Here is a 288,358-nt window from a genome sequence, read left to right as displayed (position 1 = left end):
TCAGAAACATTTCCATAGATAGGGAATCTATTATGGTCCCTAAGAAAACTACCCTTGTAGCTGGAACAAGGATCAGGAAGGACACTACTGTAATTTCCCTGAGAACTGAAAATTGCCAAGAGGGCCCCCAGAACCTTTGAGAAAATTCTGGGAGCTGTGGCAAGACCAAACGGAAGAGCCATAAACTGAAAGTGTTTGTCTAGAAAGGTGAATCTCAGGAACTTATGATGATCCCTGTGGAAGGGAACATAAAAACCATAGACCTGAAGGAGGCATATCTTTATGAACTGACCCTCTTGACCAAAGGAAGAATGGAACAAATGGTTTCCATTTTGAAGGATGGTACTCTGAGAAACTTGCCTCTTATTCAGGAACCACAAACAAATTTGAATAGAATCCTGGCCCTGTTCCCTTACAGGAACCTGAACTATCACTCCCAGGGAAGAAAGATCCCAAACACAATACAAGAATGCCTCTCTTTTTTTCTACACTGCAGATAGTCTTGAAAGGTGGAACCTATCCATGGGAGAAAAAGTTTTGAATTATACTTTGTAACCCTGAGATACTATGTCCACAGCCCAAGGATCTGGGACATCTCGTATCCACGCTCGATAAAACAGAGAAAGTCCCCCCCTTGACCCAATCCCGGATCAAGGGCAAACTCTTCACGCTGATTTAGACTCAGCTGCGGATTTCTTAAATTGCTTCCCCTTGTTCCAAGACTGAGTGGGTTACAAGAAGACTTGGACTGTCCCTGCTTGGAAAACTTTCCTTTGACGTTACAAAAGGAACAAAAATTACTCTGACATCTTTTAGGTCTATTCTTCATGTCTGGTGGTAGAAAAGACCCTCTTCCACCCGAAATATCAGAAATTATTTCCACCAGGCCAGGTCCAAACAAGATCTTACCCTTGTAAGGAAGCGCCAGAAGCTTGGACTTGGAAGTAACATCAGCAGACCAAGATTTAAGCCACAATGCCCTGGGAGCTAGCACAGCGAAGCCAGATATCTTGGCTCCCAGTTTAATAACTTGCATCGTAACATCGGAAATAAAGGAATTGGCTAGCATGAAAGCCTTAATCCTGTCTTGGATCTCCTCCAAGGGAGTCTCTACCTGAAGTGAATCAGACAAGGCGTTGTACCAATAAGATGCCGCACTAGACACTGTGGTAATACCAATTGCAGGTTGCCATTGAAGACCTTGATGAACATCTTCTTAAAAACAGAATTTATGCTTACCTGATAAATTACTTTCTCCAACGGTGTGTCCGGTCCACGGCGTCATCCTTACTTGTGGGATATTCTCTTCCCCAACAGGAAATGGCAAAGAGCCCAGCAAAGCTGGTCATATGATCCCTCCTAGGCTCCGCCTACCCCAGTCATTCGACCGACGTACAGGAGGAAATATGCATAGGAGAAACCATATGATACCGTGGTGACTGTAGTTAGAGAAAATAATTCATCAGACCTGATTAAAAAAACCAGGGCGGGCCGTGGACCGGACACACCGTTGGAGAAAGTAATTTATCAGGTAAGCATAAATTCTGTTTTCTCCAACATAGGTGTGTCCGGTCCACGGCGTCATCCTAACTTGTGGGAACCAATACCAAAGCTTTAGGACACGGATGAAGGGAGGGAGCAAATCAGGTCACCTAAATGGAAGGCACCACGGCTTGCAGAACCTTTCTCCCAAAAATAGCCTCTGAAGAAGCAAAAGTATCAAATTTGTAAAATTTGGCAAAAGTGTGCAGTGAAGACCAAGTCGCTGCCTTACATATCTGGTCAACAGAAGCCTCGTTCTTGAAGGCCCATGTGGAAGCCACAGCCCTAGTGGAGTGAGCTGTGATTCTTTCAGAAGGCTGCCGTCCGGCAGTCTCATAAGCCAAACGGATAATGCTTTTAAGCCAAAAGGAAAGAGAGGTAGAAGTTGCTTTTTGACCTCTCCTTTTACCAGAATAAACAACAAACAAAGAAGAAGTTTGTCTGAAATCTTTAGTGGCCTCTAAATAGAATTTGAGAGCACGGACTACGTCCAAATTGTGTAACAAACGTTCCTTCTTTGAAACTGGATTCGGGCACAAAGAAGGTACAACTATCTCCTGGTTAATATTCTTGTTGGAAACAACTTTCGGAAGAAAACCAGGCTTAGTACGCAAAACCACCTTATCTGCATGGAACACCAGATAGGGCGGAGAACACTGCAGAGCAGATAACTCAGAAACTCTTCTAGCAGAAGAAATTGCAACCAAAAACAAAACTTTCCAAGATAATAACTTAATATCTACGGAATGTAAGGGTTCAAACGGAACCCCTTGAAGAACTGAAAGAACTAGATTAAGACTCCAGGGAGGAGTCAAGGGTCTGTAAACAGGCTTGATTCTAACCAGAGCCTGAACAAACGCTTGAACGTCTGGCACAGCTGCCAGCCTTTTGTGAAGTAAAACAGATAACGCAGAAATCTGTCCCTTCAGAGAACTTGCAGATAATCCCTTCTCCAAACTCTCTTGTAGAAAGGATAAAATCCTAGGAATTTTTATCTTGTTCCATGGGAATCCTTTAGATTCACACCAATAGATATATTTTTTCCATATCTTATGGTAAATTTTTCTAGTTACAGGCTTTCTAGCCTGAATCAGAGTATCTATTACAGAATCTGAAAACCCACGCTTTGATAAAATCAAGCGTTCAATCTCCAAGCAGTCAGTTGGAGAGAAACCAGATTCGGATGTTCGAATGGACCTTGAACAAGAAGGTCCTGTCTCAAAGGTAGCTTCCATGGTGGAGCCGATGACATATTCACCAGGTCTGCATACTAAGTCCTGCGTGGCCACGCAGGAGCTATCAAGATCACCGAAGCCCTCTCCTGGTTGATCCTGGCTACCAGCCTGGGAATGAGAGGAAACGGTGGGAAAACATAAGCTAGGTTGAAGGTCCAAGGTGCTACTAGTGCATCTACTAGAGTCGCCTTGGGATCCCTGGATCTGGACCCGTAACAAGGAACCTTGAAGTTCTGACGAGACGCCATCAGATCCATGTCTGGAATGCCCCATAATTGAGTTATTTGGGCAAAGATTTCCGGGTGGAGTTCCCACTCCCCCGGATGGAATGTCTGACGACTCAAAAAATCTGCTTCCCAATTTTCCACTCCTGGGATGTGGATTGCAGACAAGTGGCAGGAGTGATCCTCCGCCCATTGAATTATCTTGGTCACTTCCTCCATCGCCAGGGAACTCCTTGTTCCCCCCTGATGGTTGATATATGCAACAGTCGTCATGTTGTCTGATTGAAACCTTATGAATTTGGCCTTTGCTAGATGAGGCCAAGCTTTGAGAGCATTGAATATCGCTCTCAGTTCCAGAATGTTTATCGGGAGAAGAGATTCTTCCAGAGACCATAGACCCTGAGCTTTCAGGGGTTCCCAGACCGCGCCCCAGCCCACCAGACTGGCGTCGGTCGTGACAATGACCCACTCTGGTCTGCGGAAGCTCATTCCCTGTGACAGGTTGTCCAGGATTAGCCACCAACGGAGTGAATCTCTGGTCCTTTGATCTACTTGAATCGTCGGAGACAAGTCTGTATAATCCCCATTCCACTGTCTGAGCATGCACAGTTGTAATGGTCTTAGATGAATTCGTGCAAAAGGAACTATGTCCATTGCTGCAACCATCAATCCTATTACTTCCATGCACTGCGCTATGGAAGGACGAAGAACAGAATGAAGAACTTGACAAGAGCTTAGAAGTTTTGATTTTCTTACCTCTGTCAGAAAAATCCTCATTTCTAAGGAGTCTATTATTGTTCCCAAGAAGGGAACTCTTGTTGACGGGGAAAGAGAACTTTTTTCTATGTTCACTTTCCATCCGTGAGATCTGAGAAAGGCTAGGACGATGTCCGTATGAGCCTTTGCTTTTGACAGAGACGACGCTTGAATCAGGATGTCGTCCAAGTACGGTACTACTGCAATGCCCCTTGGTCTTAGAACCGCTAGAAGGGACCCTAGTATCGTTGTGAAAATTCTCGGAGCAGTGGCTAATTCGAATGGAAGTGCCACAAACTGGTAATGCTTGTCCAGAAAAGCGAACCTTAGGAACTGATGATGTTCCTTGTGGATAGGAATATGGAGGTACGCATCCTTTAAATCCACCGTGGTCATAAATTGACCTTCCTGGATGGTAGGAAGGATCGTTCGAATGGTTTCCATTTTGAACGATGGAACCCTGAGAAATTTGTTTAGGATCTTGAGATCTAAAATTGGTCTGAATGTTCCCTCTTTTTTGGGAACTATGAACAGGTTGGAGTAAAACCCCATCCCTTGTTCTCTTATTGGAACTGGATGAATTACTCCCATCTTTAACAGGTCTTCTACACAATGTAAGAATGCTTGTCTTTTTATTTGGTTTGAAGATAATTGAGACCTGTGGAACCTTCCCCTTGGGGGTAGTTCCTTGAATTCCAGGAGATAACCTTGAGAAACTATTTCTAGTGCCCAAGGATCCTGAACATCTCTTGCCCAGGCCTGAGCAAAGAGAGAAAGTCTGCCCCCCACCAGATCCGGTCCCGGATCGGGGGCCATCCCTTCATGCTGTTTTGGTAGCAGTGGCAGGCTTCTTGGCCTGCTTACCCTTGTTCCAGCCTTGCATCGGTCTCCAGGCTGGTTTGGGTTGAGAAGTATTACCCTCTTGCTTAGAGGGTGTAGAAGTAGAGGCTGGTCCGTTTCTGCGAAAGGGATGAAAATTAGGCTTATTTCTAGCCTTAAAAGACCTATCCTGAGGAAGGGCGTGTCCCTTTCCTCCGGTGATGTCTGAAATAATCTCTTTCAAATCAGGACCAAACAGTGTTTTGCCCTTGAAAGGGATGTTAAGCAATTTTGTCTTGGAAGACACATCCGCTGACCAAGACTTTAGCCAGAGCGCTCTGCGCGCCACGATAGCAAATCCTGAATTTTTCGCCGCTAATCTCGCTAATTGCAAAGCGGCATCTAGAATAAAAGAGTTAGCCAATTTAAGTGCATGAACTCTGTCCATAACCTCCTCATACGAAGATTCTTTATTGAGCGACTTTTCTAGTTCTTCGAACCAGAAACACGCTGCCGTAGTGACAGGAACAATGCATGAAATTGGTTGAAGAAGGTAACCTTGCTGAACAAACATCTTTTTAAGCAAACCCTCTAATTTTTTATCCATAGGATCTTTAAAAGCACAACTATCTTCTATGGGAATAGTAGTGCGTTTGTTTAGAGTAGAGACCGCCCCCTCGACCTTAGGGACTGTCTGCCATAAGTCCTTTCTGGGGTCGACTATAGGAAATAATTTCTTAAATATAGGGGGAGGAACAAAAGGTATGCCGGGCCTTTCCCATTCCTTGTTTACTATGTCCGCCACCCGCTTGGGTATAGGAAAAACATCGGGGGGCACCGGAACCTCTAGGAACTTGTCCATCTTACATAATTTCTCTGGAATGACCAAATTGTCACAATCATCCAGAGTAGATAATACCTCCTTAAGCAGTGCGCGGAGATGTTCTAATTTAAATTTAAATGTTACAACATCAGGTTCAGCTTGTTGAGAAATTTTTCCTGAATCTGTAATTTCTCCCTCAGACAAAACCTCCCTCCTGGCCCCTTCAGATTGGTGTGAGGGCTTTCTTTGATAAGTAGGCATTTTAGATAAAATATTTGCAATAGAATTATCCATAACAGCCGTTAATTGTTGCATAGTAATAAGTATTGGCGCACTAGATGTACTAGGGGCCTCTTGTGTGGGCAAAACTGGTGTAGACACAGAAGGGGGTGATGCAGTACCATGCTTACTCCCCTCATCTGAAGAATCATCTTGGGCACTATTATTATCTGTGGCATCATTGTCCCTACTTTGTTTGGACACCATGTCACAATTATCACATATATTTAAATGGGGAGACACATTGGCTTTCATACATATAGAACATCGTTTATCTGATGGTTCAGACATGTTAAACAGGCTTAAACTTGGCAACAAAGCACAAAAAACGTTTTAAAATAAAACCGTTACTGTCACTTTAAATTTTAAACAGAACACACTTTATTACTGAATATGCGAAAAAGTATGAAGCAATTGTTCAAAATTCACCAAAATTTCACCACAGTGTCTTAAAGCCTTAAAAGTATTGCACACCAAATTTGAAAGCTTTAACCCTTAAAATAACGGAACCGGAGCCGTTTTTACATTTAACCCCTATACAGTCCCAGGAATCTGCTTTGCTGAGACCCAACCAAGCCCAGAGGGGAATACGATACCAAATGACGCCTTCTATAAGCTTTTTCAGTGGATCTTAGCTCCTCACACATGCATCTGCATGCCTTGCCTTCCAAAAACAACTGCGCATTAGTGGCGCGAAAATGAGGCTCTGCCTATGACTAGAGAAGGCCCCCATCTGAAAAAGGTGTCCATACAGTGCCTGCCGTTTTTTAACAACAATCCCCAAGATTATAATAACTATAAAGAGCTATAATCTGTCAAATATGCTTAGCAAAGTAATCGTTTTAGCCCAGAAAAATGTCTACCAGTTTTTTAAGCCCTTATAAAGCCTTTATTCTTTTACTTAATCTAAGAAAATGGCTTACCGGTCCCCATAGGGAAAATGACAGCCTTCCAGCATTACCAAGTCGTGTTAGAAATGTGGCCAGTCATACCTCAGGCAGAAAAGTCTGCCAACTGCTTCCCCCAACTGAAGTTACTTCATCTCAACAGTCCTGTGTGGAAACAGCAATCGATTTTAGTAACGTTTGCTAAAATCATCTTCCTCTTACAAACAGAAATCTTCTTCTCTTTTCTGTTTCAGAGTAAATAGTACATACCAGCACTATTTTAAAATAACAAACACTTGATTGAAGAATAAAAACTATATTTAAACACCAAAAAAACTCTTAGCCATCTCCGTGGAGATGTTGCCTGTGCAACGGCAAAGAGAATGACTGGGGTAGGCGGAGCCTAGGAGGGATCATATGACCAGCTTTGCTGGGCTCTTTGCCATTTCCTGTTGGGGAAGAGAATATCCCACAAGAAAGGATGACGCCGTGGACCGGACACACCTATGTTGGAGAAATAAGTCTCCAATTTTTTGTCCATTGTATCCTTAAAAGAGCAGCTATCCACTACAGGAATAGTAGTTCTCTAAGCCAGAGTAGAAAAGGCCCCTTCTACTTTAGGCACAGTGCACCATGAATCTTTAATGGAGTTAGTGACAGGAAACATCTTTTTAAAGACAGGAGATGAGGAAAAATGTATCCCTGGCTTCTCCCATTCCATGGAATAATCTCTGTTGCAAGTTCTGGAACAGGAAACACTTCCACAGAGGAAGGATCATCATAGTATCTATTAAGTTTACTAGATTTCCTAGGGTTGACCACGACAGGAGTATCAGAGTCGTCCAAAGTAACAAAAAACCCCTTTAACAATACACAAAGGTATTCAAGCCTAAATCTGAAGGTTACCACTTGAGTATCAAATGAAGGAATTATACTGTCCAAATCTGAGCTTTCACCCTCAGAGGCTATCAACGTATCCTCCTCATCAGACTTATGAGGGAGGGAAATATGAGTAGCAGAGGTTGGGACAGAAACCTTACTATCCGAATCTCTAATTTTCCTCTTGCGTTTTCCCTTTAGCATAGGAAAAGCAGATAATGGCGCAGATACCGCAGAAGATACATGAGCAGCAAAGTCTGCAGGCAAATAAGCTCCACCAGGAGGCTGAGAGGAACCACAGGGCACTGTATGTGACACCATTGAGGCTTGGGACGTTTGAGGAGAAAGCTGTGGCATTGCCTGAACAGCATCATCCTGAGAAACATTTGGCTCAAAGGGCAATAAGTTATCTTAATATTTAAGAGTTGTAGCTAAACATGAATCACAAAATGCATGGGCACAACAATATGGGCATCTAAGCACAAAAAAAATGTAAAAAGGAATATCTTCAGATTCCATGACCAAAACTTCAGTTGAAAAAAAACTTTATATGCGCAATAAAGGCTATAAACTAAACTCCTAAAGTCACCGCTACACCTCAGAAATGATGAGGTGCTTTACCGTACTTATTAGGAGAAAAACTGTGATACTTAGGATGCTGCTCCTCTCCGCATCAAGGAGGCGTGCCACGTGACCGGCAAACCCTACACTGAACAGGAATTGCACAGCAAGCTAAAGCGCGCATTCCACTGCTGGGAAAAAGAAAACTCTTAATGCTTTAAACGGTCTCCCTGACCAACTGTGCCTTAAAACAGCTCAACCAACCCTGCATTGAGAGTTTAGCCACAATATGTAGCAATGCCAGATCCTTAACAAAATTCTGCCCGCTATATTCAAGGTTCAGCTTACACACAAGAGCCCAACTGAATAATAAATACTGCGTCTCCAGTAAACAAACACAGCCCTGATACATACTATGAGCCCTCACATACAAAAGTGCCTGCACCTGCCCTTAATAAATCCTGTAGAATAAAGTCCCAATAAATTTTGCAGAGTCAACTATTTTAAGATATCTAGGACCTCAATATAGCTGTCTTCCTAAAGTGCAGTCTTCATACCTAGAAGAGAAAAAGCACTTACCTGCAGTCTAGCTGTCCAGCAGGAGGACAGTTTACAAGGTGTGAAAGGACACATACTCCCTACAGGGACCTGTAGAAAAAAGAAAGAACAGAGAACACCTACACTGGCTTTCTATATTAGGGCAGCAATATGTTAGGAAAACAGAGCAAGGCCCCCTCACAAGTTCCTAACTGCTTTAAAGCCAAAACTACTCTACTGCAGAGATTGATGTGGACTACAGCTATACCCAAAAATCTTGCTTGAAGCAAAAAGAAATCCAATTTTCTTCAGACACCAAAACTTCACCTCCTCCATTGACGAAGGCAAAGAGAATGACTGGGGATTATCGGTAGGGGAGTGACACTTAACAGCTTTGCTGTGGTGCTCTTTGCCTCCTCCTGCTGGCCAGGAGTGATATTCCCACTAGTAATGGATGACGTTGGGGACTCTCCATATCTTAGGAAAGAAAGTATATTAATATAACTGTGTTGGTTATGCAAAATTAGGGAATGGGTAATAAAGGGATTATCTATCTTTTTAAACAATAACAATTCTAGTGTAGATTGTTCCTTTAAGGAGTAAAAGCCAAAAAAGATGTACTTAAAACAAACAAATTACCCAAAATTGGGGGGGGGGGGGTCTTCATGTATTATTGCTACCATGAAAGAAATTAATCAGGTAAGTTCTTACTGAAATTATGTTTTCTTTCATATAGGTGAAGAGAGTCCATAAGACGTATGGGATATAACATCCAAGATGTGGAAGTCCATGAGTAACAATAAAGGAAGGGATATTAATAAAAAAACCTTTTTCATTGAGAAATCAAATCCAAAATAAAAGTCTTATGACAAAAAAAATAAAAAAAATATAGGCATAATTATCAGACAACTGCCTGGAGGGCCTTTCTACCAAAAGCTGCTTCTGACGAGGCAAAAACATCAAAATTGTAAAATCTAGTAAAGATATGTAGAGAGGACCAAGTGGCCGCTTTGCAAATATGATCAACTGAAGCCTTATTCTTGAAAGCTCAAGATTTGACAACTGATCTAGTAGAATAAGCTGCAATTCTCTGAGGCGGAGACAACCCGATTCCAAATAAGCTTTGTGAATCAAAAAAGTTTCAACTTAGAGGCTAAAAATTTAGCTGAAGCCTTCTGGCATTTTCTAGAACCAGAAAACAGAACAAATAGACTAGAAGTCTATCTGAAAAAAGTAGTAGCATCAACATTTTAATGCTCTAACAACATTCAAAGAATGCAAAGTATTTTCAGCAGCATTTTTAGGATTATGACAAAGGAGGAACAATAATTTCACTATTAACATTGTGAGAGTTAACAACCTTAGGGAAAATTGGAAAGAAGTCCGCAAAACAGCTTTATCTCAATGGAAAATCAGAAAAAGAGACTTACAAGAGCAGACAATTCAGAAACTCTTCTAGCAAAAGAGATAGCCAAAAGAAACAAAACTTTTCAAGAAAGTAGTTTAATGTCCAAAAGGAAGAGCCTATAAGATCCTTAACACCAAGTTAAGACTCCAAGGAGGAGAAATTGGTTTAATAACAGGTTTAATATGAGTTAAAGCCTGAACAAAACAATGAATATCTGGAAGATAAGCAATCTTCCTGTGAAACATTACAGAAAGAGCAGAGATTTGATTTTACTTTTCAAATGTACTGGCAGATAAACCTTTATCTAAACCATCCTGAAGAAACGGAAGAATTCTAAAAGAATGCCAGGAGTAATCAAGAGAAGAACACCAAGAAATATAAGTTTTCCAAACTTTGTGATAAATTTTCCTTGAAACAGGTTTGCGGGCCTGAATCATGGTGTTAGTTTTCAGTCACAGAGGATTCTCTGACTCAGTAATTAAGCGTTGAATTTCCAAGCCATTAAATTTAGAGACTTTAGATCTGGATGGAAGAAGGGACCTTGAGACAGAAGGTCTAGTCTTAGAGGAAGAGGCCACGGTGGGCAACTGGAAATTCAAACTAGGTCCGCATACCAAATCCTGTGAGGCCACGCAGGGGCTATCAGAATTACAGAGGACTGTTCCATTTTGATCTTTGAAATCACTCTGGGAAGCACTACCAGGGGGGGGTTATATAAGCAGTCTGGTAAGACCAAGGCACTGCTAGGGCATCCCACACCTCCACCTGAGGATCCCAGGACCTCGCAAGGTACCTGGGAAGTTTCTTGTTCCAAAGAGAGGACATGAGATCTATTTCTGGCAGGCCCAAAGTTGTACAATGTGAAAGAACACATCTCGATGGAGAGACCACTCACCCGGATGTGATTGATTACGGAGATAATCCGCCTCCCAGATGTCTACACCTGGGAGGGATGTGAATCACAGTGATTAGGCAGGAATTGGATTCTACCCAGAAAAGTATTAAAGATACTTATTTCATAGCGAAGGAACTTCAAGTTCCCCCTTGATGATTGACATATGCCACCATTGTGATATTGTCTGTTTGAAAACGGATATAAGGTTCTTTCTTCAATAGAGGCCAACCCTGAAGAGCCCAGAAAAGAGCACAAAGGACCAAGATATTGATTGGTAACCTTGTCTCCCGAAGATTACAAACTACTTGTGTTGTCAGAGACCCCCAGACAGCTCCCCAACCTGCATCTGTAGTGATCACAGACCAGGTAGGATGAGCAAAGGAAGCCCCCTGAAGAATAGCGTGGTGGTTTAAACAACAAGTCAGAGAAAGTTGTGTATTGGGATTTAAGCATATCAGTTGTGATATCGGAGTGCAATCCTTGCACCATTGGCGCAGCATGCAAAGTTGAAGAGGCCTCATATGAAAATGAGCAAACAGGATTGCGTCCGATGCTGTAATCATGAGGCCCAGAACTTCCATATACATAGCTACTGAAGGGAATGATAGAGACTGAAGGTTTAGACAAGATGAAACCAATTTAATTTGTCTCTTTTCAGTCAGGGAAAGAGTCATGGACACTGAATCTATATGGAAACCTAAAAAGGTGACCCTTGTCTGAGGAACCAAGAAACTTTTTGCTAAACTGATCCTCCAACCATGTCTTCAAAGGAACGACAACAGTTTTGTGTGAGATTCTGCTAAATGAAAAGATTGAGCTAGTACCAAGATAACGTCCAAATAAGGAAACACTGCAATACCCTGCACTATGATTACAGACATAAGGGCACCAAGAAACTTTGTAAAAAGTCATCTTGAACGTTCGCAAGTTGGAAAATTGGTCTAAAGGAATTTTTCTTTTTTGGTAAAGAATAAAAACCCATCCCTTGTTCCTGTAAGGGAACTGTGACAATCACTCCCATATTTTCCAGGTCTGAAACACATTTCAGAAATGCCTGGGCTTTTATCGGATGTCTTGGAATATGGGTGAGAAAAATCTTCCCATAGGAAGTCTTGTTCTGAATCCAATTTGGTAGCCCTAAGAAATAATGTTCTGAATCCAGAGATTTTGGACAGATTCTGACCAAAATTTTTGATAAAATTTTAGTCTGCCGCCTACCAGAAGAACTGTGTTGGGAGGCACAACTTCATGCTGTCTTAGGGCTTGGATTCAGTTTCTTATATTGTATGGATTTATTCCAATTTGAAAAAGGTCTCCAGTTAGAGCCAGAGGCCTTAGGGGAGGGGGTAGTTTTCTGTTCTCTATTCTGATAAAAGGAATGAAAACAATTGGGAGTCTTAAATTTCCCCTTAGACTATTTGTCTTGAGGAAGGAAAACTCCCTTACCTCCAGTAATAGTGGAAATAATAGAATCTTCTTGTGACCCAAACAGATTATTTCCTTGAAAAGAAAGATTGTAATCTCATTTTTGATACCATATCAGCATTCCAAAATTTAAAGGGAAAGTCTACACCAGAATTTTTAATGTTTAAAAAGATAGATAATACCACTGTTATATCAATATACTTTTTACCTATTTGATTACTTTGTATCTAAGCCTCTGCAGACTGCCCCCCATATTTCGTTCTTTTGACAGCTTTGCATTTTAGCCAATCAGTGTGCTGTCTCCTAGGTAACGCCACATGCATGAGCTTATTATCATTATGGCACAAATGAACTAACGCCCTCTAGTTGTGAAAATATATCAAAATGCATTCAGATAAGAGGCGGCCTTGAAGGGCTAAGAAATTAGCATATGAGCCTACCTAGGTTTAGCTTTCAACTAGATAACAAGAAAGCAAATTTGATGATAAAAGTAAAATGGAAAGTTTAAAATTATATGCCCTATTTGAATCATGAAAGTTTAATTTGGACTAGACTGTCCCTTTAAGTCATATAGCTCTTCTGGTAAGAATAGCTAAAGACATAGTTTAGCATTGATTTTCATGATATCAAATACTGCATCGCAAATAAATTATTTGCATGTTGAAGTAAATGAAGAATGTTGGAACATTCAGGATCTGAAGATAACTGCTGAGCAAGACAAGATAAACAAAAAGTAGAGACAGCAGCTAAGTCGGCAATAGAAATAGCTGGTCGAAGAATGTAACCTGTATGTAAGTATGCCCTTCTAAGATAAGCTTCAAATTTCCTATCTAAAGGGTCTTTCAAAGACGTTTGGCAAGAGTGGAAATGGCCCCATCAACTTTGGGAACCATTTCCCAAAGCTCTAAATAAGCAATAGGTAAAGGATATAATCTTTTAAACCTTGAAAAAGGGTTAAAATAAGTACCCCAATTTAGACAATTCTTTAGTAATCATATCAGAGACAGCGTCAGAAATAGAAAAAACCTCAGGGAGATTGACAACAGTTTTATAAACTAAATTTAAAATGATTACAGGGTATATTATCAAAAGGATTAGCTTTTTCAATCCCTAGGGGGCAATTTATCATGCTCTGTATGCATTTTAATGCATCCATATTCACGCGATCTTTAGGCTCGCCGGGAGCAGGAGTTAAGAAGCAGCGGTCTTAAGACCGCTGCTCCTTAACTCGTCCGCCACCTCTGAGACGGAAAACAGCAATAATATATATATTATAATAATAGTAATGCTGTTGGCATTTATCGATGTGCGGCGGATATGACCCGCTACAGAGGATCATGTCCATCCCCACATTGTTAAATCGGCCCCATAGAGTGAAAAAAACTTCCTTTAAAAGATAACGAATATGTTCAATTTTAAATAAAGAATTATCAATCTCTGTGTCTGATGTAGGGAGCCTCAGAATTGGAGGTATCCCCATCATTAAAAGATACATCAGTATTCAGTTGGTCAGTACATATATTACTAATAGCAGGTAAAACATGTGCTGACCTTTTATGTTTGTTTGAAGGCAGTAGAGCAGTCAGGGCCTTCACAATGGCGGCAGCAATAACATCTTTCATTGCTGTGGGCATGCCTTCTGCATTAGACTGAGTGAAAAACAGTAGGTGCATTTGAACACAAAGACATTAGAATGTGATAAAAATTCTAAGCAAGAGCCACATAAATGAGCTGAAGAAAGTACTTCAGATGTTGTACAATAAACACACTTAGCTTTGGTAGAAATGTGTTCACCTAGCTCGGTTTCTAAGGTTACTTCAAGGACAGTATGGTGCTGCTCCATTATGGCAAAAAAACATAAAAATTAAAGTTGCAATAAGATACTATGATAATCACCTTACATATTGCAAGCTTTGGAGGAATGGGAAAAGAATGCCTACTATTGTTTGCAAAAAAGATTTAATTCACAAAGAACCGCTTATAGAAACTAAGTAAGAGCCTGTAAAAAACGCTAATAACAGAGCAAAAAACATCCAACTGGCAGTTAAGGTGCACGTTTATGGGCGCACAGCGTTGCGGGGGCGTGACTATTATAGAAAAAAAGAAACAGCACGAAAATGTATTCAAATGCCTACTATACGACGCATAGTGATAACGTAGTCCGGAAAAATCTTTAAAGTGCGACACGGCGTGTACGCTTGTGCGCAAAAGGAAAAAAAAAAGGGTCAGAGAGAATAACAAAAGTTATTTATACCTGATAAATTTCTTTCTTTCCGGATATGGAGAGTCCACAACATCATCAATTACTAGTGGGAGTATCACTCCTGGCCAGCAGGAGGAGGCAAAGAGCACTACAGCAAAGCTGTTAAGTGTCACTCCCCTACCTATAATCCCCAGTCATTTGACTGAAGGGAAATGGAAAGGAATAACACAAAAGGTGTAGAGGTGCCTGAGGTTTAGTAAAAAATAACTGTCTTTAATTAAGGGTGGGGTTGTAGACTCTCCATATCTGGAAAGAAAGAAATTTATCAGATAAGCATAAATTTTGTTTTCTTTCCTTTTATATGGAGAGTCCACAACGTCATCAATTACTAGTGGGAACCAATACCCAAACTAGAGGACACGGAATGACTAGGGAGGGAAAACAAGACAGGCAGACCTAAATAGAAGGTACCACCGCCTCAGCAAAAGTATCAAATTTGGAAAAAGTATGCAAAGAGGACCAAGTTGCAGCCTTGCAAATCTGATCCACAGAAACTTCATTTTTGAAAACCCAAGAAGTGGAGACAGCCCTTGTGGAATGATCCGTAATTCTCTCAGTAGGCTGCTGACCAGCAGTCTCATAAGCAAAAAGAATAATACTTCTGAACCAGAGAGAAAGAGAAGTAGCAGTAGCTTTCTGACCCTTACGCTTTCCTGAGAAACAAACAGGGCAGAAGACTGGCGAACATCCTTAGTCGCCTGTAGGTAGAATTTTAGATCACGCACAACATCCAAGTTGTGCAACAGACGTTCCTTATGAGAAGATGGATTGGGACAGAGAGAAGGAACTATTTCCTGATTAATATTTCTGTCCGAAACCACTATAGGGAGAAATCCCAACTTAGTATGCAGGACCACCTTATCCGCATGAAGGATAAGGTAAGGCGAATCACACTGCATAACCGAGACCTCTGAGACTCTTTGAGCAGAAGAGATAGCAATAATTAACAAAACCTTCTAAAATAACTTAATATCTATGGAATGCATTGGCTCAAATAGAGCCTGCTGCAAAACTTTAAGAACAAGGATTAAACACATGCCTAAATCTGACTAGGGCCTGACAAAAAGATTGAACATCTGGCACATCCACCAGACACTAGTGCAGCAAAATAGATAATGCAGAAACCTGACCTTTCAGAGAACTTACTGAGAAACATTCCTCCAGACCTTCCTGGAGAAAAGACAACATTTTAGGAATCCTGACCCTACTCCAAGAGTAGCCCTTTGATTCACACCAGTAAAGGTATTTACGCCATACCTTATGGGAAATACTTTGAGTAACAGGCATGCATACCTGGATTCATGGTCACAATGACCGACTCAGAAAATCCACACTTAGCCAGAACTAAGCGTTTAATCTCTAAGCAGTCAGCTTCAGAGAAACGAGATTTGGATGAAGGAATGGACCCTGAGTTAGAAGGTCCTTACTCAGAGGCAACATCCAAGGTGGAAGAAATGACAACTTCACTAGGTCTGCATACCAGATCCTGCAAGGCCATGCAGATCTATGAGAATTACAGACGCTCTCTCCTGATTGATACGAACAATGACTCAGGGGAGGAGAGCAAATGTAGGAAACAGGTATGCTAGACCAAAGTCCCAAGGAACCGCCAGAGGGTCTATCAAGGCAGCCTGCAGATCTATTGACCTAGAACCTTACCTTTAGAGCTTGGTTTACTGCCGGGACGCAATCAGATCCAACTCCAACACCCCCCATTTGAGGGTTAACCTGGAAAACACTTCCGGATGGAGAACCCACTCCCCGGGATGAAAAGTCTGTCTGCTCAGAAAATCTGCTACCCAGTTGTCCACTCCTGGTTTGTGGATGGCAGATAGACAACAATAGTGAGCTTGTTCGACTTGAACCTGATAAATCCGGGCTAAGGACAATTGAGGATAAGCCATCAGAGCATTGTAAATTGCTCTCAACTCCAATATGTTTATGGGGAGAGCAGACTCCTGCCGAGTCCAAAATCCTTGTGCCTTTAACGAGTCCCAGACTGCTCCCCAGCCTAGCAGGCCAGCATCCGTGGTCACAATCACCCAGGAAGGTCTCTGGAATCATGTGCCCTGAGACAGATGCTCCTGAGAAAAACACCATGGAAGAGAGTCCCTTGTCAACTGATCCAGATCTGTCCTCTGAGACAAATCTGCATGGTCTCCATTTCATTGTCTGAGCATGCATAATTGCAGAGCTCTCAAAAAGGAAACAAACAAAGGGAATGATGTCCATGGAAGCGACCATCAGACCCATTACCTTCATACATTGAGCCACTGATGCCGAACTGTAGACTGCAGAGAGAGGCAAGAATTTTGGATTTTCCGACCTCCAACAGAAACATTTTCATAGGGAATAGGGAATCTATTAAGGTCCCTAAGAAAACCACCATTGTAGCTGGAACAAGGGAACTCTTTTCCAGATTTACTTTCCATCTGTGGGAACATAGAAAAGACCACAAGATCTCTGTATAAGAGTTATCCTTTTGAAAAGATGGCGCCAGAACCAAATGTTGTCCCGGTAAGGCACCACTGCAATTCCCCGAGACCTGACAACTGCCAAGAGAGCCCCCAGAACCTTTGAGAAAATTCTGGAAGCTGTGGCAAGGCCAAACTGAAGAGCAACAAAGTGCATGTCTAGAAAAGCAAATCTCAGGAACTGGTGATGATCCCTGAACATGGGAACATGAAGATACGCGTCCTTCAGGTCTATGGTCGTCATAAACTGACCCTCTTGGACCAAAGAAAGAATGGAACGAATAGATTCCATCTTGAAGGACGGTACCCTGAGAAACTTGCTGAGAAACTTTAGGTCTAAAATGAGTCGAAAAGTTCCCTCTTTTTTGGGAACCACAAATAGATTTGATTAGAATCCTAGACCCTGTTCCTTTACCGGAACAATCACACCCAGGGAAGAAGGATCCCGAACGCAGTTGAGGAAAGCCCATCTTATTACCTGATCTGCAGATAATCTTGAGAGGTGAAATCTCCATTGGAAGGAAGAGATTTGAATTCTCTTTTGTAACCCTGAGACACTATGTCCATAGCCCATGGATCTGGACATCTTGTATCCATGCTTGATAAAACAAGGAAAGTCTGCCCCTTACTTGATCCAATCCCGGATCGGGGGCAGACCCTTCATGCTGACAGACTCAGTTGCAGGTTTCTTTGATTGCTTCTCCTTGCTCCACGACTGAATGGGTTTACAAGATGACTTGGACTGTTCCTGCTTGGAAGAGGAAGGCTTTTGTTTAAAGTTACAAAAGGAAGAAAAATTACTTTAACGTCCTTTCGGTCTGTTCTACTTGTCTTGTGGTAGAAAAGGCCCTTTTCCATCCATTACATGGCCGGACAGATAGCTCAGCATGCTAAGGCACTGTGGCTGAGCTCTGTAGCAACCCAAGGGTTGCAGGTTCGATCCCCGGCGAGGTCCACTCAGCCTTTCATCCTTCCGAGGTCATTAAAATGAGCAGTGCCTTGAGACCCTTACGAGTGATTAGCCGCGCTTTACAAGTACCCAATACATACATACCAGAAATTATTTCTGCCGGACTAGGTCCAAAGAAGGTCTTACCCTTGTAAGGAGGCTCCCAGTCTAATAATTTGAATGTTGGCATCAGAAAGGAAAACAAAATTTATGCTTACCTGATAAATCTATTTCTTGACACGGTGGGTCCACGGAATCAATTACTATTGGGAATTCACCTCCTGGCCAGCAGGAGGCGGCAAAGAGCACCACAGCAAAGCTGTTAAGTATCACTTCCCTTTCTACAAACCCCAGTCATTAGACCGAAGGAAAGGAGAAAAAGGAAATAACACAAGGTGCAGAGGTGCCTGAGGTTTATATAACAAAAACTGTTTGAAAAACAGGGAAGGCCGTGATCTCAATGTGTCAAAGAAATAAATTTATAAGGTAAGCATAAATTTTGTTTTCTTTCTAATGACACGGTGAGTCCACGGAATCATCAATTACTGTTAGGAATCAATACCCAAGCTAGAGGACACAGATAAGGGAGGGACAAGACAGGTAACCTAAACAGAAGGCAACACTGCTTGAAGAACCTTTCTCCCAAAAAAAAAGCCTCAGCCGAGGCAAAAGTATCAAATTTATAGAATTAAGAAAAAGTGTGCAAAGAAGACCAAGTCGCAGCCTTACAAATCTGTTCTACAGAGGCCTCATTTTTTAAGGCCGAAGAAGAAGAAACCGCCCTAGTGGAGTGAGCTGTAATTCTCTCAGGGGGCTGCTGTCCAGTAGTCTCATAAGCCAAACAAATACTTCTCAACTAGAAAGAAAGAGAAGTGGCAGTAGCTTTCTGACCTTATGTTTTCCAGAAAAACAAACAAACAATGCGGAAGACTGACGAAAGTCTTTCGTAGCCTGCAGATGAAATTTAAGAGCTCGTACAACATCTAAGTTGTGCAGCAAACGTTCTTTATGAGAAGAAGGATTAGGACAGAGAGAAGGAACAACAATTTCCTGATTAATATTTCTGTCCGAAATAATCTTTCGAAGAAAACTAAACTTGGTACAGAGAACTGCCTTATTTGCATGAAATATGAGATAAGGAGAATCACAGTGCAAAGCGGAGAGTTCAGAAATCCTCCGAGCAGAGGCAATAGAAATAAGAAAGAAAACTTTGCAAGATAATAGCTTAATATCTATGGATTGCATAGGCTCAAACAGGGCCTGTTGTAAAACTTTAAGAACCAAATTAAGGCTCCAAGGTGGAGCAAGTGATTTAAACACAGGCCTGATTCTGACCAGAGCCTGACAAAAGGATTGGACATCCGGCACATCCGCCAGATGCTTGTGCAACAGAATAGATAAAGCAGAAATCTGACCTTTAAAGGTACTGACAGATAACCTCTTCTCAAGGCCTTCCTGGAGAAATAACAAAATCCTTGGAATCCTAACCTTACTCCAAGAATATCCCTTAGAATCACATTAATAAAGATATTTATGCCATATCTTACGGTAAATCTTTCTAGTGACAGGCTTTATGAGCGTGAATCATAGTCTCAATGACCAACTCAGAAAATCCACGCTTGGCTAAAATCAAGCGTTCAATCTCCAAGAAGTCAGATTCAGAGAAACAAGGTTTGGATGGTGGAAGGGCCCCTGAAGAAGGTCCTTCCTTAAGGAAGTCTCAACGGAGGTAGAGATGACATTTCTACTAGATCCGCATACCAGATCCTGCGAGGCCACGCAGGAGCTATAAGAATCACTGATGCTCTCTCCTGCTTGATCCGAGCGATGACTCGTGGAAGGAGGGCAAATGGAGGAAAGAGATAAGCTAACCTGAAGTTCCAAGGAAATGCCAGGGCGTGTATCAGACAAGCTTGAGGATCCCTCGACCTCAAGCCGTATCTTAGGAGCTTGGCGTTCTGACGAGACGTCATGAGATCCAATTCTGGTAACCCCCATTTGGTTGTTAACCTGGAAAACACTTCCGGATGGAGCTCCCGCTCCCCAGGATGGAAAGTCTGTCTGCTCAGAAAATCCACTTCCCAATTGTCCACTCCTGAATGTGGATGGCAGGCAGACAGCCAGAAAGTGTGGGTCTCTGCCCACTGAATGATCCGAGCAACTTTCTTCATGGCAAAGGAACACTGAGTTCCTCCTTGGTGGTTGATGTAGGCCACTGAGGTAATGTTGTCCATCTGGAAAGACTAAAATTAGGGGGCGTGAGAGAGTAGGTAATATTGCTAATTTGCTTTGAATGGTGCCACCCTTATAGTAAATATAAAATATATAGTCAAGATAGAAAAAATACCAGGGTATATGAGATTACCCTAGAACAGCAAGGGAATAAAAGGCACACATAAAAGACTTTCAAAAATGTATTAATAATAAGTTCCCAAAAACACATTTAAGTATATAGCGATATCTTATCTGTCAATTTCAGTCACCACTACAGACAGCAAAATCTAAAACATTTAAAGTGCACTGAGACCTAATTCTTTCCCTATACTATAGATCACAAAAAGACATCATAAACAGTAAGGGGTTAACCAAGAAACTTATGTTTATAGCGAATTGTACAAAAATCTAATGTTTATAGGACATTTATGATAAGTAGGCAAAATACATGTGATACGTATGGCTGCAATCCAAACAGAGGTGAACTATATTTTGTATCAGAAAGCGCTTTTTTTACTCTTTGTATGTACCAGGGAATCTCCTCTTAAGGCAAATAAATGTGCCGCAATTAGTATTGCTGGATAAAGAGTCTCTAGCAAGTGTAGCAATTCAGTTGGAAAACACAGCATATACGGCATATACTTAGCTTAAGTCCTCCGGTTTTTGTTGTTTCCACTTGTCTTCAGCTTGCAAGCACCTGTGATGATTACTTGGCGTGTGACGTCAGCAATAGTGGGAGTGGTATAGCGTCACCAGGGACTGTGAGTGGCTGTAGACAGGAGGATCCAGTTGAATCGAATTTGCATCGTATATTCACCTATCGTATAGGCACAACTTCCATTGCACTCCAATAGCACACTCCTCAAACCACTTACTCCACTGTCGGAGTCACACCAGAAGAATTCGTAGCTCACTTGAAATGTACAGCTGCATGTATAGAGCCAAAATGTCTCTGAAGAAACATGAGATTCAGGGAAAAGGTCTAGACAGGTGCACTAGAAATCCTGGCCCACGGTACATTCAGCAGGTACCTGGGTTCTCATAAACACATAGTGCCAACGCACGTTTCTCCCCCACCTCCAGTATGTGTTACAGGGGATCATCAGGGCATGTGGAGTCCTCAGTGGACATCTTCTTTTATGCAGATACCTAATTGCTTACAGGTGTTTTTTCCCAAGTATCCTTGCAACACCTTAAAGCTGTATCACTTTTAACCCTGTATACAAGGAAGCCTCTCAAAACTCAAAATTGTGTTAGAAAGAAATAACTAAATAAATTTTGGTTCAACCTAATTCCTGGTTACCCCCAATACTTTCAAATACACAATAGAAGAGAGATAGAAATTACCCTCTATCCTGGCGCACACTTCAAACAGATGTTTATTATATTAAAAAAATGAAAATTTACAAAAAGTGGACAAATTCAAGCTTATCGTTTAAACCTTTTGGGAATCTAGTTCCCAGTCTGTAGATCCATTTGGCCTCTTTTTGCAGGAGGACCCTATCATTATTGCCACCACGTCCATTTGTGATGCCTTTATCTATTATGATAAACTTCAATGAATCTACATTTTTATTATGTACATTACAAAAATGCCTAGCAACATTAGTTTCTCTGGAGTGAAGAATATCGTCCCTGTGCTCCTGTACTCGGTCCTTTACCAATCTTTTCGTTTTTCCAACGTAAAACACCGGACAGGAGCACCGCAGAAGATATATCACCCCTTCCGATTTGCAGTTAAAAAAGAATCTTATGTCAAAAATCTTTCCATCCTGGACAGAGAATTGTTTAGTGCTATCCATGTGGGCCCAGTATACACAGTGCCCACATGGAAAGCTACCCTTAATACCTCTGTCCTTTCTCAGCCAATCAGAGGCCGAGGGGCCCCTTGAAAATTGGCTCTTCACCAGTTTGTCCTTTAAACTCTGTGCTTTTCTAGCTGTCAGCAATGGGGTATCCCCCATCACACTGTTCACTTTTTCATCAAGGGATAAGATGTGCCAATTTTTCTTGAAAACTGACCTTAGACTTTCCCATTGATTATTAAAATTAGAGATAAATCTAATTTTGCTATTTTCATTTTTAGAATTATTACGATACAGTAAGTCATCCCTAGACATATTTCTGGCTTTCCAGAGAGATTTCTTGAGGCACTTATTGGAATAACCTCTTTTTAGGAATCTCTCTTTCATTAAGGCTGCATGAATGTCAAACTTGGAAAGAGAGGAGCAGTTTCTCCTCAGACGGAGGAATTGGCCATACGGAATCCCTTTTTTAAGGTGGTTCGGATGGCTACTACCTGCATGTAATATATTGTTAGTTGCGTTCTTTTTCCTGTAGTTTTCCGTCACTATTCTTACTCCCTCTTTTTTCAAAGTCACATCTAGAAAGTTGAGTTCTACTGTATTGGTTTCTGACGTCAGGATGATGTTCTTGTCGTTGTGGTTAAGGGCAGCAACGAATTCATTGAATTCTTCTGCCGTCCCATCCCACAAGACAAGAACATCATCCACATATCTAATCCATAGTAGCACTTTGTCCTCAAAGATCCTTGAATAGTACTCAAAGATCTCTGATTCCCAAAGGCCCAGATGTAGACATGCATATGTGGGGGCACACACTGCCCCCATCGCTGTCCCGCACAGTTGGCGAAAGATCTGTCCGTCAAATGAAAAAATATTGTTTTTCAAGACAAACTCTAACAGGGAATAGACAAATTCAGTGTGTTCAGCATATGTAGGTCCTCTAGTTTCTAAGAACCTCCTTATTGCGGCTAAGCCTATTTTATGTGGTATGGAGGAGTAAAGACCTTCTACATCAAGAGATGCCAGAATGGTCTTTTCATTTACTACTACTCCATCCAACTTTCTCAAAAGGTCGGCTGTATCTTTAACATATGATGTTAAGGTTAGCAAAAAGGGTCGTAGATATTTATCAACATACTCCCCAATTTTTTCCGTGGCACTCCCTATTCCCGAGACTATAGGCCTTCCCGGGGGGCACTGCATATTTTTATGTAGCTTTGGCAATACATAAAAAACAGGCATAACTGGGTGCTCAGGATATAGGAATTTGAACTCATTTTGGGTAATTACCCCTTTGCTTCTTGCATCGTTCAAAAGTTTAAAAAGGGAATTTTGGATATGAACCAAAGGGTTGCCACCAATTTTCTCATATTGCTTTTTGTTATTCAGCTGCCGTTTAACTTCATTCACATATAAATGCTCATCAAGTAAAACCAAATTACCGCCCTTATCGGCAGGCTTCATCACCAAACCTTTGGCCATACTTAATTCTTTTAGTGCTATTCTTTCCCTTGGTTTTAGGTTGTCAAAAGTTTGTTGGCTCGATATATCTTCTATATCTCTCTCCATTTGTTTTACAAATAGATTAACCGCTGGAACCAGGGAAAGTGAAGGCATATATGTTGATTTAGGTTTAAAGGCATACTTTCTATCCACCAAAGATTCTCTCTGTGTGTCATCATCAAAAACAGCTTGGTTTTCAGCAAGAAGTAACTCTAAATCATTAAGGGCCACTTGATCAGTTGCATCTAACATGTAGTTGTTATCTGATTTAGATTTCATAATGACAGACAGGACAATCTTTCTTGCAAAAAGATGTAGGTCTTTTATGACCTCAAATTTGTCAATTGGTGTATTGGGGCAAAAGGACATACCTTTTTTAAGGAGTTCGATATGAGCTAGGTTTAGAGGAAAAGAGGAAAGGTTTACTATCTGTAATTCCTCATCCATTGGGGTTCTTAAAAGCCCCTGCGTAATCCCCTCCCCTCTGTACCTCCCCCTGCTCTGTGGAGCCTGATCCCCTCTCCCTCTCTTTTCTCTGGTAGGATATCTCTTCTCCTTCCCTTGCCCCCCATAAGGGTCTCTTCCTTTTTCCCCTTCTGTTTTTCCTCCTCCTTCTGTTTGTGTATTTACTGGGGAGTTTTTTGAGGGTCCTGATTCTGAGTCTGACATATCAGTCCCGGAGTCATAAGTCCCTTTCTGAGATTTATATGTGTAAACCCTACCATTTTTATAATCATCCTGATCTCTCCTTAGTTTCCTACATTTTCTTGATTTAATATCAGTTTTCAACTTAAGAGATATATTCGAGCTTGTTTCTCCATTCAATTTCTCAAATTTAGGGTCACATTCGAAAGAGTTAACCTTGATCATTGCTGTTTCTGCTTCCCCCTTTACTTTCTCTAACCTTTTATTATTTCTTTTGATCATCATTTCCATTAGATCAAGGGAGGTTGAGGAGAGTTTCTCATTCCATTCTTCTATGAAAGAGTCTCCCTCCTCATCCTCCCTTGTATTGGCACCTGGATCAAGTGACAATCTTAATCCCCTAGGGATAATTTTCTTTTCAATATAATTTGCCAGACTAGCATTTTCTGCCTTAATTTTCAATTGTCTACTCAAAAGGTATCTATATTTTCTGAAAGCACTGAAAATTGTTACCACTTCTTCATCATTCTCATCATTCCCCCCACTAATATCATTAGCCAGAGAATCTTTAAGTTCTGCCTCCCATAAATCATCTGAGAGAGTGTACGCCATGGTTGTGGTAGCTGAACAAAGACAGACAAAATAATGGGAAAATATAGGAGTTTTAAAACTAAGAACTCCTTAAGCAATCTACTCCAATCTCACCAGAAAAGGACAATTGAATCCTCAAATTATTATCCTCAAAAAAGTAAAGACTAAAATTAGGGGGCGTGAGAGAGTAGGTAATATTGCTAATTTGCTTTGAATGGTGCCACCCTTATTGTCCATCTGGAACCCGATACACCGGGCTAGGGCCAGTTGAGGCCAAGCTGTTAAGGCATTGAAGATCGCTCTCAACTCTAGAATGTTTATGGGGAGAGCAGATTCCTCCTGAGACCAAAGTCCCTGCGCCTTCAATGAGTCCCATACTGCACCCCAACCCAGCAGGATGGCATCCGTGGTCATAATTACACAAGAGGGCCTCTGAAAACACGTCCCCTGGGACAGATGTTCTTGAGACAGCCACCACAGTAGGGAGTCCTTTGTTGATTGATCCAGAACTATTCTCTGAGATAGATCTGTATAATCCCCGTTCCACTAAGCGAGCATTCATAGCTGCAGAGGTCGCAAACGGAACTATGTCCATGGAAGCCACCATAAACCCAATTACCTCCATGCATTGGGCTACTGATGGTCATATTGCTGACTGTAGGGACAGGCAAGTGGACAGAATCTTGTCTTTTCTGACCTCCGTCAGAAAAATCTTCATAGCTAGAGAATCTATAGTGGTTCACAAGAAGATTACCCTTGTAGTCGGAACTAGATAACTTTTCCCCAGATTGATCTTACAACCTTGGGAATGAAGAAACGCCAGTAAGATCTTTTTATGAGATGTTGAAAGGATGGGCGTTAACCAGAATGTCGTCCAGATAGTGCACCACTGCAATTCCCTGAGTCTGAATTACTGCCAATAGAGCTCCCAGGACCTTTGAGAAAATTCTGTATGCTGTGGCAAGGCCACATGGAAGCGCTACAAATTGGAAATGTTTGTCTAGATAGGCAAACCTCAGATATTTGTGATGATCCCTGTGAATGGGAATGTGTAGGTACGCATCCTTCAGGTCTATGGTTGTCAAGAATTGACCCTCTTGAATTAGAGGCAGGATGGAGCGGATCGTCTCCATCTTGAAGGATGGTAGTCTGAGGAACTTGTTTAGTAACTTTAAATCTAGAATGGGTCTGAAAGTTCCCTCTTTTTTGGGAATCACAAACAGGTTTGAGTAAAACTCGAGACCCTGTTCCTGACTTGGAACAGGCACTATCACTCCCAAGAGAGAAAGGTCCTGAACACATTTCAATAACGCCTCTCTTTTTATCTGGTATATAGATAATTTTGAGAGGTAGAACCTGCCCCTGGGAGGAAAGGTTTTGAACTCTAACTTGTACCCCTCGGGAAACTATGCCCACTGCCTAGGGTCTGGGACATCCCTTTCCCAAGCTTGTGCGAACAGAGAGAGTCTGCCCCCCACTTAATCCGATCCGGGACTGGGGGAAAATCCTTTATTCTGACTTGGATTCAGCTGCGGGTTTCTTGGATTGCGTCCCCTTGTTCCAAGACTTACCAGGCTTCCAAGAGGACTGGGATTGACCCTGTTTGGTAGAGGCAGGGGTAGACTTACCTCTGAAGTTGTGAAAGGAACGAAATGGGAATAGTAGTTCTCTTAGCCAAGGTGGAAATCACCCCTTCCACCTTTGGAACCATCTGCCACAACTCCCTGAAGACAGGGGAGAGAGTAAAAGGAATACCTGGCCTCTCCCATTCCCGGTAATCTCTGTGGCACAGTCCAGAACTAAAAAAACACCTCTCCAGGAGAGGGGACATCAAAGTATTTATTCAACTTACTAGACTTTTTAGGATTGACAGCGATAGGCGTATCAGAGTCCAGAGTAGCTAGAACCACCTTTAATAAGACACAGTGTTCAAGCTTGAATCTGAAGGAAACCACTTCAGCATCAGAAGCAGGAATTACACTATCCGAATCTGAGATTTCACCCTCAGAGGCTACCGAAGTATCCTCTTCCAACTTATGGAAAAGAGCAGCCTGGTTAGCCTGAACAGGATCTGATACCATGCTATCTGAGTCTAGAATCTTCCTCTTACATTTCCCCTGCAGCATTGGGATGGCCGCTAGCACCTCAGATACCGCTGAGGATACCTGGGCCGCAATTTCAGCCTTCAAGTACACTCCATCCAGAGATTCAGAGGTCCCGGAGGGCACTGCATGAGACGATAAAACAGATTGGGACCCTGGGGGGCGGGGCTTGCCGCGGCCATGATCAGCAGCAATTAAATGAAGCTCCTCAAAAGAATTTGTCAAATGGTCGCCTATCTTCTTCTAAACTTGACATTCAGCCTAGCAAACTCACGGACAAATTCAGTAGAAGACGTGGAGCTAAAAGATATTTTGACTTTTATGATCCTACCTGCGGAATATCATGTGAATGTGATCAGGGAATAGGCCGCAACATAAATACACCCACGCATATCCCCCCTCGGATATTCCAGCTATCCGAGTAAAGCAGTATTAACCTGCTATATTCTACTTCATAAAAAAGAATGTGTCAGACCATTGTCAATATGGAGGACTTAAGTGACATCCTAAGGGCTAAACTGGAGGCACTAGGGCAACAAATAGATCATGGATTTGTTGATCTCAGGGGCGCACTCAGGGCAGTTATGAGTGAGCGGGACCTATCGCCAGAAGCTCTGGGAGCAGGTGAGGGAGTTACAGGCACACTACGACAGCTGCAGTATATAGTCTCGGGTCCAGAGTCAGGCCAGCATATTGTGCTGTGTAGTCCAGGCCTAGCAGTTGGATGTAATAGGTCCCGTTATACAGAGCAGCTTAAACAATACTAACCTCTGATTCTCGAATTTAAGAATGAGCCATCATCCTCAGAGCTATCGATGAGGGATGCGGCCGACCTCCCCGGAGATGAGGGGTTTGTAGCTACCCAAGAGACACGAGGGTTGGATTCCAGTACCTACTCACCTCTGACAAGATCCCCAGTTCCTAGTCAGTCACAGAGCAGTCACAACAAGCAATCGCTAATAGGAGAGATGTCTGAGCCACGACCCGCTCTGTTGCCTGAACTGCAGTCTGAGACCGACAACCATATGGTTTGAGCATTACTGTGTATGGAGTGTCGAGCCCCCTACAACCATAGAAGAGACATCGGACTTTACCTCATCAAGCATAGGGTCAACAATATGGGCGATCAATGGAGTAACTTCCGCCATGGGATTGGATAGAGATATGCCATCAGATGCAGATGCGAGGACGATTCCTGTCACTCCGCTTGACTTCCTCATATGATGGCTGTGAAGCCTGATGCACTACTAGCGGGACTTATAGTTATTAAAAGCCCCTTAGAGAGTAGTCTACACTTAAACCTTATTCGCTATTTCATAAGATGTTGATGTATTTTAATGTTTATACTTGCTATTCAGCTAATTGTCTCATAGCCCAGTATAGCAGTTACACTAATAGTCACTCTGACGTGACGTTCCTTATTACTACAGCTCGTTATCCCTTGTGATAGGAGGATCCTAGGCTCTCTTCCTACTGATCATCAGGGGTCAAAAAACATAATTTATGTAAGAACTTACCTGATAAATTCATTTATTTCATATTAGCAAGAGTCCATGAGCTAGTGACGTATGGGATATACATTCCTACCAGGAGGGGCAAAGTTTCCCAAACCTCAAAATGCCTATAAATACACCCCCTCACCACACCCACAAATCACGAATAGCCAAGAAGTGGGGTGATAAGAAAAAAGTGCGAAAGCATAAAAAATAAGGAATTGGAATAATTGTGCTTTATACAAAAAAATCAAAACCACCACAAAAAAGGGTGGGCCTCATGGACTCTTGCTAATATGAAAGAAATGAATTTATCAGGTAAGTTCTTACATAAATTATGTTTTCTTTCATGTAATTAGCAAGAGTCCATGAGCTAGTGACGTATGGGATAATAAATACCCAAGATGTGGAACTTCCACGCAAGAGTCACTAGAGAGGGAGGGATAAAATAAAGACAGCCAATTCTGCTGAAAAATAATCCACACCCAAAATAAAGTTTAAATTATAAGCAGAAGATTCAAACTGAAACAGCTGCCTGGAGTACTTTTCTACCAAAAACAGCTTCAGAAGAAGAAAACACATCAAAATGGTAGTATTTAGTAAAAGTATGCAAAGAAGACCAAGTTGCTGCTTTGCAAATCTGATCAACCGAAGCTTCATTCCTAAATGCCCAGGAAGTAGAAACTGACCTAGTAGAATGAGCTGTAATCCTTTGAGGCGGAGTTTTACCCGACTCGACATAAGCATGATGAATTAAAGATTTCAACCAAGATGCCAAAGAGATGGCAGAGGCCTTCTGACCTTTCCTAGAACCGGAAAAGATAACAAATAGACTAGAAGTCTTTTGGAAATTCTTAGTAGCTTCAACATAATATTTCAAAGCTCTAACAACATCCAAAGAATGCAATGATCTATCCTTAGAATTCTTAGGATTAGGACACAATGAAGGAACCACAATTTCTCTACTAATGTTGTTAGAATTCACAACCTTAGGTAAAAATTTAAAAGAAGTTCGCAACACCGCCTTATCCTGATGAAAAATCAGAAAAGGAGACTCACAAGAAAGAGCAGATAATTCAGAAACTCGTCTGGCAGAAGAGATAGCCAAAAGGAACAAAACTTTCCAAGAAAGTAATTTGATGTCCAACGAATGCATAGGTTCAAACGGAGGAGCTTGAAGAGCCCCCAGAACCAAATTCAAACTCCAAGGAGGAGAAATTGACTTAATGACAGGTTTTATACGAACCAAAGCTTGTACAAAACAATGAATATCAGGAAGATTAGCAATCTTTCTGTGAAAAAGAACAGAAAGAGCAGAGATTTGTCCTTTCAAGGAACTTGCAGACAAACCTTTATCCAAACCATCCTGAAGAAATTGTAAAATTCTCGGAATTCTAAAAGAATGCCAGGAAAAATGATGAGAAAGACACCAAGAAATATAAGTCTTCCAGACTCTATAATATATCTCCCTAGATACAGATTTACGAGCCTGTAACATAGTATTAATCACAGAGTCAGAGAAACCTCTTTGACTAAGAATCAAGCGTTCAATCTCCATAACTTTAAATTTAAGGATTTGAGATCCTGATGGAAAAAAGGACCTTGCGACAAAAGGTCTGGTCTTAACGGAAGAGTCCACGGTTGGCAAGAGGCCATCCGGACAAGATCCGCATACCAAAACCTGTGAGGCCATGCTGGAGCTACCAGCAGAACAAACGAGCATTCCTTCAGAACCTTGGAGATTACTCTTGGAAGAAGAACTAGAGGCGGAAAGATATAGGCAGGATGATACTTCCAAGGAAGTGACAATGCATCCACTGCTTCCGCTTGAGGATCCCTGGATCTGGACAGATACCTGGGAAGTTTCTTGTTTAGATGAGAGGCCATCAGATCTATTTCTGGAAGTCCCCACATTTGAACAATCTGAAGAAATACCTCTGGGTGAAGAGACCATTCGCCCGGATGTAACGTTTGGTGGCTGAGATAATCCGCTTCCCAATTGTCTATACCTGGGATATGAACCGCAGAAACTAGACAGGAGCTGGATTCCGCCCATACCAGAATTCGAGATACTTCCTTCATAGCCAGAGGACAGTGAGTCCCTCCTTGATGATTGATGTATGCCACAGTTGTGACATTGTCTGTCTGAAAACAAATGAACGATTCTCTCTTTAGAAGAGGCCATGCTCTGAAAATTGCACAGAGTTCCAAAATATTGATCGGTAATCTCACCTCCTGAGATTCCCAAACCCCTTGTGCTGTCAGAGACCCCCAAACAGCTCCCCAACCTGTCAGACTTGCATCTGTTGAAATTACAGTTCAGGTCGGAAGAACAAAAGAAGCCCCCTGAACTAAACAATGGTGATCTGTCCACCACATCAGAGAGTGTCGTACAATCGGTGTTAAAGATATTAATTGAGATATCTTTGTGTAATCCCTGCACCACTGGCTCAGCATACAGAGCTGAAGAGGTCGCATGTGAAAACGAGCAAAGGGGATCGCGTCCGATGCTGCAGTCATAAGACCTAGAATTTCCATGCATAAAGCTACCGAAGGGAATGATTGTGACTGAAGGTTTCGACAAGCTGATATCAACTTTAGACGTCTCTTGTCTGTCAAAGACAGAGTCATGGACACTGAATCTATCTGAAAACCTAAAAAGGTTACCCTTGTCTGAGGAATCAATGAACTTTTTGGTAAATTGATCCTCCAACCATGATCTTGAAGAAACAACACAAGTCGATTCGTATGAGATTCTGCTAAATGTGAAGACTGAGCAAGTACCAAGATATCGTCCAAATAAGGAAATACCACAATACCCTGTTCTCCGATTACAGACAGAAGGGCACCGAGAACCTTTGTAAAAATTCTTGGAGCTGTAGCTAGGCCAAACGGTAGAGCCACAAACTGGTAATGCTTGTCTAGGAAAGAGAATCTCAGAAACTGATAGTGATCTGGATGAATCAGAATATGCAGATATGCATCCTGTAAATCTATTGTGGACATATAATGCTCTTGCTGAACAAAAGGCAGGATAGTCCTTACAGTTACCATTTTGAATGTTGGTATCCTTACATAACGATTCAATATTTTTAGATCCAGAACTGGTCTGAAGGAATTATCCTTCTTTGGTACAATGAAGAGATTTGAATAAAACCTCAGCCCCTGTTCCAGAACTGGAACTGGTATAATTACTCCAGCCAACTCTAGATCTGAAACACATTTCAGAAATGCTTGAGCTTTCGCTAGGTTTACTGGGACACGGGAAAGAAAAAATCTCTTTGCAGGAGGCCTTATCTTGAAGCCAATTCTGTACCCTTTTGAAACAATGTTCTGAATCCAGAGATTGTGAACGGAATTGAACCAAATTTCTTTGAAAAAACGTAATCTGCCCCCTACCAGCTGAGCTGGAATGAGGGCCGCACCTTCACGTGGACTTGGGAGCTGGCTTTGGTTTTCTAAAAGGCTTGGATTTATTCCAGACTGGAGATGGTTTCCAAACTGATACCGCTCCTGAGGATGAAGGATCAGGCTTTTGTTCCTTGTTGTGACGAAAGGAACGAAAACGATTATTAGACCTAAATTTACCTTTAGATTTTTTATCCTGTGGTAAAAAAGTTCCTTTCCCTCAAGTAACAGTTGAGATAATAGAATCCAACTGAGAACCAAATAATTTATTACCCTGGAACGAAAGGGAAAGCAGAGTAGACTTGGAAGACATATCAACATTCCAAGTTTTAAGCCATAAAGCTCTTCTAGCTAAAATAGCTAGAGACATATACCTGACATCAACTCTAATGATATCAAAGATGGCATCACAAATAAAATTATTAGCATGTTGTAGAAGAATAATAATGCTATGAGAATTATGATCTGCTACTTGTTGCGCTAAAGCTTCTAACCAAAAAGTTGAAGCTGCAGCAACATCCGCTAAAGATATAGCAGGTCTAAGAAGATTACCTGAACACAAGTAAGCTTTTCTTAGAAAGGATTCAATTTTCCTATCTAAAGGATCCTTAACCCCTTAAGGACCAGCGACGTACCCTGTATGTCACTGGCCTTTTTTTGGGACTTGATTGTTTTATAGCGCGGTTTTGCCACCGGCGTTGAAACTGCTCTATTCCACAAAGCCTGCTGGAGGGAGGGTATTAATAGCGCCTTCTTGCTAGACTTGTGATATTATGTCCTGTAAAAACCCTTAACGACCAGTGACATACAGGGTACATTGTGGTCATTAAGGGGTTAAAGGAAGTACCATCTGCCGTAGGAATAGTAGTATGCTTAGCAAGAGTAGAGACAGCCCCATCAACCTTAGGGATTTTGTCCCAAAATTCTAATCTGTCAGATGGCACAGGATATAATTGCTTAAAACGTTTAGAAGGAGTAAAAGAATTACCCAAATTATTCCATTCCCTGGAAATTACTTCAGAAATAGCACCAGGGACAGGAAAAACTTCTGGAATAACTACAGGAGATTTAAAAACCTTATCTAAACGTTTAGATTTAGTATCAAGAGGACTAGAATCCTCAATTTCTAATGCAATTCTAATGCAATTAGGACTTCTTTAAGTAAAGAACGAATAAATTCCATTTTAAATAAATATGAAGTTTTATCAGCATCAACCTCTGAGACAGAATCCTCTGAATCAGAAGAACCAATATCAGTATCAGAATGATGATGTTCATTTAAAAATTCATCTGAAAAATGAGAAGTTTTAAAAGACTTTTTACGTTTACTAGGAGGAATAACAGACATAGCCTTCTTAATGGATTTAGAAACAAAATCTCTTATGTTATCAGGAACACTCTGAGTATTAGATGTTGACGGAACAGCAACAGGTAATGTAACAGTACTAAAGGAAATATTATCTGCATTAGCAAGTTTGTCATGACAAACAGTACAAACAACAGCTGGAGGAACAGATACCAAAAGTTTACAGCAGATACACTTAGCTTTGGTAGCTCCAGCACCAGGCAGGGATTTTCCAGAAGTATCTTCTGACTCAGCTTCAACGTGGGACATCTTGCAATATGTAATAGAAAAAACAACATATAAAGCAAAATTGATCAAATTCCTTAAATGACAGTTTCAGGAATGGGAAAAAAATGCCAGTGAACAAGCTTCTAGCAACCAGAAGCACAAAATAATGAGACTTAAATAATGTGGAGATAATAGTGACGCCCATATTTTTTAGCGCCAAAAAAGACGCCCACATTATTTGGCGCCTAAATGCTTTTGGCGCCAAAATGACGCCACATCCGGAACGCCGACACCTTTGGCGCAAAAAAAACGTCAAAAATGACGCAACTTCCGGCGACACGTATGACGCCGGAAACAGAAAAAAAATTTTGCGCCAAAAAAGTCAGCGCCAAGAATGACGCAATAAAATGAAGCATTTTCAGCCCCCGCGAGCCTAACAGCCCACAGGGAAAAGTCAAATTTTTAAGGTTAAAAAAAAATGATTTATTCATATGCATTATCCCAAATATGAAACTGACTGTCTGAAATAAGGAACGTTGAACATCCTGAGTCAAGGCAAATAAATGTTTGAATACATATATTTAGAACTTTATATAAAAGTGCCCAACCATAGCTTAGAGTGTCACAGAAAATAAGACTTAATTACCCCAGGACACTCATCTACATGTAGTAGAAAGCCAAACCAGTACTGAAACGAGAATCAGTAGAGGAAATGGTATATATAAGAGTATATCGTCGATCTGAAAAGGGAGGTAAGAGATGAATCTCTACGACCGATAACAGAGAGCCTATGAAATAGACCCCGTAGAAGGAGATCACTGCATTCAAATAGGCAATACTCTCCTCACATCCCTCTGACATTCACTGCACGCTGAGAGGAAAACCGGGCTCCAACCTGCTGCGGAGCGCATATCAACGTAGAATCTAGCACAAACTTACTTCACCACCTCCATAGGAGGCAAAGTTTGTAAAACTGATTTGTGGGTGTGGTGAGGGGTGTATTTATAGGCATTTTGAGGTTTGGGAAACTTTGCCCCTCCTGGTAGGAATGTATATCCCATACGTCACTAGCTCATGGACTCTTGCTAATTACATGAAAGAAATAAGTACAACAGGGGGAGATATACTTGAACTGTCTCATTAATTTTACAGATATGTTGTTATTGTGCTTTTTCACATCTAGAATGTTGGCATTATATGGTTAAGGTATACACACGCTGCCCTGAGCTGCCTAGCTGAGCCCTTAATACATAGGAAATCCAATTGAAATAGATAAGCCTAGGGCCTGGCAGCAGGAACATTATACAAACTACATGAGGGTTAATTCCTTCCTAATATGGTATTCTGCCCTGGGGACATCTATCCCATTTATCTCTGTTGTGTCCCAAGGGGAATCAGTATGTCCCCCAATACCCTACCCTATTATTCTAATACTCTTAGATTAGGTATGCTAGTAGCCCATCTCAAATCCGCCAAATATTGGGTCACTACTTAGGCACATGGGCACTGAGTGAAACCCTTTGGATTTTCCATGTATTTTAATAACTCCTCCTCGCATCCCTTATAAACATAGGATCCTGACTACCTTACATTTGTATAGTGGTTTTATTAGAAGAATATGAAATGTGGAGTACTCTCTTTTTATCTGCAGTATTAATGGGTGGTACTCCTCCCTCCCTCCAAAGAAATGTATCTCTCTTCTCAAATTGTGTGTCATCATTCTAAGTAGTTCATTAGTTTATATCATCCTAATAGGCAGTATGCTAAAATTAAGAGATACCACCATATAACTGATATATAAGTTAAAAACAAAACTAAGGTATCATTACAATATATGTCATCTATACTTTTAAGTCAAGTTATAATTTTGATCTTATAGGTTTGTTTTACAGCTAGTTCTCACGATTCCATATGTGCACTATGTATATACGACTAATTGTTGCAAGGTTAATATGGAATTTGGTATATTCTCTTCAAAGCATGTTGTTCTGAAAACGACTTTTGTGATGTTAAATTATTATTAATGTGTGACTTAATACCTTAATAAAAAACTTTGATTTAAAAAAAAAACAAAAAAAAACAAACAGACAGATTGGGACCCTTGTGGACAGCATCCACATGAGAGAGTGGTGGCTCAGAATCAAACAGTCTGTCTTTATACACTAAAGTTCTTTCAATACAAGAACCACAAAAAGGCAAAGGGGGTTCAACTAGGGCCTTCAAGCAAATTTTACACTTTGCTAAATCTTTTGTGCAAGATAGATTTAAAGTCTATGCCAATTACAAACTTTTCAAGCACAAAAAACAAACACATTTTTTTTTATTATTCAAAATTTTAAGATTTTCAAAACGTTACTGTCCCTTTAAGGGTTTCGCTAATAAGCAGCAACAGCAATAACCCCAACAAGCCTTCTCAGAAAAACTTCACAGGTCAATATAAAAGAGAAAAATAAATTTACTTTTAATTTTTAACACAAAATAAACCTAAGCTGCAGTGCCTACCTGAACCACACTGCAGCGATATCCATCAGACAAGCTTGTCAAACAGCCCAAGAGTCTCCGGAGGGAGAGGATTACTGAAACCGTGAACTACGGGAGAAAAGGCGCCAAACCAAAGCGCACGCTGCAAAAGGAGACAATGCCCCCGCCCCCTGTGACGTCACAGCCTCCACCGGACTGCAATTTCCCTGCTTAGCAGAAAAAAACGGCCCAATAATAAAAGTCGCTGCTATAAGCAGAACGACCGACTGAGCCACCAATAAATAGTGAAACACCTAATTACGGATAGACCTACACAGTAAAGTGCCTCTCTACTCAGAACTCTGATGTCCTGGATCGTCACAGTGCCCTGCTACCCTGTCTAATAAACCTGTACTTTTCACAGAAAAGATACCAAATAAAAGTGCAGACCATATCTAATGAAATGCCAGAGTTCTTTCTCCCAAGAAATAAAATAGCACATACCTGCACCCATGAATGTCCGACAGGGAGACATCTCACTTGGTATGAGAGGAAGCCACTCCTCACAGAGACCTGTGGAAAAAAAGAATGAACAGAGTAAGCCTACTCTGGTATTTTCACATAGGGCAGCAATCTGTTAGGAAAACGTAGTGAGGCCCAACTTACAAGTTCCCAACGGCTTGAAAGCTACCACAGCCCTCCTGAAGTGACTAACAGCTATACCCAAATTGTGATGGAAGATCAGAGAAATCCTGCCCTGGCTTCAAAACAAAGACATTTTGATAGAAGAATCTATTATTAGACACCTATTACTTCACCTCCTCCTTGCACTAGAGGCAAAGAGAATGACTGGGTGGGGTTTGTGGGAAGGCTAGTGCTACTTAAAGGGACACTGAACCCAATTTTTTTTCTTTGGTGATTCAGATAGAGCATGACATTTTAAGCAACTTTCTAATTTACTCCTATTATCAAATGTTCTTCATTCTCTTGGTATCTTTATTGGAAATGCAAGAATGCAAGTTTAGATGCCAGCCCATTTTTGGTTAACAACCTGCGTTGTTCTTGCTGATTGGTGGATAAATTCATCCACCAATAAAAAAGCTCTGTCCAAAGTTCTGAAAAAAAAAAAAAAGCTTAGATGCCTTCTTTTTCAAATGAAGATAGCAAGAGAACGAAGAAAAAAATTGCTGTGGTGGTCTTTGCCTCCTCCTGCTGGCCAGGAGTGGAATTCCCAACAGTAATTGATGATTCCGTGGACTCACTGTGTCATTAGAAAGAATGGCTATTTTGAGAGCCTTAATCCTATCTTGGATCTCCTCCAAAGGAGTCTCAGATAAAATGTATTCAGACAAGGCATCGCACCAATAAGATGCAGCCTTGCTACAGTAGCAATACAATGCCATAAGAGATCAAATAGGCCTCCAGCTTGTGTCCATGGCATCCTTAAAGGGACACTGAACCCAAATTTTTTATTTAGTAATTCAGAAAGAGCATGCAATTTTAAGCAACTTTCTAATTTACTCCTATTATCAATTTTTCTTCGTTCTCTTGCTATCATTATTTGAAAAAGAAGGCATCTAAGTTTTTTTTGTTTTAGTACTCTGGACAGCACTTTTTTATTGGTGGATGAACTTATCCACCAATCAGCAAGGACAACCCAGGTTGTTCACCAAAAATGGGCCAGCATCTAAACTTACATTCTTGCATTTCAAATAAAGATACCAAGAGAATGAAGAAAATTTGATAATAGGAGTAAATTAGAAAGTTGCTTAAAATTTCATGCTCAATCTGAATCACAAAATAATTTTTTTGGGTACAGTGTCCCTTTAAAGGAGTAGCTATCCTCTATAGGGATCATAGTTCTCTTAGCCAGAGTAGAAAAAAACCCTTCTACTTTAGGCACCGTGCACCATGAAACTTCAATGGAGTCAGCAACAGGAAAAATCTTTTAAAAACGGGGAGAAAAGGATCCCTGGCTCCTCCCATTCCTGTAAAATAATTTCCAGGTAAAAGGGAAAACCTCCACAGAGTCTAGTCTAGTTTACGAGATTCCTTAGGGTTGACAACGACAGAAATAACGAAGTCGTCCAAAGTAGGCAATACCACCTTTAACAGCTCACGAAGGTGTTCAAGCTTAAATCTGAAGATACTTCTTCAGTCTCAGATAAAGGAATTATACTGTCCAAATCTGAGATTGTATCCTCAGAAGCTACCGACATATCCTCCTCATCAGGCGTATGAGGGAGGGCAATCTGTGTAACAGTAGGAAGAACAGAAACCTTACCATCTGAATTCTCTAATTTTCCTCTAGCGTTTTCCCCTTAGCATAGGAAAAGCAAATACCACAGAAGATACCTGAACAGAAATTACTGCAGGCAAATAAACTCCTCCAGGAGTCTGAGAGGAACTGCAGGGCAGTATATGTGACACCATAGAGGCTTGGGACATTTGAGGAGAAAGCTCACTTTAAAAATTAACAGAGAGCGGTATTGTCTGTTGACTAATTAGTCATTCCGCGCCATTACTGCTAGAATCAGGACTTCAATTCCAAGCGCTACTGGCGTTAAAATCTAAGCAGCAAATTGTTAACAATTTCAGCTTCTCTAAATATGCTCCTAACTATGGACCTCTACACCTCAGCATTTGACTGAGGCGCCTACCTGACACTCCAGATAACAAATGAACACTGTCAGCTACGTTCGGAACACTTGCCGGTCTCACACTAGCAATCTAGCGGCCGTCACTGCTCCAATCATGCAGAGAACGAAAGCGGGAGGTCACATGACCAACAAAAATGAAGCTGTGGCATCAGAGTAAAGTGCGCGCTTCAAGCCAGCAGAAATTGACACTTCAGTTAAAGAGAACCGTTCCTCTAACGATATATGCAATCGTAGTGACAAAAAATTAATTAAACCATTGCCCAAAAACTTTAATTTTCTTAGCCAGAAGTTCACAGCTAATAAATAAAAAATAACACCTGAGCCACCAATAAAGAGTTAACTCCTTCCTTCCCATAAAGGAGATTAACCCCTAAATCTCTAACCCACATACATAAAATGTGCCTGCTCACTGCCTGAAAATAATCCTCTACTAAGGATTCTAGTCCCAAGTATAAAATGCAGAGTTATTTCTTGGTTTAACCCCTTCGGTGTAAGTCTCTCATACCCAGAATACAAAAGCACTTACCTGTACAACTAGCTGTCCGTCAGGAAGACAGCCTTCAAGGTGTGAAAGGAAACATACTCCTTACAGAGACCTGTAGAAAAGAAAGAACAGAGTAGCCAACTCTGGCTTTCTATACCATGGACAGCAAACATCTTAGAAAACCAAGCAAGGACTGCCTCACAACGTTCTAACTGCTTTAAAGCCAACATTACCCTACTGAAGGGATTGACGTGGACTATGGCTAAACCCAAAAACTTGCTTGTAGTGAATACATTTGAATGTATTTGTTTCGGATTAATTCGGATTCTAATAAATCCAGATTCATTCGGATGTATTCGATTTGTAAATTCAGAAGTTTGATATGTGTTAGGTGGGATGTGCTGTATATTATGCTAGTATTATGTACTGTATAATAGGTGTAACCCTTCTGAATCAATATAAGTACCAACCTCACAGGTACCAGCTACACAATATGCACAGAGCTAGCAGAGGTATATAACCTAATATACAGTACATAATACTAGTGTAATACACAGCACATCCCACTTAAGTACCAACCTCACATGTATCAGCTACATAATGTGCCCTGCACTGAGCTAGCAGGGTGATGTGACCTAATAATAATAAAATAAATGTGAAATAAAATTTGAACTCAAAGTTCTTTCAATAGTGGAAGGATATATCTATTCCTTGAGGGTTCTTTAGAGGCAGTGATCTTCAATGTGTCCCTCAAAAAAAAGAAGAGAAGATAGTGTAACTCTGTCAAACGGCTGTGAACACTTGTAAATAAGGACAAATAACTCACATTTGATGGAGCTAATGCAAGCTCTATGGTATGCGCACACCTACTTTTATACTGGTATGCAAACATTATGTCACAATTGCAATAATGCTAAAAATAATTTATTTAAAAATATAAAAACCATCACAAATGCTTCGTGACCACCAATATTTAAGGGCTATATAGACCAATAAACAAGTTAATATAGTCCAGAGTTAACCGTGAATCTGGATAGATACGGATTGGAAAGCAGAAAAACCACTCACCGAATGCAACCCTGTACCAGTAAGGTATCACTCCACCCCTGGCATCACTGGCACGTTTTGACGTATAAGAGATAAAAGTTCCGACGTACGTTTCGCTGTACTACTTGCAACTTTGTACATTTATCCTTGATATAACCTAATATACTGTACAATACTAGTGTAATCGTGATAAGTCCATGGCCATTCAAATGTAACAAATAAATCCGAACTTATTCAGATTTATTCCTTACAAATGTATTCCGATTAGTTTAGTTTTGTTGCTAGGGTAATTCGAAAATTCGAATCGATCCTTAGCTCCAAATTTGACAAATTCGTCCGAATTGCGTTTTGGAACGAAATGAACATATCTACTTCAGACATCAAACTTCTCCTCCTCCTTTGACAGAGGCAAAGAGAATGACTGGGGATTATGAGTAGGGGAGTGACACTTAACAGCTTTGCTGTAGTGCTCTTTGCCTCCTCCTGCTGGCCAGGAGTGAAATTCCCACTAGTAATTGAGGACGTTGTAGACTCTCCATATCTTCGGAAAGAAATAACTATAGCCCTTAAAGGACCCTTCAATACAGTAGAATTGTATAATTAACAAGTGCATAATAAAAAGATGATGATTTAACTCCTACTCTGAATTTCAAATAAGCAGTAGAGTTTATTTCTGACAAATTTATTTTTTCTCCAATTTTACAGCCCCCTGTATCATGTGACAGAACATCAGCCAATCCCAGACTAGAATATATATACCCTGTGAGCTTGTACACATGCTTAGTAGTAGGAACTTGTCCCCCAGAAAGTGTGTATATAAAAAGAATGGGCAAAATTTAATAATGGAAGCAAAATTGGAAAGTGTCTTAAAATTGCTTGCTCTTTTTGAATCATAAGAATTTATTTTGACTTGAGTGTCCCTTTAATATGTAAAAATAGGAGCAAGTTGGCACTGAATCTATCTGGATCCCGATGCTCAGTCCCCATATAGTTGTATCGTTTGCTAATACCATTGTTCTCTTGGTATTCTTTGTTAAAAGCTAAACCTAGGTAGGGGCTCATATGCTAATTTCTAAGCCCTTGAAGGCTGCCCCCCTTAGTTCAATGAATTTGGCAGTTTTTTACAGCTAGAGGGCATTAGTTCATCTGTACCATACAGATAACATTGTGACCGCGTCCGTGGAGTTACAAATGACAGGTCAATGATTGGCTGAATGCAAGTCTGTCAAAAGAACTGAAATAATCACAGAGGTAAAAAGTATATTAATATAAATGTGTTGGTTATGCAAAACAGGGGAATGAGTAATGAAGGGATTATCTATCTTTTTAAACAATAACAATTCTGGAGTAGACTGCCCCTTTAAGAGAATAATAAGGGAATAGTAACCAGTCCCTGGGCTCTATATTACAAGCATAGTAAAAACTTTTTAATAAAAGTGCCCAATCTATAGCAATGAGTGTCCACGTAAAAGGATTTAAATTACATACTTACCTTCTAGACACTCGTCCACATATAAGACAGCCAAACTAGTACTGAAACATATCAGCAGAGGTAATGGAAAAACAAAATTTATGCTTACCTGATAAATTCCTTTCTCCTGTAGTGTGGTCAGTCCACGGGTCATCATTACTTCTGGGATATTAACTCCTCCCCAACAGGAAGTGCAAGAGGATTCACCCAGCAGAGCTGCTATATAGCTCCTCCCCTCTACGTCACCTCCAGTCATTCGACCAAGGACCAACGAGAAAGGAGAAGCCAAAGGGTGTAGTGGTGACTGGAGTATAATTCAAATTTTTTTTACCTGCCATAAAAAACAGGGCGGGCCGTGGACTGACCACACTACAGGAGAAAGGAATTTATCAGGTAAGCATAAATTTTGTTTTCTCCTGTTAAGTGTGGTCAGTCCACGGGTCATCATTACTTCTGGGATACCAATACCAAAGCTAAAGTACACGGATGACGGGAGGGACAGGCAGGCTCTTTATACGGAAGGAACCACTGCCTGAAGAACCTTTCTCCCAAAAACAGCCTCCGAAGAAGCAAAACTGTCAAATTTGTAAAATTTGGAAAAAGTATGAAGAGAAGACCAAGTTGCAGCCTTGCAAATCTGTTCAACAGAAGCCTCATTCTTAAAGGCCCAAGTGGAAGCCACAGCTCTAGTAGAATGTGCTGTAATTCTTTCAGGAGGCTGCTGTCCAGCAGTCTCATAGGCTAACCGTATTATGCTACGAAGCCAAAAAGAGAGAGAGGTAGCCGAAGCTTTTTGACCTCTCCTCTGACCAGAATAAACGACAAACAGGGAAGACGTTTGTCGAAAATCCTTAGTTGCCTGTAGATAAAATTTCAGGGCACGGACTACATCTAGATTGTGTAGCAGACGTTCCTTCTTCGAAGAAGGATTAGGACACAAAGATGGAACCACAATCTCTTGATTGATATTCCTGTTAGAGACCACCTTAGGTAGGAACCCAGGTTTAGTACGCAGAACTACCTTGTCTGAATGAAAAATCAGATAAGGAGAATCACAATGTAAGGCAGATAACTCAGAGACTCTTCGAGCCGAGGAAATTGCCATTAAAAACAGAACTTTCCAAGATAACAGCTTGATATCAATGGAATGAAGGGGTTCAAACGGAACACCCTGTAAAACATTAAGAACTAAGTTCAAACTCCATGGTGGAGCAACAGTTTTAAACACAGGCTTGATCCTAGCTAAAGCCTGACAAAAAGCTTGAACGTCCGGAACTTCTGACAGACGTTTGTGTAAAAGAATGGACAGAGCTGAAATCTGTCCCTTTAAGGAACTAGCGGATAAACCCTTTTCTAAACCTTCTTGTAGAAAAGACAATATCCTCGGAATCCTAACCTTACTCCATAAGTAACTCTTGGATTCGCACCAATATAAGTATTTGCGCCATATCTTATGGTAAATCTTTCTGGTAACAGGCTTCCTAGCCTGTATTAAGGTATCAATAACTGACTCAGAAAAACCACGTTTTGATAAAATCAAGCGTTCAATTTCCAAGCAGTCAGCTTCAGAGAAATTAGATTTTGATGTTTGAAGGGACCCTGGATCAGAAGGTCCTGTTTCAGAGGTAGGGACCAAGGTGGACAGGATGACATGTCCACTAGATCTGCATACCAAGTCCTGCGTGGCCATGCAGGCGCTATTAGAATCACTGATGCTCTCTCCTGTTTGATTCTGGCAATCAATCGAGGAAGCATCGGAAAGGGTGGAAACACATAAGCCATCCCGAAGGTCCAAGGTGCTGTCAAAGCATCTATCAGAACCGCTCCCGGATCCCTGGATCTGGACCCGTAACGAGGAAGCTTGGCGTTCTGTCGAGACGCCATGAGATCTATCTCTGGTTTGCCCCAACGTCGAAGTATTTGGGCAAAGACCTCCGGATGAAGTTCCCACTCCCCCGGATGAAAAGTCTGACGACTTAGGAAATCCGCCTCCCAGTTCTCCACTCCCGGGATGTGGATTGCTGACAGGTGGCAAGAGTGAGACTCTGCCCAGCGAATTATCTTTGATACTTCCATCATTGCTAGGGAGCTTCTTGTCCCTCCCTGATGGTTGATGTAAGCTACAGTCGTGATGTTGTCCGACTGAAACCTGATGAACCCCCGAGTTGTTAACTGGGGCCAAGCCAGAAGGGCATTGAGAACTGCTCTCAATTCCAGAATGTTTATTGGTAGGAGACTCTCCTCCTGATTCCATTGTCCCTGAGCCTTCAGAGAATTCCAGACAGCGCCCCAACCTAGTAGGCTGGCGTCTGCTGTTACAATTGTCCAGTCCGGCCTGCTGAATGGCATCCCCCTGGACAGATGTGGCCGAGAAAGCCACCATAGAAGAGAATTTCTGGTCTCTTGATCCAGATTCAGAGTAGGGGACAAGTCTGAGTAATCCCCATTCCACTGACTTAGCATGCACAATTGCAGCGGTCTGAGATGTAGGCGTGCAAAGGGTACTATGTCCATTGCCGCTACCATTAAGCCGATCACCTCCATGCATTGAGCTACTGACGGGTGTTGAATGGAATGAAGGACACGGCATGCATTTTGAAGCTTTGTTAACCTGTCTTCTGTCAGGTAAATCTTCATTTCTAGAGAATCTATAAGAGTCCCCAAGAAGGGAACTCTTGTGAGTGGAAAGAGAGAACTCTTCTTTTCGTTCACCTTCCATCCATGCGACCTTAGAAATGCCAGTACTAACTCTGTATGAGACTTGGCAGTTTGAAAGCTTGAAGCTTGTATCAGAATGTCGTCTAGGTATGGAGCTACCGAAATTCCTCGCGGTCTTAGTACCGCCAGAAGAGCACCCAGAACCTTTGTGAAGATTCTTGGAGCCGTAGCCAATCCGAATGGAAGAGCTACAAACTGGTAATGCCTGTCTAGAAAGGCAAACCTTAGATACCGGTAATGATCTTTGTGAATCGGTATGTGAAGGTAAGCATCCTTTAAATCCACTGTGGTCATGTACTGACCCTTTTGGATCATGGGTAAAATTGTCCGAATAGTTTCCATTTTGAACGATGGAACTCTTAGGAATTTGTTTAGGATCTTTAAATCCAAGATTGGCCTGAAAGTTCCCTCTTTTTTGGGAACCACAAACAGATTTGAGTAAAACCCTTGTCCTTGTTCCGACCGCGGAACCGGATGGATCACTCCCATTAATAAAAGATCTTGTACGCAGCGTAGAAACGCCTCTTTCTTTATTTGGTTTGTTGACAACCTTGACAGATGAAATCTCCCTCTTGGGGGAGAGGATTTGAAGTCCAGAAGGTATCCCTGAGATATGATCTCTAACGCCCAGGGATCCTGGACATCTCTTGCCCAAGCCTGGGCGAAGAGAGAAAGTCTGCCCCCCACTAGATCCGTTCCCGGATCGGGGGCCCTCAATTCATGCTGTCTTAGGGGCAGCAGCAGGTTTCCTGGCCTGCTTGCCCTTGTTCCAGGACTGGTTAGGTCTCCAGCCTTGTCTGTAGCGAGCAACAGCTCCTTCCTGTTTTGGTGCAGAGGAAGTTGATGCTGCTCCTGCTTTGAAATTACGAAAGGAACGAAAATTAGACTGTCTAGCCTTAGGTTTGGCTCTGTCTTGAGGCAGGGCATGGCCTTTACCTCCTGTAATGTCAGCGATAATTTCTTTCAACCCGGGCCCGAATAAGGTCTGCCCTTTGAAAGGTATATTAAGCAATTTAGATTTAGAAGTAACGTCAGCTGACCAGGATTTTAGCCACAGTGCTCTGCGTGCCTGAATGGCGAATCCGGAATTCTTAGCCGTAAGTTTAGTTAAATGTACTACGGCATCCGAAATAAATGAGTTAGCTAACTTAAGGGCTTTAAGCTTGTGTGTAATCTCATCTAATGGAGCTGATTCAAGTGTCTCTTCCAGAGACTCAAACCAAAATGCTGCTGCAGCCGTGACAGGCGCAATGCATGCAAGAGGTTGCAATATAAAACCTTGTTGAACAAACATTTTCTTAAGGTAACCCTCTAACTTTTTATCCATTGGATCTGAAAAGGCACAGCTATCCTCCACCGGGATAGTGGTACGCTTAGCTAAAGTAGAAACTGCTCCCTCCACCTTAGGGACCGTTTGCCATAAGTCCCGTGTGGTGGCGTCTATTGGAAACATCTTTCTAAATATCGGAGGGGGTGAGAACGGCACACCGGGTCTATCCCACTCCTTAGTAACAATTTCAGTAAGTCTCTTAGGTATAGGAAAAACGTCAGTACTCGACTGTACCGCAAAATATTTATCCAACCTACACATTTTCTCTGGTATTGCAACTGTGTTACAATCATTCAGAGCCGCTAACACCTCCCCTAGTAATACACGGAGGTTTTCCAGCTTAAATTTAAAATTTGAAATGTCTGAATCCAGTTTGTTTGGATCAGAACCGTCACCCGCAGAATGAAGCTCTCCGTCCTCATGTTCTGCAAATTGTGACGCAGTGTCTGACATGGCCCTAATATTATCAGCGCACTCTGTTCTCACCCCAGAGTGATCACGCTTAACTCTTAGTTCTGGTAATTTAGCCAAAACTTCAGTCATAACAGTAGCCATATCCTGTAATGTGATTTGTAATGGCCGCCCAGATGTACTCGGCGCTACAATATCACGCACCTCCCGAGCGGGAGATGCAGGTACTGACACGTGAGGCGAGTTAGTCGGCATAACTCTCCCCTCGTTGTTTGGTGAAATATGTTCAATTTGTACAGATTGACTTTTATTTAAAGTAGCATCAATGCAGTTAGTACATAAATTTCTATTGGGCTCCACTTTGGCTTTAGCACATATAGCACAGATATCTTCCTCTGAATCAGACATGTTTAACACACTAGCAAATAAACTAGCAACTTGGAAATACTTTTCAAGTAATGTACTATAATATGAAAACGTACTGTGCCTATAAGAAGCACAAAAAAAGTTATGACAGTTGAAAATTAATAAACTGAAAAGTTATAGCATCAAATCTTTCTAAAAACACAATTTTAGCAAAGGACTGCTCCCATTAGCAAAGGATAACTAACCCTGATAGCAGAAAAAAAATACAGAAATAAACGTTTTTTATCACAGTCAACTACAATCTCACAGCTCTGCTGTGAGTGATTACCTCCCTCAAAACAAGTTTTGAAGACCCCTGAGTTCTGTAGAGATGAACCGGATCATGCAGGGAAGACAATGAACTTCTGACTGAATTTTTTGATGCGTAGCAAAAGCGCCAAAAAAGGCCCCTCCCCCTCACACACAACAGTGAGAGAGATCAGTAAACTGTCATAAATTAAATAAAACGACTGCCAAGTGGAAAAAAAAATAGTGCCCAAAACATTTTTTCACCCAGTACCTCAGAAAATTAAACGATTTCACATGCCAGCAAAAAACGTTTAACATTAAATAAATTAAGTGTTATTAAAAAGCCTGTTGTTAGTCCCTGCAAATTAGGCTAAAGTCTTATGCATACAGTATAATTCCAGTGAAGTGCCATTCCCCAGAATACTGAAGTGTAAAATATACATACATGACAGCCTGATACCAGTTGCTGCTACTGCATTTAAGGCTGAGTTTACATTATATCGGTATGGCAGAATTTTCTCATCAATTCCATTGTCAGAAAATAATAAGCTGCTACATACCTCTTTGCAGATTAATCTGCCCGCTGTCCCCTGATCTGAAGTTTACCTCTCCTCAGATGGCCGAGAAACAGCAATATGATCTTAACTACGCCGGCTAAAATCATAGAAAAACTCAGGTAGATTCTTCTTCAAATTCTACCAGAGAAGGAATAACACACTCCGGTGCTATTATAAAATAACAAACTTTTGATTGAAGGTATGAAACTAAGTATAATCACCACAGTCCTCTAACACATCCTATCTATTCGTTGGGTGCAAGAGAATGACTGGAGGTGACGTAGAGGGGAGGAGCTATATAGCAGCTCTGCTGGGTGAATCCTCTTGCACTTCCTGTTGGGGAGGAGTTAATATCCCAGAAGTAATGATGACCCGTGGACTGACCACACTTAACAGGAGAAATAGGAGTATAATGTCTATTTGTAAAGGGAGGCAGAAGATTAATCCCTGCGACCAAATTTACAGAGAGCCTATGAAGAGATTTCCCATGAGGAGAAAACATGGTGACTAGTGATGTTGCGAATAGTTCCCAGCGAATATATCATGTTTGCGTTCACCGCGGCGGGCAAACATATGCGATGTTCGATCCGCCCCCTATTCGTCATCATTGAGTAAACTTTGACCCTGTATCTCACAGTCTACAGACACATTACAGCCAATCAGCAGCAGACCCTCCCTCCCAGATCCTCCCAGATCCTGAACAGTAGCCATTTTAGATTCATTCGGAAGCTGCATTGTTAGTGAGAGGAGGGACAGTGTAGCTGCTGGTGATTTAATAGGGAAATTGATAGCTAGGCTAGTGTATTCAGTGTCCACTACAGTCCTGAAGGACTCATCTGATCTCTGCTGTAAGGACAGCACCCCAAAAAGCTCTTTTTAGGGCTAGAACATCTTTTTTTTTTCCTGTGTAATCTAATTGCAGTTGCCTGCCTGCCAAGCCACTTGCCCAGTACCCCCACTCATATCTGGTGTAACAGTAGTGTAAATTTAAAAAAACAAAAAACTTTTTTGACTGTGAAACATCAGTCTGCTAGTGTAATCTAAATGCAGTTGCCTGCCTGCCTGCCAGCGTGTGTGCCAGGCCCACTTGCCCAGTGCCACCACTCATATCTGGTGTAACAGTAGTGTAAATTAAAAAAAACAAACCTTTTTCGACTGTGAAACATCAGTCTGCTAGTGTAATCTAATTGCAGTTGCCTGCCTGCCAGCGTGTGTGCCAGACCCACTTGCCCAGTGCCACCACTCATATCTGGTGTAACAGTAGTGTAAATTAAAAAACTGACTGGGGGCGGAGCCAACGGCCATCGAAACTAGACGCACATTTCAGGAGCTCTTCCAACATATAATAATTTTACAAGGCCATCCTGCATATTTTACTTATTTCTGACTGCAGCCCAGTGATTACTATTGAGAGGTATCTCTTGAATGCTGCTGGGGGATCTATATAGGGCTAAACACCTCGATTCTCACAACCTTTGCTTTCTGCCTACCACTGTAATCCTGTGGGCGAGAACAAATGGCCGCGCTTTTTCTATCTCAACTGACAGAATTACTAGATCGCCACCACAGCGCTCTATTGAATGCAGTAACTGAGGCTTTTACACCTCTTTTGGCTCACTCTTATGTTCAGACCGCCTTAACTGCCAGAGACACTAAACAAGCTGAAGATATAACAGACCTGAGACAGTCGCCATCTTTAACCCTACCATCAGGACATTCCTCATTGCGCAATCATGAAAGGGAGCTAGAGGGGCGAGAAGACAATGAGGAGTTGAGCTCCGCTACTAAACTACAAGACTCTCCAGTGGTTGCGCCTCATAGCGGAGTACAAGACCCATCAATGGCACACACTCTTCAATGTGGTAAGGGGCTGGTTAGAGCGCGAGGCTGGCGTGTGGCTGCTATATGCCACTTAACCTACCGATACTTATTTGAGGTGCAAAAAATAGGTTATACCAGCAACCCACGGCTTCTGCAGTTTCCAACACACACACTCAAAGTAGGAGTCGGCTAAGACAACTACCTCTATTGCTCAGCCATTAATGTTTTTCACTGCGGTTTTCAGATATATATATGGCGATATCCTCCACTACATATGTGTGACTTGGTGTCTTATTATCTGCTCAGTTTGACATTGGTTATAGCCTGCAAATTGAGGTCTGGGCAGCTATATTTTTGCAGACTATCTTATTTTGCATTAGCCACAACGGCATATCACTAAAAGATAAGGGATAACAGGGACACTTAGCAACTTGGGCGCAGGTATACCTTAAAATGAACATTGACCAAGCTTGTTAGGAAATCCCCATCTTGGCACCCCACATCATTGGAACCTCTCTCACCCTGCCTGCAAGTTATCGTAGCATGTTTTTTACCATGGATAGCTTGCCCTGACTATACGAGACTGCTTCACCGATGCCTAGCCATGACACATCAGTCCCATGCCTGAACTAAGCATATACAACACTATATCTTCTTTTTATCTTGATAAAGCTGTGATCGCCACTGTGGTGTAGTGAATGATACTAGCAATGCAACGTATTTTTTTTTCCTACTGCAGAGGGAATATTTTATAAAGGCTCTTACCTTATATGCAGGACTTGGTACTCACTATCGTATGTTTTTAGTATCTTACACTTCATTGTTCATTACTCCTCAGGTTAACATGCCCGTAGTTGGCTCTCTAACACAGGGCCATCCTATTTTATGTTATCTATATGGTTCAGTTTTGTGTTATAACTGTTTACTGTTTTATTTTTTCCCATCAGGAAGCTAGTGAAATCTGAAGTCAAAATTATCTTTATATGATTATCTTAGATCTTATTGAGAGTTTTGAGGCATGTAACTGCACAAAGCTGGCTTTTTTCAGTATCCCCATTGTCACTACTGAATTTATAGTTACCAGTACATGAAACAAACTCAAAATGTTATTCAAGGAGCTCAGGGAGGTTAAGTGGACAATTACTTAAGAGTCATATACCTATACATTTAATTGCTTTTGCCTGCTGTTTGGACATAGGGCCCATGTCTGGATGGCAGAGTATAAAAATTGCAAGCTTACGGCACACCCATACTCCCTACTTTTCACTATAATGTCTAACTAATAGTTATACTCATGTCACACTGTTAGTTAATTTACTGCATTCTTTAGCTTTACTGTACTAAGCTGGTCTCTCAGATATATAGATCTAATTGTGTTAAGGTAGGAACTTTATACTCGCTATGTTGGTCACCTATACGTAAGCACTGACTTATCTTATGTTATATAGTACAAACCTATCATTTTGCGCCCAATACCAAGGTACTGACATTACCTACCTTATTTAGATCAGCTGGACTGATCAATAGTACCAGCTAGCTGTGTTCATAATCTCTATACATACCCTGTCTTTCTCACAGTTTTACTTGCTCTCCTCCTCGACATAGTAACATTATATAACTTGCGCCCTACACCTTGACAGTCTCTTTTGGCATGCTCTCCATTCATTGTATTTATCTTACCACCTCCCCCCCCCTACTACTCCATAATATGTCTCCTAGTCTCAGGAGAATTAAAAAAGTGGTTTTTCTTGCTTATACCGCACCTTCCATCACCCCCTTAGTATCTCTTTCTTTTATATATTGCACCATATTACGGAACCTATCTAATTTAACCAGACTAATAAGGTTTGCTTGACTTGTACCCATTAAGTTTTTCTTCCTTCAACATACACCAGGGACCTTTTTGAGACCAGATATATAGCAGTTAATACCTTGATGCGTGGGTCGGTAGGCCCTTCTATAGTTCCTGCTTGTTACTATTAAGGGGGTTTTGGTTTTGATCTTGATTTTGTTACAGCATATTTAATATATTACATCTTTCATTTTAAATGTTATAAAATCGAGGTATAATGATGAGATTCAAAGATGGTCTTTTTGGCCTATATTTGCCTTCCTTTATCTTAATGCTATTAGAAGGTCTCTTAATGTTGGGCATTCTCTATATACAATGTCTACATGGTATGTAAACTGTTTTTCTTCTCATTTCTTATGTGTTTATTTCGCTACTTCAGGAATATTGAAGCCTTTATTGTATGTAACATGTAGCGCAAAAATTTATTTGCATAACTGTTGTATGCCTTTCATTGTACCTCAAAAAAATATTTATATAAAAAAAAAAAAAAAACTTTTTGGACTATGAAACATCAGTCTGCTTTTTTTTGTGTCAGGCTCACAGCGTATACTGTGCCCACTTGCCCAGTGCCACCACTCATATATCTTGTTTAATAGTAGTGTAAGTGTACATTTAAAAAAATAAAAACTTTTTGGACTGTGAAACAGTCTGCTTTTTTGTGTCAGGCTCACAGCGTATACTGTGCCCACTTGCCCAGTGTCACCACTCATATCTTGTTTAATAGTAGTGTACATTTAAAAAAAAATGACAGGCAGAGGCAGGCCACCCCGCAGGTGCCGTCGTGGTCGTGGTGCTGTGATTCCCTTTGGCCCTAGAATAATGCCCAGTGTTCAGAGGCCACGTCCCATGAACTCAAAAAGTTCTGAGGAAATAGTTGACTTTATAACAGGACACCCAATCTTCTATAGCTTCCGCTCCGAACCTTGACGCACCATCCTCCTCCAGCTTATCTTCGGGCAGCACCTCTCAAGTTACCACTCGCCCGCGTGCCGCCACCACCAACACTAGCACCACAGCCGCTTCACTTGATCTGTCAGAGGAGTTTTTTTACACATCAGTTGGAAGAAATGAGTGATGAGCAACCATCATTGACAGAGGATGTAGATAACAGTGATATGTCTCAGTTAGGCAGCATTACAGACATGGACGTACAGTGTGATGATGATGATGATGTACCCGCTGCTGCTCCCTTTGTTGATTTGTCAGATACAAGTGAAGCGGTCGATGATGACGATGCGTCCGTGGATGTCATGTGGGTGCCCGCTAGAAGAGAAGAACAAGGGGAAAGTTCAGAAGGGGAGACCGAGAGGAGGAGGAGGAGACGAGTTGGAAGCAGGGGGAGTACGTCGCAAGGAGCTAGTGGCACAGTCAGACAGCATGCATCGGCACCCGGGGTCAGCCAGACAGAACGCCAATCAACGCATGCTGTTGCCACCACCAGAATGCCGTCATTGCAGAGCTCAGCAGTGTGGCATTTTTTTTGTGTGTCTGCCTCTGACAACAGAGATGCCATTTTCAACCTGTGCCAAAAGAAACTGAGTCGTGGGAAGTCCAACACCCACCTAGGTACAGCTGCTTTGCGAAGGCACATGATCGCACATCACAAACGCCTATGGAATCAACACATGAGTAGAAGCAGCACACAAACTCAAAGCCGCCATCCTCCTCCTGGTCCAGCATCTTCAGCCACGTCAACCACTGCTGTCCTCCTTGCCCCCTCTCAACCATCCGCCACTCTGTCTCTCTTCCGGAGCAGTTCCTGCTCATCTGCCCACAGTCAGATGTCTGTCAAGGACATGTTTGAGCGTAAGAAGCCAATGTCACAAAGTCACCCCCTTGCCCGGCGTCTGACAGCTGGCTTGTCTGAACTCTTAGCCCGCCAGCTTTTACCATACAAGCTGGTGGAGTCTGAGGCATTCCAAAAATTTGTAGCTATTGGGACACCGCAGTAGAAGGTACCCGGACGAAATTTCTTTGCACAAATGGCAATCCCCAACCTGTACTCGATTGTGCAAAAGGAAGTAATGGCATGTCTGGCACACAGTGTTGGGGCAAGGGTCCATCTGACCACGGATAGCTGGTCTGCAAAGCATGGTCAGGGCAGGTATATCACCTACACTGCGCATTGGGTAAACCTGCTGATGGCTGCCAAGCATGGAATGCGTGGCTCTGCAGAGGAAGAGTTGGTGACACCGCCACGACTTGCAGGCAGGCCTGCTGCCACCTCCTCTACTCCTCCTACTCCATCCTCATCCATAACCTCCTCGGCTAAGTCCTCTTCTGCTGCTGCGTCTTGCTCCACATCAACGGCACCCCCCAGCTCCGCAGGTACTATTCCACATCCCGGATACGGCAGTGTCACGCGTCTTGGGGTTGACTTGCCTAAAAGCAAAGAGTCACACCGGACCAGCACTCCTGTCCGCCCTGAACGCACAGGTGGATCAGTGGCTGACTCTGCACCAACTGGAGATCGGTAAAGTGGTTTTTGACAACGGAAGTAATTTGGTGGCGGTATTGAAATTGGGCAAGTTGACACATGTGCCGTACATGGCACATGTGTGTAATCTGATCGTACAACGCTTTGTGCATAAGTACCCAGGCTTACAGGACGTCCTGAAGCAGGCCAGGAAGGTGTGTGGCCATTTGAGGCATTCCAACACGGCCATGGCGCACTTTTCCGATATCCAGCGGCGAAACAACATGCCAGTGAGGCGCTTGATTTGCGACAACCCGACACGTTGGAATTCAACACTCCTAATGTTCGACCGCCTGCTCCAACAAGAAAAAGCCGTTAACGAGTATTTGTATGACCGGGGTGCTAGGACAGCCTCTGCGGGGCTTGGAATTTTTTTGCCACATTACTGGACGCTCATGCACAATGCCTGTAGGCTCATGCGTCCTTTTGAGGAGGTGACAAACCTAGTCAGTCGAACCGAAGGCACCATCAGCGACATCATAGATGAGCGTGAAGAGGAAGAGTTGTGGTCACCATCACCACCAGAAACAGCCTTATCAGCATCGCTTGCTGGACCAGCGGCAAAGCTGGAAGAGGATTGTGAGGAAGAGGAGTCAGAGGAGGAATGTGGCTTTGAGGAGGAGGAAGACCAACCACAACAGGCATCCCAGGGTGCTCGTCACCTATCTGGTACCCGTGGTGTTGTACATGGCTGGGGGGAAGAAGATACCTTCAGTGAGATCACTGAGGACAAGGAACGGGACACGAGTAGCTTGGCATCCAACCTTGTGCAAATGGGGTCTTTCATGCTGTCGTGCCTGTTGAGTGACCCTCGTATAAAAAAGCTGAAGGAGAACGACCTGTACTGGGTGTCCACGCTACTAGACCCCCGGTATAAGCATAAAGTGCCTGAAATGTTACCGAATTACCACAAGTCAGAAAGGATGCAGCAGTTCCAAAATAAATTAAAAAGTATGCTTTACACAGCGTATAAGGGTGATGTCACAGCACAACGGGAATCTAATAGGGGAAGAGGTGAAAGTAATGCTCCGACTCCCACGACGGGAAGGACAGGACGCTTTACAGACGTGTTGTTGATGGAGGACATGCGGAGCTTTTTAACTCCTATGCATCGCCACAGCCCTTCGGGGTCCACCCTCAGAGAACGACTCGACCGACAGGTAGCAGACTACCTCGCCGTAACTGCAGATCTCACCACTCTGAGGAGCGATGAACCCCTTGACTACTGGGTGTGCAGGCTTGACCTGTGGCCTGAGCTATCCCAATTTGCGATAGAACTTCTGGCCTGCCCCGCTTCAAGTGTCCTGTCAGAAAGGACCTTCAGTGCAGCAGGAGGTATTGTCACTGAGAAGAGAAGTCACCTAGGTCAAAAAAGTCTAGATTACCTCACCTTTATTAAGATGAATGAGGGATGGATCCCGAAGGCACTGACATTGGGCGATACATTCGAGTAAAAAAGGCCTGATGAGATGAGCTGCCTTGGGCTAAAAAACAGAATTTATGTTTACCTGATAAATTTCTTTCTCCTACGGTGTGTCCGATCCACGGCTTCATCCTTACTTGTGGGAATATTCTCTTCCCTAACAGGAAATGGCAAAGAGAGCACAGCAAAAGCTGTCCATATAGCTCCCCCTCTGGCTCCGCCCCTCAGTCATTCGACCGACGGTTAGGAGAAAAAGGAGAAACCATAGGGTGCCGTGGTGACTGTAGTGTACAGAAACAAACATTTTTAAACCTGACTAAAAGCCAGGGCGGGCCGTGGACCGGACACACCGTAGGAGAAAGAAATTTATCAGGTAAACATAAATTCTGTTTTCTCCTACATTGGTGTGTCCGGTCCACGGCTTCATCCTTACTTGTGGTAATCAATACCAAAGCTTAAGGACACGGATGAAGGGAGGGAACAAGTCAGGTTACCTAAACGGAAGGCACCACGGCTTGCAAAACCTTTCTCCCAAAAACAGCCTCCGAAGAAGCATAAGTATCGAATTTGTAAAATTTGGCAAAAGTATGCAGAGAAGACCAAGTCGCTGCCTTACAGATCTGATCAACAGAAGCCTCGTTCTTGAAGGCCCATGTGGAAGCCACAGCTCTAGTAGAGTGAGCTGTAATTCGTTCAGGAGGCTGCCGTCCGGCAGTCTCATAAGCCAATCGGATGATGCTTTTCAGCCAAAAAGAAAGAGGTAGCAGTGGCTTTCTGCCCGCTCCTCTTGCCAGAATAAACGACAAACAAAGATGATGTTTGTCTGAAATCCTTTGTTGCTTCTAAATAGAATTTTAAAGCACGGACCACATCTAGGTTGTGTAACAAACGTTCCTTCTTTGAAACTGGATTCAGACATAGAGAAGGAACAACTATTTCCTGGCTAATATTCCTGTTGGAAACTACTTTTGGAAGAAAACCAGGTTTGGTGCGTAAAACTACCTTATCTGCATGAAATACCAGATAGGGAGAAGTACACTGCAAAGCAGATAATTCAGAAACTCTTCTAGCAGAAGAAATAGCAACTAAAAACAGAACTTTCCAAGATAATAACTTAATATCTATGGAATGCAAAGGTTCAAACGGAACCCCTTGAAGAACTGAAAGAACTAAGTTTAGGCTCCAAGGAGCAGTCATAGGTCTGTAAACAGGCTTGATTCTGACTAACGCCTGTACAAACGCTTGTACATCTGGCACAGCTGCCAGACGTTTGTGCAACAAGACAGACCGCAGATATCTGTCCCTTTAGAGAACTAGCTGACAGACCTTTCTCCAAACCCTCTTGGAGAAAGGAAATAATCCTAGGAATTTTTATTTTACTCCAAGAAAAACCCTTGGATTCGCACCAACGGATATATTTGTGCCATATCTTATGGTAAATTTTCCTAGTCACAGGCTTTCTGGCTTGAACCAGAGTATCTATGACTGAATCTGAAAACCCACGCTTAGATAGAATCAAGCGTTCAATTTCCAAGCAGTCAGTTGCAGAGAGACTAGATTTGGATGTTCGAACGGACCTTGTACTAGAAGATCCTGTCTCAAAGGTAGCTTCCATGGTGGAGCCGATGACATATTCACCAGGCCTGCATACCAAGTCCTGCGTGGCCACGCAGGAGCTATTAGAATCACCGAGGCCTTCTCCTGTTTGATCCTGGCTACCAGCCTGGGAAGGAGAGGGAACGGTGGAAACACATAGGCTAGATTGAACGACCAAGGCGCCACTAATGCATCCACCAGTGTCGCCCTGGGATCCCTGGATCTGGACCCGTATCAAGGAACTTTGAAGTTCTGATGAGACGCCATCAGATCCATATCCGGATTGCCCCAAAGTTGAGTTAACTGGGCAAAGACCTCCGGGTGGAGTTCCCACTCCCCCGGATGAAAAGTCTGACGACTCAAATAATCCACCTCCCAGTTGTCTACTCCTGGGATTTGGATTGCAGATAGGTGGCAGGAGTGATCCTCCGCCCATTTGATGATCTTGGATACCTCTGTCATCGCCAAGGAACTCTTTGTTCCCCCCTGATGATTGATGTACGCTACAGTCGTCATGTTGTCCGACTGAAATCTTATGAATCTGGCCTTCGATAGGTGAGGCCAGGCCAGGAGCGCATTGAATATCGCTCTCAGTTCCAAAATGTTTATCGGGAGAAGGGACTCTTCCCGAGACCATAGACCCTGAGCTATCAGAGAGTCCCATACCGCGCCCCAGCCTAAGAGACTGGCGTCGGTCGTGACGATGACCCACTCTGGTCTGCGGAAACTCATTCCCTGAGACAGGTGATCCTGAGTCAACCACCAGCGGAGTGAGTCTCTGGTTACCTGGTCTACTTGAATCTGGGGAGACAAGTCTGCATAATCCCCATTCCACTGTTTGAGCATGCACAGTTGCAATGGTCTTAGATGAATTTGAGCAAAAGGAACCACGTCCATTGCTGCAACCATTAGTCATATTACCTCCATGCACTGAGCTATGGAAGGCTGAGGAATAGATTGAAGAACTTGACAAGCTTTTAGAAGTTTTAATTTTCTGACCTCTGTCAGAAAAATCTTCATTTCTACAGAATCTATTATTGTTCCCAGAATGGGAACCCTTGTGGACGGGGACAGGGAACTCTTTTCTACGTTTACCTTCCACCCGTGAGACCTGAGAAAGGCTAATACAATGTCTGTATGAGCCATTGATCTGGAAAGGGACGACGCTTGGATTAGGATGTCGTCTAAGTAAGGTGCCACTGCAATGCCCTTCGGTCTTAGAACCGCTAGTAGGGACCCTAGCACCTTTGTGAAAATTCTGGGAGCAGTGGCTAAACCGAACGGAAGAGCCACGAACTGGTAATGTTTGCCCAGAAAGGCGAACCTTAGGAACTGATGATGATCTTTGTGGATAGGAATATGTAGGTACGCATCCTTTAAGTCCACGGTAGTCATGTATTGACCCTCCTGGATTGTTGGTAAAATCGTTCGAATGGTTTCCATTTTGAATGATGGAACTCTGAGGAATTTGTTTAGAATTTTTAAATCCAGAATTAGCCTGAAAGTTCCCTCTTTTTTGGGAACTACAAACAGGTTTGAGTAAAACCCCAGACCTTGTTCGGCTATTGAAACTGGGTGTATCACTCCCATCTTTAATAGGTCTCCTACGCAATGTAGGAATGCCTGTCTCTTTATCTGGTCTGAAGATAAGCGAGACATGTGGAACCTTCCCCTTGGAGGAAGTTCCTTGAACTCAAGAAGATACCCCCGAGACACTATTTCTAGCGCCCAGGGATCCGGAACCTCTCTTGCCCAAGCCTGAGCAAAGAGAGAAAGTCTGCCCCCTACTAGATCCGGTCCTGGATCGGGGGCTACCCCTTCATGCTGTCTTGGTAGCAGCAGCAGGCTTCTTGGCTTGTTTACCCTTGTTCCAGCCTTGCATTGGATCCATGCTGGTTTGGGCTGGGAAGCGTTACCCTCTTGTCTAGAGGCTGCAGAGTTAGGAGACGGTCCGTTCCTGAAATTGCGAAAGGAACGAAAATTAGATTTGTTCTTAGCCTTGAAAGGCCTATCCTGTGGGAGAGCATGGCCCTTTCCCCCAGTGATGTCTGAAATAATCTCCTTCAATTCTGGCCCAAAAAGGGTCTTACCTTTGAAAGGAATATTAAGCAGTTTTGTCTTGGACGACACATCCGCCGGCCAAGATTTTAGCCAAAGTGCTCTGCGCGCCACTATTGCAAAACCTGATTTTTTCGCCGATAATTTAGCCAATTGAAAAGCGGCATCTAAAATAAAGGAATTAGCCAACTTTAGTGCGTGAATTCTGTACATGATTTCCTCATATGGAGTCTCCTTATGGAGCGAATTTTCTAGTTCCTCGAACCAAAAAGACGCCGCCGTGGTGACAGGAATAATACACGAAATTGGTTGGAGAAGGAAACCTTGCTGAACAAATATCTTTTTAAGCAATCCTTCCAATTTTTTATCCATAGGATCTTTGAAAGCACAACTGTCCTCAATGGGAATAGTTGTGCGCTTGGCCAACGTAGAAACTGCCCCCTCAACCTTAGGGACTGTTTACCATGCGTCCCTTCTGGGGTCGACAATGGGGAACATTTTCTTAAATATAGGAGGTGGGACAAAAGGTATACCTGGCTTCTCCCACTCCTTAGTCACTATGTCCGCCACCCTCTTGAGTATCGGAAAGGCATCAGCGTGCACAGGGACCTCTAGGAATTTGTCCATTTTGCACAATTTCTCTGGAATCACCAAAGAGTCACAATCATCAAGAGTAGTTAGCACCTCCTTAAGCAGGGTGCGGAGATGTTCTAACTTAAATTTAAATGCCACGATATCAGGTTCTGCCTGCTGAGAAACTTTTCCTGAATCAGAAATTTCTCCCTCAGACAGACCCTCCCTCACTGCCAAGTCAGACTGGTGTGAGGGTATAACAGATAAATTATCGTCAGCGCCCACTTGCTCATCCTCTGTATTTAAAACTGAGCAATCACGCTTTCTGGGAAATGCTGGCAGTTTGGATAAAAGATTTGCTATAGAATTATCCATTACTGCAGTTAATTGCTGCATAGTAACAAGCATTGGCACGCTAGATGTGCTAGGTGTCACCTGCACGGGCAAAACTGGTGTTGACACAGAAGGAGAGGATGATGAACTATCCCCACTACCTTCATTTGAAGAATCATCTTGGGCAACCTTATTAAATGTGACAGTACTGTCCTTACTTTGTTTGGACGCCATGGCACAATTTGAACATACATTTAAAGGGGGAACCACCTTGGCCTCCATACACACAGAACATATGCTATCTGAAGGTATAGACATGTTAGACAGACTTTGGCAGGCTATTAATGCAATAAAACCGTTTTTAAACAAAACCGTTACTGTCTCTTTAAATAATAAACAGAGCACACTTTATTTCTGAATGTTTGAAAAACTATGAAGGAAATATCCGATCTTTACAAAATTTGCACCCTAGTGTCTTAATGCTTTGAAAGCACACCAAATTTCAAGTCTCTAACCCCTTAAATGAGCAAACAGGAGCTAATTGTTCAATTTACCAGTTTAAACCCACTACAGTCCCTGCCACAGCCTTTGCTGCGGCTTTTACCTTCCTTGGGGGTTATTCACCACAGAAATAAGCCTTCTTGAAATCGTTTTTATGGTCACAGGAACCTCTCACATGAAGCTGCATGCACTGCTTCCAAAAGTAACTGCGCAACTGAGGCGCGAAAATGAGGCCTCCTCCCTCTGCATACCAGAGTGAAGGGGCCTTCCTGACTAGATTAGGTGTCTAAACAACTGCCAGGCGTAATAAAAACGTTCCCAAAAGTGTTTCAAAGTCACAAAACACTCCAAAAGTCATATAAATATTATATAAATCAATCGATTTAGCCCACAATAGTGTCAACCAGTATAGAGCCCATTTATAAGCCTTCATTCTGTTATGAGTCTAAGAAAATGGCTTACCGATCCCATAAGGGAAAATGACAGTCTTCTAGCATTACTATGTCTTGTTAGAAAAGAGACTAGTCATACCTGGAGCAGAAAAGTCTGCAAACTGTTCCCCCCAACTGAAGTTCTCTGGTTTCAACAGTCCTGCGTGGGAACAGCAATGGATTTTAGTTACTGTTGCTAAAATCATACTCCTCTTTTAACAGAACTCTTCATCACTTTCTGTTGTAGAGTAAATAGTACAGACCGGCACTATTTTAAAATAAACTCTTGATAGAAGAAATAAAACTACAACTAACACCACATACTCTTTACCATCCCCGTGGAGATGCTACTTGTTCAGAGCAGGCAAAGAGAATGACTGGGGGGCGGAGCCAGAGGGGGAGCTATATGGACAGCTTTTGCTGTGCTCTCTTTGCCATTTCCTGTTAGGGAAGAGAATATTCCCACAAGTAAGGATGAAGCCGTGGACCGGACACACCAATGTAGGAGAAATGGTCCACATGGTGCTGTATTTTATCTTCGAATGCCGGATGACTTGCGTGACTTAATCACCACCAACTAGGGTTCAAGCCGCAATGTTTTAGGGCACTTTCTGCCTGGAAAACAAACATCAATTTTTGTTTGCGGCTGCAACAATACCTAATTTTTCAGGCATGTGTACATGCCAAATTTTTCTGGCCTCTGGTGCTGCACTATGGCTTCAAAAACCAAACCAAAAAAAGGCACGTAACAGGGATTAAACCGATAGGAATAGTACTACTTAACACACCACTCCTATCTGGTGGCACATTAGATTGTACGTGCAGTGCCCCAAATTTGAAGTAGGAGGACCGACCAAGCATCTTTTTCAATCTCCCGGTTCCTAAAATCCATGCCATATACACGTCCCCTGGTGCCGCAACTGCCTCTGGGAACCTTACTATGGGTCCCAGAACACACGTCTTTTAATTCTCTGTCTGGGAAATTATCTATCTATCAAATCTATCTATTTATCTATCATATCTATCAAATGTATCTATTGCATCTATTGATCTATCTATCTAATCTATGTATCTATCAAATCTATCTATCTCGTGGCCGGACTGTTATCTGACAGCCACTTGTGTTTCGGCCAAATGTCCGTCTGCCAAATGTCCATCGGCTAAAAGTCTGGCCAAGATTGCAAGCACAGTGCCCCAAATTTGAAGTAGGAGGACCGACCAAGCATCTTTTTCCATCTCCCGGATCCTAAAATCCATGCCATATACACATCCCCTGATAGGGGACACCGCAGTGGAAGGTACCCGGCTGAAATTTCTTTGCACAAAAGGCAATCCCCAATCGGTACTCGATTGTGCAAAAGGAAGTAACCTTACCATGGGTCCCAAACCGCAAGTCTTGTAATTCTCTGTCTGGGAAATTATCTATCAAATCTATCTATCGTATCCATCAAATGTATCTATTGCATCTATTGATCTATCTAATCTATGTATCTATCAAATCTATCTCGTGGCCGGACCGACCAAGCATATTTTTCTATCTCCCGGTTCCTAAAATCCATGCCATATACACTTCCCCTGATAGGGGATGTAACAGGGATTAAACTGATAAGAATAGTACTACTTAACACCCCACTCATATCTGGTGGCACAGTAGATTGCACGCGCAGTGCCCCAAATTTGAAGTAGAAGGACTGACGAAGCATCTTTTTCCATCTCCCGGTTCCTAAAATCCATGCCATATACACGTTCCCTGATAGGGGACACCGCAGTGGAAGGTACCCGGCCGAAATTTCAAGGCACAAAAGGCAATCCCCAACCTGTACTCGATTGTGCAAAAGGAAGTGACCTTACCATGGGTCCCAGACCGCACGTCTTGTAATTCTCTGTCTGGGAAATTATCTATCTATCAAATCTATCTATTTATCTATCAAATCTATCTATCGTATCTATCAAATGTATCTATTGCATCTATTGATCTATCTATCTAATCTATGTATCTATCTATCTATCTATCTATCTATCTATCTTTCAAATCTATCTATCTCGTGGCCGGACTGACCAAGCATCTTTTTCCATCTCCCGGTTCCTAAAATCCATGCCATATACACGTCCCGATAGGGGACGTAACAGGGATAAACTGATAAGAATAGTACTACTTAACACACCACTCATATCTGGTGGCACAGTAGATTGCACGCGCAGTGCCCCAAATTTGAAGTAGGAGGACCGACCAAGCATCTTTTTCCATCTCCCGGTTCCTAAAATCCATACCATATACACGTCCCCTGATAGGGGATGTAACAGGGATTAAACTGATAAGAATAGTACTACTTAACACACCACTCATATCTGGTGGCACAGTAGATTGCACACGCAGTGCCCCAAATTTGAAGTAGGAGGACCGACCAAGCATCTTTTTCCATCTCCCGGTTCCTAAAATCCATGCCATATACACGTCCCCTGGCGCCGCAACTGCCTCTGGGAAACTTACCATGGGTCCCAGACCGCACGTCTTGTAATTCTCTGTCTGGGAAAATATCTATCTATAAAATCTATCTATCAAATCTATCTATCGTATCTATCAAATGTATCTATTGCATCTATTGATCTATCTATCTAATCTATGTATCTATCTATCTATCTATCAAATCTATCTATCTCGTGGCCGGACTGTTATCTGACATCCACTTGTGTTTTGTCCAAATGTCCGTCGGCCAAAAGTCTGGCCACGATTGCACACGCAGTGCTCCAAATTTGAAGTAGGAGGACCGACCAAGCATCTTTTTCCATCTCCCGGTTCCTAAAATCCATGCCATATACACGTCCCGATAGGGGACGTAACAGGGATAAACTGATAAGAATAGTACTACTTAACACACCACTCATATCTGGTGGCACAGTAGATTGCACGCGCAGTGCCCCAAATTTGAAGTAGGAGGACCGACCAAGCATCTTTTTCCATCTCCCGGTTCCTAAAATCCATACCATATACACGTCCCCTGATAGGGGATGTAACAGGGATTAAACTGATAAGAATAGTACTACTTAACACACCACTCATATCTGGTGGCACAGTAGATTGCACACGCAGTGCCCCAAATTTGAAGTAGGAGGACCGACCAAGCATCTTTTTCCATCTCCCGGTTCCTAAAATCCATGCCATATACACGTCCCCTGGCGCCGCAACTGCCTCTGGGAAACTTACCATGGGTCCCACACCGCACGTCTTGTAATTCTCTGTCTGGGAAAATATCTATCTATAAAATCTATCTATCAAATCTATCTATCGTATCTATCAAATGTATCTATTGCATCTATTGATCTATCTATCTAATCTATGTATCTATCAAATCTATCTATCTCGTGGCCGGACTGTTATCTGACATCCACTTGTGTTTTGTCCAAATGTCCGTCGGCCAAAAGTCTGGCCACGATTGCACGCGCAGTGCTCCAAATTTGAAGTAGGAGGACCGACCAAGCATCTTTTTCCATCTCCCGGTTCCTAAAATCCATGCCATATACACGTCCCCTGATAGGGGACGTAACAGGGATTAAACTGATAGGAATAGTACTACTTAACACACCTTATAATAATGCAGAGAGAGGAGTCTGAAGAAGAGGAGTCAAGAGGAGGAAGGTGGCTTTGAGGAGGTGAAAGACCAAACACAGCAGGCGTCCCAGGGGGCTTGTTGTCACCTTTTGGGGACCCTTGGTGTTGTACGTGGCTGGGTGGAGGAAGAGACCTTCAATGACATCAGTGAGGACAAGGAACGGGAAATGGCCAGCTTGGTATCCAACTGGGGAGTTTGCGGTTGTGCAAATGGACGGTTTGCGGTTGTTTGCGGTGCGTTAAACGGGGAGTTTGATCTGTCACTGTGAAGCGGTGTAACCCTTACACTGCCTGATCGATACAACATCATACCTGATGTTTTAAAGCACGTTATTCCAAACAATTTAGGAATGTTAGGTGATTTCTGCCCTTTATGGATTAAAACCAGACTCTGCATCAACTATGTAATTTTCCGTGGGAGTTTTGCCATGGATCCCCCTCCGGCATGCCACAGTCCAGGTGTTAGTACCCTTGAAACAACTTTTCCATCACTATTGTGGCCAGAAAGAGTCCCTGTGGGTTTTAAAGTTCGCCTGCCTATTGTGGACGTTGGCGTTCGCGAAAGGAAAATTTTAAGTTCCCAACATCACTAATGGTGACATGAGGCAGTTCTCCCTTCCATCTGACAAGCACTGTACTCTGAGGGGAACCGGGCTTCAATATGCTCAGAAGCGCCTTTCACTGAAGAAATCAAGCTTTAAATGCCTCATAAGGAGACAAAGTTTAAAAATGAAGTATGTGTGAGGTGGGTGAGGTATTTAAAGGCTTTTCAGGTTTGGGAAACTTTGCCTCCTCCTGGTAGGAATCTATATCCCATACGTAACAGCTTGTGGACTCTCACCACCTATATGAAAGAATTAAGCAATGAAATGGGGTCTCTTTCAAACAAAGGGTACATTGATAACCTGGCAGAACCATTAGCATATTGAACAACATTTCTTTTCCAAATGAGTGCATTGCTGATTATAGCATGGCTCAGAGACCCATGTTTGCTCATAAAAAATGATTAAGTTCAAAAAGAGAGGAAATTTTATATTATCAATACCAGGAACCAAAGAAAAACAAACTGGCACTACACTGTAAAAATAGGTGAGATAGGAATTATAAAATTCCGGTGCTGCCCCTCAAAAATATAATTCGAACAAAAGGACAGGAAGGTAAGGGGTTACTATAGCACTCTCTCTCACTCTAATAGGAGATATAAAGTAAAACCATTCATACTTTATTAGTCATAAGTTAAAACCAGGATAAACATCCCTAGTGGATAAATTATACTACCCACAACCACCTATTTAACAATCATAAAAGCAAAGAGGGCCCTCCTAACACTCCTCTGTTTCCTGGCCGATAACTGGAAGCGTCGGCATCAGGTGGCTGGAGTGATAGGATGAGCCGGTAAAGAACGTGCTGTACGAACGCGTTTCGGCTATTAGAAAGCCTTTATCAATGTTTCACATTCAATGCCTAAAATAGTAAGCAGAGGCTCCGATGTTCGGAGCTTAATATCTCTCCAGAACACCGGTAAGTAGCCAATCCGGGACCTTTCCCAAACTTCACCTTCGTATCCTCCAATCGGTTACGGGCTTGGTTCACACCCATAGGAAAATATCCTTCCGATTGGAGTAGTGCCGCACGCCTTGACATTGGTGGATTATCATGCGTAATTCGCGTCCATAGGAAAGTCTCCATCTGATTGGAGCAATACCGCACGCTTTGTCATTGGTGCGATATCGGACTCTGTGAATTATGCATAATATAGCTACTTAAGCCTCAAAAACAAAAAACCCATATGCACCCATAGATTAATCCATCAAATAAGTCATTTGTCAAACTGATGATTTCTTATTATATACAGATTTATGGAGACATAAGAAGCGCTAATAATATTATATAACCGAGGTAGTTTGTTATGTAGTTTGCAGGCTTAAAATACTCTGTGTTTAGAGATGTAATATCCATACAGAGGTATGTATTCGTATATGATAAATACCAGCAATCCATAACTATACACTCAAACATATCATCCTATGCCCACCTATGTGTGCCGCAAAATTCATATATTGGACTATACCCATATAAATTAAGTATTGTTAATTCTCTTACAAGCAAAGGGAAGATGTTAATACATTACCCCTAGGATTGAAGACATAAAGTCCTATATGAACAGTGGATATATCATAGGATCACTATTAGCTGTTACAAAGTTAACTCCATATAAAGCACATCAGTAAAACACCATCAGTGTATCATAAATGATGGAAATTATTTAGGTCAAAATTAATTTTAGACGTTGGAAAAACAATAACAGGATGTAAAATAGAAGTTATTATAAAACTACCAGACACCCCAACCACAACCAGGTGGAAGCTGCTTGTTTGCTGCTTGTATACAACCAGCAGAATCCTCAAGGGTAATAACTATTAGTAGTTTAACCTTTCGTATTACTACATATATCATGCCATATAAGATGTGGCTAATTTTCTAGAATAGTATCAGGAAATCATCAGTTGTGAATTACAAAAAACTGAACCGATAGTCATGTGTAATATCACATGCTTATCCTAAAACAGAGATTATCAATCTGATGATTATAAATATTAAAAATGACCTATAGATGCTATTGGTTATTTCAGATATACACCCAGTAATTGTTGAATTCATTCATACCATTTGGTATGACCGTGTTCAGATTAAAGACCCATTTGGTTTCCATTTTAAGGAGTCTTTGTTCAGTCTCACCCCCTCTTATACCTGGTTTCAGTTTTTCAAGACCCCAACATCGCATTACATTGGTATTCCCATTATGAGATTGCAGGAAGTGTTTAGCCACACTAGTGATTTGTTTTTTCTTTTCTACATCTCTCTGGGCTGTCCTTATATTACTTAGATGTTCGGTCATACGTGTGCCAAGGCAGCGTGTAGTCATACCAACGTAGAATAAGTTGCAACTGCAAGATAAACAGTAAATCACGTTGGTACTCTGACAATTGATGTGTTCTTTAATAGGCCACGTTTTACCAAATCTATCCACTATAGATTGTTTTTTTACCATATGTTTGCAGTGCCCGCACGCATAAGACCCTTTGTAAATAGGATTTCTTTTAGCATTTCTATCATAGTGACTGTTCACCAACTTGTCACGAAGATTATTAGCTCTCCTATATGTTATTAAGGGCCTATTGGGTAACAATGGTTTTAATAGGGTGTCTTGAGTAAGGACATGCCAATGTGTTTGTAAAATGTTTGTGATCTCATTACTTACTGGTGAGTAGGTGGTAATAAACCTCAGGGGGGTGTCATTTGTCTTAGATTTGGGAGTTAATAACTCCTTACGGTCTTTGCGTAAAGCATTATTATATGCCTTAGCCAGTAATTTCCTCGAATACCCACGTTCAAGCAGTCTCTGTCTCAGATCTCTTGCTGACTCTTTGAAATTCTCAATGGTGCTACAATTGCGTCTCAAACGTATATACTCCCCCATAGGTAATCCCCTGATAGTATTCGGGTGATGATAGCTACTAGCATGTAGGATGTTGTTTGTTGATGTGGGTTTTCTATATGCATTCGTTATAATTGCATTCTCAGACTTTTGGATGTACAGATCTAAAAATTCCACTTTAGATTTTTCTACAGTTGAGGTCAAATACAATCCAAAAGGATTAACATTGAGAATCCTTATGAATTCTGTCAGGAGGTCTTCTGGGCCATTCCATACAAAAAATATGTCATCTATATATCTGGACCAGTGGGATATATATTGGGTAAGATGTTGGTGGTTCTTATGGAATACCACCGTTTCCTCCCACCAGCCCAGATATATATTGGCGTATGTTGGGGCACAGCAAGTGCCCATGGCCGTACCACAAGTTTGTAGATAGAATTTGTCGTCAAAGACGAAAAAATTGTGTGTTAAAACAAATTCCAACAATGTTAGGATAAACTCCTTAACCTCCTGACTCATTATGGTATTTTTCTCAAGATAGTAAGAGACCGCTCTACATCCCCATTCAGTTTTTATACTCGTGTAGAGCGACTCCACATCGCACGTTACCAAAAATGAAGAATTCATATCTAGTTTTAGATCATTTATTTTATTCAAAAGATGCATTGTGTCCTTTGTATATGATGGAAGGGACTCCACAATGTATCTGAGTCTAGCATCGATATATCTGCTTGCTTTCTCTGTTAAAGAGCCTATCCCGGAGACTATTGGTCTTCCGGGTGGTTTGGAAACATCTTTATGTATTTTGGGCAATAAATAAAGTGTGGCAATTATGGGTTGTTTGGTCTCAAGGAAATTAAATTCTTTCTGATCAATTATGCCTTCCGTTAGAGCTGACTTTATCAGTTTGTTATAGCTGTTTAAGAACATGTCCATAGGATTACACAACAGAGTCTTATAATTCATAGGATTATTTAGTTGGCGTAATGCTTCCTCACGGTACATAGTGTCCGGCCAGATAACAATGTTGCCTCCCTTATCACTACCCTTAATCTGCACATTTTTCATTTCAGTTAATTGTTTTAGTGCCTGACTTTCTTCTTTGGTTAGGTTGTAATTAGAATTTATTACGTGTTCCTGAATCTGAAGGATGTCTTGGCAAACTAAATTAAGAAAAGTTAGTGCACTATGTGATGTATTGTTCGGAGGTACAAATTTTGATTTAACCTTCAAAATTGAACGCCAACTGTTGTTCTTTTCAGTTTCCACATCACTGATAGATTCCTCTAGCAGTGAAATTAAGTCACTGATGGCTAATCGATCAGCATCATTAAATTGATCATACTCTGAGTTGTTAAAATATTTTTTCAACAAAACCTTTCTAGTGAAAAGGTGTAGATCTTTAATTGCCTCAAATTTATTAAATGGTGGTGTGGGTATGAAGGATATGCCTTTTTTAAGGACTGATATTTGTTCTGGAGTCAGAGTTAAATTAGAGAGATTAATGATATTTAATTCAGTGGTGTTTATTTCTTGTGATGTGATGGTTTCTGTGTGAATTTCACTTGCCTCCTGGTTCTGGGTTTTGCTTTTACGCCCCCTTCTAGTTCTACGCCTAAAGGGATACTAGTGTCCTTTACTTTGTGAGGCTTGATTCTATTTTTAAGGATAGGTCTGGGTACAGATTCTCCATCGGATGCTTCTACATCCGTACTATCACCTTCTCTTTCAGACATATCTGTATCAGAATTCACATTGGTATTTTTACCCCATGAGTAAATGTTTTCTGAGGAATAATCTTTGAGGTCTCTATCAATTTTGCGCTCTTTTTTTTCCGATATAAAGCGTGCAAACTTTTCTACCTCAGCCTTAATTTTTTTGTAAGATTTCTGAAAATCCTCATTAACCTCATATTGTTTCAAATCATCACAAATAGAAGAAATACCCTCATTAATTTCTTTAAGTTTATCTAATTCATGTTCCGTTAGATACCCCATGAGTTTGAGAGAGCACTCTGTAAGTGCAGTTTCCCACTTCAGTTTGAATTCAGGTTTGAAATCTTTAAAAGAAGGAAACAATTTTAAGCGTAATCCTCGTGGGATGACATTGTTCTCTTTATAAAAATTGTACATGCCAATATTCCATTGCTTTTTTATTTGTTTCCTTCTAATCTTTTTAAGTTGTTTCAAAGAATCAAACCATTCTAAAGTGTCATTCATTTCTGTAGGGGTTTTATTTTTTAACTCTGATGTTAGGTTAGTAATATCATTAGTCCATTGGAGCATTTCTGCCCCTAAATCAAAAGAGGCCATTTGTTACAAAAGTGTGTGCTCTAGTTTATAGAAAATGTGAGTACAATTCTCACATGGATATACAATACCAGGAACCAAAGAAAAACAAACTGGCACTACACTGTAAAAATAGGTGAGATAGGAATTATAAAATTCCGGTGCTCCCCCTCAAAAATATAATTTGAACAAAAGGACAGGAAGGTAAGGGGTTACTATAGCACTCTCTCTCACTCTAATAGGAGATATAAAGTAAAACCATTCATACTTTATTAGTCATAAGTTAAAACCAGGATAAACATCCCTAGTGGATAAATTATACTACCCACAACCACCTATTTAACAATCATAAAAGCAAAGAGGGCCCTCTAACACTCCTCTGTTTACTGGCCGATAACTGGAAGCGTCGGTATCAGGTGGCTGGAGTGATAGGATGAGCCGGTAAAGAACGTGCTGTACAAACGCGTTTCGGCTATTAGAAAGCCTTTATCAATGTTTCACATTCAATGCCTAAAATAGTAAGCAGAGGCTCCGATGTTCGGAGCTTAATATCTCTCCAGAACACCGGTAAGTAGCCAATCCGGGACCTTTCCCAGACTCCACCTTCGTATCCTCCAATCGGTTACGGGCTTGGTTCACGCCCATAGGAAAATATCCTTCCGATTGGAGTAGTGCCGCACGCCTTGACATTGGTGGATTATCATGCGTAATTCGCGTCCATAGGAAAGTCTCCATCTGATTGGAGCAATACCGCACGCTTTGTCATTGGTGCGATATCGGACTCTGTGAATTATGCATAATATAGCTACTTAAGTCTCAAAAACAAAAAACCCATATGCACCCATAGATTAATCCATCAAATAAGTCATTTGTCAAACTGATGATTTCTTATTATATACAGATTTATGGAGACATAAGAAGCGCTAATAATATTATATAACCGAGGTAGTTTGTTATGTAGTTTGCAGGCTTAAAATACTCTGTGTTTAGAGATGTAATATCCATACAGAGGTATGTATTCGTATATGATAAATACCAGCAATCCATAACTATACACTCAAACATATCATCCTATGCCCACCTATGTGTGCCGCAAAATTCATATATTGGACTATACCCATATAAATTAAGTATTGTTAATTCTCTTACAAGCAAAGGGAAGATGTTAATACATTACCCCTAGGATTGAAGACATAAAGTCCTATATGAACAGTGGATATATCATAGGATCACTATTAGCTGTTACAAAGTTAACTCCATATAAAGCACATCAGTAAAACACCATCAGTGTATCATAAATGATGGAAATTATTTAGGTCAAAATTAATTTTAGACGTTGGAAAAACAATAACAGGATGTAAAATAGAAGTTATTATAAAACTACCAGACACCCCAACCACGACCAGGTGGAAGCTGCTTGTTTGCTGCTTGTATACAACCAGCAGAATCCTCAAGGGTAATAACTATTAGTAGTTTAACCTTTCGTATTACTACATATATCATGCCATATAAGATGTGGCTAATTTTCTAGAATAGTATCAGGAAATCATCAGTTGTGAATTGCAAAAAACTGAACCGATAGTCATGTGTAATATAACATGCTTATCCTAGAACAGAGATTATCAATCTGATGATTATAAATATTAAAAATGACCTATAGATTCTATTGGTTATTTCAGATATACACCCAGTAATTGTTGAATTCATTCATACCATTTGGTATGACCGTGTTCAGATTAAAGACCCATTTGGTTTCCATTTTAAGGAGTCTTTGTTCAGTCTCACCCCCTCTTATACCTGGTTTCAGTTTTTCAAGACCCCAACATCGCATTACATTGGTATTCCCATTATGAGATTGCAGGAAGTGTTTAGCCTAGGCTGACCATATTTCCTTGAGACAAAAACGGGACATTGAGCGGTCAAAAACGGGACGGGGTTAATAGTCTTTATTTATATGAAAAAAAGTACGATTTTAACAAAAGTTAAATTTTATTTCATGAATTTAAACTATTGAGCCAACATTTATCCTTCAGTGACAGAAGAACTCATACAAAAAAAAATAGGTAGACGTAGTGCTAGAGGGGGACTGTATTTCATCATGATTGTACCATGAATATTTGTGTGATGAAACAAATTTACACAGCAAATTTCGGTCTTTCAACACCATATAATAAAACTTCTCACACTCCATGGGCTGATGTATCATGTATATGAAATTATTTTTACTTCTCAGATATTTTTAGTCCGACTCCTGCCGACCCCTGTGCTGAGCCTGTCCTGAGTGTAAGTTACTAGTAAAGTATTGGCACTACTGCAGCTGAGCTAGCTAGTAATCTAACTTCCCTCACGCTGACCAGTGACCAGTCTCCCTCCTAGGATCAGTCTGACAGCTCACGACTGAGTACTGACCTGCTGTCACTGACTCTTTATAGGAACCTATCAATGACACGCCCCTAATTTTGAAGAGCACGGGCGGCATAGACTGCTAAGACTGCATGAAGACTGCATGCTGTGGTCATGTGGGCACGGCCACCCATAGTGATTTGTTTTTTCTTTTCTACATCTCTCTGGGTTGTCCTTATATTACTTAGATGTTCGGTCATACGTGTGCCAAGGCAGCAGTAAATCACGTTGGTACTCTGACAATTGATGTGTTCTTTAATAGGCCACGTTTTACCAAATCTATCCACTATAGATTGTTTTTTTACCATATGTTGGCACACTTTTCAGTGCCCGCACGCATAAGACCCTTTGTAAATAGGATTTCTTTTAGCATTTCTATCATAGTGACTGTTCACCAACTTGTCACGAAGATTATTAGCTCTCCTATATGTTATTAAGGGCCTATTGGGTAACAATGGTTTTAATAGGGTGTCTTGAGTAAGGACATGCCAATGTGTTTGTAAAATGTTTGTGATCTCATTACTTACTGGTGAGTAGGTGGTAATAAACCTCAGGGGGGTGTCATTTGTCTTAGATTTGGGAGTTAATAACTCCTTACGGTCTTTGCGTAAAGCATTATTATATGCCTTAGCCAGTAATTTCCTCGAATACCCACGTTCAAGCAGTCTCTGTCTCAGATCTCTTGCTGACTCTTTGAAATTCTCAATGGTGCTACAATTGCGTCTCAAACGTATATACTCCCCCATAGGTAATCCCCTGATAGTATTCGGGTGATGATAGCTACTAGCATGTAGGATGTTGTTTGTTGACGTGGGTTTTCTATATGCATTCGTTATAATTGCATTCTCAGACTTTTGGATGTACAGATCTAAAAATTCCACTTTAAGGGGTGAGACTGAACAAAGACTCCTTAAAATGGAAACCAAATGGGTCTTTAATCTGAACACGGTCATACCAAATGGTATGAATGAATTCAACAATTACTGGGTGTATATCTGAAATAACCAATAGCATCTATAGGTCATTTTTAATATTTATAATCATCAGATTGATAATCTCTGTTCTATGATAAGCATGTGATATTACACATGACTATCGGTTCAGTTTTTTGTAATTCACAACTGATGATTTCCTGATACTATTCTAGAAAATTAGCCACATCTTATATGGCATGATATATGTAGTAATACGAAAGGTTAAACTACTAATAGTTATTACCCTTGAGGATTCTGCTAGTTGTATACAAGCAGCAAACAAGCAGCTTCCACCTGGTCGTGGTGTCTGGTAGTTTTATAATAATTTCTATTTTACATCCTGTTATTGTTTTTCCAACGTCTAAAATTAATGTTGACCTAAATAATTTCCATCATTTATGATACACTGATGGTGTTTTACTGATGTGCTTTATATGGAGTTAACTTTGTAACAGCTAATAGTGATCCTATGATATATCCACTGTTCATATAGGACTTTATGTCTTCAATCCTAGGGGTAATGTATTAACATCTTCCCTTTGCTTGTAAGAGAATTAACAATACTTAATTTATATGGGTATAGTCCAATATATGAATTTTGCGGCACACATAGGTGGGCATAGGATGATATGTTTGAGTGTATAGTTATGGATTGCTGGTATTTATCATATACGAATACATACCTCTGTATGGATATTACATCTCTAAACACAGAGTATTTTAAGCCTGCAAACTACATAACAAACTACCTCGGTTATATAATATTATTAGCACTTCTTATGTCTCCATAAATCTGTATATAATAAGAAATCATCAGTTTGACAAATGACTTATTTGATGGATTAATCTATGGGTGCATATGGGTTTTTTGTTTTTGAGGCTTAAGTAGCTATATTATGCATAATTCACAGAGTCCGATATCGCACCAATGACAAAGCGTGCGGTATTGCTCCAATCAGATGGAGACTTTCCTATGGACGCGAATTACACATGATAATCCACCAATGTCAAGGCGTGCGGCACTACTCCAATCGGAAGGATATTTTCCTATGTGCGGGAACCAAGCCCGTAACCGATTGGAGGATACGAAGGTGGAGTCTGGGAAAGGTCCCGGATTGGCTACTTACCGGTGTTCTGGAGAGATATTAAGCTCCAACAATTGGAGCCTCGGCTTACTATTTTAGGCATTGAATGTGAAACATTGATAAAGGCTTTCTAATAGCCGAAACGCGTTTGTACAGCACGTTCTTTACCGGCTCATCCTATCACTCCAGCCACCTGATACCGACGCCTCCAGTTATCGGCCAGTAAACAGAGGAGTGTTAGAGGGCCCTCTTTGCTTTTATGATTGTTAAATAGGTGGTTGTGGGTAGTATATTATCAATACCATCACCACTAAGTGAATTTGTATATGGAGTAGATACATGCCTATATATTCAAAATGGGTAATGAAATACAAAAATATTGTATTCCTATTCATATTCTGCATACATTGCAAGATGGTACAAAGTGAAACAAATAATATATTTTATCTTCCTACTGCCAAACACTAATGCTTACTGATCAACTACACAATCCTAAAATTTTGGTGTGTCCCAAAGGCAAAATGGGGAACAAAAAATATGCTGTTTTCCTGGCCATATACCCTAAAGAAAATTAAATTATTAATTTCATATAGTTCCCATTGACCCAATTTTCTGTATTTCGGAAACTACAGATTTTGGTCCACTTTGATAAAATTTGTGCTGTGTGAGATCCTCCTCACAAAACAAAAAACACACAGAACTGAAATGGATATACAGTATAAAGGCTATAATTCCCTTACAAGTGAAAACAGCTCTTGCAAAGAGGTGTGACATGGCTTAGCATTAATGTAGAGAGAGAATATTTGAGATTTTTCTTATCCAGTAATGACAGGTAAGTGTTGATATCCATTATCCACTAGGTGTAATGCAGAAACTGTTTGCTGTGCCTTGCAGTGTAACATTTACCTGCACTGATGTATCTGACTCAATAAGGTAGACATATGGAGATGAGAAGCTTTTAACATATTTTGTGCCCGCACTTCCATTTTCTTGTACCTAAACTAAAACAGATATAAATAAGGGTAGGTTAATACATGAACAGATCAGTAATTTAAAGGACTATTAATATTATATTAGATTAATAGAATTGCATAATCAGCAATAGCATAATAAAAAGACAATATGAAAACACCTTCGGCTAGATTACGAGCTGTGCGTTAAGGTAAAAAAGCAGCGGTTAACAGGTCCTAACGTTGCTTTTTCACTACTGCTGCTATTACAAGTCTTGCAGGTATAGGTGTTCCGCACACTTTTTTGGCCTTACCGCAAACCGACTTACATAAACTTTGTAAACCCTTTTTTCTATGGGACTTCCATAGCGCTGGTATTACGAGTTTGTCCTGGGAGGCCAAAAAGTGAGCAGTACACCCTCTACCTCCAAGATCCCTAACGCATTTTAAAGTCAGTAGTTATGAGTTTTATGATACGGCGTAGTGTAAAACTCATAACTAAGTGCTAAAAAGTACACTAACATCCATAACTACCTATTGACCCCTAATCTGCTGCTCCGGACATCGCTGCCACTATAATAAACCTATTAACCCCTAAATCGCTGCACTCCCGCCTCGCAAACACTAGTTAAATATTATTAACCACTAATCTGCTGTCCCTAACATCGGCGCCACCTACCTACATTTATTAACCCCTAAACCACCGCACTCCCCTCTTGCAAACACTAGTTAAATAATATTAACCCCTAATCTGCCGCCCCTAACATTGCCGCCACCTACATTATATTTATTAACCCCTAATCTGCCGACCCCAACGTTGCCGCCACTATATTAAATTTATTAACCCCTAAACCTAAGTCTAACCCTAACACCCCCTAATTGAAATATAATTTAAATATAATTTAATAACTAGCTAGCTAAAATAAATACAAATTTACCTGTAAAATAAAACCTTACCTAAGTTGCACAAACACTAAATTACAGAAAATAACAAATAACAGATCTTTAAACTAATTACACCTAATCTAATAGCCCTATCAAAATAAAAAAGCCCCCAAAATAAAAAAAAAAAACCCTACCCTAAACTAAACTACCAATAGACCTTAAAAGGGCCTTTTGTGGGGCATTGCCCCAAAGAAATCAGCTCTTTTTCCTGTAAAAAAAAAAAAATACAAACAACCCCCCAACAGTTAAACCCACCACCCACACAACCAGCCCCCCAAATAAAATACTAACTAAAAAAACCTAAGCTCCCCATTGCCCTGAAAAGGGCATTTAGCTCTATTGCAGGCCCAAAGCCCGAACCTAAAAAATAAACCCACCCAATACACCCTTAAAAAAATCTTAACACTAACCCCTGAAGATTCACTTACCGGGAGAAGTCTTCATCCAAGCGGCAAGATGTCCTCAACGAAGCCGGCAGAAGTGGTCCTCCAGACGGGCAGAAGTGGTCCTCCTGACTGGCAGAAGTCTTCATCCTTCCGGCGCGGAGCGGGTCCATCTTTAAGACATCCGACGCGGAGCATCCTCTTCAAACGACGGCTTCTTTGTGATGAATATCTCTTTAAGTGATGTCATCCAAGATGGCGTCCCTTAGATTCTGATTGGCTTTTTGAATTCTATCAGCCAATCGGAATTAAGGTAGAAAAAATCCTATTGGCTGATGCAATCAGACAATAGGATTGAACTTCAATCCTATTGGCTGATCCAATCAGCCAATAGGATTGAGCTTGCATTCTATTGGCTGATTGGAACAGCCAATAGAATGCCAGCTCAATCCTATTGGCTGATTGCATCAGCCAATAGGATTTTTTCTACCTTAAGTCCGATTGGCTGATAGAATTCTATCAGCCAATTGGAATCTAAGGGACGCCATCTTGGATGACGTCACTTAAAGAGATATTCATTACGAAGAAGCCGTCGTTTGAAGAGGATACTCCACATCGGATGTCTTGAAGATGGACCCGCCCCGCGCCGGAAGGTTGAAGATAGAAGATGCCGTTTGGATGAAGACTTCTGCCCGTCTGGAGGACCACTTCTGCCCGTTTGGTGGACCACTTCTGCCGGCTTAGTTGAGGACATCTTGCCGTTTGGATGAAGACTTGTCCCAGTAAGTGAATCTTCGGGGGTTAGTGTTAGGATTTTTTTAAGGGTGTATTGGGTGGATTTATTTTTTTAGGTTAGGGCTTTGGGCTTGCAATAGAGCTAAATGCCCTTTTAAGGGCAATGCCCATCCAAATGCCCTTTTCAGGGCAATGGGGAGCTTAGGTTTTTGTAGTTAGTATTTTATTTGGGGGGTTTGTTGTGTGGGTGGTGGGTTTTACTGTTGGGGGGGTTTGTATTTTTTTTAAAGGAAAGAGAGCAGATTTCTTTGGGGCAATGCCCTGCAAAAGGCCATTTAAAGGACTATTGGTAGTTTGGTTTAAGCTAGGGTTTTTTTTTATTTTGGGGGGCTTTTTTATTTTGATAGGGCTCTTAGATTAGGTGTAATAAGTTTAAAGATCTGTAATTTGTTTTTTATTTTCTGTAATTTAGTGTTTTTGTGTGATTTAGCTACTTTAATTTATTTAATTGTATTTAATGTAGGGAATTTAATTATAGTGTAGTGTTAGGTGTTATTGTAACTTAGGTTAGGTTTTATTTTACAGGTAAATTTGTATTTATTTTAGCTAGGTAGTTATTAAATAGTTAATAACTATTTAATAACTATTCTACCTAGTTAAAATAAATACAAACTTGCCTGTAAAATAAAAATAAACCCTAAGCTAGCTACAATTAAACTATTAGTTATATTGTAGCTAGCTTAGGGTTTATTTTATAGGTAAGTATTTAGTTTTAAATAGGAATAATTTAGTAAATGATAGTAATTTTATTTAGATTTATTTGGATTTAGGGGTTAATAAATTTAATATAGTGGCAGTGACATTGGGGGCGGCAGATTAGGGGTTAATAAATATAATGTAGGTGGCGGCGATGTCCGGAGCGTTAGATTAGGGGTTAAGTATAATGTAGGTGTCGGCGATGTTGGGAGCGGCAGATTAGGGGTTAATAAATGTAAGATTAGGGGTGTTTAGACTCGGGAATCATGTTAGGGTGTTAGGTGTAAATATAAAATGTGTTTCCCTATAGGAATCAATGGGGCTGCGTTACTGAGTTTTACGCTGCTTTTTTGCAGGTTTTAGACTTTTTCTCAGCCTGCTCTCCCCGTTGATGTCTATGGAGAAATTGTGCACGAGCGCGTATGACCAGCTCACCGCTGACTTAAGCAGCGCTGGTATTGAAGTGCGGTAAGGAGCTCAATTTTGCTCTACGCTCACTTCTTGCCTTTTAACGCTGGGTTTGTAAAAACCTGTAATACCAGCGCTGTAGGTAAGTGAGCGGTGAGACAAAACTGCTCGTTGGCACCACACAGCTCCTAACGCAAAACTCGCAATCTGGCCGCTTGTATTTTAAATGAGCAGTACATTTTTTTCTGAGATTTCCAAATTTACTTCAGACCCCCCCCCCCATAACAGACTCATACATATAAACTAGACTCTTGTACATGCTTAGTAGCAGCTGATGCTTAAAAAAAAACTTTTAACTGTTTGATAACAATAGTAAATTAGAAAAATCTCTTAAAACGGCATGCTGTATCTGAATCATAAAAGTTTAATGTTGATTTTAGTGTCCCTTTAGGACAATTTTATGCATACATGGAAAGACATGCAAAAAACGAATTTCTAATATACACTTGCACATTGTTAATACATTCCTGCTTTTAAAAAAAACATAGCATAGAAAAAACTAAATGTATGCTTACCTGATCATTTAATTTCTTTCATGATGGTGAGAGTCCACAAGCCCCACCTTTTTTTATTTGTTTATTAAGGTGACAGCAGTTTGCTTTTCTGTTTTCCTCATTTACTTGGCTATATGTATGACTTAGGATCATGGGAAGTGGAAGGGATTTTAAGCTCTGTTGTGTTGGGTTGTATCTTGCCTCCTCCTAGTGAATCAGAAGCATTCTTTCCACACGTGATGACTCATGGACTCTCACCATCATGAAAATGTATAAAAGGTTAGCTTAAATTGTTTTCTTTATTCAGGTGGTGACAGTCCATAAGTCATAATATGTGGCATCTATACCCAAGCAGTGGAGTGCACAAGATCACCATGAAATAGAGGGAAGGGGGGGGGGGGGGGAGTGAAGGTAGGACATTACTAACCAGGCACTACAGACCACATTTTCCTGCATAAAAGAAAAATGAATTTATCAGGCAAGAATAAATTATACTAAGGTTGTAAGAGTCCATGATCAATTACTCTTGAGAACAAATACCCAAGCTGAGGAGTTCACAAGTAATCTGGGTGAGACCAGACAAACAATTTCAAATACATGATTATTTTTTGTTTTCCATGCAGAAAAAAAAATGTATACACAATAGTAATAAATGCACAGAAACAGCTTCCTGAACGACTTACCTACCAAAAAGTTACTTAAGAAGACCCAACAAAAAATAAAACCTGGCTTCATCCATAAAGGCCTATAAAGTAGCAACCAGGTAGAATAACTGACCTACAAGTAAGCTTTATGAAAAAAGCTGTAAACAAAGGGGCTAATAAAAAAGCAGTAGCCGTCTGATTCTTTCTGGAACTAGACAAAGAGAGTAAACTTCAAAGCTCTGACCACATCCAATTGAAGAAGCTCCTGCTTAGAAATCCTTCAATTAGGAGAATAAAAAGGGAGAACAATCTCACTATTGATTAACAGAAGAAACCATTTTAGGCAAAAGGTGTAACGTAGATCTCAAAACTGCCTTATCCTGAAGAAAAAACAATATAAGGATGCTCACAACAAAGAGCAGACAAATAAACTATTCTAGCAGGGGGGGCGGAGTCAGCCTTGGAGGGGAACAGATGTGTTTTTCAGAGCTCCCGCTTACACTCCACATAATTTTAACTTTATTGCGAATATCTCTGTAATCTGCCATCCTGAGCCTATTCAGCAACTACAAATGCCCCTGATTCCAGGGACACCAAGATTACACAGCTAGGTTAAGCGGGAGCTACAACTATACACTGCTATATGATGCGGCCCTGATCCCGGGAAACAATACATAGCCCTCATTGCTCTGCTGGAGCAAATTTCATCATACCCGGAGATCAGAGTGGCGGATCCCCTCCCTTCTTCTCACAACCTACAACTGGGCTTAAGCGCTGCTTGAAGAAGAGGAGAAGAGGAGACAAGACAGATAAAAATAATTACTACGCTTCTCTGACAGCACTGTACGGTAACGATCTCTCTCTCACATCATGGAGGAGCACGATACACTGATCCAGTCACTGCTAAGAGATCTGGGATCGAAGATGGACAACTACTTTATGGATCTCAGCCCATTAGTCAGAGCACCTTTCACAAAGGATGACACTGACACCAACAATATGGAAAGAGAGAAGGAGGCCGTCAAGAACCACGTGGCACTTCAAACCGGGGAGTCTTGCCCAATGCTTACAACAGAGAACACTTGCGACTGGCCAATAGGGAATGATAAATCACAAATCACACAGAAATCCACCTCACCCACGAAACAACGCAAGGGCAAGCTTCTTTCGGCTAGATCCGGTCCTCTTATACAGAGGAGTAATTCCACTGAGCTAGCACCTCCTCCGGTACGGCCTTCTCCTCTGGCATCCCAGATCCCTAATCAGCCTCCCGATCTCACCTCTACCCCAGCTGGCGAGTCAGTGCTTATCCCGCTGCCCTGGGTTGCCTGTGCGGGAGATGCGATCGGCTTCCGTGTAGGGGACCCGGAACGGCTGAGCATACACATGGCCTATGGTCAAAGCTATTACATTAAGGAGTTCAGGCCAAGTGTGTTTCAGGTTTGTTTCGAAACAAAGCCCTCCAGAGACCTCCTCCTGACCATTTGTTTCAACTTAGGAGAGTCCCGGGACTTCACAGATTTAACCCGGTCAGGAGTTGGATAGTGATGAACGCATTCAGAGAAGGTCTTATGAACCACTAAACATGAGACTTTATGAACACTGTTTAACATTCTCAGTTCTTTTGTTATATATACTCTGAAAATCAGAGCCCAATGCACTCTAGTTTAACTATCCTATATCTTATTCAGGGTTGTCTACATATGTTAAAATTGAGTAAGCGTTTAATATGTTTATATTCTGATATATGCCTTATATATTTGTAATTGCTTGTAAGTGATATTCCATGAGGACACATGTTACCCTACCCTATTATTCGAGTATATACCTTACAGAACTAGTCACAATGCTTGGGAGGTTAGATTAACATTACAGTTCACGCTATACAGAGGCTCCCTATAAACAATTAGGTATAAGTCAGTTAGGGAAATTAGAGTGGACGCTTTATATCGCACATAGCTGTCAAATATGCAGCTTACTACCCTGATATACCCCACTTTAACTCGCTTATCAAGAATCTACTCAATAATATAATCCCTACCGCCTAATGAAGCCTCAAGTTCCACACCCCCACCCCTAATTAAACCTACCTACCATATGATTCAAATTATTACCCAAGCCACAATAAGGTAATTCCAGCATATCCTAGTGAAATAGTAAGCTGTCATATCTCGACCACCAAGAAGATAGTGTCTCATTAACATAACAGATTCACCTAGGTACTTACACAGTAATAGACCTCTACCGCTTGTTGCTTCATCTCTTTGATATAACCCTTTGGGCTTTCTATCTTGCTCCCAGCTTACATTCTCTCCCCACTTAGTTGGCAAGCACTATGTAGATTAAAACTCAGAATACACAGACACTTGCAGACCTAGAATTAGGATAGAACAGTATATACCCTATTGATATCACAAAATGATGTTCTTTGTATTATTTGTCACTTCTCCTCCCCCAAACTACTTACACTTCTCACAAGGGCCCCCCTCTTTCTTTCCCTCCCCCCCCCTATTTAAGCCAAAACAGCTATTGCCTGTTGACTTCCCCATCTCTCTCTCTTCTATCTTTTAACTTCAATTATTGCATTTTCTATACCAGATTCCAATTCTCTTCTTCTCATCTAGGCCCAAAAATGGCCATTTCAAAGCCAAATTCCTCTCTAACACCATATAAGTTTGCAAGGTTCAAGAGTAACCCTCAGCTTCAATAGAGGAACACATATAAGATAAGATAATATAAAACTGAGGTTCAAGCTACCTACCTAAAAAGACTCATTTCCTGACCTTTTGTTATACGATATCTTACTTTTGTGAAATATTGATTCTGCTTTTATTTTTGTGTCTTATGGTATTTCATGTTTGTTAAATTTCTTCTAACAACCTCAATAAAAAATTTAACAAAAAACAAAAACAAAAAACTATTCTAGCAGAAGAAAAAGATTAAGGACAAAACAAAAATCTGTATAGACTCAAAAAGGATGAACATGCAAAACTCTGAAAACCAAATAAGATTCCCTGGAGGAGAAATTGGTTAATCATAGGCTTATCATGACTAAGGCCTGGATAAAATTCTGAATATTAAAAAATCATTTTGTGAAACAAGACAGAAATAGCAGAGATCTGACCCTTAAAGGAATAGTCTACACCAGAATTTTTATTTAAAAATAAAGATAGATAATCCCTTTATTACCCATTCCCCAGTTTTGCACAACCAACAGTTATATTAATACACTTTTTACCTCTGTAATTATCTTGTAGCTAAGCCTCTGCAGACTGCCCCCTTATTTTAGTTCTTTTGACAAACATGCATTTTAGCCATTCAGTGCTCACTCCTAGGTAACTCCACGTGCATGAGCACAATGTTATCTATATAGGAACGTATAAACTAACGCCCTCTAGTTGTGAAAAACTGTCAAAACGCATTCAGATAAGAGTTGGCCATCAAGGGCTAAGAAATTAGCATATGACCTACCTAGCTTTAGCTTTCAACTAAGAATACCAACAGAACAAAGCAAAATTGATGATAAAAGTACATTGGAAAATTGTTTAAAATGACATGTCCTATCTGAATCATGAAAGTTTATTTTTGACTTGATTGTCCCTTTAAAAGAACTATTGGACAAACTCTTATCCAAACCACCTTGAAGAAATAAAAGAATTCTAGGAATTCTAAGAGAATGACAACTGAACCCAAGTTCCATACACCAGGAAATAAAAATGCTCACTCCCCTACCCATAATCCCCAGTCATTCAACCAAAATAAAAATGGAAAAAAAAAGGAACACAAAGGTGTAGAGGTGCCTGAGGTTTAGTAAAAAAATTACCGTCTTAAATAAAAAGGTGGGGTCGTGGACTCTCCATATCCGGAAATAAATAAATGTATCAGGTAAGCATAAATTTAGCTTTCTTTCCTAAGATATAGAGTATACAATGTCATCAATTACTAGTGGGAACCAATACCCAAGCTAGAGGACACAGATGACTAGGGAGGGATAACAAGACAGGCAGACCTAAACAGAAAGCACCGCCGCTTGAAGAACCTTTCTCCCAAAAAAAGCCTCAGCCGAGGCAAAAACATAATTTATGTAAGAACTTACCTGATAAATTCATCTCTTTCATATTGGCAAGAGTCCATGAGCTAGTGATGTATGGGATATACAATCCTACCAGGAGGGGCAAAGTTTTCCAAACCTCAAAATGCCTATAAATACACCCCTCACCACACCCACAATTAGGTTAATTAATAACCAAGTAGTGGGGTAATAAAGAAAGGAGTAAAAAGCATCAACAAAGGAATTTGGAAATAATTGTGCTTTATACAAAAAATCATAAGCACCATAAGAAGGGTGGGTCTCATGGACTCTTGCCAATATGAAAGAAATTAATTTATCAGGTAAGTTCTTACATAAATTATGTTTTATTTCATGTAATTGGCAAGAGTCCATGAGCTAGTGACGTATGGGATAGAAATACCCAAGATGTGGAACTCCACACAAGAGTCACTAGAGAGAAAGGGATAAAATAAAAACAGCCATTTTCCGCTGAAAAAATTAAATCTACAACCAAAAAATTACTTTTTCTCATAAATGAAAAAAAAACTTGAACATAAGCAGAGGAATCCAACTGAAACAGCTGCCTGAATAACTTTTCTACCAAAAACTGCTTCCGAAGAAGCAAATACATCAAAATGGTAGAATTTAGTAAATGTATGCAAAGAAGACCAAGTTGCTGCTTTGCAAATCTGATCAACTGAAGCTTCATACTTAAAAGCCCATGAAGAGGAAACTGATCTAGTAGAATGAGCTGTAATTCTGAGGCGGGCCTGACCCGACTCCAAATAAGCCTGATGAATCAAAAGCTTTAACCAAGATGCCAAAGAAATGTCAGAAGCCTTCTATAACAAATAGACTAGAAGTCTTCCTGAAATCTTTAGTAGCTTCAACATAATATTTCAAAGCTCTTACCACATCCAAAAAATGTAAGGATCTCTCCAAAGAATTCTTAGGATTAGGACATAAAGGGACAACAATTTTTCTATTAATGTTGTTAGAATTCACAACATTAGGTAAGAATTTAAATGAAGTCCGCAAAACCACCTTATACTGATGGAAAATCAGAAAAGGAGATTCACAAGAAAGAGCAGATAATTCAGAAACTCTTCTAGCAGAAGAGATAGCCAAAAGGAACAACACTTTCCATGAAAGTAGTTTAATGTCCAAAGAATGCATAGGCTCAAAAGGAGGAGCCTGTAAAGTCTTCAAAACAAAATAAAGACTCCAAGGAGGAGAGATTGATTTAATGACAGGCTTCATATGGACCAAAGCCTGTACAAAACAGTGAATATCAGGAAGCTTAGCAATTTTTCTGTGAAATAAAACTGAAAGAGCAGAGATTTGTCCCTTTAAGGAACTTGCAGACAAACCCTTATCCAAACCATCCTGAATAAACTAAACATTTTAGGAATTCTAAAAGAATGCCAGGAGAATTTATGAGAAGAACACCATGAAATATAAGTCTTCCAAACTCGATAACAAATCTTCCTAGAAACAGATTTACGAGCCTGTAACATAGTATTAATCACTGGGTCAGAGAAAACTCTATGACTAAGCAATAGGCGTTCAATTTCCATACTTTCAAATTTAATGATTTGAAATCCTGATGGAAAAACGGACCTTGAGATAGAAGCCTTAATGGAAGTGGCCAAGGTTGGCAACTGGACATCCGAACAAGATCCGCATACCAAAACCTGTGAGGCCATGCTGGAGCTACCAGCAACACAAAACTATAAACCATGATGATTTTGGAGATCACTCTTGGAAGAAGAACTAGAGGCGGGGAAATATAAGCAGGTTGGTAACAAAAAAGGAAATGTTAACGCATCCACCGCTTCCGCCTGAGGATCCGTGGACCTGGACAGGTACCTTGGTAGTTTCTTATTTAGATGGAAAGCCATAAGATCTATTTCTGGAAGTCCCCACATCTGAAAAATCTGAGAAAACACATAAGGATGGAGCAACCAATCCCCCGGATGTAAAGTCTGACGGCTGAGATAATCCGCTTTCCAATTGTCTATACCTGGGATATGAACCACAGAAATTAGACAGGAGCTGGATTCTGCCCAAGCAAGTATCCAATATACTTCTTTCATAGCTAGGGGACTGAGTCCCACCTGATGATAGACATATGCCACAGTTGTGATATTGTCTGTCTGAAAGCAAATGAACGGTTCTCTCTTCAACAGAGGCCAAACCTGAAGAGCCCTGGAAATAGCACAGAGTTCTAAAATATTGATTGGTAACCTGGCCTCTTGAGATTTCCAAACCCCTTGTGCTGTCAGAGATCCCCAGACAGCTCCCCAACCTGAAAGACTTGCATCTGTTGTGATAACAGTCCAGGTTGGACGAACAAAAGAGGCCCCTTGAACTATACGATGGTGATCTAAGCATCAAGTCAGAGATAGTTGAATATTGGGATTTAAGGATATTAATTGTGATATCTGAGTATAATCCCTGCACCATTGGTTCAGCATACAAAGCGTCCGATGCTGCAGTCATGAGACCTAAAACTTCCATGCCCATAGCTACTGAAGGGAATGATTGAGACTGAAGGTTCCGACAAGCTGAAACCAATTTTAATCATCTATTGTCTGTTAGAGACAGAGACATGGACACTGAATCTATCTGGAAACCTAAAAAGGTGACGCTAGTCTGAGGAATCAAAGAACTTTTTGGTAAATTGACCCTCCAACCATGTCTTTGAAGAAACAACACTAGTTGATTTGTGTGAGATTCTGCAGAATGTAAAGACTGATCTAATACCAAGATATCGTCCAAATAAGGAAACCCTGCAATACCCCGTTCTCTGATTACAGAGAGTAGGGCACCGAGAATCTTTGAAAAGATTCTTGGAGCTGTCGCTAGGCCAAATGGAAGAGCGACAAATTGGTAATGCTCGTCTAGAAAAGAGAATCTCAAACTGAAAGTGGTCTGGATGAATCGGAATATGAAGATATGCAACCTGTAAATCTATTGTGGACATATAAAGCCCTTGTTGAACAAAAGGCAGAATAGTCCTTATGTAAGAGTGCCAACTTTCAAAATGGTGATTATAACGATTCAAAATATTCAGATCCAGAACTGGCCTAAATGAATTTTCTTTCTTTGGGACAATGAATAGATTTGAATTAAACCCCAGACTCTGTTCCTGAAACGGAACTGGTATGATTACCCCTGAAAGCTCCAGGTCTGAAACACACTTCAGAAAAGCTGGATTTGCTGGGATGCGTGAGAAAAAAATCTCACAGGAGGTCTTACTCTGAATCCTATACGGTACGCGTGAGAGACAATACTCTGAATCCATTGATTTTGGACAGAATCTGCCCAAATGTTTTGGAAGAATCTTAATCTGCCTCATACAAGCTGAGCTGGAATGAGGGCCGCACCTTCATTTTGACTTGGGGGCTGGCTTTGGTTTCTTAAACGGTTTGGATTTACTCCAACTTGAAGGTTTCCAATTGGAACCAGATTCTTTGGGGGAAGGATTAGGTTTCTGTTCCTTATTTTGTTGAAAGGAACGAAAACGGTTAGAAGCTTTACATTTACCCTTAGGTCTTTTATCCTTAGGCCAAAAAACTCCCTTCCCCCCAGTGACAGTTGAAATAATCGAATCCAACTGACAACCAAATAAATTATTACCATGGAAAGAAAGATAGTAATCTAGACTTAGATACCATGTTAGCATTCCAATATTTGAGCCACAAAACTCTTCTAGTTAAAATAGCTAGACATAGATTTAACATCAATTTTGATGATATCAAAAATGGCATAAAAAAAAAAAAAAAAGATTAGCATGTTGAAGCAAGTGAACAATGCTAGACAAATCAGGATGCATTTCATGTTGCGCTAAACTTCCCAACCAAAAAGTTGAAGCAACTGCAACATCAGCAATAGAAAAGGCAGGCCTGAGAAGATAGCCAGATATCTTAGATAAGATTGAAGTTTGCTATCTAAAGGGACTTTAAAAGAAGTACTTTCTTCTATAGGAAAAGTAGTACGTTTAGCAAGAGTAGAAATAGCTAGACATGTGCGATTCGGTTCGATTCGGAAAATTCAGCAAATTCGGAGATTCGGATCGAACCGAATCTCCGAATTAAAATAGTGCCGAATCTACAGAATAAATCCGAATAACTTCAGATTTATTCGGTAGATTCGGATGGCCATGGATTACACTAGTATTGTACAGTATATTAGGTTATATCACTCTGCTATGGGTTACACCTAATGTACAGTACATAATACTAGTCTAATCCCACCTAACACTTACCGAAATTCCGAATTTCCAAACCGAATCGAATCCAGCCGAATTTATTCGAATCTGAATGAATCCGAAACAAATCCGAACCGAATTTATTTGAATCCGAAACAACTCTGAACTGAATTGATTCAAATTTTTCCGAATTCGAATCGTTCCGAACCGAAATTCGAAAAAATTGAATCGATCCGAATCGCCATGCACATGTCTAGAAATAGCTCCATCAACTTCGGGGATCTTTTCCCAAAACTCCAATCTAACTGCTGGCAAAGGATACAATTTTTTAAACCTTGAAGAAGGAATATAAGTACCACCAGGCCTATTCCATTCCTTCGAAATCATATCAGAAATAGCATCAGGAACTGGAAAAACCTCTGGAGTAACCACATGAGTTTTATAAACAGAATTTAACCTTTACTAGTTTTAATATCAAGAGGACTAGTTTCCTCAATATCCAATTTAATCAACACCTCTTTAACAAGGAACGAATATACTCCATTTTAAATATATAAGTAGATTTGTCAGTGTCAATATCTGAGGAAGGATCTTCTGAATCAGATAGATACTCATCAGAGGAGGAAAATTCAGTATGTTGTCGGTCATTTGAAATTTCATCAACTTTATGAGAAGTTTTAAAAGACCTTTTACGTTTTTTAGAAGGTGGGATGGCAGACAAAGCCTTCTGAATCGCATCAGAAATAAAATATTTTATATTCAGGTATATCATGTACATTAGATGTTGAAGGAACAACAGGCATTGTACTATTACTGATGGACACATTCTCTGCATGTAAAAGCTTATCATGACAACTATTATATACCACAGCTGGAGATATAATCCCCACAAATTTACAACAGATGCACTTAGCTTTGGTATAACTTATCAGGCAGCATGGTTCCAACAGTGGTTTCTGAGACAGGATCAGATTGAGACATCTTGCAAATGTAAGAGAAAAAACAACATATAAAGCAAAATGATCAATTTCCTTATACGGCAGTTTCAGGAATGGGAATAAATGCAAACATAGCCCTCTGAAAGAAGAAAAGGCAAGAGGCATATAGGAATGGGGTTTTAAATACTGAAATTATTTGGTGCCAAGTATGACGCACAACGCAAACCGAAATTTTTTGGCGCTAACAATATCCGGAAATGACACACTTGCGTCATTGCAGACGCAAGCTTGTGCAAGGAACTCGGAGTCAATTAAGACACCGGAAATGACGAATTTGCGTCATCGGATGTACCTTCGCCAAAAAAAATTCTCGGGCCAAGAATGACGCAATAAAATTTGCCATTTTGCGCCCTTGCGAGCCTAATTTTGCCCACAAAATTTAATGAAAAAGCAGTCAATTGAAAAAAAGACTATACCCCAGGTAAGAAAAATATTCTCCTAAATATGTTTTTTTTCCAAATATGAAACTGATAGTCTGCAAAAGGAAATACATAAACCTGACTCATGGCAAATATAAGCACAATACATATATTTAGAACTTTATATTAATGCATAAAGTGCCAAACTATAGCTAAGAGTGTCTTAAGTAATGAAAACATACTTATCGAAAGACACCCCCCATCCACATATAGCAGATAGCCAAACCAGTACTGAAACAGTTATCAGTAGAGGTAATGGAATATGAGAGTATATTGTCGATCTGAATAAGGGAGGTAGGAGATTAATCTCTACGACCAATAACAGAGAACCTATGAAATAGATCTCCCGCGAGGAAAACCATTGCGTTCAATAGGTGATACTCCCTTCACATCCCTCTGACATTCACTGTACTCTGAAAGGAATTGGGCTTCAAAATGCTGAGAAGCGCATATCAACGTAGAAATCTTAGCAGAAACTTACTTCACCACCTCCATAGGAGGCAAAGTTTGTAAAACTAAATTGTGGGTGTGGTGAGGGGTGTATTTATAGGCATTTAGAGGTTTGGGAAACTTTGCCCCTCCTGGTAGGATTGTATATCCCATACGTCACTAGCTCATGGACTCTTGCCAATCACATGAAAGAAAACAGTATCCTTGGTCTACCGGCACATATTACTTGTAGAAGGTAAAATCTGAACTGACCTTTTACTCTTATTTGAAGGTCAGAGAGCAGCCAATGCTTCAGAAACTGCAGCCTTGATAAAAACAAATGTCAAAGTAGGAGGCACTATCTCAGCATTATCCTGTAATGAACAAACAGTAGGTGCATTAGTACCCAGAGAAACTGCATTAGATTGGTCTGACTGCATTAACAAATCTAAACATGAGTAAACATAAATGAGCTTGAGAAGACACTTCAGCTCTCTTACAATAAGCACACCTAACAATGGTAGAAAAGTATTCAGGAGACTCAGTTTTTTGGGTAGATTTAGGAAGAGAATCCTGCTGCTCCATCTCCATTATAGCATAGGGGCAAAGCAATGCAATAAACACTAAAACCCCTTTAAAAAGCTCTTGAGGAATGGAAACCACTTAACCCCTCCAAAGTAGCTTTTTTCAAAAAAAGAGTCACAGGTACAATGCACACTAAGCTGAACTGCAAAAAAAGCAGGAGAAATTAACATTAAATACAGGAACAGTAAAAAAAAAAAACACACACAAAAAAAACGCCTTTACAAGCGTGAAAAAAACCTGACAACTAAAAAGATTTTCCAAGATCTTGAAAAAGCCCAGATATACGGGTGAAACGCGTAGAAGTAAGAAGTTGCTTGTTTACCAGAACTTATTCCACTAGGTACCTAGTATTTGCCCGCGCGTATATCACGCTAGAGCGGGTGTCCACAAAATCATCTGTTTTGCCTAAGCCGGGACAAAGCCGGTTATACACACGCAGGACCCAGCGTGTCCTCTGTCTGTGAGGCTACCAACGAGGATCCAGTCGGCCATTCACAAGCAGGGAGCTGTGAGTTTATCGGAGGCCGAAAGCTGCAGTTAGGCAGGTCACTTGCACGCAAGGAGCGGCGTGTTCCAGCCGGTTATTTACACGCAGAGAGTGGTGAGTCTTTCATTGGAGGCTGAGAGCTGCAGTCCAGAAGGCTACTCACACGCAAGGAGTGGCGTGTTGTTACAAAAATTAACCGAAAGATATCAGACGGACATCAGCAGCATTTGGTCATAGCTGCTGCAACAATTTGTGAGTCAAAGTTACACTTATACCGAAGATCACAGGTGATATAAGGATACATAGTATCTAAATAAGAACATTCTGTTGTTACTTAATATTGTTTAATATTGTTTATGATACAAACAAATATCAACTATAATTTTCATCCTGTCATAATCACGGAGCGAAGGTTTCACATACATTATACCCTATTAACTCTTAAGGGATTCTGTATGTTGCAGATCCATTGAAGGACAGAACAAAGATATAGATGGTTTTTTAATGCTCTGGAACATATATTGCTTTTTTAAGCGTAATTTTTTAATGTTTAAGCGCTATATTTTTCTTTTCAGGGTGGTATTCCCAATAAATTTATGATTGTTTTTATCAATATATGAAACCTCAATGTAAATGTAAATTTGCCTTTATTTTTTATATGTATGATGCACTGTATCTTTAACTAGGGAAACGTTCCCAAACCGAGTAAATAATTTTTATCTTTGATACTGCCTCTGTAATTTTTAACTGCCTTTGTAATTTTGATTCTGATTAGGTGTGATAAGAATACCTTAGCTTATAGTGCCCTCTCATCTATATTATCTAGCTACAAAGCTTAGCAAAGCAGCTGTAACGGCGGCCACTCTTCTCCTCACACCACCCCGGCTCTTCCTGTAATTAGAGAAGCCTGTGCGGCGCGCAATAGTTTTAAAGCCGGTGACCCTTGTCTGAGGAATCAAGAAACTTTTTTGGTAAATTGATCCTCCAACCATGTTTCTGAAGAAACAACACTAGTTGATTCGTGTGAGATTCTGCAGTATGTAAAGACTGAGCTAGTACCAAGAGATCGTCCAAATAAGGAAACGCCGCAATACCCTGTTCTCTGATTACAGATAGTAGGGCACCCAGAACCTTTGAAAAGATTCTTGGAGCTGTTGCTAGGCCAAATGGAAGAGCAACAAATTGGTAATGCTTGTCTAGAAAAGAGAATCTCAGAAACTGATAGTGTTCTGGATGAATCGGAATATGAAGGTATGCATCCTGCAAGTCTATTGTGGACATATAATGTCCTTGCTGAACAAAAGGCAGAATAGTCCTTATAGTCACCATCTTGAAATTTGGTACTCTTACATAACGATTCAAAATTTTCAGATCCAGAACTGGTCTGAATAAATTTTCTTTCTTTGGTACAATGAATAGGTTTGAATAAAACCCCAAACCTTGTTCCCGAGGAGGAACTGGCATGATTACCCCTGAAGACTCCAGGTCTGAAACACACTTCAGAAAAGCCTGAGCTTTTACTGGATTTACAGGGATGCGTGAGATAAAAAATCTTCTCGCAGGATGTCTTACTTTAAATCCTATTCGATACCCCTGAAAGACAATGCTCTGAATCCAATGATTTTGGACAGATTTTATCCAAAGATCCTTGAAAAACCTTAATCTGCCCCCTACCAGCTGAGCTGGAATGAGGGCCGCACCTTCATGCAGACTTAGGGGCAGACTTTAGTTTCCTAAATAGCTTGGATTTATTCCAATTTGAGGAAGGCTTCCAAATGGAAGCAGATTCCTTGGGAGGAGGATTGAGTTTTTGTTCCTTATTCTGACGAAAGGAACGAAAATGGTTAGAGGCCTTAGATTTACCCTTAGGTTTTTTTATCCTGAGGCAGAAAAACTCCTTTTCCTCCAGTGATAGTTGAAATAATAGATCTCATGGATCTCACATCAATTTTGATAATATCAAAAATGGCATCACAAATAAAATGATTAGCATGTTGAACTAAGCGAATAATGCTAGATATGTCAGGATCCAATTCTCGTTGCGCTAAATTCTCCAACCAAAATGTTGAGGCAGCCGCAACATCAGCCAAAGAAATAGCAGGTCTGAGAAGATGACCTGAATATAAATAGGCCTTCCTTAGATACGATTCAAGCTTCCTATCTAAAGGATCCTTAAAAAAGTACTATCTTCCATAGGGATAGTGGTACGTTTAGCAAGAGTAGAAATAGCCCCATCAACTTTGGGGATTTTTTCCCAAAACTCTATAGATTTTGCTCGTAAAGGATACAATTTTTTAAACCTTGAAGAAGGAATAAAAGAAGTACCTGGCTTATACAATTCCCTAGAAATCATATCAGAAAAAGCCTCAGGAATAGGAAAAACCCCTGGGGAAACCAAAGGAGGTTTAAAAACAGCATTTAAACGTTTATTAGACTGAACGTCAATAGGACTGGTTACCTCAATATCCAAAGTAATTAACACTTCTTTTAATAAAGAACGCATATACTCTATTTTAAATAAATAAGTAGATTTGTCAGTGTCAATGTCTGAGGAAGGATCTTCTGAATCAGAAGAGGATAAATTATTATGTTGCTGGTCATTTGAAATTTCATCAGCTAAATGATAAGTTTTAAAAGACCTTTTATGTTTATTACAAGGTGGAAATGCAGCCAAAGCCTTCAAAATAGAATCAGAAACAAATTCTTTAAAATGTACAGGTATATCATGTACATTAGAAGTTGAAAGAACTGCAACTGGCAATGTACTATTACTGATGGAAACACTATCTGCATGTAAAAGTTTATCATGACAACTATTACAGATGTCAGGCAGCAATGTTCCAGCAGAAACTTCTGAGACAGGATCAGATTGGGACATCTTGCTCAATGTAAGAGAAAAACAACATATAAAGCAAAATTATCTATTTCCTTATATGACAGTTTCAGGAATGGGAAAAAATGCAAAAGCATAGGCCTCTGATAGAGAAAAAAGCAAGAGGCAAACATCAATGGGGTATTGAAATAATGAAAAAAATTTGGAGCCAAGTATGACGCACAACGTAACGTAAACGTTTTGGCGGCAAAAATAACCGGAAATGACACACTCGCGTCACTAATGACGCCGCTGTGTGAAAGGTCTCGGCATCACGTATGACGCCGGAAATGACGAAGTTGCATCATAAACTTCTTTTTTCGCGCCCAAAAAAAATTTCGCGCCAAGACTGAAGCAATAAAGTTTAGCATTTGATGCACCCGCAGGCCTAATACCCGCAATAGCAAGAAGTAGTCAATTGAAAAAAAGACTAAACCCCAGGTAAGAAATACATTTCTTAAAATGTTTAAATTCCCCAAATATGAAACGGACAGTCTGCTGAAAGAAATACATGAACCTGACTCATGGCAAATATAAGTACAATACATATATTTAGAACTTTATATAAATGCATAAAGTGCCAAATCATAGCTGAGGTGTCTTAAGTAATAAAAAACATACTTACCAAAAGACACCCATCCACATATAGCAGATAGCCAAACCAGTACTAAAACAGTTATCAGTAGAGGTAATGGTAAATTGAGAGTATATCGTCAATCTGAAAAGGGAGGCAAGAGATGAATCTCTACGACCGACAACAGAGAACCTATGAAATAGACCCCCGTTAGGGAAATCATCGTATTCAAATAAGTGATACTCCCTTCACGTCCCTCTGACATTCGCTGTACTCAGAGGAATCGGGCTTCAACAATGCTGAGAAGCGCATATCAACGTAGAAATCTTAGCACAAACTTACTTCACCATCTCCATAGGAGGCAAAGTTTGTAAAACTGAATTGTGGGTGTGGTGAGGGGTGTATTTATAGGCATTTTGAGGTTTGGGAAACTTTGCCCCTCCTGGTAGGATTGTATATCCCATACGTCACTAGCTCATGGACTCTTGCTAATTACATGAAAGAAATATTTTCATGGAGGGAAGCACTATAACAGCACTATACAATAGAACTCATCCACTAACAAACAAACTGCAAACAGCCAAACCAGTACTGAAACATATCAGCAAAGGTTATGGAATAGGACTATATTGTAGATCCATGAAGGGAGGCAAAAGATAGATCCCCAATTACAGAGGGTTTATGAAATTTTTCCCATGAGGTGAAAAAAAAATCTCTTCGGGTTTGGGCCTATTTGCCTCCTCCTGGTGGTGGGGAGGGGCGATTCCCATGAGAAATGGATCGTGGACTCTCCACCTGTATAAAAGAAATCTAAATGTTCACCTTGGAACCACAGTCTGCTTTCCATTGATGTAGCCCTAGGGTTCATATAACAAAAGATCTTGCAGTAAGCTTAAAGGGATACTAAACCCAATTTTTTTCTTTCATGATTCAGATAGAGCATGGAATTTTAAGCAACTTTCTAATTAACTCCTATTATCAATTTTTCTTCGTTCTCTTGCTATCTATTTGAAAAAGAAGGCATCTAAGCTAAGGAGCCAGACAATTTTTGGTTCAGACTCTGGACAGCACTTGTTTATTGGTGGTGTCCAATCAGCAAGGACAACCCAGGTTGTGAACCAAAAATGGTCCGGCTTCTAAAATTACATTCTTGCTTTTCAAATAAAGATAGCAAGAGAATGAAGAAAAATTTATAATAGGAGTAAATTAGAGCATTCAATTTTAAGCAATTTTGAATCATTAAAAAAAAATGTGTGTTCAGTGTCCCTTTAAGCATAGCAACAGAAGTCCAGGCATTAGGTCCTGCTTTAAGATCAGAAAGAAGAGGCAAAATAACAGCTTGACGTTAGCATTTTAGAATTTTCTAGTTAAGTCACCAAGAATACTGCCAAAAGAGGATGGAATAATGCACACTTCTGCAATGGAGTCTTTAAATTCTAATCCATCTTCCAATTCTTTACTTCTTTAAAAGCTTCAGAATCATCAACTGGAACAAGCATATTCTTGCACAATTTGGAAGTAGCTCCGTCAGCTGTGGGTGCTTGAGAAAATGCATCATGAATATCACTGGTTAAAGGATAACAAACAAGTTATCAGGAACTAAAAAACAAATTATGCTTACCTGATAATTTTCTTTTCTTGTGATGCATTCATTACTTTTTGGGAAATAAGAACCTGGCCACCAGGAGGAGGCAAAGACACCCCAGCCAAAGGCTTAAATTCTCCTCCCACTTCCCTCATCCCCCAGTCATTCAGCCAAGAAACTAGGAATAGTAGAAGAAATATCAGGGTGAAAGGTGCCAGAAGAATAAAAAAAGGATGCCCCACATAAAAATTACGGCTGGGGAGCTGTGGACTCTTCCCTTCAGAAGAAGAGAAAATTACCAGGTAAGTATAATTTATGTTTTTCTTCTTAAATGGAGAGAGTCCACAGCTGCATTCATTACCTTTGGGAAAATACCCAAGCTATAGAGGACACTGAATGCCAAGAGGGGAGGGTACAATAGGCGGCCCATTCTGAGGACACCAAGCCTGAAACCACTGCCCAACAAAAAACCCAGCTTCGTCCGAAGCCGAGAGAACATAAATGAAAAAGCCCCAAGGACACTGACCCGCAGATAGTCCAGCAGCCTAGCTAGAGACCACAAATGGGACTCAACTGAGCCAACAGTCTTCCGGGAGACACAGACGCCCAACAATCGGTCCCCCACCACTCACCCTGCACTAATGAAGGGAACACCAGCCTGAACTCCCAAGGGACAAGGCAAGGGAGAACCGAAGGAAAACCAGGAGTACACCACATCCAAAAAGGAAAACCCCCTAATAGTGAGCCCAGCTAGCAAGACCCAAATAGGTCCTGACAGATAAAGGGAGGCTACGCCTATAACCAGCAAAAAACAGAGGTATAAGACCGGCACAGGAACAGAGAAATTGTACTCTCAAACCTCATGCAAGCACTGAAAGACAGAATCCTCACATTGTCTGAACTTAAAATACAAAGTATTCTATACAAAAAAATGTGTAACAACCCAGACAAAACCCTGAGTCAAGAACATGCAGAAAGCATCAGGATGACATAGAAGAATACTGCTGAGAAGCAAATCGGCCAGCAAGAAGACAGACTGCAAAAAAGAAACCCCTAGACAGAGGGCACACTCTAGGCAATTCAGCCACAAGACCAACACACAGGTCTCCAAAAGGGGATACAAAGAACCTCAAACCAGGCCCCCCAAGAAGAGAGATTACACCCAGAACCCAAAGGTAGTGTAAACCAGGGTCTTCTGCTTGTAAGCCTAGGATGCTAACGCTATGCACACCTAAGTCCTGAAAAAGACAAAGTCTCTTAGAACCCAATCCCAGCCGGGCCAGCCCAAGCATCGGCAGGTCTAAAACAGGGGAACAGACCCCAAAACCAGCCCAAAAACGAGCCAAAGAATGGCCACCGCCATCCAATCGTGCACGGGTACAACCCGACTCCAAGAACAGACAACAAGGCTGTAGACCCAAGGATCTAACAAAAAGGGCCAACATAGTCTCAACACAGAGCCAGCAAGACCCCAGATGAAACGTAACAACCAAGAGAGAACACTTCTCTCTGAAGGTAAACACACAATTCCAACCTCCTGAAACCAGGAGCCTTAAGAAAGGGACCACATCTCCAGAAGGAGCATAAGCCCTTATCCTAAGAAAAGGGATGGAGCCAAAAGGCAGCACCTGTCCACAAGCCACGAAGTCCCTGACTAAAGGAGCAATCAATCCCCAAACACAGATGCGCCTTAGAGGGGATCCCCCTAAGACTAGCTCGCTAACACATATCCCATGCACAATAGCCGCAGCAGAGACACTGCAAACCCATTTGTCTGCAGAGCAGTGAATCCAAGGGTTACTACAGCAAGCTGACCCAGGGAATCTTACCATAAGGCACAGAACAGCCCAATGAGCAACAGTCACTCAGAAAACCTGGCCAACCATGACCAGGTCAAGTAGTCCGAGTAAGGACATAGCCCAAGTTCCCAGGAACTTGAGAACCCCAAATCAGCTCATAAGCCTAAAAGTCCAATAAAAACCCCCAACAGAATCCACAAGGGACAACGCTGAGCGAAGCCTCAGCAACCGGAAGCTCCAAGGAGAAAACAGGTCCAGGCCCCCAATTGTTTAAACAAACAATACACGATTACGTAACACTGCGTCTGATATGAAAAACCAGACCAGAGGGGATATCAATGCATATCCAGATCAACCTGGATAACGAGAAGAACTTGCAAGTCCCGACCTAAGGAAGAGACCACTCCTTGCCGGAGTCCAACGCTCCAAAGGAGCCAAGGTGGGAAAAGTCATACAACAACCATAGGGCCCCTAGACTCACAAACAGCCTAAAGACAACAAGGCAAGTCAATACCATGAGGCCAAAACCCCTCAAGTAAGGCTGGACTCCACATCACCTCCCTACAAACAGAGGATCACAGGGAGAGAAAAGGGCACCACGCATCCCCAGCTCCGGGAAGAACCCAAGCAAAGCTCAAAGGAGACCACGCCCAGAGTCCCTAACAGGGACAACCATCTCCCAGAGGGAGACCTAACCCACATGGAGACAACGGAGGAAGACCCAAAAGGTCTCCTAAAACAGCTAGACAGTACACAGTCAATGTGCAATAGCTGCAGCTGGCTACATACTGCAAACCATGCGCTGCAAGGCAGCTGTCAAACTACTAGCTGCTGAGGACAAAGTTCACAAAGGACAAGTCCCGAGCCTTAAAAACAGCCAACCGCTCAAGACGGCGGAAAGAGGACACTAAGCCCCCCAACCCTCCACTACGTGGGGAAGGGAACTCTAGGGTCCGATAACACCAGACCAAGAGAGAGACATGCAGTGGAAACACCACTGACCCAGTCATCCAGATTGAAGGCTATAATGACTGAGACAAACCTTCCCACCTCACGGACCCACAGGTCCTCTGAATGAAAACTGTAAAATAGTAACATAAGCAATCAGTGCCTCGACTGGACCAGCCAAGCAGAACAGCGCCACGTGTCAGAACAGCCCCATGACAGAACCAAACCCAACAGGACCAGCCTGCAACCAAGGTCCTAACAGTCAAGCTGCATAAATCCTCCCTCAGAGTTGAAGAAGGGAAAATTTGTTTCTTTCTTGACACAGTGAGTCCACGGATCATCATAATTACAATTGGGAATATCACTCCTGGCCTGCAGGAGAAAGCAAAGAGTACCACAGCCAAAGCTGTTAAATACCACTCCCCTTACCGACAACCCCCAGTCATTCGACCAAAGGGAAAGGAGAAAGCCAAGGAAAGTAATATAAGGTGCAGAGGTGCCTGAGATTTATGAAAAAAACTTTCTGAAAATACAGGACGGGGCCGTGGACTCACTGTGTCAAGAAAGAAACAAATTTATCAGGTAAGAATATGGATGATAAGGGATGGACAAGACAGTTTGCCTAAACAGAAGGCACCACTGCCTTGAAGAACCTTTCTGCCAAAAACAGCCTCAGCAGAAGCAAAAGTATCAAATTTGAAAATTTAGAAAAAGTGTGTAAAGATGACCAAGTGGCAGCCTTGCAAATCTGTTCTAAAGAAGCACCATTTTTGAAAGCCTAAGTAGAAGAAACAACCCTCGTGGAATGAGCCGTGATTCTCTCAGGAGGCTGCTGACCAGCAGACTCATATGCCAAGCGAATAACACTCCTCAACCAACATGAAAGAGAAGTAGCCATAGCTTTCTGACATTTACGTTTCCCAGAAAAAACAACAAATATAGAAGACTGGGGAAAATCCATAGTCGCCTGCAAATAATATTTCAATGCACGAACTACATCCAGATTGTGCAACCAACATTCTTTATGAGGAGGATTAGGACACACAGAAGGAAGAACAATTTCACTGATTAATATTCTTATCAGAAACAACCTTGGGAAGAAAACCTAATGCAGTACGAAGTACTACCTTGTCAGAATGAAAAACAAGAAAAGGAGACTCACATTGCAAAGCAGAAAGCTCAGAAACTCTTCGAACCGAAGAGATAGCAACCAAAAACAAAACCTTCCAGGTTAACAACATGATATCTAAAGAATGCATAGGCTCAAAAGGAGCCTGTTGAAGAACTCTCTCTAAATTAAGACTCCAAGGAGGAGTTAAAAACTTAACCATAGGCCGAATTCTTACCAGGGCCTGACAAAAAGACTGAACATCGGGCACATCTGCCAGACGTTTATGTAACAAAATAGATAAAGCAGAAATTTGACCCTTCAGGTTACTAGCAGACAAACTTTTCTCCAGACCTTACTGAAGAAAAGACAAAATCCTAAGAATCCCAACTCTACTCCAAGAGACACCAATACAGATATTTACGCCATATCTTGTAATAAATCTTTCTAATCACAGGTTTACGCGCCTGAATCATAGTCTCAATAACTGACTCAGAAAAACCACACTTAGATATAATCAAGCGTTCAATCTCCAAGCAGTCAGCTTCAGAGAAACGGGATTAGGATGAAAGAAGGGACCCTGAAGTAGAAGGTCCTTCCTCAATGGAAGACTCCAAGGTGGAAAGGATGACATCTCCACCAGATCTGCATATCAGATCCTGCGAGGCCACGCCGGTGCAATGAGAATTACTGATGCCCACTCCTGTCAGATCCGAGCAATAACTCGAGGAAGAAGGGCAAATGGAGGAAACACGTATGCCAGACTGAACTTCCAAGGAACTGCTAGATCATCTATTAGAATCGCTTGAGGATCCCTTGACTTCGAACCGTACTTCGGAAGCTTGGCATTGTGATGAGATGCCATAAGATCCTGTTGACCCCACTTGAGAATCAAACTGGAAAGCACCTCCAGATGAAGTTCCCACTCCCCGGATGAAAAGACTGTCTGCTCAGAAAATCCGCTTCCCAATTGTCCACCCCTTAAATGTGGATCGCAGACAGACAACAATTGTGAGCCTCCGTCCACTGAATAATCCTGGCTACCTCCTTCATCGCCAAGGAACTCCGAGTTCCCCCCTGATGATTGATGTAAGCCACGGACGTTATATTGTCCGACTGAAATCTGATAAACTGGGTTGAAGCCAATTGAGGCCAGGAGAGTATTGTAAATTGCCTTTTACTCTAAGACATTTATAGGAAGAACCGATTCTTCCCAGTTCCACTAACCCCGAGTCTTCAGAGAACCCCAGACAGCTGCCCAACCCAGCAGACTGGCATCTGTGGTCACAATCACCCAGGTAGGCCTGCGAAAACAGGTTCCCTGGGAGAGATGATCCTGAGACAACCACCACAGAAGAGAATCTCTTGCAGCCTGGTCTAGAAGAATCTTCGGAGACAGGTCCGTATAATCCCATTTCCATTGTCTCAGCATGCATAACTGCAGAGGTCTGAGATGAAACCGGGCAAACAGAATGATGTCCATGACTGAAACCATCAGACCAATAACCTCCATACACTCGGCCACCGAGGACCAAGGAGATGACTGAAGAGCCCAACAAGAACTGAACATCTTTGACTTCCTTGATTCTGTCGAAAAGCTCTTCATTTCCAGAGAATCTATAATGGTTCCCAAGAATACCACTGTTGTAGTCTGAGAACTGCCAATAACGCCCCCAGGACCTTTGAAAACACCCTGGGAACTGTTGCAATACCAAAAGGAAGAGCCACAAACTGAAAATGCTTGTCTAGAAAAGCAAATCTCAGAAATTTGTGATGGTCCTTGTGAATGGGAATATGTAGATAAGCATCCTTCAGATCTACTGTAGTCATGAACTGACCTTCCTGAACCAGAGGAAGAATTGACCGAATAGTCTCCATCTTGAATGATGGAACCTTGAGAAATTTGTTTACCAATTTGAGGTCTAAAATGGGTCTGAAAGTTCCCTCCTTTTTTGGAACGATAAACAGATTGGCATAAAACCCTAGTCCCTGCTCCTGAACTGGAACAGGAACAATCACTTCTATATCGGAAAGATCCTGGACACATCTTAAGAATGCCTCTTTTTTTAACTGACCTACCGATAACCTTGAAAAATTAAACCTGCCCCTGGGAGAAAAAGTCTTGAACTCCAGTTTGTATCCCTGGGATACAATATCTACTACCCAAGGATCTGGGACATCCCTTGCCCAGGCTTGAGCGAACAAAGACAGCCTGCCCCCCACACTATCCATTCTCGAAACGGGGGCAGCGGTAGGCTTCTTAGATTGCTTCCCCTTGCTCCAGGACTGATTATGTCTCCAAGAAGACCTGTATTGATCCTGCTTGGAGGAGGAAGAAGAAGACTTACCAGCAAAGTTGCGAAAGGAACGAAAATTAATCTGAGGACCTGTTTATTTCTCTTATCCTGAGGAAGAGAATGGCCCTTCCCACCAGTAATATCAGGAATAATATCAGCCAAACAAGGCCCAAACAAAGTCTTCCCTTTGTAAGGAATTGATAAAAGCTTAGACTTGGATGAGACAACAGCAGACCAGGAATTTAACCATAAAGTCCTGTGAGCCAAAACAGCAAAGCCAGAAATCTTTGCTCCCAACTTGACAACCTGTAAAGAGGTGTCCACAATAAAAGAATTTGCCAAATTTAAAGCCTTAATTCTATCCTGAATCTCATCCAGAAGTCTCCTGAAGAATAGAATCAGACAATGCATTAAACAAATAGGCAGCCACACTGGTAAGCGTAGCAATAGATGCAACAGGTTTCCATTGGAGCCCCTGATGAACATAAATCCTCTTAAGTAAAGCCTCCAACTTCTTATCAATGGGATCCATAAAAGCACAACTATCCTCAATAGGAATAGATTCCTTAATAGAATCCGCAATAGGAAAAATCTTCCTACAAATACAGGGAAAAAAGGAATTCCAGCCTTTCCCATTCCCGAGAAATAATCTCTGAAACCCTATCCAGAACAGGAAATACTTCCGCAACGGAGGGAACATCAAAAAATGTATTAAACTTACTAGCCTTCTTGGGAGTAACCATGACCATTTAATCAGAATCATCCAAAGTAGCCAAAACCTCCCTGAGTAACAAACGCAGGTGCTCCAACTTAAATCTGAAAGAAACCACCTCAGAATCAGTCAAAGGAGACACACTATCAGAGTCTGAAATTCCACCCTCAGACTCTACTGACATATCTTCTTCCTCAATCTTATGAGAAGCAACATTAGATAAAACTGCAACAGAAGTCCTTCTGTGTTTACCCTGTAACAAAGGAAAAGCAGACAATGCATCAGATAAAGCAGGGGATATGTGAGTAGACAAATCCTGTAAAGAAAAACTAGCCTGAGATGACACGCAGGGCACTGCATGTGAAGAGGAGTGAGACGAAGAGACGTGAGACAGAGGAATGGGGAGAAAGCTGAGCTACAGCTTGAACAGGAGGCTCCTAAACAACAGCCTCCTTAGAAAATGAAGGCTCTGCATAAAAGAGTCTTTCCCATTACTGCATAGTCCACTCTATACAAGAGGAACAGAAAGGGATAGGAGGCTCTACATTAGCATCTAGACATAAATTACAGGTCACAGCCTCCAAGTCCTCCTGGTCCATTGTACACACATTTAAATAGAAAAATAAAATTTGACTAGCAGATAGGCCCTTCTCCAATCCATCCTGGAGAAAAGACAAAATTCTGGCACCCTTAACCTTATGCCAGGAAAAGCCATCCTCTTCACACCAGTACAAGTCCTCCACACTTTATGGTAGATAAGACGAGTAACTGGCTTACGAGCCTGAACCAGAGTGTTGATAACACTCAGAGAACCCTCTTTTGGCTAAGACTAAGCATTCAATCTCCACGCAGTCAGCCTCAGAAAATCTAGATTTTGATGAACGAAGGGACACTGTATCAGCAGATCTCTGCGACAAGGTAACCTCCACTGAGGAGATGAGGACATCACCACCATATCCCCAAGCCACGCCAATCATGGCAACGACGGAGCAATCAGAATCACAAATGCTCACTCCTGCTTGATGTGAGTTACCACACGAGAGAGAAGTGGTAATGGAGGAAAAAGATATGAGACTGAACCTCCATGGTACTGATAGGGCATCAATCAATTCCGCCTGAGGATCTCTCGACCCATACCCGGGTTGCTTGGTATTGAGGTGGGATGCCATGAGATCTATCTCCGGCATCCCCCACTCATTGCATATCTCTGCAAACACCTCTGGGTGAAGAGACCATTCCCCTGGGTGAAAGGATTGCCTGCTAAGGAAGTCCGCTTCCCAGTTGTCCACACCCGGAATGTGGATCACTAACAGCATACATTTGTGAGCATCTGCCCAATCTAGTATCTGAGATACTTCTCTCATCACCAAGGAACTACTCGTTCCCCCTTGATGGTTGATATAAGCAACCAAGGTTATATTGTCTGATTGGAATCTGATAAACTGGGACCAACCTAGAAGGGGCCAAGCCTTCAAGGCATTGCAGATTGCCCGGAGTTCCAAAATATTGATCGGAAGAGAGGACTTCTTGGCACCCCAAATGGCTCCCCAACCAAAAAAAGCTTGCATCCATAGTCACAATCTCCCAGGACGGTCTCAAAAAACAAGTGCCTTGGGACAGATGATCTGGATAGAGCCACCAGGAGAGAGTCTCTACAGGCTGTCCAGAAAAATCGGTTGAGATAGATCTGAATCGTCGCCATTCTATTGTGTCAGCATGCATAGTTGTAAGCGTATGAGATGGAATCTGGAAAAAGGAATGATGTCCATGCAGGACACCATGAGTCCGATTACCTCCATACACTGAGCCATTGAGGGTCTCAAGGAGTCCTGGAGGGCAAGACATGCAGAAGTTAGCTTGCAACGTCTCTGATCTGTGAGGAATATTCTCATGGATATGAAGTCTATTATAGTTCCCAGGAAATTCACCCTTGTACTTGGAGTAAGAGAACTCTTTTTCAAGTTTATCTTCCATCCATGTGATCGAAGAAGTCTGAGAAGGGTCTCCAAATGTTCTTCTGCTAGTCAAAAAGATGGTGTCTGTACCAAGAGATCGTCCAGGTAAAGCGCTACTGCAATGCCATGTGTTCTGGCAAAGGCTAGAAGAGCCCCCAGAACTTTTGTAAATATCCTTGGAGCAGTAACTAGGCCAAACGGAAGAGCTATGAACTGGAAGTGCTGATCCAGAAAAGCAAACCTCAGGAACTGAAAATGTTCCCTGTGAATCGGGACGTGAAGGTATGTATCCTTCAGGTCTAATGTGGTCATAAACTGTCCTTTCTGAAGCAGAGGCAGGATTGACCGTATTGTCTCCATCTTGAAAGAGAGAACACTCAGAAACTTGTTTAGGCACTTTAGGTCCAGAATTGGACAAAAAGTTCCCTCCTTTTTTGGAACCACAAAAAGGTTTGAACAAAACACCAAACCTCTTTCTGCTGTAGGTACCAGGACAATTACTCCTAGAGAGGAGAGATCCTGTACGCAAACTAAGAAGGCAGCCCTCTTTTCTGGTCTTGTCGAAAGACTGGAGAGTAGGAATCTGCCCCAGGCGGATGAGTCTTGAATCCTATCCTGTATCCTTGAGATACAACCTCAAGGACACAAGGATCCTGCATCAGAAAAAAAGAGACAGTCTGCCCCCTACTTGATCCGATCCTGGATCAGGGGCCGCCCCTTCATGCCGATTTGTTCTCAGTGGGCTTCTTAGTTTGTTTGGACTTATTTCATGAGTTAGCTGGCTTCCAAGTACTCTTGGGCTGCTCGGACTTGGAAGAGGACTTCTGTCATTGTAAGCACGAAAGGAACGAAAATTAGACAGTTGCTGTCCCTTAGGCCTGTTCTTCTTATCCTGTGGTAGGAAGGCACCTTTCCATCCAGTAACCATAGAAATAATGGAGTCCAGCCCTGGACAGAATAAAATCTTCCCCTTGAAGGGAAGAAAAAGGAGTCTGGATTTAGAAGTCATATCCGCAGACCAAGAATTCAACCAGAGAGCCCGGTGGGCTAGAACTGAAAAGCCAGCAGCCTTTGCATTTATGTAAATAATCTGCATATTCGTGTCACAGATGAAGGAGTTAGCAATTCTCAGTGCCTTAATTCACTCCTGAATATCCTCGAGGGGAGCTGTACCCCTGTATGTTGAAACATCTTGCTCAGAAAAGTTTCCATTTTTTTTTATTCATAGGCTCTCTAAAAGAAGAACTATCCTCCAGAGGGATAGTAGTATGCTTAGCCAGCATAGAGATAGCACCATCCACCTTCGGGATGGAGCCCCACAAATCTAATTGAGTTAGGGGCCGGGAATAATTTTTTAAACGTAGACAAGGGGGAAAAAGAAGTTCCTACTCTTTCCCATTTGTTACTAATAATCTTCACCATCTTAACTGGCACAGGAAAAGTCAGAGGGACCTTCCTATCTTTGTAAACCCTGTCTAATTTAGGGATCTTAGGCTCCTCAGGGAGTGTGGCCTCTGGAACCTCTAGAGTAGACAGAACCTCCTTTAATAAAAAAAAACGCAGATGCTCAATTTAAAATTTAAAGGAGGGTTCCTCCACTGAAGGATGTTTAGTAACTGAAGTTTCCGTCTCAGAAAGATCACCCTCTGAAGCTACAGAGGTTAACTTATCCTCGGATAGGTGGGATATAGTAGTAAAATCCAACAAATATTTAGATGACTCTAGGTCAGGAGAACTATGTTTAATCTTTCTCTTGCGTTTGTTAGAGCGAGGTAAGTCACTCAGGGCCGCAGACATCGCCAATTGTAACTGCGCGGTAAAGTCCGCTGGAAAAAAGCCCCCTCCAGATGGAGGATTAGAGAGCCGCAGGGAACTGCATGTGGAGCGGGTAATGTAGAGGGGGTAACAATTTCTCGGGACCCAGATTCCTGAGAAGTAGACTGCTCAGATGGGCTAATAGCACTATGAATATTAGCAGGCTTGTCTCCCTTCTTAGACTTTAGAACAGTATTTAGGCAAATGGAACAAAATTGAGAAGGCGGGCAAACCACAATATAAACAGGAAGTTTTAAACAGTACATAAAGAGCGGAACCTCAATGTAGTATCGGAGTCCTCCATAGTTTTGTATATACCTACAGAAGGACAATTAAAAAGAAACGTTTTTATTTAAAAAAACAGCACCTTAATACTCCCAATGGCTGGTACACTCACCACTTCCTAGACCCAGACATCTAACAGTGAAAACACTCTCCTCAGGAGTGATGTCTGCAGCAGGATCTTAGGAAATAAAAGGGACTGCACCCTGTCACATGGTATGCAAGACAGGACTTCCTGTGCTATGAAAAAGGGCACCAAGCTATTATGAGCTGCGCAACACTTCAAAAATGAAAGTGAAACATGTTTGTTCCAAGCCAAAAAACAGTCCATGAACCTAAAAAAACTCTCACATTAAATCCCCATACTGTTCAAATCTCCCTGAAGATATTAACCCTTCATCCTATCGAGGTATTTATGTATAAAAAAAAAAAAATGGCCTTACCCTCCAGGATCCATGCTGTGGAACAGGCACAGCCTCTCAAGTCATGCAGCAGCACTTCTGACATGGACTTGAGTGTGTAGCAGCAAGCAGTAAAACTTGTCAACACTGATTGCTTAGCATCTGTTAGCGCAGAAAAACTTTCCCTGCATCTCCAGACTCTAACTTTCATCAATACTCTCACTGAGAGGTTGACATGATTAGTTAAAACTCCAGTCCTTTCTCGAAGGGAACATATCCATTACAGGACTATCCAAATATTCTGACATTTCTCTGCCACCTCCTATAGTGATGAAAGGCACAGAATGACTGGGGGATAGAGGAAGTGGGAGGGATATTTAAGCCTTTGGCTGGGGTTTCTTTGCCACCTCCTGGTGGCCAGGTGTTGTATTTTCCCAACAGTAAAGAATGAAGTCGTGGACTCTCCCTACCTTATGGAAGGAATGGTAACATTTTGAAAAGGTATGCAGAGAAGACCAAGTGGCCGCTTTTTCAAATTTGATCAACTAAAGCCTCATTCTTGAAAGCCCAAGATGCGGCAACCGATCTAGTAGAATGAGCTATAATTCTCTGAGGCGGAGGCAACCCACCTCCAAATAAGCTTTGTGAATCACAAGTTTCAACCAAGAGGTTAAAGAAATAGAGGCCTTCTGGCCTTTCTTAGGACCATAAAAAAATAAGCCGAATAGAAGTTAGTCTGAAATCCTTATTAGCATCAACATTTTATTTCAATGCTCTAACATCCAAAGAATGCAAGGATTTTTCAGTAGCATTTTCTGCATTAGGACATAAGGAGGGAACGACAATTTCCCTATTAATGTTGTGAGCATTAACAACTTTAGGTAAAAATTGAAAAGTAGTCCTCAAAACAGCCTTATCCTGATGGAAAATCAGATAAGGAGACTCGGAAGAGAAACTCTTCTAGCAGAAGAGATAGCCAAAAGAAACAGCACTCCAAGAAAGTAGTTTAATGTCCAATTTATGCATAGACTCAAAAGGAGGATCCTGTAAAACTTTAATACTAGGTTAAGACTCCAAGGAGAAGAAATATGCATAATAGGTTTAATGTACAAAACAATGAACATCCGGAAGATTAGTAATTTTCCTATGAAACAATACAGAAAGGGCAGAGATTTGGCCTTTCAAAGAACTGGCAGATAAACCTTTATTTAAACCATTCTGAAGTTTAAGAATCCTAGGAATTCTAAAAAGTCCAGGAATAATCATGGATAGCACACCACAATTAGTTTTCCAAGCTTTGTGATAGATCTTTCTAGAAACATACATGCAGGCATGAATCACATTATTAATCACAGAGTCAGAGAAACCTCTATGACTGAGAACTAAGCGTTCAATTTCCACGCCATTAAGTTTAAACATTTTAGATCTGGTAGGAAAAATGGAGCTTGAGACAGAAGGTCTGGCTTTAGGAAGAGGCCACAGTGGGCAACTGGACATTTGGACCAGATCTACATATTAAATCCTGCGAGGTCACCCTGGGGCTATCAGGATTACAAATGACTGTTCCATATTTTTCTTGGAAATCACTCTGGGAAGCAGGACCAGAAGGGGGAATATATGAGCAGACTGGTAAAACCAGGGAACTGCTAGAGCATCCAAACACCTCTGCCTGAGGATCTCTGGACCTCACAAGGTACCTGGAAAGTTTGTCGTTTAAATGAGAGGCCATCAGATCTATTTCTGGTAGGCCCCATAGTTGTACAATTAGATAGTCCATACATCCGGGAGAGTGGTCTCTCCACCATGATGTGTTCTGACGACTGAGGTAATCTGCCTCCCAGTTGTCTACACCTGTAATGTGAATCACAGAGATGAGGCAGGAATTAATTTCTGCCCAAGAAAGGATTTGAGATACCTCTATCATAGCTAGGGAACTTAGAGTTCCCCTTTGATGACTGACATAAGCTACCACCATAATATTGTCTGTCTGAAAACGGAGATAAGGCTCCCTTTTTCAAGCGAGGCCAAGCCTGAATGGCAGTATCAATAGACTTTTTCATGGCTGGGGGTACGCCATATGTAAGGAGGAGACAGTAGGTGCATTAGTACACATAGAAACATTATTAGATTGATCAGTATGCAATAAAAAAAATCATCTAAGCATGAGCCACATAAATTAGCCGAAGGAGCTACTTCAGTTACAATAAGCACACTTAGTTTTGGTAGAAAGGTGTTCAACAGACTCAGTTCCTATGGTAACTTTAGGGACAGATTGGTGCTGCTCCATTATGGCCAAAGATTTAGTAAAAATACGGATTCAATAATTACTACCATTACCCCCTTAAGGCAAGTTTTTTGAGGAAAAGGAAAAAATATGTCCCCTTTATATAGTGTTTCAAGGACATTAAAGCGCTAAGCAAATGAAGCCTAGGAAAGCAGTCAGTTTCAAATGCAAAATTTAGAGAGAAAATATTTGTGAGGCGTCATGATGTGCACGATACTGATGCACCAATAGTGACGCATGATACAAAAGTGTTTATTATGGCGCGAAAAACAATTACTAAAGATGCGGACCCGATGCATAAATATGTGCCAAGTGGAACGCTTGCGTGCATGCGCATGAGACATTTTGGGTGCAAAAAAATAACAAGCCAGTGGAATAGTAAGACGCTCCTTATGAGAAGGATTGGGACAGAGAGAAGGAAAAACAATTTCCTGATTAATATTCCTAACCGAAACCACTTTATGAAGAAAACCCAACCTAGTATGTAGGACCACCTTATCCGCATGAAAAATAAGGTAAGGATAATCATACTGCAAAGCCGAGAGTTCCAAAACTCTCCTCACAGAAGAGATGGCAACAAGAAACAAAACCTTCCAAGATAACATTTTAATATCTATGGAATGCATTGGCTCAAACGGAGCCTGCCGCAAAGCCTTAAGAACACGGTTAAGACTCCAAGGAAGAGTAACCGACTTAAACACTCTTGATTCTGACCAAGGCCTGACAAAAAGATTGAACATCTGGCACGACCATCAAACGCTTATGCAATAGAATAGATAAAGCAAAAATCTGACCTTTCAGAGTACTGACTGACAACCCCTACTCCAGACCTTCCTGGAGAAAAGAAAACTCTAGGAATCCTAACACTACTCCAAGAGTAGCCCTTAGATTCACACCAATAAAGGTATTTACGTTATACCTTATGGTCAATCTTTTGAGGGACAGGCTTGCGAGCTTGAATCATGGTCTCAATGGCCGATTCAGAAAACCACGCTGAACTAAGCATTCAATCTCCAAGCAGTCAGTTTCAGAGAAACAAGATTTGGATGGAAGAAAGGACCCTGAGTTAGAAGGTCCTTCCTCAGAGGCAGCCTCCAAGGAGGCAGAGTTGACATGTTCACTAGGTCTACATACCAGATTCTGCAAGGCCATGCAGGAGCTATTAGAATTACTGACACACTCTCCTGTTTGATATGAGCAATGACTCGTGGAAGAAGAGCAAACCGAGGAAACAGAAACTAGACCGAACCTCCAAGGCACCACCAGAGCATCTATCAGAGCTGCCTGCGGATCTCTTGACCTTGAACCGTACCTTGGAAGATTGGCGCTCTGCCAAGACACCATCAGATACAACTCCGGCATCCCCCATTTGAGGGTTAACCTGGAGAACACCTACAGATGGAGAGCCCACTCCCCGGGATGAAAAGTCTGTCTGCTCAGAAAATCCGCTTCCCAATTGTACTAAACCAGTTTTTTTTCTTCAGTATACACAAGAGAGGAACCATTGAATGATACTTTGGAACAGAATAGAACATGCCAGTCCATACCACTAACTGGGTTTTGTTTAGAGGATATCAGGAAAAAACTAAAAAATATTAAGGTAAATAAAACTCCAGGCCCAGATGGAATACACCCAAGGGTGTTAAGGGAACTTAGCACTGTTATAGACAAACCTTTACTCTTAATTTTTCAAGACTCATTATCCTCAGGCATGGTACCCCAGGATTGGCGTAAAGCTGATGTGGTGCCACTCTTCAAAAAGGGAAGCAGGGATGATCCAGGAAGCTATAGACCAGTTAGTCTGACATCAATAGTGGGGAAGATATTTGAAGGGATTATAAGGGATTATATTGATGAGCATATTCGTGTAAACAAGATTATGAGTTCTAATCAGCATGGCTTTAGGAGAAATAGATCATGTCAAACTAATCTAATTAGATTCTACGAGGAAGTAAGTAAAAATATAGATAAAGGGGAATCAGTTGATGTGATATACTTAGATTTTGCAAAGGCATTTGATACAGTGCCACATGAGAGATTAATGCACAAAATTAAGGGACTGGGAATAGCTGAAAATGTTAGCTCATGGATAAATAACTGGATAAAAGATAGGGAGCAACGAGTAGCAGTAAATGGATCATACTCAGATTGGACAAAGGTAATCAGTGGCGTCCCCCAGGGATCAGTACTGGGCCCTGTTCTTTTTAATATTTTTATAAATGACTTGGAGCAAGGATTAAATAGCGACATCTCTATTTTTGCAGATGATACTAAGTTAAGTAAGGTCATTAGGTCAGAGCAGGATGAACTCTCTTTGCAAAGGGATTTGCTAAAATTAGAACTATGGGCAAGTGAATGGAAAATGAGATTTAATACGGAAAAATGTAAGGTTCTACATTTTGGAAGTAAAAATAAGCAGGCTATGTATTTTTTAAATGGGACAAGACTTAGCCAAACACAGGAGGAAAGGGATTTGGGAGTAGTAATAGATAACAAGCTAAAGATGAGTGCACAATGCAGGGCAGCGGCTTCAAAGGCTAATAAGATACTAGCATGTATTAAAAGAGGCATTGATTCAAGGGAGGAAAGCATAATTCTGTCATTATATAAAGCCCTGGTAAGACCTCACCTTGAGTTTGGAGTGCAGTTCTGGGGACCGATTGCTAAAAAAGATATTGCAGAACTAGAAAAAGTTCAGAGAAGGGCCACAAAGCTAATAAGGGGATTGGAGAAATTAACCTATGAGGAGAGGCTAGCCAAACTGGGTCTGTTCTCTTTAGAAAAAAGGCGCTTGAGAGGTGACATGATTACTTTATATAAATATATTCAAGGCCCATATACAGAGATGGCAGAAGCTCTTTTTATTCCAAGAAAATTGGTTCTGACAAGAGGTCATAATTTAAGGTTGGAGGAAAGGAGATTTAATCTCCTGCAACGGAAATGTTTTTTCACTGTAAGAGCAATAAAATTGTGGAACTCATTACCAAAGGAGGTAGTGAATGCCAATACCATAGATACATTTAAAAATAGTCTGGATAAATTTCTGTATATAAACAAAATTCATGGATATGATTGCTAGTATTAAATGGGTCACATTTTAATGGGGTTATTTAAGCTTAACTGGAGCTTTTTGTAAGTATTTTAGATTTGTATAGGTTGAACTCGATGGACTTCAGTCTTTTTTCAACCTTATCTACTATGTTACTCCTGGAATGCAGATAGACAACAATTGTGAACTTCCACCCACTGAATAATCCAAGCCACCTCCCTCATGGCTAAGGAACACAGAGTTACTCCCCGTTGGTTGATGTAAGCCACAGAGGCACAGAGAATTGTAAATCGCTCTCAACTACAAAATGTTTATGGGAAGAGAAGACTCCTCCTGAGTACATAATCCCTGCACCTTTAACAAGTTCCAGAGTGCTCAGGCTGGCATCCGTGGTCACAATCACCCAAGAAGGTCTCCGGAAGCATGTGCCCTGAGACAGATGTTCCTGAGAAAACCACCACGGAAGAGAGTCTCTTGTTAACACGTCTAGAACTATCCTCTGGGACAGATCCAAATGGTTTTTGTTGTATTGCTTGAGCATGCATAATTGCAGAACTCTCAAATGGACCATCAAAACAATTACTTCCATACATTGGGCTACAGATGGCCGAACAGTAGACTGAAGAGAGGCAAGCAGAGAAAATTTTGAATTTCCTGACCTCCATCAGAAAAATCTTCATAGATAGGGAATCTATTATAGTCCCTAAGAACATGACCCTTGTAGCTGGAACAAGGGAACTCTTTCCCAGATTCACTTTCCATCTGTGGGAACGTAGAAAAGATAACAAGATCTCTGTATGGGAGCTTGCTAGTTGAAAAGATGGCGCCTGAACCAGAATGTGCCACTGCAATTTCCCGAGACCTGATCACTGCAAAGCGAGCCCCCGGAACTTTTGAGAAAATTCTGGCAGCTGTGGCAAGGACAAACGGAAGAGAAACCTGTTGAGACAATTTAGGTCTAAAATGGGATGAAAAGTTCCCTCTTTCTTGGGAACTACAAACAGATTTGAATAAAATTCTAGACCATGTTCCTTTAGTGGAACTGGAATTATCACTTCCAGAGAGAAAAGATCCTAAACGCAGTTCAAGAATACCTCTCTTTTTACCTGATCTGCAGATAACCTTGATAGGTGAAACCTGCCCCTGGGAGGGAGAAAATTGAATTCTATCTTGTAACCCTGAGAAACAATGCCCACAGCCCAAGGATCTGGGACATCTCATAACCACTCCTGAAAAAACAGGGAAAGTCTGCCCCCCACTTGATCCGACTCCGGACCGAGGGCTGACCCATCATCCTGATTTAGACTCCGCTGAGGATTTCTTAGATTGTTTCCTTGTGCTCCAGGACTGACAGTCTCCAAGATGACTTGGATTTTTCCTGTTTGGGAGCAGAGGAGGAAGACTTTTGACCTTTGAAATTACAAAAAGAACAAAAATTACTTTGACATCCCTTAAATCTAATCTTCTTGTCTTGCAGTAGAAACGAGGCCCAAAACAAAGACTTAACCTTGTAAGGAAGCGCCAAAAGCTTAGACTTGGAGGAAACATCAGCTGACCAAGACTTAAGCCACAAAGCCCTGCGAGCCAAGACTGTCACACCGCGCCGCTCTAGCCATTGCTAGGGGTGCGGCGTCTCCTTCTCTGCTCGTTGTCAGGGGCAGTGTCGCCTCTGGATGCTTAAACCTCCTCCTCCTCTGCTCTTGGTTCATGGTTACCCTGAATATGAAGTAGCTAAGATTCTGAACTCCAGATACAGGTTCAGACAACTGCAGTATCTGATACATTGGAAGGGTTACTCCGTGGCAGATCGTTCATGGGTTCCTGCCCGTGATGTGTATGTTCCATCTTTGGTTTCCAGATTCCATGCTGCTCATCCTTTGAGGCTGACTCTGGTTCCCGGAGGGAACCCTTTAGGAGGGGGCTATGTAATGCAGCGCCGCTCTAGCCGTTGCTAGGGGCGCGGCGTCTCCTTCTCTGCTCATTGTCAGGGGCAGTGTCGGCTCTGGATGCGTGCGGCGCTGACGTCATCGCCGCACGCTCCTCCAGATGCCGGGTGTACCTCTGAGGCGCGACCCTGCACCTATTTAAATCTGGGAAGAACGATCTGTCACTGCCCAGTTACTCTGTGTGCTCTTGGGTGTGACAGATTGTTCCATATAGCTAATACCATTGTTGCTGAACCTGCCAGTTTACTAACTACTCTACCTGCCTTAACCCTTAATTTGCTGGACTGATCTTTGTTGCTGAACCTGCCTGTTTGCTGACTACTCTGTCGGTTTAACCCCTGAATTGCTGGACTGATATACTGCTGCTGATCCCTGCCTGTCTGACTAATCTGCTCATTAACCCCTGTTGCTCTGGATTGCCTCCTTGTTGCCAAACCCTGCCTGCCTGACCATTCTAGTGGTGTGCCCTTGGACTGCTCTGCCATTGCCGCTGGGGACTGTCCTGCCTATGGTGAGTGCCGCTCTCCTCATCTTACTAACTTTCTCTGCTCTGGGATATAACATATCATTCCGGCTCAACACCGGGATAAAAAGACTACTGGCCGAGTTTGGTATGATAGAGGAGTATCCCACGAGCATTACAAAGACAGAGAAACCAGACAGTTTGACCCCCAGTTTAGTAACTTGCATATTAGCATCAGAAATAAAAGAATTGGCTAGCTTAAGAGCCTTAACCCTATCCTGAAGTTCCTCCAACGAAGTTTCCTCTAAAATAGATTCAGATAAGCATTACACCAATAAGATGCTGCACTTATCACTGTGGCAATACAAACTGCAGGTTGCCATTGAAGACCATAATGCACATACATCTTCAAATATACCTCCAGCTTCTTATCCATCGGATCCTTAAAAGAGCAACTATCCTCTATAGGGATCGTAGTTCTCTTAGCGAGAGAAGAAATAGCCCCTTCTACTTTAGGCACCGTGTGCCAAGAATCCTTAATGGATTTAGCAATAGGAAACATTTTCTTAAAAACTGAAGATGGGGAGAGGTCTTTCCCATTCCTGTGCAATAATCTCTGTCACACAATCTGGAACAGTTAACACATTCCCGAAGAGGAAGAGACATCATAGAATCTATTAAGCTTACTAGATTTCTTAGGATTAACTACAATAGGAGAGTCAGAATTATCCAAAGTAGCCAAAACCTCTTAACAAAACATGAAGGTGTTGAAGCTTAAACCTAAAAAGCTTACTTCTTCCACCTCAGACTAAAGATTAACACTGTCAGAATCAGAAATTTCACCCTCAGAAGGAACTGAGGTAATATCCTCTGTAGAATTATGAGGATCAACCTGTATAGAAACTGCTGAAACAGGAACTTTACAATCTATTAAATGTTCAGTTTACCTCTTGCGTTTTCCTAAAACAGGAAAGGCAGATAAAGCTTCAGATACCTCAGAAGATATCTGAGCAGCAAAATCTGCTAAACAAGCTTTATTATATGGACAAAAACAAAATCTCACTGTGAGGGAGAGGGAGGCCTTGACCACTCTGGGTAATAATCCCACCTTGGTGATTAGAGCTGCGGATAAAGGTGGGTCTGTGGTGGTGATGATTAGAACAGATTTAATCAAGGAGGCCCACAGACAACTACACAATGCCCAAGATTATCGAGTATTGAGCACTGATCCTACTGCCATCTTTAAGAGAAAACTTGAGAGTTTAATTGAAGATGGCATTGAGGCAGGTTTCTTAGATGAAGAAACCAGTATTTATCTATTGGTAAATACTCCCACCATTCTGACCTTTAACCTCTTGCCTAAGGTCCATAAGTCACTGGACAATGTGGTAGGAAGACCCATTGTCAGTGGCATAGGCTCTCTTTTGGAGCATACTTATGAGTGGCTGGACCAGGTCCTGCAGCCAATTGTTCCTAATTTATGGAGCTATACAAGAGACACCATGCACATTTTAAAACTACTAGAGAACATCAAGTGGGAGGAAGGCTATGTTTGGCTTACAGTTGACGTTAAGTCACTCTATTCCTCAATTCCACATACTAAAGGCTTGGAAGCCCTGTCTTGGTTTTTGAACAAATACAATGGCAAGGAGCCTGATTTCTGTGAGTATGTGCTCCGCGTAGCAGAGTTTCTTTTATCCCACAACTACTTCGAGTTTGAGGGGGTGTTCTACCTCGAGATTTGTGGGACTGCAATGGGGGCGAAGTTTGCCCCATCTTACGCCAACCTCTATATGGGTTGGTGGGAGAAGGACCACATCTTTGGAGGTAGGAACCCTCTCTGCTCGAATGTAGTTTTTTTATAGGCGGTTCATTGATGACCTCCTATTCATTTGGAAGGGGAGTTCAGATGAACTATATGCATTGCTAAATTTTCTCAATGACAATAACTTGGGATTGAGTTTCACCTCTGAGTCCAACAGCATGAGTATTAATTACCTTGATGTAACGCTCTTGGGGGTAATTAGTGAAAAAGTTTGTAGCACAGCCTTTAGAAAACCTATCTCCGGCAATACATTGCTACATGCAACGAGCTGTCACCCCAAGAGAGTGTTCAAAGATATTATAAAGGGACAGTTTATCCGTCTTAAACGGAATTGCTCAGAATTGGATAACTTTGAGGAAGAGGCAAGGAAACTATCTGACAGACTCGAAGCCAGGAGTTATGACAGTAGTTGTATAACATCAACCCTGGACGAGGTCAGAAAAGTTGACAGAAGGGATCTACTGCACCCTAAACCAAAACAAAGGGCGTAACACGCAGAATGATCTCTTTTTTGTGACTGACCATTCAGCGCAGTATCCACAGATTTGTAAGATAATCAAGAAACATCTAGTTATGCTCAGAGCTGATGAGGGAGTAGCGGACTTAACAACCAAATCCTGCCATTTTTCCTATCGGAGAAGTAAAACCATAGGTAATGTGGTTTCCCCAACCAGAATTGGTGAGGATACTAAAAGACAAGAGTAATCTTGGCTCACCCAGAAGGGAATGTTTAAATGTCACAATAGGGATTGCGTCGCCTGCGAAAAAGTCGAAATTGGTGATCACTTTAGGTCATCGGCCACGGGTCATTCATTCCCTATAAACATGTGTCTTAATTGTAGGTCGACCTATACGGTTTACCTAGCGTCACGCACAGCGTGTGCCACACAGTAGGTTGGCCTCCCTACCAGGGAGGTTCGATCAAGAATCAGGGAGCACCTCTCAAGCATCAGGGCGGGAAAAGCCAGTACCCCCCCTTGTCCAACAATTCACAACTGTTCATAACAAAAGCTCTGAAACATTTCTTGGACGTGCATTGAGAGAGTACTCAAACATCCTAAAGGAGGTGATAGGGACAAACTCTTATCCAAACGTGAGATCTTTTGGATCTTTACATTAAAAACCAGACATCCTATAGGTCTAAATTCCATGTACAACCTGATTAATCACTGGGAGTGATCGAGGCGTAGAGGCACACTCCCTATAACTCCTGAACAGTGAGATCATGTACTGCATCCTTGAATATTTTATTCTTACACTTATGTTCATATCTAGTATATGCAGTGTACATAACAGTACAGGACAAATGATAGCTATATTCTATTAATATTTATACAACATAGTGACTTTAGTTTATAATGGCCCTGAATTTAGGGTAGATATATATTTAATTCACTATAGAATATGGCCTATCCTCAATATAATTTTTCTTCATTGGACTCTTATCTCTTCATATCTCTTAGTTCCTTTCCAGTATCACCATTTGTTACCTCCCTTAACACGACATGAATATTATGATTATATGTCTGTAACACCTATTGGGATATCTATTGGGCCAGGGACAAGTAATCCATGTTAAAGCCCTCTCATATGAGTTATTTATAAAACTACAGGCATACAACTACAACATTCTTTCTAGATGACTTTATATGTCAAACACTACTGTAACCTAAAAAGTAATTAGTTCATTTGATATTTTCAAATAGTGTTTACAGTTCAGTTAGAGTGTCTACTACCAGGGCACAGTCATCAGCACAAGCCTTATTTATGTATATATTTTTTGCTTCTTTAAAATTTCTAAAGATGCAAATGTAAACTTCATGGTCTAATATTGAACTACCTATGTGCTTAAGAATGTTTTTGTTGTTTTTTCATTCATTCATTATATTTTTTGAATATTTTAATATGTTAGATTTAATATTCTAATTTGTGTTTAAATGATTTACATTGCTCAATATACCTTGTTTTTGGTATTCTGTTTAAGTATCAATATATCCTATTTGTAAAGGTTACTAAGGGGTTAATAAGTAATCCTGGCCCCTTTTACTATTGCCCAATAGGGTTCAGCAATTGTGTTTTAAAAGAGGGCTATTCCCAACACAGTTCAGCAGCTTTGATAACGGCGAAATGCCGAAACATGTCAGCAGCTGTCTGAGCTGAACCCTTTGCAAGGAATAGCACCCTTAACCTCCTTGATGCTCTTTTTTTGTTTTAAATTGCTTTAATAAAACTTGAACTTTTGAAATTTTATGTTACCCCAGTGCTCCACTTCATCGTCTGACCATAGGGCAAACGAAAACCGGGCAATTGCACGGTGGGCCGCCAGCTACCTTAGGCCAGCCAACTATTAGGCACAGAATAAGTACAGTCTAATAGTCTATTACTCTTACTTTGCCCCAAAATTTTACTTATTGTTGTGACATGAAGTAGTTTTAATATGCACCGTATCAAAAATACATCATGTCACAATAATAAATAAATAAAACGGGCCGCCGGTTAGCCCCACTCGCCATTACCCCCACTAATGTGACATCATCAAAGGCAGCCTTTTTCCCTTACCGGGCTTGGGCCACACTCACCTACCATCATACACAGCATCACTGCCAGGGCTGTGTGTAACCCCTAACCCCTGCTCACTGCACAGCTGTGGCTTGAGGCTTCAAAGCCAGCTACATGTTTTTGGCGCACAGCTACACATGGCATGGTGAGGTGGTGCTATTGATGGGTCTCTGGGTGACTGCGGCTGTGGAGTCTGTCTTCTCGGTCTGTAGTGTCATTCTGAGACAGTGAGTGAGGATGCCGGTCAGGAAGGTAATTGAATCAGTGAGGTAAGTGATTCACATGTTGATATATTGTTTCCTGATCTATCGGGGGAAGGGCAGCAGCAGCCAGGGTACAGGGAGCAGGGAGGGTGGAGGCTCAGGCCGGTGCTCTGACCAGCGTTTCACTAACACTCTGGAGTCAGAAGCCACTCACTGTGTTCAACTTCAGATGCACTGTTTTTGACTGCCGTTCTTTCTTAGGTGCTAAAATACAATGTCACTGTGATATAATTTACTGCAGTGCTTGGGAGCACAACATTTTTTTTAGCAGCCTCTGTGCTGCAACTTAGCTGGAAGGCTGTGTTAACATCTTAACTGCTGGCATAGCTGCCAGGCTGTAGACTTACCCAGCTATAAAAAACTAAAAATCTTTGTATATGAATGTTGTGTATCTGCCTGTACAAGTGTATGCTCCCATACTTTGCTTAAACTAATGAGAGTTCCATTTTCCCTTTATTTCTGCCACAAGACCCTACCATGATTTAAATCTAATATGTGTGCCGTATTCCAAGTATGTATATACAGTATATGCTTTCCAAGATAGCTGTTTGAAGCAAAAATGCTTCTAGTAAACGTTATTACTAGCCTTTAGCGGCATACACACATATGGTTTGAGGACCTGTATGTGCACTAGTATTCAAACCCTACACCTTCTCAGAGAGTCAGCAGGGACACAACACACACCACACACCACCGCAAGGTCTCTGAGCTTGAATACTGATGTACAGGCACTCACAGCATATGTGTGCATGCCATTGAAAAACAGTAAGAACTTTTACTCTAAGCATTTTTTATAATGGAAGTATACTGCAAAAAACAGAATTTATGCTTACCTGATAAATTACTTTCTCCAACCGTGTGTCCGGTCCACGGCATCATCCATTACTTGTGGGAATATTCTCTTCCCCAACAGGAAATGGCAAAGAGCACAGCAAAAGCTGCCCATATAGCCCCTCCTCAGGCTCCGCCCCCCAGTCATTCGACCGACGGTTAGGAGAAAAAAAGGAGAAACTATAGGGTGCCGTGGTGACTGTAGTGTATAGAGAAAGAAATTTTTCAAACCTGATTAAAAAAACCAGGGCGGGCCGTGGACCGGACACACCGTTGGAGAAAGTAATTTATCAGGTAAGCATAAATTCTGTTTTCTCCAACATTGGTGTGTCCGGTCCACGGCGTCATCCATTACTTGTGGGAACCAATACCAAAGCTTTAGGACACGGATGAAGGGAGGGAGCAAATCAGGTTACCTAAACAGAAGGCACCACGGCTTGCAAAACCTTTCTCCCAAAAATAGCCTCCGAAGAAGCATAAGTATCAAATTTGTAGAATTTGGCAAAAGTGTGAAAGGAAGACCAAGTCGCTGCCTTACATATCTGATCAACAGAAGCCTCGTTCTTGAAGGCCCATGTGGATGCCACAGCCCTAGTAGAGTGAGCTGTGATTCTTTCAGGAGGCTGCCGTCCGGCAGTCTCATAAGCCAATCGGATAATGCTTTTCAGCCAGAAAGAAAGAGAGGTAGCAGTAGCTTTTTGTCCTCTCCTCTTACCAGAGTAAACGACAAACAAAGATGAGGTTTGTCTAAAATCCTTTGTTGCTTCTAAATAGAACTTTAAAGCACGGACTACATCTAAATTGTGTAACAAACATTCCTTCTTTGAAACTGGATTCGGGCACAGAGAAGGAACAACTATTTCCTGGTTAATATTCTTGTTGGAAACAACTTTTGGAAGAAAACCAGGCTTGGTACGCAAAACGACCTTATCTGAATGGAACACCAGATAGGGTGGATCACACTGCAAAGCAGATAATTCAGAAACTCTTCTAGCAGAAGAAATTGCAACCAAAAACCGAACTTTCCAAGATAGTAACTTGATATCTATGGAATGTAAGGGTTCAAACGGAACCCCTTGAAGAACTGAAAGAACTAAATTTAGACTCCAAGGAGGAGTCATAGGTCTGTAAACAGGCTTGATTCTGATCAAAGCCTGTACAAAAGCTTGTACATCTGGCACAGCTGCCAGGCGTTTATGTAACAAAACAGATAAGGCAGAAATCTGTCCTTTTAGAGAACTCGCTGACAACCCTTTATCCAAACCCTCTTGGAGAAAGGAAAGAATCTTAGGAATTTTAATCTTACTCCAGGAGAATCCCTTGGATTCACACCAACAGATATATTTTTTCCATATTTTATGGTAAATCTTTCTAGTCACAGGTTTTCTGGCTTGGACCAGAGTATCTATCACTGAATTTGAAAACCCACGCTTGGATAAAATCAAGCGTTCAATTTCCAAGCAGTCAGCTGCAGAGAAACTAGATTTGGATGTTCTTATGGACCTTGTACTAGAAGATCCTGTCTCAAAGGTAGCTTCCATGGTGGAGCCGATGACATATTCACCAGGTCTGCATACCAAGTCCTGCGTGGCCACGCAGGAGCTATCAGAATCACAGAGGCCTTCTCCTGTTTGATCCTGGCTACGAGCCTGGGAAGGAGAGGAAACGGTGGAAACACATAAGCTAGGTTGAACGACCAAGGCGCCACTAATGCATCCACTAGAGTCGCCTTGGGATCCCTGGATCTGGACCCGTAGCAAGGAACCTTGAAGTTCTGACGAGACGCCATCAGATCCATGTCTGGACTGCCCCATAATTGGGTTAACTGGGCAAAGACCTCCGGGTGGAGTTCCCACTCCCCCGCATGGAAAGTCTGATGACTCAGATAATCCGCCTCCCAGTTGTCTACTCCTGGGATGTGAATTGCAGATAGATGGCAGGAGTGATCCTCCGCCCATTTGAGGATCTTGGATATCTCTCTCATCGCCAAGGAACTCTTTGTTCCTCCCTGATGGTTGATGTAAGCTACAGTCGTCATGTTGTCTGACTGGAATCTTATGAATCCGGCCTTTGCTAGTTGAGGCCAAGCTCGGAGAGCATTGAATATCGCTCTCAGTTACAGGATGTTTATCGGGAGAAGAGACTCTTCCCGAGACCATAGACCCTGAGCTTTCAGGGAATCCCAGACCGCGCCCCAGCCTAATAGACTGGCGTCGGTCGTGACAATGACCCACTGGTCTGCGGAAACTCATTCCCTGAGACAGGTGATCCTGAGTCAACCACCAACGGAGTGAGTCTCTGGTTATCTGGTCTACTTGAATCTGAGGAGACAAGTCTGCATAGTCCCCATTCCACTGATTGAGCATGCACAGTTGTAATGGTCTTAGATGAATTCGAGCAAAAGGAACTATGTCCATTGCTGCAACCATCAATCCTACTACTTCCATGCACTGAGCTATGGAAGGCTGCAGAATAGAGTGAAGAACTTGACAAGCGTTTAGAAGCTTTGACTTTCTGACTTCTGTCAGGAAGATCTTCATTTCTAAAGAATCAATTATTGTTCCCAAAAAGGGAACTCTTGTTGACGGAGACAGGGAACTCTTTTCTACGTTCACCTTCCACCCGTGAGATCTGAGAAAGGCTAGAACAATGTCTGTATGAGCCTTTGCCTTGGAAAGAGACGACGCTTGAATTAGAATGTCGTCTAAATAAGGTGCCACTGCAATGCCCCTCGGTCTTAGAACCGCCAGAAGGGACCCTAGCACCTTTGTGAAAATTCTGGGAGCAGTGGCTAAACCGAATGGAAGAGCCACGAACTGGTAATGTTTGTCCAGAAAGGCGAACCTTAGGAACTGATGATGATCTTTGTGGATAGGAATATGTAGGTAAGCATCCTTTAAATCCACGGTAGTCATATATTGACCCTCCTGGATTGTAGGTAAAATTGTTCGAATGGTTTCCATTTTGAACGATGGAACTCTGAGAAACTTGTTTAGAATTTTTAAATCCAGAATTGGTCTGAAAGTTCCCTCTTCTTCCAGGAACATTTTCAATGATCACCAGACCCTCTCACATGCAGCTGCATGCACTGCATCCAAAAGAAACTGCGCAATTATGGCGCGAAAATGAGGCTCTTCCTAACTGGGAAGGTGTCTAAACGACTGCCTGGCGTCTAAAAACGTTCCCAAACACTAAAAGTTTAGAAAATCACTTCAAACTGCATAAAAACTTAAATAAAGCAATCGATTTAGCCCACAAGAGTGTCAACCAGTGTATAGCCCATAATAAGCCTTCATTCTGTTAAGAGTCTAAGAAAATAGCTTACCGATCCCCAAGAGGGAAAATGACAGTCTTCTAGCATTACACTCTTGTTAGAAAATGGACTAGTCATACCTTGAGCAGAAAAGTCTGCAAACTGTTCCCCCCAACTGAAGTTCTCTGGGCTCAACAGTCCTGCGTGGGAACAGCAATTGATTTTAGTTACTGCTGCTAAAATCATACTCCTCTTTTAAACAGAACTCTTCATCCCTTTCTGTTTTAGAGTAAATAGTACAAACCGGCACTATTTTAAAATAACAAACTCTTGATAGCAGAATAAAAAACTACAACTAAACACCACATACTCTTCACCATCTCCGTGGAGATGCTACTTGTTCAGAGCGGCAAAGAGAATGACTGGGGGGTGGAGCCTGAGGAGGGGCTATATGGGCAGCTTTTGCTGTGCTCTTTGCCATTTCCTGTTGGGAAGAGAATATTCCCACAAGTAATGGATGACGCTGTGGACCGGACACACCAATGTTGGAGAAATGCTTCTACTCGAAATTGAAATGGGCCCATGCATATTTAAAAGTCTGACCTTTCTATCCCTTTACATATATATAGTTGCCTTTTTCCAAGATAGCAAACTGTAGCTTACATTTAGATAGCTGTCTGTGCCTCTTTCCAAGATGGTTACCTGTGCCTTACACATACATTATTATAAATAAGAAATGGGTGGGGGGGGGGGAGTTGGCTGCTTTGCATTAAAATGCCCGGGCCTATTTTTTTGGTCCCAGTCCAGCCCAGCCACCAGGAGGTTGAGGGGAACTGCAAGGCACTGCATGTGATGTTTTGAGGAGAAGGGTGCAGCATTGCCTGAACAGCATCATCCTGAGAGACATTAGGCTCATAAGGCAATAATTTGTCTTTACATTGTAGCGTTCTAGCTAAACAAGTAGTACAAAATTGCAAAGGAGAAACAATTTGCACCCCTAAACATAATAAGCATTTATTAAAAACAATGACATCATTATCTATGTCCATAGCTAAGAAAATCAGTCCAAGGAAATAAATTTGAATAAAGGACAACTGTCACTTTAAGAAAAAGGTAAAAAACAAAAACACAAAAAAAAAACACGTTATCAAAAAAACTAAACAACCTCTTTGACAACCTCTACACCCCAATTCCAGGAGACTTGAAGAGGACACAGAGAATGACAGGCAACTACACATACACTGAGACATACTGCAGCAACAACACAGATGTCTATCTACTCCATATAACTGAAACACAAGGATCACATGATCAGCACATCCGGAAAAGCGCATACAAGAAAAAAGGTGCAAAATTTGAAACAGACATAGCAACAGCCGTTACTATACAAACCAAACATTTGCAAAGAATTAAAAATAAACAATTTAGCAACACCTGGTCCTAACGTGCAAATCCCAAATGCCTGCATACTGCCTATCGAATACTATTTAAAAGATTACTAAACCACAGAAAGAAAAACTGCAGAATGTAAATAATTACTCTTTTAAAAGTACAAAGTCTCCTATACCTAGAAGATAAAAAAGCACTTACCTGCAGTCTAGCTGTCCGGCAGAAAGACAGCTCACAAGGCGTGAAAGGACACAAACTCTTAACAGAGACCTGTGGAAAAAAGAAAGAACAGAGCAACCAACTCTGGCTTTCTATACTAAGGGCAGCAATATGTTAGAAAACAAAGTAAGCACCACCTTACAACTTCCTAACTGCTTAAGCCACCACTACTCTGTGGCAGAGATTGACATGGACTACAGCTATACCCAAATCCTTGCTTGCAGGGAAAACTATCCCCATAAAGGATTTAATTTCTTCAGACACCAAACTTCACCGCCTCCATTGACAGAGGCAAAGAGAATGACTGGGGATTATGGGAAGGCGAGTGGTATTTAACAGCTTTGCTGTGGTGCTCTTTGCCTCCTCCTGCTGGTCAGGAGAGATATTCCCACTAGTAATTGATGACGTTGTAGATTCACTGTATCTTAGGAAAGAAATACAAAATATACTTACCCATAGACACTCGTCTACTAATAGACAGCCAAACCAGTACTGAAATATATCAGCAGAGGTAATGAAATAGGAGTATAACGTCAATCTGTAAAGGCAGGCAGAAGATGAATCCCTGCAACCCATGAAAGATTTCCTGTGAGGTGAAAACATGGTGTCATGAGGCAGTACTCCATTTACATCCATCTGACAAGCCCTGTACTCTGAGGAGAACCGGGCTTCAATAAGCTCTGAAGCACCTTTCACTGAAGAATAAAGCACATTATGCTTCAACCACCTCCTAAGGAGGCAAAGTTCAAAACTGAGGTATGAGTGAGTCTTTTTTTTATGGGCTTTTGAGGTTTAGGAAACTATGCCTCCTCCTGGTAGGAATGTGTATACCATACGTAAAATCTTGTGGTCTCTCGCCATCTATATTAAACTTGCATGATTCAGATAGCGCATGTAATTTTAAGACCCTTTTAAAATAACTTCTATTTTCAAATGTATTTCGTTCTCTTGGTATCCCATGTTGAAAAAGAATATGCACATATTCTTCACTAGTGGGAGCTAGCTGCTGATTGGTGCCTGCACATATTTGTCTCTTGTGATTGTCTAACTAGATGTGTTCAGCTAGCTGCCAGTAGTGCAATGCTGTTCTTTCAGCAAAGGATAACAAGATAATGAATCAAATTTGATAACAGAAGTAAATTGGAAAGTTGTTTAAATTGTTATATGTTCTATCCACATAATTAAAGAACATTTTGGATTTTCTGACCCTTTAATGTTCAGAGTATCCTGTATTTTATAAACCAAAATGTCAAAAAAAATACCATAAATTTTTTCTTAAGGTCATTGGTAAAGCTCTCAAAAGCAGCAAGGATTCCAGCTTCATCAAGATCTATTTCACAAGACTCAGAGAAAACCTCCTCTTCTGGATCTCTTGTAGAAGCATCTGTTAAAAGAAAAAAGAGCAAATACAGTATATTAAATACTTTCGATGCATTTATTATTGGAGATTTTATCAAACATGAAACAAAATGTATTCTTATCAGATTTTATGATGTTGAGAGTCCACGAGTCATCACATGTGGGAATTCCCTTCCTGACCACCGTTCCCTTTAAGGTGAGCATGTGCGCATGCACACCTTTTTCCACATGAGCGCACTAATAGAGAAAATTTTATCTTTTTTTGTGACATACATATATTCTTTACTTGGGGTGGCCCAGCAGAGTGTAGCGCCACTCAATGTGCGCTACACTTGTGGCAGCAGTTCATTGGGGGTGGTCAGGCAGAGTGTATTAATAAGCACCACACATATTTAGGGCTGGAGGTTTACGAGCTGTTTGGAGTAGAGCACAGGATATTAGAGCTGGTTTTCTATTGCGCAGCATAGAGTCTTGATGACTATTGCAGAGCTGACAATTGTGGGAGTCCGGTAAGGACACATACAGTATATTACCTTGCATGTCTTTGCTCAGTTAGGGTTGCTCCCTGGCCAGCAGAAATATTGTGAAAGAGTAAAGTGATCATTTTCAGCATTTGTGTATTGGAAAGTAAGATGTCATCTGTCAGATACAGTGCAGTAGCTGCATATGGCTATTCAGTGATGTTTGAGTTTTAATTTCAATGACTATCTGCAAACTATTTGATTTTTCTGTTTGAAAGTGCATAAAAAGGGATTAGTTACATTTTTAATTTTTTTTTATTGTGTAAAAATATATATTATTCCTTTATTATTCATCTCCCAGTTTTGTATAACCAACACTTTTGTTCTTAATATACTTTTCACCTGTGTGATTACCTTGTATCTAAGCCTCTGCAGACTGCCCCCTTACCGCATTGCTTTTTACAAACTTGCATTTCAGACAATTAGTGCTGGCTCATGCATCACTCCACGGGAGTGAGCACAATGTTATCTATATAACATAAAACTAGCACTGTCTAGCTGTTAAAAGCCAACAATGCATCAAGATAAGCGGAAGCTTTCAACGGCTTGGAAATTAACATATGAGCCTACTTAAGTTTATCCTTCAACAAAGAATTCCAAGAAAGAAAATGTGTATGTTGCATTTTTATTGTGCTAATTTGATTTTCCTCTATTTCATTAGTAATTAAAGGTCCATTACAATCAAATTTCCTTAATATGTTGTAATTATGCATAGTTAAATATTGAAACTACATACAATTTTTGTTAATTTTGTGTGTGTATCTGTGTGTGAGAGTAAATGTATATATGTGTGTATGTGAAACAGAGTGTGTGTATATATATATCTGAGTGTATGTAGAGGGTAGGAAAAAAATATTTATTCTGGAAAAGTCAAGAAAACAATTTATGCTTACTCCTTCATGGTGATGAGATCCATTACTCCTGAGAATTACTCTTCCCTACCACAAGTAGCAGGTAAAGATTTACAAACCCCAAAAACGCTATAAAAAACCCTCACACCTAACAGATACATCAGTCTAATGTGTAGCGAAGCAAAATAATATAGGGAAAAGGAATAAGAGCCAAAAAAGCAGCAGGGAAAAAACAACAACAAAAAAAAACAAAACAAAAAACAAAGTAGGGTCTTGTGGACTCTTGCCACCAAGATAAATATGTATCAGGTAAGCGAAAATTATGTTTTCTTTCATACAGGTGGTGAGAGTCCACAATCTATTACTCCTGGGAACAAATATCCAAGCTGTAGAGTCCACGAGAAATAAAAGAAAAAGGGTGAGATCTAAGAAACATCTTTTTTTTCCACTAAAAAAACTAAAATCTACAACCCCAAAAGAGCCCAAAAAAAGGCAATAAAAAGTAAACAGGTAAAAACAAAAACAAAATTTATGCTTACCTGATAAATTTCTTTCTTTTGCGATGTACCGAGTCCACGGATTCATCCTTACTTGTGGAATATTATCCTTCCTAACAGGAAGTGGCAAAGAGAGCACGACAGCAGAGCTGTCTATATAGCTCCCCCTTAACTCCACCCCCCAGTCATTCGACCGAAGGCCAAGGAAGAAAAAGGAGAAACTATAAGGTGCAGAGGTGACTGAAGTTTTAAATCAAAAAAATATAATCTGTCTTAAATTGACAGGGCGGGCCGTGGACTCGTCATATCATAGAAGAAATCAATTTATCAGGTAAGCATAAATTTACTTTTCTTCTATAAGATACGACGAGTCCACGGATTCATCCTTTACTTGTGGGATACAATACCAAAGCTACAGGACACGGATGAATGGGAGGGACAAGACAGATGCCTAAACAGAAGGCACCACTGCTTGAAGAACTTTTCTCCCAAAAACAGCCTCCCAAGAAGCAAAACTATCAAATTTGGAAAATTTGGAAAAAGTATGAAGTGAAGACCAAGTCGCAGCCTTACAAATCTGTTCAACAGAAGCATCATTTTTAAAAGCCCATGTGGAAGCCACCGCTCTAGTAGCTGTAATTCATTCAGGAGGCTGCTGTCCAGCAGTCTCGTATGCCAAACAGATGATGCTTTTCAGCCAAAAAGAAAGAGAGGTAGCTGTAGCTTTTTGACCTCTACGTTTTCCAGAATAGACAACAAAAAGAGAAGATGTTTGACGGAAATCTTTGGTCGCTTGCAAGTAAAACTACAAAGCAAGAACCACGTCCAAGTTGTGCAACAGACGCTCCTTCTTAGAGGAAGGATAAGGACACAGGGAAGGAACAACAATTTCCTGATTAATATTCTTATTAGTAACAACCTTAGGAAGGAATCCAGGTTTGGTACACAAAACCACCTTAACAGAATGGAAAACAAGATAAGGCAAGTCGCATTGCAATGCAGATAGTTCAGAAACTCTTTGAGCCGAAGAGATAGCAACTAAAAACAGAACTTTCCAAGATAGAAGCTTAATATCTATGGAATGCATAGGTTCAAACTGAACCCCTTGAAGAACTTTAAGAACGAAATTCAAACTCCATGGTGGAGCAACAGGTTTAAACACAGGCTTAATTCTAACCAAAGCCTGACAAAATGACTGAACGTCTGGAACATCTGCCAGACGCTTGTGCAGTAAAATTAACAAAGCAGATATCTGTCCCTTTAAGGAACTAGCTGATAACCCTTTCTCCAATCCTTCTTGGAGAAAGGACAAAATCCTAGGAATCCTGATCTTACTCCATGAGTAGCCTTTGGATTCACACCAATAAAGATATTTACGCCATATCTTATGGTAAATCTTCCTAGTGACAGGCTTTCGAGCCTGAATCAAGGTATCTATGACCAACTCAGAAAATCCTCGCTTAGATAAAATCAAGCGTTCAATTTCCAGGCAGTCAGCCACAGAGAAACTAGATTAGGATGCTGGAACGGACCTTGAATGAGAAGGTCCTGTCTCAGTGGCAGTGTCCACGGTGATAGAGATGACATTTCCACCAGGCCTGCATACCAAGTCCTGCGTGGCCACGCAGGTGCTATCAAAATCACCGAAGCCCTCTCCTGTTTGATTCTGGCAATCAGACGAGGGAGGAGAGGAAATGGTGGAAACACATAAGCCAGGTTGAACGACCAAGGTACTGCTAGAGCATCTATCAGTACTGCTTGGGGATCCCTTGATCTGGACCCATAACATGGAAATTTGGCATTCTGACGAGATGCCATCAGATCCAATTCTGGTGTGCCCCATTGATTAATCAATTGTGCAAACACCTCCGGATGGAAAGTCTGATGACTTAGAAAATCCGCTTCCCAGTTCTCCACTCCTGGGATATAGATTGCTGATAGATGGCAAGAGTGAGTCTCTGCCCATCAAATTAATTTTGGAAACCTCTATCATCGCTAGAGAACTCTTTGTTCCCCCCTGATGATTGATATATGCTACAGTCGTGATATTGTCCGACTGGAATCTTATGAATCTGGCCGAAGCTAGCTGAGGCCACGCCTGAAGCGTGTTGAATATCGCTCTCAGTTCTAGAATATTTATTGGAAGGAGAGCCTCCTCCTGAGTCCACACACCCTGTGCTTTCAGGGAACTCCAGACTGCACCCCAGCTCAATAGGCTGGCGTCCGTCGTCACTATGACCCATGCTGGCCTGCGGAAACACATTCCCTGGGACAGATGATCCTGTGACAACCACCAAAGAAGAGAGTCTCTGGTCTCTTGATCCAGATTTATCAGAGGAGATAAATTTGCATAATCCCCATTCCACTGTCTGAGCATGCATAGTTGCAGTGGTCTGAGATGCAAGCGAGCAAACGGAACTATGTCCATTGCCGCTTCCATTAGTCCAACTACCTCCATACACTGAGCCACTAACGGTCGAGGAATGGAATGAAGTGTTCGGCAGGTGGTTAAGATCTTTGATTTTCTGACCTCCATCAGAAAAATTTTCATGTTTACCAAATCTATCAGAGTTCCCAGGAATGGAACTCTTGTGAGAGGGATAAGTGAACTCTTCTTTACGTTCACCTTCCACCCGTGAGATCTTAGAAAAGCCAACACGATGTCCGTGTGAGATTTGGCTAGTTGGTAAGTTGACGCCTGAATTAAGATATCGTCCAGATAAGGCGCCACTGCTATGCCCCGTGGCCTTAGAACCGCCAAAAGGGACCCTAGCACTTTTGTGAAAATTCTGGGGGCTGTGGCCAACCCGAAGGGAAGAGCCACAAATTGGTAATGCTTGTCTAGGAAAGCGAACCTGAGGAACTGGTGATGATCTTTGTGGATAGGAATGTGAATATACGCATCCTTCAAATCCATGGTGATCATATATTGACCCTCCTGGATCATTGGCAAAATAGTCCGAATGGTCTCCATCTTGAAGGATGGGACTCTGAGAAATTTGTTTAGGATCTTGAGATCTAGAATCGGTCTGAAGGTTCCCTCTTTTTTGGGAACCACGAACAGATTGGAGTAAAACCCCTGCCCCTGTTCTGCTTTTGGAACTGGGCAGATTACCCCCATAGTATATAGGTCTTCTACACAGCGTAAGAACGTCTCTCTTTTTGTCTGGTTTACAGACAACCGTGAAAGATGAAATCTCCCCCTTGGAGGAGAATCTTTGAAGTCTAGAAGATACCCCTGGGTCACGAATTCTAAAGCCCAGGAGTCCTGAACATCTCTTGCCCAAGCCTGAGCAAAGAGAGAAAGTCTGCCCCCTACTAGATCCGGTCCCGGGTCGGGGGCTGCCCCTTCATGCTGTCTTAGTGGCAGCAGCGGGCTTCTTGGCCTGTTTACACTTATTCCAGGTCTGGTTAGGTCTCCAGACTGACTTGGATTGAGCAAAATTCCCCTCCTGCTTTGCGGCAGGGGAGGAAGTAGGGGGACCACCTTTGAAGTTTCGAAAGGAACGAAAATTATTATGTTTGGTCCTCATATTATTTGTCTTATCCTGAGGAAGGGCATGGCCTTTTCCTCCAGTGATGTCGGAAATGATCTCTTTCAGTTCAGGCCCGAATAGGGTCTTACCCTTGAAAGGAATAGCTAAAAGCTTAGCTTTTGATGACACATCAGCAGACCAGGATTTAAGCCATAACGCTCTACGTGCTAAAATGGCAAAACCTGAATTCTTTGTCGCTAATTTAGCCAGTTGAAAAGTGGCATCTGTAATAAAAGAATTAGCTAGCTTGAGAGCCCTAATTCTGTCCAGAATATCATCTAATGGGGTCTCAACCTTAAGAGCCTCCTCTAGAGCCTCAAACCAAAAAGCAGCTGCAGTAGTTACAGGAACAATGCACGCTATAGGTTGCAGAAGAAAACCCTGATGAATAAATATTTTCTTTAGAAGACCCTCCATAGGATTTTTGAAAGCACAACTGTCCTCAATAGGTATAGTTGTACGCTTAGCAAGGGTAGAAATAGCTCCCTCCACCTTAGGGACCGTCTGCCACGAATCCCAAATGGTGTCAGAAACCATATGCTGCCTGAGGGAAAATAGTACACACCGGTACCATTTAAAATAAACTCTTGCTTGAAGAAAATAAAAAGTAACATTTTATCACCTCTTTCACTTTACCCTTCCTAGTACTTATAGTATGCAAAGAGAATGACTGGGGGGTGTAGTCAAGGGAGGAGCTATATAGACAGCTCTGCTCTCTTTGCCACTTCCTGTTAGAAGGAGGATAATATCCCACAAGTAAAGGATGAATCCGTGGACTCGTCATATCTTATAGAAGAAATAGCAATCTTCTTAGGGAACATAAAAAGGGCAGAAACTGACTTTTTTTTTTTTAAATGAATTTTTATTTGGTTTTAGTATGAAGGGTAACACTTGGGGGCACACAGGACCCCTGTTCAAACATACACAAACAAAAGGGTCGGACACGCAGGTCTGGTTGCAATAGCTGTCCAAACACTGATACATCATAAATAAATTGCAAGGATTTGTGGTGAAAATAGTTCACCAAGATTGAACCCTGGAGTGGGCTCTAAATATGGGAGGGGGGGGGGAGGTGGTACTTATAGATTAAATTTAATACTCCAAAGATCAAGTCAGGATAAGTTGTAATAATATATATTAATGGATTTGAATTTGAACCTGGCACACGCTGAACCTAGCACACACTATAACCAGCACACGGTGTGCCTAGCACACATTATACCCAGCACACATTGTACCTAGCACACAGGATATCTAACACCCACTGTACCTAGCTCATGCTATACCTAGCACATGCCGTACCCAGCACCCACCTTGCCGAGCACACGCGGTACCTAGCACACATTATACCTAGCACACATACCTAGTGCACGCTGTACATAGCACACATGGCACCTAGCATCCACCATAACTAGCTCACGCTTTGCCTAGCACACGTTGAACCTAGCACACACGGCACACACGGCACCCGGCACACACGGCACCCGGCACACACGGCACACACGGCACCCGGCACACAGTGTACCCAGCACACAGTGTACCCAGCACACAGTGTACCCAGCACACAGTGTACCTAGCACACGCCGTACCCAGCACCCACCTTGCCTAGCAAACATTGTACCCAGCCCACAGGATACCTAGCACACAGGATACCTAGCACACACCGTACCCAGCACCCGCCTTGCCGAGCACACGCGGTACCTAGCACACATTGTACCTAGCACACTTGATACCTAGCACACATTATAGTTTCTAGAGTCGTTATAAATTTCCATATAGCATACAGTGTAGGAGTAAGTAAACGTAGAACTGGTCGTATCTCCCATCTCAACATAGTGGGAGGACAGGGGGTGAGGCGTATAGAATAAATTTACATTTAGTACTCCAAAAAGCAAAGTTAGTACAAGTTGCTTTAAAATAAATAGATACATTTGATCACATAAATTGAGGAGCAGGTCACTTAGCACACACTGTGCCTAACATTTATAATATCTAATACCTTAATAAATGTACATAGTATAGAATTAGCCACATAAATAACTAACGTGGGCTTCAAATTTTAAGTATAGTGGTCCTAAACAAGAAGAGGTAAAAAATATTGATCAAGTGCCCCAAGTCAGTAGTCAAACTGGAGCTGCAGGATTTAACATTAGGTTTTATCATAAAAGAACCACACACTGTTCAAAGATATGTATAAGGAAATTCTATAGCCTACTTTAGCTATGGACCTCGTATGAAAAAGCAATTTAAGATTATCTGGGCAGGCAATATTTACAATTAATCGAATAGTGTACAAAAACAACATTAAGGAACCATATGCTATAGTACACTTAGAACATGGGTAAGTATAAATGACTAAAATGAACATAATGCACTATGGAGATTGCAGTTAATGTAATAGGAAATAGCTGGGCACCTCACCCTGTGTCAGCATCTTTGAGATGCAGGCAGCAGCAGTAAAGGGAGGTTAGTCTCTACACATTAAAAATTGGTTATAAAGCGTCTGCAACAACTTCTTTGCCACTATTTCTTTTGTTCACATAAAACCCACTCGTGATATGCAAAAGCATAAGTGACAGTAACAAATAAAGCAAGGTACCTTATACCTAACCCTCTATATCGCTAAAATGGCATGGTTTACCCATTATGGTCAATGATCAGTATGGATATCTGTATCTTGTTATTGTGTACAAAAATGCAGCTTGCTGTAATACAATATCTAGTACATGTAGCACAAAACTAAGTAGAATGTCAATGCTGTGCATATTATGCGCCACAGAGCCAAATTAACTATTTAAAGAGTAAAGTTGGGTAGTACCTAGAGCTGGATTGGTGGAGATCTATATCTCCCATTCTCTTCAGTAGTGAGTGAGTGGCGAGGACTGAAAACAGGTACCTCTAGGTCTTCTTTGTAGGCCGCAGCACAAAGATGGCGGCCATTCGCGCCACTCCGCACTTCTCCGGCGTCCTCCTATGTAGTATGCACCAGGTCCTAGTAAGTAGTGGCTACTTTAGGTTAGGGAGCCGCATAATACCTGGTCGATGGTGCAGATTCAGCATCCTCCACTGGTCCTGGCTCTAATACTTTTTCAGCAGGGCTTTCCCGGGGAGTATACATATACTGCGGTAAGATCCATCTAAGGGCACGGCACACACAATGTAGCAGTCAGTGCAGGGGGCCAGTATCTCCTAGGCGATCTACCTGCCTACATTGCTCCCACCACTGACAATGCATAAATCCGGATCTCGGGGTATGGTATACTTTGCCCTCCGAAAGCGAGGGGTTGCTCACGGCACATGGATGGTGTGGGAGAGGTGATCACCATTGCTCCCTCTCTCCCTTCCTGCAAGTCCAACGCTAAGGTAGCATTTGAATCCACCGGGTTCAATGAGTGCAGCACTCTAGGATTCATGAGTGGTGATCTTTGTGATCTCCAAGCTTTAATGTGATAGCTGGTGATTTGTTTCTTACTTGAATTGGCTAAATTTTGACAATTTTTTATCGTTTATTGCAGGAGCCATGTTCAAACACGTCCTCTCTGCATGATAGCTGGTTCCGCCGCCAGAAACTGACCTTTTAATGAACAGGTGAATAATCGCTTATCCAAACTAACCTGAGGATATATTCAGGAAAGCTGCATAAAGAAAAACATAATTTATGTAAGAACTTAACTGATAAATTAATTTCTTTCATATTGGCAAGAGTCCATGAGCTAGTGACGTATGGGATATACAATCCTACCAGGAGGGGCAAAGTTTCCCAAACCTCAAAATGCCTATAAATACACCCCTCACCACACCCACAATTCAGATTAACGAAAAGCCAAGCAGTGGGGTGATAAAGAAAGGAGTAAAAGCATCAACAAAGGAATTTGGAAATAATTGTGCTTTATACAAAAAAATCATAACCACCATAAAAAGGGGTGGGCCTCATGGACTCTTGCCAATATGAAAGAAATTAATTTATCAGGTAAGTTCTTACATAAATTATGTTTTCTTTCATGTAATTGGCAAGAGTCCATGAGCTAGTGACGTATGGGATATCAATAACCAAGATGTGGAACTCCACGCAAGAGTCACTAGAGAGGGAGGGATAAAAATAAAAACAGCCAAATTCTGCTGAAAAAAATTAATCCACAACCCAAATCATAAGTTTAATCTCATAATTGAAAAGAAAAATCTTAAATCATAAAGCAGAAGAATCAAACTGAAACAGCTGCCTGAAGAACTTTTCTACCAAAAACTGCTTCCGAAAAAGCAAAAACATCAAAGTGGTAGAATTTAGTAAATGTATGCAAAGAAGACCAAGTTGCTGCTTTGCAAATCTGATCAACTGAAGCTTCATTCTTAAAAGCCCAGGAAGTGGAAACTGACCTAGTAGAATGAGCTGTAATTCTCTGAGGCGGGGATTTACCCGACTCCAAATAAGCTTGAAGAATCAAAAGCTTTAACCAAGGTGCCAAAGAAATGGCAGAAGCCTTCTGACCTTTCCTAGAACCAGAAAAGATAACAAATAGACCAGAAGTCTTCCTAAAATCTTTAGTAGCTTCAACATAATATTTCTCACCACATCCAAAGAATGTAAAGATCTCTCCAAAGAATTCTTAGGATTAGGACACAAAGAAGGGACAACAATTTCTCTACTAATGTTGTTAGAATTCACAACCTTAGGTAAGAATTTAAATGAAATCCGCAAAACTGCCTTATCCTGATGAGAAATCAAAAAAGGAGATTCACAAGAAAGAGTAGATAATTCAGAAACTCTTCTAGCAGAAGAGATGGCTAAAAGAAACAACACTTTCCAAGAAAGCAATTTAATGTTCAAAGAATGCATAGGCTCAAACGGAGGAGCCTGTAAAGCCTTCAAAACCAAATTAAGACTCCAAGGAGGAGAGATAGATCTAATAACAGGCTTGATACGAACCAGAGCCTGTACAAAACAGTGAATATCAGGAAGTTTATCAATCTTTCTGTGAAATAAAACAGAAAGAGCAGAGATTTGTCCTTTCAAGGAACTTGCAGACAAACCTTTATCTAAACCATCCTGAAGAAACTGTAAAATTCTAGGAAGTCTAAAAGAATGCCAAGAAATTTTTTGAGAAGAACACCAGGAAATGTAAGTCTTCAAAACTCGATAATAAATCTTCGAGAAACAGATTTACGAGCCTGTTACATAGTATTAATCACTGAATCAGAGAAAACTCTATGACTAAGCACTAGGCGTTCAATTTCCATACCTTCAAATTTAATGATTTGAGATCCTGATGGAAAAACGAACATTGAGATAGAAGGTCTGGCCTTAATGGAAGTGGCCACGGTTGGCAACTGGACATCCGAACAAGATCCGCATACCAAAACCTGTGAGACCATGCTGGAGCCACCAGTAGCACAAACGATTGCTCTATGATGATTTTGGAGATCACTCTTGGAAGAAGAACTAGAGGCGGAAAAATATAAGCAGGTTGATAACCCCAAGGAAGTGTCAATGCATCCACTGCTTCCGCCTGAGGATCCCTGGACCTGGACAGGTACCTGGGAAGTTTTTTGTTTAGATGAGATGCCATCAGATCTATTTCTGGAAGCCCCCACATCTGAACAATTTGAGAAAACACATCTGGGTGGAGTGACCATTCTCCCGGATGTAAAGTCTGACGACTGAGATAATCCGCTTCCCAATTGTCTATACCTGGGATATGAACCGCAGAAATGAGACCGGAGCTGGATTCTGCCCAAACAAGTATCCAAGATACTTCTTTCATAGCTTGAGGACTGCGAGTCCCACCCTGATGATTGACATATGCCACAGTTGTGATATTGTCTGTCTGAAAAAAAAATGAATGGTTCTCTCTTCAACAGAGGCCAAAACTGAAGGGCCCTGAGAATTGAACGGAGTTCCAAAATATTGATTTGTAATCTCACCTCTTGAGATTTCCAAACAGCTCCCCAACCTGAAAGGCTCGCATCTGTTGTGATCACAGTCCAGGTTGGACGAACAAAAGAGGCCCCCTGGTGATCTAACCACCAAGTCAGATAAAGTCAAACATTGGGATTTAAGAATATTAATTGTGATATCCTTGTATAATCCCTGCACCATTGGTTGAGCATACAAAGCTGGAGAGGTCTCATATAAAAATGAGCAAAGGGGATCGCGTCCGATGCTGCAGTCATGAGACCTAAAACTTCCATGAACATAGCTACTGAAGGGAATGACTGAGACTTAAGTTTCCGACAAGCTACAACCAATTTCAAAAGTCTCTTGTCTGTTAGAGACAAAGTCATGTACACTGAATCTATCTGGAAACCTAAAAAGGTTACCTTTGCCTGAGGAATCAAATAACTTTTTGGTAAATTGATCCTCCAACCATGTCTTTGAAGAAACAATACTAGTTGATTTGTGTGAGATTCTGCAGAATGTAAAGACTGAGCGAGTACCAAGATATCGTCCAAATAAGGAAACACCACAATACCCCGCTCTCTGATTACAGAGAGTAAGGCACCGAGAACCTTTGAAAATATTCTTGGAGCTAGGCCAAAAGGAAGAGCAACACATTGTTAATGCTAGTCTAGAAAAGAGAATCTCAGGAACTGATAGTGATCCAGATGAATCGGAATATGAAGATATGCATCCTGTAAGTCTATTGTGGTCATATAATGTCCTTGCTGAACAAAATGCAGAATAGTCCTTATAGTCACCATCTTGAAAGTTGGTACTCTTTCATATCGATTCAAAATCTTTAGATCCAAAACTGGTCTGAATGAATTTACTTTTTTTGGAACAATGAAGAGATTTGAATAAAACCCCAGACCCTGTTCCTGAAACAGAACTGGCATGATTACCCCTGATAACTCCAGGTCTGAAACACACTTCAGGAAAGCCTTAGCCTTTACAGGGTTTGCTGGAATGCGTGAGAGAAAAAAAATCTTCTCACAGGTGGTCTTACTCTGAATCCTATTCTGTACCCCTGAGATACAATACTCTGAATCCAATGATTTTGGACCAAATTGATCCAAACATATACGAAAAATTTTAAACTGCCCCCTACCAGCTGAGCTGGAATGAGGGCCATACCTTCATGCGGACTTGGGGGCTGGCTTTGATCTCTTAAATGGCTTGGATTTATTCCAATTTGAAGGAAACCGATTCCTTTGGGGAAGGATTAGATTTCTGTTCCTTATTATGTCGAAAGGTACAAAAACGGTTAGAAGCTTTAGATTTACCCTTAGGTTTTTTATCCTGAGGCAAAAAACCCAGAATTTATGCTTACCTGATAAATTACTTTCTCTTACGGTGTATCCAGTCCACGGATTCATCCTTACTTGTGGGATATTCTCAATCCCTACAGGAAGTGGCAAAGAGAGCACACAGCAAAGCTGTCCATACAGCTCCCCTCAGGCTCCGCCCCCCCAGTCATTCGACCGACGGTTAGGAGAAAAAGGAGACCCATAGGGTGCAGTGGTGACTGTAGTTATTTTAAAAATTAAGTTTGAACCTGACTTAATTGTCAGGGCGGACCGTGGACTGGATACACCATAAGAGAAAGTAATTTATCAGGTAAGCATAAATTCTGTTTTCTCTTACATGGTGTATCCAGTCCACGGATTCATTCTTACTTGTGGGATACCAATACCAAAGCTTTAGGACACGGATGAAGGGAGGGAACAAGTCAGGTAACCTAAACGGAAGGCACCACTGCTTGCAAAACCTTTCTCCCAAAAATAGCCTCCGAAGAAGCAAAAGTATCGAATTTGTAAAATTTGGCAAAAGTATGCAGTGAAGACCAAGTCGCTGCCTTACAAATCTGTTCAACAGAAGCCTCATTCTTGAAAGCCCATGTGGAAGCCACAGCTCTGGTGGAATGAGCTGTAATTCGTTCAGGAGGCTGCTGTCCAGCAGTCTCACAAGCCAATCGGATGATGCTTTTCAGCCAAAAGGAAAGAGAGGTAGCAGTCGCTTTCTGACCTCTCCTCTTACCAGAATATACGACGAACCACGAATACCACGAACCACGTCAAGATTGTGTAAAAGCCGTTCCTTCCTAGAAACTGGATTAGGACACAGAGAAGGAACAATGATTTCCTGGTTAATATTCTTATTAGAAACCACTTTTGGAAGAAAACCAGTACCAGGTTTGGTACGCAAAACAACCTTATCTGCATGGAACACCAGATAGGGTGAATCACACTGCAAAGCAGACAATTCAGAAACTCTTCGAGCCGAAGAAATGGCTACTAAAAACAAAACTTTCCAAGATAATAACTTAATATCTATGGAATTTAAAGGTTCAAACGGAACCCCTTGAAGAACTGAAAGAACTAAATTTAGACTCCAAGGAGGAGCCACAGGCTTGTAAACAGGCTTGATTCTAACTAGGGCCTGTGCAAACACCTGAACGTCTGGTACAGCTGCCAGGCGCTTACGTAACAGGATAGATAGAGCAGATATCTGTCCCTTTAAGGAACTAGCTGACAGACCTTTCTCCAATCCTTCTTGGAGAAAAGCCAATATCCTTGGAATCCTAACCTTACTCCACGAGAAACCCTTGGATTCCCACCAACCAAGATATTTCCGCCATATCTTATGGTAAATTTTCCTGGTGACAGGCTTTCTGGCCTGTATCAGAGTGTCTATAACTGATTCAGAGAAACCACGCTTAGCTAGAATTAAGCGTTCAATCTCCAAGCAGTCAGTTGCAGAGAAACTAGATTTGGATGCTTGAAAGGACCTTGAATTAGAAGATCCTGCCTCGATGGCAGTTTCCATGGTGGGACCGATGACATGTCCACTAGGTCTGCATACCAAGTCCTGCGTGGCCACGCAGGTGCTATCAGAATTACCGAAGCCTTCTCCTGTTTGATTCTGGCTACTAGCCGAGGGAGAAGAGGAAACGGTGGAAAGAGATAAGCTAGACTGAATGACCAAGGCGCTGTTAAAGCATCTATCAATGCTGCCTTGGGATCCCTGGATCTGGATCCGTAAAGGGATCCAATTCTGGAATGCCCCATAGCTGGGTCAGCTGAACAAAAACCTCCGGGTGGAGTTCCCACTCCCCCGGATGAAAAGTCTGATGACTTAGAAAATCTGCCTCCCAGTTGTCTACCCCTGGGATGTGAATTGCAGATAGATGGCAGGAGTGATCCTCCGCCCATTTGATGATCTTGGATACTTCCTTCATCGCTAGGGAACTCTTTGTTCCCCCCTGATGATTGATGTACGCTACAGTTGTGATGTTGTCCGACTGAAACCTGATGAATTTGGCTTCCGCTAGTTGAGGCCACGCCTGGAGCGTATTGAATATCGCTCTCAACTCCAAAATGTTTATCAGGAGAAGAGATTCTTCCCGAGACCATAGACCCTGAGCCTTCAGGGAGTTCCAGACCGCACCCCAGCCTAACAGACTGGCATCGGTCGTGACAATGATCCACTCCGGTCTGCGGAAACTCATTCCCTGAGACAGGTGATCTTGAGACAACCACCAGAGAAGAGAGTCTCTGGTTTTCTGGTCCATTTGTATTTGAGGAGACAAATCTGTGCAATCCCCATTCCACTGTTTGAGCATGCACATTTGCAGTGGTCTGAGATGAATTCGGGCAAAAGGGACTACGTCCATTGCCGCAACCATTAAACCAATTACCTCTATGTACTGAGCCACAGAAGGCCGAGGAGTGGAATGAAGAGCTCGGCAAGTATTCAACAGTTTTGACTTCCTGACCTCTGTCAGAAAGATTTTAATTTCTACCAAGTCTATTAGTGTTTCCAGGAAGGGAACCCTTGTGAGCAGGGACAGAGAACTTTTTTCTACGTTCACCTTCCACCCGTGAGACCTTAGAAAGGCCAGAACAATGTCCGTATGAGCCTTGGCTCTGTGGAAAGACGACGCCTGTATTAATATGTCGTCTAGGTAAGGTGCTACTGCAATGCCCCGCGGTCTTAGCACCGCTAGAAGGGACCCTAGCACCTTTGTGAAAATTCTGGGAGCGGTGGCCAACCCGAAAGGAAGGGCCACGAACTGGTAATGTTTGTCAGGAAGGGCCACAAACTGGTAATGTTTGTCCAGAAAGGCGAACCTTAGGAACTGATGGTGATCTTTGTGGATAGGAATATGTAGATATGCATCCTTTAGATCCACGGTAGTCATATATTGACCTTCCTGGATCATCGGCAAGATTGTCCGAATGGTTTCCATCTTGAAAGATGGAACTCTGAGGAATTTGTTTAGAATTTTTAGATCCAGGATTGGCCTGAAAGTTCCTTCCTTTTTGGGAACTACAAACAGGTTTGAGTAAAAGCCCAGTCCTTGTTCTGCAATTGGAACTGGGTGTATCACTCTCATTTTTAGGAGATCTTCTACACAGCGTAAGAACGCCAGTTTCTTTGTTTGGTCTGAAGACAAACGAGAAATGTGGAACCTTCCCCTTGGCGGAGAATCCTTGAATTCTAGAAGGTACCCCTGAGCAACTATTTCTAATGCCCAGGGATCCGGAACGTCTCTTGCCAAGCCTGAGCAAAGAGAGAAAGTCTGCCCCCTACCAGATCTGATCCCGGATCGGGGGCTACCCCTTCATGCTGTCTTGGTAGCAGGAACAGGCTTCTTGGCCTGTTTACCCTTATTTCAGCCCTGCAAGGATTTCCAGGATGCTTTGGGCTGGGTAGCGTTATCTTGCTTTGCGGCAGCAGAGGTTGCAGCAGGTCCGCTCCTAAAGTTGCGAAAGGAGCGAAAATTAGCCTTGTTTTTGGCCTTAAACGGCCTATCTTGTGGAAGGGCATGGCCCTTGCCCCCAGTGATATCTGAAATAATTTCTTTCAGCTCTGGGCCGAATAGGGTTTTCCCCTTGAAGGGAATATTTAACAGTTTCATTTTGGACGACACATACGCCGACCACGATTTGAGCCAAAGCGCTCTTCGCGCCATGATGGCAAAACCTGAGTTTTTCACCGCTAGTTTAGCTAATTGGAGAGCGGCGTCAGTGATAAAAGAATTAGCCAGCTTTAGAGCATAAATTCTATCCATGACCTCATCGTATGAAGTCTCCCTCTGGAGCGACTCCTCCAGGGCCTCAAACCAAAAAGCCGCTGCAGTAGTTACCGGAATAATGCAGGCAATTGTTGAAGAAGAAAACCTTGCTGAACAAAAATTTTCTTCAGCAATCCTTCCAATTTTTTATCCATAGGATCTTTGAAAGCACAACTGTCCTCTATTGGTATAGTTGTATGCTTAGCAAGTGTTGAAACAGCCCCCTCTACCTTAGGGACTGTCTGCCACATGTCCCGCCTGGGGTCATTTATGGGGAACATTTTCTTAAAGATAGGGGGGGGAACAAAGGGTACACCTGGTCTCTCCCTCTCCCTAGTAACAATATCCGCCACCCTCTTTGGGATCGGAAATGCCTCAGTGTATACGGGGACCTCTAAAAACCTGTCCATCTTACACAATTTTTCTGGGACCACCATGGGGTCACAATCATCCAGCGTAGCTAAAACCTCCTTAAGCAGGACGCGGAGGTGTTCCAGCTTAAATTTAAACGCTAAGGAATCTGACTCTGCCCGCTGAGAAATTTTTCCTGTGTCAGAAATTTCTCCCTCAGACAGACCGCCCTCACTGCTACTTCTGAGTTTTGTGAGGGTACTACAGATAAATCATCCAAAGTTTCCGATTGCTCATCCTCTGTATTTAAAACTGAGCTATTGCGCTTTTTTGGAAAAACTGGTAGTTTGGATAAAAATGCTGCAAGGGAATTATCCATTACTGCTGCTAATTGTTGTAAAGTAATAGGGGCCAATGCGCTAGAGGTACTAGGCATCGCTTGCGCGGGCGTAACTGGTGTCGACACATGGGGAGAGGAAGAAGGACTATCCTCATTACCCTCTGTTAAAGAATCATCTTGGGCTACATTTTTAAGTGTCACTGGATGGTCTTTAAAATGCTTAGATGTTTTAGCACACTTTACACATAAATGCAATGGGGGTACCGCCATGGCTTTTAAACATAAAGAACAAGGTCTATCTGAAGTCTCAGACATGTTTGACAGACTTAGACAGCACTACAATACAGAAAAAAAAAATCACTTTTTGAAAAAACGTTACTGTGTCTTTAACCCCTTAACGACTGAGGACGTGCAGGGTACTTCCTCAGAAAAAAGGCAGTTAACGCCTGAGAACGTACCCTGCACGTCCTCAGTGTGGAAAGCAGCTGGAAGCGATCCTGCTCGCTTCCAGCTGCTTTCCGGTTATTGCACTGATGCCTCGATATGGAGGCATCCTGCAATAACCTTTTTAAGTCATCCGGTGCAGAGAGAGCCACTCTGTGGCCCTCTCTGCACCGGAGATCGGTGGCTCCCTGCGTTGGTGGGTGGGAGCCGGACCGGGAGGTGGGTGGGAGCCGGACCGGGAGGCGGGTGGCGGCCATCGATGGCCCTGTTGATGTGAAGGGGGGCGGGATCGTGGGTGGGGGTGGCTGGGGGCGCGCGCGCGTGCACGGGAGGGTGGGCGCGCGTGCACGGGAGGGTGGGGGCGGGCGCGTGCACGGGAGGGTGGGGGCGGGCGCGTGCACGGGAGGGTGGGGGCGGGCGCGTGCACGGGGAGGGAGCGGGTGGGAACCGCTACACTACAGAAAATGTGGAAATAAAAAATATAAAAAAATGGCAAAATAAAACGATCAGCAAGGTGGTGGGGGTTTGTCTGTGTGTGGGGGGGGGGGGAAGCTACACTACAGAAAAAAACAAACAAACAAAAAAAAGCACTTTTTATTGTAAACTGGGTACTGGCAGACAGCTGCCAGTACCCAAGATGGCCCCCAATAAGGCAGAGGGGAGGGTTAGAGAGCGGTTTTGGGGGGGATCAGGGAGGTTGGGGGCTAAGGGGGGGATCCTACACAGTAGCATATGTAAATATGCTAAAAAAAAAATTCATTTTTTTTTTAAAACCCTTTTATTTTAGTACTGGCAGACTTTCTGCCAGTACTTAAGATGGCGGGGACAATTGTGGGGTGGGGGAGGGAAGGGAGCTGTTTGGGAGGGATCAGGGGGTGGGATGTGTCAGATGGGAGGCTGATCTCTACACTAAAGCTAAAATTAACCCTGCAAGCTCACTACAAACTCCCTAATTAACCCTTTCACTGCTAGCCATAATACACGTGTGAGGCGCAACAAGATTTAGTGGCCTTCTAATTACCAGAAAGCAACGCCAAAGTCATATATGTCTGCTATTTCTGAACAAAGGGGATCCCAGACAAGCATTTACAACCATTTGTGCCATAATTGCACAAGCTGTTTGTAAATGATTTCAGTGAGAAACCTAAAATTGTGAAAAATTTTACGTTTTTTTTAATTTGATCGCATTTGGCGGTGAAATGGTGGCATGAAATATACCAAAATGTGCCTAGATCAATACTTGGGGTTGTCTACTACACTACACTAAAGCTAAAATTAACCCTACAAGCTCCCTAATTAACCCCTTAACTGCTGGGCATGATACACTTGTGGTGCGCAGTGGCATTTAGCGGCCTTCTAATTACCAAAAAGCAACGCCAAAGCCATATATGTGTGCTATTTCTGAACAAAGGGGATCCCAGAGAAGAATTTACAACCATTTATGCCATAATTGCACAAGTTGTTTGTAAATAATTTCAGTGAGAAATCGAAAGTTTGTGAAAAAATTTGTGAAAAAGTGAACGATTTTTTGTATTTGATCGCATTTGGCGGTGAAATGGTGGTATGAAATATACCAAAATTGGCCTAGATCAATACTTTGGGATGTTTACTAAAAAAAAATATATACATGTCAAGGGATATTCAGGGATTCCTGAAAGATATCAGTGTTCTAATGTAACTAGCGCTAATTTTGGAAAAAAATGGTTTGGAAATAGCAAAGTGCTACTTGTATTTATGGCCCTATAACTTGCAAAAAAAGCAAAGAACATGTAAACATTGGGTATTTCTAAACTCAGGACAAAATTTAGAAACTATTTAGCATGGGTGTTTTTTGGTGGTTTTAGATATGTAACAGATTTTGGGGGTCAAAGTTAGAAAAAGTGTGTTTTTTTCCATTTTTCCTCATATTTTATCATTTTTTTTATAGTAAATTATAAGATATGATGAAAATAATGGTATCTTTAGAAAGTCCATTTAATGGCGAGAAAAACGGTATATAATATGTGTGGGTACAGTAAATGAGTAAGAAGAAAATTACAGCTAAACACAAACACCGCAAAAATGTAAAAATAGCCTTGGTCCCAAACGGACAGAAAATGGAAAAGTGCTGTGGTCATTAAGGGGTTAAATAATAAAAAGCACACACTTTTTTACCAAATCACCAAAAAACATCCGATCTTTATGAAATTTTCACCACATGATCCTAATGCTTTGAAATGATTGCACACAAATTTTCAAATCAATTAACCCCTTATTGCCCAAACCGGAACAAATTGAAGTAAACAACCGGTTTAACACACTACAGCACGGTGCCACAGTCTTTGCTGTGGCCCTACCTTCCTTTAGGGTTATTTGTAGAAGAAAAATAAGCCTCCCTGAGGTCCTCCTGCACTCTCAGGACTCTACACGTGAAGCTGCATGAAGCTGCCTTGTAAATCAACTGCGCAACTGAGGCACGAAAATGAGGCCCCCTCCCTCTTCATTCCAGAGTTATGGGGCCTTCCTGAGTCAGACTAGGTGTCTAATAATATGCCAGGCGAAATAAAGCCCCCAAAAGTGTTTCCAACGTTTCAAACACTTGAACAAATATAAGATTACACTAATAAAGTAATCTATTTAGCCCATCACAGTGTCTACCAGTATTTAAGCCCTTAACTGAAGCCATCCTTCTATACTGCGTCTCAGAAAATGGCTTACCTTCCCTCATGGGGATTTCTGTCAGTCTTCTAGCATTACCAGGTCTTGTTAGAAAAAAATGACTGAGCATACCTTAAGCAGTTAAGCCTGCAAACTGTTCCCCCCAACTGAAGTTCTCCGGTACTCAACAGTCCTGTGTGGGAACAGCAATGGATTTTAGTTACAACATGCTAAAATCTTTTTCCTCTCAGCAGAAATCTTCATCACTTTCTGCCTCAGAGTAAATAGTACAAACTGGCACTATTTTAAAATAAACTCTTGATTGAAGAAATAAAAACTACAAATCTAACACCACAAACTCTTTACCCTCCTGTGGAGATGCTACTTGTTAGAGCGGCAAAGAGAATGACTGGGGGGGGCGGAGCCTGAGGGGAGCTGTATGGACAGCTTTGCTGTGTGCTCTCTTTGCCACTTCCTGTAGGGATTGAGAATATCCCACAAGTAAGGATGAATCCATGGACTGGATACACCATGTAAGAGAAACTCCCTTCCCCCCAGTGACAGTTGAAATTATTGAATCCAACTGAGAACCAAATAATTTTTTACCTTGGAAAGAAAGAGATAGCAATCTGGACTTAGATGTCATATCAGCATTCCAAGATTTGAGCCACAAAGCTCTTCTAGCTAAAATAGCTAAAGACCTATCTAACATCAATTTTGATTATATAAAAATGGTATCACAAATGAAATTATTAGCATGTTGAATCAACTTAACAATGCTAGACAAATCATGATCCGATACTTGTGCTAAAGTTTCCAACCTAAAAGTTGAAGCAGCTACATCAGCCAAAGAAATTGCAGGCCTAAGAAGATGACCTGAATATAAATAAGCCTTCCTTAGATAAGATTCAAGTTTCCTATCTAAAGGATCTTTACAAGAAGTACTATCTTCCGTAGGAATAGTAGTACGTTTAGCAAGAGTAGAGATAGCCCCATCAACTTTAGGGATCTTTTCCCAAAACTCTAAAGAAACTGCTGGCAAAGGGTACAATTTTTTAAACCTTGAAGAAGAAATAAAAGAAGTACCAAGCCTATTCCATTCCTTACAAATCATATCAGAAATAGCACCAGGAACTGGAAAAACCTCTGAAATAACCACAGGAGGTTTATTAACAGAATTTAAACGTTTACTAGTTTTAATATCAAGAGGACTCGTTTCCTCCATATCCAATGCAATCAACACTTCTTTTAATAAAGAATGAATAGACGCCATTTTAAATAAGTATGAAGATTTGTCAGTGTCAATATCTGAGGCAGGATCTTCTGAATCAGATAGATCCTCATCAGAGAAGGATAAATCAGTATGTTGCCGGTCATTTGAAATTTCATCAACTCTATGAGTTTTAAAAGACCTTTTACGTTTATTAGAAGGCGGAATAGCAGACAAAGACTTCTGAATAGAATCAGAAATAAATTATTTTAAACTTACAGGTATATCTTGTGCATTAGATGTTGAGGAAACAGCAACAGGTAATGAACTACTACTGATGGATACATTTTCTGCATGTAAAAGTTTATCATGACAACTATTACAAACCACAGCTGGAGGTATAATCTCTACAAGTTTACAACAAATGCACTTAGCTTTGGTAGAACCATTATCATGCAGCAGGGATCCAACAGTGAATTTTGAGACAGGATAAGACTGAGACATCTTGCAAATGTAAGAGAAAAAAACAGCATATAAAGCAAAATTATCAATTTCCTTATATGGCAGTTTCAGGAATGGGAAAAAATGCAAACAGCATACCCTCTGTCATAGAAAAAGGCAAGAGGCAAATAGGAATGGGGTCTTAAATAATGAAAATATTTGGCGCTAAGTATGACGCACAACAAACAGAAAAATATTTTTTGGCGCCAAAAACGTCCGGAAACGAAACACTCACGTCATAGATGACGCAACCTTGTGAAGGACTCGGCGTCAACTGAGACGCCGGAAATGATGAATTGGCGCCAACAAACGTAACTTTGCGCCAAAAAAATCTTGCACCAAAAATGACAAACTTTGGGATTTTGCTCCCTCGCAAGCTAAATTCTGCCCGCGAAATTAAAAGACAGTCAGTTTGAAAAAAAAGACTATACCCCAGGTAAGAAATACATTTTCATAAAAAAGCATTTCCCAGATATGAAACTGACAGTCTGCAAAAGGAAATATACTGAAAACCTGAATCATGGCAAATATAAGTACAATACATATATTAAGAACTTTATATAAATACATAAAGTGCCAAACCATAGCTGAGAGTGTCTTAAGTAATGAAAACATACTTACCAAAAGACACCCATCCACATATAGCAGATAGCCAAAACGGTTATCAGTAGAGGTAATGGAATATAAGAGTATATCGTCTATCTGAAAAGGGAGGTAGGAGATGAATCTCTACAACCGATAACAGATAACCTATGAAAAAGATCCCTGTGAGGAAAACCATTACATTCAATAGGTGATACTCCCTTCACATCCCTCTGACATTCACTGTACTCTGAGGAATCGGGCTTCAAAATGCTGAGAAGCACATATCAACGTAGAAATCTTAGCACAAACTTACTTCACCACCTCCATAGGAGGCAAAGTTTGTAAAACTGAATTGTGGGTGTGGTGAGGGGTGTATTTATAGGCATTTTGAGGTTTGGGAAACTTTGCCCCTCCTGGTAGGATTGTATATCCCATACGTCACTAGCTCATGGACTCTTGCTAAGCGGAGCCGGCTGCGAGAAATTTTGTTTTCTTTCCGATGGGGGGGTCTTGTCCCTTTTTTGTTTTTGTTGTTTAACTTTGTTTTGTTATGTTGTGGTCAATGTTTCTTAGATAAAATAAAAAGCTCCAACAAGTGTACGTTTTGTTAAGTGTAGACATGAGAAATGACCGTGATGTGTTAAGTATTGTCATATTAGAATAAATATGACTTGCATATTATTTTGTATTAATCAAGCACTGAAATACTAGATTATTCATTTATTTGCTATTTCGATGTAATCATTTTTTTTTTAAAGGGTAGATATGAGAAATTACAGTGGTCTGTTAATTATTGTCATATTAGAGTAACTATGACTCATATAGTATTTTGTATTAATGAAGCACTGAAATGCTAGATAGTTAATTTTTTTGTTATTTGGTGTGTTACTGTGGTGTGTTAACCATTGTTATGTTAGAGTAAGTATGACATATATTATCTTGTATTAATTAAGCGCTGAAATACTAGATAGTTAAATTCTTTGCTATAAGGATTTAATGTTATTTTTTTTAAAGTTACGAAAGGGAAGAAAATTATAATTCTGCCAACCCTTGGTTCTATTCTTTTTATCCTGAGATAGAAAGGAACTCTTTCTACCTGTAATATCAGAAATAATTTCAGCCAGACCTGGACCAAACAAGGTTTTACCCTTATAAAGGAAAAGATAAAATCTTGGACTTGGATGTGACATCTGCAGACCAATACTTTAACCACAGAGATCTGCGAGCTAAAACAGTGAAACCAGAAATCTTAGCTCCTAGTCTAAGAACTTGCATGTTGGCATCACAAATAAAGGTATTGGCTAGCTTTAGAGCCTTGATTCTGTCTTGGATTCCTCTACAGTAGTCTCTTCCAAAATGAGATTAGATAAATCATCACACCAATAAGAATCTACCCCCGCAACTGTAGCAATACTAGCAACAGGCTGCCACTGTACACCTGAACTGGAAACACTTCCACAGATGAGGGTTCATCATATACCCTGTTAAGTTTACTAGACCTCTTTGAATTCTCCACGACAGATGAGTCAGATTCTTCCAAAGTAGCAAGAACCTCTTTTAAAAGAACTCTAAGATGTTTTAACTTAAATCTGAAATTAATCTCCTCTGAATCTGCAGAATTGGTCACTGCAGTATCAGAATCTGACAATTCACCCTCAGAAGTCACTGAGGAATCACTCTCATCAGATAACTGGGAAAAACTGACTAACGCAGCCTTAACAGAGTCAGAACCCTTATTAACATATTTAGATTTCCTCTTGCGCTTACCAGAGGTTTTAGGAAAAGCTGATGAAGCTGCTGAAACAGCATATGTTATCTGCGCAGCAAAATCCCCAGGTAAATAAATACCCCCAGGTGGTTGAGAGGAACCGCAGGGCATTGCATGTGACGCTTGGGACATTTGAGGGGATAGCTGAGGTGTTGCGAAGACAACATTATCCTGAGAGACAGAAGGCTCTGGGGGAGAAATCTTATCTTTAAATAACAAAGTCTTATTTAAGCAAGAGGAGCAAAATTGCACAGGAGGAACTACTTGAGCCTCCAAGCAAAACAAACATTTGTCAATAGGCAAATTTAAATTTTCATTAGTGTCTATAATAACAGCAAAGTCTTTATAAGATACACTATCACAGTAAAAAACAAACAGGCTAAAATGTCTGCAAACAGTTAACCGATAGCTGCAAAAACCCCAGACACCATAAACCTCAGCTCTACTGAGGGCTTACCGCTCCTAGAGACCAAAAGAAAAATCCCAAAAGTAATTGGTTTTCACAAAACCTCCACTAACAGCTGCTTATCACAGACCTCCAGTCTGCACCGGAGCCAAATAGGGAAAGCGCCGAACAAACACGGTTACATGACCACAATACAAATAACTATGTCACCCACCCTTTACTTGAAGGAAAACAGTGCAAAAACAAAGTGCTTCCAATAGAGAGGCATTAAACCTCTAAGACCCAACCCTGAACAGACCAGTCACATGACCGCAGCAAGAAGCTGCCGGAACTCCGACAAACACACACCAAACACACCTCAGAAAATGCTAAAAAAAAAAGGTTGAGAAACACTGACCTAACACCTAACCCCCTAAACTAAATCCCCTAAGTTACATAAAAAAAACAGTATCCAAAATAAAAACACCACCCTTATACTGAACACTAATCTACATGCCCCATAAAATAAAAACCCACCCAAAACAAAAAACCCTAACAAAATTAATTACAATAGCCTTTAAAACGGCCTTTTGTGTGGCATTCCCCTAAAGATAATTAAAAACAATTACAAACCACCCTCTACAATACACATAAACCCCCACACCCAAAATATTAAAATCTACCTAAAAAACTATCCTAAAAAAGATTATTCTTAAAAATAAAAACACCCCTCCCCTAAAAAGCCCTAACTAAACCCAAAGGTTGTACTCACTAATCAAAAATCCGGTGCCTCTTGATCCGACAATGGTCACTTTTCCATCCCGGCTCCTGATCTTCTTGGTGGTGGAAGCGGACTTTGGCTGCCTCCACTCTGCAATCTTCATCCACATTGGGGCCCTCTTCATCCTGGCTACTGCCACCGGGGGCCACGGACCTCGGCAGCCTCTTCCGCCACATCTGCATCTTTTCTTCTGTTCTCTTTCTAGAGCCCTGCTCTTCATGCAGTCTCCACCACACACTGAATTTCTGTTAGTGTAGAACCCCTTTATATAGGGGTACAGTTTCATCCCTATTGGCTGTTTTTAATCACCTAATATAGTAAGAAGGTATTTAATTTTAAATTCTTATCAGCCAATAGAAAAGGATAAATTAGAATTTAAAATGTAATACTTTCTTGCTATTGGCTGATTGAAATATATAAAGGGGTTCAGCATTTCCAGAAATTGAGGGTGTTCTGAGGCAACAGCTTGAAGAGCAGGGCTCGAGGAAGAGAGCCGAAGAAAAGAAGATGCTGAGTGTAGTCGGCGGAAGAGGCTGCCGAAGTCCACCGCCAAGAAGATGGTCCCCAGTGCCAGGATGAAGAGGGCTCCGATGTGGATCAAGATTGCGGAGGAAGAGGGCACCAAAGCCCGCCAATGCAGATAGGTCACCAGTGCCAGGATGAAGATACATTTAAAAATGGTTTAGATATATTTCTGGCTAGAAACAGAATTCAGGGACATGGTTTATTGTGTTGAATGGGTCACTTTTTTAATGGCATTAATTTAAGCTTAATTTAAGATTTGTATAGGTTGAACTCAATGGACTTCGGTCATTTTGCAACCTCATCTATTGTTACTATGTACCTATAATAGTGTTTTTTTTTATTTTGGATACTGTAATTTTTATTTTCTGTAACTTGAATTTGCTTTATTTTATTTAGATTTTTTCCATGTAACTTAGGGGGTTTAGCTTAGAGGGGGGGGGGGGGTAGGTGTTAGTGTAGTTATAGTTTGCTTTGGGAGGTTGCGGTTTAGGCTTTAACCACCTAACCACCCTCATAACTGTATGGGAGTTGATTAGGGGATTATTGATAAGCATGCAGTAGGCCTAACTACCTGTATGATTAGATCATAGTGCATGTATCTATAATGTTTAAAATATTATGCATTCTTATTTATGATGGATATTCTTTTAAACTAACTATTGTATATAAATTAAAAACATTTCTTCTAAGTCAGTGGGAGGTAGCGAGATGGAGAGTGTAGGTTATATGTGATGTAGGTATGGGTGTTCAGGGACAGTTAATCATCTGAGGTAGTTAGAATAGGTGTATTAAAACACAGAAGCAATTTTTAGTATCAGCGAGCACACTGTCTGCGCCATGTAGGCTCACTACAAATAGGGTGGGAGAGACACCGCCGCTCACTGGCACTGATCAGCCATGTCCCTTTTCTTTGAAAATCTCTCTGGACTGCAAAGCCAATAAGGCAGTTTCTATTCGGTCTGTTGATGTTTTGAACATTAGGACTAAAAACAAGCAGTCTTGGACTGGGGAGAGGATATTAAAACTGCTGGCCCTGTACCAGAAAAATTACCAGAAACTGACCCTAACCGTGTTCTCCAGGGCATATAAATCTGCCTGGTAAATAGCTATGCAGCCTTGCAAGCAGAGGAAAAAGTGCTCAAACACAGTTAAAGAAACTGAAGTATTAAAAAAAAAAATTCCAGATGGAACCAGAGGAACTCAGATACTGGGAGGAAACAAATTTTTATTTCTGAGCCCTGTTCTAATAAAAAGGAAATCTGAGCTTTAAAAACATAATTAATGTAATAACTTACCTGATAAATTAATTTACCTGGCAAGAGTCCATGAGCTAGTGACATATGGAATATACAATCCTACCAGGAGGGGCAAAGTTTCCCAAACCTCAAAATGCCTACAAATACACCCCTCACCACACCCACAATTCAGTTTTAACAAATAGCCAAGTAGTGGGGTTATAGAAAAAAGGAGTAAAAAACATCAAAAAAGGAATTGTAAATATTGTGCTTTATGCACAAAAAACATAACCAACATAAAAAGGGTGGGTCTCATGGACACTTGCCAATATGAAAGAAATGAATTTATCAGGTAAGTTCTTAAATAAATTATGTTTTCTTTCATGTAATTGGCAAGAGTCCATGAGCTAGTGACGCATGGGATAGAAATACCCAAGATGTGGAACTCAAGATTCACTAGAGAGGGAGGGAGAAAATAAAAACAGCCATTTTCCACTGAAAAAAATTAAACCCACAACCAAAAATTTTTTTTCTCATAAATGAAAGAAAAACTCTTAAAACATAAGCGGAGGAATCAAACTGAAACAGCTGCCTGAAGAACTTTTCTACCAAAAACTTCTTCCGAAGAGGCAAATACATCAAAACGCTAGAATTTAGTAAATGTATGCAAAGAAGACCAAGTTGCTGCTTTGCAAATCTGATCAACTGAAGCTTCATTCTTAAAAGTCTACGAAGTGGAGACTGATCTAGTAGAATGAGCTGTGATTCTCTGAGGCGGGGCCTCACCCGACTCCAAATAAGCCTTATGAATCAAAAGCTTTAACCAAGATGCCAAGGAAATGGCAGAAGCTTTCTGACCTTTCCTAGAACCAGAAAAGACGACAAATAGACTAGAAGTCTTTCTGAAATCTTTAGTAGCTTCAACATATTTCAAAGCTCTTACAACATCCAGAGAATGTAAGGATCTTTCTAAAGAATTCTTAGGATTAGGACACAAAGAGGGGACAACAATTTCCCTATTAATGTTGTTAGAATTCACAACTTTAGGTAAAAATTTAAATGAAGTCCACAAAACATAATTTATGTAAGAACTTTTTTGAAGTATGTAAGAACTTACCTGATAAATTCATTTCTTTCATATTAGCAAGAGTCCATGAGCTAGTGAAGTATGGGATATACATTCCTACCAGGAGGGGCAAAGTTTCCCAAACCTTAAAATGCCTATAAATACACCCCTCACCACACCCACAATTCAGTTTAACGAATAGCCAAGAAGTGGGGTGATAAGAAAGGAGCGAAAGCATCAAAAAATAAGGAATTGGAATAATTGTGCTTTATACAAAAAAATCATAACCACCACAAAAAGGGTGGGCCTCATGGACTCTTGCTAATATGAAAGAAACAAATTTATCAGGTAAGTTCTTACATAAATTATGTTTTCTTTCATGTAATTAGCAAGAGTTCATGAGCTAGTGACGTATGGGATAGCAGATACCCAAGATGTGGAACTTCCACGCAAGAGTCACTAGAGAGGGAGGGATAAAATAAAGACAGCCAATTCCGCTGAAAAAATTAATCCACTACCCAAATCAAAAGTTTCAATTTTTATAATGAAAAAAACTGAAATATAAGCAGAAGAATCAAACTGAAACAGCTGCCTGAAGTACTATTCTACCAAAAACTGTTTCTGAAGAAGAGAAAACATCAAAATGGTAGAATTTAGTAAAAGTATGCAAAGAAGACCAAGTCATTGTGCTTTGCAAATCTGATCAACAGAAGCTTCATTCTTAAAAGTCCAGGAAGTAGAAACTGACCTAATAGAATGAGCCGTAATCCTCAGAGGCGGGGATTAACCCGACTCCAAATAAGCATGATGAATCAAAAGCTTTAACCAAAATGCCAAAGAAAAGGCAGAAGCCTTCTGACCTTTCCTAAAACCAGAAAAGATAACAAATAAGCTAGAAGTCTGTCTGAAAACTGAGTAGCTTCAACATAATATTTCAAAATTCTTACCACATCCAAAGAATGTAAGAATCTTACCAAAGAATTCTTAGGATTAGGACACAAGGAAGGGACAATAATTCCTCCACTAATGTTAGAATTCACAACTTTAGGTAAAAATTGAAATGAGGACAGCAAAAACCACCTTATCCTGATGAAAAATCAGAAAAAGGAGATTCACAAGAAAGAACAGATAATTAAAAAAAAAACTGTTCTAGCTGAAGAGATGTCTAAAAAGAACAATACTTTCCATGAAAGTAATTAATGTCCAAAGAAAGCATATGCTCAAATAGAAGAGTCTTAAGCCATGGCTTAAATGACAGGCTTGATATGAACCAAAGCCTGAACAAAACAATGGATATCAGAAAGATTTAGCAATTCTTACTGTGAAACAGCACAGAAAAGCAGAGATTTGTCCTTTCAAGGAACATGCAGACAAAACCTTATGAAGAAACTATAAAATCCTAGGAATTCTAAAAGAATGCCAAGAGAATACATAAGAGCATCATGAGATGTAAATCTTCCAAACTCGATAATAAATCTTACTAGACACAGATTTACGAGCCTGCAACATAGTATTAATCACTAAGTCAGAGAAACTTCTATGACTAAGTACCAAGCGTTAAATTTTCATACCATCAAATTAATAGTTTGAATTCCTGATGAAAAAAACGAATGTTAAGATATAAGGTCTGGCCTTAATGGAAGTAACCAAGATTGGCAACTGGACATCCGAACAAAAACCATATACCAAAACCTGTGTGGCCATGCTGGAGCCACCAGCCACACCAAAAATTGGTCTCTGATTATTTAGAAAATCACTCTAAAAAGAAGAACCAGAGATGAAAAAATATAGGCAGATTGATAATTCCAAGGAAGTGTTAATGCATACACTACTTCCGCCTGAAGATCCCAGAACCTGAATAGGCCCCTGGGAAGTTCCTTGTCTAGATGAGATGCCATCAGATCTATTTCTGGAAGCCCTCACATCTCAAAAATTGAAAAACATATCTGGGTAAAGAGACCATTCTCCCGGATGTAAAGCTTGATTAACAGAGATAATCCGCTTCCCAATTGTCTATACCTGGGAAAAAGACCACAGAAATTAGATAGGAGCTGGATTTAGTCCAAGCAAATATCCGAGAAACTTCTGTCACAGCCTAAAGACTGATAGTCCCACCCTGATGATTGACATACGCCACAGTTGTGACATTATCTGTCTGAAAAAAACGTCTTCTTCAAAAAGAAACCAAACTGAAGAACTCTGAGAATGCACGGAGTTCCAGAATATCAAATGGTAATCTCGCCTCCTGAGATTTCCAAACCCCTTGTGCTGACAGAGATCCTCAGACAGCCTCCCAACCTAAAAGACTCGCATCTGTAAAGATCATGGTCCAGGTTGAAAGAACCGAAGAGACCTGTAGAACTAAATGATGGTGATCTTAACCACTGAATCAAAGATAGTTAAACATTAGGATTCAAAGATATAAAAAGTGATATCCTAGAATCCCTGCACCATTATTTAGCATAAAAAACTGGAAAGGTTTCCTATGAAATGAGCAAAGGGAATCGAATCCAATGCTGCAGCCATGAAACCTAAAACTTCCATGCATATATAGTAACTTGAAGGAAATAATAGAGACTGAAGGTTCCGACAAACGGAACCCAATAAACTTGTCACTTGTCTGTTAGAGACAAAAACATTGACACAATCTATCTGGAAACCTAAAAAAGGTGACCCTTGTGTGAGAAATCAAGGAGCTTTTGATAAAAAGATCCTCTAACCATGTCTTGAAGAAACAACAAAGTTGAATTGTATGAGATTCCACAGAACGAAAAAGACTGAGCCAGTACCACAATACCGTCCAAAAAAGGAACACTGAGAACCTTGAAAAGATTCTTAGAGCTGTCGCTAGACCAGAAGGAAAAGCAACAAATTAGTAATGCTTCTCAAAAAAAGAGAATCTCAGAAAATAAAAATAATCTGAATGAAAACAGAAAATGAAGATATGCATCTATTGTATCTATTGTAAACAAATAATGCCATCACTGACCAAAAAGGCAGAATAGACCATATAAACACCATTCTAAAAGATGGTACACTTATATGACAATTCAAAAAGATTTTCTTTCTTTGGAACAATGAATAGTCTTGAATAAAACCCCAAAACCCAGTTCCTAAAATGAAACTGGAAAAAATACCCCAGAAAACTCCAGGTCTGAGACACACTTCAGGAAAGTGATAGTCTTACTGGAATAGCTGGAATATGATAGAGAAAAAAGACTTCTCACAGACGGTTTTACTCTGAAACTTATTCTGTACCCAAAGTTTAAGAAGTTTGGACCGAATAGAACCAAACAAATTTCAAAAAAGTCTTAAACTGCCCCTTACTAGCCAAGCTGGAATAAGAATCGCACCTACATGCAAATTTAGGGAGCTGACTTTAAACTTTTAAAAGGCTTAATTGAATGAAGAACAAAAAAACTTCCAATTATAAATATGTTACTTGGGGAAGAATTCAGGATTCCGTTCCTTAGAAAGAACAGAAAACTAATATAAGCTTAAAGTTTTAGTCTTAGAACTCAAACTTGAAGCCCAGAGTAACAGTTAAATAATTTAATCCAATTATGAACCAAATAATTGAATATCTTGGAAAAAAAGAAATATGGATTTTAGAAATCAAATTAGCATTCCAAGATTGAAATCACAAAGTTCTTCTAGCTAAAATAGCTAAAGACATAGATTAAACCTCATTTGCGAAATATTTTAATAAAATGACAACACAAATGAAATTATTAGCATGTTAATCAAGTTAAAGGATCAGACAACACACTGGACTTGCATAATCAACAAATGCAAGATAACAAGACAATGCAATAGCACTTAGTCTGGACTTCAAAAAAATAGAAGATTATGTCCTTTTAACAATGCTAAAACAAATCATAATCCGATACTTGATCTAAAAGTATCCAACCAGAAAGATGCAGCAATTGCAATATCAGCCAAATAAATTACATGTCTAAGAAAAGTACCTAAAAATAAATTTCCTTAAATAAGATACGACCATCTGAAGGAAAAAATAAATAAATACTATTTGCTATAAGAATAATAGTATATTTAGCAGGAGTAGAGATAGCCCCATCAACTTGGGGAATCTTTCCTCAAAACTGAAAACTAACTGCCGGCAAAGAATACAATTTAAAAACCTTAAAGAAGGACTAAAAGAAAATTCTCAGCCTATTCCATTCCCTAGTATCAGGAACTGGAAAAAACCCTCTGAAGAAACCACAGAAGATAAACAAGCAGAATTTAAATGTTAGCTAGTCTTTAAAATCAAAAGAACTAGATATTTCAATATCCAAAATAATTAACACCTTTTGAACAAGGAACAAATGTACTCTATTAAAAAATAAAAAAGTAGATTTGTTAGTGTCAATATCTGATGAAGAAAAATTCTGAATGAGAAAAAAAGCACCATCAGAGAAGGATAATTCATTATGTTGTTGGTCATTTGAAACTTCATCAACTAAAAGAAGTTTGAAAAAGACCTAGAAATTTTATTAGAAGGCGGGATGTCAGACAAAGCCTTTAAAATAGAATCAGAAAAAAAATTCTTATAAATTTCTAAGTATATCTTGTACATAAAATGTAAAAAGAATAGCAATATATAAAGCATAAATACTAATGGATTCTGCATGTAAAAGTTTATCATGATAACTTATTACAAACCATAGCTAAAGATAAACATTCATAACATTTAAAATAAATGAACTTAGCTTTGGTAGGACTTCTCAGACAACAGGAATCCCTCAGCATGTTCTGATCCAGGAACAGTTTATGGAAAATCTTGCAATATGTAATAGAAAAAAACAACATATAAAGCAAAATTATCAAATTCCTTAAATGAAAGTTTCAGAAATGGGAAAAAATGCCAAACAAACAAGCCTCTAGCAACCAGAAGCAACAAAAAAGTGAGACTTAAATAATGTGAGAAAAAGTGGAACAAGAATGACGCCCACATTTTTGGCGCCAAGTATGGCGCCCACATTATTGGCGCCAAGTACAACGCCCATATTTTTTGGCGCCAAGTATGACGCCACATCCTCTGACGCCGAAAACGACGCCCACATTTTTTGGCGCAAAAAACGTCTGAACACACATGCGTCAAAAAATGACGTAACAACGAACAAACTTCCGGCGACAACTACGGCGCCGGAAATGACAACATTTTGCGCCAAAAAAGTTTGCGCCAAGAATGACGCAATAAATTGAAGCATTTTCTGCCCCCACGAGCCTAACAACCCGCAGGGAAAAAAGTCAATTGAAAATTTTCAAGGTAAGAAAAAAATATTAAATCATATGCATTATCCCAAAAAATGAAACCGACAGTCTGAATGAAGGAATACTGATTATCCTGAATCATGGCAAATATAAGTTTAAACACATATATTTAGAACTTTACATATAAAGTGCCCAACCATAGCTTAGAGTGTCACAAAAAATAAGACTTACTTACCCCAGGACACTCATCTACATATAGTAGATAGCCAAACCAGTACTGAAACGAGAATCAGTAGAGGTAATGGTATATAAGAGTATATCGTCGATCTGAAAAGGGAGGTAAGAGATGAATCTCTACGACCGATAACAGAGAACCTATGAAATAGATCCCGTAGAAGGAGACCATTGAATTCAAATAGGCAATACTCTCTTCACATCCCTCTGACATTCACTGCACTCTGAGAGGAAAACTGGGCTCCAGCCTGCTGCGAAGCGCATATTAACGTAGAATCTAGCACAAACTTACTTCACCACCTCCATGGGAGGCAAAGTTTGTAAAACTGAATTGTGGGTGTGGTGAGGGGTGTATTTATAGGCATTTTAAGGTTTGGGAAACTTTGCCCTTCCTGGTAGGAATGTATATCCCATACATCACTAGCTCATGGACTCTTGCTAATTACATGAAAGAAAACTGCCTTATCTTGATGGAAAATCAGAAAAGGTGACTCACAAGAAAGAGCAGATAATTCAGAAACCAAAGCCTGAACAAAACAGTGAATATCAGGAAGCTTAGCAATCTTTCTGTGAAATAAAACAAAAAGAGTAGAGATTTGTCCCTTCAAGGAACTTGCAGATAACAGAATCAGAGTTATGTTCTCAGAATTGCTCTAATGGTACTATAGTGATGTAACTGGAATATTCATATTATGCTTGGATCAAGTGGCCTACACAGAAATATACAGGGAAAAATACAAAGAAGAATAGATTATAAGGGACTTTACAACTACCTGAAATAAGAAATGTTATATTGGCTTTAAAGGAACTAGTTAATGGACACCTACTATTGTATATATTATTCTGAGTGGATGTTACCCTAAGAAATTTGGGACACCTGGTTACTACGCTATGTCTAGATATTATTTACCTGATAAAGAATATCACTGATATATGGATATGTAGTGAAAAATAAGTAAATGATTTATTGCCACATTGATATATAGAAATAAGATCCGGTGAAGATTTTTCAAGTTTATAACTTATCCTATGTGGCGGACGATATATATGTTTGGTGAATGAATACTTTGTTACACCGGACACACTATACATGTTTAAGTATTATGTTTAGTACTGGAATATCATAGAAGTCTTAAGTGATGTTACAGATCTAGGCCTATACTGGTTGATACTCTTGGATTATAGCAATAATTGAAACTATGGTGGTAAGAAGAAGGAAGAGAGAGAGCAGTAGTAGTAATAATTTGTTAAGGACAACATTTTAGATCTGTAATTTACAAAAATTTGTCCACTTATTCAAGTTTTTTATGACTGCAAGGTATCCCGTTTAGAGAATAGGCTGACATAATTTGTAAAGAAGTTGATGATAATCGCTGAACGTTGCATATACACTTGGGAGATTACTCCATAACACATTTGCACATCTTAATTCTCTTCTATCTTATTCTCTTCTTTGCCTGGTCACATGCACAGCACTTCTATCACTCTATTACTTTAAATTATTCTGACACATGGATAAATATTTTGCGCCTATAACGCACGCAATGCCAGCTAAAACTAAAGAAAGAAAGCCTAGACATAGTATTGAGACTATTGGTGATACCAGGCTTGAAATGACTAGTGTTAATATTTCTAGAAACGACATAGAAGAAATTTCGAAACAAGTAGCTGCCCTTCTTTCATCTCAATTTGATCATATTAAAACAGAACTCTCAACACTTTCACTAGAAATGAAACATTTTACAGCTAGACTTACAGAGATCGAGATGAGAGTCTCAGATACTGAGGATAGTGTGACTAAGCAAAATCCATCTATACAACAACATAATAAAATTTTAGAACTGGCTGACAAATTAGAAGACCTAGAAGACAGGTCACGTAGGAACAATTTAAAAGTAATAGGTTTACCAGAAAGTACCAATCCTCAAGACTTACTACATTTTGCCTCTGTAATTCTCCCACAAAGTTTAGGGATCGATACTAAACTACATAGTTTTACTGTAGAAAAAGCACACCGAATAGGTTTTATTAGAAATGTTCCAGAAAATACTATACAGAAACGAGCTATTCTAATTAAATATTTGAATTTCCAGGATAAAGTGACAATACTTAGAGCATTTAGGAAAATAAAAAAATTTAGAGATGGACAATAACAGAATTTTAATTTTCCAAGATTATTCAGTACAGACGGCCACAAAACAGAAAGGCATGGCCCCATATTGTACTAGTATGATAAATCTGGGCCTAGCTGCCCATTTGATATATCCTGCCAAAATTAAAATTTATATGGAGAATGAGACAATCACATTAGAAACAATATAAGAAGCTAAGGCCTTCTTGAATAAAGCACAATCTAAATAATTGTTAAAACTATCTTTTGTACGAGTCGCAATAATTTTGATGCTAGTATGGTAATATGGAGAAACCTTGTCTGCTCTCTTAAAAGGAGTAAAAGAATTAAGGGCAAGAAAATTGAAAATCGTACGTGCTGGTTTAAGATAAATATATACTCTTATTATGCAAAGTGCCTTCGCCTTATTAATGATAAAGAACAGGCTAGATGGGGGATAGGGAGGACCTCTCCTTTTTTCTTTCTTTTTTTTTTTCTTCTCTTTCTTTTCTTTTATAGTATTCTTTAGTGGATTGTAGACTAAAATGCAAATGGCAACTCTAAAAATAACCTCCTGGAATGTGGGAGGGATTACCAGTCCAAAAGAAAATCCATGTGCTTCACGCAAAAGGGGAGTTGCAGTCTCGTTTAGAAAAGATTTAGAATATCAAATTATTGGACAAGAGATAGATCCAGGGGAACGATTTATCATTTTGAAAATTCTTATAAAGTCATGCATGCTCACATTGTGTAACGTCTATGGACCAAACATACCGGATGAAAAATTTTGGGAACAGTTAAAATTAAAATTGCATGAATTTATAAACCCGAATCTCATAGTTGTGGGAGACTTCAATATGGTTTTTAATAATATTGATAGATTACAGACAATTGGAAATAATATTTAACAGACCTCAAAAAAATCCTCTAGGATTTGCCAGTGCACTAAATATTAAAGATATTTGGAGACTGTTATACCCTAACAGTAGAGAATTTTCATGTGAATCTAAGAAATACAGGACATTCTCACGGATAGATTTTTTTGGGATCAGATAAAATTATTAACTTAGATATTAAAGCTCAAATAGGTAACTTCACTATTTCTGATCATGCCCCGATATCTTTAGATTTAAGGTGGGAAATGGGTAGGTATGAACCAGTTAAGAGTTATGGCTTTCCCCGTTACTTAGCCAATAACACGGAATTTAGAAACCAACTTACCACTATTTGGCATGAATATGCTCAACAGAATGCAGCATATATGACTAAAAAAGAGATCTTTTGGGAAACCGCCAAAGCGGTTGTTAGAGGAGAAATTAAAAAATATACTATTAGATTTAAGAAAAAATTATATTCAAGAGAGACTGAACTTTCAAATTGTTTAAAAAACAAATACAATGCATATATTGCCTCACTTATTCAAAGTAATTGGCAAAATGATGTGAAGGCTAAAAAAGAGTGGGAAGTTTTTAGCTTACAGAAAATTGCTATACAAGAGTTAAAGAATAAAACAAGATTTTATAGATTTGGAAATAAAATTGGGAAGTTATTAGCTAGATATGTGAATACAAGGAAACCGATCAATCACATAAAATCGCTTAATATTGATGGGAAAAAAATAATGAATCTTGATATAATTAAGTCAGAATTTTACAAATATTTTAAGCATCTATATTCAACATCGGATATTAACCCGCAAAATAAACAGGAGTTTTGGGAAAAAATCCCATTGCCTAAACTCTCAATAGAGGACTTAGAAAAGTTGAATGCACCAATTATGGAGTTAGAAGTATCCAAGGCAATAGACAATCAAAGTAGATAAAGCTGCTGGGCCAGACCTTTTACCATCAGAATTTTATAAAATTTTGAAAAATGAAGTTACAGGTACACTTACGGACTTATTTAATGATTATTTACTTAATGGTAAGATTCCCTCACCTAATTTTGCTGCATCAAAAATAATATTGCTTCTTAAAAAAGGGAAAGATCCTGAAATATTAGACTCTTATCGCCCGATTTCTTTGCTGAACTCGGACTATAAATTATTTACTTCCATTTTAGCAGATAGATTGAAGACAATTATGAGTCCGTTAATTCATGTGGATCAGGTTGGTTTCATGGCTCAAAGAAATATGTCAGCAAATACGCATAAAATCTTTTTCCTAAAAGATTCCCTCCTAGACTTCAAAAACAAGATTAGACAAGACTCTGCTATTTTAGCGGTTGACACACAAAGCATTTGACTCAATTATTTGGGATAATTTATTTCAAGCTATGACGAATTTTGGGTTTAAAGACCAGTTTCTGGAATGTATCTGTGCCTTATATATGTTGTTGTTTGATTTTGTTTGGTCTGGCTACTCCTCAAGCTGAATAAAGCATCTTGAAGAAATATTTTGGTGGTGATGCTTCACTTTTGTCCATGCATTTTGTGGGTTCTGGCAGGAACCTAGACGCTGGCACACCTGAAACATTCCCTGTGCTGGATATATATGACTGTTTCATTGTGCCTTATACTGTAAGGCAACTTCTATTTTAATGGTCAATGGTTCAGATACTAGACCTTTTCCTATTTCCACTGGAACACGGCAGGGGTGTCCAATCTTACCATTATTATTTAATCTAGCAATTGAACCTCTTGCAGTTATCCTTAGAGACAGCTTAAAGGGAATCAGGATAGGCAATAAGTCTGTTAAACTTTTATTATATGCAGATGACCTGATACTGTTTCTAAATGACGCCCAAAGGGAAATACCTAAGATCCTAGATATTATAGCGGAATTCGGTTCTTTTTCAGGTTACACAATTAATATAACCAAATCAGAACTTCTCTGGCTGAATAAACATCACCAGAACAAGTACACACCCCCATTTAAAGTAGCAGTGCAATTTATTAAATATTTAGGAATTAAGATTAGCATTAATCCAGGGGACTGGTATAGCCTGAATTATCTACCTTTACTCACAAAAATTAAATTTGACTTGATGAAATGGGATAATCTCCCACTTTCAATTACTGCGAGAATCAATTTAATTAAGATGATAATCCTACCTAAGCTCTTATACTTTATGCAAAACATCCCTATAAATATATCAAAAAGGAACCTTAATTGCTTGGACCAATTAACAAGATGATTTATCTGGGGGAAGGGTACTAAACGAATTTCGTTGTACAAATTATCACAACTAAGACAATATGGCGGATTGGCATTACCTAATTTTGCTCTGTATAATAGTATTTGTCTTGCAAAAATTGCAATGGACTGGCTTACGGGAGGGAGTTATATAGCATTTAGTGAAGCAGAACAAAAACAGAATTTATGCTTACCTGATAAATTACTTTCTCCAACGGTGTGTCCGGTCCACAGCGTCATCCTTACTTGTGGGATATTCTCTTCCCCAACAGGAAATGGCAAAGAGTCCCAGCAAAGCTGGCCATATAGTCCCTCCTAGGCTCCGCCCACCCCAGTCATTCGACCGACGGACAGGAGGAAATATATATAGGAGAAACCATATGGTACCGTGGTGACTGTAGTTAGAGAAAATAATTCATCAGACCTGATTAAAAAAACCAGGGCGGGCCGTGGACCGGACACACCGTTGGAGAAAGTAATTTATCAGGTAAGCATAAATTCTGTTTTCTCCAACATTGGTGTGTCCGGTCCACGGCGTCATCCTTACTTGTGGGAACCAATACCAAAGCTTTAGGACACGGATGAAGGAAGGGAGCAAATCAGGTTACCTAAACGGAAGGCACCACGGCTTGCAAAACCTTTCTCCCAAAAATAGGAAGAAGCAAAAGTATCAAATTTGTAAAATTTGGCAAAAGTGTGCAGTGAAGACCAAGTCGCTGCCTTACATATCTGGTCAACAGAAGCCTCGTTCTTGAAGGCCCATGTGGAAGCCACAGCCCTAGTGGAGTGAGCTGTGATTCTTTCAGGAGGCTGCCGTCCGGCAGTCTCATAAGCCAATCGGATGATGCTTTTAAGCCAAAAGGAAAGAGAGGTTGAAGTCGCTTTTTGACCTCTCCTCTTACCAGAATAAACAACAAACAAGGAAGATGTTTGTCTGAAATCTTTTGTAGCCTCTAAATAGAATTTTAGAGCACGGACTACGTCCAAATTGTGTAACAAACGTTCCTTCTTTGAAACTGGATTCGGACACAAAGAAGGTACAACTATCTCCTGGTTAATATTTTTGTTAGAAACAACCTTAGGAAGAAAACCAGGCTTAGTACGCAAAACCACCTTATCTGCATGGAACACCAGATAGGGCGGAGAACACTGCAGAGCAGATAACTCTGAAACTCTTCTAGCAGAAGAAATTGCAACCAAAAACAAAACTTTCCAAGATAGTAACTTAATATCTATGGAATGTAAAGGTTCAAACGGAACCCCTTGAAGAACTGAAAGAACAAGATTTAGACTCCAGGGGGGAGTTAAAGGTCTGTAAACAGGCTTGATCCTAACCAGAGCCTGAACAAATGCTTGAACATCTGGCACAGCTGCCAGTCTTTTGTGTAGTAAGACAGATAAAGCAGAGATCTGTCCCTTTAGAGAACTTGCAGATAATCCTTTCTCCAAACCTTCTTGTAGAAAGGAGAGAATCTTAGGAATTTTTATCTTATTCCATGGGAATCCTTTGGATTCACACCAACAGATATATTTTTTCCATATTTTATGGTAAATCTTTCTGGTTACCGGTTTTCTGGCCTGAACCAGAGTATCTATCACAGAATCTGAAAACCCACGCTTCGATAGAATCAAGCGTTCAATCTCCAAGCCGTCAGCTGGAGGGAGACCAGATTTGGATGTTCGAATGGACCCTGAACAAGAAGGTCCTGTCTCAAAGGTAGCTTCCATGGTGGAGCCGATGACATATTCACCAGGTCTGCATACCAAGTCCTGCGTGGCCACACAGGAGCTATCAAGATCACCGAGGCCCTCTCCTGATTGATCCTGGCTACCAGCCTGGGAATGAGAGGAAACGGTGGAAATACATAAGCTAGGTTGAAGGTCCAAGGTGCTACTAGTGCATCTACTAGAGTCACCTTGGGATCCCTGGATCTGGACCCGTAGCAAGGAACCTTGAAGTTCTGACGAGACGCCATCAGATCCATGTCTGGAATGCCCCATAATTGAGTTATTTGGGCAAAGATCTCCGGATGGAGTTCCCACTCCCCCGGATGGAATGTCTGACTCAGAAAATCCGCCTCCCAGTTTTCCACACCTGGGATGTGGATCGCAGACAGGTGGCAGGAGTGATCCTCCGCCCATTGAATTATTTTGGTCACTTCTTTCATCGCCAGGGAACTCCTTGTTCCCCCCTGATGATTGATATACGCAACGGTCGTCATGTTGTCTGATTGGAACCTTATGAATCTGGCCTTTGCTAGTTGAGGCCAAGCCCTGAGAGCATTGAATATCGCTCTGAGTTCCAGAATGTTTATCGGGAGAAGAGACTCTTCCCGAGACCATAGACCCTGAGCTTTTAGGGATTCCCAGACCGCGCCCCAGCCCACTAGACTGGCGTCGGTCGTGACAATGACCCACTCTGGTCTGAGGAAGCTCATTCCCTGGGATAGATGGTCCAGGGTCAGCCACCAACGGAGTGAATCTCTGGTCTTCTGATCTACTTGAATCATTGGAGACAAGTCTGTATAGTCCCCATTCCACTGTTTGAGCATGCACAGTTGTAATGGTCTTAATTAATTCATGCAAAGGGAACTATGTCCATTGTTGCAACCATCAACCCTACCACTTCCATGCACTGCGCTATGGAAGGACGAGGAACAGAATGAAGCACTTGACAAGAGCTTAGAAGTTTTGATTTTCTGACCTCTGTCAGAAAAATCCTCATTTCTAAGGAATCTATTATTGTTCCCAAGAAGGGAACTCTTGTCGACGGAGACAGAGAACTTTTTTCTATGTTCACCTTCCATCCGTGTGATCTGAGAAAAGCTAGAACTATGTCTGTATGAGCCTTTGCTTTTGACAGGGACGACACTTGTATTAGAATGTCGTCCAAGTAAGGTACTACTGCAATGCCCCTCGGTCTTAGAACCGCTAGAAGGGATCCTAGCACCTTTGTGAAAATCCTTGGAGCAGTGGCTAACCCGAATGGGAGGGCCACAAACTGGTAATGCTTGTCCAGAAAAGCGAACCTTAGGAACTGATGATGTTCTTTGTGGATAGGAATATGTAGGTACGCATCCTTTAGATCCACGGTAGTCATATATTCACCCTCCTGGAAGGTAAAATTGTTCGAATGGTTTCCATCTTGAACGATGGTACCCTGAGAAATTTGTTTAGGATATTCAAATCCAAAATTGGTCTGAAAGTTCCCTCTTTTCTGGGAACTACGAACAGATTGGAATAAAATCCCATTCCTTGTTCCTTTATTGGAACTGGGTGTATCACTCCCATCTTTAACAGGTCTTCTACACAATGTAAGAATGCCTGTCTCTTTATTTGGTTTGAGGATAAGTGAGACATGTGGAACCTTCCCCTTGGGGGTAGTTCCTTGAATTCCAGGAGATAACCCTGAGAAACTATATCTAGCGCCCAGGGATCCTGAACATCTCTTGCCCAAGCCTGAGCAAAGAGAGAGAGTCTGCCCCCCACTAGATCCGGTCCCGGATCGGGGGCTACTCCTTCATGCTGTTTTGTTAGCAGCGGCAGGCTTCTTGGCCTGCTTACCCTTGTTCCAGCCTTGTATCGGTTTCCAGGCTGGTTTGGGTTGTGAGGCATTACCCTCTTGCCTAGAGGATGCAGAATTAGAGGTCGGTCCGTTCCTGAAATTGCGAAAGGAACGAAAATTAGACTTATTTTTAGCCTTGAAAGACCTATCTTGTGGAAGGGCGTGGCCCTTTCCCCCAGTGATGTCTGAAATAATCTCTTTCAATTCTGGTCCAAATAGAGTTTTACCTTTGAAAGGGATGTTAAGCAATTTCGTCTTGGATGACACATCCGCTGACCAAGACTTTAGCCAAAGCGCTCTGCGCGCCACGATAGCAAACCCTGAATTTTTCGCCGCTAATCTAGCTAATTGCAAAGCGGCATCTAAAATAAAAGAGTTAGCCAATTTAAGTGCGTGAACTCTGTCCATAACCTCTTCATACGGAGTCTCTCTACTGAGCGACTTTTCTAGTTCCTCGAACCAGAACCACGCTGCTGTAGTGACAGGAACAATGCACGAAATTGGTTGTAGAAGGTAACCTTGCTGTACAAAAATCTTTTTAAGCAAACCTTCCAATTTTTTATCCATAGGATCTTTGAAAGCACAACTATCTTCAATAGGAATAGTAGTGCGTTTGTTTAGAGTAGAAACTGCCCCCTCGACCTTAGGGACTGTCTGCCATAAGTCCTTTCTGGGGTCGACCATAGGAAATAATTTCTTAAATATAGGGGGGGGAACAAAAGGTATGCCGGGCTTTTCCCACTCCTTATTTACTATGTCCGCCACCCGCTTGGGTATAGGAAAAGCGTCGGGGTGCACCGGAACCTCTAGGAACTTGTCCATCTTGCATAATTTCTCTGGAATGACCAAGTTGTCACAATCATCCAGAGTAGATAACACCTCCTTAAGCAGTGCGCGGAGATGTTCTAATTTAAATTTAAATGTCACAACATCAGGTTCAGCTTGTTGAGAAATCTTTCCTGAATCTGAGATTTCTCCATCTGACAAAACCTCCCTCATGGCCCCTTCAGATTGGTGTGAGGGTATGACAGAACAATTATCATCAGCGCCCTCCTGCTCCTCAGTGTTTAAAACAGAGCAATCGCGCTTTCTCTGATAAGTAGGCATTTTGGATAAAATATTTGCTATGGAGTTATCCATTACAGCCGTTAATTGTTGCATGGTAATAAGCATTGGCGCACTAGATGTACTAGGGGCCTCCTGCATGGGCAAAACTGGTGTAGACACAGTAGGAGATGATGTAGTATCATGTTTACTCCCTTCATCTGATGAATCATCTTGGGCAATTTCATTATCTGTGGCAGTACTGTCCTTACTTTGTTTGGACGCTATGGCACAATTATCACATAAATTTAAATGGGGAGACACATGGGCTTTCATACATATAGAACATAGCTTATCTGAAGGTACAGACATGTTAAACAGGCTTAAACTTGTCAACAAAGCACAAAAAACGTTTTAAAACAAAACAGTTACTGTCTCTTTAAATTTTAAACAGAAAACACTTTATTACTGAATATGTGAAAAAGTATGAAGGAATTGTTCAAAAATTACCACCACAGTGTCTTAAAGCATTAATAGTATTGCACACCAAATTTCAGAGCTTTAACCCTTAAAATAACGGAACCGGAGCCGTTTGTAAATTTAACCCCTATACAGTCCCAGCTATAGTCTTTGCTGAGACCCAACCAAGCCCAGAGGGGAATACGATACCAATTGACACCTTCTAGAAGCTTTTCCAGCAATTTTTAGATCCTCACACATGCATCTGCATGCCCTGCTCTCAAAAAACAACTGCGCAGTAATGGCGCGAAAATGAGGCTCAGTCTATAACTAGGAAGGCCCCCTGACTGGAAAAGGTGTCTAACACAGTGCCTGCCATTTAATAAACGTTCCCAAAGTTTATAAATGCAAATTGTCAGCATAAATATGCATAAAATGTCCAAATAAAGCAATCGATTTAGCCCATAAGAATGCCTACCAGTTTTTTAGCCCATAATAAGCCCTTTATTCTGTTTGTTTGACTAAGAAAATGGCTTACCGGTCCCCATGAGGGGAAATGACAGCCTTCCAGCATTACATGGTCTTGTTAGAAATATGGCTAGTTATACCTTAAGCAGAAAAGTCTGCTGTTTCCCCCAAATGAAGTTACTTCATCTCAACAGTCCTATGTGGAAACAGCAATCGATTTAGTTACTGTCTGCTAAAATCATCTTCCTCTCACAAACAGAAATCTTCATCCTTTTCTGTTTCAGAGTAAATAGTACATACCAGCACTATTTTAAAATAACAAACACTTGATAGAAGAATAAAAAACTACATTTAAATACCAAAAAACTCTTAACCATCTCCGTGGAGATGTTGCCTGTGCAACTGCAAAGAGAATGACTGGGGTGGGCGGAGCCTAGGAGGGACTATATGGCCAGCTTTGCTGGGACTCTTTGCCATTTCCTGTTGGGGAAGAGAATATCCCACAAGTAAGGATGACGCCGTGGACCGGACACACCAATGTTGGAGAAATCTAGTTTATCCTTTTTCCCTGAGTGCTTTATTACATTGTCCCAAAAGAGAGATCCCAAAGAGAATAAAAAATAAACAAACATTATATCATATTATAATTGCATGGCAGGATATACAACATAAACTAGACTGTGATCCTTATATTTCGGATCTGCTTCCTATCAAAGGTGACCCACGATTCCCTCCTGGTTTATGTAACCAAGTATTTAGGAAATGGGCCAATGCTGGGCTTGTTTATTAACTCAACTTAAGGAACCTAAATCGTATAATATAAAATCATTTGAAAAACTCAGAGTGTTTTCATCTACAAAATCTTGACTTTTATGCATATATTCAAGTTAGACACTGGTTTTCTGAAATTGTTAAAGGTAGTAAAACTCCATGGATACATCCAGGAGTAAAAATGGGTTTAACACTTTATAAGGCTGGTAAACGCTCTATTAAGTTTTGGTATAATATGGTTCTTAGTAAATAGGGGAATTGAATATTGTACAGATATGTTCAAAATGACAATCAGATATCCCAAACTTGAATGAAGATAAAGTAAAACATAGTATAAGTCTTTTAGATGAGGCCACACTTTCCGCAAATTGGCGATAAATTCATATAAAACTTTTATACAGAGTGTATTTTACGCCAGCTAGAATAAATTAATGGTCGTCACAGGGGTTAAATGTATGCCCCCGTTGTTGCTCATCCGAAGCTGATCTGATCCATATGTTTTGGAGTTGTCCAAAAATCATACAATTTTGGAAATGTGTACAATTTTGGTTAACTAAAGTGACAACCATACATTTTTCAATAGAATTGCAACATATAATCTTCTTGTTAGATACATCTGATAAACTGACTAATAGAGATTTTTTTTAATATAGTCATTTTGGGTGGCAGAGATCTTATCCTTAAAAATTGGAAGTAGAAAAGGGCGCCCACTATAAACAATTTAACATTTCTTTTGCAAACGCAATATATAATAGAACAGTTTGACAACATAAATAATTCAGAGATGCAGCCAAATAAATTTATTGTAAAATGGATAGATTTTATTAGACAATACAAAAATATTAAAATACAGAATCAGTTGTTAACACCATTAGAAAATATGATATAAGATAAATAAGAATAGGTGACTGGGCTGGTTTTCTCCTACCTTTCTAATCTCTCATATCCTCCTTTGGGTTTTTTTTCTCTTTCTTTGTAGGACTTATAGGGGTTCTCCATCCCCCAATCCCCTCAAGTCAGGAATCTGATAAACAAATCTATGGTAGTTCTATTCTTTCAAATAAAATAAAGGTTGAATTGTTGAAACAATAAGGGTGATTGTAATCTAGAAATGGTATTTGTAACTGTAAATTTTCCTTATTATATTGTTTAGTACATAAATTGTTTTACCCATATAATTAACCTTGACACAGGTTAAGATTGTGTTAATGAATATTTTGTGAAAGAGAGAAAAGTTAAACATGTAAAACTGGACATATTGTATTCAAATTTTGAATATCATCTCTCTCTCTTATTTTTATATGCCTTAAATGATAGTTGCTTTCCTTTTTTCTGTACTTATATATTATGACCTTCAATTTCCATACCTTTAGCAATTTGAGATCCTGATGGAAAAATGGTCCTTGAGACAGAAGGTCTGGTCTTAAAGGAAGTAGCCAAGGTTGACAACTGGACATCCAGACATGGTCCACATACCAGAACCTGTGAGGCCATGCTGGAGCTACCAGAAACACAAACGAATGTTCCATGATGATTTTGGAAATCACTTTTGGAAGAAGAACTAGAGGCGGAAAGATATAAGCAGGTTGGTAATACCAAGGGACTGCTAACGCATCCACCGACTCCACCTAAGGATCCCTGGACATGGATAGGTACCTGGGAAGTTTCTTGATTAGATGAGAAGCAATCAGATCTATTTCTGGAAGAACCCAGATCTGAAAAAAAACATCTGGATGGAGAGACTACTCCCCCGGATGTAAAGCCTGACAGCTGAGATAATCCGCTTCCCAATTGTCTATACCTGGGATATGTACTGCAGAAATTAGAAAAGAGCTGGATTCCACCCAAGAAAGTGTCCAAGATACTTCTTTCATGCTAGGGGACTGCAAGTCCCACCCTGATGATTGAGAAATGCCACGGTTGTGACATGTCTGAAAACAAATGAATGGTTCTCTCTTCAACAGAGGCCAAACCTGAAGAGCCCTTAAAATAGCTTCCAAAATATTGATTGGTAAACTCGCCTCTTGAGATTTCCAAACCCCTTGTGCTGTCAGAGATCCACAGACAGCTCCCCAACCTGAAAGACTTGCATCTGTTGTGATTACAGTCCAGGTTGGATGAGCAAAAGAGGCCCCTTGAATTATATGATGGTTGACTAACCACCAAGTCAGAGAAAGTTGAACATTGGGATTTAAGGATATTAATTGTGATATCTTTGTATAATCCCTGCAACACTGCTTCAGCATACAAAGCTGGGGTGGTCTCATATGAAAATGAGCAAAGGGGATTGTGTCCGATGCTGCAATCATGAGACCTAAAACTTCCATGCACATAGCCACTTAAGGGAACAATTGAGACTGAAGGTTCGTACATGCTGAAACCAATTTTAATCGTCTCTAGTCTGTTAGAGACAGAGTCATGGACACTGAATCTATCTGGAAACCTAAGAAGGTGACCCTTGTCTGAGGAATCAAGGAACTTTATGGTAAATTGACCCTCTATCCATGTCTTTGAAGAAACAACACTAGTCGATCTGTGTGAGATTCTGCAGAATGTAAAGACTGAACTAGTAGCAAGATATCGTCCAAATAAGGAAACACCTGATTACAGAAAGTAGGGCACAGAGAACTTTTGAAAAAGTTCTTGGAGCTGTCACTAGGCCAAATGGAAGAGCGACAAATTGGTAATGTTTGTCTAGAAAATAAAATTTATGCTTACCTGATAAATTTGTTTCTTTTTAGACACGATGAGTCCACGGATCATCATCCTTACTTGTGGGATTACACCTCCTGGTCAGCAGGAGGCGGCAAAGAGCACCACAGCAGAGCTGTTACATATAGCTCCTCCCTTCCCTCCCACTCCAGTCATTTGACCGAAGTTAGGAAGAGAAAGGAAAAGCTAAGGTGCAGAGGTGTCTGAAGTTTACTAAAAAATAACAACCTGTCTTAAAAGAACAGGGCGGGCCGTGGACTCATCGTGTCTAAAAAGAAACAAATTTATCAGGTAAGCATAAATTTTCTTTTCTTTTTAAAGATTGATGAGTCCATGGATCATAATCCTTACTTGTGGGATACAATACCAAAGCTAGAGTACACGGATGATAAGGGAGGGACAAGACAGGGAACCTAAACGGAAGCTTGAAGAACCTTTCTCCCAAAAGCCGCCTCAGCCGAGGCACAAGTATCAAACTTGTAAAATTTAGAAAAAGGGTGAAGAGAAGACCAAGTTGCAACAAGAAATAAAACCTTCCAAGATAACTTAATATCTAAGGAATGCATAGGCTCAAATGGAGCTCCTTGAAGAACCTTAAGAAATAAATTCAAACTCCATGGAGGAGAAACTGGTTTGAACACAGGCCTGATCCTAACCAAGGCCTGACAAAAAGATTGAACATCTTGGACATCCACCAGATGTTTGAGTAACAAAATAGATAAGGCAGAGATCTGACCCTTTAGGGAACTTGCCGATAAACCCTTCTCCAATCCTTCTTGGTGAAAAGACAAAATTTGGGGAATCCTAACTCTACTCCATGAGTAGCCCTTGGATTCACACCAATAAAGATATTTGCGCCATATCTTATAATACATTTTTCTAGTTACATGCTTACGTGCCTGAATCAAGGTCTCTATGACCGAGTAAGAAAACCCCCGCTTGGATAGAATTAAGTGTTCAATCTCCAAGCAGTCAGCTTCAGAGAAATTAGATTTGGATGAAGGAAGGGTCCTTTAATGAGAAGATCCTTCCTCAATGGTAGTCTTCAAGGTGGCAGGGATGACATTTCCACCAGATCGGCATACCAAATCCTGCGAGGCCACGCAGGAGCAATGAGGATCACTGATGCCTTCTCCTGATTCAAGCAATGACCCGAGGAAGAAGAGCAAACGGGGGGAAAAGATATGCTAGGCTGAAGGACCAAGGAACTTCCAGAGCATCCATCAGTTCCGCCTGGGGATCCCTGGATCTTGACCCATATCACGGAAGCTTGGCATTATGACGAGATGCCATGAGATCTAACTCTGGTTGACCCCATTTGCGAATCAGGCTGGAGAATACTTCCGGATGGAGTTACCACTCTCTTGGATGAAAAGTCTGCCTGCTCAGAAAGTCCGCCTCCCAATTGTCCACCCCTGGAATGTGGATCGCTGACAGATGGCAAGAATGGGCCTCCGCCCACCGGATTATCTTGGCTACCTCCGTCATCGCTAAGGAACTCCTCATTCCTCCCTGATGATTGATGTAAGCCACTGTCGTTATGTTGTCCGTCTGGAATCTGATGAACTGGGCCGAAGCCAACTGAGGCCAGGCTAGAAGTTCCAGGATGTTTATAGGAAGAATAGACTCCACCAGAGTCCACACTCCCTGAGCCTTTAGAGGACCCTAGAAGGCTGGCATCTGTTGTCACAATCACCCAGGATGGTATGCAAAAGCATGTTCCTGCTCCAGGGTTATTGAAGGAGACAAGTCTGCATAATCTCCATTCCACAGTCTGACCATGTTTAACTGAAGAGTTCTGAGGTGAAACCGAGCAAACTGAATGATGTCCATTGCCGCCACCATCAGTCCGATTACTTCCATGCACTGGGCCACTGACGGCTGAGGATTGGACTGAAGGGCACAACAGGCATCTAGAATCTTTGATTTCCTGACCTCTGTCAGAAAAATCCTCATAGATATAGAGTCGATTACAGTACCCAAGAAAGTCACCCTTGCTTTCGGGATTAAGGAACTTTTTTTCCAGATTCACCTTCCACCCGTGAGTTCTCAGGAAGGATAGTACAATGTCGGTATGGGACCTTGCTTGTTGACAAGATGGCACCTGGATTAGAATATTGTCCAGATAAGGCGCCACCGCAATGCCCCGTGGTCTTAAAACCGCCAGTAGAGACCCCAGAACCTTCGTGAAAATCCTGGGTGCCGTGGCCAGTCTGAAGGGAAGAGCCACGAACTGAAAATGTCTGTCCAGAAAGGAAAACCTTAGGAACTTGTGATGATCTCTGTGGATAGGGACATGCAGATATGCATCCTTTAAGTCCACTGTTGTCATAAACTGACCCTCCTGAATCAATGGAAGAATGGTGCGAATGGTTTTCATCTTGAAAGATGGAACTCTGAGAAACTTTAGACTCTTGAGGTCTAAAATAGGTCTGAAAGTTCCCTCCTTCTTGGGAACTACAAACAGATTTGAATAAAAACCCGGCCTGTGTTCCTGTACAGGAACGGGAGTAATCACTCCCAGGGAAGAAAGGTCTCTTACATAATGTAAGAACGCCTCTCGTTTTATCTTGTTTGCAGATAATCTTGAAATTACAAATCTTCCTCGAGGAAAAACATTTTTGAACTCCAGTTTGTATCCCTGGGACACTATTTCTATAGCCCAGGGATCCTGAACATCGGGCACCCAAGCCTGAATGAAGAAATAAAGTCTGCCCCCACCAGATCCGGTCCCGGATCGGGGCATGCCCTTCATGCTGTCTTGGAGTCAGCAGCAGGCTTCTTGGACTGTTTACCCTTGTTCCAAGGCTGGTTGGGTCTCCAAATGGGCTTAGACTGAGAATAGTTTCCTTCCTGTTTAGAGGAGGAAGAGAAAGAATTTCCCTTGAAATTGCGAAAGGAACAAAAATTATTTTGACGTCTTTTTGGTTTATTTCTCTTATCCTGAGGAAGGAGATGACCCTTACCTCCCGTGATGTCAGAGATAATTTCCTTCAAGCCAGGTACAAACAAGGTCTTACCCTTGTAAGGAATAGCTAGAGGCTTAGACATAGATGAAACATCCGCAGACCAAGGCTTTAACCATAAAGCTCTGCGGGCTAGGATAGAGAACCCTGAACTCTTAGCTGCTAATTTAGTAATTTGCAGAGAAGCATCTGTAATAAAAGCATTAGCTAACTTCAGAGCTTTAATCCTATCTTGGATCTCCTCCAATGACGTCTTAGACTTCAGAGACTCAGACAGAGCATCAAACCAATAAGCTGCCGCACTAGTGACAGTAGCAATGCACGCAGCTGGCTGCAACAGCAGACCCTGATGAACATAAATCCTTTTAAGTAGCCCCTCCAACTTCTTGTCCATGGGGTCTTTAAATGCACAACTATCCTCAATAGGAATAGTAGTTCGATTGGCTAAGGTGGAGATAGCCTCTTCTACCTTAGGAACCGTTTGCCAAGCTTCCTTGATAGTGTCAGTTATAGGAAACATCTTTCTGAAAATAGGAGATGGAGAGAAGGGAATACCTGGTTTCTCCCATTCCTTAGAAACAATCTCTGAAGCTCGCTTAGGAACTGGAAAAACATCTGAGAAAGTAGGAACTTCAAAATATTTGTCCAATTTACTCGCCTTCACAGGAGCGACTACTACTGTGGAATCACAGTCTAAAGTAACCAACACCTCCCTGAGTAACAGAGGGAAAGAGACAACCTCTGAATCAGTCAAAGGTTCTGAATCTGAAATCTCGCCATCTGATAAAACCTCTATACCCTCCATCTCAGTTCCCTGGGAGGGTACCTCTGAGACTGCTACCATGGCATCAGAAACCTCATTGATAACATGCTTGTCTTTCCTCTTGCACTTGCCCTGAAACATAGGAAAGGCAGACAACGCATCAGAAATTGTGGAAGACATAACCGCCCCTATGTCTTTTAAAGTAACTCCAGCAGGTGCTAGAGCAGAATCGCAGGGCACTGCTGGTGGGGGCATTCATTTTTGGGACGCTTGGGGAGAAAGTTGCGGCATAAATTGATCCTCATCCGAAGATTCCTGGACAACATCTGCTTGAGAAGAAATTGGCTCAGTAAAAATGTTATCCCTAAAACTTAGTCCTTTCAATACATGTAGGACAGAAAGGAATTGGTGGTTCTACATTTGCATCCAGACACAAGGCACATGTAACATATTGCACACCCTCTTGATCCATTATTCAATACAAATTAACATTAGAAAAAAATAACTACACAAAAACTGTTACTGTTCCTTTAAATACAAACGGTTTCTTTATTTTTCAGAAAACTGTCAGATTCCTCTAAAGCACAGCGGCTAACAAATTGACTTCACAAAATAAACCTCTGCACCACAGCAATGTGCTGAGGTGTTCCTACCGTACAAAATGACACCGGATCCCCTTGTCTCCTATGCAGGTCTGTTCAGTCACACTGCGCAATCCATCAGACCGGACTTAATGTATCTGTACTAGAAGCGCATGAAATTACATTACATGCCGCTCTAGAACAGACAATCAAGTAGCCCAGCTTATGTTGCACTAATCCTGTCAGGGAAACAGCGCTCTACCTAGTGGCACGCGAATAGAGGAAGCCCCGCCCATCGTGGGCGTACCTAAAGCCCAATTGTTTCCCCTCTGGGAAAAAAAAACAAGTGCCTTACAAAAAATAATACCACATCTCCAGCCCAAGTGCCTGCAATATAACACTGCCCAGAAAACTTTTCGCATAAGGGTTTAAGAGAGTCCCCAACATAAAAAGGCTTTGCTATTAACCCTTTATGTTCCATAGTGCTTTTTTTTTGGACAAAAAAATTGAGTCTCCTTATGTCCCAGAAAGGTAGCACTTACCTCCACCACTGCCTGGCAGGAAGGCAGTTCCCAAGCTTGAGAGGTCCTCTCCCTCACATTGGCCTGAGAAAGAAACAAATGCTGAGTTAGTGAGGGAGAGGCGCAGTGAGAATTATGTCCCACAAGTTCCCATTGCTTTAAAGCCACCAAAGATCTACTGTACAGACTGGAATGGAACCAGGCTACACCCCAGGACAAAGTAGCACTCTCTGGCACTACTTTAAAATAACAAACTCTTGATTGAAGAATCTAAAAAACATAATTTATGCTTACCTGATAAATTCCTTTCTCCTGTAGTCTAGTCAGTCCACGGGTCATCCATTACTTATGGGATATTAACTCCTCCCTAACAGGAAGTGCAAGAGGATCACCCAAGCAGAGCTGCTATATAGCTCCTCCCCTCCACGTCATACCCAGTCATTCGACCGAAAACCAAACGAGAAAGGAGAAACTATAGGGTGCAGTGGTGACTGGAGTATAATTTAAAATTTAGACCTGCCATAAAAAACAGGGCGGGCCGTGGACTGACTACACTACAGGAGAAAGGAATTTATCAGGTAAGCATAAATTATGTTTTCTCCTGTTAAGTGTAGTCAGTCCACGGGTCATCCATTACTTATGGGATACCAATACCAAAGCTAAAAGTACACGGATGACGGGAGGGACAGGCAGGATCTTTACACGGAAGGAACCCTGCCTGAAGAACCTTTCTCCCAAAAACAGCCTCAGAAGAAGCAAAAGTGTCAAATTTGGAAAATTTGGAAAAAGTATGAAGAGAAGACCAAGTTGCAGCCTTGCAAATCTGTTCAACAGAGGCCTCATTCTTAAAGGCCCACGGGGAAGCCACAGCTCTCGTAGAATGAGCTGTAATTCTTTCAGGAGGCTGCTGTCCAGCAGTCTCATAGGCTAAACGTATTATGCTACGAAGCCAGAAAGAGAGAGAGGTAGCAGAAGCTTTCTGACCTCTCCTCTGTCCAGAATAAACGACAAACAGGGAAGAAGTTTGGCGAAATTCTTTAGTTGCCTGTAAATAAAATTTCAGGGCACGGACTACGTCTAGATTGTGTAGAAGTCGTTCCTTCTTTGAAGAAGGGTTAGGACACAATGAAGGAACAACAATCTCTTAGGTAAGAACCCAGGTTTAGTACGCAGAACTACCTTGTCTGAATGAAAAATCAGATAAGGAGAATCACAATGTAAGGCCGATAACTCAGAGACTCTTCGAGCCGAGGAAATAGCCATTAAAAACAGAACTTTCCAAGATAACAGCTTGATATCAATGGAATGAAGGGGTTCAAACGGAACACCCTGTAAAACGTTAAGAACTAAGTTTAAGCTCCACGGTGGAGCAACAGTCTTAAACACAGGCTTAATCCTGGCCAAAGCCTGACAAAAAGCCTGAACGTCTGGAACTTCTGACAGACGTTTGTGTAAAAGGATTGACAGAGCTGAGATCTGTCCCTTTAAAGAACTAGCAGATAAACCCTTTTCTAAACCTTCTTGTAGAAAAGACAATATCCTAGGAATCCTAACCTTACTCCATGAGTAACTCTTGGATTCGCACCAATGTAAGTATTTACGCCATATTTTATGGTAAATTTTCCTGGTAACAGGTTTCCTAGCCTGTATTAAGGTATCAATTACTGACTCCGAAAATCCACGCTTTGATAAAATCAAGCGTTCAATCTCCATGCAGTCAGCTTCAGAGAAATTAGATTTTGATGTTTGAAAGGACCCTGAATTAGAAGGTCCTGTCTCAGAGGCAGAGACCAAGGTGGACAGGATGACATGTCCACTAGATCTGCATACCAGGTCCTGCGTGGCCATGCAGGCGCTATTAGAATCACAGATGCTCTCTCCTGTTTGATCCTGGCAATCAATCGAGGAAGCATCGGGAAGGGTGGAAACACATAAGCCATCTTGAAGTTCCAAGGTGCTGTCAGAGCATCTATCAGAACCGCTCCCAGGTCCCTGGACCTGGACCCGTAACAAGGAAGCTTGGCGGTCTGGCGAGACGCCATGAGATCCATATCTGGTTTGCCCCAACGCCGAAGTATTTGGGCAAAGACCTCCGGATGAAGTTCCCACTCCCCCGGATGAAAAGTCTGGCGACTTAGGAAATCCGCCTCCCAGTTCTCCACGCCTGGGATGTGGATCGCTGATAGGTGGCAAGAGTGAGACTCTGCCCAGAGAATTATCTTTGAGACTTCCATCATCGCTAGGGAACTCCTTGTCCCTCCTTGATGATTGATGTAAGCCACAGTCGTGATGTTGTCCGACTGAAACCTGATGAACCTCAGAGATGCTAGCTGAGGCCAAGCTAGAAGGGCATTGAAAACTGCTCTTAATTCCAGAATGTTTATGGGAAGGAGACTCTCCTCCTGAGTCCATGATCCCTGAGACTTCAGGGAATTCCAGACAGCGCCCCAACCTAGCAGGCTGGCGTCTGTTGTTACAATCGTCCAATCTGGTCTGCTGAAGGGCATCCCCTTGGACAGATGTGGCCGAGAGAGCCACCATAGAAGAGAATTTCTGGTCTCTTGATCCAGATTCAGCATAGGGGACAAATCTGAGTAATCCCCATTCCACTGACTTAGCATGCACAACTGCAGTGGTCTGAGATGCAGGCGTGCAAAGGGAACTATGTCCATTGCCGCTACCATTAAACCGATTACCTCCATGCATTGAGCCACTGACGGGTGTGGAATGGAATGAAGGACACGGCAAGCATTTAGGAGTTTTGTTAACCTGTCCTCTGTCAGGTAAATTTTCATTTCTACTGAATCTATAAGAGTCCCTAAGAAGGGAACTCTTGTGAGTGGCAATAGAGAACTCTTTTCTTCGTTCACCTTCCACCCATGTGACCTTAGAAATGCCAGTACTAATTCTGTATGAGACTTGGCAGCTTGGAAACTTGACGCTTGTATCAGAATGTCGTCTAGGTACGGAGCTACCGATATTCCTCGCGGTCTTAGTACCGCCAGAAGAGAACCCAGAACCTTTGTGAAAATTCTTGGAGCAGTAGCTAACCCGAAGGGAAGAGCTACAAACTGGTAATGCCTGTCTAGAAAGGCAAACCTTAGGTACCGGTAATGATCCTTGTGAATCGGTATGTGAAGGTACGCATCCTTTAAATCCACCGTGGTCATGTACTGACCCTTTTGGATCATGGGTAAGATTGTCCGAATAGTTTCCATTTTGAACGATGGAACTCTTAGGAATTTGTTTAGGATCTTTAAGTCCAAGATTGGTCTGAAGGTTCCTTCTTTCTTGGGAACCACAAACAGATTTGAGTAAAACCCTTGTCCGTGATCACTCCCATTAGTAAAAGATCTTGTACACAGCGTAGAAACGCCTCTTTCTTTATCTGGTTTGTTGACAACCTTGAAAGATGAAATCTCCCTTTTGGAGGAGAAGCTTTGAAGTCCAGAAGATATCCCTGAGATATGATTTCTAACGCCCAGGGATCCTGGACATCTCTTGCCCAAGCCTGGGCAAAGAGAGAAAGTCTGCCCCCCACTAGATCCGTTTCCGGATCGGGGGCCCTCACTTCATGCTGTCTTAGGGGCAGCAGCAGGTTTTCTGGCCTGCTTGCCCTTGTTCCAGGTCTGGTTAGGTTTCCAGCCCTGTCTGTAGCGAGCAACAGTTCCTTCCTGTTTTGGAGCAGAGGAAGTTGATGCTGCTCCTGCCTTGAAGTTGCGAAAGGCACGAAAATTAGACTGTCTAGCCCTTGGTTTGGCTCTGTCTTGAGGTAGGGCATGTCCCTTACCTCCAGTAATGTCAGCGATAATTTCTTTCAAACCGGGCCCGAATAAGGTCTGCCCCTTGAAAGGTATGTTAAGCAATTTAGATTTAGAAGTCATATCAGCTGACCAGGATTTAAGCCACAGCGCTCTGCGCGCCTGAATGGCGAATCCGGAGTTCTTAGCCGTAAGTTTAGTTAAATGTACTACGGCATCAGAAATAAATGAATTAGCTAGCTTAAGGACTCTAAGCTTGTCTGTAATCTCATCCAATGTAGCTGAGCTAATGGTCTCTTCCAGAGACTCAAACCAGAATGCCGCCGCAGCCGTGACAGGCGCAATGCATGCAAGGGGTTGCAATATAAAACCTTGTTGAACAAACATTTTCTTAAGGTAACCCTCTAACTTCTTATCCATTGGATCTGAAAAAGCACAGCTATCCTCCACCGGGATAGTGGTACGCTTAGCTAAAGTAGAAACTGCTCCCTCCACCTTAGGGACCGTCTGCCATAAGTCCCGTGTGGTGGCGTCTATTGGAAACATTTTTCTAAATATAGGAGGGGGTGAGAAAGGCACACCGGGTCTATCCCACTCCTTGTTAATTTCTGTAAGCCTTTTAGGAATAGGAAAAACGTCAGTACACGTCGGTACCGCAAAATATTTATCCAGCCTACATATTTGAAATGTCTGAATCCAGTTTATTTGGATCAGATCCGTCACCCACAGAATGAAGCTCTCCGTCTTCATGTTCTGCAAATTGTGACGCAGTATCAGACATGGCCCTAGTATTTTCAGCGCACTCTGTTCTCACTCCAGAGTGGTCGCGTTTACCCCTAAGTTCTGGTAATTTAGATAAAACTTCAGTCATAACATTAGCCATGTCTTGCAAGGTGATTTGTAATGTACTTGGCGTCACAATATCACGCACCTCCTGAGCGGGAGATGCAGGTACTGACACGTGAGGAGAGTTAGTCGGCATAACTTCCCCCTCGTTGTCTGGTGAAATTTTCTTTACATGTACAGATTGGCTTTTACTTAAAGTAGCATCAATGCAATTAGTACACAAATTTCTATTGGGCTCCACATTGGCCTTTGAACATATTGCACAAAGAGATTCCTCTGTGTCAGACATGTTTAAACAAACTAGCAATTAAACCAGCAAGCTTGGAAAATACTTTTCAAATAAATTTACAAGCAATATAAAAAAAACGTTACTGTGTCTTTAAGAAGCACACAAAAAACTGTCACAGTTGAAATAACATGAACCGGATTAGTTATAGAAACCAAATTTTCACATTAAATTTATTAATTTAGCAAAGGATTGCACCCACTAGCAAATGGATGATTAACCCCTTAATACCAAAAAAACGGATAACAATAAAAATATATACGTTTTTATCACAGTCAAAGCACAGTCTCACAGGTCTGCTGTGAGTGATTACCTCCCTCAAAACCAGTTTTGGAGACCCCTGAGCTCTGTAGAGACGTCCTGGATCATGCAGGGAGAACAGGAAGACTTGTGACTGAATTTTTACTGCGCAGTAAAAGCGCCAAAATAGGCCCCTCCCACTCCTACTACAACAGTGGGGAAGCTCAGTAACTGATTTTATTCAAAACAAACGACAGCCATGTGGAAAATAATGCCCAAAAAATTTTTCACCAAGTACCTCAGAGAAAAAACGATTAACATGCCAGTAAACGTTTTAAATATAAATATATGAGATGTTAAAAAAGCCTGTTGCTAGTCGCTTTCACTGCAGAGAGGCTATAAGTTATATATATACAGTATTTTCTTAGTGAAGTGCCATTCCCCAGAAATACTTCAGTGCAAGCATACACACATATCAGCCTGATAGTTACTACTACTGCATTTAAGGCTGTACTTACATTACATCAGTATTAGCAGTATTTTCTCAGTCAATTCCATTCCTTAGAAAATAATATACTGCAACATACCTCCTTGCAGGTGAACCCTGCCCGCTGTCCCCTGTTCTGAAGTTACCTCGCTCCTCAGAATGGCCGAGAACTGCAAATGGATCTTAGTTACGTCCGCTAAGATCATACACAACTCAGGTAGATTCTTCTTCTAATGCTGCCTGAGAAAAAACAACACACTCCGGTGCTGTTTAAAATAACAAACTTTTGATTGAAGGAATAAAAACTAATTTTAATAACCACAGTCCTCTCACACATCCTATCTATTAGTTAGGTGCAAGAGAATGACTGGGTATGACGTAGAGGGGAGGAGCTATATAGCAGCTCTGCTTGGGTGATCCTCTTGCACTTCCTGTTAGGGAGGAGTTAATATCCCATAAGTAATGGATGACCCGTGGACTGACTACACTTAACAGGAGAAATAACACCTCACTTTACCTCTTCCTATCACTAACGTAGGCAAAGAGAATGACTGGAGTGGGAGGGAAGGGAGGAGCTATATATATAACAGCTCTGCTGTGGTGTTCTTTGCCTCCTCCTGCTGACCAGGAGGTGTAATCCCACAAGTAAGGATGATGATCTGTGGACTCATTGTGTCTTTAAAAAGAAAAGAGAATCTCAGAAACCGATAGTGGTCTGGATGAATCAGAATATGAAGATATGCATTGTGTAAGTCTATCGTGGACATATAATGACCTTGCTGAACAAAAGGCAGCATAGTCCTTATAGTCACCATTTTGAAAGTTGGCACTCCAGAACTGGCCTGAATGAATTTTCTTTCTTTGGGACAATGAATAGATTTGAATAAAACCCCAGACCTTGTGTTCCTGAAACAGAACTGGTATAATTACCCCTGAAAGCTCTAGATCAGAAACACACTTCAGAAAGGTCTGAGCCTTCACTGGGTTTGCTGGAACGCGTGAGAAAAAAAAATCTTCTCACAGGAGGTTTTACTCTGAAACCTATTCGATACCGTTGAGACAATGCTCTGAATCCATTGATTTTGGACAGAATCTGCCCAAATGTCTTGTAAAAAATTTAATCTCCCCCCCACCTTCATGCAGATTTGGGGGCTGGCTTTGGTTTCTTAAAAGGCTTGGATTTATTGCAACTAAAGAAGGGTTTCCAATTGGAACCAAATTCTTTGGGGGAAGGATTGGCATTCTGTTCCTTATTCTGTCAAAAAGAACGAAAACGATTAGAAGCCTTAGATTTACCCTTAGATATTTAATCCTGAGGTAAAAAAACTCCCTTCCCCCGCTAACAGTTGAAATAATTGAATCCAACTGAGAACCAAATAAATTGTTAGCTTGGAAAGAAAGAGAGAGTAATTTAGACTTAGATACCATGTCAGCATTCCAATATTTAAGCCACATAGATTTAACATTAATTTTGATTATATCAAAAATAGCATCACAAATAAAATGATTAGCATGTTGAAGGAAGCAAACAATGCTAGACATATCAGAATCTGTTTCCTGATGCGCTAAACATTCCAACCAAAAAGTGGATGCAGCTGCAACATCAGCCATAAAAATGGGAGGCCTGAGAAGATAGCCAGAATATAAATAAGCTTCCCTTAGATAAGATTCAAGTTTCCTATCTAAAAGGGTCTTTAAAGGAAGTACTATCTTCCATAGGGATAGTAGTACATTTGGCAAGAGTAGAGATAGCCCCATCAACTTAGGGAATTTTTTCCCCAAAACTCCAATATAATTGCTGGCAAGGGATACAACTTTTTAAACCTAGCAGAATGAATAAAAGAAGTACCAGGCCTATTCCATTAATTTGAAATCATATCAGAAATAACATCAGGAACTGGAAAAACCTCTGGAGTAACCTCAGGAGGTTTATAAACAGAATTTAAACATTTACTAGTTTTAATATCAAGAGGACTAGTTTCCTCAATATCCAAAGTAATTAACACCTCTTAACAAGGACCGAATATACTCCATCTTAAAGAGATAAGTAGATTTGTCAGTGTCAATCTCTGAGGTAGGATCTTCTGAATCAGATAGATCCTCATCAGAGGAGGATCAATCAGTATGTTGTCGGTCATTTGAAATTTCATCAACTTTATGAGAAGTATATAGCATAGAATAGCAGACAAAGCCTTCTGAATCGTATCAGCAATATAATCTTTTATATTCATAGGGATATCATGTACATTAGATGTTGAAGGAACAACAGGCAGTGTACTAGTACGGATGGCCACATTCTCTGCATGTAAAAGTTTATCTTGAAAACTGTTACATACTACAGCTAGAGATATAATCTCTACTAATTTACAACAGATACACTTATATTTGGCAGAAATGTTATCAGGCAGCAGGAATCCAACAGTGGTTTCTGAGACAGGATCAGATTGAGACATCTTGCAAATGTAAGAGAAAAAACAACATATAAAGCAAAATTATCAATTTCCTTAAAATGCAAACAGTATAGTCCTCTGAGCATAGAGAAAGGCAAGAGGCATATAAGAGGCATATAGGAAGTGGGGTTTAACCCTTTGAAAGCGAAGCTGAAATTAATATTTTTCTGTTTTTTTACTAATTTCAAAAAACATTTTTTTTTACTTTTGTATTTTTCTCCCTAGATCCCCAAGACTTATACCATTCAAAAGGTCAGGTGATTACCTTTCCAATGGTGGGTCTTGGTGGTCTGTAGCTGAGATACAGGTTTCAGAGCAGCATGCCCCCTTTCCCTATACTTTGTATTGACAATTTTAAATAAAGTTGCGCAGTGACGTCATCACGTCATTGCGCGTGATGTCACCGCACATAACAGGAAGCCCCGGCGATGCCTGTCACTATGCAGGCCCAATCGCCGGGGTAGGAGCGGTGGGGGCCCCCAGATTGCAAAAAAGATAGTTGAGTGCTAATGACGGCTCTGAGCCGTCATTAGCACTCAAGGGGTTAAATAATTAAATTATTTGGCGCCAAGTATGACGAGCAATGAAAAATTTAATCTTTTGGCGCTAACAACATTCGGAAATGACGCAACCTTGTGAAAGGAACCTGGCATCAACTAAGACGCCGGAAATTGTGAACTTGCGTCAATGAACGTACCTTTGCGCCAAAAAATTCTCACGCCAAGAATGAAGAAATAAATAATAGCATTTTGCGGCCTCGCAAGCCAAATTTTGCCCGCAAAATTAAAGAAAACAGTCAATTTTGAAGAAAAGACTATACCCCAGGTAAGAAAAAATAACTTCCTAAACACATTTTTTCCAATTTTGAAACGGATAGTCTGCAAAAGTAAATATACATAAACCTGACTCATGGCAAATATAAGTACAGTACATATATTTAGAACTTTACATTAATACATAAAGTGCTGAGAGTGTCTTAAGTAATGAAAACATACTTACCAAAAGTCACACATCCACATAAAGCAGATAGCCAAACCAGTACTGAAACAGTTATCAGTAGAGGTAATGGAATATGAGAGTATATCGTCGATTTGAAAAGGGAGGTAGGAGATGAATCTCTACAACCGATAACAGAGAACCTATGAAAAGATTTCCTTTGAGGAAAACCATAGAATTCAATAGGTGATACTCAATTCATATCCCTCTGACATTCACTGTACTCAGAGGAATCATGCTTCAAAATGCTGAGAAGCGCATATAAACGTAGTAAATCAAGCATAAACTTACTTCACCACCTCCATAGGAGGCAAAGTTTGTAAAACTGAATTGTGGGTGTGGTGAGGAGTGTATTTATAGGCATTTTGAGGTTTGGGAAACTTTGCCCCTCCTGGTAGGATTGTATACCCCATACGTCACTAGCTCATGGACTCTTGCCAATTACATGAAAGAAAACCCTCCTGGACTTTTAGTCCTGAGGGGAAAAAAAAATTTCTTAACCCTCAGACAACATATAAATAATGGAAAACCAAACCAGAAAAAAAAAACTTCCATGTAAAGAAAGTTAAACATTCTGAAAAAGAAAATTTATGCTTACCTGATAAACTTGTTTCTTTTTAGACACGATGAGTCCACAGATCTTCATCCTTACTTGTGGGATTTAACCTCCTGGTCAGCAGGAGGAGGCAAAGAGCACCACAGCAGAGCTGCTATATATAGCTCCTCCCTTACCTCCCACTCCATTCATTCAACTGAAGTTAGGAAGAGAAAGGAAAAGCCAAGGTTAAGAGGTGTCTGAAGTTTACAAAAATTAATAACCTGTTTCAGAGAACAGGGCGGGCCGTGGACTCATCGTGTCTAAAAAGAAACAAAATTATCAGGTAAGCATACATTTTCTTTTGTTTTTAAAGACACGATGAGTCCACGGATCTTTAGGGATACAATACCAAAGCTAGAGTACACGGATGATAAGGGAGGGACAAGACAGGGAACCTAAACGGAAGGCACCACTGCTTGAAGAACCTTTCTCCCAAAAACAGCCTCAGCCGAGGCAAAAGTATCAAACTTGTAAAATTTAGAAAAAGTGTGAAGAGAGGACCAAGTTGCAGCCTTGCAAATCTGTTCTACAGAAGCTTCATTTTTGAATGCCCATGAGGAAGCAACAGCCCTAGTGGAATGAGCCTTAATTCTTTCAGGAGGCTGCTGTCCAGCAGTCTCATATGCAAAATGGATGATACTCTTCAGCCAAGAAGAGCGGTAGCCGTAGCTTTCTGACCCTTACGTATTCCAGAGAAAATGACAAACAAAGAAGACGACTGACAAAAGTCCTTAGTCGCTTGTAAATAAAATTTCAAAGCCCGGACCACGTCCAAATTGTGCAAAAGACGTTACTTTTGAGAAGAAGGATTAGGACACAAGGAAGGAACAACAATCTCCTGATTAATGTTCCTGTCTGAAACAACCTTAGGAAGGAACCCTAGTTTAGTACGTAAAACTACCTTATCCGAATGAAAAATAAGGTAAGGTAAATTGTATTGCAATGCCGAAAGTTCAGACACTCTTCGAGCTGAAGGAATGGCAGCAAGAAATAAAACCTTCCAAGATAAGAACTTAATATCTAAGGAATGCATAGGCTCAAACAGAGCCCCTTGAAGAACTTTAAGAGCTAAATTCAGACTCCATGGAGGAGCAATTGGTTTAAACACAGGCCTGATTCTAACCAAAGCCTGACAAAAGGATTGAACGTCTGAGACATCCTCCAGACGTTTATGTAACAAAATAGATAAGGCAGAGATCTGACCCTTTAGGGAACTTGCCGATAAACCCTTCTCCAATCCTTCTTGGAGAAAGGACAACATTCTGGGAATCCTAACTACTCAATGAGTAGCCCTTGGATTCACACCAATAAAGATATTTACGCCATATCTTATGGTAAATCTTTCTAGTCACAGGTTTACAAGCCTGGATCATGGTCTCTATGACCGAATCAGAAAACCCCCGCCTTGGATAGGATTAAACGTTCAATCTCCAAGCAGTCAGCTTCAGAGAAACTAGATTTGGGTGAAGGAAGGGCCCTTGAATGAGAAGGTCCTTCCTCAACGGAAGTCTCCAAGGTGGCAGGGATTACATGTTCACCAGATCTGCATACCAAATCCTGCGAGGCCACGCAGGAGCAATGAGGATCACTGATGCCCTCTCGTGTTTGATTCGAGCAATGACTCGGCTAGGATAGAAAACCCTGAACACTTAGCCGCCAATTTAGTAATTTGCAGAGAAGGATCTGTAATAAAGGCATTAGCCAACTTTAGAGCTTTAATCCTATCTTGGATGATCTCTAAAGTGGTTTCAGTTCTGAGAGACTCAGACAGAGCATCAAACCAATAAGCTGCTGCACTAGTGACCGTAGCAATACACGCAGCCGGCTGCAATAGCAGATCCTGGTGAACATAAATCTTTTTCAGTAGACTCTCCAACTTTTTGTCCATGGGATCTTTAAAAGCACAACTATCCTAAATGGGAATAGTGGTTCGCTTGGCTAGGGTGGAAATAGCTCCTTCCACCTTAGGAACCGTCTGCCAAGTTTCCCTGATAGCGTCCGCTATAGGAAACATCTTCTTGAAAAAGGAATACCTGGTCTCTCTTATTCCTTGGAAATAATCTCTGAAGTTCGTTTTGGTACTGGAAAAACATCTGAGTAAGAAGGAACTTCAAAATATCTGTCCAATTTACTCGACTTTGCAGGAGCGATGACTACTGTAGAATCACAGTTGTCTAAAGTCACCAACACCTCCCTGAGTAACAGGCGGAGGTGTTCTAGTTTAAACCTGAAAGATACAACCTCTGAATCAGTCAAAGGTAATGCACTTTCTGAATCTGAAATGTCTCCTGAGAGAACCTCCATACCCTCCAACTCAGTTCCCTGAGAGGGTACATCCGAGATTGCCACCATTGCATCAGAAACTTCACTGACAATATTGTTGTCCTTCCTCTTACGCTTGCCTTGCAACATAGGAAAAGCAGACAACGCATCAGAAATTGTAGAAGACATAATCGCAGCTATGTCTTTTAAGGTAACTTGAGTAGAAGTACAGGGCACTGCTTGAGTGGGCGTTAAATCTTGGGACGCTTGGGGAGAAAGCTGCGGCATACTCTGAATCTCCTCATTAGATTCCTGAGAAGCATCCACCTTTGAAAAATTTTGTTCATGAAAAATCTTTTCCTTATAACTCAAAGTCCTCAATAGTCCTAATGAAGGACAGAAAGGGATTGGTGGTTCCACATTAGCATCCAAACATATGGAGCAAGTAACATTTTGCACAGCTCCTATGTCCATACTAAAATACAAAAAAAAAATAATCAAAAAAACGTTACTGTCTCTTTAAGAGATCAGAAAAGTAACACCTTTAATATAAGAGAAAAACATATATACAAGGCTAATCAAATTGTTTAAGGAAAACAAATTTGATGACAGAGAAATAGAGGAAAAAAACAAACGATACTGTGCCTTTAAATATTAAAACTAACTTTTTTACTGCTTTTTCTATACTACAGAAAAAAACGTACCTCAGCAGTTAAATAAAAATAACTTTAGACACCTATACACCTCAGCAACTCTGCTGAGGTGCCTACCTGCCAACAGAATCACTCCCTGACCAGAACTCTTGTAGTCAAACGATCCAGACACTGCAGGGAAAACTATCCGGCCACTTCAGGAACACAAAAGCGCTACAACCGCTTGTCTGATTCTACAGAAAGACAAGCGGTAGTAGAGCCACATATGCATCCACTCCTGTCTGCTTGGGACTGCGCAATAACCAAGAGGAAGTGCGTGAAACTAAGCCCCGCCCATCGTGGGTGTAACTTCCCCAAACACGTCTTTACAACGTAGTAAGAGAAAACTAAGGGATCGTAACCACCATTATATCCCTTATAGTCTGTTAATGCTGTCCCAACAAAGTCCTCTATATAAGAGGGATTAATGTCACAACATAAGAGCTTCTAAATGAGTCTTATGTAAGCCACTCACAGACAGGGCCGCCACTAGAAATTTTGGGGCCCCTGACTTAACCATTGATCAGGCCCCCCCCCCCCCATTTGACACGTGCAATTTTTGACCAAGTGACTAAAACGTATATGCACTTTATTCTTAAGTGTCTATTTAAACTTGGAAATGATGTAAAGGTAGTAACATACAGACACACTCATACACTGAAACACACACACACACTCACACATAAGGATTCACATATAGACACTCTAGCAGACATGCAAAGAAACACAGCACTTGTTTACATTGAACTGACAAGAAATGAGGTAGACTACAGTTTTGTAAAAAAAGGAGATTTAGAAAACAAAATATGGAGTTCTGGTTATCTTTTTGTAAAGGAAGATGCCAACTAAATGACAACAGCATGCAGTAGATGAAAAGAAGGGCCCTGAACTGTCTAAACAAAAATTTATAGGTTAAATGGTGGATTAGGTGACTTCTGGAAAGGTCTCAGTCTCAAAGTCTGTAGAAAGATGTGAATAATCAGTAGTATGGTAAAATGTCCTAAAAAGGAACAGAAAATGGACACACACAAACTCAAACTTGCACATACACCCAAGGAAAAAACGACAGAGACAGCCTTAGAAATCACACAAAGACATACACACACACACACACAGAGACACCCACAGAAAACACACAAAGACACACACACACAACCACAGAAAACACAGAAATACATACTGTACATACACACACCCTCACTGAGACATCCACAGAATACACATACCCTCACAGAGACATCCACAGAAAACAGACATACATACATACACTCACAGAGACATCCACAGAAAACACAGACATACACACCCACCCTCACAGAGGCATCCAGAGAAAATACACAAAGACAAACATATAAACACCCTAACAGAGACACCCATAGAAAAAGCTCAAAGACATATGCACACACAATCACAGACATCCACAGAAAATGCACAAAGACATACACACCCACCCTCACAGAGAGACCCACAGAGAAAAAAATACATAAAAACCAAAATGTAATATGTAAGAACTTACCTGATAAATTCATTTCTTTCATATTAGCAAGAGTCCATGAGCTAGTGACGTATGGGATATACATTCCTACCAGGAGGGGCAAAGTTTCCCAAACCTCAAAATGCCTATAAATACACCCCTCACCACACCCACAAATCAGTTTAACGAATAGCCAAGAAGTGGGGTGATAAGAAAAAAGTGCGAAAGCATAAAAAATAAGGAATTGGAATAATTGTGCTTTATACAAAAAAATCATAAACACCACAAAAAAGGGTGGGCCTCATGGACTCTTGCTAATATGAAAGAAATTAATTTATCAGGTAAGTTCTTACATAAATTATGTTTTCTTTCATGTAATTAGCAAGAGTCCATGAGCTAGTGACGTATGGGATAATGAATACCCAAGATGTGGATCTTCCACGCAAGAGTCACTAGAGAGGGAGGGATAAAATAAAGACAGCCAATTCCGCTGAAAATAATCCACACCTAAAACAAAATTTAAATCTTATAATGAAAAAAACTGAAATTATAAGCAGAAGAATCAAACTGAAACAGCTGCCTGAAGTACTTTTCTACCAAAAACTGCTTCAGAAGAAGAAAACACATCAAAATGGTAGAATTTAGTAAAAGTATGCAAAGAAGACCAATTTGCTGCTTTGCAAATCTGATCAACCGAAGCTTCATTCCTAAACGCCCAGGAAGTAGAAACTGACCTAGTAGAATGAGCTGTAATACTTTGAGGCGGAGTTTTACCCGACTCGACATAAGCATGATGAATCAAAGACTTTAACCAAGACGCCAAAGAAATGGCAGAGGCCTTCTGACCTTTCCTAGAACCGGAAATGATAACAAATAGACTAGAAGTCTTTCGGAAATTTTTAGTAGCTTCAACATACTATTTCAAAGCTCTAACTACATCCAAAGAATGCAACGATCTTTCCTTAGAATTCTTAGGTTTAGGACACAATGAAGGAACCACAATTTCTCTACTAATGTTGTTAGAATTCACAACCTTAGGTAAAAATTTAAAAGAAGTTCGCAACACCGCCTTATCCTGATGAAAAATCAGAAAAGGAGACACAAGAAAGAGCAGATAATTCAGAAACTCTTCTAGCAGAAGAGATGGCCAAAAGAAACAAAAAACTTTCCAAGAAAGTAATTTAATGTCCAGCGAATGCATAGGTTCAAACGGAGGAGCTTGAAGAGCCCCCAGAACCAAATTCAAACTCCAAGGAGGAGAAATTGACTTAACAGGTTTTATACGAACCAAAGCTTGTACAAAACAATGAATATCAGGAAGACTAGCAATCTTTCTGTGAAAAAGAACAGAAAGAGCAGAGATTTGTCCTTTCAAGGAACTTGCAGACAAACCTTTATCCAAACCATCCTGAAGAAACTGTAAAATTCTAGGAATTCTAAAAGAATGCCAAGAAAAATGATGAGAAAAACACCAAGAAATGTAAATCTTCCAGACTCCATAATATATCTTCCTAGATACAGATTTACGAGCCTGTAACATAGTATTAATCACAGAGTCAGAGAAACCTCTATGACTGAGAATCAAGCGTTCAATCTCCATACCTTCAAATTTAATAATTTGAGATCCTGATGGAAAAAAGGACCTTGCGATAGAAGGTCTGGTCTTAACGGAAGAGTCCACGGTTGGCAAGTGGCCATCCGGACAAGATCCGCATACCAAAACCTGTGAGGCCATACTGGAGCCACCAGCAGAACAAACGAGCACTCCTTTAGAATCTTGGAAATCACTCTTGGAAGAAGAACTAGAGGCGGAAAGATATAGGCAGGATGATACTTCCAAGGAAGTGACAATGCATCCACTGCCTCCGCCTGAGGATCCCTGGATCTGGACAGATACCTGGGAAGCTTCTTGTTTAGATGAGAAGCCATCAGATCTATTTCTGGAAGTCCCCACATTTGAACAATCTGAAGAAATACCTCTGGGTGAAGAGACCATTCGCCCGGATGTAACGTTTGGCGACTGAGATAATCCGCTTCCCAATTGTCTATACCTGGGATATGAACCGCAGAAATTAGACAGGAGCTGGATTCCGCCCATACCAGTATTCGAGATACTTCTTTCATAGCCAGAGGACTGTGAGTCCCTCCTTGATGATTGACATATGCCACGGTTGTGACATTGTCCGTCTGAAAACAAATGAACGACTCTCTCTTTAGAAGAGGCCATGACTGAAGAGCTCTGAAAATTGCACGGAGTTCCAAAATGTTGATTGGTAATCTCGCCTCCTGAGATTCCCAAACCCCTTGTGCTGTCAGAGACCCCCAAACAGCTCCCCAATCTGTCAGACTTGCATCTGTTGAAATCACAGTCCAGGTCGGAAGAACAAAAGAAGCCCCCTAAACTAAACGATGGTGGTCTGTCCACCACGTCAGAGAGTGTCGTACAATTGGTTTTAAAGATATTAATTGAGATATCTTTGTATAATCCCTGCACCACTGGTTCAGCATATAGAGCTGAAGAGGTCGCATGTGAAAACGAGCAAAGGGGATCGCGTCCGATGCAGCAGTCATAAGACCTAGAATTTCCATGCATAAGGCTACCGAAGGGAATGATTGAGACTGAAGGTTTCGACAAGCTGAAACCAATTTCAGATGTCTCTTGTCCGTCAGAGACAGAGTCATGGACACTGAATCTATCTGGAAACCTAAAAAGGTTACCCTTGTCTGAGGAATCAATGAACTCTTTGGTAAATTGATCCTCCAACCATGTTCTCGAAGAAACAATAAAAGTCGATTCGTATGAGATTCTGCTAAATGTGAAGACTGAGCAAGTATCAAGATATCGTCCAAATAAGGAAATACCACAATACCCTGTTCTCTGATTACAGACAGAAGGGCACCGAGAACCTTTGTAAAAATCCTTGGAGCTGTTGCTAGGCCAAACGGCAGAGCCACAAACTGTTAATGCTTGTCTAGGAAAGAGAATCTCAGAAACTGATAGTGATCTGGATGAATCGGAATATGCAGATATGCATCTTGTAAATCTATTGTGGACATATAATGCCCTTGCTGAACAAAAGGCAGAATAGTCCTTATAGTTACCATTTTGAATGTTGGTATCCTTACATAACGATTCAATATTTTTAAATCCAGAACTGGTCTGAAGGAATTCTCCTTCTTTGGTACAATGAAGAGATTCGAATAAAACCCCAGTCCCTGTTCCAGAACTGGAACTGGCATAATTACTCCAGCCAACTCTAGATCTGAAACACATTTCAGAAATGCTTGAGCCTTCAATGGATTTACTGGGACACGGGAAAGAAAAAAATCTTCTTGCAGGAGGCCTTATCTTGAAGCCTATTCTGTACCCTTGTGAAACAATGTTCTGAATCCAAAAATTGTGAATCGAATTGATCCAAATTTCTTTGAAAAATCGTAATCTGCCCCCTACCAGCTGGGCTGGAATGAGGGCCGCACCTTCATGTTGACTTGGGAGCTGGCTTTGGCTTTCTAAAAGGCTTGGATTTATTCCAGACTGGAGATGGTTTCCAAACTGATACCGCTCCTGTAGGGGAAGGATCAGGCTTTTGTTCCTTATTGTGACGAAAGGAACGAAAATGATTAGTAGACCTAAATTTACCTTTAGATTTTTTATCATGTGGTAAAAAAGTTCCTTTCTCCCCAGTAACAGTTGAAATAATAGAATCCAACTGTGAACCAAATAATTTATTACCCTGGAAAGAAAGGGAAAGCAGAGTAGACTTAGAAGACATATCAGCATTCCAAGTTTTAAGCCATAAAGCTCTTCTAGCTAAAATAGCTAGAGACATATACATGACATCAACCCTAATGATATCAAAGATGGCATCACAAATAAAATTATTAGCATGTTGAAGAAGATTAACAATGCTATGGGAATTATGATCTGTTACTTGTTGCGCTAAAGCTTCCAACAAAAAAGTTGAAGCTGCAGCAACATCCGCTAAAGATATAGCAGGTCTAAGAAGATTACCTGAACATAAGTAAGCTTTTCTTAGAAAGGATTCAATTTTCCTATCTAAAGGATCCTTAAAGGAAGTACTATCTGCCGTAGGAATAGTAGTACGTTTAGCAAGAGTAGAGACAGCCCCATCAACCTTAGGGATTTTGTCCCAAAACTCTAATCTGTCAGATGGCACAGGATATAATTGCTTAAAACGTTTAGAAGGAGTAAATGAATTACCCAAATTATTCCATTCCCTGGAAATTACTTCAGAAATAGCATCAGGGACAGGAAAAACTTCTGGAATAACTACAGGAGATTTAAAAACCTTATTTAAACGTTTAGATTTAGTATCAAGAGGACCAGATTCCTCTATTTCTAATGCAATTAAGACTTCTTTAAGTAAAGATCGAATAAATTCCATTTTGAATAAATATAAATATAAAGATTCATCAGTATCAACCTCTGAAACAGAATCCTCTGAACCAGAGGAATCATTATCAGAATCAGAATGATGATGTTCATTTAAAAATTCATCTGAAAAATGAGAAGTTTTAAAAAAACCTTTTACGTTTACTAGAAGGAGGAATAACAGACATAGCCTTCTTAATGGATTTAGAAACAAAATCTATTATGTTAACAGGAACACCCTGAGTATTAGATGTTGATGGAACAGCAACAGGTAATGTAACATTACTAAAGGAAATATTATCTGCATTAACAAGTTTGTCATGACATTCATTACAAACAACAGCCGGATGAACAGATACCACAAGTTTACAGCAAATACACTTAACTTTGGTAGATCCAGCATCAGGCAGCGATTTTCCAGAAGTATCTTCTGATTCAGGGTCAATCTGAGACATCTTGCAATATGTAATAGAAAAAACAACATATAAAGCAAAATTGATCAAATTCCTTAAATGACAGTTTCAGGAATGGGAAAAAATGCCAGTGAACAAGCTTCTAGCAACCAGAAGCAAATAAACAATGAGACTTAAATAATGTGGAGACAATAATGACACCCATATTTTTTAGCGCCAAAAAAGACACCCACATTATTTGGCGCCTAAATGCTTTTAGCGCCAAAAAATGACGCCACATCCGGTAACGCCGACACTTTTGGCGCAAAAACATCAAAAATGACGCAACTTCCGGTGACAAGTATGACGCCGGAAATAACAAAGAAATTTTTTTGCGCCAAAAAAGTCTGCGCCAAAAATGACGCAATAAAATGAAGCATTTTCAGCCCCCGCGAGCCTAACAGCCCACAGGGAAAAAAAGTCAAATTTTAAGGTAAGAAAAAAATTGATTATTCAAATGCATTATCCCAAATAATGAAACTGACTGTCTGAAATAAGGAATATTGAACATCCTGAATCAAGGCAAATAAATGTTTAAACACATATATTTAGAACTTTATATAAAAGTGCCCAACCATAGCTTAGATTGTCACAAAAATAAGACTTACTTACCCCAGGACACTCATCTACATGTAGTAGAAAGCCAATCCAGTACTGAAACGAGAATCAGTAGAGGTAATGGTATATATAAGAGTATATCTTCGATCTGAAAAGGGAGGTAAGAGATGAATCTCTACGACCGATAACAGAGAACCTATGAAATAGACCCTGTAGAAGGAGATCATTGAATTAAAAAATAGGCAATACTCTCTTCACATCCCTCTGACATTCACTGCACGCTGAGAGGAAAACCGGGCTTCAGCCTGCTGCGGAGCGCATATCAACGTAGAATCTAGCACAAACTTACTTCACCACCTCCACGGGAGGCAAAGTTTGTAAAACTGATTTGTGGGTGTGGTGAGGGGTGTATTTATAGGCATTTTGAGGTTTGGGAAACTTTGCCCCTCCTGGTAGGAATGTATATCCCATACGTCACTAGCTCATGGACTCTTGCTAATTACATGAAAGAAAGTACTTTTAAAAGCTTGACATATGTTTATTTGTTTTTTCCCCATTTTCCCCAACCAAACCACCACTTCAAATATAGTGTACAAATGTTCCCATCTGTCAGCTGTACTTATGGATTTTGAAAATGCTTTACTCTATATGGTCTTGGTGGAACCATAAGCTGTGGTACTCATATCCTATCTAAGCTAATTTCATTTATAACTCTTTATTCCATATTCTATATTTTATAAATACACATCATAAACTTAAAGAAATAATGATTTGGAGATAGATTTATTATTTTATTTTATATCTAAATGTATTATCTATGAAGAACATATTTAATGTTTAATTCTTCTTTGAAATAACATAATTTATGTAAGAACTTACCTGATAAATTCATTTCTTTCATATTAGCAAGAGTCCATGAGCTAGTGACGTATGGGATATACATTCCTACCAGGAGGGGAAAAGTTTCCCAAACCTTAAAATGCCTATAAATACACCCCTCACCACACCCACAAATCAGTTTAACGAATAGCCAAGAAGTGGGGTGATAAGAAAAAAGTGCGAAAGCATAAAAAATAAGGAATTGGAATAATTGTGCTTTATACAAAAAAATCATAACCACCAAAAAAAAGGGTGGGCCTCATGGACTCTTGCTAATATGAAAGAAATGAATTTATCAGGTAAGTTCTTACATAAATTATGTTTTCTTTCATGTAATTAGCAAGAGTCCATGAGCTAGTGACGTATGGGATAATGACTACCCAAGATGTGGATCTTTCCACGCAAGAGTCACTAGAGAGGGAGGGATAAAATAAAGACAGCCAATTCCTGCTGAAAATAATCCACACCCAAAATAAAGTTTAATGAAAACATAAGCAGAAGATTCAAACTGAAACCGCTGCCTGAAGTACTTTTCTACCAAAAACTGCTTCAGAAGAAGAAAACACATCAAAATGGTAGAATTTAGTAAAAGTATACAAAGAGGACCAAGTTGCTGCTTTGCAAATCTGATCAACCGAAGCTTCATTCCTAAACGCCCAGGAAGTAGAAACTGACCTAGTAGAATGAGCTGTAATCCTTCGAGGCGGAGTTTTACCCGACTCGACATAGGCATGATGAATTAAAGATTTCAACCAAGATGCCAAAGAAATGGCAGAAGCTTTCTGGCCTTTTCTAGAACCGGAAAAGATGACAAATAGACTAGAAGTCTTTCGGAAAGACTTAGTAGCTTCAACATAATATTACAAAGCTCTAACAGCATCCAAAGAATGCAATGATTTCTCCTTAGAATTCATAGGATTAGGACATAATGAAGGAACCACAATTTCTCTACTAATGTTGTTAGAATTCACAACCTTAGGTAAAAAATTCAAAAGAAGTTTGCAGCACCGCCTTATCCTGATGAAAAATCAGAAAAGGAGACTCACAAGAAAGAGCAGATAATTCAGAGACTCTTTTGGCAGAAGAGATGGCCAAAAGAAACAAAACTTTCCAAGAAAGTAATTTAATGACCAAAGAATGCATGGGTTCAAAAGGAGGAGCTTGAAGAGCCCCCAGAACCAAATTCAAACTCTAAGGAGGAGAAATTGACTTAATGACAGGTTTTATACGAACCAAAGCTTGTACAAAACAATGAATATCAGGAAGATTAGCAATCTTTCTGTGAAAAAGAACAGAAAGAGCAGAGATTTGTCCTTTCAAGGAACTTGCGGACAAACCTTTATCTAAACCATCCTGAAGAAACTGTAAAATTCTCGGTATTCAAAAAGAATGCCAAGAAAAATGATGAGAAAGACACCAAGAAATATAAGTCTTCCAGACTCTATAATATATCTCTCTAGATACAGATTTACGAGCCTGTCACATAGTATTAATCACAGAGTCAGAGAAACCTCTTTGACCAAGAATCAAGCGTTTAAACTCCATACCTTAAAATTTAAGGATTTGAGATCCTGATGGAAGAAAGGACCTTGCGACAGAAGATCTGGTCTTAACGGACGAGTCCACAGCTGGCAAGAGGCCATCCGGACAAGATCCGCATACCAAAACCTGTGAGGCCATGCTGGAGCTACCAGCAGGACAAATGAGCATTCCTTCAGAATCTTGGAGAATACTCTTGGAAGAAGAACTTGAGGCGGAAAGATATAGGCAGGATGATACTTCCAAGGAAGTGACAATGCATCCACTGCCTCCGCCTGAGGATCCCGGGATCTGGACAGATACCAGGGAAGTTTCTTGTTTAGATGAGAAGCCATCAGATCTATTTCTGGGAGTTCCCACATTTGAACAATCTGAAGAAATACCTCTGGGTGAAGAGACCATTCGCCCGGATGCAACGTTTGGCGACTGAGATAATCCGCTTCCCAATTGTCTATACCTGGGATATGAACCGCAGAGATTAGACAGGAGCTGGATTCCGCCCAAACCAAAATTCGAGATACTTCTTTCATAGCCAGAGGACTGTGAGTCCCTCCTTGATGATTGATGTATGCCACAGTTGTGACATTGTCTATCTGAAAACAAATGAACAACTCTCTCTTCAGAAGAGGCCAAGACTGAAGAGTTCTGAAAATTGCACGGAGTTCCAAAATATTGATTGGTAATCTCACCTCCTGAGATTCCCAAACCCCTTGTGCCGTCAGAGACCCCCACACAGCTCCCCAACCTGTAAGACTTGCATCTGTTGAGATTATAGTCCAGGTCGGAAGAACAAAGAAGCCCCCTGAACTAAACGATGGTGATCTGTCCACCACGTCAGAGAGTGTCGTATAATCGGTTTAAAGATATTAATTGAGATATCTTTGTGTAATCCCTGCACCATTGGTTCAGCATACAGAGCTGAAGAGGTCGCATGTGAAAACGAGCAAAGGAGATCGCATCCGATGCAGCAGTCATAAGACCTAAAATTTCCATGCATAAGGCTACCAAAGGGAATGATTGTGACTGAAGGTTTTGACAAGCTGATATCAATGTTAGACTTCTCTTGTCTGACAAAGACAGAGTCATAGACACTGAATCTATCTGGAAACCTAAAAAGGTTACCCTTGTCTGAGGAATCAATGAACTTTTTGGTAAATTGATCCTCCAACCATGATCTTGAAGAAACAACACAAGTCGATTCGTATGAGATTCTGCGAAAATGTGAAGACTGAGCAAGTACCAAGATATCGTCCAAAATAAGGAAATACCAATACCCTGTTCTCTGATTACAGACAGAAGGGCACCGAGAACCTTTGAAAAAAATTCTTGGACCTGATGCTAGGCCAAACGGTAGAGCCACAAAACTGGTAATGCTTGTCTAAAAAGAGAATCTCAGAAACTAAAAGTGATCTGGATGAATCGGAATATGCAGATATGCATCCTGTAAATCTATTGTAGACATATAATGCCCTTGCTAAACAAAAGGCAGGATAGTCCTACAGTTACCATCTTGAATGTTGGTATCCTTACATAACGATTCAATATTGATAGATCCGGAACTGGTCTGAAGGAATTGACCTTCTTTGGTACAATGAAGAGATAGAATAAAACCCCAGCCCCTGTTCCAGAACAGGAACTGGCATAATTACTCCAGCCAACTCTAGATCTGAAACACATTTCAGAAATGCTGAGCCTTTGCTGGGTTTACTGGGACACGGGAAAGAAAAAAATCTCTTTGCAGGAGGCCTTAACTTGAAGCCAATTCTGTACCTTTCTGAAACAATGTTCTGAAACCAGAGATTGTGAACGGAATTGATCCAAATTTCTTTGAAGAAAACGTAATCTGCCCCATACCCGCTGAGCTGGAATGAGGGCCGCACCTTCATGGGTACTTAGGAGCTGGCTTTGGGTTTCTATAAGGCTTGGATATATTCCAAACTGGAAATGGTTTCCAAACTGATACCGCTCCTGAGGATGAAGGATCAGGCTTTTGTTCCTTGTTGTGAGGAAAGGAACGAAAACGATTATTAGACCTAAATTTACCTTTAGATTTTTTATCCTTTGGTAAAAAAAGTTCCCTTCCCTCCAGTAACAGTTGAGATAATAGAATCCAACTGAGAACCAAATAATTTATTACCCTGGAAAGAAAGGAATAGAAAAGTTGACTTAGAAGACATATCAGAATTCCAAGTTTTAAGCCATAAAGCTCTTCTAGCTAAAATAGCTAGAGACATATACCTGACATGAACTCTAATGATATCAAAGATGGTATCACAAATAAAATTATTAGCATGTTATAGAATAATAATAATGCTATAAGAATTATGATCTGTTACTTGTTGCGCTAAAGCTTCTAACCAAAAAGTTGAAGCTACAGCAACATCCGCTAAAAATATAGCAGGAGTAGAGACAGCCCCATTAACCTTAGGGATTTTGTCCCAAAACTCTAATCTGTCAGATGGCACAGGATATAATTGCTTAAAACGTTTTAGAAGGAGTAAATGAATTACCCAAATTATTCCATTCCCTGGAAATTACTTCAGAAATAGCATCAGGGAGAGAAAACACTTCTGGAATAACTACAGGAGATTTAAAAACCTTATTTAAACGTTTAGATTTAGTATCAAGAGGACCAGAATCCTCTATTTCTAATGCAATTAATACTTCTTTAAGTAAAGAACGAATAAATTCCATCTTGAACAAATACGAAGATTTATCAGCATCAACCTCTGAGACATAAACCTCTGAACCAGAAGAACCATTATCAGTATCAGAATGATGATGTTCATTTAAAAATTCATCTGAAAAAAGAGAAGTTTTAAAAGACTTTTATGTATACTAGAAGGAGAAATAACAGACATAGCCTTCTTAATGGATTTAAAAATAAAATCTCTTATGTTATCAGGAACACTCTGAGAATTAGATGTTGACGGAACAGCAACAGGTAATGTAACAGTACTAAAGGAAATTTTATCTGCATTAACAAGTTTGTCATGACATTCAATACAAACAACAGCTGGAGAAACAGATACCAAAAGTTTATAGCAGATACACTTAGCTTGGTAGCTCCAGCACCGGGCAGCGATTTTCCTGAAGTATCTTCTGACTCAGTTGCAACGTGGAACATCTTGCAATATGTAATAGAAAAAACAACATATAAAGCAAAATTGATCAAATTCCTTAAATGACAGTTTCAGGAATGGGAAAAAAATGCCAGTGAACAAGCTTCTAGCAACCAGAAGCAATAAATAATGAGACTTAAATAATGTGGAGACAAAAATGACGCCCATATTTTTTAGCGCCAAATAAGACGCCCACATTATTTGGCGCCTAAATGCTTTTGGCGCCAAAAATGATGCCACATCCGGAACGCCGACACTTTAGACGCAAAAAAACCGTCAAAAAATGACGCAACTTCCGGCGACACGTATGACGCCGGAAACAGAAAAAAAATTTTGCGCCAAAAAAGTCCGCGCCAAGAATGACGCAATAAAATGAAGCATTTTCAGCCCCCGCGAGCCTAACAGCCCACAGGGAAAAAGTCAAATTTTTTAAGGTAAGAAAAAATGATTGATTCAAATGCATTATCCCAAATATGAAACTGACTGTCTGAAAATAAGGAATGTTGAACATCCTGAGTCAAGGCAAATAAATGTTTGAATACATATATTTAGAACTTTATAAAAAAAGTGCCTAACCATAGCTTAGAGTGTCACAGAAAATAAGCTTACTTACTTACCCCAGGACACTCATCTACATGTTGTAGAAAGCCAAACCAGTACTGAAACGAAAATCAGCAGAGGTAATGGTATATATATAAAAGTATATCGTCGTTCTGAAAAGGGAGGTAAGAGATGAATCTCTACGACCGATAACAGAGAACCTATAAAATAGACCCCGTAGAAGGAGATCATTGCATTCAAATAGGCAATACTCTCCTCACATCCCTCTGACAATCACTGCACGCTGAGAGGAAAACCGGGCTCCAACCTGCTGCGGAGCGCATATCAACGTAGAATCTAGCACAAACTTACTTCACCACCTCCATAGGAGGCAAAGTTTGTAAAACTGATTTGTGGGTGTGGTGAGGGGTGTATTTATAGGCATTTTAAGGTTTGGGAAACTTTGCCCCTCCTGGTAGGAATGTATATCCCATACGTCACTAGCTCATGGACTCTTGCTAATTACATGAAAGAAAGTATATTTTAGTCTAATCATGATTTTATAACTCCACACTCATACCATTAGATCTGGTTAAATGCAGTATTTAGGCTTGTTGGTATGTATTTCAAAATTAAGTCAGCTGTAGTGTAAACTGAACAGTTTTAAGTTAACCTGTCTCATCTTAAACACTGAGCAATCTTAGTCTGAGAGTATAACATTTTATGCAGATGTAAAAATCTTAGATAAAATGCCTCCTTGCATCTGGAAAGTCCTTGCATAAAGGGGCAGTACACTGGAATGTAAATATATATATATATATATATATATATAGATATATATATATAAATGCATATCTGCCAAAAGGGCACCTACCATTTGTGTATTGAAGAGGAAGCATTTCTGCATGGTTTTAAATATAGAATTTCTACAGCCTTGTCAAATAATCATAAATACACTGCTGCTAAAAAAATGTGTTTTAATGGACCCCTGGCCCCACCATACAACTACTACCACACTGAAGTTACAATACAAAATTGCACAAAGAAATAAAAAACATTTGCTAAGTAAGTCCTACCTCCTCTGCAAATGAAAGTGATCTGCCGTCTTACCCAGGCACACACTGTACAAACAAAGTGCCAAGTCTGTCTCACACTGTGCATAGTGGCTTCGTGCACACTCAGAAATCCTCTCAAATGCTAATACTTTACTCTTTGTAATAACATTTCCCATGCTCAATTAGCACTGTAGTACCCACTGGTGGATACCAAAATTAAATTTTTTTTTTTTTTTTTTTTTTTTTTTTAGTTCTTGCCTCATGGGGCCCCCCTGGCCCATTGGGCCCCTGACAGGAGTCACCCCTGTCACCCCCTGATGGCGGCCCTGCTCACAGATTTCAAATAAAGATTAAGCGCCTACTTTACTATGAGTTCTTTTTATTCCCCAGAATTCCCCAGAATGAATAAAGTTAGCTCTTACCTTAAAGGGACACTTTCTTTTGTAATTCAGATAGAGCATGCAATTTTAAGCAACTTTCTAATTTACTCCTATTAGCAATTTTTCTTCGTTCTCTTGCTATCATTTGAAAAAGAAGGCATCTAAGCTTTTTTTTGTTTCAGTACTCTGGACAGCACTTTTTTATTGGTGGATGGATTTATCCACCAATCAGCAAGGACAACCCAGGTTGTTGACCAAAAATGGGCCAGCATCTAAACTTACATTCTTGCATTTCAAATAAAGATACCAAGAGAATGAAGAAAATTTGATAATAGGAGTAAATTAGAAAGTTGCTTAAAATTTCATGCTCAATCTGAATCATGAAAGAAAAATTTTGGGTACAGTGTCCCTTTAAATGCTGTCCGACAGCAGGACAGTCCAGCAGGTGTAAGAGGTCCTCTCCCTCCCACAGCCCTGTGTAAAAAGATAAACCTGAGTTTAAATGGTCTTAGGCTATCTGGATTAGGGCAGCATAAAGGTATAGGAGGCGCAGTGAGAATTATGTCCCACCAGTTCCTATTGTTCTAAAGCCACCAAAAGCTCTACTGAAGAGACCGATATGGACTACGGATACATCCCTAGGACAAAGCAGCACTCTCTGGCATTGCTTTAAAAATAATAAACTCTTGATTGAAGAATCTAATCTAACACCTCACTTTACCTCTTCCTATCACTAACGTAGGCAAAGAGAATGACTGGAGTGGGAGGGAAGGGAGGAGTTATATATAGCAGCTCTGCTGTGGTGCTCTTTGCCTCCTCCTGCTGACCAGGAGGTGTAATCCCACAAGTAAGGATGAAGATCCGTGGACTCATCGTGTCTTTAAAAAGAAATATAAATCCTGTCAGCTAACGACATAACAAATGAATGATGACAAAAATACATCACAAACAGTAACGTGCCGTGAAGTCAGTGGCTGGTGAGGCACTGGCTAGAATCAGAGCCTAATAAACATACACATGAACCCAATAGAGGTAGCTTAAATTCCCCCCCCCCCCCAGTACATCGTACAGTCCTGGGCTGGGTCAGTGGGGGTGTGTGAACATCCTTGGTTCATATGTCACTGACACTTGAAAGAAAGTGCCAAGGGTATTTTTTTATCAGGATTTTTTTTTTTTACAGTGGCTGCCACCCCTGACTCCAAGTCCATGATCACAAAGAAAAGCACTGTACATTTAAACAACAAAGAAGCTTAAAAAAATCTTACTGGCAGAGTCATAAGATATCCGCCCAGAAAGACTAAATAAATAAACAAGAGAACAAGCAACAGACATATCAGCAAAATATATTAATGTTAATATAACTTGCTTTCAAATAAGCCTTCTAAAAGAATGAATATATCCTAAGGGATTACAATGGAAACATTTTTTTTTCTAAAAGGAAACTCAAAAAAAGTTTCCCACAATTCAAAATTAGCAGCAGGTAAAGGATATCATTTTTCAAAACCTTGCAGAAAGATTAAATTAATTACCTGTCTTAGACAATTCCATAGAAACCATGTCAGAGACGGCATCAGGGATAGGAAAACCTCAGGTAGTTTAACAACATAAAAACTGAATTTATAGAAATACAAGGCTTATTCTCAAAAACCTTAGAAACTTAAAATCCTAAAGTAATGAAAACCTCTTCAAAAGAGAATGAATATACTGAATTTTAAACAAAAGAGAGGAAATAACAGGTTCAACATTAAAGGAAGAAATATCCATAGAAGCAGCATTAACATCATTAAACAGGAGTCACGTATTTTAGCTAGTAGAGAAACCTCAGCTTCTTACAATAAACACATTTAATAATAAAGACAAAAAAGAGAAGCGCCAAACATAGAGCAGTATCGTATGGGATAAACCGAGGCACAACTGTTAGCCCTCCCCCCAAAGCACAATCTACTCACAGACGGAGTGGCACAGAGTGCCAATGATATCAGGCAAGGACTGTTGTGGGTCGCCCGACAGACACGCTGGAGCTGTTGTTGTCGCAGGGACTTGTCCAATCAGTGTGTCGGCTCCTCCAGAGCACCCGCAGCCCAATCTTGTTAAAAAGCCGATGTAGATGGCTATATTAGTTGGCTGACATAAACAGTGTTTATAGTTATGGCATACCACAAAACACAGCGCAAGGTATAAGTGAAGACAATTTATTAAAATAGTCTAAAAACAACAGCAACGCATTTCTCGGCTGATAGGTATCAGCCGAGAAATGCGTTGCTGTTTTTAGACTATTTTACCGTCTGTAGGAGTCCACCCTGGATCATATTTTTAGGGAGTGCAGCCTGATTTATTTGGATCCGTCTGAACTGGAATCGTTGCACACAAGCGCACCTCTTTGGGGATTATCGATCCATGTATGTTTGACATTTATAATAGTAGAAAGCTGTTCGAGAGTTGGCTTCTAAGGCCAACTTAAGGACAGAATCAGACAGCTCCATTATAGCATTGATAAAGCAAAGCAATAAAACACTATAACTACTTAAAAAGCTCTCAAGGAGTGGAAATAACTCCCTCCTAAAGTAGCTTAAAAAACTGACAGGTATAATGCGTGCTAAGCCGCATTGCGAAATAAAGCAGGAGGCATAAAAACTACACATCCGAACCACAGATAACGATCAGCAGTATGAAATAACATACACAAATAAGAACCTAACAGTTATAAAGGAATTTACTGTGCCAATACACTACATGCACACAAAAAAGGGGAATAATGTAAAGATTCTATCCCAGGGCCATATATATTAACTAAAACAAACCATGAATGCCCATAAGACTAGAGTGCGTTATTTTATTTTTCTAATAAATATAACATAATTTATGCTTACCGGATTTATTTCCGGATATGGAGAGTCCACGGCATCATCAATTTTTAGTGGAAATATCACTCCTGGCCAGCAGGAGGCGACAAAGAGCACCACAGCAAAGCTGTTAAATGTCACTTTCCTTATCCATAACCCACAGTCATTCAGCCAAAGGGAAATAGAAAAAGAAAAAAAACACAAAGGTATAGAGGTGCCTGAGGTAGGGCCGTGGACTCACCATATCTGGAAATAAATAAATTTATCAGGTAAGCATAAATTATGTTTTCTTTCCTAAGATATGGTGAGTCCATGGCCTCATCAATTACTAGTGGGAACCAATACCCAAGCTAGAGGACACAGATGATTAGAAAGGGACAACACAGGTAACCTAAACAGAAGGCACCACTGCTTGAAGAACATTTCTCCAAAAGAAGCCTCAGCCGTAGCAAAAGTATCAAATTTATAGAATTTGGAAAAAGAATATAAGTAAAATCAAGTTGCAACCATGCAAATCTGTTCCACAGAAACTTCATTCTTGAAAACCCAAGAAAAGGAAAACAGTCCTCATGAACGATATACTTCTCAACCAGAGAGAAAGAGAAGTAGCAGTAGGATTTTGATCTTAACGTTTCCCAGAGAAACAAACAGTGCAGAAGACTGACTAAAATCCTTAGTCATCTGTAGATGGAATTTAAGATCACACACCACATCCAAGTTGTGCAACAAATGTTCCTTATGAAAAGAAGGATTAGGGCATAGAGAAGGAACAACAATTTGCTGACTAATATTTCTATTAGAAACAACTTAAGGAAGGACTACCTTATAGGCAAGAAAAGGTGAATCATACTGCTAAGCCGAGAGTACCTAAACTCTGAGCAGAAGATAAAGCAAAAAAAGAAAACTTCCAAGATAAAATTTAAAATCTATGGAATGCTATGGCTCAAACTGAGCCTGCTACAAAACCTTAAAAAAACAAGGTTAACGCTCCAAGAGGAGCAACAGACTTAAACACAGGCACATCCGCCAGATACTTGTGTAAAAAAGGATAAGGCAGAAATCTGACCCTTTAGAGAACGGATAGACCGTCTGCCAGACCTTCCCGGAGAAAGGGCAAAACCCCTAGGAATCCTGACCCTACTTCCAAGTGTAGTCGTGGGATTCATGCCAATCAGGGAATTTAATACCATACATTATGGTAAAAATTACTAGTAATAGGTTTGCGAACATGAATCATGGTCTCAATGACCGATTCAGAAAAACCACGCTTAGACAAAAACTAAGCATTCAATCTCCAAGCAGAAAGCTTCAACGAAAATTAAGTTGGATGAAAGAATGTACCCTAAATTAGAAGGTCCTTCCTCAGGAACAACCACCAAGGTGGAAGAAATACATCTCTACTTGGTCTGTATACCAGATCCAGCAAAACTATGCAGGAACTATTAAAATACCGATGCTCACTCCTATTTGATACAAACAATAACTTTTGGAAGGAGATCAAACTGAGGAACAGGATGTCCGACTGAAATCCCAAGGAAATGCCAGGGTATTAAACAGAGCAGCCTGCTGATCTCTTGACATTTAACATAACTTGGAAGCTTGGTGTGCGGCCATCTCCAACTCCAGCACCCCCCATTTGTGGGTTAACTTGGAGAACACCTCCGGGAGAAGCACCCACCACCCGGGATGAAAAATTTGACTGCTCAAGAAGTCTGCTCCCGGTATTCACTCCTGAAAAGAGAATAGTGGATAAACAATGAATGCATGTATCTGCCCACCGAGCAATCCATGCCAATCATGGCAAAGGAAGGAACTCCAGGTTCCTCCCAGGTGGTTAATGTAAACCACTGAGAGGAAATTGTTTAACCAGAACCGGAAAAACCGAGCCTTGAGAGCGGTTGTAGATCACTTTCAACTCCAAGATGGTTATGGGGAGAGCAGACTGCTCCCAAGTCCATAGCCACCAACCTAACCGGCTAGTGCCTGTGGTCACTATTACTCAGGAAAGTCTCCGGAAGCATGTGCCCTGAGACAGATGCTCCTGAGAAATCCAAGAGATTCTGGAGAATGCGGCAATGATCCAGCTACCTCTTTAAAGTTAAGCGAGCGCTCTACCACTAATTACTCTCTCTGATCCACAGGGAAGAATCTCATGTCGACAGATCAAGATCTATCCTCCGAGACAGAGCCACAAGGCCCCCGGTCCACTATCTGAACTGCATAACAGCAGGCTCTCAAATGGAATTGAGCAAAGGAATGATGTCCAATAAAGCACCCATCAGACCAATTACCTCCATACATTGAGCCACTGAAGGGCCAGAGTGCAAAAAGAGTCAAGAGGAAAGAATCCTCTATTTTCTGACCTCTGTCAAAAATATTTTCATTGATAGGGAAAACTAATATGGTCCTTAAGAAACTACCCCTGTCGCTGGAACATGGGAACTCATCCTCAGATTCACTTCTATCCGTGGAATGAAGAAAAACAACACAATCTCTGTATGAGAGTTTGCTTGTTAAAAAGATGGCGCCTGAACCTTATGACGACCAGGAAGGGCACCACAGCAATTCCCTGAAACCTGATCACTGGCCATAGCTCTCAGAGGGGCTATATTGCAAGACCAAAGGGAAGAGCCACAAACTGAAAGTGTTTGACAGAAAAGCAAAACTCAGGAACTTGAACATACACATCCTCCAGATCTATGGTCACCATGAACTGACCCTCTTGGACCAAAGGAACAATGGAACCGCTTGATTCCATTTTGAAGGATGGTACCCTGAAAAAACTTGTTGAGACACTTATATCTATCATTTGTCAAAAATTCCCTCTTTTTTGGGAACCACGAACAGGAATTAATAGAATTCTAGACCCTGTTCCCTTAGGAAGAGAAGTCCCAAACACACTTCAAAAATGCCTCACTGTTATCTGGCCTGCAGATAAAATTGAGGAGGAGGAACCTGCCTCTGGGAGGAAGGTATGAATTATATGTAGAAACCCTGAGATATTATGTCCGCAGCCTATCTGGGACATCTCGTATCCATGTTTGAAGACAGAGAGATTCCGCCCCCCACCTGGACCGATCCCGGATTGGGGCAAACTCGTTTAGGTCTATTCATGTTGCCTTGTGGTAGAAAAGATCCTTAACCCATGATATCAGAAATATTCCTGTCAGATCAGGACCAAACAAGGTCTTACCCTTGTAAGGAAGGGCCAGAAGCTTGGGTTCAGAGGAAAAATCAACTGACCATGAATATAGCCACAATGACCCGCGGGCTAGTACAGCGAAACCAGATATCTTGCTCCCAACTTAAAAAACTTGCATGGTAGAATCAGAAATAAAAGAATTGGCTTAAGAGTCTTAATTCTGTTCTGGATCTCCTCCAAAAGGAGTCTATCAAATTGGAATCAGACAAGGCATCGCACCAATAAGATGCCGCACTAGACACAGTGGCAATAAACATTTCCATGTAAGCCTCCAGGTTAGTCCATTGATCATGAAAAGGACAGCTATCCTTTCTAGGAATCGTAGTTCTCTTAGCCAGAGTAGAAATGTCCTACTATTTTAGGTACCGTGCCATGATATTTAATAGAGACATCGACAGGAAACTTTTTTTTTTTTTTTTAAACTGGAGATAGAGAAAAAAGAATCCCTGACTTCTCCATTCCTGTGAAAAATCTAGCACAGTCTTGAACAGGAAAAACTTCCACAGAAAAATCCTAGTATTTATAAAGTTTACTAGATTCATTAGGATTGACAACATACGTATCGGAGTCCCTCCAAAGTAGCCAAAACCTGCTTTAACATACACAAAGGTGTTCATCTGATGCTGATGTAGTATCTTTCTAATTTAAGCTTGAAGGGATTATACTGTCCGAATCTGAGATTTCACCCTCAGAGGCTGCTGACATATCCTCCTCATTCGATCTATGAGGAAGGCAACCAGAGTAGCAGCAAATATGAAAAAACAGAAAAAGGCGTTTTTTCATATTTGCAGTTTCTCCACTTTGTTCCAAGAAGAGCTGATCCTGGTGTATCTCTCCTTAACCATCGACGGAAGCCTCTAGAGGGCGCCTTTGTCCTGAGTGACCATCTTTGATAGACTTTATTTGGTAACCAGAGTAGCAGTAGGTGGCACAGAAACCTTACTATCTGAATCTCTAATTTTCCTCTTGCCATTTCCCTTAAGTATTGGAAAAGCAGATAATGCCACAGATACTGCAGAAGATACCTGGGCAGAAATTCTGCAGGCAAATAACTCCTCCAGGAGATTGAGAGGAACCGCAGGGCACTGCATGTGACACCATTGAGGCTTGGGACATAGAGGAGAAAGCTGTGGCATTGCCTGAACAGCATCATCCTGAGAGACGGTAGGCTCAGCAAACAAAAAGGATATATATATATATATATATATATATATATATATTGGTGGTTCAGATGAACAGCCTCTCGTTAGGCATATGGATACCTTTTTATTGGACTCCAATATGCTCCTAAAAATCATTGGTGATATGGGACCGGTATTGGCTACAGATATACTGGTAACACTTGATGTTACCAATTTATACACTGCAATCCCTCACCATCTAAGAATAAGGGCAATAACAAGACAGCTTCAATGCTACCCATATGTGGGTCCACCAGCGGAAATACTGCTAACATTACTTGAATTCTGCCTAACTACGAATTACTTTAAATTTGAAAAAACAATTTATGTAAGAACTTCCTGATAAATTCATTTCTTTCATATTAGCAAGAGTCCATGAGCTAGTGACGTATGGGATATACATTCCTACCAGGAGGGGCAAAGTTTCCCAAACCTCAAAATGCCTATAAATACACCCCTCACCACACCCACAAATCAGTTTAACGAATAGCCAAGAAGTGGGGTGATAAGAAAAAAAAGTGCGAAAGCATAAAAAATAAGGAATTGAAATAATTGTGCTTTATACAAAAAAATCATAACCACCACAAAAAAAGGGTGGGCCTCATGGACTCTTGCTAATATGAAAGAAATGAATTTATCAGGAAGTTCTTACATAAATTATGTTTTCTTTCATGTAATTAGCAAGAGTCCATGAGCTAGTGACGTATGGGATAATAAATACCCAAGATGTGGAACTTCCACGCAAGAGTCACTAGAGAGGGAGGGATAAAATAAAGACAGCTAATTCCGCTGAAAAATAATCCACACCCCAAAATAAAGTTTAAATCTTATAATGAAAAAAACTGAAATTATAAGCAGAAGAATCAAACTGAAACAGCTGCCTGAAGTACTTTTCTACCAAAAACTGCTTCAGAAGAAGAAAACACATCAAAATGGTAGAATTTAGTAAAAGTATGCAAAGAAGACCAAGTTGCTGCTTTGCAAATCTGATCAACCGAAGCTTCATTCCTAAACGCCCAGGAAGTAGAAACTGACCTAGTAGAATGAGCTGTAATCCTTTGAGGCGGAGTTTTACCCGACTCGACATAAGCATGATGAATCAAAGACTAACCAAGACGCCAAAGAAATGGCAGAGGCCTTCTGACCTTTCCTGGAACCAGAAAAGAAAACAAATAGACTAGGAGTCTTTCGGAAATCTTTAGTAGCTTCAACATAATATTTCAAAGCTCTAACTACATCCAAAGAATGTAATGATCTTTCCTTAGAATTCTTAGGATTAGGACACAATGAAGGAACCACAATTTCTCTACAAATGTTGTTAGAATTCACAACTTTAGGTAAAAATTTAAATGAAGTCCGCAACACCGCCTTATCCTGATGAAAAATCAGAAAAGGAGATTCACAAGAAAGAGCAGATAACTCAAACTCTTCTAGCAGAAGAGATGGCCAAAAGGAACAACACTTTCCAAGAAAGTAATTTAATATCCAGAGAATGCATAGGTTCAAACGGAGGAGCTTGTAAAGCCCCCAGAACCAAATTCAAACTCCAAGGAGGAGAGATTGACTTAATAACAGGTTTTATACGAACCAAAGCCTGTATAAAACAATGAATATCAGGAAGATTAGCAATCTTTCTGTGAAACAGCACAGAAAGAGCATAAATTTGTCCTTTCAAGGAACTTGCAGACAAACCTTTATCCAGACCATCCTGAAGAAACTGTAAAATTCTAGGAATTCTAAAAGAATGACAGGAAAATTGACGAGAAGAACACCAAGAAATGTAAGTCTTCCAGACTCGATAATATATCTTCCTAGACACAGATTTACGAGCCTGTACCATAGTATTAATTACAGAGTCAGAGAAACCTCTATGACTGAGAATCAAGCGTTCAATCTCCATACCTTCAAATTTAATGATTTGAGATCCTGATGGAAAAAAGGACCTTGAGAAAGAAGGTCTGGTCTTAACGGAAGAGTCCAAGGTTGGCAAGTAGCCATCCGAACAAGATACGCATACCAAAACCTACGAGGCCATGCTGGAGCCACCAGCAGAACAAACTAACGCTCTTTTAGAATCTTGGAGATCACTCTTGGAAGAAGAACTAGAGGCGGAAAGATATAGGCAGGATGATACTTCCAAGGAAGTGACAATGCATCCACTGCCTCCGCCTGAGGATCCCTGGATCTGGACAGATACCTGGGAAGTTTCTTGTTTAGATGAGAGGCCATCAGATCTATTTCTGGAAGTACCCAGATTTGAACAATCTGAAGAAATACCTCTGGGTGAAGAGACCATTCGACCGGATGTAATGTCTGGCGACTGAGATAATCCGCTTCCCAATTGTCTATACCTGGGATGTGAACCGCAGAAATTAGACAGGAGTTGGATTCCGCCCATACAAGTATCCGAGATACTTCTTTCATAGCCAGAGGACTGTGAGTCCCCACTTGATGATTGACATATGCCACGGTTGTGACATTGTCCGTCTGAAAACAAATGAACGATTCTCTCTTCAGAAGAGGCCACGACTGAAGAGCTCTGAAAATCGCACGGAGTTCCAAAATGTTGATTGGTAATCTCGAGTAATAGATGTTGATGGAACAGCAACAGGTAATGGAATATTACTAATGGAAATACTATCTGCATTAGCAAGCTTATCATGACATTCATCACAAACTACAGCCGGAGGAACAGTTACCACAAGTTTACAGCAAATACACTTAACTTTGGTAGAACCAGCATCAGGCAGCATTTTTCCAGAAGTAGCTTCTGATCCAGGGTCTGAGACATCTTGCAATATGTAAGAGAAAAAACAACATATAAAGCAAAATCTATCAAATTCCTTAAAAGACAGTTTCAGGAATGGGAAAAAATGCCAATGAACAAGCCTCTAGACACCAGAAGCAAATGAAAAATGAGACTTAAATAATGTGAAAAAAAGGTGGAGACAATAATGACGCCCACATTTTTTAGCGCCAAAAAAAGACGCCCACATTATTGGCGCCTAAATGCTTTTGGCGCCAAGAATGAAGCCACATCCGGTGACACCGACATTTTTGGCGCAATAAAATGAAGCATTTTCAGCCCCCGCGAGCCTAACAGCCCACAGAGAAAAAAGTCAATTTTAAGGTAAGAAAAAATGATTTATTCATATGCATTATCCCAAATAATGAAATTGACCATCTGAAATAAGGAATATTGATCATCCTGAATCAAGGCAAATAAATGTTTAAACACATATATTTAGAACTTTATATAAAAGTGCCCAACCATAGCTTAGAGAGTCACAAAAAATAAGACTTACTTACCCCAGGACACTCATCTACATGTAGTAGAAAGCCAAACCAGTACTTAAACGAGAATCAGTAGAGGTAATGGTATATAAGAGTATATCGTCGATCTGAAAAGGGTGGTAAGAGATGAATCTCTACGACCGATAATAGAGAACCTATGAAATAGATCCCGTAGAAGGAGACCATTGAATTCAAATAGGCAATACTCTCTTCACATCCCTCTGACATTCACTGCACACTGAGAGGAAAACCGGGCTCCAGCCTGCTGCGAAGCGCATATCAACGTAGAATCTAGCACAAACTTACTTCACCACCTCCACGGGAGGCAAAATTTGTAAAACTGATTTGTGGGTGTGGTGAGGGGTGTATTTATAGGCATTTTGAGGTTTGGGAAACTTTGCCCCTCCTGGTAGGAATGTATATCCCATAAGTCACTAGCTCATGGACTCTTGCTAATTGCATGAAAGAAACAGCTATATTTACAACTGATGGGCACAGCGATGGGGTCCAATGTGGCCCCATCCTATGCCAACTTATTTATGGCTGTATTCGAAACTGAAGATACAGAACTCTCAAGATCCAAGAATATTGCTATTTAAGCGGTACATAGATGATCTGATCCTAATTTGGCGAGGAACGGAAGAGAATCTATTTATATGGTTTAACCAATTGAACCGAGTATCCACACACATCAAGTTCAAAATGAACCACAGTTCCACAGCAATTGATTTTCTAGATCTACATCTGTACAAAGAGGAAAACTGCACACAGTCCATGCTATATAAAAAGGACACAGACAGAAATTCCTTATTGTACTACACCAGCTGCCATCCTCCTGCCTTAAAAAAGGCTCTACAAAAATCCCAACTAAGGAGAGTCATCAGAAATACGCAACAAAGGAATGTGGATATACAACTGGGGGAAATGAAAGAACGCTTTATCCAACGAGGATATCCAGAGACACAGCTTAAGAAAACATAACAAGATCTTAGACTGCAAGATGGGACTGCCATGAAAGAAGCGACAAAACCTAGAATGACCTTTACAACAACCTACACACAAGATAAACAAGGTTTGGTAACCAGCCTACAAAAAAACTGGGATATTCTGAGTACAGATAACACACTTCCCTTCAGGCACTTAGCACCGCCAAGGATAGGCTACAAAAGGGCAAAATCTCTCAAGGACTACCTTGTAGATACAGACCCAGTACATAATTACGAAAAGAGAACCTGGCTTCACAAATACAAAAAAACAGGTTGTTTTAGGTGTCTGGGATGTACTACCTGCAGCGCATTAATAACGGGAGCTTACTTCACACACCCCTACAAAAAGAAAAAATATCAGCATAAACATTGGATGACATGTACCACTACCCATGTAGTTTATCTTCTGCATTGTGTATGTGGCATATTCTATCTAGGGAAAACAGAAGATGACCTACGTACCAGAATGGCTAATCATAGGTCATCGATACGGATAGCCATTGAAAAGGGTACATCAGAGCAACCAGCCGCTCGACATTTCGCACAGGCAGGTCACACGGTTAAGGACCTGAAATATACCCTCATTGACCATGTACCCCCCTCCCCTAGAGGAGGTGATAGGGGGCGAAGATTGCTACAATTGGAAGCAAAATGGTCTTTTGAATTGGGTACTCTAACACCAGGGGGTCTAAATACCCACCTTGACTGGCGTAGCTACCTGTAATCAAACTACTCTTACACTAGTATAAATGTCTCTACAGTACTAATCTTCAGATTGTCTTTATTACCAATATGAAGTAATAATTTCCATTTATCTTCAAGACTATAAGGTTATTTGTAGTCCTCAAATCCTGATAACCTGGAGTTCTTCTAACTCTTACTACCCATGGGATAAAAACGTACCTGTTCCCCTCCTATCAGGTTATAATTAAATTAATATAATGTCCAAGCCCTACACATTAGATATATTGGCTGAATATGAAGAATATAATACTAGCCATAATAAGCCTCCCCACAGACTATACTTTGATTTTAACTCTTGGTATTTAGTAGTATACACTATTCACTACACATAAGTACTTTCTCATCATCTAATTCACATGAGATATATTTCACATTTATCCTTACATGATTTGCCACTAAATGATATATGTATTATATGTTACTGAAAGTAATCACTGTTATATGCACTGTTTGTTTATTATTGCTACATTGCCTTACAGGAGCAGTCCGGGTGCTACTGTAACCAACGTGATGACGTCAGACGCTTATGCGTCACTTCCGGATTTCCGGTGCGGCAGCGGAGGGGCCGGTGGCGTCCAGGACAGCTCGTGGGCTATTTAGCCTCTGTCAGGTAATCACATTTTTGCACTGTTTGTAATCACAGGAGTCTGATGACGGGTATCACAGCCCGAAAACGTTTACTCTAATGAGATTGTAATAAAGCACTAACTTTTTGACTACACGGAGAGTGCCTCTGTTCATCTGAACCACCAATATATGTTAAATACTTTGGGAGCACCCCGACGCTGACATAAGATAGTGAGTGCTGGTATCTTTGGATTGAGATTATATATATATATATATATATATATATATATATATATATATATATATATATATATATATATATACACACACAACACACAGAGAAAACCCAGCACTCACTTACAAGCTCTCAGCTAAGATTTAAAAGCAAAAATGGAAAGGTTAGTCACCGCATCTGGCCAAATGGGACAAGCTCAGGTACCACGTCAAGGTCCTCTCCAATACCTGAGACCCTAAAACAGCCACACAATGCAAGCTTTCAAATCCAAACAAACTGAAAACAAGGGAAGGGTGCACAGGAATATGTAACCACCCTAGACATATACAAAACACGGAAGGGAACTGCACTCTCATACCGGACCGGGTACACATCCCATGACCCTGCAACATGCTCAGCCCTGGGTGCCACTGGCACTCACAGGAAGCTGTGCTGTCCCCAGAGCCACAAGCAGTTAACCCCAGACAGGTCTGGGTGCAAGAACCATAGGGAAAATTACAAAACAAATTAATACACCACACCCTTGTTTTCAGTTTGTTTGGATTTGAAAGCTTGCATTGTGTGGCTGTTTTAGGGTCTCAGGTATTGGAGAGGACCTTGACGTGGTACCTGAGCTTGTCCCATTTGGCCAGATGCGGTGACTAACCTTTCCATTTTTGCTTTTAAATCTTAGCTGAGAGCTTGTAAGTGAGTGCTGGGTTTTCTCTGTGTGTTGTATTAATTTGTTTTGTAATTTTCCCTATGGTTCTTGCACCCAGACCTGTCTGGGGTTAACTGCTTGTGGCTCTGGGGACAGCACAGCTTCCTGTGAGTGCCAGTGGCACCCAGGGCTGAGCATGTTGCAGGGTCATGGGATGTGTACCCGGTCCGGTATGAGAGTGCAGTTCCCTTCCGTGTTTTATATATATATATATATATATATATATATATATATATATATATATATATATATATATATATATATATATATATATATATATATATATATATATATATATATATATATATATATATAACCAGGATGAGCACTCTCACTTCAAACTTCAGCAGCCAGGGTGCTAGTAGGTAATAGATATATGTAGCAAAAACTTGCACTCACTGGATTTTTTAACACCAAACCTGAGGAAGGGGATACTTTGTCTCTGAAATGTCACATTAAATGTTTGGTGTTAAAAAGTCCAGTGAGTGCAAGTTTTTGATAGATATATATATATATATATATATATATATATATATATATATATATATATATATATATATATATATATATATATATATATATATAAAACATTTTATTCATAGCAGCCTCCTGCTTTATGACAAAATGATAGAAACAGAAAATGAATAAAAAAAATACTTATTAGAATACCGGCCTTTTAAATGTTAACATGAATTTAACTACTGGCCCTTTAACATACAGAGCACTAAAGACAACTACAGGCCCTTTAAAACTCTGTACCTCCGCATTAGACTGAGGTGTTAATCTCAAAGAAAATAAAATTGACCTGGGAGGAAACATGCTAAATGCAACTTCACATAAATGCTGCTAGGCAGATAATAAACAGGACAGCAGCGATACCAAGTCACTCAGACTTAAAGATTATAGTGTATTTTACTAGCATTCACTCTCCAGAAACAACTAGCTGCGATAAGCTCATAGAAGCAGCCGACACCACAGCAGAGGAAGGAGATCACGTGACCCAATTGGAAGGAGCTACACCATTAATGAAAAGCGCACCCTTCCAATCTCAAAGTGAAAGTAAATCTCAGAGACTAATGGCTGATTAGACCGTTAAACTAGTCTCACAGTGCCAGAAACAAATTAAAACACCCCAACTGAGAAAATTCACAAGGCTCTTGTGTTCACACACTCATAATAAAAACAACACCTTATATGTTGTACACGGAGCGCAAAGCAGCATTCAGTTGCTCAAAGAGCTCTGGGGGGAAATTAATACGTGCCCTTAAATCAGCCTACAAAAATAAAAGGGGGATATACTTAAAGGGACACTCAGGTAAAATTAAATTGTAATGATTCAGATACATCATGTAATTTTAAACAACTTTCCAATTTACTTCTATTAAAAAAAATGTGCACATTCTTTTATATTTACACTTTTTGAGTCACCCTCACCAGCTCCTACTGAGCAAGAATTCACAGAATATACGTATATGCATTTGTGATTGGCTGATTGCTAACACATGGTACAGGGGGAGTGGAAATATACATAAGTTTGAAATTTGTTAGAAAAAAATCTACTACTTATTTGAAATTCAGAGTAAATTCTATTGTATTGTCTTGTTATCTTGCATTTTTTGATTCTGCAAATCTACTGTGTTTACTGGTCCTTTAATCTCCTAAACAAAAGTAGATACCCCAAGTCACTAAAGTAACAAAAAGCAGTGACTGCACTCTGCCTGAAAAACATAATTTATGTAAGAACTTACCTGATAAATTCATTTCTTTCATATTAGCAAGAGTCCATGAGCTAGTGACGTATGGGATATACATTCCTACCAGGAGGGGCAAAGTTTCCCAAACCTTAAAATGCCTATAAATACACCCCTCACCACACCCACAATTCAGTTTAACGAATAGCCAAGAAGTGGGGTGATAAGAAAAAAGTGTGAAAGCATATAAAATAAGGAATTGGAATAATTGTGCTTTATACAAAAAAATCATAACCACCACAAAAAAGGGTGGGCCTCATGGACTCTTGCTAATATGAAAGAAATGAATTTATCAGGTAAGTTCTTACATAAATTATGTTTTCTTTCATGTAATTAGCAAGAGTCCATGAGCTAGTGACGTATGGGATAATGACTACCCAAGATGTGGATCTTTCCACGCAAGAGTCACTAGAGAAGGAGGGATAAAATAAAGACAGCCAATTCCTGCTGAAAATAATCCACACCCAAAATAAAGTTTAATGAAAAACATAAACAGAAGATTCAAACTGAAAAACTGCTTCAGAAGAAGAAAATACATAAAAATGGTAGAATTTAGTAAAAGTATGCAAAGAGGACCAAGTTGCTGCTTTGCAAATCTGATCAACCGAAGCTTCATTCTTAAACGCCCAGGAAGTAGAAACTGACCTAGTAGAATGAGCTGTAATCTTTGAGGCGGAGTTTTACCCGACTCGACATAGGCATGATGAATTAAAGATTTCAACCAAGATGCCAAAGAAACGGCAGAAGCTTTCTGGCCTTTTCTAGAACCAGAAAAGATAACAAATAGACTAGAAGTCTTTCGGAAAGACTTAGTAGCTTCAACATAATATTTCAAAGCTCTAACAACATCCAAAGAATGCAACGATTTCTCCTTAGAATTCTTAGGATTAGGACATAATGAGGGAACCATAATTTCTCTACTAATGTTGTTGGAATTCACAACCTTAGGTAAAAATTCAAAAGAAGTTCGCAACACCGCCTTATCCTGATGAAAAATCAGAAAAGGAACAAAACTTTCCAAGAAAGTAATTTAATGTCCAATGAATGCATGGGTTCAAAAGGAGGAGCTTGAAGAGCCCCCAGAACCAAATTCAAACTCCAAGGAGGAGAAATTGACTTAATGACAGGTTTTATTCGAACCAAAGCTTGTACAAAACAATGAATATCAGGAAGATTAGCAATCTTTCTGTGAAAAATAACAGAAAGAGCAGAGATTTGTCCTTTCAAAGAACTTGTGGATAAACCTTTATCTAAACCATCCTGAAGAAACTGTAAAATTCTCGGAATTCTAAAAGAATGCCAAGAAAAATGATGAGAAAGACACCAAGAAATATAAGTCTTCCAGACTCTATAATATATCTCTCTAGATACAGATTTACGAGCCTGTAACATACTATTAATCACAGAGTCAGAGAAACCTCTTTGACCAAGAATCAAGCGTTCAATCTCCATACCTTTAAATTTAAGGATTTGAGATCCTGATGGAAAAAAGGACCTTGCGACAGAAGGTCTGGTCTTAGCGGAAGAGTCCACGGATGGCAAGAGGCCATCCGGACAAGATCCGCATACCAAAACCTGTGAGGCCATGCCGGAGCTACCAGCAGAACAAACTAGCATTCCTTCAGAATCTTGGAGATTACTCTTGGAAGAAGAACTAGAGGCGGAAAGATATAGGCAGGATGATACTTCCAAGGAAGTGATAATGCATCCACTGCTTCCGCCTGAGGATCCCGGGATCTGGACAGATACCTGGGAAGTTTCTTGTTTAGATGAGACGCCATCAGATCTATTTCTGGAAGCCCCCACATTTGAACAATCTGAAGAAATACCTCTGGGTGAAGAGACCATTCGCCCGGATGCAACGTTTGGCGACTGAGATAATCCGCTTCCCAATTGTCTATACCTGGGATATGAACCGCAGAGATTAGACAGGAGCTGGATTCCGCCCAAACCAGAATTCGAGATACTTCTTTCATAGCCAGAGGACTGTGAGTCCCTCCTTAATGATTGATGTATGCCACAGTTGTGACATTGTCTGTCTGAAAACAAATGAACGATTCTCTCTTCAGAAGAGGCCAAGACTGAAGAGCTCTGAAAATTGCACGGAGTTCCAAAATATTGATCGGTAATCTCACCTCCTGAGATTCCCAAACTCCTTGTGCCGTCAGAGATCCCCACACAGCTCCCCAACCTGTAAGACTTGCATCTGTTGAAATTACAGTCCAGGTCGGAAGAACAAAAGAAGCCCCCTGAATTAAACGATGGTGATCTGTCCACCACGTTAGAGAGTGTCGTACAATCGGTTTTAAAGATATTAATTGAGATATCTTTGTGTAATCCCTGCACCATTGATTCAGCATACAGAGCTGAAGAGGTCGCATGTGAAAACGAGCAAAGGGGATCGCGTCCGATGCAGCAGTCATAAGACCTAGAATTTCCATGCATAAGGCTACCGAAGGGAATGATTGTGACTGAAGGTTTCGACAAGCTGAAATCAATTTTAGACGTCTCTTGTCTGTCAAAGACAGAGTCATGGACACTGAATCTATCTGGAAACCCAGAAAGGTTACCCTTGTCTGAGGAGTCAATTAACTTTTTAGTGAATTGATCCTCCAACCATGATCTTGAAGAAACAACACAAGTCGATTCGTATGAGATTCTGCTAAATGTAAAGACTGAGCAAGTACCAAGATATCGTCCAAATAAGGAAATACCACAATACCCTGTTCTCTGATTACAGACAGAAGGGCACCGAGAACCTTTGTAAAAATTCTTGGAGCTGTAGCTAGGCCAAACGGCAGAGCCACAAACTGGTAATGCTTGTCCAGAAAAGAGAATCTCAGGAACTGATAATGATCTGGATGAATCGGAATATGCAGATATGCATCCTGTAAATCTATTGTGGACATATAATGCCCTTGTTGAACAAAAGGCAAGATAGTCCTTACAGTTACCATTTTGAACGTTGGTATCCTTACATAACGATTCAATATTTTTAGAACCAGAACTGGTCTGAAGGAATTCTCCTTCTTTGGTACAATGAAGAGATTCGAATAAAACCCCAGTCCCTGTTCCAGAACTGGAACTGGCATAATTACTCCAGCCAACTCTAGATCTGAAACACATTTCAGAAATGCTTGAGCTTTCACTGGATTTACTGGGACACGGGAAAGAAAAAATCTCTTTGCAGGAGGTCTTATCTAGAAACCAATTATGTACCCTTCTGAAACAATGTTCTGAATCCAAAGATTGTGAACAGATTTGATCCAAATGTTTTTGAAAAAACGTAACCTGCCCCCTACCAGCTGAGCTGGAATGAGGGCCGCACCTTCATGTTGACTTAGAAGCTGGCTTTGCTTTTCTAGAAGGCTTGGATTTATTCCAGACTGGAGATGGTTTCCAAACTGAAACTGCTCCTGAGGATGAAGGATCAGGCTTTTGTTCTTTGTTGAAACGAAAGGAACGAAAAACGATTATTAGCCCTGTTTTTACCCTTAGATTTTTTATCCTGTGGTAAAAAAGTTCCTTTCCCACCAGTAACAGATAATAGAATCCAACTGAGAACCAAATAATTTGTTACCCTGGAAAGAAATGGAAAGTAGAGTCGATTTAGAAGACATATCAGCATTCCAAGTTTTAAGCCATAAAGCTCTTCTAGCTAAAATAGCTAGAGACATAAACCTGACATCAACTCTGATAATATCAAAAATGGCATCACAGATAAAATTATTAGCATGTTGAAGAAGAATAATAATATTATGAGAATCATGATCTGTTACTTGTTGCGCTAAAGTTTCCAACCAAAAAGTTGAAGCTGCAGCAACATCAGCCAATGATATAGCAGGTCTAAGAAGATTACCTGAACACAGATAAGCTTTTCTTACAAAGGATTCAATTTTCCTATCTAAAGGATCCTTAAAGGAAGTACTATCTGACGTAGGAATAGTAGTACGTTTAGCAAGGGTAGAAATAGCCCCATCAACCTTAGGGATTTTGTCCCAAAATTCTAATCTGTCAGACGGCACAGGATATAATTGCTTAAAACGTTTAGAAGGAGTAAATGAATTACCCAATTTATCCCATTCTCTGGAAATTACTTCAGAAATAGCACCAGGAACAGGAAAAACTTCTGGAATAACCACAGGAGATTTAAAAGACCTTATCTAAACGTTTAGAATTAGTATCAAGAGAACCAGAATCCTCAATTTCTAAAGCAATTAGTACTTCTTTAAGTAAAGAACGAATAAATTCCATTTTAAATAAATATGAAGATTTATCAGCATCAATCTCTGAGACAGAATCCTCTGAACCAGAAGAGTCATTAGAATCAGAATGATGATGTTCATTTAAAAATTCATCTGTATAAAGAGAAGTTTTAAAAGATTTTTTATGTTTACTAGAAGGAGGAATAACAGACATAGCCTTCTTGATGGATTCAGAAACAAAATCTCTTATGTTATCAGGAACATTCTGAACATTAGATGTTGATGGAACTGCAACAGGTAATGGTACATTACTAAAGGAAATATTATCTGCATTAACAAGTTTGTCATGACAATTAATACAAACAACAGCTGGAGGAATAGCTACCAAAAGTTTACAGCAGATACACTTAGCTTTGGTAGTTCCAGCACCAGACAGCGATTTTCCTGAAGTATCTTCTGACTCAGATGCAACGTGAGACATCTTGCAATATGTAAGAGAAAAAACAACATATAAAGCAAAATTGATCAAATTCCTTAAATGACAGTTTCAGGAATGGGAAAAAATGGCAATGAACAAGCTTCTAGCAACCAGAAGCAAAGAAAAATGAGACTTAAATAATGTGGAGACAAAAGCGACGCCCATATTTTTTTAGCGCCAAATAAGACGCCCACATTATTTGGCGCCTAAATGCTTTTTGGCGCCAAAAATGACGCCACGTCCGGAACGCCGACATTTTTGGCGCAAAAGAACGTAAAAAATGACGCAACTTCCGGCGACACCTATGACGCCGGAAACAGAAAAGATTTTTTTGCGCCAAAAAAGTCCGCGCCAAGAATGACGCAATAAAATGAAGCATTTTCAGCCCCCGCGAGCCTAACAGCCCACAGGGAAAAAAGTCAAATTTTTAAGGTAAGAAAAATAATTGATTCAAGTGCATTATCCCAAATATGAAACTGACTGTCTGAAAATAAGGAATGTTGAACATCCTGAGTCAAGACAAATAAATGTTTGAATACATATATTTAGAACTTTATAAACAAAGTGCCCAACCATAGCTTAGAGTGTCACAGAAAATAAGACTTACTTACCCCAGGACACTCATCTACATGTTTGTAGAAAGCCAAACCAGTACTGAAACGAAAATCAGCAGAGGTAATGGTATATATATAAGAGTATATCGTCGATCTGAAAAGGGAGGTAAGAGATGAATCTCTATGACCGATAACAGAGAACCTATGAAATAGACCCCGTAGAAGGAGATCACTGCATTCAAAATAGGCAATACTCTCCTCACATCCCTCTGACAGGAAAACCGGGCTCCAACCTGCTGCGGAGCGCATATCAACGTAGAATCTAGCACAAACTTACTTCACCACCTCCATAGGAGGCAAAGTTTGTAAAACTGAATTGTGGGTGTGGTGAGGGGTGTATTTATAGGCATTTTAAGGTTTGGGAAACTTTGCCCCTCCTGGTAGGAATGTATATCCCATACGTCACTAGCTCATGGACTCTTGCTAATTACATGAAAGAAATATCCTTACCAAGGATATTATGTGTCTCAGATAAAATAGCAGCTTGTTAAGTACACAGTCTCCGATACCCAGAAGACAAAAGGAACTTACCTGTAGCCAGGACATCCTGCAGGAGGACAGCTTACATGGTATGAGAGGAAGCCACTCCTCACAGAGACCTATAGAAAGAGAAAGAACAGAGTAGACCTACTTAGGCTTTCTATACCAGGGTAGCAACATATTAGGAAAATGCAGCGAAGCCCACTTCACAAGTTCCTAACTGCTTTAAAAACACCAATGCTCTACTGAAGAGACTAACATGGAGTACAGCTAGACCCAATCTTGAGAGGGAAAGATCAGAGCAAACCTACTCTGGGGCTTTCTAAAATAATAAAATCTTGATTGAAGATAATTTGTTTCTTCAGACACCAAAACTTCACTTCCTTCTGGCAGAAGAAATAGCCAAAAGAAACAATACGTTCCAAGAAAGTAGTTTAAAATTTAATTTATGCATAGGCTCAAAAGGAGGAGCTAGCAAAACTCTTCACACTAGGTTAAGATTCCAAGGAGGAGAAATAGACTTAACAACAGGCTTAATGCAAACCAAATCCTGCGTTGGCAATGCTGAGGCAATCCGGAATACAAAGGATTTCTCCTGCTTTATCTTGGAAATTACTCTGGAAAGAAGAACCAGAGGAGGAAAAAAAAAAGATACGCAGACTTTAAAGACCAATGAATTTACTAGAGCATCTACTGCTACAGTGTGTGGATCCCTGGACCTGGAAAAATACCTTGGAAGTTTGTTGTTCAAACGAGAGGCCATCAGATCTACCTCTGGTAGACCTCAAAGGTCCAGTGTCAGACAGAATACATCCTGATGAAGAGACCATTCTCCTGGATAAAGAGACTAGCGACTGAGGAATTCTGATTTCTGCTGTTCATATTCCAGGAGTAGTCAATTGTGAAGCAAACAAGAATTAGTTTCTGCCCATGAAAGAATTAGAGACACTTCCTTCATGGCCAGGGAACTGCGATTTCCCCTTTGGTGATTGACATGAGCTACTGCTGTCACATTGACTGAAAGCGGAGGTAAGATTCCCTCCTCAATAGAGGCCAAGCTTGAAGGGCACTGAAAATAGCAGAGAGTTCTAAAATACTGATAGGAAGCCTCGCCTCCCGAGGACTCCAGACCCCTTGTGCTGTCAGAGACCCCCAGACTGCTCCCCAATCTGAAAGACATGCATCTGTGGTGATCACAGACCAGGTAAGATGAGCAAAAAAGCCCCCCATAATAAATAACTGATGATTCAACCAAGATTTTGTCCAGGTAAGGAAATACTGCAAATTTCTTGAGTTCTGATTACAGACAAAAGGGCACCGGTACCTTTGTGAAAATCCTTGGAGCTGTAGCTAAACTAAATGGAAGAGCAACAAACTGATAATGTTGATTCAGAAAAGCAAACCTGAATTGGAACATGAAGGTAGGCATCCCTTAAATTTGTTGAGGACATAAATTGACCTTGCTGCACAAAAGGTAGAATAGTCTGGATAGTCATAACAAGCTTGTTTAGAGTTTTTAGATCTAGAACTGGTCTGAAAGCACCTTCCTTCTTCTAAACAATCAAGAGATTTGAATAAAATCCCATCCCCTGTTCCGATAAAGGAATTGGATCACTCCCATTTCCTCTAGATCTGATCAACAATAAAATAATTTGCATGTTTAAGCAAAGTCAACAAAATAAGAAGTTGCAGTATAAGAAGTATATTGCTGAGCAAGACTATCCAACCAATAAGATGTAGCTGCAGAAACATCAGCAAGTGCAATATAGCAGGTCTAAGGACATTACCAGAATGTAAAAAGGACCTTCTTAGTTAAGATTCTAATTTCCTATCAACAGGGTCTTTATTTATTCTTCACAGGTTGGGCGAGTTTAGGTTTACTGATCCTATATAATGTCTACAGATCAACATAGACAAAGTTCTGCATATGTAAAAAGCATTATGTGTGCTGCTGTACATGGAAAAAACATGAGTTTATATAGATTTAAATATAATAATAGTGTAGATAATAGTATGTGAAGTACATTACTGTAGCTAACATTCCAAAAAGCATAAAATGTACAACAGTATAGAGAATGCAGACTGACAACAAAACAAATCTGTTTACATCCACTTAAAATGAAGGGAGTAAATGCTTCATGTATCCATATATAGGTATTGATTTTACAGATCATAATAAATGTATGATAATGGCACCATTTCCACTACTCAACCTCCTCCTGCGGAGGCAAAGACAGATACCTGTGTGGTGGGAGGAGATTTTTTATAGAGCTCTTGGGGTTTGGGAATTTTTATAATGGGTCAGAGACACTCACTACCTGAATGAAAAAAACATAGCATGCCAGCTGAAAGAATAATCTTTGATGGCGTTCAAGAGTCCTGCTTTCTGTCCATTGGATCCTTGAACAAGGTGCTGTCTTCCTAAGTAATGGTAGTCTGCCTAACCAGAATGGAGACGACACCAGCCACCTTTAGGATAGTTTCTCATGTATCCAATTTTTCCGGAGGTAAAATGGAACGTTATTGAATTTCACAGAGGGAACAAAAGGAATGCCTGGTTTGTTCCCAGGTACAGGGAAGGTAGATTACATTTTTTAAGCTGCTATAAAGAATTTATCAATTTTCATAGATTGTCTATCTTCAACTTCCAAGGCTATTAAAACTTTCAAGAGAGCATGTCATGTGCTCCAAACTGAAATTAAAGGACACTTTTGCTACTTTATCAGTGTGTGTGTGTGTGTGGGGGGGGTCATGAGTTCCTGAATAATCTTCCATCTAAGCGGAGGCTTCTGAATCTACTGTATTCCTTATTTGTACAGGGTTCCTAGCTAGAGAGTGAAGGCATGCTATTTTTGCGTCAAAAGTTAACCCAAGGTCTGCTATGATAAATCTGCATTTCAGCTTGGAAGCCTGTGACATTTTCTAACAGAAAAATGCCTTGACTGCTGTCCTTCTTAAAAATTATCTGGGGGAAATAGTTCTCAGATCAGTTAGGCATCCTCTATTAGCACTTCAGTTCACCTTACTCCATTTGGAGGCAAACATTTGACTGAGGGATACAGGAAGATTGGGAGGACTTTAAGATATGTTAGGTAGGGTGTTTTTGCCTACTTCTGGTGGACAGGAGTATAATTTCCACAAGTGAAGTCAAACAACATGTGATATTCTCATAGACGCTCACCATCTGAAATCTGAAAATATGTTTTTCTTAGTACACAAACATGCCTACAGCATGTACGAACAAAATTGCACACAAAAATTCTAGACAAGAAGTTGGTTTTACATACTAACCTTTACGGGTTCTCTTTTCTTTCTTCTCGTCTGAAGCAAAAAGCCTGCGTGGTATCAATTTGATTTCTTCACTTTGTTCATGTTTTTTCAGACTGAAGCGTTTTCTACTACTGCTTAAATCCTCAGAAAGAGAGCCTAAACATTAAAATAATTAAATGTAATAATCTTATTAAATAGTTGTGTGTTTTTAAAAACTCACAGGAGAGCTGGCATTGGCAATGTTGTCCATCCATTAAATTATATATAGAGTCCACTGCATACCCTCATTTTTTTAAAGGGCCATAATAGCCGAAAAATGAAGGTCTAATTTTTAAAGAATGTCATTTTAAGCCTATCGACCCTACATGACTGTGTGTTTAACTCCGCAAAGGGGTTAAAACCACTGTAGAAGTACCGCTCTGGAACCACAGATCACTGCTGATTCCAGAAGAAAACTGATGCTGATCCAATCAGCAGAACTAATTGCTAGGGTCCTAAGCAGCACTTCTACTGTGTTTAACCCCTTTTCTGGTAGTATAGGGTCAATTTTTTTATTTTATTTTTACTATTTAGGCCCTTAAACATAGAATTTATTGGGTTACTTAGTATAGACTGCTGACTTGATTTTTACAGTTGTGTATCTTGGATTATAGTTTACCACTGATGACAATTTTGTCTTTTTTGGGGGGGTTTTATACAATTTTTAATTAAGAAATATTGTGCATATGCCCACTGACTGATAACAGATTGGTCTTCCTTAAACGGGTATGACAAGCAATGCAAAAACAAAAATTTATGCTTACCTGATAAATAAATTTATTTCTTGACATGGTGAGTCCACGGGATCATCAATTACTGTTGGGAATATCACTCCATTACGCCAGCAGGAGGCAGCAAAGAGCACCACAGGAAACTTAAGTATCACTTCCCTTCCCACAACCCCCAGTCATTCGACCGAAGGAAAAAGGAGAGAAAGGAAAAAGGAGAGAAAGGAAACAACACAAGGTGCAGAGGTGCCTGAAGTTTATATAAACAAACTGCCTGAAAAACAGGGAGGGCCGTGGACTCACTGTGTCAAGAAATAAATACATTTATCAGGGAAGCATACATTTTGTTTTCTTTCTAATGACATGGCGAGTCCACGGGATCATCAATTACTGTTGGGAATCAATACCCAAGCCAGAGGACACTGATGGTTAGGGAGGGACAAGACAGGTACCTAAACAGAAGGCTGCACTGCCAGCAGAACCTTTTCCTCAAAATAATCTTCAGTCGAGGCAAACTTAACAAATTTATGGAATTTATAAAAAGTGTGCAAAGCAGACCAAGTCGCAGCCTTAAAGATCTGTTCTACAGAGGTCTCATTCTTGAAGGCCCAAGAAGAAGACACCGCCCTAGTGGAATGGGCTGTAATTTCCTCAGGAGTCTGCTGTACAGCAGTCTCATATGCCAAATGAACAATACTTCTCAACCAAAGGAAAAGAGATATGGTAGTAGCTTTCTGACGATGTGGTAGTAGCTTTCTGACTATTTTCAGAAATCAAACAATGCAAAAGACTGACGAAAATCCTTAGATGTTGTGCGGGCTCTTATATTCTTTCTGCAGACAAAGTTGTGCAACAAACGTTCTTTATAAGAAAAAGGATTAGGACAGAGAGAACAACAATTTTCTGTCCGAAACAAACTTAGGAAGAAACCCAAACTTGGTACGGAGAACTGCCTTATCTGCAAGAAGAATGAGATAAGGAGAGTCGCACTGCAAGCCGAGAGTACCTGAACTCTCTGAGCAGAAGATATAGCAAATAAAAAAAGAAATTCCAAGAAAAAAATTAAAATCTTATGGAATGCTAAGGCCCAAACTGAGCCCGCTGCAAAAACCTTAAAATGTAAAGCTCCAAAAGAGCAATAGACAAACACAAACCATCCTCCAGACTGACCTGGAGAAGGGCAAAGCCCCTAGGAATCCTGACCCTACTTCCAAGAGTAGTCTATGGATTCACACCATACCTTATGGAAAAAGAAACCAGAAACAGACTTAAGAGCCTGAATCATGGTCACAATGACCGATTCAAAAAAGGCCACGCTTAGAAAGAACTAAGCAGTCAATCTCCAAGCAGAAAGCTTCAGAGAAAAAGTTGAATAAAAGAATGGAACCTGAATTAGGAACAACCATGAAGGTGGAATCAAAATTTTTCGCCAAGACTAAAAACCAGATCCTGCGACTATGCAGGAACTTTTAAAATACAGATGCTCACTCCAATTTACTCTTGGAAAGAGAGCAATCATACTGAAAACCCCAAGAAACCGCCAGGAAATTTAGGAGAGCAGCCTGCTGAACACTAATTCCTAAACATTGAAAATTGGCGTACTGCCAACTCCAACTCCAGCACCCCCCATGTGAGGGTTATCCTGGAGAACACCTTCAGGAGAGTGCCCACTCCCGGTATGAAAATTCTGACTGCTCAAGAAGTCCGCTCCTGGTATACACTCTTGAAAAGTGAATAGTGGATAAGAACTACAAGTTACTCCCAGGAGATAATGTAAACCACTGAAATGAATTTGCAACTAGAAACCGAAAACCGGATAAGACAACTGAGGCCAAGCCATCAGAGCATTGTAGATCTTCACTCCAAGAAGGATATAGGGAGAGTGAGTTCCTCCCAAGTCCATAGGCACCAAGCCAACAGGCCAACAACCGCGACTATTACTCAGGATGGTCTCTGGAAGCATGTGCCCTGAGACAGACCTCCTGAGAAAACCAAAGATTCTGGAGAATGCGGGTAACTATCCCGCTACCTCTTGCCAGCAAAGTGAGCACTATAGCATTAATTCCCCTCTCTGATCAACAGGGAAGAATCACATGTCGACAGATCAAGATCTGTCCTCCAGATAGTGGATCAATGCTTTTGTGGCTTTGTTTTTAACATTTATAACCGCAGACTATACAATGGATCGAGCAAAGGGATGATGTCCAATGAAGCTACTATCAGCCCATTACCTCCATACATTGATCCACTGTAGCGCCAAACAGAGTGCTGAGAGAGGCAAGAAGAAAGAAATTCTCTATTTTCTAACCTCTGTCAAGAATATTTTCAGAGATAGGGAAATTATTCTGGTCCCTAAGAAACTACCTCTGTAGCTGGAACAAGGTAACTCATCTTCAGATTCACTTCCATTTGAGGAATGAAGGGAGGCAACAAGATCTCAATGAGAGTTTGCTAGTAGAAAAGCACCTGAACCATTATGACATCCAGGAATGGCACCACAGCAATTCCCTAAACTTGATCATTAACAATACAGTCCCCTCTGAAAACCATGCAGAGTCAAAGGGGAGAACCACCAGCTCAAAGAGTTTGACAGAAAGGCAAACCTCAGGAACTTGAAAAAACACATCCTCCAGGACAATTGTCACTATAACCTGACCCTCCTAGATAAAAAGAAAGAATGGAACCACTGGTTTCCATATGAAAAACGGTACCCTGAGACAACCTGCTGAGACCCTTTAGGCCTACTATAGGGTGAAAAGTTCCCTCCTTATCGGAACCCCAAGAGAGGTGGGACCTGCCTCTGGCAAGGAGGGAATGGCTACAACATAGCAACCCTGAAGTACTATGTCCACAGACTATCTGGGACATCTCAAAGCTATGTTTAAAGACAAACAGAGAGAATCACCCCCCTACTTGGACCAATCTCGGATAGGGGGTAAACTCCTGTAATCAGAGCATTCAGGACCAAACAAAGTCTCACCCTTGTACGGATGCACCAAAAACTTAGACTCAGAGGAAAAACCCACTGTCCATAACTCCCCGGGGGCTAAAACAGCAAAGCTAGATATCTTGGCTCCCGGATGAAATTGCTTGGTAGCATCAGAAATAAGGAATTAGCCCGCTTAAGAGTCTCAATTCTGAACTAGATCTGCTCCAAAGGAAACTAACAATTTGGAATCAGGAAGGCATTGCACCAATAAGATGCTGCACTTGACACAGTGGCAATACAAACCAAGAAGCCACCAGCTTTGTCCATTGATACCAGAGGATAGGAAACCATTGCTCATCCAACAAGGATTTTATGTTATCAACAGAGCACTGACCAGCAATTATTCCCTGTGTAATAAATTAGGCTCTTGCCTATTTTTGTTCAACCAGAACCTTTATTTGATAAAATAAAAACATTAGCACCGGAATAAACATTGTATATACCTAGCAACGACTCTCAATGCCGCTAAAGCAAAAATAACAGCCCCTATGGCTATAGAACAAGAAAAAGTGAACGCAATATAACAACATCCACAGGGCCTTAACTTCAAGGAATACGGAACATACCATTAACTCAATGCCAAAGAAACGAGGCGGGGATTCCCTTGCATATTAAAAAATAAAATACAGACACCTCTAAGAACATGGTGCTGCTCCGATAACTTGACGGAGGCGTGGCCAAAATTGGCACGGAATGGAAGCTGGACTTCTCTCCCTCATACCGCTCTTAACTCAATTAGAAGAGGTACCTTTCCAGAGAAGTTTCCTAAGTTACACTTCTCTGCCTAACCAAGGATAAACTACCAAAAAATACATTGGCAGTTTCCTCTCCTTACCGCTCTGATAAGCATTTCTAATAGCGGGGAAGGAGGAAACAAATGTGTGCTCAGTCTTCACTCAAAATAGAGACAAACACATCTACGCAGCCACTTAGAGTAGCGCCATATGCGCTCTTCCTTAAACACTCATGCACTAAACGGGATTGCTTTACATACATGACAAAAACGCTAGTGCCACATACTTTTCATTCTGTACAGTAACATATAAAAATGCTCCCAAATCTTCTTGAGAATATTCAATCTGAGTCCCAAAGACAGTTAACCCCTTCCTTAAAGGTTAACCCCTAAGTCTCTAACACATGCAATATTGTGCCTGCCAACTGCCTCAACCAGCCATAAAGGATTTTGTCCCATTAAAAGAAGAGGATCTTAACCCCTTCAGTGCCAGCCTTCCAGCCCCAGAAGAACAAAAGGCACTTGCCTGCATTCTAGCCATCCGGCAGTCAGACGACTCACAAAGTATGAGAGGATGCCGCTCCTCACAGAGCCCTGTGTAAATAGAAAGACAGAGTAAACTTACTCAGGATTTCTATACCAGGGCAGCAACATGTTAGGAAAATGCAGCAAAGCACACTTTACAAGTTCCTACTGCTTTAAAGCTACCACAGCCCTGCTGAAGAGACTAACGTGGAGTACAGCTATACCCAGATTGTGATAGAAGATCAGAGCAATCTTGCCCTGACTTCAAAATAAAAAAAATCTTGATAGAAGAATCAGGACACCTAATTACTTCACCTCCTCCTTGCACTAGAGACTAAGAGAATGACTGGGGGTTGTGGGAAGGGAAGTGATACTTAACAGTTTCCTGTGGTGCTCTTTGCCTCCTCTTGCTGGCCAGGAGTGATATTCCCAACAGTAAATGATCCCGTGGACTCACTGTGTCAAGAAAGAAACACAAGTAAAGAGGACAGGTGGAGGTTATGCTTGATGTTCCCTCATCTAAAACCAATATATGCTAGCTGAACAACAGTACAAAGCCACAGAAGAACACAAGGAAGGAACACAAAGGGGTCATGTATTTGGGAACGCAAGAGCAGGTTTTGCTTTTTGCAACATAAATGTGGAATACTGTGATTCAGTAAGGTGTTGCACATTATTTCAGCACACTGTGTATAGTGCAACCTGGTATAACAGAAACAAAAAGTAGATTAATCTCATGTCGTTGAAGATTTTTGCTCTGAGCCAGAAGAAACAGAGAGGAGTATTGTTGGATGCCCAAACCCTACTAAATGTGACTCTACTTCTACTTACATATAATAGCAGGTAGGGAATGATAAGAGGCAAACCAATCACGTCAGAAGGACTCTCTATTTCCAGCCTCCTGCAACCTTATCAACTTTATTATCTGTAATTTATCAATGAAAACCAGCCCATAACAACCTATATATAGGTGACTTGGAGCAGGGATTAAATAGCAACATCTCTATTTTTGCAGATGATACAAAGTTGTGTAAGGTCATTATGTCAGGGCAGGATGAACTTGCTTCAAAAGGGGATCTACAAAAATTAGAAGAATGGGCAGGTAAATGCAAAATGAGATTAAATACTGGAAAATGCAAGGTTCTACATTTTGAAAGTAAAATTAAGCAGGCAATGTATTGTTTAAAAGGGACTTAACTTAGCCAAACATAGGAGGAAAGGAATGTGGGAGTAGTAATATATAACAAGGTAAAGCTGGGTGCATAATGCAGGGCAGCGGCTTCTAAAGCAAAGAAGATACTAGCATGTATTTAAAGCGGCAGGAGTCAAGTCGAGCAGCAGTGCAGTGGTTCCTGCACTATTTTTTCAGGAGGAACTAAGTTCCCTCTGGATAGAGAACATAAATGCTTCAGTAATCACTGCTGCTGCTGTTGGGGGAAGCTGGGTGTAGTCTGGTTAGAGGGATAGTGAGATCCTCTAATAATGTGCAGTAACACTTCCTACAAAACACTAAATGCAAGCCTGTCAGTGGTCCTGCTGTGTGATCACCCCACACTGTGTGTAATACATGGTGCTTACATTTCTTTGTGGCTTGCTCTGGGGTTATTTAGTTTCCCTCAGCAGAAATAGGACTATTGCACCTTAAGTGTGAAAGAGGATGATTCTCAGGCCCAAAGGCAACCATTCAACCCTTCATTGGATTTAATTTGCTTTTAATAACCAAAGTGTATAGAGTATATACATATAAATACAGTGTGTGTGTGTGTGTATATTTCCTATTTCAGCCACAATAGGTAGACTATGGAAAAGGGGTAAGGAGCCTGGTAATTATTACCAAGGGATATGGGCCAATATACTAAAACTGCTTATATTTTTGATGTTAATTTCTAGTTATCTACACCATCCCTGGTAATACTTACCAGTGAAAAGATTATAAGGCAATAATAATCATATGAAGAGATGGCTGTGAAAAAATACAAATATACATGGAAAGGAGAAGCAGATTGTCAAAAGTCAATAATAAAAAACAAATTCATGATGACAATTGACCATTGTTAAAGCTTGAAACTGTTTAAAATGCTCAAAATTGTACTCATGGAAAATATCTTAAAGGCTATCCAAAACTTTCTCGCCTTCTACTTATAGGCTCTGCAAATAGTCTGGAAACAGCAGCCAGATCTAAAGACTCTCATAAGAGTATTTCAATCAAGGATCTTTAAAAAAATTATGAGATCTCTCTCGCATAAAAAAAATGCCTTTTCATACCAACATGAAAGGAACAGACCATATAAAAGGTTTGCTGTGTATCTGTACAAAAGGATTAAATAAATGTAAATTACGTAATCTGATACTGTAAAGATCTGGAACAAAGCAAAAGTGCAAAACAAGTACTGATGCCTCCAGGGAAAAAAAAGGGAGATTATTTTTAATGAATTAAATTGCCCCTGTTTTTAAGATTAATTTTATATACTGTCTTAAAGTTTATTCTCTTAATAGATGTCTTTACCTCTTCTGAATTTATTTCTTCATCTTCTATAGAGAGTAACCATTTACCTGCCAGATATTCTATATTAACATGATCATCTAGTGCTAGCACCAATTTATGCCATGGAGAGATTGAGTGAAATCCATTTCTAAATAAACTGAGCCAATGTTCTACTTTTACATTCAGTTCCATTCATACCCATTTTTGTTGCAAAAAGGTTATATATGGTAAGCTGGTTATACGTGCACGATTTCCCCATAGACATCAATGGGGAGAGTTGGCTGAGAAAAAGTCTAACACCTGCAATAAAGCAGCGCAAAGCTCAGTAACGCAGCCCCATTGATTTCTATGGGGAAACTAAATTTATGTTTACACCTAACACCCTAACAAGAACCCAGAGTCTTACACTTATTAACCCCTAATCTGCCGCCCCCGACATACTTATTAACCCCTAATCTGCCGCTCCGGACATCGCCGCCACCTACATTATACTTATGAACCCCTAATCTGCTTCCCCCAACATCGCTGACACCTACATTATATTTATTAACCCCTAATCTGCTGCACACAACATCGCAGACACCTACATAATGTTATTAACCCCTAATCTGCCGCCCCCAACATCGCCGCCACTATAATAAACATATTAACCCCTAAACCGCCATACTCCCGCATCGCAAACACTAGTTAAATATTATTAACCCCTAATCTGCCGCCCCAACATACTTATTAACCCCTAATCTGCCGCTCCGGACATCACCGCCACCTACATTATACTTATGAACCCCTAATCTGCTTCCCCCAACATCGCTGACACCTACATTATATTTATTAACCCCTAATGAGCTGCACACAACATCGCCGACACCTACATAATGTTATTAACCCCTAATCTGCCGCCCCCAACATCGCCGACACTATAATAAACATATTAACCCCTAAACCGCCATACTCCCGCATCGCAAACACTAGTTAAATATTATTAACCCCTAATCTGCCGCCCCAACATACATATTAACCCCTAATCTGCCGCTCCGGACATCTCCGCCACCTACATTATACTTATGAACCCCTAATCTGCTTCCCCAACATCGCTGACACCTACATTATATTTATTAACCCCTAATCTGCTGCACACAACATCGCCGACACCTACATAATGTTATTAACCCCTAATCTGCCGCCCCCAACATCGCCACCACTATAATAAACATATTAACCCCTAAACCGCTGTACTCCTGCATCGCAAACACTAGTTAAATATTATTATCCCCTAATCTGCCACCCCTAACATCGCCATTACCTACCTACATTTATTAACCCCTAATCTGCCACCCCCAATGTCGCAACCACTATATTAACCCCTAAACCTAAGTCTAGCCCTAACACCCCATAACTTAAAGATAATTAAAATAAATATAAATAAAACCTACTATCATTACCTAAATTATTCCTATTTAAAAATACTTACCTGTAAAATAAACCCTAAACTAGCTACAATATAACTAATAGTTACATTGTAGCTAGCTTACAGTTTATTTTTATTTTACAGGCAAGTTTGTATTTATTTTAACTAGGTAGAACTATTTAATAACTACCTAGCTAAAATAAATACAAATTTACCTGTAAAATAAAACCTAACCTAAGTTACACTAACACCACAATTAAATAAATTACCTAAATTAAATACAATTAACTAAATTAAATACAATTAGGTAAATTACAAAAACCCCCACTAAATTACAGAAAATAAAAAACAAATTACAAGATCTTTAAACTAATTACACCTAATCTAATAGCCCTATCAAAATACCCCCCCCCCCTCCCAAATAAAAAAACCCTAGCCTAACCTAAACTACCAATAGCCCTTAAAAGGGCCTTTTGCGGGGCATTGTCCCCAAAGAAAACAGCTCTTTTACCTGAAAAAAATACAAACAACCCAATACACCCTTTAAAAAACCTAAACACTAACCCCCTGAAGATCCACTTACAGTTTTGAAGATTTGACATCCATCCTCAAGAAAAAATGGAGAAGTCCTCATCGAAGCGACAAGAAGTTCTCAACGAAGCCGGGAGAAGTGGTCCTCCAGACGGGCAGAAGTCTTCATCCAGACGGCATCTTCTATCTTCATCCATCCGGCGCTGAGCGAGACCATCTTCAAGACATCCGGCACGGAGCAACGACGACTACCCGGCGAATGAAGGTGCCTTTAAGTGACATCATCCAAGATGGCGTCCCTTAGATTCCGATTGGCTGATAGAATTAAGGTTGAAAAAATCCTATTGGCTGATCCAATCAGCAATAGGATAGAGCTTGCATTCTATTGGCTGTTCCAATCAGCCAATAGAATGCGAGCTCAATCCTATTGGCTGATTAGGAATAATTTTATTTTAGTGTTTGCGATGCGTGAGGGCCTTGGTTTAGGAGTGAATAGGTAGTTTATGGGTGTTAGTGTACTTTTTAGCACTTTAGTTATGAGTTTTATGCTACGGCTTTGTAGTGTAAAACTCATAACTACTGACTTTAAAATGCGGTACGAATCTTGATGGGATAGGGTGTACCGCTCACTTTTTGGCCTCCCAGGACAAGCTTGTAATACCGGTGCTATGGAAGTCCAATTGAAAATAGACTATACGCAAATAGCGTAAGTTGATTTGCGGTAAGGCCAAAAAAGTGTGCGGTGCCCCTAATCTGCAAGACTCATAATACCAGCGGTAGTAAAAAAGCAGAGTTAGGAGGCTTAACGCTGCTTTTTTACTCATAACGCAAGACTCATAATCTAGCCGTTGGTTATTTAGAACAAATTCCTGCTTTAAAGGGACAGTCAAGTCCAAAAAAAACTTTCATGATTTAAATAGGAAATGTAATTTTAAACAACTTTCACCAATTTTGCTTTGTTCTCTTGGTATTCTTAGTTGAAAGCTAAACCTAGGAGGTTCATATGCTAATTTCCTAGACCTTGAAGACTGCCTCTAATCTGAATGCATTTTGACCACTAGAGGGCATTAGTTCATGTGTTTCATATAGCTAACATTGAGCTCAAACACGTGAAGTTACCCTGGAGTGACCACTGATTGGCTAAAATGCAAGTCTGTCAAAAGAACTGAAATAAGGGGGCAGATTGCAGAAGCATAGATACAAGGTAATCACAGAAATAAAAACATAATTTATGTAAGAACTTACCTGATAAATTAATTTCTTTCATATTAGCTAGAGTCCATGAGCTAGTGACGTATGGGATATACATTCCTACCAGGAGGGGCAAAGTTTCCCAAACCTCAAAATGCCTATAAATACACCCCTCACCACACCCACAATTCAGTTTAACGAATAGCCAAGAAGTGGGGTGATAAGAAAGGAGCGAAAGCATCGAAAATAAGGAATTGGAATAATTGTGCTTTATACAAAAAAAATCATAACCACCACAAAAAAGGGTGGGCCTCATGGACTCTTGCTAATATGAAAGAAATGAATTTATCAGGTAAGTTCTTACATAAATTATGTTTTCTTTCATGTAATTAGCAAGAGTCCATGAGCTAGTGATGTATGGGATAGCAGATAACCAAGATGTGGAACTTCCACGCAAGAGTCACTAGAGAGGGAGGGATAAAATAAAGACAGACAATTCCGCTGAAAAAGATCCACAACCCAAATCAAAAAAATGAAATAATAAGCAGAAGAATCAAAGACTTTAACCAAGATGCCAAAGAAATGGCAGAAGCCTTCTGACCTTTCCTGGAACCAGAAAAGATAAAAAATAGACTAGAAGTCTTTCTGAAACCTTTAGTAGCTTCAACATAATATTTCAAAGCTCTAACCACATCCAAAGAATGTAAAGATCTCTCCAGAGAATTCTTAGGATTAGGACACAATGAAGGGACAACAATTTCTCCACTAATGTTGTTAGAATTCACAACTTTAGGTAAAAATTTAAATGAAGTCCGCAACACCGCCTTATCCTGATGAAAAATCAGAAAAGGAGATTCACAAGAAAGAGCAGATAACTCAGAAACTCTTCTAGCAGAAGAGATGGCCAAAAGGAACAACACTTTCCAAGAAAGTAATTTAATATCCAGAGAATGCATAGGTTCAAACGGAGGAGCCTGTAAAGCCCTCAGAACCAAATTAAGACTCCAAGGAGGAGAGATTGACTTAATGACAGGCTTGATACGAACCAAAGCCTGTACAAAACAATGAATATCAGGAAGTTTAGCAATCTTTCTGTGAAAAAGAACAGAAAGAGCAGTGATTTGTCCTTTCAAGGAACTTGCAGACAAACCCTTATAAAAACCATCCTGAAGAAACTGTAAAATTCTAGGAATTCTAAAAGAATGCCAAGAGAATTTATGAGAAGAACACCAAGAAATGTAAGTCTTCCAGACTCGGTAATAAATCTTCCTAGACACAGATTTACGAGCCTGTAACATAGTATTAATCACTGAGTCAGAGAAACCTCTATGACTAAGAATCAAGATTCAATCTCCATACCTTCAAATTTAATGATTTGAGATCCTGATGGAAAAATGGGCCTTGAGATAGAAGGTCTGACCTTAACGGAAGTGTCCAAGGTTGGCAACTGGCCATCAGAACGAGATCCGCATACCAAAACCTGTGAGGCCATGCTGGAGCCACCAGCAGTACATACGAACGCTCCATTAGGATTTTGGAAATCACTTTTGGAAGAATTACTAGAGGCGGAAAGATATAAGCAGGTTGATAATTCCAAGGAAGCGACAACGCGTCCACTGCTTCCGCCTGAGGATCCCTGGATCTGGACAGATACCTGGGAAGCTTCTTGTTTAGATGAGAGGCCATCAGATCTATTTCTGGAAGTCCCCACATTTGAACAATCTGAAGAAATACCTCTGAGTGAAGAGACCATTCGCCCGGATGTAGCGTCTGGCGACTGAGATAATCCGCTTCCCAATTGTCTATACCTGGGATGTGAACCGCAGAGATTAGACAAGAGCTGGATTCCGCCCATACATGTATCCGAGATACTTCTTTCATAGCGTGAGGACTGTGAATCCCTCCTTGATGATTGACATACGCCACGGTTGTGACATTGTCTGTCTGAAAACAAATAAACGATTCTCTCTTCAGAAGAAGCCAGAACTGAAGAGCTCTGAAAATCGCACAGAGTTCCAAAATGTTGATTGGTAATCTCGCCTCCTGAGATTCCCAAACCCCCTGCCCTGTCAGAGATCCCCATACAGCTCCCCAACCTGAAAGACTTGCATCTGTTGAGATCACAGTCCAGGTTGGACGAACAAAAGAAGCCCCTTGAATTAAACGATGGTGATCCAACCACCAAGTCAGAAGAATGAACATTGGGATTTAAGGATATTAATTGTGATATCTTTGTATAATCCCTGCACCATTGGTTCAGCATACAAAGCTGAAGAGGTCTCATGTGAAAACGAGCAAAAGGGATCGCGTCCGATGCAGCAGTCATGAGACCTAGAATTTCCATGCATAAGGCTACCGAAGGGAAAGATTGAGACTGAAGGTTTCGACAAGCTGAAACCAATTTCAGACGTCTCTTTTCTGTTAGAGACAAAGTCATGGACACTGAATCTATTTGGAAACCTAAAAAGGTTACCTTTGTCTGAGGAATCAAGGAACTCTTTGGTAAATTGATCCTCCAACCATGTCTTTTATCAAATTCCTTAAATGACAGTTTCAGCAATGGGAAAAAATGCCAAACAAACAAGCCTCTAGCAACCAGAAGCAACAAAAAAATGAGACTGAAAGAATGTGAAAAAACTGGCGCCAAGTATGACGCCCACATTTTTTGGCGCAAAAAAAGTCTGCAACACACATGCGTAAAAAATGACGCAACCACGTGAGAACTTCCGTCGTCAACTATGGCGCCGGAAATGATGAAATTTTGCGCCAAAAATGACGCAATAAATTGAAGCATTTTCTGCCCCCGCGAGCCTAACAGCCCGCAGGGAAAAAAAGTCGATTTGAAATTTTTAACGTAAGAAAAAATATTTATTCATATGCATTTTCCCTAAAAAATGAAACTGACAGTCTGAAAGAAGGAATACTGATTATCCTGAATCAAGGCAAATATAAGTTTAAAACTTTACATATAAAGTGCCCAACCATAGCTTTGAGTGTCATAAATAGAAATAAGATTTACTTACCCCAAGACACTCATCTACATAAAGTAGATAGCCAAACCAGTACTGAAACGAGAATCAGTAGAGGTGATGGTATATAAGAGTATATTGTCGATCTGAAAAGGGAGGTAGGAGAAGAAATCTCTACGACCGATAACAGAGAACCTATGAAATAGATCCCCTAGAGGAAGACCATGGTATTCAAATAGGCAATACTCTCTTCACATCCCTCTGACATTCACTGCACTCTGAGAGGAAAACCGGGCTTCAGCCTGCTGCGAAGCACATATCAACGTAGAAATCTAGCACAAACTTACTTCACCACCTCCATGAGAGGCAAAGTTTGTAAAACTGAATTGTGGGTGTGGTGAGGGGTGTATTTATAGGCATTTTTAGGTTTGGGAAACTTTGCCCCTCCTGGTAGGAATGTATATCCCATACGTCACTAGCTCATGGACTCTTGCTAATTACATGAAAGAAAAGTGTATTTCTATAACAGTGTTGGTTATGCAAAACTGGGGAATGGGTAATAAAGGGATTATCTTTCTTTTTAAACAACAAAAAAATCTGGTGTTGACTGTCCCTTTAACTCTGAAAATGACAATTTTATTCTCTAAATGTAAGATGTGATGAATACAATTTAAACCTTTACTGCTCTATTTCCTAAGCAACTTATAGTTTATACCCTCTGAAAAGTCTGGATTAACTTTTAAAGTAAGAAATGTGGATATACAAATATAACCTTTAGTTTTTCACAAAGTTTATGCCAGACCCAGATTGGATAGTAAATGGTTTTGCGCTGATTTTTTGAGGTAGTTTATTAACCTCAGAGTGCTATTAAAGAATATGGATGTTACACTTTTTCAACTTCTGCAACTGTGTAATACATACCATCCTTAAGCCGTTCAGCTACTGATTAGGCTAAAAATTTCTAACTGCGGTAGGGCTAGGCCACCGAAGTATTTTGAGAGAAATAATTGTAAGGGATGTTCTTGGTTTCTTCTTAAACCATAAAAAATGAGCTATTGCAGAATAAATAGATTTTAAGTCTTGTCACTTCAATGGAAGAGGGACATTTTGTATTGTATATAAAATTCTTAGTACAATTATTTTTTAGTAAGAAGACTCTCCCAGAAAGAGAAACCGGACAATTTAGCCAATTTTTAAAATCTTTTTTAATTTTTTTTAGGAAAAAAAAAAAATATTTAAATTATACCATTTATCTGCAGAGACAAATGTTTATACTCAGCGTTTCAGAATATTTATAGATAACCTCACCTCCTGAGGAGACCATATTCCCTGCACTCTCCGAAACCCCCAGACCGCACCCCAACCTTATATACTGGCATCTATATACTATCTCTCCTCCATCCCGCATCCGAACCAAACTAATACATGTACATGAACTGCCTGACTCACTGCTGCAAATACAACCGATGTAACAAGCAACCCCAACCTTATGTCTCTGCACCCTAAACCTATAGACTGTGAGCTCTCCGAAGCAGGGCCCTCTTCCTCCTGTACTAGATTTGTTTTGTTTGTTATGTTTTGTATTTTATCACAAATCTTTGTCATTGTATACCCCTATCACTGTACCCAGCGCTACGGAATTTGGCGGCGCTATACAAATAAATAATAATAATAATCTATGGAAATTACTACCCACACTGACAAAAGAAAGGAGGCCCTCTGAACAAAAGAATGGTGAGTCTGCCACCAAGTTAAAGACATTCTTGTCCTGTGAACTAACAGGATCCAAAGAGACAGATCCTTGGGGTCCCTGTTCTATTGATGCAGCATCTGCAATTGGAGGGCCCGAAGATGAAATCTGGCAATTGGACCTACATCTGAGACAGGCACCATGAAAAACAACAACTTCCATGAATTGAGCAATAGAAGAGAGAGGATTCATTTTCAGTCTGCTCTGGTCTGTCAGGGACAAATACACAGAATCTATTCTGAACCCCAGAAAAAAGCATATTTTAAGACTCTGGTATACATAAATTGACTCATAATCTCTAATGAAGACCACTTTAAACTGAATAACAATTTATGCTTACATGATAAATTAATTTATTTCATGGTGGTGAGAGTCCATGATCCATTACGCCTAGGAATTACTCTTCCTTACCAATAGGAGGCGGCAAAGATTCCAAAACCCTCCCACCACACATATACCTCAGTCTAATGTATAGCCAAGCAAAATGAGGTAAGAAAAAGGAACAAGAGCCATAAATGGCATCAAAATGGTAGAATTTAGTAAAAGTATGCAAAGAAGACAAAAGTAGCTGCTTTGCAAAATTGGTCATCTGAAGCATCATTCTTAAAAGCCAAGAAGTGGCAACGGACCTTGTAGAATGAGTTATCTGTCAAGGTGGAGAATAACCTGCCTCCAAGTAAGCTGTGTGAATCAAAAGTTTTCACCAAGAAACCAAATGAACAGCAGAAACGTTCTGTCCTTTTCTAGAACCAGAAAAGTAAACAAACTAGAAGTCTGTCTAAAGTCTTTAGAAGAATCAATATAACATTTAAATGCTCTAACATTCAAATTATGCAAAGATGTCTCTGAAGCATTCTTAGGATTAGGACGCAAAGTAGGGACAACAATCTCTTCGTTGTTATTGTATGAAGAAACAACTTTAGGCAAAAAAAATATATATAATTTAGTCAATTAAACTGCCATATCCAGATGAAAAATAAGACAAACATTACAGGAAAGAGCAGAGAAACTCTTTTAGCAGAAGAGATTGCCAAAATGAATTAAACCTTCCAAGAAAGCAGTTTAACATCCATCTTATGCACAGGTTCAAAAGTAGGAGGCTACAAAATCTTTGACACCAAGTTAAGACTCTGTAGAACAGAAATTGGCTTAATTACAGTCTTAATATGGGCCAAAGCCTGGACAAAACCATTAATTTTAGATTCACAATCTGCCCCTTCAGAGAACTGTTAGATAGGCCCTTATCGAAACCATCTTGTAACAACTGTAAAATCCTAGGAATTCTAAAACATTGCCAGCAAAAATTGCGAACCAAACTAACACCAAGAAATAAAGGCCTTCCAGACCTTATGATAAACTTTCCTAGTTACAGGCAAGAATTAAGGTTTCAATCACTCAATCAGAAACACCTCTATGTCTAAGGACTAACTGTACCATTTCCAAGCCATAAAGTTCAGAGACTTGAGATCCAGGTGGAAAAATGGAACAAGAGACAGAAGATCTCACCGTATAGGAAGAGGCCAAGGAAGGCAACTGGACATCTAAACCAGATCTGCATACCAAAACTTGGGAGGGCAAGCTGGGGCAATCAGGATTACTGAATAATTCTCTGGGTTTTATTTTGGCGACCACTCTAGGAAGAAGTACCAGAAGAGGAAAACGATAAGCAAGCTGAAATGACTAAGGCGCTAATAGAACTAGATCCCTGGACCTTGCAAAGCATCTGGGAAATTTGCTGATCAAATAAGAAAACAGATCTATCTCTGGGAGACTCCAAAGACCCACAAATTGATAGAACACATCCTGGTGAAGAGACCATACCCCTGGATGTAGAGACAATTTAGCTAGTCTGCTTCCCAGTTGTAACTCCTGGATTATGAATCGCAGACTTGACAGAATTCGAGACACCACCCTCATGGCTTAGGAACTGAGTTCGCCAATGATATTTGACATAAGCCACTGCTGTGACATTGTTTTAAAATGGAGATCAGACTCCCTTTTCAAAAGAGGCCAAGTCTGAAGAACCCTCGAAATAGCATGGAGATTGACAATATTTATTGGTAACCTGGCCTCCTAAGGATTCCAAACTCCCTGAGTTCTCAGAGAACCCCAAAATGCTCCCCAATCTGAAAGACTTGCATCTGTAGTGATTACAGTCCATGTAAGATGAGCAAATGAAGCCCTGTGAATAATGAACTAATGATCCATCAACCAAGTCAGAAAAATCTTTTGAGGCAGCTGAGTATGATCCCTGCATCACTGATAAAGCATACAAAGCTAAAGAGGTCTCATGTTAAATTGTGCGAAAGGCATTGCATCTCAAGCTGCAATCATGATCCACAGAACCTCCATACAAAGAGAACAGAGGGAACAGGTAGGGACTGAAGATTCAGACAAGTCCACACCAATTTGAACCAATTCAGCTCTGTAAGAGAAAAACTTATAGGGAAAGAATCTATTTGAAAACCTAAAAAAAAGATACCTTTGCCCGAGGAACCAAAGAACTCTCTGAAAATTGAACCTCCAACCATGTTGTTGAAGAAACAGTCTGTTGGTGTGAAATTCTGCTAAAGGAAAATATGGAGTTTGAACCAAATCACTAATCGTGGACAATAGGGTACCCAGAACCTTTGTGAAAATTATTGGAGCTGTAGCCAGACAAAATTGTAGAACAAACTGACAATGCTTGTCTAGAAAGGCCAACCTCAGAAACTGGTAATGTTCCCTGAGGATTGGAATATGAATTTATCATCCTTTAAATCTATTATGGACACAAACTTATCCTCACAAAGTATAAAAGTTTGAGATCCATTGATAGTTACTAACTGAGCAGCTGGCTCCACGATAATCCTAGCACTGTGGTTTAAAGATGTGCATGGAAATGCTCTATGAGATAGGTAGCTGCACATGCCTGCAAAATACACAAACAGGCACCAAACATCCAGAAGTGAACTTCTCACAAGTAACAGGGAGAAAGAATACTCTCTAGAATAGTAGAGCTATTAACACCAAGGCTAATTTCAAAGCACACACATATGCATTCAAAGCCGCCCTCAGATGAGACCAGCACAACATCACACCTGATGGAGAAGCTTACCATTACACACCAAACCAATGGCTGGAACCAGAGACATATTGAGCAAATAAACGAAAAACTGGCAAAACGCCCTGCTGCCATAAATTACTGCCAAAAAGGGACATTCTCAGAAACACTGCTTAGGGAGAGTTTTGCAGCTCTGTCTACCTTGTGGTTGGACAGAACTAGGAAGAGGAAGAAGGGGTGCTTGATGGTTGCCTTTTTTAGATAGGTAGAAATATAGCTCTCTCTTGAATTCTCTGCAGCGGACGAGATTCATATTTTACGAGAATATATTTGGAATTATTTTATTCTATTTTGGGGAAAAATAATACGTGGAAGTATTAGCTGAGATGGTAAGAGACCATGGTGTTAATCTATCAGTACTTTAGAGAAAAGAAAATGTACGCTTACCTGATCATTTTTTTTTTTTACACGATGAGTCCACGGATCATTTTAATTACTATAGGGATATTCACCTCCTCGTCAGGATGAGGAGGCAAAGAGCACCACAGCAGAGCTGTTAAATAGTTCCTCCCTTCCCTCCCACTCCAGTCATTCAACCAAAGTTTGGAAGAGAAAGGAAAAGCCAAGGTGCAGAGAAGTCTGAAGTTTCAATAACCCACAACCTGTCTACAAAAACAGAGCGGGCCGTGGACTCGTGTCAAAAAAGAAAATGTATCAGGTAAGCATACATTTTCTTTTCTTTTTTAGACACAATGAGTCCACAGATCATCTTAATTACTAATGGGATTCAATACCCAAGCTAGAGTACACAGATGATACAGAAGGGACAAGACAGGGAACCTAAACGGAAGGCACTACTGCTTGAAGAACCTTTCTCCTAAAAAACGGCCTCAGCTGAAGCAAAAGTAACAAATTTATAGAACTTTGAAAAAGTGTGAAGAGAGGACAAAATTGCAGCCTAGCAAATCTCTTCCACAGAAGCTTCATTTTTGAATGCCCATGAGGAAGCAACAGCCCTAGTGGAATGAGCCGTAACACTCTCGGGAGACTGTTGTCCAGCAGTTTCATATGAAAAAATTATGATACTCTTCAGCCAAAAAGAAAGTAGTATCCGTAGCTTTCTGACCCTTGAGTTTTCCTGAGAAAACCACAAACAAAGAAGAAGACTGACAACAGTCCTTAGTTGCCTGCAGGTAAAACTAAAGCACAGACCACGTCCAAATTGTGCAGAAGTCTTTCCTTCTGAGAAGGAGGATTAGGACACAAGGAAGGAACAACAATCTCCTGATTAATGTTCCAATCAGAACAACCTTAGGAAGAAATTCTAATTTAGTACGTAAAAATTACATATAAAGTGCCCAACCATAGCTTAGAGTGTAATAAATAAAATAAGACTTACTTACCCTCAGACACTCATCTACTTATAGTAGAAAGCCAAACCAGTATTGAAACGAGAATCAGTAGAGGTAATGGTATATAAGAGTATATCGTCGATCTGAAAAGGGAGGTAGGAGAAGAAATCTCTACGACAGATAACAGAGAACCTATGAAATAGATCCCCTAAAGGAAGACCATTGTATTCGAATAGGCAATACTCTCTTCACATCCCTCTGACATTCACTGCACTCAGAGGAAAACCGGGCTCCAGCCTGCTGCGAAGCACATATCAACGTAGAATCTAGCACAAACTTACTTCACCACCTCCATGGGAGGCAAAGTTTGTAAAACTGAATCGTGGGTGTGGTGAGGGGTGTATTTATAGGCATTTTGAGGTTTGGGAAACTTTGCCCCTCCTGGTAGGAATGTATATCCCATACGTCACTAGCTCATGGACTCTTGCTAATTACATGAAAGAAAACTACCTTATCTGAATGGAAATAAGATAAGGAGACTGTAATGCCGAGAGCTCTGAAACTCTCTGAGCAGAAGAAATAGCAACAAGAGATAAAACTTAATATCTAAGGAATGCATAGGCTCAAACTGACCCCCTTGAAGAACTGAGAGAACTAAATCTCGACTCCATGGAGGAGTAACTGGTATGAACACAGGCCTGATCCTGACCAAGGCCTGACAAAATGATTGTACATCTGGGACATCTGCCAGATGTTTGTGTAACAAAATAGTCAAAGACAGAGATTTGACCCTTTAGGGAACTTGACGATAAACCTTTCTCCAAACACTCTTGGAGAAAAGACAAAATTCTAGGAATCTTAACTCTACTCCATGAGTAGCCCTTGGATTCACACTAATAGAGATATTACACCACATCGTATGATAAATATTTCTAGTGACAGGCTTACAAAGCTGAATCATGGTCTCAATGACTGAGTCAGAAAAACCCACGCTTGGATAACATTTAGCGTTCAATCTCCAAGCAGTCAGTTTCAGAGAAACCATATCTGAGAGAAGGAGGGGACCTTGATTAGAAGGTCCTACCTCAATGGAAGTCTCCACGGTGGCAGAGATGACATGTCCACCCGATTTGCATACCAAATCCTGCGAGGTTAAGCCGGTGCTATGAGGATCACCGATGCCCTCTCCTGCTTAATTCAAGCAATGACCCGAGGAAGAAAAGCAAACTGAGGAAAACATTTGAGAACACTTCCAGATAGAGTTCCCATTCCCCCAGATGAAAAGTCTGCCTGCTCAGAAAATCCACCTCCCCGTATTCCACCCTTGGGATGTGGATCGCCGACAGGCAGCAAGAATGGGCCTCTGCCCACTGAATTATTTTTGATGCCAAGGAACTCCTCGTTCCTCTCTGATGATTGATGAAAGTCACTGACGTTATTTTGTTAGACTGGAAACTGATAAACTGGGCCGAGGCTAACTGAAGCCAGGCCAGAAGGACATTGTAGATTGGTCTCAGCTCCAGAATGTTTATAGGAAGAACAGACTCTGGCTGAGTCCAAACCCCCTAAGCCATTAGGGAGCCCCAGACTGCTCCCCACCCTAGAAGGCTGGCGTCTGTTGTCACAATCACCCAAGATGGTCTGCGAAAGCAGGTTCCCTGGGAGAGATGATCCAGAGACAACACCATTGAAGAGAATCCTTTGTCTCCTGCTCCAGTAGTATTCAAGGAGACAAATCTGTATAATCTCCAATCCATTGCCTGAGCATACTTAAATGCAGAGGTCTGAGATGGAACCGAGCAAACGGGATGATGTCCATTGCCGCCACCATCAGCCCAATTACCCCCATGCACTGAGCAACTGAAGGCCGAGGAGTGGACTGAATGACTAGACAAGTATTGATAAACTCTGATTTCCTGACATTCTGTCAGAAAAATCTTCATTGATATGGAATCTATTATGGTTCCCCAGAAAGTTACCCTTGTGTTTGGGACTGAGGAACTCTTTTCCAAATTTACCTTCCACCCGTGAGATCGCAGGAAGGATAACATCAAGTCTGTGTGTCATCTTGCTTGCTGTAAGGATGGCTCCTGGACTAGGACGTCGTCCAGATAGAGCGCCACTGCAATGCCCCGTAACGGAAGCACCCCCAACAGCGATCCCAGAGCCCTTGTGAAAACTCAGAGCTGTGGCAAGACCAAAAGGAAGAGCCACAAACTGGACGCATTTGTCCAGAAAGGCAAACCTTAGAACTTGAGACGATTCTTGAAAATGGCACATGAAGGTATGCGTCCTTTAAATCCACTGCCATCATAAATTGACCCTCTTGGATCAAGGGAAGAATGGAACGAATAGTTTCCATCTTGAAAGACGGAACACTAAGAAATTTGTTTAGACTCCTGAGATCTAAAAGTGGTCTGAAGGTTCGCTCTTCCTTGGGAACCACAAACCGATTGGGACAAAAAACCCAGACCCTGCACCTGTAGTGGAACTGGAACAATTACTCCCAGAACACCTCTCCCTTTATCTGATCTGCATATAATCTTGAAAGCAGAAACCTGCCTCTGGGAGGAAAACTTTTTGAACTCTGATTTGTGTCCCTGGGACACTTATCTATTGCCCAGGGATCCTGAACATCTTGAACCCAAGCCTGAGTGAAGACGGAAAGTCTGCCCCTACAAGATCCTGTCCCGGATCGGGGGCATGTCCTTCACGCTGTGTGATTCAACAGCAGGCTATTTTTTTTGTTTTGTTGGAAATCTTTAAATTCCAAAAGATATTTCCGTCAAGCCAGGTCCCAACAAGGTCTTCCCCTTGTAAGGAATTGCTAAAAGCTTAGACTTAGAGCATACATCCGTAGAACAAGGTTCTAACCATAAGGGGCTCTGTGAGCTGGAACAGAGAAACCTGAAACCTATGCTTCCAGTTTGATAACTTGAAGGGAAGAATTTGAAATAAAGTAATTAACCAACTTGAAAGCTTCTATCCTATCCTGGATTTTAATCCAGGGAAGTTTCTGACTTAGTAGCATCAGACAACTCATCAAACCAATATGCAATAGTGACGGTAGTAAAGTACACAGCTGGTTGCCATTGTAAGCCCTAGTCTATATCTTCTCTCTAATTTTTGTCCATAGGACCTCTGAAAAACCCAACTATCCTCTAAGGGTATAGTAGTTCTCTTAGCTAAGCTGGAAACAACGCCTTCCATCCTAGGGAATGATTACCCAGCCTCCATAGCAGAGTCAGCTATGGGAAACATCTCTTTAAATATAGGGAATGCGGTCTTCTCCATTCCTTATAACTTACTGGACGCACTAGTATAGATTACACTGGTAATATCCGAGTCGCCCAGGGTAGCTAAAACCTCCTAAAGTAATAATGGAGGTGTCCAAGCTAAAAACTGAAAGAAAAAATAACCTCAGGAACAAATAAATTATATTCCATCTGAGATTGCGAATTCACTCTCAGATATTCCCGAAGTATCCTCCTCTTTCAGGTAACAGGGAAGAAGCATTCGGAACAGTAAATACTGAATCATTCCACTTGGATCATTTTCCTCTAGTTATGCTTTCTACCTCGTGGGAAAAACATATAATAAATCAAATGCAGAGCAACTCAGGGTGGAGTGTGCAAGGAAGCGCAGGGCACTGCATGTGGCCATAAAGTTTAGAGGGACACTATAGGAGAAGTTTGTGGCATAGATTGACCATTGTCAACAGACCCCTAGACAGTAATCGCCTTGGAAGGAGTAGGTTCAGAAAAAAGAACAGTTTTTAATAAAAAATTGACAAATAAAAAACGTTACTGTCTCTTTAAATTTCAAAAAGTAACTATTTTGTGTGCTCAAGATCCATCCTAAATCACAAAGGATGAATTAAACAAATAAACATGTTAAATTTTGTAATAAATGTTAACGATAAAAAAATGTTAGTCTCTTTAAAACTTAAAAAGGAACTTTATATCTTTTTTTTAGAGCAGCAGAAGGATAAAATAGTACGTAACTATATAGAACCTATCTACACCTCAGCCTAACCATTGCTGAGGTGTCCATGTGTCTTAGAATCCATAAAATCCCCAAACTTTATTTATAAAACGTTACAACTAATAAAGATATTGGTCCTTATTCTTATTCATAATGGATCCGGAATGCAGCAGCGGCACTGTCCAGTCCCACATAAGGAACAGCAGAACTACTGTGCTACAGGATTCCTTTTCGATATCGGAAGGAAAATAGAAAGTGTGCCATCCAAAACAGCGCCAAACATAGCTTCGCCCCCTGTGGGCGTGATACCAGTAACTCTCAGCTTGAAAACTTGGTATCATGTACTGTATAACGCTCAGCCCTGCACACCTCAGAAGAAACCAGAGAAGCTGCTGGGAACTGTTTGGGTGTACTGGAAGCACAGTGCAATCAGACATTTTACTAGTCATCACAGACTTAGCCGTTTTACACTGGCAATCCGTGCAAATCAGGCTCCACCTATAGTGGGCGTTACTGCTATCGATCTCCTGGTCGCCATTGACATAGTAAGTTAAAAATAGCTACCAGGAGAAACATAAGCTCTAGAAAGAACTTGAGAGAAAATAGTGCTACCGCTGATAGGTAGCATCTTAGCCCAAAGACAAACCGATTGGGATGTAAAACCAACTGAACCTGCCACAAAACACATATCCCTCCTGAGTTCTCTATACTCAGTTATAGATATAAGCCCTTAGTCTCCCAGTGCCTGCATACCAATTGCTGTCACAGGGTCCTCCTTCATATAGAAATGAAGTTATGTCCCCTGAAATTTAATAAAGTGCTCCACACTCCTCTGAGATCTTCCCAGACCCAGAATAAAAAGTTAGCACTTACCTTTAAAATCTGCCCGACAGCAGGGCAGCTCACCAGGATTGAGAGGTACTCTCCCTCACATAGTCCTGTGGAAAAAGGATAAAGCCTGAGCAATCTTGCTTAGGCTATCAGGATTAGGGCGGCATAAATATATGGGAGGCGCAGTGAGAATTATGTCCCACAAGTTCCTATTGCTCTAAAGACACCAAAGCCCTACTGAAGAGACTGATTTGGACTACGGCTACACCCTAGAACAAAGCAGCACAATCTTGTACTACTTTAAAAATAAGAAACTCTTGATTGAAGAATCTAAAACTAACACCTCACTTTACCTCTTCCTATCACTAACGCAGGCAAAGAGAATGACTGGAGTGGGAGGGAAGGGAGGAGCTATTTAACAGCTCTGCTGTGGTGCTCATTGCCTCCTCCTGCTGACCAGGAGGTGAATATCCCATTAATAATTAAGATGATCCGTGGACTCATTGTGTCTTAAAAAAGAAATTTCTTCTAAAGCAGCTATCTTAAACTTCAGGAGAGCGCAATGCCCTAGAAACACAGCACATGGGTATATGCTGTGGGTATCAGATCAGCTATACATTTGCACATTCAAGTGAAGGTACAGCTACCATTAAAAAAAAAAACATGTAGCTGTCTATATGTATCTTAAGTGAATATGTTCAGTGCTTTTGTTTCCCTTTAAAATGGTATTTTGTAAATTTTTAAGAATACAAAGCAGCAGAGGAAATCTTTGCAGTGAAAGTGTGGCATAAGCAACCAGGCTGTAATCTTCTATTCTTGTCTTACTAGCAGTGTTGTACCTGTTCTTTCATCGTTCTTTTCACTTGAAGCAAATAGCTTACGTGGCTTTAAAATAATTTCACTTTCATCTAGACTGGGGAGTGTCCTTTTCCTCTGGTAGATGCTATTCTCAGAGAATATACCTGGACAAGAAAAGTTTAATTTTTAAACCTGTAGGTCTTTAATGAGGCACATTTATATTGGTTAACTATTTTTCCCCATCATTGAAATTCAAACTAGTTTTTCTTAAACACAGACTATTCATGTATGTATAAAAATAAAGAGTTTTTTTACTGTTATCTGTATATGCTCTGCAACTTTCTCAATTATGTAGATCTTAAAGGGACACTGAAACCAAAAAAATGTATTTCATGATTCAGATAGATTTAAATCAACTTTCTAATTTACTCCTATTACATTTTCTTCATTCTCTTGGTATCTTTATTTGAAAAGCAAGAATGTAAGTTTAGATGCCGGCTCATTTTTGGTGAACAACCTGGGTTGTTCTTGCTGATTGGTGGATAAATTCACCCACAAATAAACAAGTGCTGTCCAGTGTCTGAACCAAAAATTGTCTGGCTCCATAACTTAGATTGCATTTTCTATTTGAATCACGAAAGAAAAAAAAAATTGGGTTCAGTGTCCCTTTAAGGAATAGAATACAGACACAATAAGGTACCAATTTGATATTGTACTGTAAAATTTTTCTCTGCTTTAATGTGCCCTCAATGATGTTTTATCTGCTGCTTATCAACTCACCTATATAGCAAATATTAATACTTTTGTATTCTCTATAGAAAATCTATGTAAACAAGAAACATTATACAATCAAGTTCCCAGTAGTCGATGTAAGAAAAAGATAATACAACTTTAATTTTCAATTATTTTCTCAAAGTATTGGCCATTGTATAAAGTCAGCTAAATAGGATAATGAGACAATGTATAAAGAGATAAAATTAGAAGGTCGGCTATTTCTGCAGTTTCAGCACATGTAAATAGGTATGTTCTTGGGGAACAATGGATTGAGGCTTCAGTAGGCAAACAAAAAATACATTCATGCTTAACTGATAAATTATTTCATGGTAGTGAGAGTCCAAAAGTCATTATTTCTGTGAATTTCACTTATGGCCTCTAGGAGGTGGCAAAGATTCCCAAAACTCTAAGAGCACTTGAACTCTCCCCCCTCACTGATAAACTAGTCGGATGTATAGTCAAGCAAGGATAAGAAGAAATGTAGAAAAGCAGGGAAAGAGGCACAAACTAGAACTGCCAGCAGAAAAATAAATAAATAATGGGCGGGTCTCGTGGACTCACTACCATTAAATAAATGAATTTACCAGGTAAACATAAATTATGTTTTCTTTCATAAAGGTGGTGAGAGTCCATGAGACCCACCTATTTTTTTTTTATTTTATTAATATTCTTTTCTGGTGGCAGTTCTAGTTTGCACCTCTTTTTTCCCTGCTTCTGTCCTACTTATTCCTGGCAAGAAAAACCCAAGCTGTGGAATCCACGATTAAGTTGGACTGGAAACTATTACACTTTTTTTCTTTTTTTATTAAATGCAAACTGCCTTCAAAAGTTTCTGAAATTTGGGTAGTTTGCATTTAAAAAAGAAAAGAAAAAAAAAAGTAAAAAAATAAATAAATAAAAGTAATAAAGTTTCCTGTCCAACTTGATTGTGGATTCCACAGCTTGGATTTTTCTTTCTCACCAAAAGCCACTCCAGAAGAAGCAAAAGAAGACCAAGTTGCTGCATTGCAAATCTGATCAACAGAAGCCTCATTCTTAAAGTAAGCCTTGTAAATCAAAAATGTAAGCCTTGTAAATCAAAAATGTAAGCCAGAAAGCTAAAGTAATGGTTGTTGCCTTTTGACCCCTTCTAGAACCAGAGAAATTAATAACACTTGGGGATATTCCAAGATCCTTAGTTGCCTAATAGAATTTCAAAGTTCTTACAACATCCAAATTATGAAGAAGAATCTCTTTAGAATTATTTGGATTAGGACAAAGATGGAATAACAATCTCCCAATTAATGTTATTCAAAGATACCCACCTTTAGCAAGAAATTAAACTTAGTCCTTAAAACTGCCTTAATCTGGGGACAAACAAGATAAGGATGCTCTCAAAAAAGAGCAGACAACTCAAATTCTTCTAGCAGGACATACAGTATTGCTAAAAGCTTTCCAAAACAAATGCTCCAAATTGTGCATCAGTGAAATCTGCAAAACTCTTCACTCACCTGCAAAACAATCACTTGCTTATTCCCGACTAAAAGCTTTAACTAAACTGAATGGTCAGGAATTTAACCCCTAAACGACTGACGACGTGCAGGGTACGTCCTCTAAAAAATGTCAGTTAACGACCAAGGACGTACCCTGCACGTCCTCAGTCTGGAAAGCAGCTGGAAGTGATCCTGCTCATCGACATCGAGGCATCCTGCAATAACACTTTCTGGCCATCCGATGCAGAGAGAGCCACTCTGTGGCCCTCTCTGCACCGGACATCGATGGCCGGTATCGTTGGTGGGTGGGAGCCGACTTGGGAGGCGGGTGGGCGGCCATCGGTGATCTCTGTGAGGTTGAGCGGGGCGGGATCGGAGCTTTCGGGGACACGCGCGCGTGCACGGGGGGTGGCGGGCGGGCGCGTGCACGGGGCGGGAGCGGGTGGGAACCGCTACACTACAGAAAAAGTTAGGAGTAAAAGTGTAATAAAAAATTAAATAAACATTTTTTTAAAAAAGCATCTAAGCAATCTGGAAGGGTGGGGGGTTGGTATTGGGGGGGGGGGGGGAAGCTACACTACAGAAAAGGGACATTTTTTTAAAATAAAAAAACATATTTTCACTAAAATGGGTACTGGCAGACAGCTGCCAGTACCCAAGATGGCGCACATTAAGTCAGAGGGGGAGGGTTAGAGAGCTGTTGGGTGGGGGATCAGTGAGGTTGGGGGCTAAGGGGGATCCTACACAGAAGCATATGTAAATATGCTAAAAAAATGCACAAAAAAGCCCAAATTTTCCTTTTATTTTAGTACTGGCAGAGTTTCTGCCAGTACTTAAGATGGCAGGGACATTTGTGGGGTAGGGGAGTGAAGAGAGATGTTTGGGAGGGATCAGGGGGTCTGATGTTTCAGGTGGGAGGCTGATCTCTACACTAAAGCTAAAATTAACCCTGCAAGCTCCCTACAAGCTACCTAATTAACCCCTTCACTGCTAGCCATAATACACGTGTGATGCGCAGTGCCATTTAGCAGCATTCTAATTACCAAAAAGCAACGCCAAAGTCATATATGTCTGCTATTTCTAAACAAAGGGGATCCCAGAGAAGCATTTACAACCATTTGTGCCATAATTGCACAAGCTGTTTGTAAATGATTTCAGTGAGAAACCTAAAATTGTGAAAAACTTAACGTTTTTTTTAATTTGATCGCATTTGGCGGTGAAATGGTGGCATGAAATATACCAAAATGGGCCTAGATCAATACTTGGGGTTGTCTACTACACTACACTAAAGCTAAAAATACCCCAAAAAGCTCCTTACATGCTCCCTAATTAACCCCTTCACTGCTGGGCATAATACACGTGTGGTGCGCAGTGGCATTTAGCGGCCTTCTAATTACCAAAAAGCAATGCCAAAGCCATATATGTCTGCTATTTCTGAACAAAGGGGATCCCAGAGAAGAATTTACAACCATTTATGCCATAATTGCACAAGCAGTTTGTAAATAATTTCAGTGAGAAACTGAAAGTTTGTGAAAAAATTTGTGAAAAAGTGAACGATTTTTTGTATTTGATCGCATTTGGCGGTGAAATGGTGGCATGAAACATACCAAAATGGGCCTAGATCAATACTTTGGGATGTCTTCTAAAAAAATATATATATATGTCAATGGATATTCAGGGATTCCTGAAAGATATCAGTGTCCCAATGTAACTAGCGCTAATTTTGAAAAAAAAAATGGTTTGAAAATAGCAAAGTGCTACTTGTATTTATGGCCCTATAAGTTACAAAAAAAGCAAAGAAGATGTAAACATTGGGTATTTCTAAACTCAGGACAAAATTTAGAAACTATTTAGCATGGGTGTTTTTTGGTGGTTGTAGATATGTGTTGGGGTTCAAAGTTAGAAAAAGTGTGTTTTTTTCCATTTTTCCTCATATTTTATAAATTTTTTTATAGTAAATGATAAGATATGATGAAAATAATGGTATTTTTAGAAAGTCCATTTAATGGCGAGAAAAACGGTATATAATATGTGTGGGTACAGTAAATGAGTAAGAGGAAAATTTCAGCTAAACACAAACACCGCAGAAATGTAAAAATAGCCTTGGTCCCAAACGGACAGAAAATGGAAAAGTGCTCTGGTCACTAAGGGGTTAAGCAATTTTCTTGTGAAAATAACAAAAGAGCAAAGATTTCCCCTTTTTAAAGAACAGCATATTAAACCTTCCCCAAACCATCCAGAAGAAATTGAAAAATTCTAGGATTTTTTTAAAGAATGACAGCTAAAACCCTGTTTCTCACACCATGAAAGAAAAAACTTCCAAACCTTGTAATAAATCGTTCTTGTCACAGGTTTACAGGTCTGAATTAGGGTTTCAATGACAAAATCAGAAAACAATCTCCAAGCCATCAGACACTTGAGATCCTGATTTAAATAAACCTGGAGGAAGAAGGTTGTGGCGCAGAGGAAGACACCATGGAGGACAACTGGACATCTTGTAATGCTCGTGGGATACTCTATTAGACTGAACTCAGCCAGTAGTCTTGTTATCCCGGCGTCGAGCCGGAAAGATAGGAAATATCCCAGAGCAAAGAAAGTTAGCAAGATGAGGGAAGCAGCACCCACCACAGGCAGGGTAGTCTTCAGCGGCAATGGTAGAGCAGTCCAAGGTAAACCACTAGAATGGTCAGGCAGGGTTTCGCAATAGTAAAGCAGTCCAAGGGCAAACCGCTAGAATGGTCAGGCAGGCAGGGTTTGGCAACAGAGAGGCAATCCAGAATAATAGTGGTTAATAGGCAGAAAAGTCAGGCAAGCAGAGTTCAGCAGCAGTAAATCAATCCAGCAATTTAGGAGTTAAACAGGTAGTCAGACAGGCAGGGTTCAAACACAATAAGGCAATATAGTAGTAACGATGTATCACACCCAGGAGCACACAAAGTAACACCTATACTTGAGCAGTGATAGATTGTTAATGTGGACTTACATAGATGCAGGATTTGTGCCACAGTAATCCGGACCGGCATAGAAAGAGGAGCATGCGGCGCTGCACGCATCCGGGTCCGACACAGCCCCTGACAACAAGCAGGGAAGGAGAGGCTGCGCCCCTAGCAATTGCTAGAGCCGCGCAGTGTGACATAGCCCCCTTCTCAAGCCAGAGTTGGCTTCAAAGGATGAGCAACATGGAATCTGGAGACTAAAGATGGAGCGTGTCACGGGCAGGATCCCAGGAACGATTTGCCACAGAATAGCCCTTCCAATGTACAAGATACTGCAGGGAAATGTTTGTTGTGAATGCCTCCTAACATTTTTTAACTAGCAGGATTTTTGGTCCTTAATTTAAATAATAGTAGTGGTTGTGTTGATTATTAACATTAAGACTATAGCCAAGAATCTCGCAAACAAGGTTCTATCGAGTACCGTTTACCTTACATTTGTAGCCGGCAGTTGCAGCAAGGTGGTATTATAAGTATATTAGTACGGAATAACAGAATTTATGCTTACCTGATAAATTACTTTCTCCAACGGTGTGTCCGGTCCACGGCGTCATCCTTACTTGTGGGATATTCTCCTCCCCAACAGGAAATGGCAAAGAGCCCAGCTGGTCATATGATCCCTCCTAGGCTCCGCCTAACCCAGTCATTCGACCGACGTACAGGAGGAAATATGCATAGGAGAAATCACATGATACCGTGGTGACTGTAGTTAGAGAAAATAATTAATCAGACCTGATTAAAAAAAACCAGGGCGGGCCGTGGACCGGACACACCGTTGGAGAAAGTAATTTATCAGGTAAGCATAAATTCTGTTTTCTCCAACATAGGTGTGTCCGGTCCACAGCGTCATCCTTACTTGTGGGAACCAATACCAAAGCTTTAGGACACGGATGAAGGGAGGGAGCAAATCAGGTCACCTAAATGGAAGGCACCACGGCTTGCAAAACCTTTCTCCCAAAAATAGCCTCTGAAGAAGCAAAAGTATCAAATTTGTAAAATTTGGTAAAAGTGTGCAGTGAAGACCAAGTCGCTGCCTTACATATCTGGTCAACAGAAGCCTCGTTCTTGAAGGCCCATGTGGAAGCCACAGCCCTAGTGGAGTGAGCTGTGATTCTTTCAGGAGGCTGCCGTCTGGCAGTCTCATAAGGCAAACGGATAATGCTTTTAAGCCAAAAAGAAAGAGAGGTAGAAGTTGCTTTTTGACCTCTCCTTTTACCAGAATAAACAACAAACAAAGAAGAAGTTTGTCTGAAATCTTTAGTGGCCTCTAAATAGAATTTTAGAGCACGGACTACGTCCAAATTGTGTAACAAACGTTCCTTCTTTGAAACTGGATTCGGACACAAAGAAGGTACAACTATCTCCTGGTTAATATTCTTGTTGGAAACAACTTTCGGAAGAAAACCAGGCTTAGTACGCAAAACCACCTTATCTGCATGGAACACCAGATAGGGCGGAGAACACTGCAGAGCAGATAACTCAGAAACTCTTCTAGCAGAAGAAATTGCAACCAAAAACAAAACTTTCCAAGATAATAACTTAATATCTACGGAATGTAAGGGTTCAAACGGAACCCCTTGAAGAACTGAAAGAACTAGATTAAGACTCCAGGGAGGAGTCAAAGGTCTGTAAACAGGCTTGATTCTAACCAGAGCCTGAACAAACGCTTGAACGTCTGGCACAGCTGCCAGCCTTTTGTGAAGTAAAACAGATAACGCAGAAATCTGTCCCTTCAGAGAACTTGCAGATAATCCCTTCTCCAAACCTTCTTGTAGAAAGGATAAAATCTTAGGAATTTTTATCTTGTTCCATGGGAATCCTTTAGATTCACACCAACAGATATATTTTTTCCATATCTTATGGTAAATCTTTCTAGTTACAGGCTTTCTAGCCTGAATCAGAGTATCTATTACAGAATCTGAAAACCCACGCTTTGATAAAATCAAGCGTTCAATCTCCAAGCAGTCAGTTGGAGGGAAACCAGATTCGGATGTTCGAATGGACCTTGAACAAGAAGGTCCCGTCTCAAAGGTAGCTTCCATGGTGGAGCCGATAACATATTCACCAGGTCTGCATACCAAGTCCTGCGTGGCCACGCAGGGGCTATCAAGATCACCGAAGCCCTCTCCTGGTTGATCCTGGCTACCAGCCTGGGAATGAGAGGAAACGGTGGGAATACATAAGCTAGGTTGAAGGTCCAAGGTGCTACTAGTGCATCTACTAGAGTCGCCTTGGGATCCCTGGATCTGGACCCGTAACAAGGAACCTTGAAGTTCTGACGAGAGGCCATCAGATCCATGTCTGGAATGCCCCATAATTGAGTTATTTGGGCAAAGATTTCCGGGTGGAGTTCCCACTCCCCCGGATGGAATGTCTGACGACTAAGAAAATCCGCTTCCCAATTTTCCACTCCTGGGATGTGGATTGCAGACAAGTGGCAGGAGTGATCCTCCGCCCATTGAATTATCTTGGTCACTTCCTCCATCGCCAGGGAACTCCTTGTTCCCCCCTGATGGTTGATATATGCAACTGTCGTCATGTTGTCTGATTGAAACCTTATGAATTTGGCCTTTGCTAGATGAGGCCAAGCTTTGAGAGCATTGAATATCGCTCTCAGTTCCAGAATGTTTATCGGGAGAAGAGATTCTTCCCGAGACCATAGACCCTGAGCTTTCAGGGGTTCCCAGACCGCGCCCCAGCCCACCAGACTGGCGTCGGTCGTGACAATGACCCACTCTGGTCTGCGGAAGCTCATTCCCTGTGACAGGTTGTCCAGGATTAGCCACCAACGGAGTGAATCTCTGGTCCTTTGATCTACTTGAATCGTCAGAGACAAGTCTGTATAATCCCCATTCCACTGTCTGAGCATGCACAGTTGTAATGGTCTTAGATGAATTCGTGCAAAAGGAACTATGTCCATTGCTGCAACCATCAATCCTATTACTTCCATGCACTGCGCTATGGAAGGACGAAGAACAGAATGAAGAACTTGACAAGAGCTTAGAAGTTTTGATCTTCTGACCTCTGTCAGAAAAATCCTCATTTCTAAGGAGTCTATTATTGTTCCCAAGAAGGGAACTCTTGTTGACGGGGAAAGAGAACTTTTTTCTATGTTCACTTTCCATCCGTGAGATCTGAGAAAGGCTAGGACGATGTCCGTATGAACCTTTGCTTTTGACAGAGACGACGCTTGAATCAGGATGTCGTCCAAGTACGGTACTACTGCAATGCCCCTTGGTCTTAGAACCGCTAGAAGGGACCCTAGTACCTTTGTGAAAATTCTCGGAGCAGTGGCTAATCCGAATGGAAGTGCCACAAACTGGTAATGCTTGTCCAGAAAAGCGAACCTTAGGAACTGATGATGTTCCTTGTGGATAGGAATATGTAGGTACGCATCCTTTAAATCCACCGTGGTCATAAATTGACCTTCCTGGATGGTAGGAAGGATCGTTCGAATGGTTTCCATTTTGAACGATGGAACCCTGAGAAATTTGTTTAGGATTTTGAGATCTAGAATTGGTCTGAATGTTCCCTCTTTTTTGGGAACTATGAACAGGTTGGAGTAAAACCCCATCCCTTGTTCTCCTATTGGAACTGGATGAATTACTCCCATCTTTAACAGGTCTTCTACACAATGTAAGAATGCCTGTCTTTTTATTTGGTTTGAAGATAATTGAGACCTGTGGAACCTACCCCTTGGGGGTAGTTCCTTGAATTCCAGGAGATAACCTTGAGAAACTATTTCTAGTGCCCAAGGATCCTGAACATCTCTTGCCCAGGCCTGAGCAAAGAGAGAAAGTCTGCCCCCCACCAGATCCGGTCCCGGATCGGGGGCCATCCCTTCATGCTGTTTTGGTAGCAGTGGCAGGCTTCTTGGCCTGCTTACCCTTGTTCCAGCCTTGCATCGGTCTCCAGGCTGGTTTGGGTTGAGAAGTATTACCCTCTTGCTTAGAGGATGTAGAAGTAGAGGCTGGTCCGTTTCTGCGAAAGGGACGAAAATTAGGCTTATTTCTAGCCTTAAAAGACCTATCCTGAGGAAGGGCGTGGCCCTTTCCCCCGGTGATGTCTGAAATAATCTCTTTCAAATCAGGACCAAACAGTGTTTTGCCCTTGAAAGGGATGTTAAGCAATTTTGTCTTGGAAGACACATCCGCTGACCAAGACTTTAGCCAGAGCGCTCTGCGCGCCACGATAGCAAACCCTGAATTTTTCGCCGCTAATCTAGCTAATTGCAAAGCGGCATCTAGAATAAAAGAGTTAGCCAATTTAAGTGCTTGAACTCTGTCCATAACCTCCTCATACGAAGATTCTTTATTGAGCGACTTTTCTAGTTCTTCGAACCAGAAACACGCTGCCGTAGTGACAGGAACAATGCATGAAATTGGTTGTAGAAGGTAACCTTGCTGAACAAACATCTTTTTAAGCAAACCCTCTAATTTTTTATCCATAGGATCTTTGAAAGCACAACTATCTTCTATGGGAATAGTAGTGCGTTTGTTTAGAGTAGAGACCGCCCCCTCGACCTTAGGGACTGTCTGCCATAAGTCCTTTCTGGGGTCGACTATAGGAAATAATTTCTTAAATATAGGGGGAGGAACAAAAGGTATACCGGGCCTTTCCCATTCCTTATTTACTATGTCCGCCACCCGCTTGGGTATAGGAAAAACATCGGGGGGCACCGGAACCTCTAGGAACTTGTCCATCTTACATAATTTCTCTGGAATGACCAAATTGTCACAATCATCCAGAGTAGATAATACCTCCTTAAGCAGTGCGCGGAGATGTTCTAATTTAAATTTAAATGTTACAACATCAGGTTCAGCTTGTTGAGAAATTTTTCCTGAATCTGAAATTTCTCCCTCAGACAAAACCTCCCTCCTGGCCCCTTCAGATTGGTGTGAGGGTATGTCAGAAACGTTATCTTCAGCGTCCTCTTGCTCTTCAGTGTTTAAAACAGAGCAATCGGGCTTTCTTTGATAAGTAGGCATTTTAGATAAAATATTTGCAATAGAATTATCCATAACAGCCGTTAATTGTTGCATAGTAATAAGTATTGGCGCACTAGATGTACTAGGGGCCTCTTGTGTGGGCAAAACTGGTGTAGACACAGAAGGGGGTGATGCAGTACCATGCTTACTCCCCTCATCTGAAGAATCATCTTGGGAACTATTATTATCTGTGGCATCATTGTCCCTACTTTGTTTGGACACTATGTCACAATTATCACATATTTAAATGGGGAGACACATTGGCTTTCATACATATACAACATCGCTTATCTGATGGTTCAGACATGTTAAACAGGCTTAAACTTGTCAACAAAGCACAAAAAACGTTTTAAAATAAAACAGTTACTGTCACTTTAAATTTTAAACAGAACACACTATTACTGAATATGCGAAAAAGCATGAAGCAATTGTTCAAAATTCACCAAAATTTCACCACAGTGTCTTAAAGCCTTAAAAGTATTGCACACCAAATTTGAAAGCTTTAACCTTTTACATTTAACCCCTATACAGTCCCAGGTATCTGCTTTGCTGAGACCCAACCAAGCCCAGAGGGGAATACGATACCAAATGACGCCTTCTATAAGCTTTTTCAGTGGTTCTTAGCTCCTCACACATGCATCTGCATGCCTTGCCTTCCAAAAAACAACTGCGCATTAGTGGCGCGAAAATGAGGCTCTGCCTATGACTATGACTAGAGAAGGCCCCCATCTGAAAAAGGTGTCCATATAGTGCCTGCCGTTTTTTAACAACAATCCCCAAGATTATAATAACTATAAAGAGTTATAATCTGTCAAATATGCTTAGCAAAGTAATCGTTTTAGCCCAGAAAACATAATTTATGCTTACCTGATAAATTCCTTTCTTCTGTAGTGTGATCAGTCCACGGGTCATCATTACTTCTGGGATATTACTCCTCCCCAACAGGAAGTGCAAGAGGATTCACCCAGCAGAGCTGCATATAGCTCCTCCCCTCTACGTCACTCCCAGTCATTCGACCAAGGACCAACGAGAAAGGAAAAGCCAAGGGTGAAGTGGTGACTGGAGTATAAATTAAAAAATATTTACCTGCCTTAAAAACAGGGCGGGCCGTGGACTGATCACACTACAGAAGAAAGGAATTTATCAGGTAAGCATAAATTATGTTTTCTTCTGTTAAGTGTGATCAGTCCACGGGTCATCATTACTTCTGGGATACCAATACCAAAGCAAAAGTACACGGATGACGGGAGGGATAGGCAGGCTCTTTATACAGAAGGAACCACTGCCTGAAGAACCTTTCTCCCAAAAATAGCCTCCGATGAAGCAAAAGTGTCAAATTTGTAAAATTTGGAAAAAGTATGAAGCGAAGACCAAGTTGCAGCCTTGCAAATCTGTTCAACAGAGGCCTCATTCTTGAAGGCCCAAGTGGAAGCCACAGCTCTAGTAGAATGAGCTGTAATTCTTTCAGGAGGCTGCTGTCCAGCAGTCTCATAAGCTAAACGAATTATGCTACGAAGCCAAAAAGAAAGAGAGGTAGCGGAAGCTTTTTGACCTCTCCTCTGCCCAGAGTAAATGACAAACAGAGAAGACGTTTGTCGAAATTCCTTAGTTGCCTGTAAGTAAAATTTTAGAGCACGGACTACATCCAGGTTGTGCAGTAGACGTTCCTTCTTTGAAGAAGGATTTGGGCATAAAGAAGGAACAACAATCTCTTGATTGATATTCCTGTTAGTAACTACCTTAGGTAAGAACCCAGGTTTAGTACGCAGGACTACCTTATCCGAATGAAAAATCAAATAAGGAGAATCACAATGTAAGGCTGATAATTCAGAGACTCTTCGAGCCGAGGAAATAGCCATTAAAAATAGAACTTTCCAAGATAACAACTTTATATCAATGGAATGAAGGGGTTCAAACGGAACGCCCTGTAAAACATTAAGAACAAGGTTTAAACTCCATGGTGGAGCAACAGTTTTAAACACAGGCTTAATCCTGGCCAAAGCCTGACAAAAAGCCTGGACGTCAGGAACTTCTGACAGACGTTTGTGTAACAGAATGGACAGAGCTGAGATCTGTCCCTTTAAAGAACTAGCAGATAAACCCTTTTCTAAACCTTCTTGTAGAAAAGACAATATCCTAGGAATCCTAACCTTACTCCAAGAGTAACCTTTGGATTCACACCAATATAGGTATTTACGCCATATCTTATGGTAAATCTTTCTGGTAACAGGTTTCCTAGCCTGTATTAAGGTATCAATAACTGACTCAGAAAATCCACGTCTTGATAAAATCAAGCGTTCAATTTCCAAGCAGTCAGCTTCAGAGAAGTTAGATTTTGATGTTTGAAGGGACCCTGTATCAGAAGGTCCTGTTTCAGAGGTAGAGACCAAGGTGGACAGGATGACATGTCCACCAGGTCTGCATACCAAGTCCTGCGTGGCCATGCAGGTGCTATTAGAATCACTGATGCTCTCTCTTGTTTGATTCTGGCAATCAATCGAGGAAGCAACGGGAAGGGTGGAAACACGTAAGCCATCCTGAAGTCCCAAGGTGCTGTCAGAGCATCTATCAGGACTGCTCCTGGATCCCTGGATCTGGACCCGTAACGAGGAAGCTTGGCGTTCTGTCGAGACGCCATGAGATCTATCTCTGGTTTGCCACAACGTCGAAGTATTTGGGCAAAGACCTCCGGATGAAGTTCCCACTCCCCCGGATGAAAAGTCTGACGACTTAAGAAATCCGCCTCCCAGTTCTCCACTCCCGGGATGTGGATTGCTGACAGGTGGCAAGAGTGAGACTCTGCCCAGCGAATTATCTTTGATACTTCCATCATAGCTAGGGAGCTTCTTGTCCCTCCCTGATGGTTGATGTAAGCTACAGTCGTGATGTTGTCCGACTGAAACCTGATGAACCCCCGAGTTGTCAACTGGGGCCAAGCCAGGAGGGCATTGAGAACTGCTCTCAATTCCAGAATGTTTATTGGCAGGAGACTCTCCTCCTGACTCCATTGTCCCTGAGCCTTCAGAGAATTCCAGACGGCACCCCAACCTAGAAGGCTGGCGTCTGTTGTTACAATTGTCCAGTCTGGTCTGCTGAATGGCATCCCCCTGGACAGATGTGGCCGAGAAAGCCACCATAGAAGAGAATTTCTGGTCTCTTGATCCAGATTCAGAGAAGGGGATAAGTCTGAGTAATCCCCATTCCACTGACTTAGCATGCACAGTTGCAGTGGTCTGAGGTGTAAGCGTGCAAAGGGTACTATGTCCATTGCCGCTACCATTAAGCCGATTACCTCCATGCATTGAGCCACTGACGGGTGTTGAATGGAATGAAGGGTGCGGCAAGCACTTTGAAGTCTTGTTAGCCTGTCCTCTGTCAGGTAAATCTTCATTTCTACAGAATCTATAAGAGTCCCCAGGAAGGGAACTCTTGTGAGTGGAACGAGTGAACTTTTCTTTTCGTTCACCTTCCATCCATGTGACCTTAGAAATGCCAGCACTAACTCTGTATGAGACTTGGCAGTTTGAAAGCTTGAAGCTTGTATCAGAATGTCGTCTAGGTATGGAGCTACCGAGATTCCCCGCGGTCTTAGTACCGCCAGAAGAGCACCCAGAACCTTTGTGAAGATTCTTGGAGCTGTAGCCAATCCGAATGGAAGAGCCACAAACTGGTAATGCCTGTCTAGGAAGGCAAACCTTAGGTACCGATAATGATCTTTGTGAATCGGTATGTGAAGGTAAGCATCTTTTAAATCTACAGTGGTCATGTACTGACCTTCTTGGATCATAGGTAAAATTGTCCGAATAGTCTCCATCTTGAACGATGGAACTCTTAGGAATTTGTTTAGGATCTTTAAGTCCAGGATTGGTCTGAAAGTTCCCTCTTTTTTGGGAACCACAAACAGATTTGAGTAAAACCCCTGTCCCTGTTCTGATCGTGGAACTGGATGGATTACTCCCATTAACAAGAGCTCTTGTACGCAGCGTAGAAACGCCTCTTTCTTTGTCTGGATTGTTGACAATCTTGACAGATGAAATCTCTCTCTTGGAGGAGAGTATTTGAAGTCCAGAAGGTATCCCTGAGATATTATCTCTAGCGCCCAGGGATCCTGAACATCTCTTGCCCAAGCCTGGGCGAAGAGAGAAAGTCTGCCCCCCACTAGATCCGATCCCGGATCGGGGGCCCTCAATTCATGCTGTTTTAGGGGCAGCAGCAGGTTTCCTAGTCTGCTTGCCCTTGTTCCAGGACTGGTTAGGTTTCCAGCCTTGTCTGTAGCGAGCAACAGCTCCTTCCTGTTTTGGTGCAGAGGAAGTTGATGCTGCTCCTGCTTTGAAATTACGAAAGGAACGAAAATTAGACTGTCTAGTCTTGGCTTTGTCCTGAGGCAGGGCATGGCCTTTACCTCCTGTAATGTCAGCGATAATCTCTTTCAACCCGGGCCCGAATAAGGTCTGCCCTTTGAAAGGTATATTAAGCAATTTAGACTTAGAAGTAACATCAGCTGACCAGGATTTTAGCCACAGCGCCCTGCGTGCCTGAATGGCAAATCCTGAATTCTTCGCCGTAAGTTTAGTAAGATGTACTACGGCCTCCGAAATGAATGAATTAGCTAGTTTAAGGACTCTAAGCCTGTCCGTAATGTCGTCCAGAGTAGCTGAACCAATGTTCTCTTCCAGAGACTCAATCCAGAATGCCGCTGCAGCCGTGATCGGCGCAATGCATGCAAGGGGTTGCAATATAAAACCTTGTTGAACAAACATTTTCTTAAGGTAACCCTCTAACTTTTTATCCATTGGATCTGAAAAAGCACAGCGATCCTCCACCGGGATAGTGGTACGCTTAGCTAAGGTAGAAACTGCTCCCTCCACCTTAGGGACCGTTTGCCATAAGTCCCTTGTGGTGGCGTCTATTGGAAACATTTTTCTAAATATCGGAGGGGGTGAGAACGGCACACCGGGTCTATCCCACTCCTTAGTAACAATTTCAGTAAGTCTCTTAGGTATAGGAAAAACCTCAGTACTAGTCAGTACCGCAAAATATTTATCCAACCTACACATTTTCTCTGGTATTGCAACTGTGTTACAATCATTCAGAGCCGCTAACACCTCCCCTAGTAATACACGGAGGTTTTCCAGTTTAAATTTAAAATTTGAAATATCTGAATCCAGTCTGTTTGGATCAGAACCGTCACCCACAGAATGAAGTTCTCCGTCCTCATGTTCTGCCACCTGTGACGCAGTGTCTGACATGGCCCTAATATTATCAGCGCACTCTGTTCTCACCCCAGAGTGATCACGCTTACCTCTTAGTTCTGGTAATTTAGCCAAAACCTCAGTCATAACAGTAGCCATATCCTGTAATGTGATTTGTAATGGCCGCCCAGATGTACTCGGCGCTACAATATCACGCACCTCCCTCTGAGCGGGAGATGTAGGTACTGACACGTGAGGCGAGTTAGTCGGCATAACTCTCACCTCGTTGTTTGGTGAAATTTGTTCAATTTGTACAGATTGATTTTTATTTAAAGTAGCATCAATACAGTTAGTACATAAATTTCTATTGGGCTCCACTTTGGCATTGCAACAAATGACACAGGTATCATCCTCTGAATCAGACATGTTTAACACACTAGCAAATAAACTTGCAACTTGGAAATACAATTCAATTAGAATAATATTAAAACGTACTGTGCCTTTAAGAAGCACAGAAGATCTATGACAGTTGAAAATTAATAAATTGAAACAGTTATAGCCTCAATCCTTGTAAACAACACAACTTTAGCAAAGGTTTAATCCCATTAGCAAAGATAACAAATTCTGAAAGCAGGAAACAAATTACAGAATAAACGTTTTTTATCTCAGTCAAACTATAATTCTCACAGCTCTGCTGAGAGAAATTACCTCCCTCAAAATAAGTTTTGAAGACCCCTGAGCTCTGTAGAGATGAACCGGATCATGCAGGGAATACAATGAGTTGCTGACTGAAATATTTGATGCATAGTAAAAGCGCCAAAAAACGGCCCCTCCCCCTCACACACAGCAGTGAGGGAGAACAGAAACTGTCAGAAAACAGATTAAGCAACTGCCAAGTGGAAAAATAGTGCCCAAACATTTATTCACTCAGTACCTCAGCAAATGAAAACGATTTTACATTCCAGCAAAAACGTTAAACATAATCTCTAGTTATTAAACAGCTTTATGTATTTCTTACAGTGTAATTCTAGTGAAGTACCATTCCCCAGAATACTGAAGTGTAAAGTATACATACATGACATTATATCGGTATGGCAGGATTTTCTCATCAATTCCATTGTCAGAAAATAAAAACTGCTACATACCTCTATGCAGATTCATCTGCCCGCTGTCCCCTGATCTGAAGTTTACCTCTCCTCAGATGGCCGAGAAACAGCAATATGATCTTAACTACTCCGGCTAAAATCATAACAAAAACTCTGGTAGATTCTTCTTCAAACTCTGCCAGAGAGATAATAACACACTCCGGTGCTATTTTAAAATAACAAACTTTTGATTGAAGATATAAAACTAAGTATAATCACCATAGTCCTCTCACACATCCTATCTAGTCGTTGGGTGCAAGAGAATGACTGGGAGTGACGTAGAGGGGAGGAGCTATATGCAGCTCTGCTGGGTGAATCCTCTTGCACTTCCTGTTGGGGAGGAGTAATATCCCAGAAGTAATGATGACCCGTGGGCTGATCACACTTAACAGAAGAAAAATGTCTACCAGTTTTATAAGCCCTTATAAAGCCTTTTATTCTTTTGCTTAATCTAAGAAAATGGCTTACCGGTCCCCATAGGGAAAATGACAGCCTTCCAGCATTACAAAGTCTTGTTAGAAATGTGGCCAGTCATACCTCAGGCAGAAAAAGTCTGCCAACTGCTTCCCCCAACTGAAGTTACTTCATCTCAACAGTCCTGTGTGGAAACAGCAATCGATTTTAGTAACGTTTGCTAAAATCATCTTCCTCTTACAAACAGAAATCTTCTTCTCTTTTCTGTTTCAGAGTAAATAGTACATACCAGCACTATTTTAAAATAACAAACACTTGATTGAAGAATAAAAACTACATTTAAACACCAAAAAACTCTTAGCCATCTCCGTGGAGATGTTGCCTGTGCAACGGCAAAGAGAATGACTGGGGTAGGCGGAGCCTAGGAGGGATCATATGACCAGCTTTGCTGGGCTCTTTGCCATTTCCTGTTGGGGAGGAGAATATCCCACAAGTAAGGATGACGCCGTGGACCGGACACACCTATGTTGGAGAAAAGGGGATGTAAATATAATATCCCAATATCCAATAAGTTATAAATACCAAAAACGCCAAACTGCTAGCCGCGTTCATACAAATTTACAAACAACTTAGAGATAATCGATATAGAAAAGTATATAGAAAACAAACGATTAGATTTGTTATAAGTATCAGAACGAATCCTTCCTACCGCTGTAACTACCTTGCAGTATTCAAAGAGACTAAACTTGTAATCTAATTCTTAGTTGTGGCACAAATAGTGATTATATAGTTACTTCTCGGGAATACACAAATTGAATATATATTATAGTTAACGTATGGAACATTAGAATCCAATAGAATAAGCGCTTAATTCAGCAGCAAAACTGAGTCCACATTATATCAATAAGACATTGAGAATATCTGTCTCAGTTAATCCATTACTCATTGTAATTTTTAAGTAAAGCAAATCCAAGCAGTGCTGAACCACAACAGTGTGGCTATCAGTACTCCGTTACAATCAGTCTAGAATAAGGCTGCCAAAAAACATCGCCTATATAGAAGAATCAATTTACAATGTAACTTTTGAAGAATTTTGTCTAAATATATGGCGATGTCCACTAGTACTTTATATTAAAGACACAATACTCTATGAAAAACTAACAGTTAATTCAAATCCAGCTGAATCTAAGCAATTGGATGAGATATTTATCTAGTAAGATCAAGCCATACACACTTCAAAGCACATTAAGTATATAAGATCCAAACTACTATTTAATAAGTATTATATACTAAATATAGCTCACTGCAAAATTGAAGAGAATATATGTTAACTATATATAAACTTTACTTGAAGTACCGGATAGTTCAGCACAATAGTTTGGAAATATATCAAGCTAAATCGTCAGCATATTTAAACAGCAGGTGCAATAGTTTAATCCAACAGTCTGTTAATATATCAGACGCAAACCTCAGCACATTCAAACAGCAATTGCAATAGTGGCAGTTTTAGCCTATTATCATAAGATGAGAGTAACACCTATTCCATACCAACACTGCATATATATTCCTTTTTAATTAGCAGTGATATTAGATTTGCAGAATTTAAATCTAAAATCTTCAACATATGCATCAAGACAGAATACAAACTTGACTCTGCTGCTTATGACCCTAGATCAGTTCCTACAAAATTGTACAATTGTGTATCCATTCACAAAACATTAGAGAAGACATCATTATTTGTGACTTAGACTACAAGATAAAGAACAACAGATTTATTATCACAGTGGTATAAAGTGAAGAAAAAACAACGTATTCTATAAGAAAATCAGATTAATACTGATCCTTACAGATACCTCTGACTCAAGACAAATCAATATACGTTTAATGTACACTACAACCACTATATCCAAATAGAGAATATTGGAATACAATAAATCCGACCAAATCCTGTGTTTTTAAACATTGTATATATGTGGATTGTGTGTAAGTTTTTGTTTTAAATTACCCAATAAAGGTTATATTTTAAATATCCATAAGCACTCCCTCTCCAAAGATATCCAGTCTCTACCCAATTCTGCCAACCGTGATTAAGGGGAAGAGTGCTACCCAGGTGTACAAATTTTCAATTCAAGGATTGATTTTGTGTGGTTCAAGATACTGCAGTTGTCTGTGCCTATATCTGGAGTTCAGGATCTTAGCAACCTCATTCAGGGTCGCCATGAACCAGGAGTGGAGGAGTTCTGAGTTGGGTATTTCTATTCCTGATGTAAGGCTTGAGTAGAGAGCTGTGGAAGACTGGATGTATGTGTAGGGTTTTGGGCAAGGCTACTTTGTAGCCAACAGGAGATAGTCTCTTCAGGATTTTGTAAGGACCGATAAACCTAGGCCCTAATTTGTGACAGGGTTGACGTAGACGACTATGTCGAGTAGAGACCCAAACACGTTCCCCAGACGTTTATCAGACCATACTCGGCCAGTAGTCTTGTTATCCCAGAGTCGAGCCGGAAAGATAGGCAATATCCCAAAGCATAGAAAGTTTGCAAGATGAGGGAAGCAGAAATCGCCACAGGCAGGGTAGTCTTCAGCGGCAATTGTAGAGCAGTCCAAGGTAAACCACTAGAATGGTCAGGCAGGCAGGGTTTGGCAACGGTAAAGCAGTCCAAGGGCAAACCACTAGAATGGTCAGGCAGGCAGGGTTTGGCAACGGTAAAGCAGTCCAAGGGCAAACCACTAGCATGGTCAGGCAGGCAGGGTTTGACAACAGAGAGGCAATCCAGAATAATAGGGGTTAATAGGCAGAGTAGTCAGACAAGCAGAGTTCAGCAGCAGTATATCAATCCAGCAATTCAGGGGTATAACAGGCAGAGAAGTCAGACAGACAGGGTTCAAACACAATAAGGCAATATAGCAGTAACAATCAATCACACCCAGGAGCACACAAAGTAACACCTATACTTGGGCAGTGATCGATCGTTAATGTGGACTTACATAGGCACAGGATTCGTGCCAAAGTAATCCGGACCGGCATGGATAGAGGAGCGTGCGGCGATCACGTAAGCGCTGCACATATCCGGACCCGACAGCCCCTGACAACAAGCAGGGAAGGAGACGCCGCACCCCTAGCAACGGCAAGAGCGGCGCGGCGTGACATCTCTACCAGATCCACAAAAAGTTCTGCGAGGCCAAGCTGGAACAATCACAATTATTGATGACAGTTCCTGCTTGATGCAGGCTATCACTCTTGGCAACAGAACAACTGGAGGAAAAATGTAAGCAAGACAAAATGACCAAGGAGCTACAAGAGCATCCACAAACTCCATTTGAGGCTTCATAGACCTTGCAAATTATTTGGGAAGCTACTTGTTCAACAGAGAAGCCATCAGGTCTAACTATGGGAGACCCCACCATTCTACAATTTGATTAAAAACTTCCAGATGAAGAGACCACCCCTCAGAATGAAAAGATTGAAACTGAGAAAATCTGCTTCCTAATTGCACACTTCTGAAATATGAACTGCAGAGAATGTACATAGACTTTTCTGCCCAAGTCTAACTTCGGGAGACCTCCCTCATCACCAAGGAACTGCGAGTTCCCCTTTAATGATTGGTATAAGACACTGCTGTGATATTATATAATTCAAAACGCAGATAAGTCTTTTTTTTAGGCCAGCTCTTAAGGACTCTGAAGATTGCACAGAGTTCCTGAAAGTTTATTGGTAACCTAGGCTCCTGAGGAGAACTCCCTGTGCTCTCCTAAACCACCAAACTGCACTTCAATCTGAAAGAGTTGAGTCTGTCATGATAATCACCCATATTTAACGAACAAACTATTCCCCCCAGTGAAATAGACTGGTGATCTATCCACCAGGAAAAGGATTGCCATGCTCGTAAATCCAAAAGGATTTTCTGAGAGAGCTGAGTGTAATCCTTGCACTATTGCCGAAGCATACAAAGCTGAATAGGTCTCATCTGAAACCTAAGCAAATGGAATAGCATCTGATGCTTCTATAAGATTTAACACCTTCATGCAAAGAGCCACCAATAGAAAAGGGATTGACTGATAACTTGAACAAGCTGTCTAACTTTAATCTCCTTCGATCTGTGAAAGAAAGTCTTATAGTAGTTAAGTCTACAATGCAATCTCAGAATGATACTCTGGTTAGAGGAGATAGAGAACTAATTTGAATTGATTCTTCAACCATGGCTTTTAAAGAAACAACAAGAGACTGCTGGTAAGAGAAACGGATAAAAGTAAAGATAGAGCCCGTACCAAGAAATTGTCCAGGTAAGGAAACACAAAATACCCTGAACTCTTATTATAGACAAGAGTTCCCAGAACCTTAGTAAAAATTATGGGAGCATTAGCCAGACCAAAAGAAAGAGCAACAAACTGAAAATGTTAATACTGAAAGGCAAATCTTAGAAATTGGGAGATTCTTGTTGATGGGAACATGAAGGTAAGCATCCTTCAAATCTATCATATACAAACAAGGAAGAGTAGTCTAAATAATTTCCTTTTGAAAGTAAGGGACCCTGGGAAAACTGTTTAAAGTATTTAAAGCCAGAATAGACCTGCATGTTCCCTCTTTTTTGGAACAATAAAAGGAGGTTGGAATAAACTCCCTTGACCTTGTTCTGATACTGGTAGTAATACACCCATAGAGTCCAGATCCAAAATAAACTAAACATAATTTATGTAAGAACTTACCTGATAAATTCATTTAATTCATACTGGCAAGAGTCCATGAGCTAGTGACGTATGGGATATAGAATCCTACCAGGAGGGGCAACGTTTCCCAAACCTCAAAATGCCTATAAATACACCCTTCACCACACCCACAATTAAGTTTAATGAATAGTCAAATAGTGGGGTGATAGAAAAAGGAGTAAAAAGCATCAACGAAGGAACTGGAAATATAATTGTGCTTTACACAAAAAAACATAACCACCATAAAAAGAAAATGTATGCTTACCTGATAAATTTGTTTCTTTTTAGACACGATGAGTCCACGGATCATCATCCTTACTTGTGAGATTACACCTCCTGGTCAGCAGGAGGAGGAAAAGAGCACCACAGCAGAACTGCTATATATAGCTCCTCCCTTCCCTCCCACTCCAGTCATTCGACCAAAGTTAGGAACAGAAAGGAAAAGCCAAGGTGCAGAGGTGTCTGAAGTTTACAAAAAATAACTCCCTGTCTTGAAAAGAACAGGGCGGGCCGTGGACTCATCGTGTCTAAAAAGAAACAAATTTATCAGGTAAGCATGCATTTTCTTTTCTTTTTAAAGACACAAGTCCACGGATTTCATCCTTACTTGTGGGATACAATACCAAAGCTAGAGTACACGGATGATAAAGGAGGGACAAGACAGGGAACCTTAACGGAAGGCACCACTGCTTGAAGAACCGTTCTCCCAAAAACAACCTCAGCTGAGGCAAAGGTATCAAATTTGTAAAATTTAGAAAAAGTGTGAAGAGAAGACCAAGTTGCAGCCTTGCAAATCTGCTCCATAGAAGCTTCATTTTTGAATGCCATGAGGAAGCAACCGCCCTAGTGGAATGAGCCGTGATTCTTTCAGGAGGCTGCTGTCCAGCAGTCTCATATGCAAAGTGGATGATACTCCTCAAGCAGAAAGAAAGGGAGGTTATCCGTAGCTTTCTGACCCTTACGTTTTCCAGAGAAATACACCTCTGCACATCAGCAGCCTGCTGAGGTGCTCCTACCATGATAAATGACATTGGATCCCTCTGTTATTGATCCGTTAACAGTCACACTGCCAGGAAAATCCGGAAATGATTCTAACTCATCTGCACTAGAAACTCATGAAAATATATTGCATGCCGCTCCAGAGCAGATAAGCAACTTGTCCAGCTCAATGACGAAGTTAAAAAAAACAGAGAAAAGTGCGCTCTTACAGAAAGGCGCACAAAAACCGGAAGTCCCGCCCATCAAGGGCGTTCCTAAAGATCAATGTCTCTCTGTGAAAAAAAAATTATAGTGAAACCACCGGAGCCTTCCCCCAACAATAATAGCAACCTATCTGCAGCCCCAGTGCCTGCAATATATCTCACTGCCTCAAAAAAACCTTCAATTGAAAGTTAAAGCGAGTCCCAACATAAACAAGGCTTTAACCATTAACCCCTTATGTTCCATAGTGCTGTTTATACCAAACATACTGAGTTTCTTTATGTCCCAGGAAAAAAAGGCAGCACTTGCCTTAAACACTGCATGGCAGGAAGGCAGTTCCCAAGCTTGAGAGGTCCTCTACCTCTCATTGGCCCGAGAAATAAATACATGCCGAGTCAAGAAGCACCTCAGACTGAAGGAGATAGGGCAGCACAAATATGGGAGGTGCAATAATATTTCAAAGCTCTTACAACATCCAGAGAATGTAAGGTTCTCTCCAAAGAATTCTTAGGATGAGGACACAAAGAGGGAACAATTTCTCTATTAATGTTGTTAGAATTCACAACTATAGGTAAAAATTTAAATGAGGTCCGCAAAACTGCCTTATCCTGATAGAAAATCAGAAAAGGAGATTCACAAGAAGGAGCAGATAATTCGGAAACTCTTCTAGCAGAAGAGATAGCCAAAAGGAACAACACTTTCCAAGAAAGTAGTTTAATATCCAAAGAATGCATAGGCTCAAAGGGAGGAGCCTGTAAAGCCTTCAAAACCAAATTAAGACTCCAAGGAGGAGAGATTGATTTAATGACAGGTTTGATACGGACCAAAGTCTGTACAAAACAGTGAATATCAGGAAGCTTAGCAATCTTTCTGTGAAATAAAACAGAAAGAGCAGAGATTTGTCCCTTCAAGGAACTTGCAGACAAACCTTTATCTAAACCATCCTGAAGAAACTGTAAAATTCTAGGAATTCTAAAAGAATGCCAGGAGAATTTATGAGAACACCATGAAATATAAATCTTCCAAACTCTATAATATATCTTCCTGGAAACAGATTTACGAGCTTGTAAGATAGTATTAATCACTGAGTCAGAGAAACCTCTATGACTAAAACTAAGCGTTCAACTTCCATACCTTCAAATTTAACAATTTGAGATCCAGATGGAAAAATGGTCCTTGAGACAGAAGGTCTGCTCTTAAAGGAAGTGGCCAAGGTTGGCAACTGGACATCCGGACAAGATCTACATACCAGAACCTGTGAGGCCATGCTGGTGCTACCAGAAACACAAATGATTGTTCCATGATGATCTTGGAGATCACTCTTGGAAGAAGAACTAGAGGAAGGAAGATATTAGCAGGTTGGTAAAACCAAGGAAATGCTAAAGCATCCACCGACTCTGCCTGAGGATCCCTGGACCTGGACAAGAACCTGGGAAGTTTCTTGTTTAGATGAGAAGCCATCAGATCTATTTCTGGAAGAACCCACATCTGAACAATCTGAAAACACACATCTGGATGGAGAGACCAATCCCCCCGGATGTAAAGTCTGATGGCTGAGATAATCCACTTCCCAATTGTCTACACCTGGGATATGTACCGCAGAAATTAGACAAGAGATGGATTCCGCCCAAGAAAGTATCTGAGATACTTCTTTCATAGCTAGGGGACTGTGAGTCCCACCCTGATGATTGACATATGCCACAGTTGTAATATTGTCTGTCTGAAAACAAATGAATGGTTCTCTCCTCAACAGAGGCCAAACCTGAAGAGCCCTGAAAATAGCACGGAGTTCTAAAATATTGATTCGTAAACTCTCCTCTTGAGATTTCCAAAACCCATGTGCTGTCAGAGATCCCCAGACAGCTCCCCAACCTAAAAGACTTGCATCTGTTGTGATTACAGTCCAGGTTGGATGAACAAAAGAGGCCCCTTGAACTATATGATGGTGATCTAACCACCAAGTCAGAGAGAGTCGAACATTGGGATTTAAAGATATTAATTGTGATATCTTTGTATAATCCCTGAACCATTGATTCAGCATACAAAGCTGGAAATGTATCATATGAAAACAAGCACAGGGGATCACGTCCGATGCTGCAGTCATGAGACCTAAAACGTCCATGCACATAGCCACTGAAGGGAATGATTGAGACTGAAGGTTCCGACAAGCTGAAACCAATTTCATTCGTCTCTTTTCTGTTAAAGACAGAGTCATGGACACAATCTATCTGGAAACCTAAAAAGGTGACCCTTGTCTGAGGAATCAAGGAACTTTTTGGTAAATTGATCCTCCAACCATGTCTTTGAAGAAACAACACTAGTTGATTCGTGTGAGATTCGGCAGAATGTAAAGACTGAGCTAGTACCAAGATATCGTCCAAATAAGGAAACACCGCAATAACCTGTTCTCTGATTACAGAGAGTAGGGCACCGAGAACCTTTGAAAAAATTCTTGGAGCTGTCGCTAGGCCAAATGGAAGAGCGACAAATTGGTAATGCTTGTCTAGAAAAGAGAATCTCAGAAACGGATAGTCTGGATGAATTGGAATATGAAGATATGCATCCTGTAAGTCTATTGTGGACATATAATGGCCTTGCTGAACAAAAGGCAGAATAGTCCTTATAGTCACATTTTTGAAAGTTGACACTCTTACAAAACGATTCAAAATTTTCAGATCCAGAACTGGTCTGAATTTTTTTTTTTTCTTTGGGACAATGAATAGATTTGAATAAAACCCCAGACCCTGTTCCTGAAATGGAACTGCTATGATTACCCCTGAAAGCTCTAGATCCGTAACACTTCAGAAAAGCCTGAGCCTTCACTGGAATGTGTGAGAGAAGAAATCTTCTCACAGGAGGTCTTACTCTGAATCCTATTCAATACCCTTGAGAGACAATACTCTGAATCCATTGATTTTGGACAGAATCTGCCCAAATGTTTTGGAAAAATTTAATCTGCCCCCCACCAGCTGAGCTGGAATGAGGGCCGCACCTTCATGCAGACTTGGGGGCTGGCTTTGGTTTCTTAAACGGCTTGGATTTATTCCAACTTGAAAAAAGGTTTCTAATTGGAACCATATTCTTTGGGGGAAGGATTAGCTTTCTGTTCCTTGTTCTGTTGAAAATAACGAAAATGATTAGAAGCTTTAGATTTACCCTTAGATCTTTTATCCTGAGGTAAGAAACTCCCTTCCCCCCAGATACAGTTGAAATAATTGAATCCAACTGAGAACCAAATAAATTGTTACCTTGGAAAGAAAGAGATGTAAGCATTCCAATATTTGAGCCAAAAAGCTCTTCTAGCTAAAATAGCTTAAGACATAGATTTAACATCAATTTTGATGATATCAAAAATAGCATCACAGATAAAATGATTAGCATGTTGAAGCAAGCTAACTATGCTAGACAAATCAGGATCTGTTTCCTGTTATGCTAAGCTTTCCAACCAAAAAGTTGATGAAGCTGCAACATCAGCCATAGAAATGACAGGCCTGAGAAGATAGCCAGAATATAAATAAGCTTTCCTTAGATAAGATTCAAGTTTCCTATCTGAAGGGTCCTTAAAAGAAGTACTATCTTCCATAGGGATAGTAGTACATTTGGCAAGAGTAGAAATAACCCCATCAACTTTGGGGATTTTTTCCCAAAACTCCAATCTAACTGCTGGCAAAGTATACAACTTTTTAAACCTAGAAGGAGGAATAAAAGAAGTACCATGCCTATTCCATTACTTTGAAATCATATCAGAAATAGCATCAGGAACTGGAAAAACCTCTGGAGTAACCACAGGAGGTTTATAAACAGTATTTAAATGTTTACTAGTTTTAGTATCAAGAGGACTAGTTTACTCAATATCCAAAATAATCAATACCTCTTTTAACAAGGAACGAATATACTCCATCTTAAAGAGATAAGTAGATTTGTCAGTGTCAACCTCTGAGGTAGGATCTTCTGAATCAGATAGATCCTCATCAGAGCAGGATAATTCAGTATGTTATCGGTCATTTGAAATTTCATCAACTTTATGAGAAGTTTTAAAAGACCTTTTACGTTTATTAGAAGGCGGAATAGCAGACAAAGCCTTCTGAATCGCATCAGCAATAAAATATTTTATATTCACAGGGATATCATGTACACTAGATGTTGAAGGAACAACAGGCATTGTACTAGTACTGATGGATACATTCTATGCATGTAAAAGCTTATGACGACAACTATTACATACCACAGCTGGAGATATAATCTCCGCTAATTTACAACAGATACACATATCTTTAATATAACTGTTATCAGGCAGCAGGGTTCCAACAGTGGTTTCTGAGACAGGATCAGATTGAGACATCTTGCAAATGTAAGAGAAAAACACAACATATAAATCAAAATGATCAATTTCCTTATATGGCATTTTCAGGAATGGGAATAAAATGCAAACAGCATAGCCCTTTGAGCATAGAAAAAGGCAAGAGGCATATAGGAAGTGGGGTTTAAATAATTACATTATTTGGCGTCAAGTATGACGCGCAACGCAAAATGAATTTTTTTGGTGCTAACATCCAGAAATGGCGCAACTCGCGTCATGGCAGACGCAACCTTGAGCAAGGAAAACTGGCTTCAACTAAGACGCCGGAAATGACGAATTTGCATCACCAAACGTACCTTCACGCCAAAAAAATGACGCAATAAATATCAGCATTTTGCGACCTCGCAAGCCTAATTTTGCCAGCGAAAATTAATGAAAAACCAGTCAATTTTAAAGAGACTATACCCCAGGTAAGAAAACTTCCTAAATATGTTTTCCCAATTTTGAAACTGATAGTCTGCAAAATGAAATATACATAAACCTGACTCATGGCAAATATAAGTACAATACATATATTTAGAACTTTATATTAATACATAAAATGCCAAACCATGGCTGAGAGTGTCTTAAGTAATGAAAACATACTTACTGAAAGACACCCGTCCACATATAGCAGATAGCCAAACCAGTACTGAAACAGTTATAAGTAGAGGTAATGGAATATGAGAGTATATCATCGATCTGAAAAGGGAGGTAGGAGATGAATCTCTACGACCAATAACAGAGAACCTATGAAAAGATTTCCTGCAAGGAAAACCATAGAGTCAATAGGTAATACTCCCTTCACATCCCTATGACCTTCACTGTACTCTGAGAGGAATCAGGCTTCAAAATGCTGAGAAGCGCATATCACAGAAGAAAATCAAGCACAAACTTACTTCACCACCTCCATAGGGAGGCAAGGTTTGTAAAACTGAATTGTGGGTATGGTGAGGGGTGTATTTATAGGCATTTTTGAGGTTTGGGGAACTTTGCCCCTCCTGGTAGGATTGTATATCCCATACGTTACTAGCTCATGGATTCTTGCCACTTACATGACAGAAAAAGGCTTTTGCTTTTAACGGATCCCATGGAAGATGAGACAAATGAAAACTTTTACTGTGAGGCCTTTATTTGAAGCCTATTCTGTATCCCTGGGAGGGTATGTTTAGAACCCATTGATCTTGAACAGACCTCACAAAAAAGGCACAATCTGCCCCCACCAGACATTCTGGGTCAGTGGCCATCCGTCTATGCTAATTTAGTAGATGGTGTTTTTTTTGACCGTTTAACCTTGTCCCAATTAGAATTGGGCTTCCAGTAGGATCTGGAAGAATTCTGCTTCTTTGAAGAGGATTTTTGGTCCCTAGATTGACAAGTCACAAAAACTATTAGTAGCCCTGTTCTTTTGCTTATATTTCTTGTCCTGAGGAGGAAAAGTTCCCTTTCCTCCAGTCACAGTAGAAATAATGGCATCAATACCAGGCCCATACAAAATCTTTCCCTGAAATGGAAGAGTTAAAAGTCTAGAAACTTTAAAACAATGCCAGCTGACCACAAGTTCAACCACAAGGCCATTCTGGTCAAAACTGCTAATGCCATATTTTGGCGTTAATCTCAATAACCTTAACAATAGCATCACAAATGAAAGCTTTAGCAGACATTAGAAGCTTCGAGCGATGCAGAAAATAATCTGAAAACTGATCAGATAAGTTATCACACTAAAAAGTAGAAGCTGCTGTAACAGAATATGCAGCACTTAAGTTCTTCTCCTTTCTCCTGTGGAGGCAAAGATAAAAATGGTTTACCAGTGAGGTGGGAGCATTTAAGTGCTCTTGGAGATTTGATTATCGCCACCTTTATGGGAAAATAAATAATTCTTTAATTTACAAAAAGAATATCTAAATGAGCAATTTCACAAACATAATATGCTCTGCAGCTACTAAAACAATTCAATGGGAACACATTAAAGTGAAACCAATTTTAAAGAACAAGCTCCCTTTAATTTGAAAATTTAATTGAGAGTACTAAACATCAAAAAATTGTTAAGACACCCCTTACATTGCTTAGGAGCTGGACAAAAAGAAGGAACCATTAATTCCTGATTGGGAATTTAGTAGTACCTTAGGAAGGAAAGAATAGCTAGTGTGGACAGCCTTATCCCGATGGAAAATTAAAAAAAGAGATAGCTAGAAGAAAAACAGAATTTATGCTTACCTGATAAATTACTTTCTCCAACGGTGTGTCCGGTCCACGGCGTCATCCTTACTTGTGGGATATTCTCTTCCCCAACAGGAAATGGCAAAGAGCCCAGCAAAGCTGGTCACATGATCCCTCCTAGGCTCCGCCTACCCCAGTCATTCGACCGACGTACAGGAGGAAATATGCATAGGAGAAACCATATGATACTGTGGTGACTGTAGTTAGAGAAAATAATTCATCAGACCTGATTTAAAAAAAAAACCAGGGCGGGCCGTGGACTGGACACACCGTTGGAGAAAGTAATTTATCAGGTAAGCATAAATTCTGTTTTCTCCAACATAGGTGTGTCCGGTCCACGGCGTCATCCTTACTTGTGGGAACCAATACCAAAGCTTTAGGACACGGATGAAGGGAGGGAGCAAATCAGGTCACCTAAATGGAAGGCACCACGGCTTGCAAAACCTTTCTCCCAAAAATAGCCTCTGAAGAAGCAAAAGTATCAAATTTGTAAAATTTGGCAAAAGTGTGCAGTGAAGACCAAGTCGCTGCCTTACATATCTGGTCAACAGAAGCCTCGTTCTTGAAGGCCCATGTGGAAGCCACAGCCCTAGTGGAATGAGCTGTGATTCTTTCAGGAGGCTGCAGTCCGGCAGTCTCATAAGCCAATCGGATAATGCTTTTAAGCCAAAAAGAAAGAGAGGTAGAAGTTGCTCTTTGACCTCTCCTTTTACCAGAATAAACAACAAACAAAGAAGATGTTTGTCTGAAATCTTTAGTAGCCTCTAAATAGAATTTTAGAGCACGGACTACGTCCAAATTGTGTAACAAACGTTCCTTCTTTGAAACTGAATTCGGACACAAAGAAGGTACAACAATCTCCTGGTTAATATTCTTGTTGGAAACAACTTTCGGAAGAAAACCAGGCTTAGTACGCAAAACCACCTTATCTGCATGGAACACCAGATAGGGCGGAGAACACTGCAGAGCAGATAACTCAGAAACTCTTCTAGCAGAAGAAATTGCAACCAAAAACAAAACTTTCCAAGATAATAACTTAATATCTACGGAATGTAAGGGTTCAAACGGAACCCCTTGAAGAACTGAAAGAACTAGATTAAGACTCCAAGGAGGAGTCAAAGGTCTGTAAACAGGCTTGATTCTAACCAGAGCCTGAACAAACGCTTGAACGTCTGGCACAGCTGCCAGCCTTTTGTGAAGTAAAACAGATAACGCAGAGATCTGTCCCTTCAGAGAACTTGCAGATAATCCTTTCTCCAAACCTTCTTGTAGAAAGGATAGAATCTTAGGAATTTTTATCTTGTTCCAAGGGAATCCTTTAGATTCACACCAACAGATATATTTTTTCCATATTTTATGGTAAATCTTTCTAGTTACAGGCTTTCTAGCCTGAATAAGAGTATCTATTACGGAATCTGAAAACCCACGCTTTGATAAAATCAAGCGTTCAATCTCCAAGCAGTCAGTTGGAGGGAAACCAGATTCGGATGTTCGAATGGACCTTGAACAAGAAGGTCCTGTCTCAAAGGTAGCTTCCATGGTGGAGCCGATGACATATTCACCAGGTCTGCATACCAAGTCCTGCGTGGCCACGCAGGAGCTATCAAGATCACCGAAGCCCTCTCCTGATTGATCCTGGCTACCAGCCTGGGAATGAGAGGAAACGGTGGGAATACATAAGCTAGGTTGAAGGTCCAAGGTGCTACTAGTGCATCCACTAGAGTCGCCTTGGGATCCCTGGATCTGGACCCGTAACAAGGAACCTTGAAGTTCTGACGAGAGGCCATCAGATCCATGTCTGCAATGCCCCATAATTGAGTTATTTGGGCAAAGATTTCCGGATGGAGTTCCCACTCCCCCGGATGGAAGGTCTGACGACTCAGAAAATCCGCTTCCCAATTTTCCACTCCTGGGATGTGGATTGCAGACAAGTGGCAGGAGTGATCCTCCGCCCATTGAATTATCTTGGTCACTTCCTCCATCGCCAGGGAACTCCTTGTTCCCCCCTGATGGTTGATATATGCAACAGTCGTCATGTTGTCTGATTGAAACCTTATGAATTTGGCCTTTGCTAGATGAGGCCAAGCTTTGAGAGCATTGAATATCGCTCTCAGTTCCAGAATGTTTATCGGGAGAAGAGATTCTTCCCGAGGCCATAGACCCTGAGCTTTCAGGGGTTCCCAGACCGCGCCCCAGCCCACCAGACTGGCGTCGGTCGTGACAATGACCCACTCTGGTCTGCGGAAGCTCATTCCCTGTGACAGGTCGTCCAGGATCAGCCACCAACGGAGTGAATCTCTGGTCCTTTGATCTACTTGAATCGTCGGAGACAAGTCTGTATAATCCCCATTCCACTGTCTGAGCATGCACAGTTGTAATGGTCTTAGATGAATTCGTGCAAAAGGAACTATGTCCATTGCTGCAACCATCAATCCTATTACTTCCATGCACTGCGCTATGGAAGGATGAAGAACAGAATGAAGTACTTGACAAGAGCTTAGAAGTTTTGATTTTCTGACCTCTGTCAGAAAAATCCTCATTTCTAAGGAATCTATTATTGTTCCCAAGAAGGGAACTCTTGTTGACGGGGACAGAGAACTTTTTTCTATGTTCACTTTCCATCCGTGAGATCTGAGAAAGGCTAGAACGATGTCCGTATGAGCCTTTGCTTTTGACAGAGACGACGCTTGAATCAGGATGTCGTCCAAGTAAGGTACTACTGCAATGCCCCTTGGTCTTAGAACTGCAAGAAGGGACCCTAGTACCTTTGTGAAAATTCTCGGAGCAGTGGCTAATCCGAATGGAAGTGCCACAAACTGGTAATGCTTGTCCAGAAAAGCGAACCTTAGGAACTGATGATGTTCCTTGTGGATAGGAATATGTAGGTACGCATCCTTTAAATCCACCGTGGTCAT

This window comes from Bombina bombina, chromosome 5, assembly GCF_027579735.1.
Source record: "Bombina bombina isolate aBomBom1 chromosome 5, aBomBom1.pri, whole genome shotgun sequence".
Classification (NCBI taxonomy): Eukaryota; Metazoa; Chordata; class Amphibia; order Anura; family Bombinatoridae; genus Bombina; species Bombina bombina.
Note: the sequence above shows the minus strand (reverse complement) of the source record.